Source organism: Ctenopharyngodon idella, chromosome 16, assembly GCF_019924925.1.
Source record: "Ctenopharyngodon idella isolate HZGC_01 chromosome 16, HZGC01, whole genome shotgun sequence".
Taxonomy (NCBI): Eukaryota; Metazoa; Chordata; class Actinopteri; order Cypriniformes; family Xenocyprididae; genus Ctenopharyngodon; species Ctenopharyngodon idella.
The window spans coordinates 24,500,435-24,751,705 of record NC_067235.1 but is presented as its reverse complement, the minus strand read 5'-3'; the positions used below and the strand labels follow the sequence as shown (position 1 = coordinate 24,751,705).

The 251,271-nt window shown below is 37.0% G+C and overlaps 10 protein-coding genes, 1 long non-coding RNA gene and 2 other non-coding genes across 19 annotated transcripts; 7 read left to right on the top strand and 6 right to left on the bottom strand.

The window, feature by feature from the left end:
- Positions 1 to 3,079: 3,079 nt before the first annotated feature.
- Positions 3,080 to 5,681, top strand: gem (GTP binding protein overexpressed in skeletal muscle). Its single transcript, XM_051866530.1, has 4 exons — positions 3,080 to 3,829; positions 4,541 to 4,617; positions 4,712 to 4,916; positions 5,080 to 5,681. The coding sequence occupies exons 1-4, from the start codon at positions 3,514 to 3,516 to the stop codon at positions 5,355 to 5,357; spliced, it is 876 nt and encodes a 291-aa protein (XP_051722490.1). The 5' UTR covers positions 3,080 to 3,513; the 3' UTR covers positions 5,358 to 5,681.
- A 4,634-nt stretch (positions 5,682 to 10,315) lies between these two features.
- Positions 10,316 to 22,847, top strand: cdh17 (cadherin 17, LI cadherin (liver-intestine)). Of its 2 annotated transcripts, none has more exons than XM_051866270.1 (19): positions 10,316 to 10,501; positions 12,530 to 12,592; positions 13,111 to 13,206; positions 13,349 to 13,486; positions 14,419 to 14,557; positions 15,756 to 15,914; positions 16,037 to 16,195; positions 16,997 to 17,190; positions 17,356 to 17,484; positions 17,644 to 17,788; positions 18,016 to 18,231; positions 18,316 to 18,392; positions 18,498 to 18,689; positions 18,780 to 19,024; positions 19,362 to 19,492; positions 19,581 to 19,799; positions 21,682 to 21,792; positions 21,902 to 22,018; positions 22,115 to 22,847. In XM_051866270.1, exons 2-19 carry the CDS (start codon positions 12,548 to 12,550, stop codon positions 22,207 to 22,209), a joined length of 2,607 nt encoding a protein of 868 aa, XP_051722230.1. In that variant the 5' UTR covers positions 10,316 to 10,501; positions 12,530 to 12,547; the 3' UTR covers positions 22,210 to 22,847. The 2 variants fall into 2 exon arrangements, with proteins under 2 accessions (XP_051722230.1, XP_051722231.1); XM_051866271.1 differs by having other exon boundaries at positions 13,330 to 13,486.
- A 6,200-nt stretch (positions 22,848 to 29,047) lies between these two features.
- On the bottom strand, positions 29,048 to 35,143 carry pdp1 (pyruvate dehydrogenase phosphatase catalytic subunit 1). Of its 4 annotated transcripts, none has more exons than XM_051865897.1 (3): positions 35,007 to 35,094; positions 33,742 to 33,788; positions 29,048 to 32,676 (listed from the first exon to the last, which is right to left on the bottom strand). In XM_051865897.1, exon 3 carries the CDS (start codon positions 32,647 to 32,649, stop codon positions 31,093 to 31,095), a length of 1,557 nt encoding a protein of 518 aa, XP_051721857.1. In that variant the 5' UTR covers positions 32,650 to 32,676; positions 33,742 to 33,788; positions 35,007 to 35,094; the 3' UTR covers positions 29,048 to 31,092. The 4 variants fall into 4 exon arrangements, with proteins under 4 accessions (XP_051721857.1, XP_051721856.1, XP_051721858.1 ...); XM_051865896.1 differs by having other exon boundaries at positions 34,935 to 35,067; XM_051865898.1 differs by lacking the exon at positions 33,742 to 33,788 and having other exon boundaries at positions 35,007 to 35,143.
- Positions 35,144 to 36,931: 1,788 nt separating this feature from the next.
- Positions 36,932 to 45,070, top strand: LOC127497479 (zinc-binding protein A33-like). The gene is made up of 8 exons (XM_051865950.1): positions 36,932 to 37,126; positions 37,166 to 37,329; positions 37,696 to 37,926; positions 38,061 to 38,083; positions 38,165 to 38,283; positions 40,387 to 40,556; positions 44,272 to 44,445; positions 45,050 to 45,070. Exons 1-8 carry the CDS (start codon positions 36,937 to 36,939, stop codon positions 45,068 to 45,070), a joined length of 1,092 nt encoding a protein of 363 aa, XP_051721910.1. The 5' UTR covers positions 36,932 to 36,936.
- trnat-ugu (transfer RNA threonine (anticodon UGU)) lies at positions 42,871 to 42,943 on the top strand. Its single transcript has one exon. It is a non-coding gene; the product is annotated as a tRNA-Thr (tRNA).
- trnat-ugu (transfer RNA threonine (anticodon UGU)) lies at positions 45,061 to 45,133 on the top strand. The gene has a single exon. It is a non-coding gene; the product is annotated as a tRNA-Thr (tRNA).
- An 880-nt stretch (positions 45,134 to 46,013) lies between these two features.
- On the bottom strand, positions 46,014 to 47,707 carry ino80c (INO80 complex subunit C). The gene is made up of 5 exons (XM_051866501.1): positions 47,379 to 47,707; positions 47,175 to 47,273; positions 46,980 to 47,091; positions 46,756 to 46,823; positions 46,014 to 46,598 (listed from the first exon to the last, which is right to left on the bottom strand). Exons 1-5 carry the CDS (start codon positions 47,592 to 47,594, stop codon positions 46,467 to 46,469), a joined length of 627 nt encoding a protein of 208 aa, XP_051722461.1. The 5' UTR covers positions 47,595 to 47,707; the 3' UTR covers positions 46,014 to 46,466.
- Positions 47,708 to 51,771: 4,064 nt separating this feature from the next.
- Positions 51,772 to 164,395, top strand: galnt1 (UDP-N-acetyl-alpha-D-galactosamine:polypeptide N-acetylgalactosaminyltransferase 1). Its single transcript, XM_051866035.1, has 13 exons — positions 51,772 to 52,135; positions 97,555 to 97,675; positions 112,665 to 112,811; positions 118,639 to 118,807; positions 132,758 to 132,924; positions 145,134 to 145,341; positions 147,438 to 147,608; positions 149,807 to 149,924; positions 150,057 to 150,237; positions 152,328 to 152,467; positions 155,791 to 155,889; positions 156,001 to 156,135; positions 161,669 to 164,395. The coding sequence occupies exons 3-13, from the start codon at positions 112,673 to 112,675 to the stop codon at positions 161,813 to 161,815; spliced, it is 1,674 nt and encodes a 557-aa protein (XP_051721995.1). The 5' UTR covers positions 51,772 to 52,135; positions 97,555 to 97,675; positions 112,665 to 112,672; the 3' UTR covers positions 161,816 to 164,395.
- A 3,182-nt stretch (positions 164,396 to 167,577) lies between these two features.
- Positions 167,578 to 184,906, bottom strand: tmem245 (transmembrane protein 245). 2 transcript variants are annotated; one of them, XM_051866030.1, is made up of 18 exons: positions 184,016 to 184,906; positions 182,697 to 182,814; positions 182,249 to 182,344; positions 182,039 to 182,161; positions 180,554 to 180,733; positions 180,302 to 180,471; positions 177,364 to 177,387; positions 174,313 to 174,417; positions 174,110 to 174,192; positions 173,933 to 174,023; positions 172,951 to 173,049; positions 172,429 to 172,560; positions 172,221 to 172,343; positions 171,992 to 172,137; positions 170,477 to 170,577; positions 169,747 to 169,921; positions 169,364 to 169,558; positions 167,578 to 169,271 (listed from the first exon to the last, which is right to left on the bottom strand). In XM_051866030.1, exons 1-18 carry the CDS (start codon positions 184,607 to 184,609, stop codon positions 169,226 to 169,228), a joined length of 2,601 nt encoding a protein of 866 aa, XP_051721990.1. In that variant the 5' UTR covers positions 184,610 to 184,906; the 3' UTR covers positions 167,578 to 169,225. The 2 variants fall into 2 exon arrangements, with proteins under 2 accessions (XP_051721990.1, XP_051721991.1); XM_051866031.1 differs by lacking the exon at positions 177,364 to 177,387 and having other exon boundaries at positions 184,016 to 184,902.
- Positions 184,907 to 185,503: 597 nt separating this feature from the next.
- Positions 185,504 to 191,713, bottom strand: LOC127497527 (DOMON domain-containing protein FRRS1L). Its single transcript, XM_051866038.1, has 5 exons — positions 191,303 to 191,713; positions 189,773 to 189,857; positions 189,034 to 189,172; positions 188,706 to 188,952; positions 185,504 to 187,289 (listed from the first exon to the last, which is right to left on the bottom strand). Exons 1-5 carry the CDS (start codon positions 191,505 to 191,507, stop codon positions 187,117 to 187,119), a joined length of 849 nt encoding a protein of 282 aa, XP_051721998.1. The 5' UTR covers positions 191,508 to 191,713; the 3' UTR covers positions 185,504 to 187,116.
- Positions 191,714 to 198,536: 6,823 nt separating this feature from the next.
- LOC127497530 (uncharacterized) lies at positions 198,537 to 207,094 on the bottom strand. Of its 2 annotated transcripts, none has more exons than XR_007925575.1 (3): positions 206,567 to 207,094; positions 201,402 to 201,647; positions 198,537 to 200,703 (listed from the first exon to the last, which is right to left on the bottom strand). It is a non-coding gene; the product is annotated as an uncharacterized LOC127497530 (long non-coding RNA). The 2 variants fall into 2 exon arrangements; XR_007925574.1 differs by lacking the exon at positions 206,567 to 207,094 and adding an exon at positions 203,093 to 203,485.
- Positions 207,095 to 210,119: 3,025 nt separating this feature from the next.
- Positions 210,120 to 214,863, bottom strand: alg2 (ALG2 alpha-1,3/1,6-mannosyltransferase). The gene is made up of 3 exons (XM_051866037.1): positions 214,701 to 214,863; positions 213,743 to 214,068; positions 210,120 to 211,590 (listed from the first exon to the last, which is right to left on the bottom strand). The coding sequence occupies exons 2-3, from the start codon at positions 214,049 to 214,051 to the stop codon at positions 210,691 to 210,693; spliced, it is 1,209 nt and encodes a 402-aa protein (XP_051721997.1). The 5' UTR covers positions 214,052 to 214,068; positions 214,701 to 214,863; the 3' UTR covers positions 210,120 to 210,690.
- Positions 214,864 to 215,021: 158 nt separating this feature from the next.
- Positions 215,022 to 219,313, top strand: sec61b (SEC61 translocon subunit beta). The gene is made up of 4 exons (XM_051866039.1): positions 215,022 to 215,188; positions 215,859 to 215,956; positions 217,039 to 217,143; positions 218,960 to 219,313. The coding sequence occupies exons 1-4, from the start codon at positions 215,186 to 215,188 to the stop codon at positions 219,045 to 219,047; spliced, it is 294 nt and encodes a 97-aa protein (XP_051721999.1). The 5' UTR covers positions 215,022 to 215,185; the 3' UTR covers positions 219,048 to 219,313.
- Positions 219,314 to 251,271: the final 31,958 nt, after the last annotated feature.

Here is a 251,271-nt window from a genome sequence, read left to right as displayed (position 1 = left end):
TATATATATATTAAAACAAGAAACATTAAAATTACAGTTCTGCTCATAAATTTACATACCTCTTGCAGAATATGCAAGATGTTAAAATAATATTAACAAAATACGATGGACCTTAACCATAATTTTTATTAACTACTGTCCTGAATAAGCTGTTTTACATAACAGATGTTGACATACAGTCCACAAGACAAAATCATAACTGAATTTACACAAATGAACCAGTTCAAAAGTTTACATACCCTTGAATCTTAATACTGTGTATTTCTACCTGGATGATCAACACCTGTTTTGTTTTTTGTTTTTTTGTTTTCAAAGAAAAAATTGACCCCGATCATCCAATTCAAAATGTGTACACCTCCTAGTTATTGCATATTTAGAATATTATTACAAACCATTTTCTATTCTAATATATAAAATTGTAAATATATTGAAATATATTTTAAAATTTCAGCAGCCATTACTCCAGTCTTCAGTGCCACATGATCCTTCGGAAATCATGTGTAAATGTGTGTGTGTGTGTTAAGCAGCAAGAACAATTCAACATTTCAACATAATAATAAATGCTTGAGCATCAAATCAGCATATTAGAATGATTTCTGAAAGATCATGTGATACTGAAGACTGGAGTAATGAGTAATGATGATGATAGATTATATATATATATATATATATATATATATATATATATATATATATATATATATATATGGGTCAATGATGTGACAGGTCATTTTTTTGTTCAAAGGCCTTAATAATAATAAAAAACAATGATATGACATCCAAAGTATGTAAGGTAGTACAACTAGATCTCTTTTATTGAATCCAAAAAGTTTTAATTATATTTTGCTACATATAAAGGTATTTTAAAGATTTTGAAGTGTCAAAAGGTCATTCGGTTTAACCGTCCAAAGGCCAATACAGCCTTTTAATTTGTGATTAAAATGTAATAAATTTATATATTTTTTAATGTGGCATGATTTTATAACATCATATATCAACATATTGCAAAATGGTATTAAAATTATGTGTAGAAGTCGTTGCTTTGTTATGAGAAAGAATGTCCGGAAAAATGAATTTCATTGATGTCATTCGGAGTAACCAATTTAAAGGGACCATTTTGGATCAAGTCATGCGGTCAATATCATGTGACAGGATGTGACATCATTCAGACACCTGCAAAGGACCACATGGCCGTGAAGCAAAATAACTACCTCTCTTTTATCTATTTGAAAAATTCATGTTTTCACTTGCTCAAACGCATTTCCCGAAACATCAGGTCATTCAGTACAACCGCTATAAAACATGGAAAATTTTGTAATATTTAAAAAAAAACTTGTACTAAATATAAAATGTTTGATTGTCCTTTTGTTAGCTAGCTAGCAAGCTAACTAGATATCAGCCTGTTAGCATTGTTTGAAAATATTGTCATTCAGTATAACCAAAAGTGTCATTCGGTAAAACCGAAATTTTGGTTAAACTGAATGACTTTTTTGGTGACAAATTTTGTCCATCTTGTAAAAAAATGACAAAAGCAGTGTTAATTGATGATAAAAACCACATAATCTCATTGTTAACTTTAATTATATCTTTTTTTATTATATGTTTTTTATTATATCTCCATTATGTTTTTTACACTTTCAAAAACCTTATTCGTCAATGACCCATATATAAATATTCAAAAGTGTCAAAGTTGATCGTCCAGGCGAACATCTCAACTTGGATGCTTTAAGGTAGTTGACACTTGACACCCTGTCTAATCTGTTTCTTTGTGGTGTTTGCTCTCTAAGACTAAATTAACTCATCCCTTTTCATCCCTTCTATCCTGACGCATGGCCCAGTTACTGCAATTATTGCATTGGAATCAACGGTCAGCTCAGGTCTCGGTCTTCATTGACCCCACGACCATAGCAGCCCTTAACACACACACACAAGTTGCACTAACCCATTTACATCCCTTTATGCAGACGTTGTTCCAGACTGATAAGCTTTCACAGTTAGCACCATGATGCTTTTAGTTTTATGTCTGTGGTGCATCAGTCATCCATATTATCTGTAAAGCACCATTTTTACATTTCTGACCCTCTCTGATCTCTAAAGGCCTATTTCTGATCCGCTCTTAGAGAAGTGAATGAATGAAGGAAATAATCCAGCACTCTACTGCGATTTCTCTTATCCATCCAATCTCTTTGTCCATATCAATTCTGAATATAGAAACAGTCCTCATAATCCAGCAATTACATTAATAACTCATTATAATCTGTCATTTGTGGCTCTTTGAGCAGCAGAGTGAATGTAATCTGCATCTCGGTACATGTTTATGTGCACGTTTGCACATATGTGAAATAGAGAGCATGAGCATCTGGTGTTGTACACTGTCTGACCCCTTGTTTTGTTTGCATGCCATGTAATATTGAAAAGACTGATAGAACCTGCTGAGAATTTGTTCTTGGTTTGGGTTAGTTTTGGTCACACATAATTTGTTAGCATTCAATTCAAGTCTATCAGATCTTTATATAAAATATATAGTATATTTAGAATACAGTAACTGCTGTACCAGACATGGATTTGACAACTAGTGACTGAGAATGTCTTGTATTTTGTTTGTCTGTCTGTACTGAATACGATTAATTGTCCTGATAAGATCTACTGTCCTTAGGTGTCCTGCTTTAACCTGGCCTAACCAACATACTAATCAAGGTTACATAATATCACTGACTTTTTTTCTAGTCAATTTTGTTTAGTTGGTTTTAGTATGCAGCATAATCTGTTATAGATCTACTGCATGAAGCTGTAACTTCTCATATTCAGCCTGAACCCGAAAACACTTGAGAAACACTTCTCAGGAAAAAAAATATTATTTAAAAAAAAAAATACAGGTTTCAGACTTATAAGGAACCCCACGTATGATCATCCTTTTGCATCCCTTCCTGAACTATAAAGGTAGTTATGTATTTTCAAATATAAAGACTCATTTTTACTGTGTGAGAATATATTAAAGGTTATGTTATAATGATGGAAAGTGGAAATTAATAATGTAGACTATTAAAAAACACAAATTTCCCTAAACTCCTAGCACCCCTTAGGATTAGAATCACGTCTCGAGGCGAGACATGATTCTAGAGAAAAAAAACATTGCTTTTTTCCACCCATCAGTCGGTATAAGGAAAGACCCGCTGAAGCTCACTGGGAGGGAGAAGTGACGTCAAGGAAATCCTCACTGCTACTGAGACCTTAATATAACCATGAACTGAGAGCTCAAAGCACATTACTGCGCAAAATATAGACTTACAGGATTACCAGAGCAAAAAGCACCAGTCCTCATTCAGGTGTGCTTAATTGAAGACAACGAAGCTAAGAGCAATTAGATCTTCTTGCTGAGCAGGTTTCTGCTGGATGGGACTATTGCTGGAGCACAATTTTACTCCGTCCGATTTAGTCTGTTAATTCTTTGCTTCAGCCACACTCAAAGAGACAACCGTCGTTTAACCGAGTGTTTGTCGACAAATTGCACATATGACCCTGCTGGCGAGCATGCGGCGCCACAGTATTCGCGTTCAGCATCACCTGCACCGGTGGAGCATCTGCGGGACGGACGGTGGGCAGCTGCTGAGCGATGGTTTCGCGCACTCCGACATCGGTATGTCCCGTTCCAGTTCCTGCTCGTCCGCCTCTTCAGACTCCGCTCTCTCAACCGAGTCTCCGACTCCATCTTCGGTCGGACCCTTCACTGTTGTCCTGCTCGGAGACAACGGCGTTGGGAAGTCCGCGCTCGCCAGTATATTCGCTGGGGCGTCAGACAGCATGGGCAGCGAATGCGAGTTGTATGGAGGTATGTTGACAATTAACTCGAAGTTTCTTTTATACTCCAACTTTTCACAGAGCCTATCGAAAATAATCACAAAGTGTGCACTGATACCTTTCCACTGACGTTCTCAAAGGGTTAGTTCACCCAAAAAGGAAAATTCTGTCATCATTTACTCATCCTCAAGTTGTTCCAAACCTGTATGAATTTCTCTCTTCTGCTGAACACAAAAGAAGATATCTTGAAGAATATGGGTTACCAAACGGTTGCTGAGCTCCATTGACTTCTATAGTATGGAAAAAAAATATGGAAATCAATGGACCCCATCAACTGTTTGGTTACCCACATTCTTTAAGATATCTTTTGTGTTCAGCAGAAGAAAGAAAGTCATACAGGTTTGGAACTTGAGGGTGAGTAAATTACATTTTGGGTGACATATCTGTTATATTTATGAATTTCATAAATGAACAGTTTTCCATCGTAATCGTACAATTAAACATTTAAGAAACATTTAGGGTTCATATTTTCATATGTAAGAGTCCCTTGTGGAATTTCAAAGTCACGAGATGCGCAAGACAATTGCACAGAAAACTTCAAATAAAGATTTTTTTTTTTAATTGTCAATATAGGCTATAATTCATATACTTTCTTAAAGTAAGTCAGATTATAATTTTCATTTTTGTCATGGCCAGTATTCATAACCTTGTTTCAACTCTTTGTCCTTTTTAATGTTGTCAGGTGAAGTATTTGAGCAGATAATTACAGTAGATGGTGAGAGGGCCACCGTTACCCTACTCGACATGTGGGATTCACAGGTAACACTTTTAGTTTGTCAGCAATTAATATATTAATATACTTTATTATAAGTGATTGGAGGTTCTGAGACATTCTAATTTTTGTTTCCATCAGGATGAGGACAGCTGGACGCAGGAGCGATGTTTGCAGACAGGAGATGCTTTCATTATAGTTTATGCCATTACAGATCGTTCAAGCTTCCTTCGCGCATCAGATCTTCGTATTAAGCTCCGGCGTGAACGCGAGGCTGACCGCACTCCAATCATCCTGGTTGGCAATAAATGTGACCTGGTCCGCTGCCGAGAAGTGTCCATTAGTGGTAAGTATATCTTATCTTAAATAAAGTTACTGCAGTAGCATTAAAATTAGCCTATTTAATTTTCTTAATCTGCGAATTCCCCTCATCGGATTGATAAAGTACTCTTTGTTTTACCTCACTGAGAATTTTCATTTTATACTTTCTTTCTTCTCTTATTTTTCAGAGGGTCGTGAGTCTGCTGCTGTCTTTGACTGTAAGTTCATTGAGACGTCAGCAGCAATGCAACACAACGTCTGGCCGCTGTTTGAGGGCATCATCCGCCAGCTCCGTCTACGAAGAGACAGCTTGGAGGCTCTCACCAGGCGTTGTTCTCTTCAAAAGCGTCGGGAGAGTCTCCCAAAGAAAGCGAAGCGGTTCATTAACAAACTGGTTGCTAAGAAGAACAAGCAAGCAGCTTTCAAACTCAAGTCTAAATCGTGTCATGACCTGATGAGTCTGTAGTGTGTGACTTCGAATGGCTCTGAATGTTTGAATTGTATTGTATGAAGTTTGGGTGCAAAGTAAGTGATTTTAAGAAAGCCAGGTATGTCTATATTAGACTGTACTGTAGAAGAGCAATGATTACAGGCTTCTCGCTCCCTCTGTGAAGGACAGAATGCTCTAGTGTTACCTATCGTCCTTTTCAAAATCCATGAAGTACACAAATGTTTTTCTGGGAACCCCAAGACAAAACCAATCCTTTTCATTTTTTTAATGAACTTCCTGATAGGTTTGCTTTTGAATTGTAAGAACTCTTTGTTGTACCTTGTGTGTGTGTGTGTGTGTGTGTAAAAACATGTTTTGTCCAACTTTTTCTCAGTTTGAGCATATAGCATCCAAAAGAAATAAAATATTTTTTATGATAAATCTGAAATGCTTTAGTTATTTTGAAGTGCACACATCCAGAAAAGCTGAAAAGCATCTCTAAAGTACATCATACATTAACCTTGATGAAAACATACACCAGCTGATACTGTGGAGTGAATATGAGGGCATATTATTATAATACAGATGCTCTATTTCTCTAAAATACAAGAGTGCAGAGTGGCTAAGGGGCCATATACACAACAATTTTTAACTAAATACAGAAAACTTTTTTTTGTGTGTTTTGGCCGTTTATTTACTACACAACGGCTTTTTGGGGGCCTGAAAATGCAAACATTTGAAAACGGATTTCAAAGTGCAAGTTTTTGAAAACAATACCGTTATTGCCTCCATGTAAACTACAAAAACGTGAATTTGTGAAAAGGGTAACGTCATGCGCATGCGTAATATATGTTTAGTTTATAAGCACGCAGTATTTATTTACAAAGTGACATGGCCAACTACTGGCCTGGCAGCATAATACAGCATTTTTAGTCGTTTTCCTGGATCCGTGTGAACAGGGATCGTTGTCTGTTTGTGGAAAAACGCAAAGGAAAAATCTTTCAATTTTTAGTACATCATTGTTGTGTAAACGTACCCTGAATTAAAGGGTTAGTTCACCCAAAAATGAAAATTATGTCTTTTATTACTCACCCTCATGCCGTTCGACACCCGTAAGACCTTTCATTTTTTTTACAGTCTATGTTCGCAACACAAACTAAGATATTTTTGATGAAATCCGATGGATCAGTGAGGCCTCTATTGCCAGAAAGATAATTAACACTTTTAGATGCCCAGAAAGCTACTAAAACATATTTAAAACAGTTCATGTGAGTACAGTGGTTCAACCTTTCCAATTTTCCGAAAAAACACTGCTTCAAAGCTTTTCAAATCTTTTGTTTCGAATCAGTGAGTCGGATCACGTATCAAACTGCCAAAGTCATGTGAACTATTGAAATTTCGAAACACTTATGACGTAACGAAGCCACGTTTACTGAAATCACAACTTTGGCGCTCCGAACCACTGATTTGAAACAAAAGATTCGTAAAGCTTCGAAGCAGTGTTTTGAAATCGCCCATCACTAGATATTGTTGAAAAGTTGTTATTTTGGTTTTTTTGGTGCATAAAAAGTATTCTCGTCGCTTTATAATATTAAGGTTGAACCACTGTAGTCACATGAACTGTTTTAAATATGTTTTAGTACCTTTCTGGGCATCTGAAAGTGTTAATTATCTTACTGGCAATGCAGGCCTTACTGAGCCATCGGATTTTATCAAAAATATCTTAATTTGTGTTCCGAAGATGAACGAAGGTCTTATGGGTGTGGAACGACATGAGGGTGAGTAATTAATGACAGAATTTTCATTTTTGGTTGAACTAACCCTTTAAGTGTGTTTTCAACCGATTTACAATTAAACATGCAGTGGGGTCCAAAGTATGAATATGCATTGAAAGTCTGGGATATAGTATAATTTAATACTGGAAATCCAAAAAAAAAAAAAAAAAAAAAAGGATTTTGACAAATTTAACACACTAAGATGCATGCAATTTCTAGGTCACCCATCAAGTAACCAAATTTTTGACAATAGATATTGCTAACATTTGATAACTACATCAGATAACATGAACTACAGCAATGAAAAATATACTAATTAATTAATAAAATCAAAAGTTGTAAATGTTAAAATTACTTAACGGACTTGAGCTAACATGAGCTAACAAAGAACAGTTGTATTTTTATGAACTAATGTTAGCAAAGATGAATAAATACGGTAACAAATGTCTTCCTTATTGTTAGTTAATGCAAGTGACTTTACTGTACAAAACTGATATATAAAGATAATTGTATATACATAAAGATAATTCACCGATTATGTGTATAATTGCATGGTCTTTTTAGTCTCAGCCCTACTGGTAAATATATGTGTATTACAGGAAAACATTTGTTCCTGTTATTCAGAAACACTCCTCCTACTTCCTCTTCAAAGGTGAGAAGGACAAATGAATGACACATTCAAGTGATGTGTGATCACTGCTGTGTGATAATAATTTTGAATGATTATGAATGTAGTGTGTCAAAACTGTGTAATACTGAAGCTAGTTAGGCAGCTGTGTTGCCTGTTTATTTATGTATACTTACTGTAGACACATTGAGTGAGGCAGGCTAGCAGATTGTCAGGTACTGCTCATTTTGAGGCTTGAGGCAGCAGGTAGACTCGATGAAATGATACAGCAAACTTGAATCACCAACAGTTAGGGCTGGGCGATTTGGCAAAAAAATAAAATCTCTTTTTTTTTTCAGAATAATTGACCGATTCACGATTTCGATTTTTTTTTTTTTTTTTTACTGTTAAACTAGTCAACTTAAAAACTTAACTACAATATGATTTAAGTAACATTCTCTTTATTAACAATCTGTTAAAAAAAAGTTCCATTCCAAGTGCACCACACATGAAGTGATCGACATGGTGTAAATGCAAAACAATTTGTTAAATATCTTTGTAGATATATGCCTGAAATATGAAGGCAAATGTTGTACAAACTTACCTTAAACACATCCTATATACTCAGAAATAATATAAAATAAGAAAATTCTATTCTTAGCCAAAAAGTAACAGCAATAAATAAATAACACCAGTAATAGGCTATTATTAACAGCAAATGCTTTGTAAAAACAGAAAACAACAGCAGCTTTCAGCCTGTCACCATCATGCAAACATGAACTATCAAACAGGTTTTTGCATTCCATTGCGCCATTTGTCCTACTGTTTTTATGTTTGGCGGACATGTTTAGGTGTTGCACTTGTGTCTCGCGTCTTTTGCAGCGTCTCACCCATGAAACGGCATTCTAAAAAAACGGCGGTCAAGTTAAAAAAAAAAAAAAAGCTCAACTCGCGTTTAATAACTTTGCCTGTTTTCTCATTCCACTGCCTGCGTCTCATTTTTATAACGCAATAACGCATTTCTGAATGAACAGCCGCTTAAGAACAGTAATGTGAGAGCGGTTAATCATGCGCGCCGGCGCCATCATGAGGTCGGATCATTTTCTTCTCTTAATACGGTTATCATTGCTGTATTGTCAACATGTCTAATTGTAACGCTTGCTAATATTTTATCCAAAATCGCGATTTCTCGATTTAAAAAATAATAACATCGAGGCAAAACATTAAATTCGAATTAATCGAAAAAATCGCCCAGCCCTACCAACAGTGTTGCAATGTTATTGAAAAATGTGGTCAACCATGTGTAATAGTTCACATCTTCAGCAACAGGTTTCTCTGTTTTAGTACCGATGTCTGCAGTAAATACCTTCGTTCCTAATCTTAACCTTTACCCTTGTCCTTCTCTCCATTTTGCTGATACGGCTGCATAATTAGTCAATGGAAAAGCATGGGAACTTCTTGAGTAACTGCCACTCAAGGTGCCTTTCACCATAGACATTTACATTTACAAGAAGTCATTACAATAGATTTTCCACAAGATACTGTCTTGCAGTATTCTTTTGCTTTAATTTATATTATGTAATTGTTGCTGAGAAAAAGTGTGCTGTCACTTTTACCAGTATCAGAATGTTTAAAATCATTCTTTAAATCATCAAATGATTCTTTCTTTCTTCTGTGGAACACAAAATATGATATTTTAAAGAATGTTTTTGTCAATACAATGAAATTGTTGGGGTACAAAGCAACAAAGGACTTTATGACTTTCATGGTGAAAATAATAAATAAATAAATAAACACACTGAGACTTTTAAAAAATATCTCCTTTTTTGTGTTCCACAGAAGAAAGCCATATAGTTTTGGGGGTGAATAACTGATGTTTTATTTTTAGGCGAACTATCCCTTTAAGTGTCATTGATGAATACTAATAGAAGTTCTTGTAAATGTGTTCATTTTCAGGATCAGAAGAACTGAGGCTCAAACATGAAGAACAACCAAGCCAGAGTCTGTCAAAAGATTAAGGGCCAAAGATTGCAGCCCTGTATTACTCAAGATTGTGAGCACACAGCTGTGTGAAGATGACCTTTACGCTCTTTGCGAATATACAGTGATTTTCATCTGTCACACAGCTTGTTCTCAGAGATGTTTTCTATTTTTGTCCAAGCTTGTCCTCAGAATTTTGCTTTGCCCCTTTGTCCTAATAGCTTTGCATAGAAAATATTAAAGTGAGGCTCCTGATAGCAGAGGAAGTCACATGAGCGATTTTGTGGATGAATGTTTGGTGTGTGTCCTTTAACTCGGCATGAAGTTTGATAGTCTTTTCTTCCATATTGTGACGTATATCCGAGTAAAACGGCTTCTTGAACGAGAAAAAAATTTGGGCGGGACTTAATTTGTCAATCTGGAACTGATTGGACGGTTGTAGTTTGCTATTGCTGTGATGTCATGTGAGTGACTATTTGTCCCACCCTCACCCCAGTATAAAAAAATAAATTAACAAAAAATATAAATCATTTACAATAAATACTGCAATATTGCATATGAACATAAGAATTGCCAATTTTGACTTCATGGTGACTTTAATTAAATGCTTGATGTTTACACATTAACATATCCACCAATCCAGTATACTATTCGCCAAATGGTGCCATAAAATACCGTAAATTTACAGTCCACTCCCTTTCATGGTGAATCAGTAGATAATGATTAGCCTCAATAAAGTAGAGTTAAACTTTGACTTAAGCAGGAAGCTCTGCAAGATTGAAACCACAGTCTTTTGAGGAGAGGAGCTCTGCTGACAGGTCTGTGTGTCTTATCCTTACTTTTATTTAATCTTAGTTGTTGTCTTTCAGTTTAGGCTGATTTTAAACTTAATCTTATAGTTACAGATTTGTCATTTGCATTGTGATGATGCTTTCACTGCCTATGACAGGCTCTGATCTTGTTTGACTTTGCTCAGTGCTTTTAGAAGGGTGTAGACCAGCAAATCAACCAAATCGAAAGCATCGTAGCATTGTAATATTGCATTCTGGTTTTGAGCATATTTATGAGAATATCGTCTAGACGAACTAGTGGGCCTATGATATTTTTTGATCTTATAATGTTAGAATGTCATCAGAGGTCACAAGTCTTGGCTGGAAGGCAAGGCCTCTTGTTCTCATACCTCGATACTAAAAACTTTACTGTTGTTTATATCTATATAATCTCACATTGATGGATAATTACATTTTATATATGTTGTTTGAATTGCCTGGTTTTGGTTTTTATGAATCAAAAAGTGTTCACATTTGCTTTACTCTCATTCTTACAGCTGCTACTTTGAGCTGGTATTTATAACATAGAGCATGAGTATTGATTTCGGCTTGTGCACAGAATGCCCTGATTTCTTAAGTGCGTAGACACACAGATATAGGGAAACAATCATTTATCTGTGTTGAATGAGTTTTAAGCAGAAGAAGTAGCTTATCAGAGGTCATATTAACTTCAATGTCACCTTGTGTCACATCTGTCTCAAGGTGTGTCTGTCTTTCACAATAGATCCGACAGATACAAGTGAAATAAAAATCCAGTATCAGTAAAGCACTAAACCTTACAGCTTATTTCAGTACAATATTGAAATAAAGAACAGCCGACACAGCTTAATTCACTCTTGGATAAACTCAAACCGCAACTAACACAATCAGATTTATCTAGAGATATTTATCTGTTCACACTCATTGTGTGTGATAAGATAAACATTTCTAGATAATACTGTTTATTGTTTATCTAGATAAATATGGTTGAGCTGAACTATGGAACCACACCTGTACACAACTTCCTGTATTAATTTGTGATCTGCAACTCGCTTTCATTTACCAAGTGTCTCATAATTGTTAATATTGTTCTCTCTCTTTCATTCTATTTCATTCTATTAACTCAATTCTTTCAACATTTCAGTGAACTCAACATTTTAAGGCAACTAGGTTACTTACTTTTTTTTAACAAATCAAGAAATTTTTTTTTACATTGTGAATGATGTGTGAATGATATGTGAAATTGAGAAACCAATATATATATATATATATATATATATACGCTTTTACAAAGCAACATCTACACAAAGTTATCATATCATTTGAGAATCAATTGATATTCTGTTGTTTCTTTGAAACTGAGAAATTAATTTGCAGGAAGTCAGACAAAGAAAGAAACAAAAACAATACACTGAAACACTGTATTGCATTAATATTGTGGCTTTTAATTTGTTTAAAAGGCTTTGTAATATGACTGTCGATACAGACATTGTAAAATGTAATAAACTGTGATGCACACATGGCACAGGACGCCACCCACACTAGAATGCAAAGTGACCTTTAAATAACCTTTTTATGGGCTGCGATTCATGAAACACACAAACACACACAGAGAAATGCTGTACCACATGACAAGAGTCATGATGTCAACATCTAATCCAGAGGGACTGACAAAATATACACAAATTAGTTTCATAATAGAGGGAAACAAGGAAATTCCTGTACACACAAGCCATCTTTTATATGCTGAAATATTTGTAATGTTTTAAAATATTACTCAGGACTTCTAGTTAAATAGTATTTTTTGCTGATAATCATTGACCGAAGTTTAACATTAAAGAAGCAAATGGTTCTATTTTCCGACTGGCCAAATGGTAATTATGTGTCTCTTAAATATTGTTCAGTTTGCACAGCAGGAGCCATCATGTCAGGGATAAACAAATGCCACTGCTATAAATTATAATTACGTTTGTAGTAGCTATAGTAAAGGTGATTTTAATTAAAGGCAATGTTGTTTTTTAATATCTTTTCCATCAGGTTTTGTTGACCGGGACGATGAGAGGTGCACATTTGCTACACTTGACCCTTCTCGTCAGCATTGTAAGTGTGTGTGTGTGCGAGTAGGATTTTAACTCGGTGACCTTGTAGTCTCCTTACAATCTTTTATTCTGTCCATAAATGAGTAACTGTGCTGAAGTCCATTTTTCTGCCCACACTCCATTAATCAGAGACTTGACACACAGACATAATCTGGATTCATTCAGCCAGTGGAAAGTTAAATGATTTGTTCTACATAAATAATCCACAAACATGGGCAAATATTCAGCGACCTTCACATCACAGATAAGTTTAATGGATTATTTACTGCTTACGTTGCAGTAAGACAATATAGTAATTAAACAGCTTTATTCAGTTATTTATTAAGAAGTGTCGTCAGATGTAGGGTGTTTTGCAAGGAAATCCCATTCTCAGGATTGTCTTGATTGATAACTGAAAACATATGGTGTGGTTGACAGTATTCTTATCTATATTGGTGATTTTGCAACAAGTCATTTTTTATACAGCAACTATAGGGTGCTCTTCATAATTCTCACTCAGACCTTTTTTTCCTCTTTCAGGCTCATGGGATAGGTCTGGAGGACAAAAAGGGGCCATTAGAAAATAAAGTTTTAGATGTGCCAGAGGCTACACCTGTGCCTTATCCCATTTACCAGGTACTGTAGGCTCCGTTCTTGTGTTCGAATGGTTAGTTGTCTCTACAAGACAGACATTTTAATTAGAACATTTATTTCTATTGTCAGTAATATTTTTGAATGTTTTCATTGAAAATATTCTAGAAATCTGTTCTTTGTTCAGTTTACATCTGCATCGGAAGATGTCTCTTCATATCATGTAAGTGGAGAGACCGAAGAAAAGATCAGTATCTCTCCAGACGGTTGGCTATTCCTGGAGCATCCTCTGGAATGGAGCCCTGGGAAAAAACACCATCTAGAAGTAATATATTTTTGTAGTATGATATATTACACATAACATGCAAGCACCTGGGTCTTTAAAAAGACACAAAATGCCTACGTTGTTTGTTTCTGGTATGCACATAACACATTGTTGATGTATAATACATCCATGGATTTTTAGCAACATGATTTTGGGTTCAAATATATGTATAAGGAAAGTCTATACTTTAGGTCTTTAAACTGGTCACCATTTATTTTTCACAATTTTTAATCCTTGTATTACCTTCACTAGTTCATTTTAAATGGTTTTGTGGAGTGAAAATTAATTTTTAAAAGTACAATATTCCTTTGTTGATCCTTTGTAGTCTTTCAGTTAATATGAGGTCATAAAACCACAAAATAATTAGATAAAATTATTTTATATATTATATAAATAAAAATTGAACATTACAGTCAAACCAAAAATTATTCATACACCTTGAACGTTTCATTCATTAATACAGTTTATTCACTATAGTTTAAAAAAATGGTAATAAAATATGACAAGATCTCAGAGTTAAACTGTCAGAAAAAATTAATCTTAATTATGTCAGATAACACTAAAGCAAAACATGGTCAGGTCAAAGTGTCTGAATAATTTGTTGTCCCAAATTTTTATACATTTTACTGGTAGTCCACTGTATGAAGAATTTTTTGGTATAATATGGCATTTACTGTATTTTGCTACTCCTCACTTACATAAATGAATAGTGTCCTGCACCCACTAGTAAAAAAAATATAAAAAATTATATCTAGTGTCTGAATAATTTTTGGTTTGACTGTATATAAAATGTATGTACACTTTAAAAAAAAAAAAAAAAAAAAGTTGTATAGCATGTCACACTGCAAGACATATGAAGTTCCAAAAAATATGTTGACATGTTAATATTAATTCCAATACAAACAATTCTAAATATGTGTGTTTATCTTCAGATTGAAGCACATTCAGCAGATGGTGAAACTGTTGATGGGCCTTACTCGCTGATTTTGCAAGTTGTGGATGTCAACAACAATGCCCCTGTCTTTATAGAGAGTCAGTACAGTGGCAGTGTTAGAGAGCATTCACCTGCAGGTCAGAAACACACACACACATTATCATTAGATGCTGAAACTTGCTGATTCTCTAAACTGTTTTAAACAATAAAAAATTAAACAGTTAAACACTTTCCATTTTCATTGTACTTTTAAAGGGTTACTTTACCCCAAAATAAAAATTCTGTCATTAAAGGGTTAGTTCACCCAAAAGTACTCACATTGGTGCCGTTCCACACCCGTAAGACCTTCGTTCATCTTCGGAACACAAATTAAGATATTTTTGATTAAATCTGAGAGGTTTTTTTTATCCTCCTTAGAAAGCAATGTAATTACCGTCATTCAAGTTCCAGAAAAGTAGTAAAGACATTGTTAAAATAGTCCGTGTGACTACAGTGGTTCAACCTTAATGTTATGAAGCAACAAGAATACTTTTTGTGCAAAAACAAAACAAAAATAACAACTTTATTCAACAAATTCACCTCTCCCGTCAGTCTCGTACGCTCTTTATGTTCAGCGCTTCCAAGGTTCTATGTCAGAATGCCGACTCAGTATTGGCCGACGCTGTTCACCTGAGCAGCACGACACCTGCGTGTGATGCAGGAGCTAGCCAATACTGAGCTCAACCGAACGTGAATAAAACCCACCCAATTGCCGGTAAAAATCGCATTCCGTGGGGTAAAATTTGTTTTTTTTTTGGTGATGTTTCCCTGGTAAAATTAGTGTTTCAGGGGCTAAATATCACATTGTTAGGGTCGCTTTAACCAGCGGACAAGAAAAACAACCCGCGGCAACACTGTTAATGTAGCCCAATTACGTAGTGTGTATTACGCAGCACGTTTGAGCTTCCGGAAGAGGTTTGTTCTTGTGCGTTTTTCAGGTTACAGTTGAGCTTCCGCTTATGTTCACTGATCAATGTTTACATGTGATTAAAAGCCTAAATTAAATCTGTTCATCATATAAAGCAATCAAGTCTCTTCAGAAAATTTGGACTAACCACTCAATTGATATGGATTAGTTTTACGATCTCTTCATGAACTTTTTGAAGCGTCAAAGTTTCAGTTGCAAAGGCAGTCAATAGACGGACAGACATCTCTCAGATTTCATCAAAAAGATCTTCATTTGTGTTCCAAAGATGAACGAAAGTCTTACAGGTTTGGAACAAAATGAGGGTGAGTAATTAATGACAGAATTTTCATTTTGGGATGAACTAACCCTTTAATCTTGTGTGTGTGCAGGATTTGTATTCATGCAGGTGTCCGCATCAGATGCAGATGACCCCAACACAGTAAATGCTCAACTGAAATACAGCATTGTGAACCAAATCCCCAAACCCAGAGACACGATGTACTTTGACATAAACCCAGACAATGGAGAGATCTTTATAACAGACGAAGGTACATCAACACATCTGGAACAAAAATACATGGAAAATTCAAATGTGCATGTTATTGTTGTTATTAAGTGATTTTTGTTGAGTGCTAAACTGTTATTTCGTTTTATTACTGTTGAATTGCAGGAGCAGAGTTTCTGAGTGCCAGGCCCACTGTAACATACAGCCGTGGTGAGGTCCGTGGCAGTCCTGATGTCCTGAGGAAGAAGTTTGAGGACTACTGTATTCCAAAGAACAACATACCACTAGAGAGCAACCCCTTTTACACATGCGTCGAGCGTGTTGGTGAGAACCCACAGAAACACACACTATGATCATGCTATTTAACAGATTTGGGCTCACAGCATTATTTGAAAAAGCAGTTTAAGTTGTGCATATAATCATGCCAGACTAAGAGACTAGCATTTCACTATGAATAACACAGAACTTTCAGTATGAAATGTATAGATGGGCCAAATGAAACCAGTATTTGGATCTCTCTACACTGTTTGATCCCATCTTTTGAGTAAATGAGAACTTGCCTCATTCAGAATAAGGTTGAAATGAAAGAAGCTGATAACAGTACTCTCACATACACACTCAGATTAATCTAGTGTGTTAATGTCTGTGGATGACCACTTCTGTGATTACATTTGCCCTGGTGTGTGGACCGTGCCACGTGCCACGTGCTGTAAATAAGAACGCAGTCACTAATTGAGCTCAAGCAGTTCAGCCTCTCATCAGTGCAGATTACAACAGTCTCAGAAATGAGGCAGGATTTGACCCAGATTATTTCACCATTCAGGATTCACATTACCAGCTCAAATCAATCAACATCATGCTACTAACAGAAATGCATTTCTGGCCGACAACCTGTGGGTTTTTGAGAGCTTTGAAACTGAATAATTTTGCGAAGCAATTGGTTCAATTGATTCAGTTTCGAAATACTTTGTTCCGGCCCGATAATGGAAAAGAGGCATCAACAGTGAAAAGTCCCATTGCTGCTGTACTAAATACCACACCTATTGGAATGCCACTCAGCCAATCAAATTCTATTACAGTTGAATAACCAGTAATAATTAATGAGTGTTTATTTTGTATGAGCAGAAAGAAGACAAATTAATCTTCACCTGGATCCAGACTATGTACTGAGCGTTCGTGTGGAAGATATGGGAGATCCAAACGCTTTGAGCAACACGGCACGAGTCAGCATAGATATCATTCAAAACCTCTGGTTCATCCCTGGACCAATCACCATTAAAGAAAATTTAGATGAGGAATACCCTATGTATCTTACCACAGTAAGTCTAGATCTAAATACAATGTTATGTTATGGTAGGCAGTGCCTATAATACTTTTTATTTTTATTCATATAATTAAAAAATAATGAATTTTATAATTTTATTTTATTAAAGTGATAACAAATCTTACATTGAAATGAGTAAGCATGTGTTTTTTTTATATAGGTGCGCAGCAATGATCCCACCGCACTATACAGGCTGGTACAGAAAGAAAAACTTTCCTTCCCCTTCACCATCAATCAAGATGGAGAGATCCATGTTACAGCACCTCTGGACAGAGAAGAGAAAAATATGGTGAATAGAAATGCATGAGAAATTGAACTGAAAGAGAGAAATAGTAAATACTACTTTGTAAGGGGTCTTCAAACTATTTAACTGTTACTTATTGTATAAAACTGAGTGTTGCATTTTAAGCCTGACCTTTAATAATAATTTTTTTTATGTGTGTTTTAGTACATATTGGTGGCCATGGCAGAAGATGAACAGGGCATTGAGCTGGAAAAACCCTTGGAGATTTTTGTCCGGGTGGACGATGTGAATGATAACCCTCCTGTGTGTGATGAAGCTGTGTTTGAAGTGCAGGAAAATGAGCCCATAGGTAAAATCGATCAATCGAATTCAAATGAGATCACATGGTCAATGTCACAAGTTACATATTGTGACCTAGAAAGAGTAGGGAATCTAAAACATTTACTCATTTTACATCATAATGTTTGTTTAAAATGTAAAAAAAAAACTATTTCCTGGTTTAAATTAGGTTTTGAATCTCAGATTTTCAATGTGGTCTCAGGCTTTTTTTCCTCATTGTCATATGCATGTCTTTAGGTAGTCTGATTGGTGTTCTGCCTGCTCATGATAGTGATGAGGAGAACACACTGAACTCATTACTAACCTACACACTCCTGAGCCAGACGCCTACCGATCCATCTGAGAAAATGTTCACCATCGACCAAGTAAATGGTGAAATCAAAGTAGCCAATCAAAACTTTCAAAGGAAAATTGTGTCTCAGTATGAACTCACCTTCAGAGTGACTGATCAAGGTAAATGCAAACTGAACTCAACTGAACTGAAAATGAACATTTATGAAGAAGAATGTGCGTCCTAACTTTTGCACTTGCTTGTAGTTTACACAACGGAATGTAAAGCAATCATCAAGGTCATCGACATCAATAATGAAATCCCTGTCTTCGAGAAAAAAGATGTATACATTTTATTTTACTACTTAAATACTTATAAATAAATTATAAATTACATTCTTTCTTTCAATAGATTATTAAATAATTTACTATATACTTCCCTGTTGCAGTATGGGACCTACAGTGTTCCTGAACTGGCTGAAGTGGGCACCACTTTACTCACCATCAAAGCCACGGATGCAGATGACCCAGGAACAGGAAGCTCTAGGGTGGAGTATCACATCTCTTCTGGAGATCCACATAACCTCTTCACTATTGAGGTTGATGAATCCACTGGAGAGGGCAGAGTCTACATCGCTCGGGTAACAAGACAACTCATATTGTAAAAACGTTCTACATTTCTGCTTTTTGTCCCCTTTATATTTCCTTGTTTTCATATTCTCGTTTTTCAGCCACTGGATTACGAGCTCCAGAGCGTCTATAACCTTCAGATTGATGCCCGTAATCCTGAGCCCCTGGTCAAAGGAGTGGAATATAATGAAAATTCCACAGCAGTTGTTGTCATTCAGCTAGTGGATGTGGACGAGCCCCCAGAATTTGAAGTGGACACTCTTAATGTCAATGTCCCAGAAAACATCACGATTGGAACCGTATTAATGAAAGCTGAAGCCAAGGATCCAGAGGGAAAGACTATCAAGTAATGCTTTGCATTGTGTCTCCTACATAATCAGATCATATATGAGATGAGATTGTTTGTTTGCAGTGGTTTGATTATGCTACTTCTCAACATTATTGAAGAGAGAGTTCTGTTCCAGCAGTTATGTGTACAAACTTATAAAAGCAAGAGATCTGAACACATATAATTCCAAGCCTATTGGTGGACCAATAATATCTTTTTAAAAAAAAAAGATTAATAATTTTGTCTACGCTGGTAAAATTTGATACCAAGAGGTTTGATACCTCTTAGTAAGTAATAATTAGCATTTTTAAATGCCTTTTATGTAATTCCTGCTGTTATATTTTCTGTTTGTCAGGTTAAAGATGGAAGGAGATGAACATAATTGGTTGGAGCTGGACGCTGATACCGGTGAGCTGAAGACGAAAGCTGCTCTGGATAGAGAGACGGTGGAGCAGATCACTCTCACAGTCATCGCTTATGAGACAGGTGAGAACACAGCAGAGCTCCAATGCATTGTGTCTCTCCAGGCCAGCGTCATTTGGTAAATATAACAATCTATTTCTGTTCCTTTCAGAGGGAGACAAGCAGGAAGCTGAGATGAAGGTGAATATTCACCTGCTGGATGTGAACGACAACTACCCTAAACTTCAGTGGACACGGAACTACATCTGCACGCAAGAAATGAACCCCTTGACACTCACTGCTGTAGATAAGGATGCCGACCCCTATGGAGAGCCTTTCACCTTCGCCATTAACCGCAAGTCAGCAAACTTTGAGCTCAAACCTGTGGATGGTAAGCAGATCTTTAATTTAGCTACTGTAACCTTTAAAAAAAAAAACAGGCTTATGCACTTTTCACATTGTGCTTAACCCCAGGAACGTTTGGAACATTTCACACTTGTAATTTAGAAGTAGGGTTAGCACAGCGGTTTACCCGGGGTTATGATACCTTGGTCCGAAGCAGGGTTAGCACTGCTTTTGTGGTGTTAACCTCGCATTATGGTACCAAATGTGTCTCTGAAATAAAGCTGTGTTAGAATGTTACGACTAGATGCTTAGCAACAGACAGCCAATTCATCCAAACACAGGCCTCTTTATACAGTGAATATTATAAAATGGTTAGTTCCTGTCCTTGATTCTGATTGGTCAATCGTTGTGTTTTATTCATGATAAAACACGGCTATGATTGCTTCACCCAATGGTTCTGTGTATCACTACACAATACCCTTACCAATCATTCTTAGCAATGTAAACTGTTTGTTCTCAATTGATATTGTTCATTGAAGCTTACTGTATTATGTAGAAGAGTATTGTGAGAAAGAGATCGAGTGAGCGAGTTTATTACCTGCATTCAGATTTAGCATTTTCCTTCAGGTCAGTCCTATGTTCATAATAAAAAATCTGTTTAAATGTCTGATGTATTACCTTGACCTTTTAACAGTTAAGGGGTTTTCCCGTGACTGACAGCGCTAGTCAAAGCATTTGTCAGTTGTGTCTTGTTCCGTGTTCACAACAATTCAGTCTTTTCAATGTAAAAGTCTCAACTGACTGACACACTCATAAAGACAGTCTTTGCCGCCATCTAATGGCGTAATGATCTAACTTCTGTTGCTGTTCACGGTCAGGGACTATTTTTTTCTGCCGGAAGGAAGGCTTTTGGTGAAAGTTTACTTCATGAAAGTTGCATTGATACATATTTTTGGCTTTAATATTTGTATTGTGTGGTAACCGTTTTATAAAAGCAATAAGGTACTCAAGGCTAGTACTGTATCATGAATAAGTCATGGCTGAAAGGGTTGCAGGTTGCCTAACAACGCCCTTCAGCCGTGACTTATTCACAATACAGCACAGCCTCTCGTACCTTTTTGCTTACATAAATTATAAATGTGTTCAGCATTCTGCAACAAATATTGTTCAAATTTTCTAGACTATTTTAAGTCGTAAAGTGAGCAGGATATATCCCTAGCTCTACAGCCCCCCACAAATTTTCAAAGTAAATCTGTGGTGAAAAGAAAATGGAACTGCAGCGAGCTCTAATTGAGAGCTTATTTCCATGTTACCTTACGTAAGTCACCTCGCTCCAAACTAAGACAATATAAAGAGTATAAATCCTTTAGTTTAAACGTGCTCAAGTGAATAGTCTTTATATACAGTAGTTCTGTTGTGTTTGTTTTATGTTTGTTCTGAGAATAGAGAGAATAGTTTTCCTCACTGGAATTCCTACACAACTTGCAATACTCTAAAACAACATTTGGAGTTAAAAATACTACATTAAGGCAATTCTAAGATGACATTCTATGCATTTGTACTCGTGTACTAAAGTCTGTCAGTCATCTTTAGAGCGCCACCCTCAGGCTAAATAACGCAAGTACATTCAAATTCTGCCAAAAGTGTGTCTAATATGTTCAGCGATTATTAGGATATAGCCTAAAGCTTACAAAATGTTTATCATAAACTAGCGCTAAGACCCAGAATCTGCCCTACCTAAATTCACTGCCAGGAGCCGCTACTGTTAGGAGTACTGTGAAACATGAAGCAAGATAACCGATTCTGTTTACCCAGGGTTTAGAATAACCCAGCATTCACTATTTCAAGTGTGAAAAGCCCTTCTGTGTGAATGCTGGATTTAATTTACTTACTGCTGTAGCTGTGTAAACCTGTTTGGGTGTCTGCAGGAACCTCAGTGAAGCTGATTCTGAAGAAAAAGCCCACAAGTGATCAGAACATCATTGTTCCCATCAACATCAAAGACAATGCTGGGATGGGTATAACTCAAAAGTTTGATGGTAAACTATTTTTTTTTTCTCTGCATTTCTTATATAACATTCAACTCATTCATAGGCTCGCACTTTTGCGTGGTATGACATCTAAACTGAGATTTATCTTTTCTCTTAGTGCGTGTATGTAACTGCACTAAATTGGGCTACTGTTACATGGAGCCAGAAACTCACAGCTGGAAGCTTGGCATGAGCAGCACCATTGGCATACTGGCAGGAATATTCGGCTTCATCAGTAAGACTGATATGTTGGAACTCGTTTTGCTCTGTTTATATTTAAACACAAAACAGGCACATTGAGTTTGAATCTTTTTTTTCTTTTTTTCCCCAGTTCTGTTCCTGGCCATTGTTATTTACCGAATCAAGAAGAAGGATCAGAGGAGAGCAGCAGCTGGTGGAGAGACTGAGAGTAAAGCAATGCTCTAGAGTCGAGATAAAATGTCAACACACACACACATTTATTTTGTAAAGTGGTTTATTATCATTACATAGACATGTTCAAGAATTGCATCATCTGACAGTAACTTATTTGTCATGTGACCTGGCAGTTTTATTAAATATTTTATATTTAAAAGCTCTAAATATCTGACCTAAATATCCCCCTAGTGTTTATATTATAATATATATATATATATATATCCCCCTAGTGTTTAAAAGGAACACAAAACCAGGTGTATTCTGGTAATTTTAAACATTTGTGGTATATTTTTGGTACAGTAGAGTACTTTGAGACATTGAGTATATGTTGTCATATTTCATATGGATTAAACCTATAAAAAAAAACTAAATCTTATATTTATTCCCCATTATCCAAGAATCAGTGAAAATGTGTTAAAATCTTTCCATGGGATAGATCTTTTTGTTTTTGACTTTTCTTCTAAAGCATGTCTTGTGCAGGTCAATGGCCAGGTTCTATTAAATGCCCTTCAGATCTCTAGTGTAATTCTTTACTGAAGAAGGTAATTATTGAAGAAGGTATAAAATTCACAGAATGACAACATTGCTTATTTGACTGAAAAACTGAAATTGTTCATTCTGTAAATAAAGTAATACTTTGACCCAGATACTGTTTTTATTCATTATAGTGAAATGGAATAAATCCACAATTGTCCAATTGTCCTACATTAAAACAAAAAATGACATAATATAGATAATGATATTTTAAGCATTAAGGATATTTTTTTTAAGATAGTAATGAGTAAAGTCTTTGCTTCTAAGATCAAATCTTATATAATTCTTATATAATTGTATGTCCTGTGTTTCTATAAGATTTTATCATACATTGCAGATCTTGAAAGTGACAGATATTACTGTCAAAACGAGAATGTGACATACCAGAGACAAATTAAACAAACCAGAGATGCCTAAAACTCACTCTCATAAATTCTCGATCTGTATCACTAGTCTGTATCTCTTCATGCTGATCTATTACCTTCATATGTGTCCGTCTCTTAGCGATGTTCCATAACAAACACACAAAAACAAAAGAAAATGAACTCACTGAGAAAGTTTGTCAAGGGGTAATACTAAAAAACATGGTTATACCTTATGTTTGATATTAGCCAGAGCTCATCCGGTGGGAGTTCTGTGTCCATTTTTGGACTCACACACACACACAGAGCTACTTGTCTTCCTGCACTCTGGTGTCATGGGTGACAACTAGTTAAGAGAGTGGAGAGCTGTGTTTACATTATCAACTTGGGGAATTGGGAAAACAGTATGATTAAAATATAAATAAAAATCATTCTTAAGCTTTAGGACTCAATACAAAGAGTGTTAAAAGTGCAAATAATCTGTACTTTAATCACCAACAATCTGAAGTGAAAACCTCCCCAGCAAGCCAAAATAATTCTAAAATTTTTGTTAGCTGGCAGTGTAAATATTATTTCGTAGCTAACTAGCAGAAGGCACTAGTCAGGTTTTAATCCCAGTGCATTACAACGTGGGGGGTGGGGTGAATGTTGTGTTCAGCTCTGAGTATGTTTCTTCATTTACATGTTGTCACATTTCAATACCATTCTTTCAGGGTAAATAAAGAGAAAAGTATTTATTGTATTAATGCAACAAGACCACATATTTGTACCAGACATGCGATGTGAAATTACATAACATACTTAAAGGGTTAGTTCACACAAAAATGAAATTTCGGTCATTATTTACTCACCCTCATGTTGTTCCAACCCGTAGGACCTTCGTTCATCTTCGGAACACAAATTAAGATATTTTTGATAAAATCCTCGAGTTTTTTTTATTTTTTTATCTCCCTTAGAAAATGATTGTAAGTTTGGCATTGACAAAGGTCACATGTAACCAAAACGTTTGCTCTTTTTTTCAGTAAAAATCTTGTTTTTGTCTTGCATTTGATGTTTTTTCTTCTTTGGTGGAGTGTGCGGACTCTTTTGAAATGATTCACCATTTGGATGTTTTTGTCTACGCACCTTATTTGGACTTGTTTGAAGGTGCAGTGAGTTCCTGACTACTCTTCAATCTCCCATAGAGAGCAACAAAATTACCACATTCAAGGTCCAGAAAAGTAGTAAAGACATTGTTAAAATAGTCAACATGACTACAGTGGTTCAACCTTAATGTTATAAAGCGACGAAAATACTTTTTGTGTGCAAAAAACAAAACAAAAATAACGACTTTATTCAACAATTTCCTATCTACCCTGTCATTCTCCTACGCAGTTGACGCGGTGCTCTCTATGGGAGATAAAAAAAACCTCTCGGATTTCATCAAAAATATCTTAATTTGTGTTCTGAAGATGAACAAAAGTCTTACGGGTGTGGAACGACATGAGGGTGAGTAATTAATGACAGAAATTTCATTTTTGGGTGAACTAACCCTTTAACTGTTAACGGTTAATGACAGTGAAATTCAATTCAAATTCAATTTAGGACATAGCAACTTACATTAATCTCTCTCTCATACGTTCCACAGCACCATTCAGTTTGTTTTTTTTCAATCTAGACTAGACTCAGAGAAGCTTTCCACTCTTTCACTGGCTTTGCCACTAGCTAGCACAGCCAAGGATGATCAGATGGATTGACAGATGAGCAGCTCTTCTCTCTTGACCTTGCCTGTGGCTGAAAATGGATGGACGGGTGGATGAATGGCTGAGTGGTAGATAGATGTCTATCTAGTTCCTCTGTTCTTTTTTGCCTAGCCATCTGATAATCATCTCAACTTCTGACTCTGTCCCTCCCACGTAACACGTGTTGTTAACAGCCAAAATCATAGAAACAAGAAAACAGGAGCTGATTCGTGTTCTTACAACACACATGCATCTTCTAGGCAGTTTGGATGGTCTTCTGCCGAACAAAACAACTGTTACGAGAAGCAGAGCCAATTTGAGAATACATTAAAATCATAACAGTGTCAACTGACCCTCCCATCTGTAGCCCAGCACTAACTCACCAGCAATACAGACCACCCCATCTGCACACATTCATTCACAGGCTTACCGAGAGCTCAATGTGCAGCGAGAGCGCATGCACACGCTTCCCACTTCATCTGCTCAGTGTAACACATCTATCTATGAGCACTGTGCAATTAATCAAGGTATTAAATTCATTATATTACCAGGTGAGTATAAATAGTTTGGTAAGTCCTATATGACAGAAACTAATGAAAGCAAGTGCCTTTTTTTTTTTCTTCAATAAGGCAACAAATCTCTGAAATTAAATAGTGTGAATGACAGTAGCCCTGTCGAATGGAATTGTTTTCTAACAGTTTGAAAGATAACATTCAAAATATAAAAAATATTGCAAGTATTTTCATTATTCATTAAATAGATATCAACATGCCAACAGCTCTATCAGTTTAACCACACATCTGAAATGTTAAATTAATTAGGCCATAGAGAATGTTGGTAGGTTATAAAGTATAAGCACAGGATACTAATCATCAGTTGAAATTTTAGTCTAAAAAATAATGACAATTCTATAATGCTGAGGAAATGAAATTGATAACCTATCCAAAGACCAGAGTGTATGTATTTGTATATTACCACTATATATGAGCTAAAAATGTGTAGGGGAGAGTGGGGTAAGATGAGCCAGTGGGTAAGTTGACCCACCCCCTGTATCTTGGCAACCGTACCATTTTATTGTCATGTGACCATATATTTTAGAACCACCCATCATTCCTGCCAGACTGTTAAAAGGAGAAGCACATTGGAGGAGTGGAAGTCGCTTATTTACTTTAAAAACTGTTTTTGGCTTGTCAAAGTAAAATTTTAACATAACAGATGTAATGGCTGTTTCATCTAAGCAAATTTGTCTAGGTCTAAAACTATTTATGATTTAGCTTATTATTATTCTGAACTGGTAAGCTAGCTAGCTTTTCCTAAAATGGCAGCTATGGGACAAAGTGAGCCAAATGCTGTGGGGTAAATTGAGCCAGCGTTTCAACTTACCCCACCATAAGGCTATGAATTTAAGTTAAATTTGAAGTATAAACTGGTGTCATTTCAATGTAATATTACGCAACTGGTTTAGTTTATCTTTATTTTCAAGTTTATTTGATAGGAATAGTGTACAAGTACACCAAATCCTTCTTTGATACGAACCAGAGGATGTTTAATCATATATATCTTTCCACCTGTAGTCTCTAATGGCCTAACATGGTCGACATTGCAGAAAAACTACCATGTCTAGAACCTTTTGACTAAAATGTTTATTAGTTTCAGTGAAATTTATTCATTTTTATTTAGTTTTTATTTAATTTTACTCAACAAACTCTCTGTTTAGTCTGTTTTTGGGAAGGTTATGTATAGGTATGTTCAACATATTGTTTCAGAAATGCAAACAATTGAAGATATTGGAATTTCAATTTCATTTGGTTGGTTTTATGTTGTTTAATTTAGCTTTAAAAAAGAAATATTTGTAAAATATTTTTACAAAGAATATTTGTGAAAGGAAATGTGATTATTAAATTAGTTTTTAAAATAGGTACATTATCTTTAAAATTTCACATGGGTTTGTTTCAGATTCAGTTAGATGGTCAGTTTACACCCACCTACTGACTTGGCTCAACTTACCCCTAACCTGGGGTAAATTGAGCCAGAGGAACACTTTTTTTTAAAATAAAAAGCCATATTTTTAGAACCCTTTGTCATAGATGTATTCTGATCATTTTAAATGATAGGAAACATCCTGAAATTACTTTAAATACTTTCATTGTACTTCTGCCTCATGTTCCCTTATCTTGAGGACCACATAAGTAAAAAAAATGGCTCATCTTACCCCACTCTCCCCTACATTGAATATATACTTCTACACTGATGCATAAATGCAGTTGATACTGGTTTGGCCTCTTTGTTTTCAACTCCTAGTCAAGATTTTTATGTGTTTATCTTTCAACAGAGTCTGGTCCAGCTAACTAAGAATAACAGGAAGAACATAACTGTGGTGTAGAAACGTAAGACCTAAAAAATTTGTAATTACATAACTAAACTGGATTACAACTGAATTTCATACTTGTCTGGTGTTCATTAGCCAGTTCAAATGGATTAAGCTAATATGTGAAGTGAAGTTGTGCGTGTATTATTACTGTTGCAATGTAGAAAACTCGCATCTAAATCTAAATAAATGTCCAATCCAAATGACCAGTTATGACTGAAAGAATGAGTCAGTGGAACTGATGAGTTTCTCTTGATGTTAAGTGATGACGATATCTGGCTTGAGAATGAATCATCATGCTTACAGTAGCAGCTAACGTTAGCAGGCCTATCTCACTCCAGACAATCTGGACTCTCTAAGCTTGACTAACAACTCTACATTTTCCAGACTAGTACGTGTCGTCCACACACGTAACCATGAGCTGGATTGGAGTCCAACTTTCACGGCATATTGGAGTTTGCTCAAAGTTAAACAGTCTCTGGTTTGTTTTGTTGCAGATAAGACCAGTATTTATGAAGTAAAATAAGCAACACAGATTTGCGTCAACGTCATTATTTAACGTCAATCGGTCAATTGTGCACGTACATGGAGGTCAGCCTGTTCTACCTGTCAATCATCATTTCATTCTCCACACGATATCTACAAGTAATGAACGCACATCTTAGACAGTATAAACAAAAACTGCTCCGCACGTGCACTATATTACAGACAGAAAATGTTTAGTTATGGGTGTTTTTAAACTATAGTGTAGGATATTTAGATATTTTGACACTTCATTGGCGTACCAGCCATTGTTATCCATTAGCGCCCCCAGGTGGAGAATTGGACAATACGCGAATAGCACATCGTTTCATTTCCATTTTTTTTAATATATATTCTTAATTCCCTCGATTTCTAATGTTACAGGAATCAAGACTGTCTGCAAACTAATGTCAGATTGACAGTAAGGTTCAGTGTTTTTTTCCCCTCTGGCCAATGACCCCTTGGTGAATAAAGATGGAGCAGAGATCCCCTGTAACATATTGTATAACAGTGAGTATTGCATTTTAAGTCTTGCCTAGAATAATGTGTATAGTACAATATTAATACCACTATTCAAAAGTTTGGCTTCAGTTTTTTTTTTTTCCAGACAATAACGACTTTTATACTGTTACAAAAGATTTCTATTCCAAATAAATAATTTTTAACCTTCTATTCATCAAAGAATCATTCAATAAAATAAAATATTAAGCAGCATGTTTTCAACATTAAGAAGAAATGTTTTAAGCACCAAATCAGCATATTAGAATGATTTCTGAAGGATCATGCGACACTGAAGACAAGAGTAATGATGCTGAAAATTCAGAAACCTTGGTGAGCATGAGACTTCTTCCAAAAACATTTTAGAAATCTTACCGACCCCCAAACCTTTGAACTGTAGTGTCAGGGTAATAAACAACCTGACTGTAGGCATTTGGGTTAGGCCCATTAAATTGGCTACGCAACTTCAAAACTATAGATATGCATGTCCTAGAACCCACTTAACTCTTGACATTTAAAGTTTCAAAATTGCCATGTCATGACAGAGCCTTATGATAGACTGACCTACTTACAGTTTGCCAAACCAGAGACTGTGATCCGACACCAGGATGACTTGACCCCTGTCCCTGAACCACCTGCTCTGTTTGGGCAGCATTCCAAATAGACACACAAAGTTCAATCATTCATACTAAATAAATGTGCATTCCTAGTATGGAATGCAGCTTCTGGCAACAAAAGTCACCTTGATCTGTTTGGGTCTCCTTGACTAGACTGTTCAGCTTAGAAACTGAAACCTTTAGTCTGCATGCATTACAACACACAAAAAAAAAAAAAACAGACAATAACGGGTTACAACATTTTTATTAAAACATTTTAAATATAAAAAGCAAGAGACCTCAGACAAGCCATGCACCAGCACGTATTAATATAGTATTGTTACATACACTTGTGACATGCTGCAAAATATTGTTAAACATTTCAAACTTAAGCTGCAGCATACATTTACTTCAAGTATTAAGCAATTCCAATATAAAGTAGTTTCTATTTACACTTTAGCAAGCCTATACCTTTATACTTAACACTGATTGACTATCATTCAAAACATTTCATGTGGTAATCAGCTGTGTTCTTGTGCAAGAGCTGAGAAGAACATACTGAAAACAGGCAAGAAAGTACAATCACACAGAGTTATGGGTTTAACCTTGTTCAATAACCCTCCGACCTTAAAATATATCATTGAACTCAAGTTTTAATCTTTACCCTCTGGCCAATCACTTGAAAAACATTGTGACACCTGAAAAAAAAAACTAAGTTACTTGGAAACACAATCCATAAAGCAAAACATTCAGGTTCACATTTCCCCACAGCAGTGTAAGCATACAGGTGTGTCTTACAAGAAGGGTTGTGTTGTTTCTTTAAATACCTGCCCTTCACCTTTCAGTGAAGTCTCCACACCTCAGTAAACAGAATTTCAGCAATGGCCAGCACCATTATAAATATAGAACCACTGTCAGAGGGGACTGAAGAAAGAATGTGAAAGTAACAGAGATAATCTTTGTTATTAGCATTAACATTTACACGTTTGGAACTTTTGCCTTAGGCTTACTGTACAAACCATCAAATGCCCAACTTCTGATTCCATGTACGGGTAAAAAAAAAAAAAATAAAGTAGACTTCTTTATCAGGACTTTTACAGTAATGAGAAGATAATTTGGTTGAACTCCAAGATGTGCTTCATTAAAAACTGTATCTATTCATTTAAAAAAAAAAAAAAAAAAAAAAAAGAGAGAGAACTTATCAGTCAAAAAGAATGCAAAATACTGGTACTAAAATAAAGCACTCAAAAAATGAAAAATTCTGAAAAACATACTTCACTGTTGCTTTCAAGTCCCATATCCATGCTAATTAGTGGCATTATCAACTAAAATAAAACATTAAAAAGATGATTCTTTTATTTCATAAATGAAATTTCTGTCATCATTTACTCACTGTCATTTCAAACCTGTATGACTTTCATTTCCATCTGCACAATGCAAAAAAAAAAAATTGTAAGTCAAAAGCTGCGTCTCATTTTAGAGGCTGCGTTTTTCTTAAATGAGACCGCCTTGACGTATGCAGCCTTCAAATGTGATCTCTGGAGAATGCAGCCTCCAAAATGAGACGCAGCTTATTTGTCTAAAAATCACTGTGCCCCACTAACTGTCACTGGGGAATTTTTCAAAATATCTCATTTTTGAATACAGAAAAAAAAAAAACGTCATACATATTAGGAATGACATGATGGTGAGTAAATGATGACAATTTTCATTTTTGGGTGATCTCATTAAACATATCTCTGTTACAGAGCATTCTCATTTAAAAGTACTTAACTGGACCTATTTCGCTTGCTATTCTCATTCTTTCACACTCATTTTTAAATGACCTTTATTTCACTTTCCTTTTTCATTCATTCAAAAGTTAAAAACATTTAACATAAAAGCACATTTTGGCACATTACAGTCATCCTCACTATTTAAAGTCTCTCCTTAGTGCAAAATCTGCTAAACCTACATTAATAAATTTTACAAGATGTGAGAGTTCCAGTCTTGATTTATAGTTTTGTGTTGCATTTTGACCGTTTAATTGTGATAGCAGGTCTGTGGTGGGCTCAGGATAACTTCTGTTTGGCTTCATTCCACATATAACATTTGGAATCAACACCACTCACCTACTGAGATATTAGGATTCCCCTGTAAGGCAGCTGCCATGAATATGTGAAAATAAAAATGAACATAAAATGTAATACATTCCACTACTATAGGTAACATTTTGCTGTGCTGATATTACTGACAATGCAGCGATGAGATGTGCACAAGATAAGTAACAGGACGAAAGAGTCTGTCCGCTTTTACTGTCCGCCAATGACGTGTGGGTTAAACTGCACTATAATGATAGTGATATCATCCCTGTACATGCGAGCTAATTCCTCTGGCAAGCTTAACATCTTTGACAACCTCTCATGGTCCACCATTCCAAACTCATTACTCCCTACAGCGTGCCGAATCAGATGTGTAGCTGCATTCTGGTCCTCGAAGGTGGAGGAGATGCGAGCCTTCCTCTCCTGCAACAATCCCTGCATCTGACCCAAGGTCACCTTAAAACCACCAACACTGACTGGCTGCTGCTGGTGCACTCCAGTGAGATGTTCCCCCACAATCCTCACCACCTCCTGCCTGTGTAATGTTTCCCACAGCCCGTCCGAGCCCAGCACCAGGAAACGATCCTGCGGACGAAGGCGGTGTCGTGTCACCTCCGGTGCCGCCGTAAGGTAGGGTGGCGTGTGGTAGTTGGGTGGGATGAACTTGGCATGCTCATTCTCATGGAGCTGGTCCGGTCCAGACTCAAGAACACGACGCTGCAGCTCGATGCTCCACTTGAATTTAACATCTCCGAAGGCGCGAAATGGCATGAGTAACCCCAAGAGACGATCCTGCTTCACCACAGTCTTGGCCTCGGAAAGCGGGTGCTCGGACTTCACGCGCTGCACCTCGGATTCGTTCTGCGCGTTGTGGTCATTGGTGAGCGTCAAGGCAGAAAAAGAGCCATCGGGTTCTTGTACGCCCAGGACTGCACGGCCATCCCCAGTGTTGGCAACGTGCAGCTCATTACCATCAATGTGTGCAACGCATGCCGTAGCACCTGAGAATGCCACACGAAGCACCCAGTAGTGCAAGAACGCATTTGGGTCGCCAACCTGCGCTTCAAGGGATATGTCATTGTCCAACCTTTTAAAGGCACTCACAAGAGCTTCCGCAACATCAGGTTGCTCCCCAGGAACGCTCAGGTCCAGAAGTTCCTGCCAGTACGTGCGCAAACTGGAAAAGTAGAGCTGTGAGGCTTCCTTGCTGAAGTAGTCGTTGGGGTGCTTATGCCACTGCAGAATCGGTTGAAGAGGTCGTCCGCTCTCCACTGCGTTCTCCAGCTCCGTCAACGTCTCATGCGGCAGCAACGAAATGGCAATGTAGTAGAAGAGCCGCTCGCTGAGCGCCTGAGCACAAGCGCAGCCCGCATGGCCATCGAATACTCCATAAAGCATGCCGCGTGTCTGCAAGCACGTTGCTGCACTTCTCCGATCCTCAATGGGTGCGTTTGCTGGTAGTTGGTTGCTGTCAAAGCCCATGATTGAACTAAGGTTCTTGCCATCAAACTCAGGAACTTTGAAGTTGTACTCATTAGCCTTTAGGATGCTGTTAACCTGAGGTGGGGTCAGGTAGTATGTGTGCCATGCAGGTGAGGTCCTGTATCCCCGTGACTGGTGCCGCCATCTTTGAACAAAGCTATGTGGCTGAGTTGCATTAGTGCAGAGATGAGACAGACTGCAGTTTTGGCATGTTACGGCTGGCACCAAGATTTGACCAAATCTCCAGCCGTGGATGACCCTGAACACTTGGGAGGTAGCAGCCATGATGATTTGACCTCACCCTCAAAGAACCTGCAAGAATTAATACAAAAATTAACAAAACTGATATTTGCCTCGGTTTCAAGTCTCGGTAGTGATTATCAAGATTACTTTATGATTATCGTATCAAGTTCTTAAGTCTTGATGTAAGAACACATTCAAATTACTGTAGTCATCAGAAGATTACTCTCAATGTCTAAGCCAAGGCTAAGGTCAAGGCATGGAAAATCCATTCCGTTCAGGATGGGAGAGTGACCCAAGGCTATTTATAATCCCATGCTACTACATTCTTGGCATTGGACACACTGACTGTCCTAGTGCCCTATTACTGTCCCATGTAACATTTATCCATTACATAAAGAAAAACTATTGATTTTAATTGGATTGGATTTTAACCCAATGCAGATTGCATATATTCCCTGGCCATTAAGTCGGTCTCCTTTTTTTAATAATTTCTGCATTTTTCTTTGTCCAACCCAATCCGTGTTTTGGCGCCTCTAGTGCTGTTAGCCGTTTTCGTTATTATTTTATGTAAATAATAATAGTAAATAATTAGCAATAAGATGACTTATGTTTTATAGAACGCTGATACTAACAGGAACAGGCAGAACAACGTACTGTTGCAATGGTTAATTACTCATGCAAACTTTCCGAATTCTCATGCTGCCTTTAAGTGCTTCTGTAAATGTCCTACTTCCCACTTCTGAAGTCGTGATTACGAGCTTGTTGCATTCAAGTGCTTTGAAGAACAGGAATCATGGAGGACACCAGGTGTATTGTTGCCGATTTATTGTGAAATCTTATTAAAACCAAAATGATATTTATCATCCCATTCATTGACAACCATAAACATTCACCACACTATCTAGATAGCCACTTCAATAAAGGAAAAAAAAAAAGGTTAACACTGCTGCAAGGGTGTTTCTAATGCAGCGGCTATGGGAGTGACGGTAAAATTTACATCTTTCTCTCTTCTAATTGGCATTATCAATCTCTATTTTTTTTCCTCTTCTTGGAAGTTGTGAAAACACTGTTGTGGAGTTTTTCTTTTGCTATTTAGGGACATTGTGAACATAAATATATTTAGTCTCTCATTACCGTTATAGAAGTTTACCCAACTATGACGACTTCTGCTTTTGAGAAACCTGGAAATGTGAAAAGGGTCAATTTCAGTCAAATACCGGCTATTTCCACTGTGTATAAAACATACAATATGCTTCAAATGATTATACATATATGTAAATCTGCACTACTTTAATGACAAGACAAGGTGATGTAGCTGTTCTCGAAAAAACTAATAAAGAATAGCAGAGCAGCAATATTCTCCCCTCCGCCACGTTTAAAGTTTGTGGCGCGCCCAACTCAGGAATCAAAATGAGCTTCCCAGTGGTAAATAGGACTTGAGAGGGCAATCATGTCAATTTTTAACTAGGAAACTACTACAATAATTCCGACTGCACGTGAAGGAAGAATTATTAATTTTGTGCTATTAAAACTAATTTTTAATTTAACTTTGTTACTGAAACTTTTGAAAACGCAGTTCTAAATGTGTAAGCTTGTATCCACACACACATAAAAAAAAAGAAAAAAAAAAAAGGTACTTTTAAAACCCCTTTTAAGACTCTTTACTTTTTGACTTTCAATGGGGGGTCTTTAATAAGGACCCCGTTCCAATGAGGGGTCCTTAATAAGACAACCCCCTCCCCCCAAAAATTCACACCCTTTTGCAAAAAGAGTACTAGCACATTAAGTTATCAGCAAAATGGATACAAAGGGTTAAAATAAAAGTGCCGTACTCTAAAAACAGCACACGACTTCACGCGCTCTATGGTTACATACAGTTTAAACAAGGAGCTAATACTACGAAGCGAGTTATATGCACCATACTATATAACCAATATATCCAACGTTACAAAGATTTTAATTTACAATTTCGCGATAAAACTAGTTTAAAAAAAGGAAAAGGCTGAGTTGAGCACTACGCACCGTCCACATCACCCAGCATACATAATCGCTACTAAGTTGCCATATTGTTTACATTTGGGCTTGGCAATACGATTAAATATATCGCATCGCAGAGAAGCTTAATGCGGCAAATGTCAATGTATTTAAAGTGGAAAAACTTAATTCAGATAGCACAAGGCTTGTGCAACCTCCGTTTTACTGCGTGACTGTACCGTGAACAAACGCTAATGCGTCCAAAATACGCGGTTTGGAAATGATTGCACACTATCATTGTATGAAATGCATGCTCAACTCATTACCACTAAACAAAAGGTGAATATTCTTACCTGAGGATATTAGTGAATGACTGAGTTTGTGGTCGATGCTTGATTAGGCTACATTTGTTCATATGCACTCACCCCGCCCGCATCCTGCAAGCCTAGATCGCCTCCTCCAGCCCACACCGCCCGGACAAGATGATTGGTTCACTTACGTAGCTGCTTCGTCATCAGAGGTGTAGCTAGCTGCGCTTAACCTCACTTTTTCCGGTAGTTATAATAATTAAGACAAAAATAGGCTCTAACAAGAAAAATATTTTCAAAAATGAATGGGCCAATCGGTCTGCTCCAAATTCTGGAACAAATATCACTAGAGACTGAAGGTAGAGGCCTTTCAGTGACTATTCAATCTGTCTCTGTTTGAAAGGAACACATGGGAGAAGTGTTTGTTTATTTTAAAAATTGTTGTTTTCAGGCATATATTCTAAATAGTTAGTATAATGACTTTTACACCTGCAAAACCTGATTATTAACCCACACCAAACAAATATATATGCTGGTGATTTCCCAATAAATGATAGGCCCATAAAAACAAGGGTATTTTGTGGTAGAAAAGGGGCAAATTGAGCCACTTTTGAGTGTCTACTTTTGTTAAAAAGTGATATTTTATTGCCCTTTTATAGAAACATTGAAGCAAAAAGCAAATGAAGCAAAGAGTGTAACCTCTGCCTCATTTCCACTTTGCCTAAAGAGAGTAACTTAAGTGAAAAATGGCTCATCTTACCCACTCTCTCCTTACTTTTAATTTATTGTTTAGAATTGCATATGAAAATATATGAAATAATTTAACTCAAATAATTCAGTTGCCACAGACATATACATTTAATTTTTTTAACATGGTTCACCAGTTGCTCAAAGATGGTGAAATGATGTATGATGAATTGCTTAAAGGGTTAGTTCATCCAAAAATGAAAATTCTGTCATTAATTACTCACCCTCATGTTGTTCCACACCCGTAAGACCTTCGTTCATCTTCAGAACACAAATTAAGATATTTTTTATAAAATCCAATGGCTCAGTGAGGCCTCCATTGCCAGCAAGATAATTAACACTTTCAGTGCCCAGAAAGCTACTAAAGACATATTTAAAACAGTTCACGTGACTACAGTGGTTCAACCTTAATGTTATGAAGCGACGAGAATAATTTTTGTGCGCCAAAAATAACAAAATAACGACTTTATTCAACAATATCTAGTGATGGGCGATTTCAAAACACTGCTTCATGAAGCTTCGAAGCTTTACGCATCTTTTGTTTCGAATCAGTGGTTCGCGTGTATCAAACTGCCAAAGTCATGCCCCCCAGTGATGAACCATTGAATTTTCGAATCACTTATGACGTAATGAAGCCTCGTTTACTGAAATCACGTGACTTTGGCAGTTTGATACAAGCTCCGAAGCAGTCTGAAGTGCTGCTGGACGAGCCTGTAGAGTGCGCAACAGCGCCGCGTTTCCCGCGGTTAGATCAGCACATTACACTTCAAATGTGCGCATCTTCCACACAGGACAGCAGTCCTGACTGGATATCTTCCCAAATCGTCTCTCTCTTTCATTTTCGTCTCGTTTTTATTCGTTGACGAAAATTAGAGTAGATTTTAGTCATAGTTTTAGTCATTCAAAACGCATTTTTATTTAGCCATGGTCAGAGAATACACTTGTATTACAATCACTGAATTAGAGTATTTTTATATTTTATGTAAATATGCTTGTTATACACATGGAAATCCTAACAGCTAAAAAGCTTCCTTATTGGTGTGTGACCGGATTGAAACTCTAGATTATGCTTCTAAAAGTATTTAGTTTCCTTTCAGGAGATGCTTAGATGCACAAATAAAAAAAAGTGTTTGTAAGCGTCTAATGACAGGTAAACCCAATCTGGGAATTCAGAAACTCCACCTCCTTACTAATCCCACCAGGAAGTGACAGAAAAAAAACTGAAAAGGCGTTGGTGAGAACTGAGGACAACATCTCAAAAAAGGGTTCAAAAAGGAATCAAGATCATAGAAAATTGAGAATGGCTTCTGTGAAAACAGTATCTGTGGAGGATCTTACTTGTCCTGTGTGCTGTGAAATCTTCAGTTTTCCTGTTATTCTGTCATGTAGTCACAGTATCTGTAAAGAATGTCTTCAGCAGTTCTGGAAAACCAAAAAAGTCCGGCAGTGTCCCGTCTGCAGGAGAAGATCCTCAAGAGGGGAACCTCTTTGTAATCTGGTGTTGAAGAACTTATGTGAGTCCTTCACAGCAGAAAGTCCTTCAGGGTCTGAGGTGATCTGCAGTCTGCACAATGAGCACCTCAAACTCTTCTGCTTGGAAGATGAACAGCCTGTGTGTATTGTGTGCAGAGATTCAGAAAAACATTTTAATCACAGATTCCGGCCCATTAATGAAGTTGCTCTATCTTACAAGGTAAGAAAAATACTTTCAGTTTACTATATGTGCAGTATACAGTGTAACTATAACAATGTATCTATAACAACATGCAAACAGAACACACTTAAATCTCCTAGGGATTTAACACATTTCCACTTGCATTCTAGGAAGAGCTCAAAACAACACTGAAGTCCTTACGAGAGAAGCTTAAACACTCAAAAAAAATTAAAGCAGAGTTTGATAATAAAGTTCAGCACATCAAGGTGAGGGTCACGAGTCAAGAGACAATATTAACTTATTTACAACACAGTGATTATCATAGACAAAAGTATGTGATAATTCCTGTGTAGATGATGGTGGTTTAACCACTTCTTATGTCTCTGTTGTTTGTTTTATATTCAGTCTCAGTCTGAGCTCACAGAGCAGCAGATTAAAGAGGAGTTTAAGAAGCTTCATCAGTTTCTCAAAGATGAAGAAGAAGCGACAATCACTGCGCTGAGGAAGGAGGAAGAGCAGAAGAGTCAGATGATGAAGGAGAAGCTTGAGGAGATGAACAGACAGATCTCAGCTCTATCAGACACAATAAAAGACACTGAGGAAAAGATGAACGCCAGTGACGCCTCATTTCTACATGTGAGAACTGATTATTTCTTGTGTGCACAAAACAACTTGCTTATTGTCCTGCCCAGTCAAACAAACAAAATTCTTTAATTTATTCAAATATTGAGCATTTGAGGAAATACTAAATTGTTTTGTATATTTTGCAGAACTTCAATGTCACAATGGAAAGGTAAGTGAGAAATCGTGTCACTCATTTCTTTGATTGTAAACTTAAACTCACTGCAGTTCTGACTATTGAATGTTATTCTAGAATCCGAATCTCACAGCAGGATCCACAGATGCTTTCTGGAGCTTTGATTAATACACCAAATTACTCTGACAAGCGGGCTTTCAGAGTCCAGGTGAAGATACAGGAAATTCTCCATAATGGTAAGTCTTTAAAAGATCTGTGGAGTTACAGATAAAGTGCAAATGTTGGATAGTTATGTTGCAACATACACACAAATTCATTGTAAACCCTAATGCTCAAAATAATTTATTGGTTTGAGTAGGGAAAACTCAAATTAAACAAATTAGCTGAATAAAATTAATTTTTAAGTTTATTTAGAACTTTCTTTTACTTTTTAGTTCACAAAACTGATACATTTTAAGTAATCTGAATTGTTTCATTGTTTTGAGTTTTATGAACTTGTTTCTTTTAATTTAGATTTACCTGAAACTGGGCTATTATTTCTATTTCCCAGCACGCTTTGCCATGACACTCGAAAGGGAGAATAAATGCTAAAATTAAGTGTTATATAATGTTTTTGTGCAAGATTAATGTTAAGATGGAGATTTAGTAGTATTTAGTAGAAGAGTTTCTGTTATTCTGTAGAGTTTCTGATTTTGAGGGGTTACCATGATGGTGACGAGTGTCACATGGGCTGAGTTTGAGAACAGGTATATCATGAATGTTCTATATTGCCGTACTCTTTCAGCAATTGCTATGCTATCCTAATGTTATCAAAACATTGTTATCAATTGGCATTTGCTGAATTAGCTATAGCTATTGGTGAATTTCCATGTAGAGTTGAGATTACATGATCATTTTAAGTTTAATGTATGAATTAACTTACTCAAAAATTTCAAGTTAAGAACAATTAAAATGTATGAGTATGAAATTGAAATCTGCCAGTTCTGCTTGCTTAAATTTTGAATTTCTTTACTTCTTTAATGTAACTGATTACCTCAATTTTTTTTTTTTTTTGAGTTTCGCCAACTTGTTTGGGTTTGTTGTGGCCGGGAGAGCTCAACATGCTGCAACTGAAGAAAACACATGCAAGTAGGGAAAAAAAAAACGCCAGCAAATAAAGAAAACGTCTTCATCAATTTGACAACACATGTGCTGCAAAAGTTCACAACGCACCCAAGTACAGAAACGCGCTGCAAAAGTTCACAACACAAGCAAATACAAAAACGCGCTGCAAATATGCCTGCTCACATACGATCAGGGTGTTAAAATAAACAAAAAACTCACCATTCAGGTGCACACCATTGAAGAGTAAACATTGAACAATAAGCGGTCCCAGCCAGGTTCATTGATGTCCCCATAAAACATTTTCGTTGTGGTCTGTGCCAGTCCCGGAGCCAGGACAAATGACAATTATCAATAATAAATAATAATTTATTTAATAATTTACTTGATTTTATGTCTCAAATCCCAGTAAATTATTCACTGCAGAAAGTGAAGCTAAAAACTGAGCAATGACAGCTCTACTTCAACATGTTCTTATAACAGTATTTATCCTTAATTTATTTTCTTAATATTTTTCTTGTGGCCCATATGTAGTGGGGGGAAAAAATGAGAAGAAATGTAGGCTATTTCGTGTTAAACAAGTTGTTTTTTTAAATGAGGAGTTAGCTAATCTAACATCTCATTGCAGCTTGTTGGTTAGGCGGTGATGCGCTATGAAATTATTGCGGGGCAAATGAAAATATTACTTTAATTCTGAAAGTAGCCTAATCATCATCATCATCATCATCATCATTCAGATCATCGCAGAGGGGGGCTTGAGATCGCCGGGCCTGGTATGTGCTATTTGCAACGCGTTTCTGTATTTGCTTGTGTTGTGAACTTTTGCAGCGCGTTTTTGTATTTGGGTGCATTGTGAGTATTTGCAGCACATGTGTTGTCAAACTGATGAAGATGTTTTCTTTATTTGCTGGTGTTTTTTCTATTTGCATGTGTTTTTTTCAGTTGCAGCGCATTGAGCTCTCTCGGCCACCGTAGGTTTGCTCTTTTCTTAATATTTTTTAAGTTATTTGATCTAATTTTATGATTGTCACAAAATTTCCCATGAAGTATCCCAAACTGTTTTTTTGACATGAAATACATTTTTGAACCACATATTTATTAAATGATTAATTAGTGTGAACAATTAAACTTTTTAATTTTTAATAAAAATTAATTAAAAAAAACAACACTGACTGTATCTATAGTGTTTCACCAATCGGACAAGTGTTTAATCATATTGGTTTACTTATGCCAATTAGCTCCTGTGATTCTGGACCCAAACACTGCACATCCACATCTGACCCTGTCTGATGATCTGACCAGTCTGACATACTTGAGGGCCCTTGATGATCCAGATGCATTTGCCTTCATCCCCTGTGTTCTGGGTTCAGAGGGCTTTACCTCAGGAACACACTGCTGGGATGTGGAGGTTGGAGACAATTCCTGCTGGAGTCTTGGATTAATGACAGCACCAAAACAAAGGAAGGAGTATGTTTTCTCTTATACTGATTTTTGGTGTGTGGAATACATGGATGATGGATATATGTCACCAATTCCAAAGCAATACTCCACTTGCTTTACCATTAAGAAGAAGCTTCAGAGGGTAAGAGTGCTGTTGGACTGGGAAAGAGGAAAAGTGTCGTTCTCTGATCCTGAATCCAACACACATTTATGCTTATTCACATCACGCTTTACAAAGATGGTGTTTCCATTCTTTTATACCAATTGTCCAAATGCTCTGAGGATTTTACCAGTGAAATTGTTTGTAACAACAGAAAAGCATAGTTATATCTGAAACTGCTTCTATGAATTCACAAGCATACAGATTTTGCTATCATTGATGTTTTAGATGGATTTCAGGCTAATACAGCATAACCTAACATAGCCTACCAAATTATTGGTGTAGCAAATGTGGCTTTATAGAAGTTGTTGTTGCTTTATGATAATTCTGAGGGCACGTGAAGGCAGCATAAACCGGGATCAGGCCTTCGCTCAATAGGGCATTTAAGTAGCTTTTATAAAAGTGCCTTAGAAAAAAAATTACTGGTGTGTACATATTTTAAGTTATGTCAGTGCAAGTTGGTTTCAGTTAAAACAGCTCAAATGTGCATTTTAGTCTGGGACTAGTCTTAAGCCGTGTCTGTGAAATCGGGGGTTAGAGATTATCTGATTTGAACAGTACTTAAGTATTTTACTCCACTGAGTATAGGCTGAAAGATACACTAGTCCTCAACGCCTAAGAGACATGCCAGTGAAAAGATGTAAAGATTCTTCAATGCCCTGTAGATGGCGATATAACTTCCTTTATAGCAGAAATAAACCGCTGCAGAAAAGTTAGCTGCCATGCAAAATGTAAAAATTAATTGTATTACTCATCCCAAATGTATTGGAGTAAAGAGTACATTATTCAAAAATGTAGTCAAGTAAAGAGCTAAAAGTTGCTAATATCTTTGAAACACAGTAAAACTACAAATTAAAAAGAGACTTGAGTACAGTAACTAATTTCATTCACTCAGATACTTTACACCACTGACATAAATTCCACCCGACAGGTAATTCCAGTCCACAACGTCAGAAACTACTCCCTCTTACAAATCCTAATATACCTTTTACATATTTAAAATCCCATGCATATTCTCAATTCCATGACTATACAGCAAAAATGAGTCTGCAATGTGGATAAAAAAAAAAAAAAAAACACTCTTGAAAAGGATATTTGTGAAGTGTGTTTCTGCATGGACTCATGGAGTTTGAAAGTAAAGTGAAAGTCAACTTTTGACTGTATTAGTTGTTACAAAAGGAATTAAAAATGGATTTACTATCTCTCGAAGATCTTACTTGTCCCGTGTGCTGTGAAATCTTTAGTGTTCCTGTTATTCTCTCATGTGGTCACAATGTCTGCATTTTCACATTCTACTCTTTATTTCTGATCATTTGTCTGATTGATGTGTGCTAAAATGCAAATACAGAATTAAGATCAGATACAAATTGTTTCATTAATGTTTAAAAATGTAATGTTTATTTTATAACAATATTTTCCTTTCTCAATAAATCTTTTTGATTTTTGCAAACTGACAAAAAAAAAAAAAAAAATAAGAGGAATAAGGAATTGTGGTTCTGAATCTGCCTTGATATGAAAGATTTAAGTTGCTGCAATCAGTCCTTGTGTTTGTCTGATCTTGAGTCTTGAACTCCTGAGTGAACTTATCACAGTCAAATAAATCTGATTCTTCTGCACTCTGAAGTCTTTCATTCTGACTGTAATACTGAGTGACTTTAAAGGTATCTCTATAGAACCAGAAAGTCTTGCTCTTGTCAAGTGTCTTCACATATTTCTACACATACAGCTGATTCCCTTTCAGAAGAGTTTTTATGTAAAACTCTTTCAAACAAATTTATTCAGTTGGGCTACAAGAAAGTGACCAGTCTGTTGTTTGAACTGAGTTTAGTTTGATCATGTCGGACTAAAACAGTTTCCTTATAATGTTATTAATATTCATGCTGTCTTACATGTAAGAATATGCAAAAATGTGCAGGGAATTCTGTGTTACGACAATTAAAAGGTCACACACAAACTACTGGAGCCTCTTTACCAAGAGTTTCACACACTGAGCTTTGACTTTTTCTCAAAGCACTGAAGCATCTGTTAAGTTAGGCAGCCTGCCAATTCCCTTAGGTGTGTCTTTGTTATGCCAATTCAAAGCAAGTCCTTTATGACACTGTGAGTGACAAACATCTTGTGAGGCTCCATAGCTCAGTGGTTAGAGCACTGGTCTTGTAAACCAGGGGTCGCGAGTTCGATCCTCGCTGGGGCCTGCTGGGAAAAATTTTCGAATGTGACCTGTTCTTAAAATTACCCTGAATTGACACACTGTAGTGACTCTAGTGACTGTAGATGGACATGAACCTTCACAGAGGAAAGAAAACTGGGACTCACAGATCATGACACCAGGTCCTGGTCTTCCATGCAGGTTCTTTTTGGCATGGGAAAAAAGTTATCCTTGAGGAGACCAAATACCAGGCAGACCAAGATCAATAGAATAATAAAACCAGACACTGCAATGTTATCTGCAATGTTGTGAGCTGTTCCAATAAGGAATTTCAAGAGAAAGAAATGATTCATGAATTAATAAAAATTATTTCCTTTCTCTAGAGGGTGTAAGATCTTTTTCTGCTTATCATCTCATTTACATTAACTTTTGTATTATTAACTGGTTATTGTTCACACCAGTATCTGGATCAGTTTAAGATCTGTTCCTGTAACTATACAGTGCTTTTACTTGTATATGTGGTTTTACTGTAAAAAAAAAAAAAAAAAAAATAGAACCCTAAATAGAACCCTAGGGTTCTTGAGTCAATAAAGAACCCTTTATGCCAAAAAGGTTATAAGGAGAAATGTCTTAAATCATTGCATAATACTTTCATGTATAACAGGTTATTTAATTTTTTTCTAGTGATAAACTATGTTTACGAGCTGTTTGATTCAAAACATTTAATTCAAATTAAAAATTAAAACAAAATCCATAAAATGATTCCATGATGGGAACCCCTAAAAGGTTCTATATATAAAAGCGTCTGACAGAAACCTTTAAGGTTCTATGTAGACCCTTTTCATCTAAGAGTATCTTAAAAGTTGAGGATCTCTTAGTTAAAAGTCGGATTTCCAGGTTTGTTGGATTATCTTCCTCAGTGTATCACTGTAATACCTCATGATGCTGGTAGATGGCAGCAAAGTAAAATATATCCAGGAATCAGGAGCTACAATGTGTGTTGCATTTGCATTATATCAATTTTGGTTCACATACAGTAACAAATATAGCTGATACGTAACATATACATTCACAATATAGTTAACCATCAACATCCACAAGAATTAGGATTTAATCTGATTCATTATACATATAGGCCTTTTAATATTATTGATGTATTTACTTTATTTTGGGGGTTCTCTCTCACGACAAACATTCCCCCCAAACTAAAGTCAAAAATAAATCAAATGTCCCATTCTGTCTGATGATCTGACCAGTCTGAGATACAGGAAGATGTGGCAACTTGTTCCTAATAATCCAGGGAGATTTTACCCATATGCCTGTATCCTGGCTTCAGAGGGCTTTGACTCAAGAACACACTTCTGGGATGTGGAGGTTGGAGACAATTTATTGTGGATTATTGGCATAACCCCAGGATCAATTGAAAGGAAAGGAAAAGTTTCCTATGACACCAATGTCTGGTGTGTTTCGTATAAAGATGGTAAATATTTCTCACAATCTCCAGAGAAACCCAACAATCTCATTACAGTTAAAGAGAAGCTTCAGATTGTGAGATTGGAGCTGGACTGGGACAGAGGAAAACTATCATTTTGTGATCCTTTAACTAACAAACATCTACACACACTGACAGCCATCTTCACAGAGAGTCTTTCCATTGTTCCATTGTCTTTCATTCTGAATGTAATATTGAGTGACTTAGTTTAAAGGTATCTCTATAGAACCAGAAAGTCTTGCTCTTGTCAAGTGTCTTCACATATATCTACACATGCAGCTGATTCTCTTTCAGAAGAGTCTTTATGTAAATAAAGACCTCTTTCAAACAAATTAAGTCAGTTGGGCTACAAGAAAGTGACCAGTCTGTTGTTTGAACTGAGTTTAGTTTGATCATGTCGGACTAAAACAGTTTCCAGAGTGTGATTTGATATTCATGCTGTCTTACATGTAAAAATATGCAAAAATGTGCAGGGAATTCTGTGTTACGACAATTAAAAGGTCACACACAAACTACTGGAGCCTCTTTACCAAGAGTTTCACACACTGAGCTTTGACTTTTTCTCAAAGCACTGAAGCATCTGTTAAGTTAGGCAGCCTGCCAATTCCTTTAGGTGTGTCTTTGTTATGCCAAAGTTCTTTATGTCATTGTGATTGACAGGTATCATGTGAGGCTCCATAGCTCAGTGGTTAGAGCACTGGTCTTGTAAACCAGGGGTCGCGAGTTCGATCCTCGCTGGGGCCTGTAGGGGAAGGTTTTTGAATGTGACCTGTTCTTAAAATTACCCTGAATTGACACACTGTAGTGACTGTAGATGGACATGAACCTTCACAGAGGAAAGAAAACTGGGAGTCACAGATTGTGAGACCAGGTCCTGGTCTTCCATACAGGTTCTTTTTGGCATGGGAAAAAGTTATCCTTGAGGAGACCAAATACCAGGCAGACCAAGATCAATACAATAATAAAACCAGAGACTTTATTTATCTGCAATGTTGTGAGCTTTTCACAAAAAGAAGAAAGGGTACGTCTCAATCAGCTACCTAGTTCAGTATTCAGGGCTGTCTCAATTGCAAAATCCTACCAGTGCACTGAAACGTTCACTCCCTAAAAAGTCCCACAATGCACCGTGAAAACCAGGAAGCATAGATGAAAAACAGGAATGATGTCATTGAATCTGCTTTGATATGAGAGATCTGAGGTGATTCTCAGGTGTGGATCTTCCTTTTTCTCTTTTATGATAAAATCATTTAGGTGATGCTCTTACTTCATGTTAGATTTCAGATTAAACGGCAGCTTTCTTACTCTATACAGTAGAGTTTCTCTATAATGTTTGTGACATCAGAGAGACATCATATACATCAAAGTACAGAAAGATAGTCTAAAATGTTAAATTTTGTTCTTCATTAAGGAGCCACATAGGAACAAACAAACTCATTCATTGTCACTTACATGAATGAAAAGTATTAGATGAGGTTCAGTAGCTCAGTGGTTAGAAAAATGGCCTTGTAAGTCAGTGCTCATGATTTTGGGGTGCAAGATCTGTTTTAAAATGAAAACCAAAGACCACATGCCATCATTTGATATGGATGAAAGGGCTTTAGGAAACCAGGCAGAACAAAATCAATATGATTATAAAAACAAAGACTTTATTCATTGGCCACATTGTGAACCCCTAATAAGGGGTTTTATGAGATTGACAACAGAAATTGTTACTTTTCTAGAGTGTGTGAGACCTGTCTCTATTCATCGTCTAATTTGCATTGTGTTACTGGTTATAGTTCACACCAGTATTTGGATCAGTTTAAGATCTGCTCCTGTGACTGTACAATGCTGTCTTAATATGATTTATTGTCTAATATTGAAGGACGAGAACAGTCTCTTGGTTAAGGAGTTACAACGTGCATTTGCATTGTATAATATTTGGTTCACATACAGGTACATATAGACAATTTCAGACAAGTTTGTGTAAAATAAACAGTGTAAGAAAAATAATAATAAAAGTAGTTCATTCTAAATAATCCAATGAAAGTCTATGCCTGGAAGAGAGCATCAACCCTCTTTATTGTGGGGTTCTCTCTCACGGCACAATGCAAGTGGCTTTGCGGAGAGCCAGGTATCCGGTCACCACGTCTGTGGGCAACTGACGGACGTAGGAAAACTCCTCCGTTGATGCGAAGCGCAGTTTCGTCTGAGGGTCAGTGTAGTTTGCCTGGGACACAAAGATGTTAAAATCATTAGGTGAGCTTGGAGGGTACATCAAGTAAATTAAATTAGTGCCCCTTTATTTAAAAAAAAAAAAAAAAAAAAAAAAAAAAAAGACAAATGCTTCTACATTATTAACAAACAACATTTTACAACAAACTTACCAGCAGACCTGAGATGTCCGAGTACTTTTTAGCAGGTTTCATAGAAGGAGGTGCATCTATGCTGTAGTCTGAGAGAAAAACAATAAAGATTTAAATATTGTCAAAGTAAATCGTCACATTCACTAACACATGTAAACAATTATTATTCCAATCAGATGTTTAAAATCTTATTCTGACAGAATTAATCTGATTCGTATGTGTTATTACGTTTATAAGTGACTCACAGTTAGGATCAGTGATTTTCCAGGGCAGTGCTTTCTCTGCTGCTAAAATCTGCTTCAGATTCTTCCAAGTCCTGTTCTTCTTCCCTGCTGCTGCTCCACCAATACCTGAGTGCTAGTGGAGGAAAAACCAATGAATGTACTGAAATGTATCACAATACATCTGACTTTTTTTTTATTTTTTTAGAACAATCTTACCACAAAGTTAGGGTTTTTAAAAGGCAGACTCTTGGTAACAGTCTCTACATCAACAGCTGCCGCTGGTTTTCCTTCAGAAGTCCCTTCTACTGGGGCAACCTGAGACAAATGCAACACAATCAACGAGAAACACTTCATTATCAACTGAAACATGATGTGTAAGCAGTAGACCCGTCACGTTGAAGTCTAGTGTGTTTTCTTTACCTGAGCTTGAGTAGTTAACGATGCAGGTTGTGTTTTTTTCTTTTTGCTGTTGTTATTATTTGGCTGAAGTGCTGTGTGGGTCGCAGGACTGACGGCTCGCTTCTTGCTCCGGGCTTGAGCAACTAACGCCGCCGCTGTCTGTGCTTTACTCGTCGAGAGCGTCGCTGGATTCAAATCCCTTGCTTTTGATATTCCCGGTTCGGAAGACGCAGACATTTGTAGTTTTAAGCAACGAACATAACCTGAAATTTTGTAAAAACTCTGTTGAGAGCTCGTTAGCCTACAGCTAAATCACAACATCCTATTCACCCGGAAGAAATGAGTAAACCATGCCAGGTGTGCGTTGTATTTGTATTCCGTTGCTACAATCGATTGCGCCCAGTGGTTCCGCTGGTGTGATGGATTGCAAAATAATTATTGTAGTATAAATATAAAATATGATTAATTATTATACTAATCTTCCAACTTGTTTTATATTTGTTCTCCTTTTTTAGCTTTTTTAGCTCCTTTTTAGCTACATTTGTTCACAGCAGAATTGAAAAAAAGAATAATGGATGTTCTAGAGTGACTGAGCCTAACCTCTCTGTAAAATATTTGTAATATACTTTGAAATAGGGCCAACACATTGCCTTTTCTCATTCCCAGCAGTTAGCGCTGAAGTAAAGTTTGATTTATGGTCCATGACAGACTCATTATAGAATACAAGAGGATAATGGCATTTATATTTCAATCACATATGTGTTGCTGGGGGAAATAAATGACTAATTAACTTTGTTAAAAACAGATGTCAGGTAATTATTTCTCCTCTCTCTATAGATTTTGATACAACATCCACCACAGTGGCATTGTCCTTCATGTCTCCCTTCTTTTTTTTCTTTCAATGAGAGAGAAATGCACACAGCATCAAAAATAGATATTTCCCATTACCATTATCAGACTAGTGGTAAATTTGGGATTTTGACTGATGTTCAGACAATAAGTCTTCAACATCTATATTTTGTCTCATTAAGGATGTCTATTTTGATTTTTTTTTTTTTTTTTTTTTCCCGGTAGTCATTGTTGTATGCATTGTTGTTGTTGTTAGCCAGTGCAGTTCATGGCAATATAATACTGAAAAGCACTTGAATTTGTTGGAAAACCTGTATAGATATATAATAGAAGTATTAGGCTACTTTTTTCATGTTATGCCTATTTTACATCAAAAGAAACTTCAAAAGAGGTGAATGTTACCTTTCTTCATTTCATTCTCTCTGTTCTTGTCCTTTCGATGAATGCCATTACTTGTCATTTCACCTTTTCTGCCATCTTAAATGTCAACTTCAGAGTTCACTTCGTTCTCTTTCATATGGACCACTCTGCATGTTTTGAAGTGAAATATTGTTGGAGACATAAAGAGAAAAATGTGACAGAAATCACCTCATGCAGAGCCACACACTCAGTAAAACATTACGTTGTCCTTGAGTTTATTCAGCCAGTACTTTTAGCATTCAAATTTCTATTCAAAAAGAAGGCTTTATTCGAGCTGGATTCCTTAAAAATGCAATAAATAAAATAATTAATCCAACTGTTCCCAAAGCAAATGTGTTTTTATAGTATTTTGTGATTTTGTGACCATTACCTCAGTAGGTTCATTTTACCAGCATTACATATATTCTTATCAACAAGTTGCATGGTAGGTTAACAGGATTTTTGTATATAAAACTAACATGCCATTCAAACTCTTTCCTTCTCTTTTCTACAGCAGTGATTCTCAACCTTTTTGAGTCAATATTCAAAGACCCATTCATGTAGGCTAAGATATTTCCGCTGGTACTTTTGCTGCTTTGCAGTGAATAAAACGTTCCCATAGTTTATCCTGGTATCCTGTTGACATCGGTCTGCTTGATAATTATCACTATTATCACGCGCACACACACACGCACACACACATACTTCCTTGAAGAAAACAACTAAGATGTTGCAGGCGGCCGTTGATAAGAAGGGACAGAGCTCCTCTTTCCTGTTATAGTGTTGTGTCTGCATCCTCTCTTGGCAGTTGACCTGAATACAGCTGTTTGGTTCACCTCAGTTTAGTCCAGCTGTATTGTTTTGGCTTTACTATGGCTGAGTAACTGTTTTTATAAAAGGTTGAGAGAGGAATGGGGCAAAGAACGTACTGAACACACTTGACGTCTCATTTATATTTCATCAATACGAAGTTGCTACAAGTGGCTGGTGCATGCAATGCATAAATAAACTATAGCTGGAGATTCTGTGTTGAGGTTCAATTGCAAACAACCATGAATATTTTATGAATCAAACTTAACTGCAATAAATGAAAGATTCGGCCTTTTACCAGGTCATTGTTTAGAATGTCATTCCATCTGAGATACACAATAGAAAACACACAGGTTTGTTTTGCTATCAAAGTGAGGACATTCCATAGGCGTAATGGTTTTTATACTGTACAAACTGTACATTCTATCCTCCTACCCCTAAACCTACCCATCACAGAAAACATTCTGCATTTTTAATTAAACATTGTTTAGTATGTTTTTAAAGCTATTTTAAATATGAGGACTCATGAAATGTCCTCATAAAACATGTTTACATCGTAATACCAGTGAAATGTCATTATACAAATTTGTATAATAACGCACACAGAGATGTCTACTGTGTGTGTGTGTGTGTTCTTGTTAGTTTATGGAACATACTATAGAGAGAAGAAACTGAATTTTATTCTAGAAAAACATTAACACTGAAGATTTTGACAAAGGTTTTTACAGCTGCCAAAGCACACAGGGCAAAGGTCATTGTTGCTGTTGCCATTTTGTATTTTCTCAAACCAGGAAGTGAGTGTTTTTTTTGTTGTTTTTTTTTGCCAAAGTGCAAAAATAATCCTACTGCAGGATGTCAACAATAGAGAGCAGTTTATATCAAATGAAAAAAATGGTAGTAGGTGTAGGATGATGGGTGACATTATGTAAAATTATATAAGCAATTAAAAAGTAAATATCATTTGTGTAAACATACTGTATTGACCAAAGTGCTATTATTTTAAAACTTTTTTAACAGTGGATCCACCATCATTCTCTGACCTGAAAATGTCCTCATCTGTAATACACACCAATGGTCTCAACTAGTGGGTTGTGTAACACAACTAGGCATTAACAATGCTAAACTCAAATTAAAAAGGCACTAGTCATATAAACATACATTGTAAATGTAAAAGGCTGTGCATCCAATCAAATGCTACAGTATTTTGATGTAAATTTACCTGTCACTTGATAATATACCTAAAAATACTACAATATTTGGCCTAGTGTTTTATTAATGTGTTATCACACTTCTGCTGTTGCTCATGCAAAACGTCAAACAATATCGTCAGCATTATGCTAAACGAAAGTGTTAATTTTCCATATTAGTCATTTTGCATTTTGTTGGGCCAGTGCAATTCATAAGATTCAAAACATTTGATTTTACAGTTTTTTTCAATTGCTTACACACAAAATCCTTATTTGTCACACCATTTCTGAAACCTAACACTCAAACACCAGAACCACACACCAAATCTGCAAAGCCATGCACTAATTCTCAGCCTTCAACTCAGTTTTCAGTTTAATAAAACACTTTTTACAAAACACAACACACAATTCTCTGTGTAACACACAAAAATCTAACAGGAAGAATATTGATTTCCTTTTTCAAACACAACCATTGTTTCTGTCCAACTACACATGGTTGATGTACTTCTTTTCTTTCATACTCTGTAAGACTGTATTCACAACCACAAATGCTTACAGTAAAAAAATAAATAATTTGTTTTCAATCTTGCTTTCATGTTTGCTGTGAATTTTTCAATATCTCTCTGCCAATTACTTTCAGTCTTGTACAGAAATGTACATAGGAGCTCATGAAAGAAGAGCTTTAGGTTTTGAATAACTGTGTATATTAAATTTTAATTTATATTTGTATATTTAAATTTACCTGCGGGTATAAATAAAGTAACCTAACCTAACCTAACCTCTTAACCTTAAACTCTGAAAAACCGACAATAACCCCAAAAGTCAAGTGCAAACCACTAAATTGTCAAAGTGCAAAACAGTCTGGATGATATATGATGATTTACTGGTTGAATACAAGACCCATATACTAGAACAGAATCCAAGAGGGGTGGTTACATGGGTTAGCAGAGGAATAAAGCTATACATATATCTCTCACTCTCACACAAGTGCCTCTGGAGAATTTTTCTTCACAAGGACGTTTATAATTTATTTAGCCAGGCGTCAGAAGGTTGTTAATAATATTTCCACTGTCCACCCATGGCTCTCATTCTTTAATGCAACTGATGTCATTAATGCCATTGCATTGACAGTTCTCTTCCGGGTTGACTGAGTGGGCAGGTCTCTTCAGCTGCTCAGTCTCCGTTAGACCGAATAGCGGCGCTCAGTGCTTTCAGCCGGAGAGCAGCGCTCATCCCGCGGACGGAGTGTCCTCGATTCTCGGCCAATTTACACCATAATTACCAGCGAACAGGCCGCCTTGCGCGCACTAAACTAAAGGGTTACCATTCCCCTCGGAACTAGACGGCGGATTTTGAAAAGCGCTGTATTTAGGGCCAGCTTTCCGCTCGACTATGTTTGGGATTAATTTTTGAGGTACTACGATCTGAAGATCACATTTTTTCAGCGCGAGGAGCCTCAGATCCGCACTGGGACGAAGCGAAAGGTCTCAACGGTCTCTGTTATCGTCTCGTGCGCTGTCGAAACGAGAAAAGGTAAGTCATTTCATTTGTATATCTAAAATTTAACCCGCATATTTGTCGGCTCCCCTGTCCGTTTCTCTGCCTTGTTTTTCTGGTCTCTTCATGTGTCAGAGTGTTAAGCAGAGAGACAGAAGGACTGTACAAGAGCAGCGGTGTTTCAATACAGGAATGCGACTTTTGTAGCGTCTATAAAATTTCTTGGAAGAAATCACACCCGGATAGTGAAGGCATGTATGGCAAGCCGTTTTAACAAAATTTCCCCTTTAAAAATAACTAGTATGTGTGATTATATTACTGGTAGTTATTTTGTAATTTACTAGCAAGTAATCTAATATTGTATATTTTGGAAACACTTTACAATAATATCCTTAGTAGTTATCGTTAGTTAATGCATAAACTATCAATGAGAAATACATATCTTAAAGTATTTATTAATCTTTGTTAACGTAAGGTAATAAAAAATACAACTATTCAATGTTAGTTTATGTTAGCTCAAGTCCAATAAGTAATATTAATCGGTACAACCTATGTATTAATGTGTTAGTAAATGTTGAAATTAACATTAACTAAGCATAATAAATGCTTTAGAAGTTTTCATTGTTAGTTCATATTTACTAATGGAACCTTATTGTAAATTGGTTATCTATACTATAGATCACTAGTAGGCTACCTTTCATGGATTAATGAGAGACGAGTATCTATCCCAGTTGTTAGTAACATTCCTTATGTTATGCTTTGCAATTCATAGTTTTCAGTCACGTGACTGGCACGGAGAACTGGTGGGTAAAATATCCATTGAACTGCAGCTCAGGCCTGTCAGTTTTCCATCTCAAAAGTAGAAAAACAAAAATATGTGAACAAAAGGCAAGTTTTGTGTACTTGTGATCCATATACAGCTGCAGTATTTCACGCATTAAAAACAGTGGGAAAATTTAAAATGCTTAATGTGAAAAACACTTAACATGCCTTAATGTTCTAAAACAGTGATATTAAAAGATCAACTTCAGTATACACCTTATTGATGATGCAAACTATGTACAGGCGAGTAGATGAGCCCAGGCTATGAACGCAGCGTGCTAAATGGTTAACCGTTTTCTTTATAGTGGTTTTCTATGGAAAAAAACGCTTGAGAAACTGTGTGTTGCGTTCATATTCAGGGTTCATCTGCTCGCCTATATATATAATGTGCATTATCCATAAAGTGTATACTGAATGTGATCTTTTAATATCACCATCTCACTACATTAGTACTTGGTACAAACCTGGTAAAAATGACTGGCAGCTAGCAGAAGAAAGACTTGTTTTGCCCTCCAAGTGGGCGGTTCTATGAAAACTATGAATTGTTTTTTTGCTGTGTGAATCTAATTATTAATGAAAATGGCTTCTTTATAGATGCATTAAAGTAAGTGACTTATATGAATCACAGATTCCAATAGAATTCAGTGGCAATGTTTTGTTCCAGTTTGTTACTGGAAACATTGGAGTAGTTATTTGTCATTTTGGGATAGTGACTAGTAGCAAAGGAATAAGTACTGATATCTAACGAATATGTACTAGTGATTAATTCAAAGGATACTAGTCACCATAATACTACTAAGTAGTGGGATATAGTATTTAATGAATTGTAAAAATTTTAGTTTTAGATTACTTGAAAGGGCTTGCCATAAATACATTGCATTTAGATCGACTTGGCCGTGCAGCAGACATTTGCTCTTTTGAGGGTTGCCTCAGTGTAAGAGTCAAAAGTAGGCTGGCATTAAGAAGTGATCATTGAGCTGATCCTCAGTGAGTTGCTCCTATTTCACTTCTGTCGTATCTAGTGGTGGGAAACTTTGACCCCCCCCAGATGCCTTGTTTGTGTGTTCTGAGTTATATAATTTTGTAATGCTTATTATTGAATGGCACTCTCCTGTTAAAAGAGCTGTTTTATGGTTCAGTGGCTCTCAGGAGTCCATTGATGACATGACAGGCAAAATTGAGCATGCTTTTGTCGAACACCCCAAGTTGTCATCTTCACATATTGTGATGCGTGCAGCTGAAGCACTATAAATAAGTTGTCAGTCATGCTTACAGCCAACAACGCCCCTCAAACTGCTGGCAGATCGGGCAGCGTCCACTCTTTTAAATTTGATTACATTTGGAGCTCTGTGGTTGGGCTGTCTTTATAGATCCAGTGGATGATTGATCATCAAGACAGACGGTGCACTTATGTCTCAGTAATCACTGGAAGGACCATTAGAAGATGAGAGCGTGGAGACGGCGGGCGGCGGGCCCCAGGAGTCTGAAATGAAGTTGTACAAGCAGAGGGTGCAGGAACGGATCAGTCATGTTTTTCCACAGAGGAGAGAACGAGCTATCCATTATTTATCTGCTGCTACTTTCACTGGCCTTCTTCTCGCCTCTAAATAGTGCACCGGCTTTGTGGATTTTAGACAGACCCTGGCTACATGCGTGTTTTAGTTGGGAGGAATTGATAGTCCCAGTGTGTGAAGGGCTAAAGCGTTGCCTGAGGGCATCAAATGGTTGCTGTGCTTGGAGAATAGGTTAAACCAAAAAAGGTAGAGGCAAAGCATCGCTTTGAGACTGTAATGCATTTCTAGTTTATGCAGCATTATTTTGGTACTTTTTTTTGGTAAATAATTCATAGCATCAACACAAGTCAGGCAGATTTTTATTTAATTTAATTTGTTATTTTTGCATATCCAAAATCTCAACTGACAATAACATTACAAAAACATTATGGTATTGCACAAAAATAGTAGTATAATAAAATGAAAAAGAAAAGGAACATGAGATGTAAATTTAAAATGGTTAAAATAACACTGACATTTGCTAAGAGAATTTCATGTAGCTGAAAAAAAAAAAAAAAGAATAAATAAAGATCATCTTAATGTAAAATTAAAAATGTATAAGGGTCATTGACGAATAAGGTTTTTAAAAGTGTAAAAAAAAAATAATGGAGACATAATTAATTTTGATGTTTTATTAAGTGTTAACAATGACATTATGTGGTTTTTATAATCCATTAACACTTTTAGCTTTTGTCATTTTTTACAAGATGGACAAAATTTGACACCAAAAAAGTCATTCAGTTCAACCAAAATTTTGTTTTTACCGAATTACACTTTTGGTTATACCGAATGACGATATTTTCAAACAATGCTGATAGCTAGCTAGCTAGCTGGCAAAAGGATAATCAAACATTTTATATTTAGTACAAGTTTTTAAAATATTACAACATTTTCCATGTTTTATAGCAGTTGTACTAAATGACTTGATGTTTCGGGACATGCGTTTGAGCAAGTGAAAACATGAATTTTTCAAATAGTTAAGAGAGAGTTAATTTGCTTCGTGACCACGTGGTCCTGTGCAGGTGTCTGAATGATGTCACATCCTGTCACGTGATATTGACCGCATGACTTGATCTAAAATGGTCCCTTTATATTGGTTACTCCAAATGACATCAACGAAATTAATTTTTCCGGACATTCATTCTCAAAGCAACGACTTCTACACATAATTTTAATACCATTTTGCACTATATTGATATATGATGTTATAAAGTCATGCCATAATAAAAAATATATACATTTATTTCATTTTAAGATATTTTAATCACAAATGAAATGGCTGTATTGGCCTTTGGACGGCTAAACCGAATGACCTTTTGGCACTTCAAAATCTTTAAAATACTTTTATATGTAGCAAAATATAATTAAAATCTTTTGGATTCAATAAAAGAGATCTAGTTGTACTACCTTACATACTTTGGATGTCATATCTTTGTTTTTTTATCATTATTAAGTCCTTTGGACAGAAAAATTACCCGTCACGTCATTGACCCATAAACAGACACCATATTTTGCTAAATTGCAAATAGGTTTTGAAGCAGAAGTCTTTTTTCCATTGACATATTATTAGATTAGTATATTTAACCAATGATTGATTAATCATTAATTATAGATCTTATTGTGAACGATTCATCCATGTATATTTATTTATTTTACAGTTCTTTGAACTTGTAATGTTTAATTAAAATGTCATATCTCAATCTTTCAGTGAAAATGACTTTCTGGTGATGTATACCAGACTTCTCCAGTCATTTATTCTGTTTAAACCCCACCCCTCCACAGTCACCCAAAACAGACACATCTGAATCCAATCAATAACTGTTTAATAGAACCAAGTTCCCAACCTACATTTTTTTTTTTTTGCTAATCCATCACACTCAGATTTAGTCACAATATAGAAGAAAAGCTCTGTCGCTACTTCCGTTTCATCGCGGCTTTGAATTGAAAATCCAAAAAGTCATTAAAAATATAATGTTCTTGGCAATAGATTAGGTCAGGCAGATTTGAAAGTAGCTCAGCACCGAGTTATCTTGGAGAGGAGAGGCTGCCGGGTCCTACATTTATAGGAAATGAATCCTATTCCATGGGACCGGGCTGTGCAGCTCATGCAGCATGCTGTTTTCCCTCTCAGCAAGATTTCAGCAGAACTGCAGATGCGCATCCTTAGTGCGTGTGAGGAGCATGTTGTTGGGCTGACAGTGGGAGCGGCTCTGCGTACGACACTCTACTGTGCGTTTGACTTCAGTTTCATTTTTGATGTGTGAGTTTATGCTGGTGTGCATTCGTCGACGTTTGTGTTGGGGAAGTGTGTTTGGGGGGGGGGGGTATTTAGTGTGTTCCTCCAAGAGGCTTTGGAACAATAGTCCCATTCTGTGACTCTCCCTAGCTGCTGCCCGGGCCTGGCCGAGCGCTTGCCAGAACAGACAGACAGATGGAAGGGATCGTGTTCCTGCCGGCACCTGGCATCACAGAGCACAGGAATGCCATTGTTCCTCGGTAACCCAGCAGCCGACTCGCTTTCCTGGACATGCTATGTCGAAGCGAGGGTGGAACTGAATTATAAGTCGCATGACGCATTGAATAACAGTTAGAGATTTTGCTGTTGTTGACCGTCATTGGCAACATCTGACATGAGAGCTTGCGAGACTGAAAATGTCTGAGGGAAAACCTAGGACTGTTGTCCAGGGTCATTGGTAATGGATTAGATTAAGACCCTCCGTTAGCACTTGTGAAGCACTCTGATATTGACATTTGGGTTAATGGGGATCTCCAGAGGGCCGGTTGATGGCAGCTGCTAGACGTGGCGAGACCTTTCAGGGCATATTTTAATACATTCATCTTAAATAGAAAGGACCGCAAACACATAATGTTTCGTAACCTTTCCAGCTACTTCCTCTCAGTCAGAAAGCATGGCCGTTTACTTATACCTCATGTCTAACCCTGAAACTATTTGTTGAGTTTAAAGATTGCCCAGCCTTATCTTTTCAAGATTACAGGTCTAAGTTATTAGAAATATTATAAGTTACTGGTATAGATAGTTTATATGTATTTTTATCTTTAAATTCGGTTTGCTCATTATGATCATTCTTGCATGCAGTAGACACCTGTAATCCATGCATTGACATCCCTGAATGCGTAGCGGAAGCTCACTCTGTTACAGCTCAAGTAACATTTTTGTGCCGCTAAAAAGAATTGCATTGCTTTCATTGTTTTTCGAACACTTCCTCTGTCTTCTTTTGTTTGGACAAACAAATATGCTTTTAAAGTGTATCTTATACTATTATTCGTTAGAGAGAATGGCAGGAGTGAGAACAGGTAGAGTGGAAATGTTTAAATGTTTAAGAAAATTAGCTAAATTAGTGAACGTTTTTTGATGATTACGTTTTTTTTTAAAAGAAAGTTGTATAGTTTAAAGATTAAAAATAACATATATATAATTTATAATTTCTGGTTTTGTTGTTCATGTATATATACACTGATCAGGCATGTTATGACCACCTTCCAAAATTGTGTTGGTCCCCCTTTTGCTGCCAAAACCGCCCTGACCCGTCGAGGCATGGACTCCACTAGACCCCTGAAGGTGTGCTGTGGTATCTGACACCGAGATGTTAGCAGCAGATCCTTTAAGTCCTGTAAGTTGTGAGGTGAGGCCTCCATGGATCGGTCTTGTTCAGCACATCCCACAGATGCTTGATTGGATTGAGATCTGGAGAATTTGGAGGCCAAGTCAATACCTCAAACTCGTTGTTGTGCTCCTCAAACCATTCCTGAACCATTTTTGCTTTGTGGCAGGACGGATTATCCTGCTGAAAGAGGCCACAGCCACCAGGGAATACCGTTTGCATGAAAGGGTGTACATGGTCTGCAACAATGCTTAGGTAGGTGGTACGTGTCAAAGTAACATCCACATAGGTGGCAGGACCCAAGGTTTCCAAGCAGAACATTGCCAAAAAGAATCACACTGCCTCCACCGGCTTGCCTTTTTCCCATAGTGAATCCTGGTGCCATGTGTTCCCCAGGTAAGCGACACACACGCACCCAGCCATCCATGTGATGTAAAAGAAAACGTGGTTCATCAGACTAGGCCACCTTCTTCCATTGCTCCGTGGTCCAGTTCTGATGCTCACGTGCCCACTGTTGGCGCTTTCGGCGGTGGACAGGGGTCAGCATGGGCACCCTGACTGGTCTGCGGCTATGCAGCCCCATACGCAACAAACTGCGATGCACTGTGTATTCTGACACCTTTCTATCAGAACCAGCATTAACCTCTTGAGCAATTTGACAAAATGTTCACTTGCTGCCAGTGTTATTCACTTCACCTCTCAGTGGTCATAATGTTATGCCTGATCGGTGTATAGGGGAGATTGGGGTAAGATGAGCCATTTTTTACTTATGTGGTCCTCAAGATGATGAGATAATGAAAGTATCTTAAGTAATTTCAGGATGTTTCCTATCATTTTAAATAATCAGAATACGTCTGACAAAGGGTTCTAAAAATATGGCTTCTTATAAAAAAAGTGTTCATGTGGCTCAATTTACCCCAGGTTAGGGGTAAGTTGATCCAAGTCAGCAGGTGGGTGTAAACTGACCATCTAACTGAATCTGAATCAAACCCATGTGAAATTTTAAAGATAATTGACCTTGTTTAAAAACTAATTTAATAATCAAATTTCTGTTTACAAATATTCATATTTCTTTTCTTAAAGTTAACTTAAACAAAATAAAACCAACCAAATGAAGTTGAAATTTCAATATCTTTAATTATTTGCATTTCTGAAACAATATTTTGAACACCAAAGTTGTAACCTTCCCAAAAACAGACTAAACAGAGAGTTTGTTGAGTAAAATTAAATTAAAACTAGAATGAATGAATAAATGTTACTGAAACTAATAAATATTTTAGTCCAAAGTTTCTTGACATGGTAGTTTTTCTGCAATGTCGACAATGTTAGGCCATTAGGGGCTACAGATGGAAAGATATACTGTATATGATTAAGCATCTTCTGGTTCATATCAGAGAAGGATTTAGTGTACTTGTACACTGTTCCTATCAAATAAACTCGAAAAAAAAAAGACAATAAACCAGTTGCGTAATATTACATGGAAATTATACCAGTTTATACTTAAGAGATTTAACTTAACTTCAGTGCCTTATGGTGGGGTAAGTTAAAACACTGGCTCAGTTTACCCCACAGCATTTGGCTCACTTTGCCCCATAGCTGCCATTTTGGGAAAAACAAGCTAGCTTACCAATTCAGGCTAATATTTAGATAAATGACTTGCATGGTTTTATACGTTACTAAATCACCAATGCATTTTAAATATTTTTAGACCTTGAAAAATTTGCTTTGATGAAACAGCCATTACATCTGTTGTTGAAATCTTACTTTGACAAGCCAAAAACAGGTTTTAAAGTAAATAAGCAACTTCTACTCCTCCCATGTGCTTCTCCTTTTCACAGTCTGGCAGAAATGATGGGTGGTTCCAAAATATATGGTCACATGACAGTAAAAGTTTACGGTCGCCAAGATACAGAGGGTGGGTCAACTTACCCACTGGCTCATCTTACCCCACCCTCCCTTACTTACAATTATTATTGGTATAGTTTGTGATTGTCTTCTGTTTTGTTGTATGTGTAGTGTGACTGAAAGAAAAAAAAAAAACAGAACAAAACAAAACAAATTTTTCACTGCGTGGCACGACTCGGCTTGCTTTACTTTGGCTCGGTTTGCTTTTCCACTGCAGTTTAGTACTGCTTCAAAGTGGGTGGGATTATAAACTGATTGTTGTAGATGCGCTGTCACCTCGTCTACTAACCACAATACAGCCATTTATTTTTTCAAGTTGCGTGTGACCGTTGTTTAAAGCAAGTCATTTAAAAAAGTAATGTGAACAAATGATATTGCAGTGGCTGTTGCTGACTATTTAAATCTAGCGGGTTTGGTGTCTCATGTCGCATATCCAGTTACGCTGGTTGTGATGATTTTCTCTGACCAATGATGGATCTGTAGTGTTTACATGTCACATTTTAGTATCGGTAAGGCTTGCTTGGAATCTCAACCGAGGTGGTACTAAAAAGTATGAGGCACTAGGTACTGTACACAGTGGAAAACCCCCCAAAAGTGAGCCAAACCGAGCCGTACCATGCAGTGGAAAAGCGCCAATAGCTCCTCCCCCTTACTCATGCCATTGGTTGAGCCAGTGTTGCTATGTTGGACTGGTCTGAATGCTAAAACAGAGTAATGTTTAGCACAACAGAACCACAGTATTTGCATTTTTTTGAGGAAATCACCTATAAATGGCTTACTTCAGCATAAGTTTTTTTTCAAAATCAAAAACTTTTTAAACTTTTTAACTCTCAGGGGTTATCTGGCACTGGCTGATGTGCCAGTGTTATTTTAGTATCATTAATGTTATAGTTTTTCATATTTTAAAATTATTTTTTTATTTTCCATTTTCATCTTAATTTATTAAAATTTTGGTAATTTTGTTCTGTTTTGTCATTTTTATTAGTTTCTTTTTAAACAATTGGTCTATAGTTCCGCAAGTGCTTGACAAACCAAATGACAGTGTCATGAACTGTATTTTTATAAAATATGAATTTGTCTGTTTTGTTTTGTTTTTGTTGTTTTTAACATTACTTGTATAGCTATTTTATGCGCTGGTGAGCCAAAGACAATTTTCCACCTTGGTGGACAATAAAGACATACAAAACAATACAGTACAAAATGAGAAATGTTGGCAACTAGCTCAAATAAAATATTTTTTTTATATATATATATGTTTTATTTCAGTCAACGTTTATATATAATAAACATGTTTTTTATGATTTTAGTTAACTGTAATAACCATGGATGTGCACATTTGGTATCTGGAACTGTTTTACTTGAGTTTCAGGTGAGGAACTGAAACATCAGGGAATATAGAAAGAAAAACAGCCAGACAGAGAGAAGGAACTGTCCTGTGAGCGGTGGAGCAGTAGACAGATGAGATCAGCATAATATTCCTCTGACACCAAAGTTACTTTAAAAAAAAAAAAAAAGCGAATAGGCAAGTTTTGAATAGTATTAGTAAGTAGGATGTTCTGTGTCTAATATGAAATGAATAGAAAAGGATCTGCGGAACATAAAAGAAGATATTTTGAGAAATGTCTGTTTTTATTCTTGTCCATATAATAGAAATCATTGGGCACCAAAAAGGTTTGGTTACCAACATTATTCAAAATATCTTCTTTGATGTTCTGGTGAAGAAAGTCATACAGGTTTGGCACAACATTAGGGTGAGTAAATGATGACAGAATTTTTTATTTTGGGGTGAACTAACCCTTGAAGTTCCAACCATGTGTTTGTCTAACAGAGGCAGCTGGGCTGTAATTACATTTGCTCCAGACTCTGTGGAGATTGCTGTGGACATGCAGATCTCCAGCTCATGGTCTACCGGCTAGCAAATTCACCATAATGATGATCTCTGAGATTTCTCATTCAATTGGGGGCAATATCTGTAGGAGATGTTGACAGGCTTTTTTGAGCCAATGTTGTTGTTCCATGCTGGCCTGAAATGAAATTAAAGCTCATTAGGGCTGATTTGATCTGTGGCCCATCGGTCGACATCACATATTGTTTATCGTTAGGACATCTATCAGGTAGCGTGACATCATCTTTAGGCTGCCTTCTTAAAATCCCACATCTTGAAACTGCATTTGGAGAGTATTCGGCACTGTTGACATTAACAAGATTATTTCTTCTCATGGTGGGCTGGAGGATGATTAATCACAGGAGATCCCCTTCTCCACGCATTGGGATCCTACTTTGATTTCCTTTCATCCTCGCTCTTCACATTTCCCTTGCTATCGTTCCCTCTCTCTCTCTTTCCCTCCTCCTCTGTTTCTTTCTGTCTATCTTTTTCTTTTCTTCGTCTGTCATATATAGCAATGAATCATTTTGCCTTGGAGCGTAAGGACCTAAATGCAATATCATAATTTTCTGATCTGTGTCAGTTGAGAGACTGTGATCTAAATTGATGTTCTGTAATGGCCAGAGTTTTATAGGCAAGTATTGTGGTAGTAAAACTTCCTCCAGTAGAAATATATGCAAAATATATATCTGGAAATGGTTCAGTAGAGCAGCTGGCTGAACTTTGGAATTAGACTGGAGTAATGAGTTAGTTGTCCACTTGCTTCCGTCCCCTAATGAAGTCAGGGACATTAAACTATATTAAGTGGCGGATGGTATAATGGCTCAGGATGTAAAGTGACTGGATTTAGATCGGATAACAGAAGCACAAAAGAAACAGGCAGATTACATCGTGATAAAGAGACGTGCGCTGAACAGAACTATAGAAGCTGGGATGTTGGTCGAGTTACAGACGCGTGTTCTGAAGAGAACAGAAACTGGAATGGAGGTTGGGTTACACAGTTGAAGAGAGAGCTGTGTTGTGTGAATGTGAGTGGAGGTAAAGAGGGGATGTGACACTGATACGGGGGTGATTCTTGGATTTCAGTCTTTTAGGGGCTCAGCTTCTCGCTTGAGCTGATATGAAAGAGTGAGAGGTTGCGGGTTTGAATCTTCTTTTTTTTTTTTTTTTTTTTAAGTTTAATCTAAAAATAATTAGAGATGCACAATATATTGGTACCATATTGCTTTTTGGCAGATATTGTTTTTTATTACTATTTAAATTTATTGCTATAAAATTGGATATACACTACTGTTCAAACGTTTAGAATCGGTAAGATTTTTTTTTGAAAGAAGTCTGTTATGTTTACCAAGGCTGCATTTATTAGATCAAAAACACAGTAAAAACAGTAATAATAAGTAAAAATTTTAATATTTTTTTAATAGTATTATGATCCTTCAGAAATCATTCAAATGAAAGTATTAAAGGCATAATATGTAATATTTTTGGATTAAAATATCAAAAAAACACTAGAACATTGTTATATATTTTGTTGACTTGTGTACTTCAATTATCCCAAATGTTTCCAAGAATGTTTAAATCCGGAGAAATATCAGTGACCGGCGTTACCCTTGGTTTCCTTGGTTTTATTTGGTAGAAACCATGGAAACACCAAAGTTGCTTTAATATATTATGTGTTTTATTAGACATGTGAGCAACTGTTTGGATACATTCATCAACAGAAATCTAATCATTGTTACATAGCTCAACACAGTAAGTCTTATTGTTTAAATCTTGTTTTCTTGATTTACCGCGAGTACCATGTTTTACCATGCCTAATATCGATCTAGCTTTCTGCAGTGTGCAGCAAGTGTCTCATAGTAGCCGCTGAGCGAACGCACAAAGTACATTAGCTCATCCATGAGTATGATTTCTGCCCGAGTCCCGTCCGATTCTTTTTTTCACCGACTGTAGAAGTGAAGACAACACCTCCCATGATTCCGCGAAATCAAGGCGTCATCAAGCTACGCCTTTGTTTTGAATAAGCGACCTCTAGAAGTGCCTTTTTTGCCTCTAGATTTTAGTGGTTAAACGGATCACAAAACTCACGGTTTGGATCATATCACAGTTATTAAGTCACGGATTGGATCATTTTCAGATCAGCGCAAAAAAAAAAAAAAAAAAAAAGGGGAGGGGGAGTAACTTTGCATTTATTACTTAGCCCACTTCATTTTAATTTTAATAATTTTACAATTATTGAAGGCAAGTGAACAGACTGTAAAAAGAACAAATACTGTACACCAATTACAAGCATAGATAAATACAACATAAAGTTACAAATAAGTTCTAACTGTAGTATGTATTTTCGTGTACAGAAATGTAATAATTAAATGTAAAATTTACCTGTATAAATTTAATATAGATTAATCTTTGTTAAAGCTGTGTTTTGTTGTTTGATTTACATGACAGACAACAGCGGGCATAGGTTGCTGTCACTTTAAGAGTACGACCCCATGCACGCGCACATCCGATAGATACACATCCGATTCTCACCTCATTCAATTAAGACATAACCGAATGTGTTTACAAGAATACTTGCCGAGAGGGGTATTTTTACTGACATAATGCGTGTATGTGTCCATCCAAGTGCATTTAGGATGCGAAAGAGAAATCAATTTGGAGTTTGCGAGCTATCTGAAATGCGCCTCTCTCTCTCTGTGTGCACGCGAGCCTTGTATGTATGTTGATCCGCGAATCACATGCTTCCCGAACCGTGGGGCTTGGTCCGTACGGTACACAGAACACTTATATCACCGTATTTTGCCCATAACCCATCCGCCACTGACTTTAAGGAAGGATAATTTATGCTATTGACTTTAGAGTTTCACAGATTTTTAGGGGGCTGAAGCCTCCCTGAAGAGTTGGCTATACTTTGAGAGGAAGATTAGATTGAGGACATGTTGCAGCACTGAAAGGTTAGACAGTGAGATGACTGGTGACCTCATTCTGTGCTTCATGACATCTCTGAAATGTCTTCTGGCGTGCGTATTGGAGGAAAAACTGCAAGTGCGTGTGCTGGATGGCCTGCTGTTAGCGTGTATGTTTGACAGTGCTTCTGGCCTTGTCTAAGTACAGATTGTGTTTTATGGAAATGGGTCATCCTTAGCCAAAAGGTATCAGAGCCAGACCTGTCTCAAGGAACAGTACTGAGTTGGGCCTGCTAATGCAGCCCATGCAGAACAATAACACTAGCGGACAGGCCAGTTCCTGTATTTTGCATCTGCAGCATTTGGAAAAGTCTGTCAGGACTAATTGAATCTTTCCTCTCAGTGTTACAGAATTTCTGTCATGATTAGTCATAGCCTAGCAAACTTTTCCTTTTGCAATAGGTGGGACTCAGGAGGCCACAACAGGGTTATAGTTAACTAAAACTAATACTATAAAAATGTCTAGCTCACTTTCACCTATTTCCTTTTTTGTTAACCTTTAACTTAAAGCTGCAGTCCGTAACTTTTGGCACTCTAGCGGTTGATAAACAGAACTGCATGCGTCTTGCGGAAGAACATTATAGCCAGATCTACTTCTCTCTGTTTATGTCTATGACGAGTCAGGCAGGTCCTGTGCTACTCCACAGCAGTGGTGACCCGAACCAGACATATTTGTAAATTTTGAACACAAAAAAAGTTACGGACAACAGCTTTAATGCTTGCCTTGATAGCATGAAAGGATCTTATCTAAATCAGTAGCCAGTGTTAATTGCTAAACTAACAAAGACTCATCACAACTAGAGATGCACCGATATGAAAATTTTGGCCAATACCGATAACCAATAATTCTTTGATATTTGAAAGCCGATAACCAATATATTGGCCGATAAATCTAAATCCAAATTTTTATATAATTTTTGAGAGCCTGATTACAAAGACAGAAGTTTTACCATTAAAAGCCATGTCCCTAGCACACGATTATAATGTTCACTAGACATGTGCTGATATTCGGTAATCCAATATATCACGATAATGAATATGCACGTGGGCACTTCAAAATACCGTGAATAATTATTTATTACGAATTATTCAAATTTTAATAATACGTTTTAAGAATACTTTCCCCATCAACCGTATAAAATGCACAACACTGCTGTATGCTGCATCAAAAGGACGCACACACAGATGTAAACAAGCGAGAATCACATGGCGGAACTAGTGAAGGAGATGCGCTGAATGAAAGTGCATATTCACTCTCTGACAGCAGAGGGCACTGATGGAACAGCAGAAATGCAGCGGTTACCCCGGAAATCCCGTAAACAAAGCAGCTGCCCTACTGAACAGTATTTAAAATTCTTCAAACTGACATTCAGTTTTTTTGTATTCGCAATGTTGTTCATCACAGCACAAAATACTTAATACTTAGGCTACTTATTTTCAGACTACATTTTTTATTTTAAGCTGGACTGATTGAAAATTTTCTGATTATTTGCTATTGTTCAGTAATTCTTAGTGACATTAGGCTTCATTAGATAACATTCTGAAAATGAAAAATACTTATAAAGCATTTATTAATCTTAGTTAAATAATGAGACCTTTATTATAAAGTGTTACCTGTTGTTCTTTATAATTCTTTTGCACTTTAATCTGTTTGAAACATTTTACTTTATTTTTTTTTGTGTATTGTGTTACTGTATTTAAATATTCTTCAAAGAGTTCTTTTTGTTATAAGAAAGAGTTCTTAAACCTGTTAAATTATGACAGCACTTTTTCTGCAACTTATTTCAATATCGTGATAATACCGTATACTGTAATAAAAGCTTCAGCAATTATCGCAACATGAAAATTTGATACCGTCACATGCCTACAACTGTATTTTCCTATTTGAAGTGACGCCATATTTCAAGCAATTTAAAACCATCATGGTGAACAGTGCACATCTGAAGTGTCTCAGCTGAAGGAAATCATCCATTATTTATTTGATATATCGGCCAAATTTTCTTACTGGGCTGATAACATTAACATTAAAAATTAACATATATCGGCCGATACCGATATGGTGGCTGATATATCGTGCATCCCTAATCACAACATGTTTCCAGCAACAAGCAATGATTTTCTCTGTATTGTAACAATTATAATATTTGTTATTATTATTTCAGGATGTGACAAATATTTTTATATTCCCATTCGCTCTAACTCTGTTTACTTGCAAACTGCCACAGTAGTCAGATTAACTGCTAAATGATGTTTAGGTTTGCTTTAGGGGATAGAACAGCTTGCTTGCTCAGGCTCAGCTACTGTTGTCCTAACCGTCTCCACAGACTTCATTCTGCATTGCTAAGTCCTCATTTTCAGCATGTTGAGCTTGTATTGCTTCTCAGTCGATGGGAAACCAACCCTAACGGTGTTCATGTTTATGCAGCTGGTCTCCAGAGCTTAAGAACCAGGCAGTTTGCACCTAATTTACAACTACATAGCATGATGCTTAGCAGAGCAATGCAGGGACTTGGAAAGAAGGATGTAGGCATGTGAAGACCCCTTATGAGAAATGATGATGCAATATGTAGATTGCTGCTTTGCTGCTACACAATTAATTAAAAAACAAAAATTTAACTAATTGCGACATGTCCATTACAGCATTCTGTTTAAATCTACTGCCATAATGACAAAGGCTTTTTCATTCATTCATTTCTGTAGCACAATTAAAAACAACTCATGCTGGCCAAAGTGCTTTACATGGTAAAACATATCAACAACATCTATAAAACTAAGAAATAAACCATAACCATATAACTATAACCATAGTTTGGATATTGGATATTTAATTGTACATTAACTTAAGCTATTTTTACATTTAGATTACCTGCTTTGACATAACACTCACTTAAATTAATTAGTTCAGTTTTTGATGAAAACATTCCAGGATTATTCTCCTTATTGTGGACTTCAATGGTCTCCAAACGGTTGAAGGTCAAAATTACAGTTTCAGTGCAGCTTCAAAGGGCTTTAAATGATACCAGACGAGGAATAAGGGTCTTATCTAGCGAAACGATAGGTCATTTTCTAAAAAAAATAAAAATGTATATGCTTTATAAACACAAATGATCGCCTCGCAAGTGCTTCCGCCAGACCGTCCAATTACGGAACGAATGCGGCGCCAGTTCCGTTTTTTTCCGTAAGTTGAATAGGGAAGGTGTAGGACATTCAACGTAAGCTTTTTGAAGAATACGGAAGGCGGTCTGGCAGAAGCACTTGCGAGGCGATCATTTGTGTTTATAAAGCATATACTTTTTTGTTTTTTCTTAGAAAATGACAAATCGTAGATAAGATAAGACCCTTATTCCTCATCTGGTATCGTTTAAAGCCCTTTGAAGCTGCACCGAAACCGTAATTTTGACCTTCAACCTTTTGGGGCCAATTGAAGTCCACTATAAGGAGAATAATCCTGGAATGTTTTCATCAAAAACCTTAATTTCTTTTCGACTGAAGAAAGAAGGACATGGACATCTTGGATGACATGGGGGTGAGTAAATGATCAGGAAATTTTTAGTTGAAAGTGAACTAATCCTTTAAAGATAATCTTTAAAAAAACGATTTAACAGCATCGTTAAATGTTATCTTTAGCAGATCTCAAAATTAAAATCCATTTCTCATGCTGTACATTATAATGTTGTGATGCCTAAATTCACTTGTAACGTTTAAAATGTTTGGTTTTAGTTTTCAGTGTTTTATTATTTTATTACCTTAGACAAAATAGTATATTTTAATATCTGCATATCAGATGTCAGATTTTAATATCTGCATATTATCGTTAATCTTTCATAACCAATAATGTTAATGTTATTATCATGTGTATGAACACATTGACAAATCAGAGGCATTTTGAGTGTCTTATTGAGTGAGATGTAAGTAGTCTGGTCTACATGTCAATGATTTATGCTTCTATTTGCGGTGACACTTGAAAATGAAAGCTGAAGAAACATCCCTTGACACTCAAAAACAAGCTTTAGTACCAAAGTGAAAAGCCCAGTTGGTTATTTTCAGTTTTGCTACATGTTTCTCCCCTTGCTTATGCAGAGAGTGTAACTGTCAGTATTCACTACAACACTTGGGTTATAAACAACTCGATGTAAATAAGAGAGTCATTCTGTACAGAGTCCAGAACTCTGTGCGTGGACAGTCGATGAGCTCACGCTGAACTGCAGGGTCTCTTATGAAAAAATGTGTGAACTTACAATGAAGGCTTCATTCATTATAACAGGATGAGTGTTCTAGTGTTGTTGTGTTGCTCGCTTCCCATGTATAATTTGTTAAAAATTTGAATAACAGTTTGTTGTTCATGGTGCAAAGAGAGCCAGTGTGAAGTTGACCCTTTAAACACTCGATCCTCTTCTTACTGATATAGCATTCACAAACATGCTTTACAGCTTCTTTATGGATGCATAGTCTAAAAAAACAGGCGTCCTACACGAAATAACTATTTATGTTATCTGACGTTAATAATTGCAAATGTCAACACTTAAATAATCAACACTTAAATTTTTGTTCAATAATTGGAGCGCTCGTACTGCAGTGTCTTGTGAATTCACCCACACTGTCTCTCTCTCGTTGTTTTCGCTTGGAGCAGGAGTGACGACAGCTTGTGCCTTTCCTGAGAGAAGATGCATTCTCTCGTTTCGCAACACGTTTCTTTGCGTGTGTGTGTCTAGCTGGTTCGGGGTTGGCAGACGTGACTTGTCCATAGCGCTTGCATCTGTGGCTGTGCCTCCCTGAAGTGTTTACTCACACTGCGCTCTTGATTGATTTTCTCTCCCATGCAGTCGCCCTCTGTGTCTCAAAAAGAGAGAGAAAGGCTGTGCAGTGATATCATCAGGGTTTTGCAGGGTGCTTTCTCCAAATGGCTTTAAATAAATCCTTTTTATGTTCTCTCATTTTCTGCAGCCAAGCTTTGTCTAACGACGGCACTGTAATGTAGTTCAGTTCAATCAAGCACATTAAAACTCTTGCAGACATTAAACTGTTATCGTTGCTTTGTGTCTTCTGTTACATTAGTGCACAAGTCTGTTTGAGCAGTAGTAGTGGAGAGTGGGGTAAGATGTGTCACCTTGTGTCGCCTCTTAATCTAGCAAACCAAATTGTACACTGTATTTAAACATTTCCTGGCTGGTTTATGGAAATGTGAACAAGATTATGCATTGGTAAATAGTTTTTTTCTCTCTCTCTCATTTGGATTAATGTTTTTATTTGCAATTTAATTCATTCAAATATTCCCCTAAGATTTAATTTGTAGACTCCTCCTTCTAATTTCAGTTTAGGCACATTAGTTTTACCACTATCTCAATTCTCCTTGCCTAGAAGAGAACTTTTAAAGAAGTAGCACAGCTTACCCACTCTCCTCTGCTCAGTCTATTAGCACAGCTTCTCCTGTCCTGTAGGTTTCTGAGTTATCATCATGTTTCAGACTGTGCTGCATGCTTACAGTCTTGCACTATGCCCTCCGCCTGCAGACCACAGTGAGCTGCAGATGAAGAGCTCTCCACAGACCTGTGATAAGGGGACAGGCCTCAGTGGAGCAGAGCTGTGTGGGTGTGCTTCTGTCTGTGTATCGCTCACTTCAGCTTTTTGTGGCTGCAAAGGAGCAGGTTCCTATAAAATCACAAGAATTCAAGCTGGCAATTCTGAGAGCTGAACATGAGCAGTGAATGAGCACTGGAAAAAAAAAAAATCAGTCTTAAAGAGTTAGTTCACCCAAAAATGAAAATTCTGTCATTATTTACTCACCCTCATGTCGTTCCACACCCGTAAGACCTTTGTTCATCTTTGGAACGCGAATTAAGATATTTTTTATAAAATCCAATGGCTCAGTGAGGCCTGCATCACCAGCAAGATAATTAACACTTTCAGATGCCTAGAAAGCTACTAAAGACATATTTAAAACAGTTCATGTGACTACAGTGGTTCAACCTTAATGCTATGAAGTGACAAGAAAACTTTTTGTGTGCCAAAAAAACAAATAACGAATTTATTCAACAATATCTAGTGATGGGCGATTTCAAAACACTGCTTCATGAAGCTTCGAAGCTTTACGAATCTTTTGTTTCGAATCAGTGGTTCAGAGCACGTATCAAACTGTCAAAGTCACACCCCCCTGTGGTGAACCATTGAAATTTCGAAAAACTTATGACATAACGAAGCCTTGTTTACTGAAATCATGTGACTTTGGCAGTTTGATACACTCTCCGAACCACTGATAATACAGTTTTTCACCCCCCCCCAAAGTAAAAATATTTCATCTTTATAATAAAATGAACCTGAGAAGCAATCTTTTAAGACTTATTCCATAAAACATTTGTCTTTATAATTTTTCATCAAAATGTAATTACTTGACATTCATTTTTGGCTGATGTCCCAAATACGTCTTACTTTCTGATAGTAATCGATACACCAAATATTTTTTTTCCAATACGATAAGCCAATATTAAAATTCTACTATTTTGTATAGATTTATATATATATATATATATATATATAATATACATAAACACACTACAAACTAAAATCAATCAATTTAAATGCTGAAAATAAACTTAGGCATCACAATATTATGATGTAAAGTATGAAAAGTGGATATTCATTTTGAGATTGGCTAACAATTACATTTAACAGTGTTATTACATTATTAGTTTTATATTAAGTGAAGGTTTAATGACAGCAAAGGCAATATACAAGTAAAAACAGAAGAAACATATCATTACATATCCAATATTGACCAATAACTATTGTGCATTAGCCTTTTTTCAGATTCTGATTTAATAATATCCTTTGATCAAATCAAAATCAAATCTTTTTTTTCTTGTTAAAAATTCTGTTTTAGTTAGAAATATGTCACATTATATAAGTAAATTGGGCTGTGATTGTTATTTCATGTTGACTTTAAACATGAACCTCACTAAATGTTCATATTTTTAAACAGACATGTTTTTGCAATAGCAACATGATTGAACAGTATCGCTGTTTACAAGGAATTAGCGGACCATGTCAGTCTCTCTGCAGCATCTAGAGCAGGTATAAAGTCATAGTGCCTGAGGGTTGATAGAGAAACAGTCTTTGAGCTGACATTGCTGTTGCTGTTTGTTTTTTTGACTCATCCCAATGATGGATGCTCAAATCCTGAGCCCACCTCTGTGACATACAGTCACATGGTGTCAGGGTTTAGTGAAACACTTTGAAGTGCATGCTAGAGTAGAGTCAGGGATAGGGCTGACCTTTGGATCTGTGCAGAGGTAATTTCCCTCCTACTTTGTCTCCATAGCAACTCACCTCCTGATGAGGTCATATCATGCCCTTATGCACATGCTCGTTCATGTCTCTGCCCTGAGTCTCATCTTACAGTGAGTTGGGAGAATTATTCCAAATGTCAGGCAAGATTTGTTTTGGAGTGCTTGGTTTCTTGTTAACATTTTGTGCATGTCGCAGTGCAGGAACACAAACTGGTTGTGAGGGCCCAAGAGTCTCTTCTATTGCACAGACAGTGAGTCAGCCTCTTCACCAAGTACACTCATCTGATTTTGGGAGTTGTCTGACTTCCTGGTGATATGCCTGTGGTTAGTCAATTATTTGAAGCACCTTTTAGTCTCTTAACTTCTAGTCGCTCTTCAAAGTGTCTTTTTTGAGACTCCCTGTTTCCTTTGTCAGAGTGAAAACATTAAAAAAAAATCTACTCATCATTGACAACAGATGGAAAAACTGTTCATCCGGTTGTGGTTTTGTTATATATCATTTTGTTAGGGTGTGCACCAGTGTTTCCTTCATGCAACAACGAACACAGTGTGAGTCGTCTGATTTGTGAAAAAGCGACTTTTATGAACTGGCTGTTATGATCATTTATGAAATAATGATTCAGTCAAAACAGCCTCATAAGCCGCATTTCCACCACAGGAACTAGGGACTCGGTAGGGCTGGACGATTAATCGAAACAGAAATTCAGAACCTCTAACCGAAGCAATTTTCCCATGTTGGTTATTTCGCTTTTTTAATCCTAGTTAATACTTTCCCCTTAAAAACATACTACCGCATGTGTAGGCACGTGACTCCGCCCCCTTCCAGTCAGCGGCATGGAAGCAACACGGAGGTGAACTCAAACGCAGAGTCAACACACGCAGACAGCGCGCGAGCGGCGAGCTCCGAGCCCCGAAGTGAGATCACTTTCAGTAAGACATGTTCCTGGATCAACATATTTTGTTGATCCTGGAACAACATTCCTATCCGAAAATTTAGTCCTAACCTTTTCCCAACCCCTAAACCTAACCCTACCCATAAATTATCCCTAAAATCAGAGGGAAAAGATAGTTGAATGACACTGTTGTGGAAGCACCTAACCCTGGTTGTAAGCCTAAACTTGACATAAACGGTAAACTTGTCCCTCAAATCTGATTGGTTGATTGGAATGTCGTTCCAGGATCAACAAAGATGTTGATCCAGGAACATGTTGTACTTGGTGAAATCACGTTCACCTCCTTCCTATATAGTAGATGAAAAACATTATGTGAGCCAAGTATGTCCGAATTCACAGTATTCATAAAACAGTAGGCGAATAGTACCTGGATGATGAACTACACCTAGTGAGTAGCGTGCAGAAGTGCACATCTGATGGACAATTTGCTATTCAGTGAGGCCACAGGATAGGATTTGTGTATTGGCAGTAAACTGATTTTGGTAGGTCACATGACAATAGCAACATAACGGATATAGTAAATAAGGATTATATTCCTACTACACACATTTACACCAAGCGTGCCACACGAGTCCTGAAAAGTGAAGCCAAAGCATCTCAATCGCCCCCAGGTGGCTGGAAGCAGTATAGGTCATAAACCCCGCCCTCTCCTTGTATTCCAACGGGACGTGAGACGAACTAAACAATTAAATTATACTTCAAATATTGTTTTTCAAAGACAATTTCTGTCATTTTAGGCAGTCTTTATCACGCTGGTGTTAGTTCAAGTGCTCCTTTTTTTAAAAAGTTTGGTTTTAGTTAGTTATTTGATGCTATAAAAACGGGAGTGTGACGTCATGATTGACAGCTGAGGTTGACAGCTTCACTGAGTGAAGTAGTCACTGAGGCGCCAACTGACTTTTTTCTGGATCTTTGCGAGGTGATTGGAGCTTTAACTTTAATTTCTACATTTCCATAACTGTTTATTCTAAACAGTCTATTACATTAGACTAAACCGGTCGATTACATTTACAATGTCTTTTTGAACTTTTTGAAGTATCATAGTTTTGGCGGAATGGACTTTCAGTGGACGGACTGTATTTCAAAGGTGAACGAAAGTCTTACAAGTTTGGAACGACATGAGGGTGCGAAAAATGATGACAGAAATTGAACCATCCCTTTAAAAGCCGTGAATGTAGGTGCTCAATGACGTGAAGCACTTCTGAACAGCCATTTGTATTGAGTGATTCTGTAATTTGTCAACTAAAAAAGTAATTTGGCTGCTAAATGTTTCATTGCAGGAGTCAAAACGGATCCCTAGTAATTTTCTTTTTGTCTCGAGCCCTGGGATGAGGTTTTTGTTCAAAATTGGAGTAATTATGTTTGTTAATAATAAACAAGTCTCAGCGAGCATTAATTATGAAAACTCCACAGCAGAATGCTTTGAAAATTAATTGTATTCTGTGGGAAACTTCTGGTCTGAAGAGAAATGAACATGCCTGCTAATAAGGAATCCATAAGAAGCCTGGTTCATGTACTAGAGCAAATCCGTAATTAATTTCTGAATGGACATACATGGCCCACAAGCACATGCGTGCACTCATTCTTCATGAGATTACGAAGTTTGAAGGGCCTCTTATCCCAGTATCAGTTGAGATGGACTTGCAGCGATGTAAAGCTCAAAGAGGATTAGTAAAAGACACAGACACCTAAAAGAGAGATATTGTACGTGTTTGTGTGTGAGATGCACGCTTGACCGATTGGTGGCTTGATTGGTTACAGCCCGGTCACAAAAGCCACAGGAGATCCAGCAAGGATTTACGGGAGTCCAGCGGATCAACCCGGAACATCTCTGCACAATTCCCTCTGTCATCCTGCGCTCATCTCTCCATCTCTCTCTTCATCTTCCCTCCATCGGCCCGTTCATCCTGTGCACAGCTCAGAGGATTAGGCTGGATTTAAGAACATACTGTATGAGGAGATGACTCCAAAACTCGACTGTCCCAGAGCACTGCAGACGGCGAGAGATTGCCACATCTCGTCTCTGTGGGCGCTGCTCAGTTCATTTCTGTTCTTTCGTAGTGGTTCTGCTGGCTTGCGCCCATTAGTTGTACTGTTTAAGCTCTAAAGCTAATGGTATTAGCGTGGATCTGCCCGGCAGTCAGTTCATTTATCACTCTAGTTGGCAGAGTTTTTCTCCCACAGATTAATTTCTGTAAAATTTGTTACATTGATTTTATAAAATTCTATAAAAAGCCTATTTAAGGTATTATATAACAGAAATATGTGATATTTTGTCTGTTGTATAACATAAATTTAAAATACTTAGGGATGCACAATACACCATATCGATTATCTGCTGATTTTTTTTTTTTTTTTTTTTTTTTCAAATATTAGTATTGGCTTAAAATGTCTATCTAATTATGTATACTGATTTTCTCTATTTTTTTACATTAACTTTGCCTGTCATCTAACACTTACTTATACATATACTTTAAAGGGATAGTTCATCCAAAAAATAAAATTATCCCATGATTTACTCACCCTCAAGCCATCCTAGGTGTATGACTATCTTCTTTCAGACAAACACAATCAGAGATATATTTAAAAATATCCTTAGTCCTCCAAGGTTTATGATTGTAAATGGGGGGCTGCATTTTGAAGCCAAAAATAATGCATCCATCCAATTTAATAAAAATATTTGGTTTATTTTGGTTCACTTGAATGAGAAATATATTCATTTAATGCTGTCTAACTTTCACTACTAACATTCCCCTATTTTTCAAGGTTAATGTTAGTAGTTGTCAGTGTGAATGTTAAGTAGCCATTTAAAAAATCTCATCTTGCTCACTCACTTCAAAGGACATAAAAAAGCTGGAGGATGAAACTGGACAGTTGTTTACTAGTGGTCATGATGACATCACATCCTGTGCACCAGCTGTGTTTCCTGTCAGGCAGATAGCAGTAGTATCCATCTGTCGAAAGTTAGGAAGATGCGTAAGAAGTCCGCATCCGTTTTGTGCATGTGAATAATGCCATTTGGCGAGTGACGGAGGAAGACGAAACAAAAATTGTTAAATGTTGTTTTCTACAGTCATATTTCGTCATTTTTTTTGACAACTCATCATGGGTTTTTGGAAAGGAGGATGTTTTTGTGTGTGCATGCATGACAAAAAAACCATATGGGGATTTCCATTTCAGACAGGAAGCACTGGGACAGTAAGGAAGCTCTCCAAAAAAGCTCTTCAAATGCACAGTTGGGGGATCTCACCTCAGCAGTCAGCAGACATAATCGCAGCTTACTGAGATAACTGCAGTGTCAGAAATGCAACAGCATTCTCTCTCTGTGTGTGTTCAAAGCCTGTCTTTTCTCCCAATGACTTTATCTTCAACCTCTTGATAGCATGTATCAGCTCCTAGCAGCTGTATCCACATGCTGCATACAGCGTAACCATTGTGTTAGAGAGAAGAATGGTCTTGTTTGAGTGTGTCTGTACTCAAATGAGTTTACATATTAACCATATGACGAATCATCTCTCTTTTATCTGCAAGTGTGCCACTGTATAAGCCCATTTTATTTTTTGCGGTTATGCATGCAAGGGAGAAAGGAAATATTTACATGTATTTGCGTGCACGTATGCGCTTGTGCAAAAGTTAAGCTGGTAGAAATCGCTCTCTGCCTTGGGCTTGAGTGGCCTGAGCTCGGCTGCACAGAGACTCCACAGACTTAATCTGCCAGAGGCTAAACTAGGCCAGCTGCCGGACACTGTGTGCACGTCAATTACAACACAATAAATAGAATATTGATGAAGCTCTAAATCATAATTGAGAGGCCTTTATAACGAGTGAGCTGGAATGATTGCTAACCGGCTGATTCAATCTGAAGCCAATAGCTTAATTAGTTTAATTCATACGGCCTGACTGTTCCACTTTCCCGATTAAGGTCATCTGATTTGTGCGGCTCAACTTGGAGAACGTGTGTAGCTGCTGGGTTTTAGCATGTTTTGGTGAATCAGAGATATTAAAAGAAATAATTCACCATTAATTATCCTACCCTCATGTTGTTTGAAACCTGGATAATATTTTTTTTTTTTCCCTCTTTGGAACCTAAAGGAGATATTTTGGCAAAATGTGTTTTCCATATGTGTCAGTGACATGAGTGTCCACAATGAAGAAAAGGGAAAATCATTTGCAAAATCTTATTTAAAGCATATGTACCACATTTTTGTTAACTTCATATTCATTTGTTAAACTTTTATATTATTATCAAGAAAAGTTTCAATTTAATCCATCTAAAAAAAACAAACAATACATGTGAGGGTGCACATCTTATATTACATTTTAAATAATATTATAAATATATATTAAATATTAAAATATAACATTTAAAACTTGTATAAAATATTTTGTTTTTTCAAAGTAAAAAAGTATTGCAAATGTCATACATTAAATTATGAATGTAATTTGATAACAATTTTACAATCTGAACTAACCTTGCCTTGTTAAAGGCCAAATTATCTGATATTTTAAGAGGCTTAAATATGATGACTGTTTGCAGGGGTCCCATTTTCCCTTTGTGCTTCTGCATGTTCAGTGGATCATGTGACTTTTGTTGGGTCACATCACATTACTTGATGATTTTGCAAACAATAGTTTTTTTTTAAATATATATATATATATATATTATATTTTACTAAAAAATATGAAAAACTACCAAAGTTCTTTTAACTGAGGCTTTTTCTTCATGATATAAGGACCGTTGTATGACATTTTTGACTTTATGCCAGCTAAAAATTGAAGTTTTGATTCTGAAATTAAGAACATGCACTTGTAATATGCAAGCTTGTTTATTCAAGGTTTATGTATTAATTACATTTTATAAAATATTTTTGAATAAATTAATAGATTAAGCCAAAAAAAGTGTGTGACGTAATTGGTCCTATCTCTCTTTGTGTTTAACAGTAGAAAAAACATACATGATGTATAATTTTCCTTTAAAACAATCTGACATTTTATGATTACAGTGTTTAATTCTACTCTCACTGCAACTTTCAGTTGTGTTTCTCAGTTTTCTAAACTGATGTTGGCATGTAGAGTGAGAGGCTGAGACAAAGCAGAGGAATTTGTTAATTCTGATCATTCAGTCTCTCTCTTTCAGCTCTGATTTGCATGATTGGTTGGTCTTCTCGGCTCAGCGGCTTTACTGCATTCCTTAGTCTGACCCCCTGAGAGCTGGTCTGAGGAAAAAGGGGAGGAATTTCTCTGTGGTGTCCCTCTATTTTGCCTCGCTTTCCTGTTTTCTTCTTAAAATAAATGTAGACATTATGGTAATTTATGAGAAAAAGAAGTTGTCGGCTGAATGCAGGTGGTCTGAATTCCCATATTACTCTAGTTCTATTTTAAAAGCTCTTATAGTACTGTACCACTGTTGTTTTTTTGTGCACGTTTTGTTTATGAGTGGAATGACATTTTGAATTGGAAAAATTAGGTGATTGAAGCAACTGAGTCCACTAGATGAGATCATTCACATGTCCTTTATACTTCAGAGAGAATGAGAGAGAGAAATAAACATAGAGGGAGACAAACAAGCATTTGAGACAGCAGTGTGATCAGTAAGCAGCAAAAGTGCATTGTGGGTATTGATCTAACTGGCTGTTATAAACTTCACAGCCTTTGGCTGACCTCTGGTTTTAGTTATGGATGTGTACAAGTGATTGGGTAGAGTGACTCAGCAGACTGAGACTCTAAAATGAACGTTGTCAGTGCTTAAACTGTCTGTATATTAAGCCACAGGATTGTGTGGTGGAATGGCGGTGGAATGGCAGTGGAATTGAGACATGCCCCTCATTCCTGTAATTCTCATTAAGAGTAGATTGAGGCCAAGAGGAAGTCTGCTGAGCGTGTGCTGCTGGGGATGGAGGGGGGTCTATTGAAGTGCTACAGGTGTGCGGCATAAGCTCGGATGCTAATTATAACTGGCAGTGACGTTGGCAGTGAGTTGCTATGAATACAGCAGGGTGTGCCTGCCTTCTTATTCCCCACCAAAGGGATCCGGTGTGTGTACTACAGATGGAGAAACTCTTTAGAGGAAATGAGCTGTTTGGATTGTAATGATACAGTGCCAACAAAGGCAGGTTATACTGCATAAAATGACTTTAATGAGCCACCATTATTGAGTTGATTCAAACTGAATAAAAATTTAGTTGGTCTGGCAATAAATTAAAAAAATGTTTTTTTGACTTTTGCACCACATGACGTCTATGTGTGTGTGTGTGTGTGTGTGTGTGTGTGTTTGTGTGTGTGTATTATTAAATATAAATTAAATATTTCTAAAGATATAAAGTGTAACCACCATTTTTCAATCCACTTTTTTACAATGTTGGTAGTACGGACAGAGAAATTCTCATTTATTTGTCAGACTTTTGTCAGCTCCATGGCTTTTGTGAAAACTCCACGCCATTTGCATCAACGGTAACACTTTACAATAAGGTTCATTAGTTAACATGAACTCAAGTCAAGTCACCTTTATTTATATAGCGCTTTTTACAATGCAGATTGTGTCAAAGCAGCTTTACAGTGATAAATGGTATATAATTTTGGCTGCACAGCAGCTCTTAAAGAAAATGCTGTCAATGTAGGCAGATGCAAAGCACTGTTGAATATCAAATGTCAAATGTCAAGTGTCCCCAACTAAGCAAGCCAGAGGCGACAGCGGCAAGGAACCCAAACTCCAACAGGTGACATCAGGTGGCAAACAGGTGGCAAATAGGTGTTAAAATGGAGAAAAAAAACCTTGGGAGAAACCAGGCTTAGTCGGGGGGCCAGTTCTCCTCTGGCAAACAGTGCTTTGTTACGATTCAGGTAGCTATCATAAGCCCGATAGGATCACAACATTCAAAGTATTTACTAATGAACTAATAATGAACTGCACTTATACAGCATTTATTAATCCTTGTTAATGTTAATTTCAACATTTACTAATACATTATTAACATTTTGTTAACATTAGTTAATGCACTGTGAACTAACATGAACAAACAATGAACAACTGTATTTTCATTAAATAACGTTAACAAAGATTAGTAAATACAGTAACAAATGTATTGCTCATGGTTAGTTCATGTTAGTTAATACATTAACTAATGTTTAACTAATGAACCTTATTGTAAAGTTATTATAAATTATTAACAAAACAGTTATTGTAAGAGTAGGTTTATCACTGAAAATTGTATCGTACTTTGTTTACTCTTTAAACAGCATTATGGTGAAGATGGAGCACTATGGCAACAGCTTTCTAACCGGTACTCAACAGCGTTTTGCGTTTTTAACCACATACATCTATATTTACTGAGAAATGCTCCAGGATACAAATAAATGTTTTTATGGTAAAAAAAAACAAAAAAAACAAAAGTGTTAAAAAGTCCACATCAGTTTTGCAATCAATTTTGTTTAAGGTTGACTTTGAGACCGTTCATACAGGATGTTTGTGCATTCCATCAGCATTTTTTGAAATTGTCGATCTACATACATGTGTCATACTGATGTATTTTGCAGTTGCGGCGCTGTCTCGTGCTGTGCAGTGCCTTGCAGTTTTTTGAACAAAACCACTTTGTTCCATTCATTATGTGTCATTCTGTCTAGCTGTTTTTGAACACAATAATGTGTCCCATGCTGAAGCACGATACATTTAGTAGCTGGGCTGGGCTGACTGTCGGCTCACATAAACATGCTTTTAATTGGTTGTGTTTATATATGGGTCGGGGGGATGCTAAATACTTTCAACACTTTATTTTTAATTTTTAAAATAATTAAGTGTACTAAATTAACATGTTTATTTGACAATCCTAATCTTTACATGTGGTTTAAATTGAATTTTAAATTTTTTTTTAGTTTGGGATTACAAGGCAGTGGAGAGTTTTAGAAATCTTTGTAGTACTTCAGTTTTTTTTTTTTCATTGCACCAAGGGCTTTTGGAGCACATCGTTTATCAGCGCTCTGACTCTGCTACTGTGAAGTTCTTTTTAGGACTGCTTCAGTCAGTGAAACACTCAAGTGAAAGAGTTTATTTGAGGTCAAAAAAGTCTCACTTCAATCCCATTCAAACACTGCCTTGGCATGACATACATTTATCACATATTTCCAAAGCATTGAAGAGGAAAAATATAAGAATTAATGTGATAAAACAATAAAAATTAAAGCAGGGATATTCTGAAATTTATGTTAATTCAATTTAATCCATCTTTTCATTCAAATTATGTTAATAATTTAATTTGGAATTTTAAAAATTTTATTTAAATGAGAAAAAATGTAAAAACAGAAACATTGTTGGTACTATTTGGTGGTACTGTTTTTAAACAAGAATTTTATATAATTTCGCTAATTATGCTAATGAAACAGGTGATGTGCTGAATGTGTTCCCTATGGGGGATAGAGAGACCTGGTCACTTCATGCGTTTTTTACTGATCAGATAGCTATCTGATTTGTCAAAATGATTCCATTTACACTTGGCCACATAAATGTGTTTCCACAAAACGGATATAAATCCGATCTTCAATTCCCACGCTATATACAGATTTAATGGAGTTCACGTCACCGAAAGCAAAAAATATGAGCTGCATTTTGTTGATCATCAGCTGATTTCAAAATCAAAAACTGCAATTGGAGAGAGCACGGCAACAGCACTGTAAGATCATTTAGTCTTATTACTTTTAATGAAGATGATTGTGTTACGAGTGTCTGCGACTTACTTTCAGTTTCATTTGCGGCAGTTTGCGTGTCTGCTTGCTGAAGAGGTACTCAGTTACCCCTCTGCGGTGATGCGTGCTGCAGTAGCGCTGTCATATCTGGCTATAACATGTTATTTAGCCTGTAACACGCTCTCACACATTTATTTCACACAACAAGGAGTAAAATTGACAAAACCAAAATGCATTTAGACTTTGAGATTAGAGATTGTTCAGTTTTGACTGGAATGCGTTCCAGACCACCTCCTGAAGTGGTTTGAACGATTGGATTTATATCCGTCTCGAATGCATTTTGGAGGGCATTTACACCTGGTCTTTTCATGATCCGATATCTATTCGATCAGAGAAAAAGCATGAAGTGACCTGGTGTGAACAGGCCCTTATAGTGAGGAAACCACTTCCACTTCGTGTACGTCTGTCACGTACACAACTGCCACAATCTAAGATTTAAAATGTCTTTTTTGTTGAATGAATAAAAAATATTTCTCTGCTAAATGCTGAATTCTCTTGCTCTTTTTCTCATAGAAGACATGAGCCGGCAATTGGATACAAAGATGATACATTTATGCTTGATCATCCCTTCTTCCCAATGCTGTGATCTGACTGTGGGAACATATGTTTGTGTTTATGGTGTGATGTTTAGAATGGAGAAAAACTTTCACAGTGACAAAATTAGACTTCATTATCACTCTCTAATACTTCCACATTCATCCAGCCCAGAGAAGATTCTGTGTGGGTGTGTGTGTGTGTGCATGTTTACACAGGCTTAACACGGCATGTGTTTATCAGAGGGAAAGCAGGATCCCTGGTCTTGTGACTGTGTGAATGTCTAAAATTACTGATTTGCTGGTTTCCTATGCAAACACATTAGAGGTCTGCACGGGCTTTAAATTAAAGCCTGAACCCGGCAGTACCCGAGAATTGTTTGACCCAACTCTACGAGCAAAACCCATGAGTTTGGGTGGCAGACCTCTAAAGCAAATTCTGCTTTACTTGAATTACTCAAAGTCTGGATCTTGCAGGGTCATCGCCCATTCATAAATGACCAAATGCATGTGTGGACAGACGGAAAGAGATGGAGATAGTCACTTGACCGTGAATGTGTTTCAGCAATGTGTGTATGTGTTCTCTAAGCAGATGAGGGACAAATATGGGCCGGAAATAGCGTGCATAATGACAGTAATTTTGGTTTTGATGTGAGTTTGTAGGTGTTGTAAGAGTATTTCCAAGCTGTTTTTAGTTTGTCATCTCTTATGTATTAGTAAATTCTAGCTCATCTTGGCACGATAAGGTTGGTTTCTTTCTCACTCAAGAGCAAATGTTGCAGTTGCTTTATAACTCCCTAGATATGAGATTTGATTCAAAATGTTGAAGTTGATTCACGGAGTCACAATCTGATTCCAAAAGATTATGGGTGCGTCTCATTTTTTTTATTGTGTCCCATTATTGTGATTCCTGTGTAAAAACATATATGTTCTTTTAAATATGGTTGGTTGGTTTTATGTTTACTTGATTTATTGACCTCTCTCTCTCTCTCTCTCTCTCTCTCTCTCTCTCTCTCTCTCTCTCTCTCTCTCTCTCTCTCTCTCTCTCTCTCTCTCTCTCTCCATAACACTTCTCTGTAATAAATCAAACCGTTCCGTTTGGCACACATTTGCACCACAGTTAATCTCAAATCTGACGACACATCTATAATATGGTTTGTTTTAAAAAACAAAAAAAACATGTTGGTGTGTTGCAGTTCAGCATGGCAAGTGAAGGAGAAAAACAGCTGATAGAGCCGCTGCCTGCATCATATAAATCTCCTGTCTGGGAACATTCTGGCTTCCCAATATGTTATAACAGCAGGGTTCCTACGCAGTTTGGAGAAGTATGGAAACGTATGGAATTTGATTCGAGTAATTTCCAGGTCTGGAAAAGTATGGAAAAAAGAAAGCAGAGTATGGAAAAATATTTTCATTTCCAGACTATTGCCCCTATTTAGTTTTTTATAATAGAAGATTAAGTTAATTTAATGAAAATAAATGTATCATACAAGAAGTGTTTTTCATGGCAGCTGTTTAATGATTCTTTAGTGATTGTCAAGCACGACTGGATGAATTCAACTTGCACTTTTTTTCATTATGCAAAAATGCAGGTTAAAAGTATTTTGGGTTTCTTCTCACGATATTCTAAGCACTCTATTACAGAGCCTCTAAAAGGACCTTTGCTAAAAAATTAAAAAAATATACAGACTTTCGTGTGTGCACAAGAAAACATTAAACGTTTTATTGGCCGCCAAACTATGATGTACTACTATATCATAGTTTGAATATCAAACTATGATATTCAAAATAATGAAAATTTTGAATATCTTTTTTTCCTTTTTTTTTTTTTTTTTTACAGTACCTGTCATTTTTATAGACCCTTGACCTTGGCAAATTGGGCAATGCATGCAGCCATATTGTGCCATCAGCCCATTTTGTGTCATGGTTTCTCTGCTTCCACAGAGGCTGCGTTAAATTGGACATTAGGCCTTGATATTAGAGGTATTAACCTAAGGAAAGCCAAATTTTGAGCAAATAGATCTCTATAAATTCATGTGCATCCATGCTCTTGTTTTCTTCATAGTAAGATGGCAGTGACGGACAAAGGAAATAGGTTACAGTATGTATAAAACTAGAACCCTGTAACGCGTAAGCAGCATGCAAAAAATTCCTGTGCGCATATGAATAGTTTCTCGAGGGCACGGAAAAGTTTCTTGTGTGTCTGATATTTATATATATATAATCAATATATAAAAATCAATGAAAAAACCCCTGAGAAAATATAAATATTTACAGATGACTGTACTATATACCAAATATAAAGCTGAAAATAATGCTGTATGAACCATTTATGTTAAATATGGTCTGAAAATCTACAGAGAGGTTTTGAAATTTGAGTCTGGAAAAGTATGGAATTTTGGAATCAAATGGAAATTGTGTAGGAACCCTGTAACAGTGACGGTAAAAAAATGTGGACAAAAAAGTGACTCTTAGCAAACTTTGACGCTCAAGACAGTTGATTTCAAATTTCAACAGTGTTTCGCTTACTGCACCTTTAATGCATTCTTGCTGAATAAAAATATTGTTTTTTCCACCAAAAATCTTACTGGCCCCAAACTTCTTAAGGGAAGACTTCCAGTAATTATAAAATATACTATATGTAAAATAAAAGTTTTAATATATAAAAAAAGTATAAACCGTAATAACACTCTTCTCTTACTTGTATAGTGTGTTTTTACCAGCGTAGAGCTTGTCATTCTGTCCAACTCTCAAGCTGTCGTATCTGCCTGATGCCCTGTGGCTCTTGTATGAGCTTGTCCACCCACCCAGGACATGTCTGGAAGCTCTCTGCTCTGTTTCCTTTTCCTCTTTCCCCTTAAATTTATGACTGTAGTTGTGTTAAAATGGAGGAGGGGAAAAACGCTGAGATGGGGGATAGAGAGACTGAAAAAAGTTGAAAGAGAAGGAGCCGTGCAAGATGTTACAAAGCTTACAGAGAATAGATTTACGTAAGTCGTTTCACTCTCAACCATTTTCTTCTTTGTAACAGTTTCATTCTGCCAATCTTATGGTGAAATGTTCTACCAAAAGAGAAAGAAACTGGGTCAGGGAGTGAGAGAAAAAGATTTAAGATGAGAAAGAGAGCGTATGTGTATTGGGGTTTGGGTGGGGTGTTGGCTGTAATATGGCTGAGATCACTGTGGGCTGCACTGAAGAGAATCACATTTCACTCCCCACAACTAAACACTTGCACGCCTACACAAGAGCAAACTTCAGTGTGCTCTTGATTACATGTGATGGATCAGGACTGGAGAATGTATGGGGTATATTGCCGTCATATAGCTCAATGTGTCTTTAAAAGGAGTGCAACAGTTTTTACTGTAAAAGATGCTTATTTTTCAATTTAATTTCATAACAGCATCTTTGTTTCCATTCATTTAACGTAATATGACAGTAATAATTTCCGTCCTTTTCTAGTTAAATTTTTTTGCCTTCAGTAATTAAATTCAGAGTGGTTGTAAAAGTACAATGACTATCACAGCAGGTTGTAACTTCAAAATTTAAGGCAGCAATTACATGCAAGTATTATTTTAGTGAACAAAGCCCAAAGTGCATAAATTTTCCTGCACCATATGTATCTTAAGTAATGCTGCTTTTAATGCTGTTACTTTTCTATGTCCACCTAATGGGCAAATAAAGGGGCAAAAAAAACTCCAATAGCCTTACAACTTGGTTTAGTACATTTACATTTGGCAGATGCTTTTATCCAAAGTGATTTACAGTGAGTGCATTCAAGCCAATTCATTTGGTGATATTTAGCAATTTTGAGGTTTGAACGGCATTGGTTGATTAACAGTAATAGCAATTCATATTGTTAATAAGTGTTTATTTAATATACATCATATATATGTATTTATTTTTTTAAATAAGCAAAAATCTACTTAATCTACTTGGCTACATAGTCTTGTGTTTTCTCTGACTTTTCCAGCTCAAAGTAGCCTTGAAAACTCCTGCGCATCTTACATCTTTTCTTTGTACTTGATCCTTATATGTAGTATACAATCTGTTCTTGACCCTTGTGTGAGGACATGTTGGTCTTTTTCCACATGTACATTTATTCAGTAGGCGTTTTAAGAAGGCTTTTAAGATCTATGTAGCACAACTGGGACTGTGTGATAGAACTAAAACTAACAGTACTAAAATTTTGTATTTTGTTATTGACTTTGAGTCATTGAATGACATTGAATTGATTCAGTGCAAGGGTAATTCATATGCTGGATGAGTTTGAAAGTTAATCTGCCTCCAGACCTTCTGCATTTCAGTCATAATCCCAATCTCAATCCCAATGAATCTCTTTCATTCTTTAATCCTGTTTTCTGTGTGGCTGTTGTCCCTTAAAGGAGCAGTTCAGATAATATATAAGTTTTATATTGTTAAAATAGAAGAGTTATTTTAAATTGTAATAATATTGTACGGTATTGTGCTGTTATATTGTATATTTGATCTAATAAATGCACTCTTGCTGAGCATAAGAGACTTATTTAAGTAAGCAATAAGGTATGAGAGGCTGTGCTGTATCGTGAATAAGTCACGGCTGAAGGGCATTGTTAGGCCTGCAACCCCTTCAGTCGTGACTTATTCACGATACAGCACTAGCCTCGAGTACCTTATTGCTTGTATAAAACGGTTACCACACAATACAAATATTAAAACCAAAAATATGTATCAATGCAACTTTCATGAAGTAAGCTTTCACTAAAAGCCTTCCTTCCACCGGAAAAAATAGTCTCTGACTGTGAACAGCAACAGAAGTTACATTATTACGCCATTAGATGGTGGCAAAGACTGTCTTTATGAGTGTGTCACTCAGTCAGTAGCGAAGACTTTTACATTGAAAAGACTGAATTGCTGTGAACACGGAACAAAACGCAACTGATAAATGCTTTGACTAGCACTGTCAGTCATGGGAAAACTCCTTAACTGTTAAAAGGACAAGATAATACATCTGACATTTAAACAGATTTTTTATTATGAACATAGGACTGACCTGAATTAAAATGCTAAATCTGAATGCAGGTAATAAACTCGCTCAGTCGATCTCTTTCTCACAATACTCTTCTAGTTCTACATAATACAGTAAGCTTCAGTGAACAATATAAATTGAGAACAAACAGTTTACGTTGCTAAGAGTGGTTGCTAAGGGTGTTGTGTAGTGATACACAGAACCGTTGGGTGAAGCAATCATAGCCGTGTTTTATCATGAATAAAACACAGCTATTGACCAATCAGAATCAAGGACAGGAACTAACCGTTTTATGGAGGAAAAAATAAAAATAAAAATCATGCCGACCATTAGAGCAGCACGATTAATAGTAAAAAGATCCTTGGCACGGTTGTCTAACCATGCCAAGGATGCTGAATCGTGCTGGTAGAATTCGTGAAGTGACGTCGCCACTTAAGATTTAAAAGATTTGTTCAAAAACACTAATTCATCCAATAATGAAACAAGTATGTGTTAATGAGTCATTGAATTCATTCAAAACCATTTTTTAAATAATTCATTCAAATTTTTTTCCAGCAATTACATTCCAGTAATTAATATTTTGTCAGAACCTCTAGTAAATTACATGTTCTTTTGTTTAGTTGTATATTCAGAATCGTGATCTCTATTTGAAACCAAAAAATCGTTATTTTCATTTTATCCAGAATCGTGCAGCTCTTCCGACCATTAACTATTGAATAGTAGTGTATGTGTTTTTGAATGACAGTGTTGCAGAAATCTAATAATATCTGGGCTACCAAAGCCACTATAACAAAGATATATGAAAAAATACAAATAGTGTTCTTGGCTGATAAGCCACATTTAAATCCTTAACTTTTTTTAAATTCCATTGGCAGGTCTAGCAAAAAGTTAATTTTACACCCTGGCTAGATGGTTATTGAGGTGAGTATAGAGGCTCTTTATCTCATTCAATAATGAAGGGATGATAAAATGTGTTTTATCTGTTGCTGTTTTGTGATGCTTCTGAAACTTTGCAATTTTATAGCAGTAAGAAAGAGTTTTGTTGTTGGGTTTATGATGGATTTTGTGTGCAAGTTTTATTAGATTGGTTGAGGTTGTGGCCTGCGTGCTTTGCATTTTAATGAAGAGGGACATTTTGTTGGTTTTCTCTGGGTTTTACACACACACACACACACACACAGTTTCTCCACCCATGGACACAGATGCTTAGCGTGTTTTAACAGTCTGTCTTGAGTTGAGTACCGCATGTCGTTTGAGGCCGAGCTCCCTCAGACGTTTCTCATGCGCTCTTAGGCGTGGTGTGGAGCCAGATGGACAGAGTCACTCTTGCTCCCTCGTCGCCTCCAATGACGTACCTAATGTTCCAATGCTGTTATATACACACACTCTTCATAGTAGTAAAGGCCCCAGTGTGTGTGTGGTTTCACATGCTTAACTGCGAAACGTCACACTATGGTCTCTGTACTGCTTCTGTATCATATGTAAGAAAACCATGCAGGCTTTGTGTAGCAGCTGGCTGAGTGCCAGCACTTTACTCAGCGCGGTGTTACACGCCATGTGCGTCCATACGCACCATAAAACCCTCGTAAATTCCTTAGTTTCACTCACATTAGCAGCAGCACTTATGACATGCCACAGTGACATGTGGGCTGCGATTTTCTTCAAAATCCTGTCATGTTGCCTTTTCTAAAGTGCAGTCAGATGAATTGCGCTACTCTGTCTGAAGATTAAAGGATGTTGCCATCATTTACTCCACTTCATGTCGTTCCAAACTAGTATGACTTTCTTTTTTCCATGGAACAGAAGGTTTTGCTGGTCGCTCTTTTCCATGTAGTTACATTGAATCCAATTGAGTCCATACGGCTCCCCTGAAGTTTGTGGGAGAAACGCACTGCAATTTAAGTTATTCTTTGAAAGTAATTCAGTTCATAAGAGTAATAGTGATATCTTCAAGAATTCAAGAATAATTCAGGAATTAAAGTTCAAGAATAAATCGTTGAGTTGGATCTTTTCTAGGTTGAACTGGTTCACAAAACAGATTTGAATGATTTTTTTTCAAGATTAAGGCATGATTACTTTTCTTATTGACCACTTTTATGATAATTTATGATAATACAAGTCTATTTAGAGTTCAGTGCAAGCCTTTAGAAGCCCACTATACTTGTAGACTAAATGTATTTATTTTGATGAATTCTTAATTTAATAATATTAACTTAACACTTTAAAAATGTTTTTGGATGCCTCCAAAAATAAAGAATGTGAAATTTTGTAGAAATATCCCACACATGCCTGAATCACTAAACGTTTGAGGTTTAATAAATGATTCACCATTTTATTAGCATGTGACCAAGTGACCGTGACATGTTACTGTGGCAACACTGAGGGGGTCCGTGCTTAGAGTGTCTGTTTTTTTCTGTAGGACTTTGATTGACAGGTGTCATTGTGAATGATGCTTGTACTGACTGATTCTCTGTCTGGTTTCATTTCCTTTCTGAAACTAACAGCACTGTGACTGCTGATCTCATAAAGACAGTATCAGTCTGAGTGAGCACATATTTTCTGGTGTACATGTGAAAGAGTGAGAGAAAAAAACTTTTTTTCCTGAATAGTGTGTGCCATTTCCTTATGGTTTGGGATGATGATTGCACCAATGATCTGATCCATTAGCAGGAAGTCATTGTCAGGCTGTGGAGTGGAACAGAGACTGTATCCTGTCATGCTGCCCTGATGGCGTCAATCCTGAACATATGACAGTGTGTCAGAGAGAGAGAGAGAGAAAGAGAGAGATAATTGAAAAAGATTTTGGCCAGAAATATTGTTTTTGTCCTTTTTTTTTTTTTTTTCCTTTGACATCCCATGAAAGGTGCATTGACAGAGCTGAGCAATTTATGTTCTTCCAAGCAGCAATTAATTTGAAAACATCACGTCTCATAATTTTCAAAGCTATTGAGTTGATTAATCACTGAATGGCTCTATTGACATCAGCTCTAGAAAAACAGTATGAAAATACTATTGCAAACATTCCATTGACACTATAGAATATAATTATATATATGATGTATATAATTATATATATAATTAATATATCATATATCAGGGCTCTACAGTAACATTTTTCTTTTTAGAAAAAAAAAAATTAGGAGCACAGTCAAAAATTTAGGAGCACTTTCTGATCAATAACAGACATTAACTTTCCCATTACAAAGCGATATTTGCCCCTTTAAATTAATTTCCTGGGGCATTTGTACCATTATAAGAACAATTTTTCTAATCTTATTAAATGCATGCATCATATTTAATCAATTTCTTAAATTAAAATATAAAATTTGTTTTTAAATGTTTAACAATAAATTCAATTACAACAATATGACCCAATCAGATGTAAATATGAGATCAAAGATCAAATGTAAATAAGAAAATAAAACCGCCAGTAGGTGGTGGTAAATCTTAATGTGCGAGCCATTCATTCAATCGTTCAAAACGCAGATTCATTCAGGAATCACTGTTGCTTGGAGATGCGCAACAGTTCTGGTGTGGCTTTGTTTGAAACTATTTTCACGAAATCGAGCAAAAACAGACAGTATTGTGGCTAAAATTTTGTCACTTAATATCAGCTTTTTTATTGGACTTCAATCAGATCAGTAAGTATCACATTTGCAATCATGCCAATACTCGGAGAAACAGGAGTATACTCGATAGTACTTAACTTTCACATATTAGGCTTGCTGAGATCGACTGTGTTACGGTGTTCAGCAGCAACACCGGTTATATCATTTGCCCACTGTGACCGCGGCACTGGCCCCACCGTCGTTTTGATTTTTTATAGTAATAATAATCATTTAGTTTAGTTAGAAAATAGACAGACACTACAGTTAAAATGGAGTGCGTCTGCTCAATTCAGTGAGCAGCAGGAGTCAGATTTCACCTCACTTCGCCCATTTCGCCTCATTTTTCTGAATGACAAGATGATGGATGAAAATTTGGTTGACAAACGAAATGTAAGTTGCAGGAAGAAAAGTGAGACGGGATCAAGAAAAGACCAAAAGCTGGGACTTGAACTCGGGTTGTCTGATGTCGTAGTGCTGCCCACAAGGCTATCGGCTCCGAAAACTATGTTTAACCTAAAATTCACAATGCTCAGGACACTCAAAGAAGTGTGCCATTTTAAACATGCAAAGTTCCAAGGGTTTTTACCATGTAAACAGATTAACTACTAAAACGACACTAAAAGAAGAAAATAGATGATAATCGACTAGTCTGGAGCCTGACAACTAATTGACAGCGTTCAGAAACCGTCTCTCGCTTCAGCGGTTTAAAATAAGCAATGCTTAAAAACGCATGCAAATAATAAGCTTTTGTGAGAGCTCAGCGCAGCAACGTCACGTGAGCACATAGCCATGATAGAGATGATAGTCTAAAATCTCTACCAGTTGACAAATTTCTACCGGTATATTGCCCAACCCTATAGTTTCTTTAAAAAAAAATCTTATTGACGCCACACTTTTGAACAGTAGTGTATATATATTATATTTAGAATTTTAAAATATGTATGTTTTTTTTTTTTTCCCCCTGATATTATATCGGACATATATACCCAATTTAGTATATTAGATTATAGTATATTAGATTGACTTTGCTTTCCAATTTGGAAAAATAATGATACAGACATTCACATATATGTCCAATACAGGTGTTGCTTTTTGTGTTTGATTATGTGTGTTAATAGGGCTCACCTGAGGAGTGCAGCTCTCTGAGGGTGATAAAGTATTTAAGAGGGAAGAGCAAGTGCTTTTGTGATCAATGCAGTCCAGGAGTCTTGTTGTTGAAAAGTGAATCGATCTTCATTGAGAAACACAGTGTCACCTTAGTGTTTTATTATATGTGTGTGTTTGCAAGAGTGTTAATGTTAGTGCCTTTGTGTGGGTTCTTTTGTGTCCGGTGAAGATAAAGGGTAGACATGCTGCGAGAGAGGGCATGTGTGTGCGCACGCTGTCTGACTGAGAACACTTTATTTGCAGAAGTACACAGATAGAGTAGCAGCATGTTTCAGCGTGTACGTGTGTGGTTTTGTATCAGGTCATTTACTGCTTTACTTTTATTACAGGTGTGCTCAACACATTTTTATACTGCTAGGTTTTGTTAGTGATTCTCTACCAAGAGAGATTTACAGCATCGTATGAGGGGGAAGTCAGACCAGATAAGGTCGGAGAGAGAGAGAGAGAGAGAGAAAGAGAGGAGGATTTGTTGCGTTAGTAGTCACGTTATGAACCAAATGCATTCTTTTGTTTATGAAAATGTGTACATGTTTAAAGGGACATGTCATGGAAAAGTGATTTTCCTTGCTCTTTTGAAACAGAACAGTGTGCTGTGGTCTATCATGTAGACATGTTCACAAAACAAAACTCCTCCCTTCATTTTGAGATCATTTATGAAAATTAAGATGCAAACAGATCATTTAGAAGAACATGTCATAGTGATTATCAGCATATTCAAATATGACTACCAATTCAGTATTGACCAGAACTTTGGACTCATTTCACATGCATGGCAATTAGCCATGACAGTGGCCATTTACAAATAAAAATCTTAAATGCTTATAAAATAATTTGATAAACATGATTTTCTGTCCTGTGTTGACGTATTTCATTATCAACAGGTAGTTGAAGTGGGGCAAATTGAAGATAAAAATTATACTAAGTTTAGTAAGTATTTTTGAAATTGAAAAATGTAAAAGTTTGCTGATATTGACCAATAACAGATATGGTGCTAATATATTGTGCATCTGTAATCTTTTTTTTTTTTTTTTTTTTTAATCAATCTTTAAGTCGCGCTTTTTTATTATCTGAAATGTGCTGCAACTTGTATTCCAAAGTGTTGTATTAATGCAGTTAACATCAAGCACACAAAACATGCTCAAAACGCACACATTTGAATTTGTGCCAAATGAAAGAGGTATGTGAGCCCAATTTTATTTGTATATATAGCGTATTTCATTTGCGTTTAATTTGGCTTTTATAGTAAATGTTGTTTACAATGAAGGCCACTATAATTTGTTTGTTTTATACTTATATTTTTCATTTCTGTTCTGAGTGCCTTTAAAGGGATCCTTGATTATTTCACTTTTTTAACTTTAGTTAGTATGTAATGTTGCTGTTAGAACATAAACAAAACAACATCTGCAAAGTTACGATGCTCAAAGTTCAATGCAAAGGGAGATGTTTTCTTTTACAAAAATCACTTTTTAAGGACTACAACAAACGGCTGGTAGGGACTACAACGAGTTTCTTCCTGGGTTAGTGACATCACAAACCCCAAAATTTACATAAACCTTGTCCCCGAGAACACGCAACAAAGAGGGTGAGTCCATGTTGGGCTGCTTTAGCGAAGAGGAAGAGTGTAGTAGAGAGTTGTTGTCATGCCATCATTTTACGTCAGGCTGCTTCACAAACGAGGGTCAATTCAACGCTGGATTTGCACAAAAGATTAACATGAAGGCACATGCTAGTCGATGAGTTGAATCAACTCAATAGCAACTACATAAATTTATCCACTAACCATTCAGAAACGTCCAGTTGCATTCTAAAAGTTGTAACTTCTTCCTGAGTCTCTCTATCAGTGTCTGACTCGGGTTTGAACAATGTAAGGCTGAACACCGTTACTGACAATCGTCATTTTGGCTGTGTGAGATTCTCCAGCTTTGTTGTTGTTGTTGAGTATCTGAAGTGTGAGCTTTTGGAAAGTGGGCCGGGAGCAGCAGCTCATTTGCATTTAAAGAGACACACAAAAACGACGTGTTTTTGCTCACACCCAAATAGGGGCAAATTTGACAAGCTATAATAAATGATCTGTGGAATATTTTGAGCTAAAACTTCACATTCACATTCTGGGGACACCAGTTACTTATATTACATCTTGTGAAAAGAGGCATAATAGGTCCCCTTTAAATTTAAAGGATTTGTTGTGGAGTGAGGTGAACTAAAAACATATTGTCTTTATAATATTTGCAAACGTTTTATTGTACTGCATTTTAAATGTATATTCAATTCAATTTCAATTTCAATTCACATTTATTTGTATAGCGCTTTTCACAATACATATCATTTCAAAGCAGCTTTACAGAGAATGCATGTCAACATTACAACATTATATATGTACTAAAGTTATTTTTTTTACAAACTTTGATTTTTAGCTCACGTGGTCTTAAAGGTACAGTAGCATAAACAACCTGTTTGATTCTGTCCAGAAACATGGTGGAAAATGGTCATGTGAAAGAAATCTTGACTAACAAGTAGACTAAGGGTGTGCCCACACATGGCAGGTTCAGGTATATTAAAACAAACTCTGGTACGATGGCTCTGTTAGTGCGGTTCATGTGAGTAAGCTGTGAACGCTGCCATCCGAACCCTGGTGCGCACCAAACAAGAAGACCTTGACCCACCTTTTCAGTTATGGTTTGACTGAAATATGAACGCACACAGACCATAGACATCCAAACAAACCAAAAACAGGACACAATGTCACAAGATGTGACCCTAAAAAGGACAGAATGCTCAAGGATATCTGGCTCTTCTCATCATAGCAGCTACATTGCCCATTACAGTTCAGTACAGGCATCAGAGCTGTGTCTTCTTGCAGCACAGTCTTCATTTGTGTGTGTAACGGAGGAATTCCTTGCACTGATTTTACTCCTTTACACATTTTTTAAGGCTCTTGTGAGTTTTCAGCTTGTAAAAAAAAAAACCCCATACAACAAGCGCATTCAGCCCAGTATAGAGCATTGTTTTGGTTTTTCTCTAAGTAAATAATAAACTAATAAACAACATGCAATTAATATATAATTATTTAGAATGACTGCTTGAATTGGCATTTATTTTATTAAGAAACTTAGACTAACAAGTGAACTAAAATAAAATGCTACAAAAATGTATTAAATATCTTGAACATATGCGTGAATTTTCTGTGTCTGTATTTTGTAAAGGATATAAAGACTTTTTGTTGCCTTAGTGACCTGCCCACAGTAGATGAGAGTCTTTAATTGGGCCTTTGTTCACCTAGCAGCCGTTGCCATGGCTCCTGGGAAAGGCGCTAGCACTAGCAATGTCACACACCTCAGAAACACAATCAGGTTTTTGGGAAGTTGTCTAACAAACACAGTCTCTGGGTTTTGATATGGTGTGCGTGTTGTGTGGTGGACTGTGGAAAGGCCGTTACAATGTGTGAAGGATTAGAGAAGTGCTTTTGATGAAGCGGAGCGGCTCAGTGACCAGCACCTTGCTCACTACTGTGTGTGCGTGTGTCAGTCTTCGTCTAAACGAGATGTTGAGCTGCATGCTGATCTTTTATTCATCTTCGCTCAGAATGCAGTACGCCTGAGCCGCATGTAGGAGAATAACCCGGAACAACCGATTCTGACTCCATCATCTCTACAAACTCTCACACAAACACAGTTGATATGCAGGAGAAAGGAGGTAATGAAGGAAAGGAAAAGATTATATTAGTCTGAAATTATCATGCAGTCTTTTCCAATCATGACTTCCCTCCTTTTTACATTTTATAGAACGCTGTATGCGGCTGCTTCATTTTCATAAAGCGTTTTTTGATTTCCCATGAGTCTGGTACTTAATCATCGGTCATAGTGGTCATTCTTTATTTCTCTTTAAACCTTTTTAAAAGGAAAATGTGAATAAAATGTTATTTAAAAGGTATTTAGAGACATAAACACACATAAGTTAGGGATAATGTGTTTGTATGTTCATAAAGTCTCAGGCTCTGCCTAAAATGCTACACATACTGTGGACTTTGACTATTTCTGTCTTTTTTATTTATTCACAAGGGTGTGATTGTATAGATGGTGACCTTTAATTTATTTGCTAAATACTGGCTCAGTAGCATTTTAACAAGTGTATTTAAGATTGCACATACGGGTTTTGTTCATTTAGATGAATGCTTATTTTAAAGGGTTAGTTCACCCAAAAATGAAAATTATGTCATTAATTACTCACCCTAATGTCGTTCCACACCTGTAAGACCTTCGTTACTAAGAACTACCGTAAGAACTTCGACCTAACACAAATTAAGATATTTTTGATAAAATTTGATGGCTCAGTGAGGCCTCTATTGACAGCAAGTTAATTTACACTTTCAAATGCCCAGAAAGCTACTGAAGACATTTTTAAAACAGTTCATGTGACTACAGTTGTTCAACCTTAAAGGTGCAGTAAGCGAATTCTGAGAAATGCTGTTGATATTTGAAATCACCAAAACAAACACGCCCCTACCCAAAAGGATCACACCCCTATCTTTATAGCTCCGCCTCCAAATTCACGAACACACTATGCAACACAGTCACCTCACGAGTGGACACACCTGTTTGGCTACAAGTGTGTTTAGCTGCTCAGTCCGATCGACTTTCAACAGCGTTTCTCAGAAATCGCTTACTGTGTCTTTAATGTTATGAAGAGACGAGAATACTTTTTGTGCCAAAAAAACAAAATAACGACTTTATTCAACAATATCTAGTGATGGCCGATTTCAAAACACTGCTTCATGAATTTTCGAAGCTTTATGAATCTTTTGTTTCGAATCAGTGGTTTGGAGCGCCAAAGTCACGTGATTTCAGTAAACGAGGCTTCGTTACGTCATAAGTGTTTCGAAATTTCAATGGTTCACTTTGACTTTGGCAGTTTGATACGCGCTCCGAACCACTGATTCGAAACAAAAGATTCGTAAAGCTTCTATGCTTCATGAAGCAGTGTTTTGAAATCACCAATCACTAGATATTGTTGAATAAAGTCGTTATTTTGTTTTTTTGGTGCACAAAAAGTAATAACATTAAGGTTGAACCACTGTAGTCACATGAACTGTTTTAAATATAACTTTAGTACCTTTCTGGGCATTTGAAAGTGTAAATGAACTTGCTGTCAATGCAGACCTCACTGAGCCATCAGATTTCAATTTGGGTGAACTAACCCTTTAATAATATTTACTCACAACTTAAAAATGTGTAATTTATTGACAAAACTCTCTAGATTAATGAATATTCACAAGGATTATCGGCTGAAATAATAATCTCCAAGCTGAATCAGCTTAGCTTTTATACTGCATAGTGTACTTATCACTAATACATATGGTTAATGTAGTGTTACTGTTGCACAGTGATATCCCTCTAACAGTTGACTTTGTTTGTTACAGGGAGCATGCGTGAGTAGCAGGTTTCTGTGGCGGGACCTCAAGCTCCTCCCCTCATCTGGAGCCCCTGCGCTGTAGGATACGAGACCGCCTTCCTTCACCCACTCTGACCTCAGTTCAACAGGTATGCCCTGAATATAAAGCAGACAATTATGTCATTATGTAATTATGGTTAGTCTCTTTATTATACAAAGTGTGAATTAATGTCAGCTCAGTTTTTCTCACAATGCATGGTTAATTTAGCGTGACAATGAAGCAGTTCACATATAGTGTCTGAAAGGGAAGCACTCTATTGCAATCTTTCCCCATGTAATGCAAGCCATTTTTTAAGTGTTTCTTCAACTTCTGGGATAATTTGGCCCTGTGGACTTTTATAAAATAAACTCTTCTAAAACACATTTTTCACACTCCCACTAGTTTATTTAATTTGTCCAACAATGTATACACATGCAGTATGCCACAAGAGAATTTGGTCATTGTTTTCTTTTTCTTTTCTTAAAATAATCAAAATTTCCTCCACTTTGTCGTTCCCACCACATTTCAAGTGATATATCATTCTTTAGCATTCTGCGGAGGTGGAAATGCCATTTTTGGAATAAAACGGCAGACACTTGTCTTGCTAAGGTAAAATTCACAGCAAGCATTTTATTTTTTTCAAAATACACACAATTAAATAATGGCCTGGTTTCACAGACAGGGTTTAGATTAAGTCAGGATTAGGCTTAGTTCAATTAGGGCATTTAAGTAGCTTTTATCAACATGCCTTAGAAAAGACATTACTGATGTGCATCTTGAAACAAAACAATGGCAGTGACATATTTTAAGATGTGTTTATGCAAGTTGCATGCATTTTAGTCTGGAACTAGGCTTAAGCATTGTCTGTGAAACCAGGGGAATAACTTTTTGAATAATTTAACAACATTACAGCAATATTATTCGGTGCTATGGAAATTATGCCACAATATGGCACAGTAATTTCAAACAAACTATAATAAATCATTTTCAAATAAAATCAAATGGTTTATGCAGAACAATAAAATCAAAGGCATTCAAAGTAGTGGAATTTAATAATGAAGGGATGAGAAAAACTTGCAATCTGTTTTCCAAAGGAAATCAAAATATGCCAGTTTGGTTTAATGTGAGCAGTCTAAACTTAAAATAGACAGTAAAGTGTATTGATCTGGGTTACACCACAAAATGGCTGAATGATTGCAAATTGAAGTATTTAATTGTACTTGTTGTTTCTGCCAGGCTTTGCATTGGTAATCAATTTGTGTTTGTTTTCTGCATTTGGTGCAGTTTTTGCATCACAGCTCCCTCCATCTCCGTCACCCTGTTTTCCGTTCTTTTGTGAGTTTTTGTGTGTGTGTGTAGCTGTTTTGAAAGAGCCTGTACTTGAGGCATATAATCATCTGTGAGAGGAAGAGGAAGTTGCAAACACAGGCTTTGGGGAAGTGTGGTTGTATCTCAGTCTGATTTCTACACCAAATTCGACATTACAGTGTATAGATGCTCTACATTCAAAACTATCAGGCTTAAAATAGTTTGTGAGATCATTATTTCCTCTGACTTTCCTTTTTTTTTAATGATCATTTCTTAAACCCAAAAAGTTGGAAAGCATTTTTTTAAGCTGAGAATAGAAACATGAAGCCTTGAGAGTTTCCTGTTCACTAGGTCTTTCTATTTCCATCCCCTTGACACAAATACAAACACACAAACCTCGCATACTCGCACTTTGTCTCACAGTCAGTGACATCACCTCTCACTACCGGTTTCTGAAACATTGTACACTATTGTTGCATTCTGGGTAATACTGCAGACCTCTTAAAACAGGGATCCTGTTATAGTGTTACATTACCAGTAGGCCCATCCCCATAAACACACATGGGATTTATAGGAAAGTGAGAATCATCCGTCTCTTCAACTTCATCCTCCTACTTTTCTTCTTTTTCATTCATCTGTTTTTACTCAAGTGCTGACTTGGGATTTAGTAGTATGTTTATTTAAGGACATTAGTTTTTCCTATGTCAGGACGAATGGGAAATTTTTCATACTGCATATAGATCATGTTTGGTTATGAGTCTGTGCACACACACACACACTCACCAGTGGTTATCTGAGTTGTAAATTTGCAGTAAGAATTGGATGTGTAAAGGAACTGTGACACTGAATTATTGCAAGAAAACACGCCATTCTATTGAGCTGCACGCAAACAAACAAAACATACCTAGCAACCAGTAGTACCCAAACAAATGTGGTTCTTTTAATGAATCATTCAGAAAGTTTTACAAACTTAGTAGTTATCAGTTTGAATCAGTATGACGTATCTTTCACTGAATGAACTCTCTGATTCACTTTAAATCGGTTACGTATGGGGCTGCATAGCCGCAGACCAGTCAGGGTGCCCATGCTGACCCCTGTCCACCACCAAAAGCACCAACAGTTGGCACGTGAGCATCAGAACTGGACCATGGAGCAATGGAAGAAGGTGGCCTGTTCTGATGAATCACGTTTTCTTTTACATCACGTGGATGGCCGGTTGCGTGTGCTTTGCTTACCTGGGGAACACTTGGCACCAGGATGCACTATGGGAAGAAGGCAAGCCAGCGGAGACAGTGTGATGCTTTAGGCAATGTTCTGCTTGGAAACCTTGGCTCCTGCCATCCATTAGGATGTTACTTTGACACGTACCACCTACATAAGCATTGTTGCAAACCATGTACACCCTTTCATGGAAACGGTATTCCCTGGTGGCTGTGGCCTCTTTCAGCAGGATAACGCACCCTTCTACAAAGCAAAAATGGTTCAGGAATGGTTTGTGGAGCACAACAATGAGTTTGAGGTGTTGACTTGGCCTCCAAATTTCCCAGATCTCAATCCAATCGAGCATCTGTAGGATGTGCTGACCAAACAAGTCTGATCCATGGAGGCCCCACCTCGCAACTTATGGGATTTAAAGGATCTGCTGCTAAAATCTTGGTGCCAGATACCACAGCACACCATTAGGGGTCTAGTGGAGTCCACCTCGACGGGTCAGGGCTGTTACAATATTAGGAAGGTGGTGTTATGCCTGATCGGTGTGTGTATATATATATATTACTCTTTAATATTGGCACACACATTTATGTCTTGTCATAGTATGTAATATCTATACTACAAAAAGCAAATATGAGTAGCAGAGACAGATGCTTCAGAGAGAAGTGACTCCCACACAAGACTGATAACAGAAGTTTTACACTGGCATGAATGTCTCTATAGAGCAGGAACTGGACGTGCTTTGCAGGAGTCATTAGGAGACTGAGGCTCGCTGTCATAACTGGTCTGGGTCTGTTAAACAGCCGTGATTCTTTTGCTGTCATTCACAGAGAGTTCATTATGCAGGACTGTATCTCGCTTTTGTGTTAATTATGAAACTAAGTCTGGCAGCTCTGTCCTGCTGATTTTTCTTTGATGTTTTATCATTACACACACACACACACACACACACACACACCCACACACACACACACACACACACACACACATACATAGATAGTCATGAACCTCCACATCTTGATCATTTTTTAACTACTCTCCTGAATATCTGATGAAATATCATTTCAGGAAAGTTCTCTCTCTTTCTTTCTCGCACTTTCTTTCTTTCTCTCACTCTCTCTCTCTCTCTCTCTCTCTCTCTCTCTCTCTCTCTCTCTCTCTACAGTATGTGAGTTTTTTTTGGTTGTCTATTTAAATGTCTGCTACTCTCTGTGCTAATTTTTCTCTCTTTTTAGAAACAACTCTGTGAATTGCCGATACTTGGTGTCGTAATAGCCTTAAAGGAAAACATCACTTTTCATGAATTGTTTTTGCTGATATATAAGAAATACACTACAAATAAAAAATTTGGGGTCGGTAAGGTTTTTTTTAATGCTTTGAAGTCTATTATTCTCAACAAGACTGCATTTATTTGATTAAAAAAGAGTAAAAAGTAATGTTGTAAAATATATTATTTGCCATTTAAAATAACTGGTTTTCATTTGAATATATTTTATTCCTGTGATGGCAAAGCTGAATTTTCAGCATCATTACTCCAGTCTTCAGTGTCACATGATCCTTCAGAAATTTTTCTAATATGATGATTTGATGCTCAGGTAACATTTATTATTATTTATTAATGTTAAAAAAAGTTATGCTGCTTAATATTTTTGTGGAAACCATGATACATTTGTTTTGTTTTTTTACAGTAGTTCAAAAGTACAGCATTTATTTTATCTTTAATTTTGATCAATTTAATGCATCCTTGCTGAATAAAATTATCAATTTGTTTAAAAAAATTGTACTCTCAAAACCCAAATTTCTTAAAGGGTTAGTTCATCCAAAAATGAAAATTCTGTCATTAATTACTCACCCTCATGTTGTTCCAAACCCGTAAGACTTTCATTCATCTTCGGAACACAAATGAAGATCTTTTTGATAAAATCTGAGAGCTTTCTGTCCCTCCATAGACAGCTACACAACTGAAACATCGATGCTTCAAAAAGTTCATAAGGAGATCGTAAAACTAATCCATATGAATTGAGTGGTTTAGTCCAAATTTTCTGAAGAGACTCGATTGCTTTAAATGTTGAACAGGGATTAGTTTTGCCATCTCTTTATGAAATTTTTGAAGCGTCGAAGTGTCAGTCGCATAGCTTTCTATAGAGGGACAGAAAGCTCTCAGATTTCATCAAAAAGATCTTCATTTGCATTTCGAAGATGACTGAAAGTCTTACTGGTTTCGAACGACATGAGGGTGAGTAATTGATGACAAAATTTTCATTTTTGTGTGAACTAACCCTTTAATAGTAGTGTGTGTGTGTGTGTGTGTGTGTGTATTTTACACTATTGTCACTGAAGCATCGGACCACTTTGCACATCTATCCCAACAAATTCATTCATCCTCACTTATGCAAAACACTTGTTTGAAGTGCTACAGGTGTTTGGGAAAGTGCTGTAGTGGTTTTTGTTGCTATGTAGTGCTTTAGGCGAAACAGTATGTACAGTATGAGACAAAAACTATTAAAAAAGATAAGGTGGAAGGCCATAACTGGCCTTTCCAATTTGTGTTAGACAAGACATTGATTTTTGTTTTGTTTTGTTTTGTTTTACCATTGTTGTTTTTTTAATGAATGAAATTATTTTATTATGTTTGGATATATATTCTTCACAATAATACAAAGCCTGGCACCTGTACTAAATCCAGCGTGAATTCTATAGAGTATTTGATCAAAGCATCACTAGTGTGAATCTAGAGGGACAGTGCCAGAAATTAAATGCAATTCAATATTATTCCTTATTCTACATTATTAAAGTTTCTGAGGAAACACTGAAATTTGGTGCTGACAGTGACTCAATCGATCTACACCAGCTTTTCACACCAGTAACAAAACGCATTTTATTTCAAATCATGTTGAAGGCAGAAAAGTATGTTAGAGAATAAGCAGGTTCTAATGACCCTGACCATCCTAAACTGGCTTTGTTCCTCTGAAAGATGTCTAAAGGAAAGTTGTGTGTGTTGTGTAACCTCCAACAGTCTGGCAGAGACTACACAACTGCACACCTGTGCAATGCATGCCTACAAACAATGAAGTGTTAACTGTGTGTGTATAAATCCTAACAATCCCTAATTGAGCAAACTATATGCGAAATGCTCACTTTGCAGCAGGAAAATGACTTTTAAGTGGTAGTGCTAATTGTATTTATTGTGTTAAATGCCAAGGTATTTAGTAGAGTATTGACTTTGAAGGAGTTTCTTGCCATGGCTGTGTGTTCATGCACATTTGTGTGTATATGAATAAGAAAGATCATTTAATGTTCATATCCAGTTAGAAGAACATTTTACAATTGAACCTAACTTGATATGCAATTTCAAAAATGCAGTGCTCATTAAACTGTGCAAGATGCGACACGTGCACATTGACAATAAAAAAAAAATGAAACTAAATTAAGAACATACAGCCCTTTAATAGACAGGCTAAATATGTATAACTTTTTATTGCATAAAACTTTCATCATAGACCTGCAAATTATACATAATAACAAAAATGTTGCTCACGGCAGGCGATTTGAAGTCTGTAATTGCCTTGGAATTTATTTTTGTGTCGCAACTTTTCTGAGAGAGTTTAGGAAAGCACAATACACTGTTAGCATGCTAAACTCATCTCCGAGAAGTTGCATATCTGAATGAATTGCCTACAAGGCACTGCCATTAAAAATATTAAAGCTAAAGCAAAAATGAGAAAAAAAGCAGATATACTAGCCAACCATTCCGACCTGAGTTACGGCCCTGCCTACTGAAGAGGACCGATAACTAGATAACATGCATTTTAATCAATGCATATTTAACCTGAACTGACAAGCATACAAATCGAAAAAGCCGTGAATCACATCACACATGGATCATATGCACACTTCAGACAGACAAAAATAGAGCTGTTTCAGAAGACTATAGTACCCACCCAGAGCGTTCGGACGCTGCATGGACTCTGTTCTTCAATGCAGTGTGAATGTGCGCTCCTGCAGTTAGCACGCATGTTAGTTGAGCTGAAATCTGATAAAGCGCAGCTCGTTCGATTTTTATGACCCATTCGTACTGTAATACCATCAACCTTGTAATTGGTTTATCCGGCTACTGTTTGGGATGGACTAATCTAATATGCATAATTCAATGTCGCACTGAAGTCAAGACCTGCACAAACCGAGTGTGCAAATGGAGTCTTGACTGTAGTAAGCGTAGATGCCATATTGAATTTTTCATGAATTAAAAAAATGTGGCTCTGAGGAACAGACGTGCTATCTATCTATCTATCTATCTATCTATCTATCTATCTATCTATCTATCTATCTATCTATGTCTGCCTGTCTGCATATTGTTCTGTCTGTCTGTCGTTCTTTGTATTGTTTTGTCTGTCTGTCTTTGTATTGTTCTGTCTGTCGTTCTATCTTTCGTTCTTTATATTGTTCTGTCTGTCTGTCTGTCTGTATATTATTCTGTCTGTTGTTCTTTATATTGTTCTGTCTGTCTGTCATTCTATCTTTCATTCTTTATATTGTTCTGTCTGTCTATCGTTTTATCTTTAGTTCTTTATATTGTTCTGTCTGTCGTTCTATCTTTCGTTCTTTGTTTTGTCTCTGTGGGTCTGTCTGTCTATCTCTGTCTGTCTGTCTGTTGTTCTTTATATTGTTCTGTCTGTTTGTCGTTCTACCTTTCATTCTTTATATTGTTCTGTCTGTTGATCTATCTTTCATTCTTTGTTTTGTCTCTGTGGTTCTATCTATCTATCTATCTATCTATCTATCTATCTATATGTCTGTGTCACTCTGTTGTTCTTTATATTGTTCTATCTGTTGTTCTATCTTTCATTCTTTGATTTGTATCTGTGGTTCTATCTATCTATCTATCTATCTATCTATCTATCTATCTATCTATCTATCTATATGTCTGTGTCACTCTGTTGTTCTTTATATTGTTCTATCTGTTGTTCTATCTTTCATTCTTTGATTTGTATCTGTGGTTCTATCTATCTATCTATCTATCTATCTATCTATCTATCTGTCTGTCTGTCTGTCTGTCTGTTGTTCTTTATATTGTTCTGTCTGTTGTTCTCTTGTTTTTTATATCATTTTGTCTGTCCATCTGTCATTCTTTTTGTTTTGTCTGTCATTCTTTCTATCTTTGTCTGACATTTTTTTCTATCGTTCTTTCTATCTGTCTGTAATTTTTTTCTATCTTTTTTTCGTTCTTTCTTTCTATCTGTCTGTCATTCTTTATATTGTTCTGTCTGTCGTTCTATCTTTCGTTCTTTATATTGTTCTGTCTGTCTGTCGTTCATCTTTCGTTCTTTATATCGTTTTGTCCATCTGTCATTCTTTCTATCTTTCTGTCTGTCTTTTTTTCTATCGTTCTTTCTATCTGTCATTATTTTTCTATTGTTCTTTCTATCTATCTGTCATTTTTTTTCTATCATTCTTTTCATTTGTCTGTCATACTTTGTCTTTCTATCGTTCTTTCTATCTGTCTGCCATTCATTCTGTTGTTCTTTGTATCTGTCTGTCTGTTGTTCTATAATTTTTTATATCATTCTATCTGTCTGTTTTTTATGTATATTTGATATAAAAAAGTGCATGAGGAGATACAATCGCTTTCACCGAGATATCATGATCTCAGTTGACGTTTTCTCTTTTCTCCATTGTGCTAGTGTGTGTCTGAAATAGGAGAACTTCACCAAAACATTTCGAAAGGGAGATAACAGAGGTGGAGGCGTAGAGAGAAAGATGGAGGGACTGTGAATAGGAAGAAGGAGATGCTGTAGGGGTTTAATTTGCTTTTCTCTAACAGACGGCAACAGCCAAAGAAAGTTAATTACCCTCCCGTCTCACATCTCGATGTGTGTGCGTGATGCGACCAGGGGTGCGAGCAAGCGAGTGGGTTTCTGCCCATCTGTTTTCCTGCCAGCCAGAGTTGTTAAGAGCGTGTGACTGTTCTCTCTCTTTCACTCGTTCTCTTCCTGTGTCCCTTTATTTTCCCCACATGTCTGTGTGTTACTCTCATGTCATCTGTTTCATGTACTGGATTTGTTTGTGTGACCGAAGGCTAACTCATATTTCTGTTTGTGTGTGGCGTGCTGAACAGGAATCCACCCCCCCTCCGCATGTGACACACACAGGTGGTGTGCCTGTCCATATGTCTCAGAATCAGAAACAGCATGAATATTGCATTACGTGAAGATGTTAAGAAGCCCTTGCAGGAAGTAACACAGGAAGTGAAACTCCAAACTTAAAAGAACAATCACAGTCCTGCTCTGATATTTGCTCATGGTGTTGCAGGTGCAGAACTTGAATCGAGCAAGTAATGTTAGCCTATATTTTGTAGTTCTCTTTGGATAGTAATTGTTTTACAAGGACACTGAATCAGAAATCTGTTTTTCTCCCACCAACCAAGATAAAATCTGAATGTACTTGCAGTTTTTTGGAAAAACACCAGGGTCATGTGGTTCTTTAATTCCGATCCAAATTGGCATCTCTGAATTTACATGTGGGAATTGCACCAAAAGTTGTTTTGAAAGCCAGATGTTTTACCAGAACGCAGAGTAGCACTATAACAACTCTAACACAGAAAATGTATCTAATATAATAAAACAGTGCTGCTTTACCCCACATACGCTTGACCGGAAGAAGCGGAAGTGGTCGCCTGAGGCATAATAAAAGTTCTGCTGCCATTTCTGCTCGCACAGCACTCGGCCCTGCTCTGCTTCATACTACAGTAATGTTAATAATCTCATCCATGAGCATGATTTCTGCCCGAGTCCCGTCCCGATTCTTTTCCACCGGCTGTAGACATGAAGACAACACATCCCATGATTCTGCAAAATCAAGGCGTCATCAAGCTACGCCTTTTGTTTTGAATAAGCGATCTCTAGCTGTGAAAAATGTACATATTGTGCCTTTAAACAATATTTTTTTCACCAGTATTCACACTTTTCAATTGCATTGGTTATTATTTTCATTTCATTGTAAAATGATAATTTAATTATTCTTGTCAAAATAATTTCTGTCTGTCTGTCTATGTATCAATCTAATAGTATTTTTCATGAACTTTTTGTAAAACCTATTTTTCTTTTTTTGGTTATTTAATATTGATCGGGCTTATCACTGCTGTAAAACAGCCAAACTCTTGTGTACATTACTAGATTAAGCACTCAGAAGAAGAGTGATAGTTGTATCTGGCTGCAGTGTGTATGTGTTTTTGCCTCTATGAATAAAATTACATCACAATGTTCTCACATGACCTACAGTAATTGCCATCCGGATGCTCAAGCTACATCACAGAGTCATGCAAATATTCTTTTACGTCACCCTGAGAAACAATTACCATCCAGTGCTTATAAGACAATGGTATTTGTCCAAGGAAGTGTGTTTTGCTCATACAGTATGGGTGAATGGAAAAACAGGAATGTGCGCAAGAGAACAGGATGGTGAAGAGAGATTTTATTCAAACTGTTCTGTTTAGATATAGTGTATTTCATTCATTTTTATCTGTAGAGTGACATATTGCAATACTTGTTTTATATGCAATATTTACACAAAACTTTTAGTTTTCCTAGGCACAATGTAACAGGATTGTCTTTTCTTTTTTTCCCTCACAATGTGAAAAACAACAGGCACTGGGATGTTGTGATGTAGTCACACAGTTTAATGAACAATTTCCCATGAATTATTCCACTGAAATTTCCTTCTCCACATTCTTACTCATGTCTTTCTCCCAGTCTGTTTCTGTAGGCTGCTTTAAAATTGAATTTTCTCTCCTGTTCTTCACTTATTAGCATCTTTTACTGTGGTTAATGTTCCTAAAGCAGAGAAACCCCAGTAGACAAGTTATTTATTTATTTAACTATTTTAATTATTTCGCTGCTTTTTGCATTTATTTATAGGACATTACACAGCAGACAGAAAAGTAAGAGTCTGTGCCTGTGAGGCAATAGTTCTTATATGTCGAAATGCATTTTAAATGATCCATTATCCATTAATGTTCTTAAAATTTGGTCAATAACAGAAAATTCCTGTTGCTGTAGTCTCATGTATTGATTTAAAGTATAAGTATTAGTATACGACTTCGGCATAAAGTTACCCACATTACAGCCTTTTCTAGCTATAAGGACTACTCATCTAAAAAGGAAGGGGCCATCTGATAATATGTAACATGAGGTAATTATGAAATCATATCCATCAAATACGGGTCTTAAGAATATCTTATTTATTTGTGTACATAGATTTGATGCTACTTTGCAAACTTCGGAAAATACAGTAACTACTTTATTCATGCAAAGGCTCAGTACAGAGTAGAACGCAACTTTATTTTCATTCATCTTATACCATAACCTCATAGGGCTTCTGCTGAACGTTACACACTAGTACACACACCACCACCGGAGAGCGTATATCTGTCATATCTATGCTCCAAGTCACCCACGTCAGCAGCATTAACATTTTCATTCTGTTGTGTAACATGTCCTGTCCTTTTAGTCTGAATGAGAGTGTTTATGTCATCCAGAAGCCTGTGTTTGTGTTTATGATGTCACAGTTTGCCATTGTGGGCCGGTGCACTTGGGATCTGTTTGTCTGTTTTCATCTTTTAGGTCTGTGCTCACTCAGGTGTGTGCGTGTTGTCACGGTGATGAATGTCTCACCCAGCTGGCGTGGGCAGGGGCCTTTGGCGTTGCCACTGTGATGGACGAGGGCCACCAAAACAGTGGCATTACTGCTGTGCCAGTCATAACCTTGAGCTCAGCACACACACACACACACACTTTGACTGCTGGTGAGACCCCCTCAGAGACATCAGATGCCAGAGGATTTTGGCAAGGCTTTGACTGCTCTAAAATCATACTGCTCCGTTCTGTCTGACATTCGTGTTTATGTTGTTTAAATGTCTCTTAATGGTCGCGCCTATTAGCACTCAGACACTGACATTTAGATGGATGTAATTACTCTTACACTCCTGGAGTAATACAGTGTATATATATTACAGTTCAAAAGTTAGGAGTCAGTAAGGTTTTTTTAAAAATAAATTAATATCTTTATTCAGCAAGGATTCATCAAATGGATCAAAAATGACAGTAAAGACTTATATAATGTTATAAAAGATTTCGGTTTCACTTTATTTTTAAGGTCACTTTAACGCATTCTGTTGACTATAAATAATGTTGCATCTATGTCTACTAACTCTCATTAGTAGAGTAGAGTATTAGTATACTGGTAGGGTTAGGGTTAGAATAAGTTGACATTACTTAAAATCGGTTAGTTCCTGTCCTTGATTCTCATTGGTCAATAGCTGTGCACGATAAAACACGGCTATGACCGCTTCACCCAACGATTGTGTGTATCACTACACAACACCCTTAGCAACCACTCTTAGCAACGTAAACTGTATGTTCTCAGTTGATATTGTTCATTGAAATTTACTGTATTATGTAGAAGAGTGTTGTGAGAAAAAGGTCGAGTGAGCGAGTTTATTACCTGCGTTCAGATTTAGCATTTTCCTTCAGGTCAGTCCTATGATCATAATAAAAAATCTGTTTAAATATCCAATGTATTATCTTGTCCTTTTAACAGTTAAGGGGTTTTCCCGTGACTGACAGCATTAGTCAGTTGCGTCTTGTTCCGTGTTCACAACAATTCAGTCTTTTCAAAGTAAAAGTCTTCGCTACTGACTGACACACTCATAAAGACAGTCTTTGCCGCCATCTAATGGCGTAATAATGTAACTTCTGTTGCTGTTAATGGTCAGGGACAATTTTTTTCCGGCGGAAGGAAGGCTTTTAGTGAAAGGTTACTTCATGAAAGTTGCATTGATATATATTTTTGGCTTTAATATTTGTATTTTGTGGTAACCGTTTTATAAAAGCAATAAGGTACTTGAAGTTAGTGCTGTATTGTGAATAAGTCACGGCTGAAAGGGTTGCAGGCACTCCGCTTCACGTCATGCCTAACAACGCCCTTCAGCCGTGACTTATTCACGATACAGCACAGCCTCTCGTACCTTATTGCTTAATTATAGTCAGTAGAATATATACAGTAGTCTGTTGGGGGACAATAAAGATAAAGAGTTATCAGATATTAAGCAGACAGTCTACTGTCTACTCTCTAATGAGAGTTCGTTGACATGTAGCTGCAAAGTTACTTATAGTCAACAGGATGTTCAAAAGGAACCGTCAAAATAAAGTGTTGCCAAGATTTCTATTTCAAATAAATGCTGTTCTTTTAAACTTCCTATTCATCAAACAATCCACAAACAATTAAAGTTTCCACCAAAATATTAAGCATGTTTTCAACATTAATAAGAAATAATTCTTCAGTACCAAATCAATAAATTAGAATGATTTTTAAAGGATTATGTGACACGATAGATATGGTTATATATGGACGATATAATATATTAATAATTATAATAAAATAAATAAAAAATATACAATAAAAACTACATTTTAATTATTTTGCCATTCCCTAAACAGATCAGATCATTTTACCATGTTCATTATCTTGAATCGGTAGCAAATCATGTACACACTTTAAAGAGTGTTTTTGAGATTTTGTGAATCATAAAAGTCTGTCATTCTAGCTTTTATGGATGGGTGGGCCAGAAAATAAAGATGAGTGACGGGATGGCAGTGGTCAATGTTTTTTTTTGTCTTTTGATGGCTTGCTGTCCCCTTCAGATTGACTGTCTAAGCAGATTCCCTCTTTCCTAGAACCCAAAGAGATACATTCACAAACACACACTTCAAAGAACTCTAGAGGTGCAGTTAGACGGGACAATGACAGAAGTTTGGTACGGCTCTCTAGAGAGAGAGTCACAGAGGAGCGGCTTTCAGCTTTGTTTTTTGTCAACTGCAGTGTGCTGGACAGCCTCCTACTCAAACATGCAGTACAAGAGAGTCTGTAATGGATTGGAATAAATAAATGTTGTTCCAAACCTGTATGACTTTCTTTTTTCTGTGAAAGACAAAAGATCTTTTTAAAATGCCAGTTTTATTTATTTTTTTCATATATGGTCAGTGTGCCCAATGTTAATCCACAATGACATGGATCATTTTATGGACAAAAACAGTTGAAACCTTCTTCAAAATATCTTGTTTTGTGGTTCACAGAAGAAAGTCATACAGGTTTTGAATCACATTCATTTTTGGGTGAACTATCCCTTGATGTTTCTTTCAGTGTGGCACTGTCATAGGATGCCACATAAAGAAATGGTTTCCTGAGTCTGGTGTGATACTTTTTTGGACCTGTAGTATATATGACATACTTTTACAAACACATTTACTCTCTTTGTTTGGGGTGAATGAAGTATTTCTAGAGAAGGATTATGCTCTACAAATTGGTTTTGAATTTTTAGGACTTTTTGTAGCGATTCACTGGAGCTTCGAGTTCTCAGAGTGTGATTTGTGATGCCATGTAATTACGTTATAATGACCTCTCCTTTATCAAAGAATATCACACACTGTTCACCTCCCATAGGAACATCATCCTTCCTTCCCTTTCACATTTTCTCTTTTCATTTATTCTTCATCTCTCCCCTTTTCTCATTGCATTTCTAGTTGGCTAATAAAAGATTCATTTCCAGTTCATTAATGAAGGCAGATGGCTGGATTAAAGAAATCCTGATAAAGAGCAGAATTTGCACCCTCCGTTAGAGCAAAGGTCAAATCTGAGATTCTGTTTGAGCAGTTTTTGGAATAATCACTCCGAATCATCTGCTAATGTGGTATATTGAGTCAATTGTCTTATTAGCATTCTCCGTTCATTGCTTGAGTTGTTTGCCCTTAATGGAGGTCATAGAAAGCAATGGATTTTTTTTACTCTTTTGATATAAAAACGCTTGATGTACTATGGAGTAACACTCATGTGCACAACTTAGAGATTCCCATCCAGTCCTTCAAGACCATTTATGGATATTAAGCTGTAAAGATAGGTCATTTACGATTATGATGTAATGAATACATTAACATATGACCCCTTACATTTACATAACGAGTCTATTTAGTATTCAGTAAATTGGCAGTGATGTTGTTTCTTATTTCACATGCAAAGAGCTAGTTATTACAGTGGTTATTTACATATGTCTTAAAGAAACGTTAGCAAAAACAGACTGTTTCTCAAAGCTGTTCTACAAGCTTTTTTTCTGAAGGTCAGAGAGGCTTTTATGGTTCAAGCAACCATTACTTTATCCATGGACTCGAGGGGAAAGTATAAAATGTGAGAATATGTCCACTCTATGCTCTTTTTGGAAAACCTCTAATGCTTTATTTTGGTTTGAAGTTGATAAAGTGTCTGTGTTTGTAACTTTTTTTTTAGGTAGCAGTCTAAGGAAAGCTATTACTCAGAACTTCGTGGCTTGTATAGATGTAATATGTTTGTTGCTTGAGTATGGTGTTTAAAACAAGATGGTATATAGTAAGCTGTAACTGACTTCTGTATGGTTTAAAGCATGGTGTCTGGTTGCTGGTTGTAGGTGTGAAATGTCACTGGCAGCTTTTCAAGTGTTTGCTTATTACCTGTGTTTGTGTGTAACATACTGAGCTTGTTTGTGTGCGTTTCAGGTGTGAAGATGAGGAAGTTTGCGTACTGTAAGGTGGTGCTGGCCACTTCTCTGGTGTGGGTGATGATAGACATGTTCATCCTCCTCTACTTCAGCGAATGCAACAAATGCGATGACAAAAAAGAGAGAGGATTGCCGGGGAGAGACAGTGAGTACACAGTCTTCTATTTTTCTTTTTCTTTTTCTGTTTAGAATGAATACACTATTAACACTTTTTGGCATTATTACACATGAAATGTTTTTCTTCATGAGCACAGTATCCCATTATAAATAAATACAGAATCTCTTTTAAATAATATTTTGGGATATTTCTATTATTTTGTGTCATCTCATGTTTAATGAATTGTGGCTAATACCAAGTTTTATGGTTAGCATGGTAAATTCTTTGTAAGCTGTCTCCTTAAAGGGTTAGTTCACCCAAAAATGAAAATTCTGTCATTAACTACTCACCCTTATCTCGTTCCAAACCCGTAAGACTTTTGTTCATCTTCCGAACACAAATGAAGATCTTTTTGATGAAATCTGAGAGCTTTCTGTCCCTCCATAGACAGCTACACAACTGACACTTTGACGCTTCAAAAAGTTCATAAAGAGATTGTAAAACATACATATGAATCGAGCTGTTTAGTCCAAATTTTCTGAAGAGACACGATCGCTTTATTTGATGAACATATTGAATTAAGGCTTTTATTTACATATAAACATTCATCAACTTACACATCAGTTATGGTAAACGAAAGCTCAAGCGTGTTTACTTGACATGTGAAAACTAATGAGATTCTCGTGTGTTCTGCAGCACATTTGAGCTTCCAGAAGAGGTGTGTTCTCGCTTGTCAAACATGTTAAGTTGAGGTTCTGCTTATGTTCGCAGATCAATGTTTATATGTGAATAAAAGTCTAAATTCAGTCTGTTCATCATATAAAGCGATATATATATACAGGTGCTGGTCATATAATTAGAATATCATCAAAAAGTTGATTTATTTCACTAATTCCATTCAAAAAGTGAAACTTGTATATTATATTCATTCATTACACACAGACTGATATATTTCAAATGTTTATTTCTTTTAATTTTGATGATTATAACTGACAACTAAGGAAAATCCCAAATTCAGTATCTCAGAAAATTAGAATATTACTTAAGACCAATACAAAGAAAAGATTTTTAGAAATCTTGGCCAACTGAAAAGTATGAACATGAAAAGTATGAGCATGTACAGCACTCAATACTTAGTTGGGGCTCCTTTTGCCTGAATTACTGCAGCAATGCGGCGTGGCATGGAGTCGATCAGTCTGTGGCACTGCTCAGGTGTTATAAGAGCCCAGGTTGCTCTGATAGTGGCCTTCAGCTCTTCTGCATTGTTGGGTCTGGCATATCGCATCTTCCTCTTCACAATACCCCATAGATTTTCTATGGGGTTAAGGTCAGGCAAGTTTGCTGGCCAATTAAGAACAGGGATACCATGGTCTTTAAACCAGGTACTGGTAGCTTTGGCACTGTGTGCAGGTGCCAAGTCCTGTTAGAAAATGAAATCTGCATCTCCATAAAGTTGGTCAGCAGCAGGAAGCATGAAGTGCTCTAAAACTTCCTGGTATACGGCTGCGTTGACCTTGGACCTCAGAAAACACAGTGGACCAACACCAGCAGATGACATGGCACCCCAAACCATCACTGACTGTGGAAACTTTACACTGGACCTCAAGCAACGTGGATTGTGTGCCTCTCCTCTCTTCCTCCAGACTCTGGGACCCTGATTTCCAAAGGAAATGCAAAATTTACTTTCATCAGAGAACATAATTTTGGACCACTCAGCAGCAGTCCAGTCCTTTTTGTCTTTAGCCCAGGCGAGACGCTTCTGACGCTGTCTGTTGTTCAAGAGTGGCTTGACAGAAGGAATGCTGAAACCCATGTCTTGCATACGTCTGTGCGTAGTGGTTCTTGAAGCACTGACTCCAGCTGCAGTCCACTCTTTGTGAATCTCTCACACATTTTTGAATGGGTTTTATTTCACAATCCTCTCCAGGGTGCGGTTATCCCTATTGCTTGCACACTTTTTTTCTACCACATCTTTTCCTTCCCTTCGCCTCTCTATTAATGTGCTTGGACACAGAGCTCTGTGAACAGCCAGCCTCTTTTGCAATGACCTTTTGTGTCTTGCCCTCCTTGTGCAAGGTGTCAATGGTCGTCTTTTGGACAACTGTCAAGTCAGCAGTCTTCCCCATGATTGTGTAGCCTACAGAACTAGACTGAGAGACCATTTAAAGGCCTTTGCAGATGTTTTGAGTTAATTAGCTGATTAGTGTGTGGCACCAGGTGTCTTCAATATTGAACCTTTTCACAATATTCTAATTTTCTGAGATACTGAATTTGGGATTTTCCTTAGTTGTCAGTTATAATCATCAAAATTAAAAGAAATAAACATTTTAAATATATCAGTCTGTGTGTAATGAATGAATATAATATACAAGTTTCACTTTTTGAATGGAATTAGTGAAATAAATCAACTTTTTGATGATATTCTAATTATATGACCAGCACCTGTATATGTATATGTATATGTATATATATATATATATATACATATACATATACATATACATGTATATATACATGTATATGTATATATGCTCACCAGCCACTGTGGCTAGTGGTTTTTCCAAAGTTACTAGCCACAGCACAATTTTGCTGTTGGGAAATTACATTTGTATATGATTAAAGTTGACTTTGGCATGCTTAAATTACTTAATTTTGAGTAATTTTACTTGATTTAGAAGATTTAAAACCCTTTGAAACAAATGCAGATTGACCACCCAAATCAAGACTACATTGTATATCAGCTGGTATGTACTGGTGGGCAAGGAGTGGGCAATATGAGCATAATATGAGAAATTTTAGTCATTTTAGAAAGTTTTGTTAGGCTATATAAAAAGCATGTATACATTTATTTAACATCTTTTGTTGTTTGAATAACATTACTGACAGACAGGTATTTAATTGGGCTGCTGAATGCTTGGACGTAATATACTGACACATAACCAGTTTTTACCCACCTGTTTACGTCCACTTAAGCCACACAATGGGCATTTTGACATCTGTGTGCGCGTATATAGTTGACCATTCAGGCGCAAGGAGAACTGATCGCGCGCGTGACAGAGAGAGCGTACGCGAGAGAGCGCTTCTGTTGTGTGTCATTTAGCGCGATTCCGCCTATCCCGCCTTCACTAACAGCAAGTTAATCGATAAAGAATTGTAATTGAAATGTATTTTTGTGATACGACGAGCTTGGCTACCTTTTATTTGGCTGTAGGCTGAAATTATATTCAACCCGCCAAAGTGGCTAGTGGGAGTGGCTGTCTTACCCGCCACAGCTGAAATCTACCCGCATTTGGCAGGTTGGCAGGTGTTAATGTCAAGCACTGTATATAACCCTAAATCCAAACCTTACCCACATTACGTTGCGTTACACATTATGAGTCACTAATTTATTACACTGATTTAAGTCACATGAACCTTAAGTAGCTGCATCATATCACAGTAACAGATCTTGTTCTTTATTTCAAGTTGAATATGACCAGTATTCTTTTCTGGTTATTGTAAAAGAAATGGAAACAGCTTTAAATAAGAACCATTTCTCAGTTCCCAACCATGTTATTTACTGTATGAATCCGTTTTGCAATTTGAAGACATCCCTGGATGTTCCCAAAAGGAGGTTTTGTCAGATTTAGCTAACCTCTGGGGGCAGTTTTGTCCCCCAAAGTATACTGTAGCTAAATAACTCAAAACACATACAGCTAATACAGAAAGCACTCATCCACACACACACACACGCAAGGAAGAGGACTATTTCCACTAGATACTGTGTCTGATGGTGTTATATTGTGAAATATGGGCAGGTATTGAATTGTGTGTATTTCTGTGGAAGAGAAAAAGAGAGTAGAAATATAATATGATAGTTTTAGAGATGTATTGGCCCTTCATCATCTGAAGGATACAACAACATTCCAGCTGTGCAGCTTATTTTAGAGGATGACGAGAACGAGGAATGGAGTAAATCTAGAGCCATGCTTCTCAACTGGTGGGTCGCAGAGCCGTTTTGATGGGTAAAAACAATGCTAATACAATGCAACTAAAATGCTTCCCATATTTTGTGTTGTTAATGTCAAAGTCTGTGTGTCCAATCAAATGCTACAGAATTTGGACTGTTCATTATAATAATAGAAAATGTTAATATTTGATTTTAAGGACATTTAGTTTACTTTTATGTGAATTTTAGTACTGTAATTAGACTTGATATAAATGTAAAATATGAATCCTGAAGCAAAACCAGTTGAGAACCGCTGCTTTAGAGACTATAAAAATGAGCAGAAAGAAGATATAGAAGAGAAATTTAGAAGGAACAGGCACAGAGAAAACGTATGAAGTGGATGGTGATGCAGTGAGCCTCTCACAAAGCTTTTGTTTGTCACTAACTGACCCCTGTATCAGGTCACTTTGGTTTGTTCTGTGTGGTCAAGAGCTGCTTTACTTTGGCCATCATCTCATGAAACAATAACCCTAAAATAATCTGCTCACCACATTAATAAAGCACATTTTCTGCTGCTTGTGTGTGTCTGTAGCGATGATTATACGATTTTTACCCTCAGAATCCCTCTGGAAAGTCATTGGATTTTGCTGAGCAGGGAAACAGGACAAAGTTGCCTTGTAATGCGCTCAGTCCGAACAGCTAAATCCTGCCCACTTGACACGCATGCGGCTAACCCTTACATACACACACACAGCGCACGCACACACATGACACAGGGCTTAAAAACAGGCAGTTTGCCTCTTAGAGCAGATGTAATCTCTCACACTGTTGCAAATCTGACCTTAATCTCACCATAGCATGCTTTTTGAGTTATTAATGATCAAAGCTCAGTGCTTATCTACCCACACAAAGTCTGCAAACACACACTTCACACACACGGCACAATAAACAATTGTGCACAGACATCTTGGCCACACATTCTTTTCTGTGGGCAAACACTCAAATGTATATGGAGGTTGCTTCAACTTTAGACACTTATGGTCACGCAGGTTGATTTTTATTTAAACTAACAGATTTTAACCTTACGTTTGTTATATGAAAGTTGCATTAAAACTATTTTTGGAAACTTTAAACAATAGTCATAATTTATTTTTATTACTTTTCGAATGCCTCATATTTCAGTCTTAAAATATGAACATCCATCATAAATTCAATCATATATCCATCAAAATATATAGTAGTCATTAACTATTTAATATTTATTGTGTAAAAATTATCTATATTCTAAAAGTTTTTGCTGCTTGAAAAAAAAAAAAAAATTGAAAGTCTGTCCCACAATTGTGGCAACATTTCTGTAAAGTTTTTTTTTTTTTTTGTGTACTTGTTTGTCAAGAGACCACAGTATCAGTGAAGAGCAAGACTGAGATAAAATATGAGTGTGATTTTATGTAAATAAATTTCAATGTAAATATTCTTTGGGATTTGGGAACAGAATATTTTTACTGCACCATTTCCAATCAAGCTGCAGTTTTGTCAATTTATGCAAACAGTGTCGCAGTATAATTTGATTGTGTGTTTTTAGGTTACATAAAATGTGAGCTGTGCAAATTAGCCTTAGAAAGACAAAGGTATCAGGCTTTTTATTACAAAAATTTACTTTTCCGGAACTGTCGTTCCAAACACAGAATACATAATTTGAGATGTGGTCAAAAAAAGCCACTGTGGTGTTGTGGTTTTCATTAAAAAATGACAAAAATAACAATTCTCTGGTGATGTGTGTGTATGTGTATATGTCCACTATTGGACAGAATACATAAACTAGTGAGAGCGTGATGAGTTTATTTTCTAAAAGTTCACAGGGCTACAAGTGTCTATAGTTCAAGAAACGTCCATACTTAATCGTAAGCCAAGGGAACAATCTTGAACCTGTGTGTATTTGTGTTTCAGCTGTGGTTCAGAGGCCTCATGACGGCCCAGGGGAGATGGGAAAGCCAGTGGTCATCGCTAAAGACCAGCAGGAGAGGATGAAGGAAATGTTTAAGATAAACCAGTTTAACCTGATGGCCAGCGAGATGATCGCACTCAACCGATCTTTACCGGATGTCCGGCTTGAAGGGTGAGTGTCTGCTTTTGTGTAATCGCTTCCATTAAAGTGAGAAGTTTATGCCTGTAACTGGCCAAATGAACATTTTGAAATGGCGGTTATGTTTTGAGCTATGAGGGTTTGTGTTTGACTGTTTGACTTTACACTGACTGTTGTATCACAGGGTGCACGCGTGTGTGCGTGCACGCTCTTCGCTGAGTGAAATGTGTGTGTGGCAGGGAGTGAAATGTAAACATTGATCCGTGAAATGTGTTTATTTTCTGCCCCTCAGATTAATTACCGGAGAGGTATTTTTTCTCAGCTGTGTTTGAAGCAAACCAATAGAATCAACATTTTCAATTAAAAGATAAGAGTGTGTCAATTACAGAGTCACAGTCATGACCTAACTTCACACACACACACACACACACACACACACACACATATATACAGTGTCAGAATCACAACTTTCACCTTGACAAGAATGTGATCTTCTAACTCTTAGAACTAAGAACATACTGTTCCTTGCAAATGCACAAACTTATTAAAAGGGGTCGAGGGGAAACTGGTTGAAATATGAGTGAGAGTGAAAGTATTGAACTCTTTTTCTCAAAGCAGGATGCGGTCTGTTCTCTTTTCCCGTCTTTGGTTATGAAGAGTCTAAGTCTGAAGATTAAGCCACACACACACACACACACACACACACACACACACACACACACACATATATATATATATAAATTTATACACATTCATACATTTACAGTTGTAAACAAAATTATTGAACCCCCTTAACCTGCAAGACATTTTGCTGCTGAGAACAAAATTTTATGAAAACAATCCATCAAAGGCATCAGTAAACTATTATACAAAGTTTATTAATACACATTTGAGTGATTTAGAGAATGTAAAGTTGATGAAAAATGAAAAAAATCAAACTGGCTCTAAACATACATGTACAAAATTATTCAATGCCCAAAAGTCAAAATTTGTGCAGAATCTTTTATTCTTTATAACCTACAATAAATGCTGCCTGTAAGTGCTTAGAAGCTTTCTGTCACCTCCCTACTGCAATCTTGGCCCATTCCTCGCTTGAAAAAGCTTCCAGATCACTGATAGCCTTTGGTTTTCATGTTACCACTGCTTTCTACAAATTCCACAATATATATATATATATATATATATATATATGTATTTTTAGTTTTGTGAAGAAATACATAGATGCATACATATAGAGGCTGCCATACATAACAGTTATTTTAGCATAATATAAGTTTTCAGTGTAAAGCTTTTAGATAAAAAAGATAATGACAAACATGCATTCTGTCAGTCAGGTGTGTCATTCTGGCCACAAACTGTCAACTTGTACAGGAAGTGACCATCTGAGCAACGTATAAGCAACATGTTTTTACATGCAGTTTGTCTGAAGTAGATTATTCCACAATAATAGACCAGCATGAAAAAATATCAGTTTGTTGTTTTTCAGAATTATGTGATGATAATTTCTGCCTGTCCAAATGTAATAAGTACACACATAATTCACAAAGAGAGATAAACAGTACCATTCAAAAGTTTGGGGTCAGTAAGATTTTCTTTTTTTCTTTAAAGGTCCAGTGAAATGCCTTGAAACATGCAGCATTATTCAATGTGTTGATGTAATTTCCACTGAAACAGGAAGACAGGGCAGGACATAGCGAACAGCTCCTCCCCTTTTTTAAAACAGCCAGTAGCGTTTTGTTTATATCACAGCTCGGCCAGAGCCACTGAGCTCAGTAAAGCCACAGTTTCCTCCTTGTCTCTAACCGTTTCTCCTCCTAATCTCCTCCATATCACTTTAAATATAGCATTCTGTTCGCAATTCAAATGGGTACGATAAGTTTTTTTGGTCTCCGCCAACTCGCGCATATGATCTGCTCTGTGCTACCGTGTCTCTGGACTGGAGCAGACTGTGTACGCGCTGTGGTGGTTCGCGTGACACTAACGTGAAACCAGACTTCTTTTGCCACAATGGAAAGCATATTTACACTGTCTGAATCATTCCCTATCCCCTATTTAGTGCACTATAGAAAATATAATATTCTATAATATTTCTAATATCCTGTGGAAGATTTTCCCCTACGCACCTGACTTAAGTTAAACCGGGTGTCCCAGACACCCACAACAACATCCTCAGGTGAATCCCACTCTGCCTGCAAAGGTTGATGCCTAAGTGTAACTACTCTGACCGCATATGATGCCTAAGAAGTATCGTTACCTGACCGCAATCAGAACCCGCCTAAAGCTGGGGACACACTTAACGATTGTAAGGCCGATTATGAATGTAAATTTAATACTTACGACTGGTCATGCCCAAACACACCGAGTCAGAGCCAGTTGCGTTCAGTCGGTGTTTGTTTAAATTCCGTGTGTAAGTATTTAAATCGGCTTCAGTCGAAGGAAACAGTCTTTGTGTGTTGAGCTCAGTCTTAGAATGTTTTAGCTAGTCATTAAGTGTGTCCAAGGCATAAGAGTCTCACTCTGAGTCGAACGATGTCTTGTCCTCTTTTGAACACTGTCACTTGGGAGTAAGGTCTTTAGTGTTCCCTAACGTGTTGCACAGCAATAAAACAGGCAGACTCCAGACTATGCCTTAGAATATGCTTAAATCATGGCCAGAGGACCTTATATCAATCACAGAGAATCCCACCAGCAAAAAGAATACAACAGTTTATATAGGATAGGAGGAGCATGGCAAAGCATTCTACAATATGATTGGTTCTTCATATGTCAAACCCTTCTGTTAAGCAAGATCTGCCCAAATCATGTGTTCATTAGTTCGTTGGTTACTCGATATCATGGGGATATTAGTTGTCGATCTGTCCCTAAGTTTCATTTCCCCTTTTGTTTTATTCAGATATGATTCAGACACACACTGACTTTTTGTCCAAGTTTTGGGGACATTTAGGTTTCAAAAGCATATAAATGTTATTCCTGCAAGGAAAAAGAAATGTTAGTTATGATTAATTAAAAAATTCCATCGCAATTCATATAGAAGTGACTGATTTCACAGCTTCAGTGTCTATTTATAATGTAGGGGGCGAGACGCTTCGAATTCTAGAAAGCATTTGATTGGACAAAAAATCTGATGAGAAGCTGAAGTGATGTCATTAAAATCATTAGTGAGAGACTGTAAGTTTTGAATGCTTATATCTTCTAAATGCAAATGTTGTCATTGTTTTGGAGCACACTAGCTTATAGACAACAGTGAGGCTAACACATTCATACTAAAAGCCTAAAAACTTCAATTTTGATTTCATGGGGTCTTTAATGAAATCGATACTTTTATTTAGCAAGGATACATTCAGATTTAGATTTCAAAAATGCTGTGCTTTTGTATTTTCTATTCCTTTTTCCACAAAGTGTTAGGCAGCACAGCTGTTTTCAATGCTGATAATCAGCATATTAGAATGATTTCCGAAGGATCATGTGACACTGAAGAGTGGAGTGATGATGCTGAAAATTCGGGCTTTGCCATCACAGGAATAAAATACTTTCTAAAATATATTAAAACAGAAAAGAGTTATTTTTAATTGTAATAATATTTTCACAGTATTACTGTTTGACTGATGTTTGTTCAAATAAATACATCCTTGGTGAGCATAAAAGAAAAAAAAATTATCCGACCCCAAACTTTTGAACTGTTTTGTACAGTTTGGTAATTAATTACAGTAATATACATTACATGAACACTGCAAAGAAACTAAACTTATTATAGAAAATTTAAGATTTACAGAAAATGAAATATCACACTGTAGATTTTTTTCCCCCTGTATTTTCACCAAAAATAAGTTGACTGGACTATGTAGCGTGTGGTGAATTGTTTAATGTGTCGCAATCATCCACCCTAAGTGTTGTTTAAACACCTATTACCCTGTGAGAGTTTGCCACATCAAATATTGGCAGCTAATATTTGAGTTGTAAAGGTCAGATTACTGTGTGTGCATATTGCTTGAGTGTGTGTCACTAGGTAATATACCCATTTCTGTTACGCTTTTCAGTATTAAGTTCACTGAGGTGAGACAGAGAAAAGGAAAGACGTATAGAGAACATGTCAAAATCGTCCTTGAGAAAGCAAATAAAAGCATGTGTGTATGTGTGTGTATTTGTGACGCTCCTTTTGTTCTGTGGGACATCACTCCAAACAGTTCTCTCTCCGTTCTCACTGCACTAAATAATGTGTAGTTTGTCCTTCTGCAATGGACACACACACTTTCAAAAGGCCTTGCCTTAAATATTTACGGTTTTAATAAGTCCCTGGATGTTCTCTCTTTCAAGGCGCGACCATGGAAACTATTCCACCATGACAGTAATGTCACATGGGGTCTCTAAGCCAAGTAAAGCAGAAGTACGTCTATGAAGCAGATGTAATATTCACACACTCCCATACAGCTGCACGTCAAGCATTACGTCAGGTGTGTTTAATGAACTGAATCGTTTGCATATGCATCCTGGCAGCATCTGGCGTGGTGATAAATCACTGGGTCACTGGAGGGATCTGTAGGTCTGATAAAAATGCCAGGATTATTGCTGTTTAATGAGTTTTGTAATAGTTTTAAACCTCTCTCTCTCTCTTTTTTGTGTGTTTGTATGTAAATGTGTTTAAATATACAAGAAGGACATTTTCCTTCAACAAACTTAACACTCATAAGCCAAATCCAATTCCTGCCTCTAACAAGTGCTTAATTTGTGCTGGATCCGGTTCCGGAAAATGTCAAATTTGTTTGCATCCCAGTATTTGTTTTGATTTGACAGATCAGATACATTGTCAAACTGTGACACTGTGTGTGTGTGTGTGTGTGTGTGTGTGTGTGTGTGTGTGTGTGTGTGTGTGTGTGTGCAGGTGTGCTCGGTGGTGACAGCCAGTCTTATCTATATATTTTTTTTTTTTTTTTTACCTGTCAGACAGCATTTAACAACGTTTGTTTTATAGTGCCCTTATTCTGATTATTTGCCCTCAACAGATGAATTTTTGACTAACCCGTTTCATTAATATTTAGTGTCACGTGATCCTGACAAATCTGCAGCCACCGCATGATGCTATCATGTTAACATGCACCAGGAAGGCTTCCAGCATCTTGTTAAATCCATGTCATGAAGGATTTGGGCTGTTCTGGGGTCCTACTGAGTATTTGAGATGTGTACTTAAAGTCCGCCTTTGGTGAAAATCAAGTTTTTAATATTGTTTATAAATCTATGTGGTGCTTTTAATATGCTTTAAGACAAACCATGTGCAAATTCATAAGTCAACACCATTGCTGAGTGTTTTCTCTTTAAAACTGTAGTGATCTAAAGATAATTTCAAAAATGTGGTTTGAAATTGCTGGTGTTTTTTATGTCACAAACTACCTTGCAACCAATCACATCTATTTGCTGGTGGGCTTTAGCATATCATTAACTATGACCGCTCTGAAGCAAGGGAGTCTCGGTTATCTCTGTATATTTTTTTGTTGATATGAAAAATTGGGAAGATTTAGCAATATAGCAGGTGTATGTTGTTTATATTACAATGTTATGATGAACTACATTACTTTCTCCACTGACATTCTAAGTCAAAGCGTTTATAAGGATGCTTTAGAAGGCAGCTGTCTGGCTCTGAAATGGTGAACGGGAACATGGTTTGTGTAACATTAGCAACACATTATTAGCTGTTTGATAACGTAGCCAAGCAAAAGGCTAATCATATTAATTACAGTTATGTGTCCGATGTTGTAAAAAAGCGATACCATTGTGCAGCGTTTACTTCAGTAAGTTGACCGAGTGGATCTCTGAGCTGGTGTGAGTGGGTGGAGGCGGGGCTAATTAGCATTTTCATAGATCCGTGTATATTAAATTAAGCAAGGGTGTAAAGCTATTTTAAGGCATTAAGAATTTTTTTTCACAGGAAAACAACTTTTAAATATGTCATTTTGGTGATCAAAGATGAGTTTTAAAGAGCATAATGCAGGTTAAAATTTTTCAAACTGAATATATAACCTTGTACGAACATACCATATGAAAAGTTAATGCAGGATTAACTGACACGAGTGCACAAATTTAGTAGATAAAGAGACCGTTTCTTTGACTGTTTGAAAAAAACACTTTTTTTTTCAACATCGTGTCATTTTATGTCACTAGAGGGAGTTGTTTGCTGGGCTCTGCGTTGACTTTGCAGAGTAGATTGGTATTCAGTAGGAGCGGTCTTGAGTCAGTGTGTTTTCGGTAGTTTTTGTATTTCATTTTATCATCATCATGGTAAATTATTGTGTTTGTGGAGGTTGCACAATCTCCAGCCTGTCAGGACATTGAGTCCACAGGTAACAAGAAAAGGAACGGTGCTATCTTCCGTTCCAGTGTGCGTTTTGTGCAGGTGAATAGACGGGACTTCACTTCTGCATCTGCTTCGAAAAACGCGGTGGTGTGTAGCGTTCACTTTAGACCAGAGGATTATCATCCCGGCAATATGATGTAGTTCAACATTGTAATACTCCTGTGAATAAATAAACTTCCACACGTGATGCTTCTTCACCGTTTTTACGTGAAACAATTTCATCATTGATGAATACAAATTATGTACATTAACACAAAAGTATACAGTCTCACACTTATCAAAACAGTTTTGAATTATGTGCTAATGTAAATAGGCCTACTCCAGTTTCATTCATGCCATGTATATACATTCAGGTTCACTCAACTACATACTCATGACGTCATATACATCCTCACACTATCGGATAACTATATACTGTCTGTGGTTCGGCCGCCGGCGAGTGACATGATGGTCATGGATCTGTCAGAGATGCAGCTCGACGAAAACGTGAACTAAGCTCCATAAGACTCGTTTGTTTTTTTGTTTTTTTAACATTTGCTAACTACTACTAGTGGATGAGAAACCACTATATCACGTAACATTAGTGTGGACAGATATTAACAAGTGTGACATACGCCTGATCAAAGTTTATTAGTTTCTGTTATTGGTAAGTATCAATACTCCTAGATGACCAATACTAGCTTTGCTGTTGCTTGATACATGATAATAATCTGTACTATGTTGTGAACTGAGCACAGTGTTACATATCTTTAGCTAACATGTATCTATGAGCTAACACTGGTTTCCTGCCCTGTTTTCCACTGGTTCTCCTCACACCACAACTCAATTTGTCTCCTCTGACCGGCATAGCAGGCTAATTATATGGCTGTGGTCCGTCATACGAGTATCTATAAACATTTACAATTTCCTCAGCAGCCGAACTGTCATTGCTATCCATTGTTTTTCTATTGTTTAAATTGACCGCACTCCTATGCGTTACTTCCAGTTTGGCATTTTTCAGATGCGGAAGTAAAATTTTATCACAAGACTGACACCAGAAGCCTCAGTAGCATATTTATAAGTATATTTGAAAGGTGAAAAATCTAGTTCTTACTTTATTTTTCTATACATTGACTCACTGGGGCTCTAACCTGCAATATCCCCTTTAAGGGGTACAATTATTGACTACAGGGGGACTTTAATAAAGTGGCCACTGAGTGTGAGTGGAAAATAACATGCACTTAAAATCTGCATGTCATATTTATACTGAATACTTAATTTCCTTCAAATTTGTTTTCGTAATAAACATTTTCACACACAGCAGACCAATTGGCACCAAAAGCAACTGCAGAAATTGTTTTTTTTTTTTTAAACATATTTCCTAAACACCCCCTTCATTGGTTGGACAAACAGATAGCCCCGCCCCAAACTCAAACCATTGGTTGAGCCAATGTTGCTCTGAGCCACTCTGCTGGGAGGTGTTATAAGTAAACTATATATCTAAACATCTTTCTTCATTGATGAACATTCCAAATGAGCTGTCTTCTGATTTAAAAAAAAAAATTGCAAGCAATTGTTGATTTACTTGTTATCTCTGCATATATAAGCTGAAGAAGGAAAAATGACACACTTCAGCTTAAAGGATCCTTTTTCATCTGGTTTGAGGATCAGATTCTGATTGGACTGATTTGACAGTATCTTAGCAACGCTCTTCAAACATGTAATTATGCTTTACTGTGCATCAGCACATAAACCTTTTCCCAGTTACCTCTCTGTTTTCCCTGACCTTCTGCTCTCTCTCTTGTCTTACACACACACACACACACACACACACACACACACACACATACAGTAGCACCATAAGTGCTGTGTGTGATGTGTACTAAATTACTGTTTTGCTGCTCTGAATGGAGTAAAATGGAATACATTATTCTGTTTCTCTAAATTACATATCAAAGGAGGACGAACGAGAGCCGGAGAGAGAGAGATGTGATATCAAAGAAGTGAGATATCTCAATCTCTACGGAAGGAAGGAAGTGGAATTACTAGGCAAGAAAAAAAGGAAAGTGCAGATGAAAGCAAATGAAAATGTATCTGCCAAAGGGAAAAGTGTGTGTGTGAGCAAACATCTTTATGTATTTCTCGCTGGTTGTGGCTGTTTCTTCCCGTACACACCCCTGCATGAACTATATATATATATTATTCAAAAATCTCTCTTAAGAGGATGACCCTGAACATCCATATCTTTCCTTATGTGCAATACATAGGTATCTGACTGTAAAAACAATAGTCTGATTAAATAACTGATCTTACCTTTTAATATTCATATGCAGTTTGCTCAAGTGTTGAAATATTTTTGGAGAAACATTCTCAGAAACCACTGCTTTGACCCCAGTATCCTTTTTGGAATTAATTACTATTCCAAAAAAGTATTGTCCGGACCTCCGCAGGGAAGTAAATAATGAGACGTCTTGAGACTTTAATTGAATACCCCTTCTCTGGAATCTGGTCCCCTTAACATGATTTGTTGTTGTATTGACCTTCATAACATGATTAGCTGTTCAACAGTGTGCTTGATTACCTGATTGGCTATTCTGCATACTGTTTAATGATGTGATTAACATAATCACTATGTGATTCGTCAGCTAAATTATGCTTTGCTTGGTTCTTAGTTTTGCCCTTTTATTCTCTTTTTTTTTTTTTTTTTTTGCCTCTGTGTGTGACTTTTATTGGTTTTCCCCCTCCACTGTGGTAAGCAAAACATTTTTGGCTTGTATTTCTGTAATTAGCAAGTTATGCAGAACCATTAAAAGCATATGGTCAAGACTGTAAACTCACAGTCAGCATAGATTTACACAACCACGCCAACACACACTGTTTTTATAGTTGTGTGTCGCGTAGAGAGAACAGCTCACAGCTGGGAACAATACTGACCTTTTCTCCTTCACTGCATTCCTGCTGTCTGGGAGGGAACTGTGTGTGTGTGTGTGTGTGTGTGTGTGTGTGTGTGTGTTTGTGTGTGTGTTTGATGCTGAAAGCTGTATTGTGGTATGGTAACACAATATTTCCTCTACAGTTTGACAGTCTCTTTTACTTTCTTTCTGATTCAGGTAGCTTTTGGCATGGTTAAAAAAGGGTCGAGAGGCAGTGCCTTCTAAAAACATTTGATGAGAAAATAATTGACAGTACAAAATGAACACTAAAATAAATGCAATGAAATATGATATTGATTTATGTAAATAAGTTTTCCTAAAGTATTAGAGTTTTAGAAGGAGTCCAAATGCAGACAAAGTCATGTGAGAAGAGTGCCTCCATGTTGTTGTGTTTGACTCATAACTAGTCAATGACCTGGCTATCATGTGCAAATAAGTTGTAAATTATTAGTATTTGATTTATGTTCCCGATATAATTACCAATTTTGTATGTATATTTAATCTAAAGGTCTCAAATGTGGCAATTAGCAAATTCCATTGCAAATTATCAATAATATTTGTCAAAATTTCCTACGTTTTATCCTTTTTTAATGTTTTAAAAGAAGTCTCTTCTGCTCAATGCAAAATAGCTGTTTTTTATTTTAATATACAGTATTTTAAAATGTAATTTATTCCTGTGATGACAAAGCTGAATTTTCAGGAGCCATTACTTCAATCTTCAATCTTCAATGTCATGTGATCCTTCAGAAATCATTCTGATATGCTGATTTGGTGCTCGAGTAACATTTCTTATAATTATAAATATTATATAATCGATTTTGAAAACAGTTGAGCTGCTTAATATTTTTGTGAAAGCTGATAAACAGCTGATAAATTGATGTAACAATGTAAAAGTCTTTACTGTCACTTTTGATCAATCTAATGTGTCCTTGCTGAATAAATGTATTAATTTCTTTCAAAAAGAAATCTTACTGACCCCAAACTGTTAAATGTCAACAGAAAATGAAAGGTCTGTGTGGGTAAAAAATATGGCTTCACGACCTATTTAAAATTTATTTCAGTCCTATATTGCCTTTAGTCTACAATGATTTTGACATTTATAGTCTGTGTTTTGGATTATGAAGCCAGCCTATTTTTATGTTCCGCTTTGATTCTGTTCTTTGATATGATGAAGGCGCTGGTCAGAGAGATTTGGATTTTGTGTGTGTGTGTGTGTGTGTGTGTGTGTGTTTGAGATTACGATGACTTTGAGAACTGATGACTAACCGATCCTGTGTGTCCTCTGGCTGTTATCTCTGCTTTAGAGGGAGAGGAAAAGTAGAAGAGAAAGGCTGTCCTCAATTATTCCTCCCAGACACACACACTGCCGAAAATGTGTGTAAAATCACATTGAGCTGCATCATTGCACTCAATCGAGTAGGATGTCCTGTAAATGACTGAATAACTACAGCTCACATTCTTCTTCCACTGCATGTCTCTTTCTCTCTTTTTGATTTGGCCTGAGGAGTCTGATAAAAAAAAAAATCCAGTATAATAATGTGCGCGTGTGTGTGATGGAAGAGTTCTACAGACCTACGGCTGTTTTTGTCTCTCTCTGATTGCACCAAATATATCCAATTATTCCTGGGGCCTGAGAAATGTGATTGTGTGCGTGTCTGGTGTCTCTGAGGGTTTGTGTGAGCATGTGTGTGTGTGTTTTGATTCCTTCCATCTTTTGATCAGCCACTCTTTTCCACATTGTCGCAGCTATTTTAGCCTGATTTAGACTTTGCTCTTGCGCACACACATACAATACATGCATACGCACACAAGCCATGGCCAAGCATATGCTACCTCACCCACTCAGCTCACTCACACTTTGATGGTGTCTGTGCTGATTGGAGGGAAGGGATGCATGATCTCCCTGCTTTACAAAATTGATTTTCATAGAGAGACAGAAAATCTAGGAGAACGGACACCAAGGAATGAGAGTGAAATCTGTGCCTCTTTTTTTATTCAAGCAGGTAGCAGGGTTGACCAATGAGAAACCTCGGCTGCAAATTAAACCATCGTCTGGGGTCCTGAGAGTCGACATCAGGTTAATGAATTTAAAAAGAGCAGTCTGAAGTGTGTCTGTGTGTTTCCAGATGATGAGTTTAGGAAAGATGGGACCAGAAGGGGCTGTGTTACTGCAGTGATGGGACATGATGGACTACAACCCCTCACCTTCATTTAATTAATGGTGTGTGTGTATGTGTGTGTGTGATGGCGAGTAGTTTGGAAGGTATTTTGTGCCTCTAATGTTGTTTTGAAGTTTTAGGGCCCTATTTTAACGATCTAAGCACATGGTCTGAAGTGCATGGCGCAGGTGCACTTAGGGCATGTCTGAATCCATTTTTGCTAGTTTACCGACGGAAAAAATGGTCGGTGCACCAGACGCGTGGTCTAAAAGGGTTGTACCTAGTCTCTTAATGAGTCATGGGTGTGTTTTGGGCATAACATGCAATAAACCAATCAGAGTGTCATCTCCCATTCCCTTTAAAAGCCAGGTGCGCTTGCACCATGGCGGATTGCTATTTACATGGCGTAATATAGACACCCTCAACCTGACGAGTCAGTTTAAATATATGCGTGTATTGCCACGATTGGTCAAATTTTTAGCCAATTTCATTCATCATTACTGCAAATAGGTAATTCCGATACATGCAGTGACTATCCATTATGACATGCAGGCATTTTTATCTTTATGTACACAATAATAATCTTTTACATTGTAATCCTTTTATTTTTAATATTTGGCATGTTTGTGTGCTGCTGCGCGTCCTTGTGTGTGTAACAAGCAGTGTATGTGCGTTGTGTACCCGCCTGTAGGTGCATATTGCTAATGCGCCCTTTAAATAACCAAAAAAAAAATCCTGCGCCATTGACTTTAGACCAGGTTTTTGTTGGTCAATGGTGCAGTCGTTTTCAGTTGCCTACAAAATAGCAACACGCCAACAGTGCGCCTGAACACACCTCGTTTTCAGACCAGCACGCCCATGTGCGAACAGATGGGCGCAAGTGCATTTGCTATTTAAACAACGTGGGCGCTGGACGTGAAAATGAATACTGCGTCAGGCTGAAACTAGTAAAAAACACTTGCGTGGCGCCTGGCGTCGCATTGCGCCAGGTGTATGATAGGGCCCATTATGTTATTGTTTTTTTCGAGAGTTGTGCTTATATTTTGCCTTTGAATGTGGTGTTGTGCTTGATGTTTTGCCTTTTTGGGTGATCGCAGGCCAGAATCCCCCAGCTGTGCCAGGGCAAACAGGAAATGAGGCAGGAAGTGAAAGCGTGTGTCCCACTTTAGCTCTCCAGATACAACAAACACTGGCTTTCCTGTTCCTATCACAGCACAGACTGGCACAGTGACCTGCGCTTACATAATCGGCGAACACTCAACACATTCTCCGAACCCACCCACAGCCCCTCAAATGACCAATGAGTGCCCTTTCTCTGGCTGACTGTCAGAGATTTAGACCAAAGAGAAAGAAGAGGAATGGAATGTTTATGGGGACAAATGTTGGAAAAACGTTCTTATTGCCAGGGCATTTCCAGGAAAACTGCCTACAATGAGAAATGGTGAATTAAAAAAAAATTCAATACAAAACAAACAATAATGCAGATGGAGTAATATTAACATAAAATTCAATAAACAAAAGAATAAAATAACAGTACGGAGTAAACTAAGAAAGTCCCTAACAATGAAATTAACAAAGAAATTGATAAATTAAGTAAAATTAATTAAACAGAACTTGAGGTAAAAGTTCTACGGTCCCCTTAAAGGGACATGGTGATGGGGATAAAATTGAGATGGAAGAAAAATTATATTTCAGATATGTTCCATTCCCTTGAGAAAGTTTGTGCTTGCTTGCAAAACTTTTGAGTTCTTTGCAAGTGAATGCAAACTTTGTTGGGGGAACGCAAAACTTTAATGAGCGAACGCAAAATGTCTTGGGAGAGTGCAATACTTCTGTGAATGCGCAAAAGCATTTTATACTTTTATGCTAATATGCAATAGGAAATGAAGCAGGAATGCTAATATGCATTTTATGCTAATATGCAAAAGTGTATTATTCTTTCACCATGTCTCTTTACAGGCATTATATAGTTCAATTAAAAACCAAATGAAATGTAAGTCCTAAGACACTTACTGAAAAGCTTCCCTTTTTTCATTTATGCAGCTTATACATTCCCATATTAAAATTTGGTTTGTTGTGATCGTTTATGAGACGTAAGAACTGTACCTTTAAGAAGAACGAGCTAAAATGAAGACTTGATAAAAGTGCTAACATCAGTAATAATAAATCTCTTTCTTGTCTCTGTTGGTGAATGCTCATTGTTAGCTCATTCACACTGAAGTTTACACCTTACAAGTAAGGTGTCACCAAACCTGCAAAAGTCATAAACATTCATTTAGACTCTGTCATCATTTATTCAGTTTCAACTGTTTTTAGAGCTTCTCACACTGGATGAGATGCGTTCGCAGTCTCTTCAGCAGCTCTCCACTTACCGCTTCTCTATAACAGCCTGTGTGTTTCTGATAAGTGCTAATCTCCTCTCATCTCATACAGCTCTCTGCAGCTCTCCAGACCCTGTCTGGGCTCAGGAGGGGAGAGAATTTCAGAGAATGTAGCTATTTAAATATTTTTATCCTGATTATCCTTGAGTTTTGTCCATTCTCATGGGTTCTGTGTGTTTTTGCAGGTGTAAAACAAAGGTGTATCCAGACGGTCTTCCACGCACCAGTGTGGTGATCGTGTTCCATAATGAAGCATGGACCACACTGCTCCGAACAGTCCACAGTGTCATCGACAGGTCTCCGAGACACCTGCTAGAGGAAATCGTGCTAGTAGATGATGCCAGTGAGAGAGGTGAGTGTGTGTGCAGGTCAGGTTTTGGGGACTAAATGTTCCCACAAGTATAATAAAACCTGAAATTACCTACATTGTGGAGATCAGCCAGCAGTCCTAAATTTAACAACTTTGTAAACATGCTATATAATGTCTTAAAGAAAATGTAAAAATGCAGGGTTAGTGGATGGATTATCTCTGTATAATAACTATAGAGGTCAATGAAAAGTCCCCACCATGAAATCAAAAACAAATGTGTGTGTGTGTGTGTGTGTGTGTGTGTGTGTGTGTGTGTGTGTGTGTGTGTGTGTGTGTGTGTGTGTGTGGTTTGACCTACATTATTAGGACACAAAGTCCTTATATTGTGGTGTGTATTCAGGTTTCAGGCCACATCCCCTACATAATGAGGACATGCTGATGTCCATGTAATTCAAAATGCTAAATAAAAAAAAAAAATGTAAAAATGCAGAAAGTTTTCTGTGATGTGAAGGTTTAGGGGTAGGAGCTAGAAAATGTCATTAGTTCAGTATAAAAACCATTAAGCCTATAGAATGTCCTCATAATGATAAGTGTACAAACGTGTTTGTGTGTTTTCTGAAACCCTTTCTTGTTGGTTGAAGTGAGTTTAGTTCACACAAAAATAAAAATCGTCATCATTTTCTCACCCTCATGTTGTTAAAACCCTGTATGACTTTCTTCTATGAACATAAAAAGAGATACAGATATAGAAAATCATCATACCCCTTTGAAATAGTTACTTTATTTGTCGTACAGCCTGAAATAAAAACTTTTTTTTCCAGCTTTATTTACAAATTTTGCCTTACAACATCAAAGTAATGAAAGAAAAAGGCAAGTTCTGAAAATTAATCAAAAACTGAAAAACTAGAATAACAGGGTTGGGAAAGTCATCAATCCCCTGATTTAATACTTCGTAGAGCCACCTTTTGCTTTAATTACGGCCATTAATCTTTTTGGATATGTCTGTACTAGCTTTGCACATGTAGATTAGGGAATATTTGCCCATTCTTCCTTGCAGAAGTGCTTTATTTCAGGCAAAAAGAAGAGAATCACCCCCACTACATAATGCTGCTACCACCATGTTTCACAGTAGGTATGGTGTGTTTTGGGTGGTGTGCTGTTTGCTTTTTGCCAAACATAGAGCTGAAATAAAGAAGCCTTTCCTGAAAAAGTGTCGCACTCAGTCTCGTTTGCGCTATGCAAAAACACACCTGGAAGACTGATGCCATCTGGCAAAAGGTGCTAGGGTCTGATGAGACCAAACTGACATTTTTGGACTGAACTCCAAGCATTATGTTTGGTGAAAAGCAAACACAGCACACCACCCAAAACACACCATACCTGCTAAAGCCTGGTGGTGGCAGCATTATGTTGTGGGGGTGTTTCTCTTCAGCAGGGACTGGGCGATTGGTCAGGATAGAAGGGAAAATGGATGCTGCCAAGTACAAATTTTGTGGAAAACCTGCGGCCTTCTGCTAGGTCATTCACCTTCCAACACAACAATAATCCTAAACATACCTCCAAAAGAACATTGCAATGGCTTAAGGATTGGAAGGTGAATGTCCTTGAGTGGCCAAGTCAGAGCCCTGACTTAAATCCGATTGAAAATCTGTGGATGGACTTGACGAGAGCAGTTCATTTTTGATTTCAGGCTGTACGACAAATAAAGTAACTATTTCAAAGGGGTATGATGACTTTCTTTAGGCACTGTATTAAATTAAATCTGTATTAAATCTCCTTTATAAAAGCTTTACAAAGCATAAATAGTCCTCACTTTAGATGAGCTCACAAAAATAGTTAACTGACCACTTCTAAATGTTTTATAATTACCTGAATTAATCATGAATTGCAGTAGGAATATGTATTAATAAAGCATTTATTAACACACTAACTATTACTATATGTCTAAATAATAAGATGTATAAATTAATGTTTAAATAGTTTATTAATCATTTATTTACGCTTCCTAAATGATCTTATGAACAACTGACAACTCCTAAATAACTGGTTTGTAACTAATATAATACTTAATTTAGAAATGATAAATTGATTATTAATAAAGTATGAAAATAGAATTATTAAACACATTATAGATATGCTTATAAATCAAGAATAAAGCATTTATAGCTGTATTTATAAACTGCTTACTAATGTCTATTATTGCTTCATAAGTGATGAATTGACTATTTACTAATGCTTAACTAATGCTTCATAGCGTGCAGTTATTATAAAGTGTTACCGAATATTCATGCTGCTCTTTTCTGTAGAATGAAAGCTACAAAAATAGTCTATACAGTGTGTATCTTGAAGCAATATTATTGCTTATGTATTTCAGAACAGAAAGAAATGAAGCCATTTTTTATGAAAAAACTTGCCTTAAAATATCTTGTTGAAAGGCATTGACAATTCACTTCCGTTGTATGTAAAGGAGCCGCTTACACGTTGTACTATAAAATTCTCCTTTCACATTCTACCAACGAATAGTTAGAGGTTGCGTAAGAGTGAGGAAGTATTAGCAGAATTTTCCACTTGGGGTGAACTGTCCCTTTAAAGTTACAATGTAATGGAAGTACCAACAGTTAAATTGATTATTGGAAAAGAAAAAATATAGGGCGGCGACTTTCATCAGTTGTTGATTGGATGGAGGCAGATCTGAAAGTGAGCTTGAGGTTGATTGTAAGAAACAGGCAGGGTTTAAGTGGACTAAATCTGTCGTTTTACTCAAAGTTCAAGTTATGACATTTTGATTATGAATCATTCACAATAAGATTTATAACATGCATTTTAAAAAATGGATAAGGTGAATTTCCATTTCATGCTGACAGATGTTTGTGGTGCTAACTACTGAGAGGAGAGAGTAAAAGCACAGAAATCTAAATAAATGCTCTCACACAGATCTCTGAGTTAACTTGAGGACATTGTGCTTCAGCGCTCCAGAGATAATGACATGGTTTTGTTTCCACTCTTTGAAAATGCCTTTATTATGTCAGCTCTGCTTTCAGTGTGTGTATGTGTGTTTGTGTGCAGTAAAATGGAACACAACACATCTGGAGGAAAAAGATGGCCGGTGACCTTGTTGCGTGTTAACGTCAAAGATGAAATGTGATTTACGCACTGTAAAGCGAGCGTGTTTGTTAAAACAGATTGATACAGAGAGTGAAAGATAGTGTATGGTAACTCTGACTAGCTCTATTGTGTGTCTTCTTCTGTGTGTGGGTTTGCAGCTTTAGTCTTTGTCATTATCTGCACTAACCTGTAATTTGGCTAGATTATGAAATTAGTAGGTGTAATGAATACATACCTGGAATTATATTATCATTGACTCACACATAGACACACACTCACATATATACTAATGTTAAAAGTAGGGGTCCTGTGACAACCATCAGTATTTTACCATAGGGATCCGCAATCTATTGTTAACATATCTGTTATCGGACAATATTTTAGATTTTTTACATTTAGATTACTTTTGACATCATCTAACACTCACTTAAAGTCTTTAAAAATATTAATAGTTTAATAACACTGTTAAATATAATCTTGTGTAATGCAAATCTCTAAATGAATACATTATAATGTTGTGATACCTAAATTCACTTGTAGCATTTAAAACAATTGATTTTAATTTTAGTGTTTTATTTGTAACTTTTTAGACAATTTTAAAAAATGTATAGACAAAGTAGAATTAATATTGGCCATTTCTCGTTATCAGCTTTAACATGAAAATAATTATTGCATTTTTGGTATTGACCAGAATTTTATTACCAGTGCATCTGTATTTTTGAATATGCAAACCATAATATTAAATTATTGTGATAACAAAGAAAAAGTTCAAAGGCTTTGAGCTTTGTCACATTTCTAACTCTTTCATATACTGTGCATCTCATAAACTGTGGTTTAAATTTTATTAACTCCTAAATGATATATATATTGGTCTATTGAGATTAACACTTCACTGTAAAACTCATTAAAATGTCAAAATGACTCATTTCAAATGATAAATCAAATTATCATATGCATTTCTACTGCTCTGCGGGGATACGTGGGAAATCTGATTTAGCCGTGTCATACTTATTAGTGTAATTATTCAATCCAGGTGTAGACAGACCTGCGCTTGATTCTACCTGCATTTTTTTCCATAGCACTTGTAAGACTTGATTTTCCTGCTAAGACAAAAACTGAGATCAAGCACCCTGCAATAAAGCAATAAAGCTTATCTGGAGAGAAGATCTCAAAGAAATAGCATAGGACAATGCCTTGCCCTCACACATCTACAGGAGGCAATAGCCCTCCCCCCAAAACACACACACCCTCCTTCCTTTCCCCCTGACTCAAGTCACTGAAAGTTCTCCAAGAAGTATAATGTATCTGGTGTATCTATTGTTTATTCCTTTCATGTTCGGTATCATTTTAAATGTCTCAGTGCGATTGGTAAAATGGTCTCAATTTCACAGCAGTCACTGGTATTATGAAGAAGACTGAAAACTAAGGATAATTCTGTTCTCCTTTTGGGTGTTGAAAAACCCACTCCTCTCCCCCAAAACAGGTGTTGGTGTAATAAATATTTACAACCCTTTGTTCTGGTCTGTATATAAGGTAAAGTGCAAAGCAGTCAGGGGGGATTTTCTGTAGCCAGAAGCCCCCACACAGTGGTGGACAAGTGTCTTCAAACACTAATCCACCACTGTGTGCATGTGCATTTTAGTTGATGTTATGATGTAATATGTATTATTTCTGAATTGGCTTCTAACTGTCCAACTATGAAATTGACATGATACATTTTTACTTGACAAATAAAATGTTATATTTGATTTACTCTGGATTCTTCTGAAATCATTATGACCAGTAGATTATGGAGTCCGTCATTTCCGTAAATCTGCGTCAGGACAGGCCAAGCCAGAGAGCCCCATGAAAGGAGCATATTGGCACATCATGGGACTTTTTGAGTTTGTCTGTTATTGAATTAGCAAGTTGCAGTATCGTGACTAAGAAAACTGTATTTTTGTATGAACAAGCATGTGGCGGTTCGACTCAAATGCATTAGTTAACTCTGCATCCTCTGACTAGATCATAAACTGGCGAATTTATGTCCGTGAGAACGCAGTCGGCCGATGTGAATTTCTCTAAGCGATGATGAGACCGTAATGAACGAATAATTGAAATTATGAGATACCCAGAATAATCAAAAATCAAAATTAATACATAACAAATGATTAATTTCCAATTGGGAACAAAACCTAAGAGTAATAATCATTTAAAATTGGAGTCAGATTAAACGAGTGAAATTAAGTGAACTTCACAGATGCGCTGAAAAGGCATACACGCGTTAACCTTCGCCCAGGCCGTCGGATTCCGTTTTTGGGCCGATGCGGGGTTCCTTACACACTGAATCATTTTCTCTGCCACTGCACTGCCGTCACTTCTCCCCACATTGATGTTAACAGAGACCTGCCGAATGTCAAGACAGTGACACGACCAGACACGCAGAACATTTATGAAAATATAGTAAAACAAAGACAGTGAGTAAAAATGTGGCTGTTCAGCATTTTTTGTCATAAATTGTAGTATGACATGAAGCAACAGTAAAGCTATATATGTTAGTTCAACTGAATCAGACAACTGAAATAGTTTGTGATGGGTCATGTTGTTTCCTATTGATTGTTACATTTAAAGAGAGCCTAGAGATGTGAGGTAAGAAGATTAAGATACTGACAATAAATTATAAATGAATCTGGTCTCCATGTTTACCTGGTATAATTAAGTTATCTATCCGAATTGTAATTTTATTAAGCAAAAAACACAGGCTTTTTGTCCATTCAATGAAAGTGGGGACCAAAACAACATGGATCCGTCACTGTGTGGACCAAAAAAAAAAAAACATTTTTCAAAATGTCTTCTTTGATGTACTGGAGAAGCAGAAAGTCATACAGGTTTGGAACAACACAAGAGTGAGTAAATGACAGAAATTTCATCTCTTTAAAAGATAAACTTGGTTGAGACATAAAGTAGCAATATTTACTAAACCAACATATTTTCATATGTTTTAAGTTAATTTTTGTTGGGAGTCCCACCAAGTGTTTTTGTACTTACAATCCCGGTTTCGCCACTGACTCTGAGTGACCCGAGAGGTCAGGAGCGTTTCGGCTGACTGTAGAAATTTGCCTCTTGCTGTCAGTGGTCTCGATGGCAGCTGCTTTGGAGTGTCTCTGACCTCTGCATACATGACCTCTGCGTGACTCTGTTGCCCTCTGGCATCATTGCCATGGCTGCTGAAAGCCCTGCACGGGTGCTCCATGTGACCCGGCTCGGGGTGGACAGCTCCGAGGTGAACATTCACTTACAGAACACAGACAGCAGCCAACGAGACCGCTGACAGCACTGTGATGTGTTGACACACACATACACAAACAAACTTACATAAACACCCACACCCAGCTCTGTTAGGAAACTTGCTGTTACTGCGTTAACAGAATGGGAAGAGGAATGAAACAAGATTGCTAACGTTGCGAGCTAGATTCAAACCCATGTTGTCTGTATTAGTACCGCAGCTCAATTTGTCAGAGTACACTGGGTCAGGGTTTTCCAAAACTGGAGTTTGTGAGCGAAATGCAAAGGTTTTGTGAGTTGTTGATAATTTTTTTTTAAATTATATTATGGAAATGTAAAATTTAAATATTAAAAAAAACAAAAAAAATCTAATTAAAATACTTACTTAAAAAAAAAGAATATTTTTTATATATCTGCATGTCATGTGACCATTAACCGACATCAGAGAACCACAAAATGTGTTTTTGAATCATTGAAATATTAATTTAAAATCTGGATTTCAAGTAAATATTTAGGTTCAAGGGGGTTTGTAACTTGGATGACAAAAAATAGTTGAGAATTCCTGATCTAGGCCATTACAATAGGAGTAATATATTTAACCTGTGGTAGTTTGAGACATAGAACAGACTTTTTTCTGTATAATATTGGTGAATATCTGCTCACTTCAAACCTTCATTCACTGGAAACGCTGACCTTACAGTTTCAGAAGAGCACTTTTTATCTGAAGGACACACTACAGAAAAAGCTTCATCCCCTTTTTTTCACTGTGGCCTTCAGATTTTTTTCATTGTATTGATTCTCTCGTTCTCTCAAGGTTCCTCTTTGTATCTCTTTTGCTCTCTTTGAGTTATCAGATATATGGTTTGTGTTGGAAGGTAAATAATAAATGTAACTGCTAGTAATAAGATCTGTCTTTTTCCTCATTAGCGGTTTCACAAGTGTATGTCTGCCTTGTACTATTTTGAGCAAGTATGTTAGTTCATATTGCGTCTGTGTTGTTGACTACATGAAGCAGAGCACACTTCTTGGGTTTTATTTTCACACCGATCTGGCTAAAGGCTAACATTAGCAAGAGACTTTGTTACTGTACTGTATGTGTGTTTGTATTCTCAGTAGGCTATGTGTATGTTTAATGTGTTTGTGTGTGGGTCAGGTTTTTTCCTACACTGTGTGGACCAAATGTCCCTACAATGACAAACCTGAAATCACCTAAATTTTTGGTACCATATTCCAAAATGTTTTAATAAATATTCTGTCATCATATACTCACTCCCAACCTGCGACTTTTTTCCTGCAGATTAAAAGACAATATTTTGAAGAACGTTTTAACTTGTTTTGTCCAACCAAGGAAAGTCAGTGGGGTCCATTTGTTGTATCTGGACCCAATTGACTCATTTTGGTCACATTTATTGTTGTTCAAGTAATTTCAATAGGATTTTGCTTAAAGGGTTAGTTCACCCAAAAATGAAAATAATGTCATTTATTACTCACCCTCATGTCTTTCCACACCCGTAAGACCTTCGTTCATCTTCGGAACACAAATTAAGATATTTTTGATGAAATCTGATGGCTCAGTGAGGCCTGCATTGCCAGCAATGGTACTTCCTCAAGATCCATAAAGGTACTAAAAACATATTTAAATCAGTTCATGTGAGTACAGTGGTTCTACCTTAATATTATAAAGTGATGAGAATATTTTTTGTGTGCCAAAAAAACAAAATAATGACTTTTTAACAATATCTAGAGATGGCCGATTTTAAAACACTGCTTCATGAAGCTTCGGAGCTTTACGAATCGAATCAGTGGTTCGGAGCGCCAAAGTCACATGATTTCAGCAGTTTGGCAGTTTGATACGTGATCCGAATCACTGATTCGACACAAAAGATTCATAATGCTCCGAAGCAGTGTTTTGAAATCGGCCATTACTAGATATTGTTAAAAAGTCGTTATTTTGTTTTTTTGGCGCACAAAAAATATTCTCGTCACTTTATAATATTAATATTGAACCACTGTACTCACATGAACCGATTTAAATATGTTTTTAGTACCTTTATTGATCTTGAGAGGTTCAGTGACATTGCTGGCAATGCAGGCCTCACTGAGCCATCAGATTTCATCAAAAATATCTTAAATTGTGTTCCGAAGATGAACGAAGGTCTTACAGGTGTGGAAACGACATGAGAGTGAGTAATAAATGACATTATTTTCATTTTTGGGTGAACTAACCCTATAAGGGCGAAAAATTTCAAGTCAAATTCGGGTTCAAGTCATATTCGCAGCGTTGACCGACACAAAGTGACTTTGGTGTAAGCTGTTGCTTCATACTTCGCTACACTATCGAAAATGGACAATGGACATTTTGACTGAAATTTCACAAAATAATTTACTCCTTTTCACTGCATTGACAAAAAACATACTGGAACATTTTTCAAAATATTTTCTTTTGTACTTCACAGAAGAAAGTTGTACAGGTTTGGAATGACATGAGGGTGAGTAAAAGATGACGGAATGTTCATTTTGGGGTGAACTATCCCTTTAAGATCAGGTAGGGGGATCGAAAACTTTACCTCCATATAAAAGCTATAAAAGTTAATGGAAAGTGCCCACCATGACAGAAAAAGCGCACCTGGAATAACTGTAGCCACATCAGAATTCAGTCTGTGGGTGAGAGACTGCAGAGACATTGACAGAGTGTTCATCCAGGAGTACTTTGAAGCATCATTGAGGCCCCTGGTATGTACACACACACACTCACACACACAAACACTCCTGTCTAACCATTGCGACATTTTGACAGATGCAAAAATGACACATCGATGTCTTCTTCTCTCGCTCCATCACGCTCACACACATGCACTAGTTCATTCGGTAATAGATTGAGTGCGCAGGTCACGTCCTGCTTAAGAATAGCTGCCAGCCCCCCTCCTCCCTCATTTGTGCTAATCTGCCGCTCCTGTGGAGAGATAAAGACCCAAATTCTTCCTCTCATCTTCCTGCCGCTCAATTTTGTCCTCTAATGATGTCCTTTCTTGTTCTCCTCCTCTCTCTTTCCGCCCACTCTCTCTTTTTCTCCTCTTTATTTCCACTTAAACGACTAGAGGAATACGGCAGGATATTGATTAACGTGTGCATAGATTTGCTCACGTGTCTGCAAGAGTGATGAGTGTTCATTTGAGTGGAGCATCTACTGGACTTGTTTTAAACAACATGTAATGGAGTTCGCAATGCCTATAATTTCCATAATGTGATATATTTGCGCCTTTAAGTGGGAAATATTGTAGGATGGAACTTGCATCTTGTCAGGTTGTCTCTGTGTGATGGAGTTAAAAAGAGAAACATCACCAGAGAATGACATGAAAACAGAAATAAACGTTTCCTTTGTCTTTCTGTTTCTGGAGTGTTTTTAGGGGGGTCGCTGGCATGAGAAATCCCTGCTGCTCCTGCTGTCTTTGTAGTTCAGAGCTCTCTGTTCCACATATCGCACCTCAAATAAAGCATGAGAGAGCAGATAAACCCTCTGTGAGGCTGCATTGCACAGACATGTCCTCCTGTCAGATCTCCTAAAGGCTTATGATTGGATCTGTGGGTGTGTTTGACATATATAGATTTTTTTGGGACAGATTTGGACCTGCGTACAGATTTTATTTGTTGCTTTCATTAAAGGAATGTCTCATGAAAATTCTGTCATGTACTCACTCTCATGTTGTTCAAAACCAGCATTTTTATTTTTTATTTTTCTGTGAAATGCAGTTATTTTTACGTATGTCCAGAAAAATGTCCTTAATTATATCTTTTTCGATGAAATGCAGGTGAGTGGGAACTGGGGCTGTATTTCTTTTCACAGTCATTGTTTGGAAATGAGCGTAATCAAAGTCCCTTTCAAGGAAAGTCTGTTCACTCAACGGCCATATTTGCAACGCCCCTCTGGGCAGCTATTTTGGGCATCCAAGGCCAAGTCCTATCTATTTGATTGGGGGAATCCTGAAATCTCAAAAACTGCTTGGCGAACTCACAATTAAATAACATATTTCAATTCAGCAACAAAATCTGACATGAAATATCCCATAAATGTTGTTTCTTAAGCTCAAATAGAGTTACAAAGCTTATTTTTCAGACTACACGAGGCAATGTGCATGTGCAGTCCTAAGCTTGAGTCTCAGGTTTCTATGGGAACTGGAGTCTCTAATGGCAGCTGCAGTGACGCAATGACTTTATCAATCAGTGATTGGCTCTTTTACTTAGAAGGCGGGACGATTTCCGCCAAATTGTGCGTAGCAGTTTCATTCATAACTAATAAGAGTGAACTGTCTTTTTAAGAAGAAAAGAAATAAAAAAAAGAATAAAATTTCAAGGAACTTAAGGGTGAGAAAATGTCACAATTTTCATATTTTTGTTCAACTGTCCCTTAAGTTAGTCACTTACACTAGTGGTTCTCAACCAGGTGGCCGGGGCCCTTAATCTAAATTAAAATGCTAAAAACCACATAAAATCAAGATGAAATCAAGATGAACTCATAAAAAAATCAAGAACTGAAATTATATGTAATTCGATATAACTTGTTTGTTTTTACTGAAGAACATACAGTTCTGGAAAACAGAACATAACTTCTAGATTCAAACATGTATTATTGTTCATTAATTTAATATATTATAATAATTAATCATGTGAAAGGGTTAGTTCACCCAAAAATGAAAATTCTGTCATTAATTACTCACCCTCATGTCGTTCCAATCCCGCAAGACTTTCGTTCATCTTCGGAACACAAATGAAGATCTTTTTGATGAAATCTGAGAGCTTTCTGTCCCTCCATAGACAGCTACATAACTACCACTGTGACGCTTCAAAAAATTCATAAAGAGATGGTAAAACTAATCCATATAAATTGCATGGTTTAGTCAAAATTTTCTGAAGAGACTTCATCGCTTTATATGATGAACAGATTGAATTTAGGCCTATATTCAATTCATAACAAAAAAAGTTTGAAAACTAGCATCTTTTTCATAATTGAGATAATGGAGATTTTTCATAATCAAGTCAAAAAGGTTGAAAACCCCTGACTTACAAAATATATGAGTTATCTTAACCATAAATGTAACTGTAAATGAATGTTGATGTTTCACGGGCTTCTTCTGTATTGTCTTATGTTTATGTGTCTGAACATAGTTTAAATAATCTTGTCAGGCCATTCAGTGGCTTTCAGCTAGCTTATTTGATTAAAACAGAAAGCACTGATATCCCACACAAGTAACTGGAAGATCAGTATTTTAAGATGGTTGCTGCAGCTGAGGATGTTGATCCACATGAGCCGAGAGCTGCGTTAAAGCGAGGAGTCCTTGGCAGCGTGAACTGAACCGCCCACAGCAGATGCTGATGTAGAGCAATACTTGATTAAAGATTGAAGTGGGGGAAAATTGTTAAAGAAAGGTTTCCTTTACATTGCCAAGACCAAGAATGTGCCCCCTCACACACCTTTTTGGGCAGTAATCATTATATTTCAAGAGCTTCACTTTGTTTAGCCGTTTCAGAAAAAAGCTTCAGTCGACTGGAGGCATTCCCAGGAGTTGGTTAGAGGTAATCAGCAAATCAGTTACGAATGCTGCCTCACCTAATGTTAGTAATATTCATGAGCTAGATAAGATTGATAATGTGGCTTTTCAGACTGTGCCTTAGTCCCTGGCTAAAATGTATATTCGATGTATGTGTTTGCATCTGGAAGATATTTTTAGAGCGTTTTCTCTTTGTTAAACATCCACTGATATATATTAGAAGGAAATTATAATTTTGAATATATGCAAAGTCACATCCTCCCCAAGTTACCTATATATAATTCTTGTTTATGTGGGGCCAGTGTATAATTGTTTGTTATCTCTGTGTCCATGTAGACTTTCTGAAGCGGCAGTTGGAGCAGTATGTGCGGAAGTTGGAGGTGCCGGTCAGGGTGGTACGGATGGACCAGCGCTCGGGCCTGATTCGCGCTCGGTTGAAGGGGGCGTCCATCTCCACAGGTCAGGTGATTACCTTCCTGGATGCCCACTGTGAGTGCACCACCGGCTGGCTTGAGCCTCTCCTTGCTCGCATCAAACTTGACAAGTAAGCACTTCTACTTCAGAAATGCAATACTTTAAGGTATTTAATTATTTTAAAAATATTATTAAAAGAAATATTAACTGAATATACTACATATTACATATTAATGGATATATTTTCTTTTGGAGTTGGAGTTGGTAAGGTTAGGGTCATGGTGTTTTCTTTTAGGGTAAAGGCTAATTTCTAATCTATAGTAATTATAATTAGCTTTATATAAAAACGTTTAAAGGGTTAGTTCACCAAAAATGAAATTTCTGTCATTAATTACTTACCCTCATGTCGTTCCAAACCCGTAAAACCTTGGTTCTTCTTTGGAACACAAATTAAGGTATTGATGAAATCCAAGAGGTTTTTTATCCCCCATAGAAAGCAATGTAATTACCACATTCAAGGTCCAGAACGATAGTAAAGACATCGTTAAAATTGTCAACGTGACTACAGTGGTTCAACCTTAATGTTATGAAGCGACGAGGATACTTTTTGTGCAAAAACAAAAAATAATGACTTTATTCAACAATTTCTTCTCTACCCTGTCATTCTCCTTCCCTGTTTACCTTATACAAACAGAAACAAAAAGTATTCTCATCGATTAATAACATTAAGGTTGAACCACTGCAGTCACGTTGACTATTTTAATGATGTCTTTACTAATTTTCTGGACATTGAATGTGGAAATTACGTTGCTTTCTGTGGGGGATAAAAAAAAAAAACCTCTAGGATTTTATCAAAAATATCTTAATTTGTGTTCTGAAGATAAACGAAGGTCTTACGGGTTTGGAACGACATGAGGGTGAGTCATTAATGACATTTTTGAAATTTTTCAGATTTTCCATCACAACTTTTCAGATTTTCCATCCCAATGTTCTCTCCATATAATTACGATTCTTTGCAGCCTTTAGCCACTGCCTACAATGCACTGTGTCCTTCACTGGAAACCGAAAATAAGTCACAGCTATAAGTTATAATAAGTCCAGCTAAACGTTTGAATTCTTGCACTCGGGAACAATACAAGTCCACACCATTATGACTAAAAGTTTGCCAAGTAGTATTTCAAGCAAGGTGGTATTTGACTCTGGTCAAGTGTATCCATAGCAGACTGCCGGGAGTTTTCCGACTTATTTGGCTAAAGGGAAGGCAACAGCCTTCTGTTTTCTCTAGTCACATAACACTGATATACAGTATATAGTATACATATCAGAAAAAAAGAATAATTCAGCATAAATACTATATAAAGACTTAGAAGAACCTCAAAAGAAGACTTGGGAGACTTTTTTTTTTTCTTTCTTTTTTTTTTTCCTTTCAGATTTTGCGTCAGTGGTTGGGAAATAGCATTCCACTCACTAGTCGATTGATATGTCACACATACATGCGGTCACAAACACAAAAATGTTACACCCAGCACATGCCTTTCATTTAATTTCTGCAATTTGTGGTGGAACATAAAAACAAACCAGTCATTTTCACTCTCACTTTCTTTTCTGCCCTTTTGGCATGTTGGTTTGCAGAGAGCCGAGCGATCAATAGCTCTTAGAGTTTAGTTTTTTCCCAGTGCTTTATTACATTTTTGTAGTTTGGTTTCACCTCAGGCTACATCTGTGCCTGAAATGGAAAACTTGTAGGATATATAAACATGAACTCTGATTTTGATTCTTTGAGGATGTATGTGCAGAGCATATCTCCTCTCTTCTAAACATACGCACATGCCCACATACACATGCTGATTCTCTGTGTTGTGTTGCCCCGGGCGGCCTGTTGGGGCATCATTAGCAGATGAAGCTTCAGTCTGCTGAATTTAGGAGAGGAAAGTGTGCCTGCAGTGTGTGTGTGTGTGTGTGTTATCCATCCTCATTGCCTGGGTTAGCATCACAGTGGGCTGCTTGGTGCTGATTGATGACACAAGTTTAGCGAGACGTCCCCTCTGATTTGTGTCTGCATCTGTTTGAGTAAAGAGAGGTATGTCTGGTGTGTGCCTGCTGAATTCAAAATAAAAAGGGGCATTCTGTGGCGGATAGAACTCATTTATTCAGGTAGTTGAGGTTGTCTTTGTGAAAGCAGTGAAAGTGCACAGCTAATGTCACCTGTGTGTTTGTGTTTCCTAGGAAAACCGTAGTGTGTCCCATCATTGACGTGATCAGCGATGACACATTTGAGTACATGGCAGGGTCTGATATGACATATGGTGGGTTCAACTGGAAGCTGAACTTCCGCTGGTATCCGGTACCACAGAGAGAGATGGACCGCAGGAAAGGAGACAGAACGCTGCCTGTCAGGTAACAAATAAAAATGCTTATTATGCCGTCAGGCTAGTAGATCAAAATTAAATAGGATGGGACACTGTAAGGGTTATCGTGGCTAAGTCAAATGTCCATCGTAGAATTACCTACCTTACTAGTCTTATAGAGATTGTTGACCTAAAAATAAAAGTTCTGTCATTATTCACTCACCCTGCTGTCGTTCCAAACCAAACCAAACCAAACCCTGCTTTTATCTTTTCCCATGAAATGCAAAAGGAAAATACACACAAAAACCAGCATAAACGTTTTCTATGCTTCTTGTGTGCTATATTCTAAATCTTATGAAGTCCAAAGTAAGATAAGTACGCTTTTTTCACATGAAATTAATCATTTTATTCAGCAAGAATGCATTAAATTTATCAAAAGTGATGGTAAAGACATTTATAATGACATTTAGAATAAATTCTATTTGAAATAAATGCTGTTCTTTTGAACTTTCTTTTCATCAAAGAAGGCTAAAAGGAATGTTTCATGGCTTCTACAAAAATATTGAACAGCACAACAGTTTTCTACATTGATAGTAATAAGAAATGTTACTTGAGCACCAAATCAGCATATTAGAATGATTTTGGAAGGATCATGTGACACTGGAATATTTTAAATTGTAATAATATTACAAAATATTAATGTTCTTACTGTATTTATGTTCAAATAAACACAGCCATGGCAAGGCAAAAGAGATGTTACTGACCCCTAACTTTCGAACGGTAGTGTAAGTCTGTGTGCTGAACAGATCGAAATTAAAATCATTATAATATTTTCCTCCAGTGAGATGTTTAGACTGGCAAGAGATTACATAACAGAGGTTTTTATGAGAAATATTTATATATTAAATTATGTAGTGTTTCCATGGGCAACAGTCATTATTGTGAAATATTTGAATGATGAATGCTGGGATTGACTAATCAGTAATCTAGAAGTACTCTAAAGACCTGTATAATAAAAATTATGGGAAGATTGTGTTTGTGTAATATTTTCAGTTTAAAAAAATAACAGAAGTAAATTTAATTGCAGTTTGGTCAACTATTTGACCAGACAGCCAAGAGTTAAGACATTGTAACATAAAATTAAACATTCAAAACAAGCATTGTTATGGCCATGTGACAACAATGTAGTATAAAACTTTTTGTAATTGTTTATTGTCACATAATACATTCTGTTTCATATACCATTTTTTAAAAAGTAGTAAGTGCTACAGCGTGTATGGTACATTAGTATTCCCTTCAGAGGCGTAATTTGTCATCCTTTTAGAAGCCTTTTCCCATTTTTAATGGACTGTTATAGATAGGACTGAAAATAATAAGTGAGAAGAGATGATGTCACAAGCCAGATTTGAACTCAAGTTGCCCGCATTAAGCACAATGACACAATGAATCAAAGCATTTGTGTTAACCACTAAGCAATGGCTCATATTTTTAAAGGCCTTTTTAAATGTAAATTCAACATTTATTTTTTTACTTTCCAAAAAGGTATTTTACCTGAAACTTAAAGCTACGGAATATAAAAGTGTTTCTCCAGCCCTGCAGCTAAACTCTAGAGTTAACACACGGAGGAGGGAGGTTTAATCCACACCAGCACTTTGCCAAGAGGAGAGTGTGTTTACCTGTTCACCTCCTAACTACAGGAACAGACTAGCTCTTAGCTTTCTGCTGCTTGATTTCTTCAGAGATCCTGTGTTTTTCAGAGCTGCACATTGTTTTTACCAGAATGTTCTGACGCCACTCTGCTCTGTTTTTGTATTTTTTTTCCCCTCACGACCCCTCATTTGCTTCGTCTCCTTTTACTTCAGTGCCTGGTTTTCTGCGCTGCAAAGCAGCATGAAAACAACTTGAGAGCATAACAACAACAGGAGGAAAACACTGTAAATGAGACATGCTACAGGGGATGGATAGAAGGAAAACAGGAAAGAACAGAGGGCGCCTGCCGAGGGAAAGGGATGAACAAAAGTGAAAGATATTTAAAGAAGGATATGTTGTTGCCAAAATAGGCACATGCAAACATGTCATTTCTATTGTAGATCTCATTCCCCTGAGTGACATGCGAAGTGCTTGTTTGTGACGAAGTGAAAAGGAGTGGAAGAGCTGCTTTTATAAGATATAATCATTCCCCTGAAGGGCCTGTTTTTGCATCATAGAATTAAACTCTTGTGTTTTTTGTTTTGTATTATCTATCAGGACCCCCACCATGGCAGGTGGTCTCTTCTCCATAGACAGAGATTATTTCCAGGAGATTGGCACATACGATGCAGGCATGGACATCTGGGGAGGAGAAAACCTGGAGATTTCCTTCAGGGTCAGTCTCAAATCATTCAACCACCACCGCAAGCCTACCCACAATTCCGCTTTTGCGTATATAATATGCAGTTCTGGTGTTATTGATGATTCGTTCATGCTCTGAGAAGTAATATGCCGTTGTGTTTATCAGATTTGGCAGTGCGGGGGGACGCTTGAGATAGTCACGTGTTCTCACGTCGGTCACGTGTTCCGTAAGGCGACGCCGTACACGTTCCCTGGTGGAACTGGGCAAATCATCAACAAGAACAACAGAAGGCTGGCAGAGGTCTGGATGGATGAGTTCAAGAACTTCTTCTACATCATCTCACCTGGTCAGTCACATATATGCTACACATCTGCTTTCATACACAAGACGCTTAAAAAATAAAGATGTGTATGATAACTATGGGGCTATGTGAAAAATATTTGACAGCTTTCTAGGTTTATTATTTGTCATTTTTCCCCTGACATGGTCGATAGTCTGACTGTTGAAATCAACATCGGGGCACTTATATCGTCGATATACGATAATATCATCATATCGCTATATCGCCCAGCACTAAGTATAGGTCACAAAATTGCAGTTTTTTGAAATAGCATTTCCTTATCTCCTCTCTCAGTCACGTCTCTTTGCCATTCTCTGTCTTCTTTCTGACTGTCTTTCTATCTCTGTGTCTGTCTCTTTAATGTGGTGTGTGTGTGTGTGTGTATTATCAGCGCTCTTGGGCACTCGAGCCGTATTGACTCAGAAGGAGATGTTGGATAATAGATATTAATGTCACTGTCAATAGTGTCCATTGCAGCTTAGAGCTATCTGTGTGACTGTGTGCGTATTGTGTTATTTTTTTCTCTCCTCTACACAAATGTTTCTGCAGACTCTCTCCTGATTGTTAGTGCTGCAAGGCAAGTGTTTGAACAAAACCCTAACCATAAGATCAAACTTTGGCATGTAACTCATCCTTTAGTGTTTGTGCTACAGACATGAATGATATTACATTGTTAAGCGATCAGACTTTTTTTTGAAGAAAATATTCTCTACTCACTATGTATTTTAATCAATGAAGTGCAAAACGAAACCAAAAATTCAGACATTTTATATATTATGATGCACATTTTTCACCCAGTGTTATATTAGGATTTTTTATATACTATTAAAGCATTTATTCATATTTTGAATTATCGTTTGTTTTTATTTATTTCATTTTTAATTCATTTTTAGGTTTTAGTCATTTCATTGTGTCCTGTAGTCATTTTTCTTCTTTTTTTTATTTTTTTATAAATATTTCTGTTTATTTTTAGTCATTTTAGTATTTCAATTTCTATGAGACTTATCAGACTTATTTTTAACTTAGTTCTTTAAGTTGTTGTGTAATATTTATATTTTATTTTATTTCAGCTTTATTTCAATTAACAAAAATGTCTTTCACTAGTTTTAGGTAAGGGATAATGTACATCCAGGAGGTTGTTATCTCAGAATAAACCCCCACAGGGTGATCAGGACGTGAAGCAGAGGGGTCTTGCATCAGCCTGAAAGGGTTTATTCTGAGATAACAACCGGCTGGATGTACATTATCCCGCTTATTACACGGCTACTTGCCACATAAGTAAATAATCAGACAAAATATTGATCTGAGTCGAAATATTTTATTAGCTATTTAAACGCAAAGCTTCCATGGAGAGAGCAGTTCAAACTAGACGGACATTTAAGGTATACGGTACAGTCACACCACTTATTAAACAGCATTTCGCCACATAAATAATTATGGGGATAAGAAATATTGATCTGAGATGGAACTGTTTTAAAATCGTACCTGTTTGTTATCTTATAATCCAACAGTGTACAAAACAGTAGTCACAAAATGGCAGCAGCTGCGTTTGTATGAAACAAGAAAGAGCGAGTCCACGATACTGGATGACATAATTAAGTAACTGTACACAAAATATTGATTTGACTGCGTTTTAATATTTTATAAGCTCACCAAACGCAAAACTTTGATGAAGAAAAACCATTCCTAGCAAGCAAATAGCGCTGCTGACTTCAGTAACCCTGAAGCCTGTTTGATGTGTTTTCAGCGGTTGTTATCGGGGAATAACATACCGCTGGATTGCACGATTGACCAATCAGAATCAAGTATTCAACAGAGCCGTGTAATGATTAACAATAACAACACTGTTTTCGCCATGTATTTATTATCATTGACAAAATCAAAAAAAGTCCTCATTAACATACGTATTTGGCAATAATTTTGTTGACAAGATTAACAGTGCCACTAAGCAACCACCCCAAACACCCTACAGACCACATTGTGAAGCCATAGAAATCTAAAGCATTTGCAACCACCCAGTACGCCCTAGAATCATGGTGAATACAACTATGTCTAGGTTTATTCACAAATTTGCATTCCGTGTGTGTTTGTTGCAGGTGTGACTAAAGTGGATTATGGAGACATCTCTTCCAGAACATCCCTGAGACAGAGACTGCAGTGTAAGCCGTTTTCCTGGTACCTTGAAAATGTCTACCCAGACTCCCAGATACCACGTCACTACTACTCGCTAGGAGAGGTCTGTATCTCTCTCTCTCTCTCTCTCTCTCTCTCTCTCTCTCTCTCTCTCTCTCTCTCTCTCTCTCTCTCTCTCTCTCTCTCTCTCTCTCTCACACACACACACACATACACATGCTGATAGCAAAAAAAGGGAAAGCATTGCATAGTGTGATAAACACATTTCTGTGTGTGTGTTAAAGAAGCACAGGTGTGAATTAACGAAGGACGCTCTTTTTCTCGGGGTTGACAGTGTCACGGGAATTGATTGGGTTTTGGTTTTTTCATTCCAGTCACTGTGTTTGGGAAATGAGAGACATTTATTCTTTCCTAGTCTGCTCTCCCTCTGTCATCGTCTTGTTTCCTTTTCCGTCTCTCACTCTTTCGTTCCATCTGTCCATCGCTGCCTTTCTCTTTATCATTCCCATGAATAAAACATGCATGTCATCTCTGATGTCTGAAACTCTCTGTGAACGGAGTCTTGTCTGTTCTCCTGGCTGGTTAAGGCTCTATCTTCCTTGTGCTGTCCACGGTTCATTCCCTTTTTTGCTCATCCTTGTCTCTCCTTGCTGCCAATGGTGACATTGTGAGGTGTAGGGCAAGACAAAGACAGAATAATATATGGAGGATATGACGTCACAGTGATGCTCCATGTGTTGCTAGTAAATACTGACCGAGTGTACAGCTATACATTACCGTTCAAAAGTTTGGGGTTTGGAAAGATTTTTTGCTCAGCAACGCTGCATTTATTTGATCAAAAATACAGTACAAACATCAATATTGTGAGATATTAATATTTCAGTTTTAAATAACTGTTTTCTATTTGAATATATATATTAAAATGTAATTTATTCCTGTGATGGCAAAACTGAGTATTCAGCAGCCATTATTCCAGTCTTCAGTGTCACATGATCCTTCAGAAATCATTCTAATATACTGATTTGGTGCTCAAGAAACATCTCCTATTATTATCAATGTTGAAAACAGTTGTACTGCTTAATTTTGTTGCGGAAACCCTGATACATTATTTTCCAGGTATCTTTGATGAATAGAAAGATCAAAAGAACAGCATTTATTTGAAATATATTTTTTTGTAACAATGTAAAAAAAATTTGATCAATTTAAAGCATCCTTGCTAAAGAAATGTATTAATTTCTTAATAAAAAAAAAAATCTTAATGACTTTTGAACAGTAGTGTGTGAAAAGGTTTAGAAGCTGGGACAATAAGATAAAGCAGTAAGCCATGAGAGGCTAGGGCTGGGTAAAAGTATAGATTTTATGATTATTTGCATTCTTCATTTGATCGATCTCAGTATTGATTCTTAAAATCCCAAGATTGATCTTTTACTCTATGTCCAGGGCTGTACGTTAACTTTTTTAACCATCTCTGAAAACAACCAGAAGTATAGTGCAGTTCATCACTTAAACAGGCATGTGACTGACAAAGGACATTATGTCCTATACAGGGTACACAAAATACAAACCTTAACAGACAAGTTACAGACAGAAAAGAAACAGACAAACATTTTCTTTGTTTGCCAAAAATGGCAAACTACAGGAAAATAACACCTCTTGCTTAAAATTAAAGGGATAGTTCACCAAAAATGAAAATTCACCCTCATGTCTAAACCTGTATGAGTTTCTTTCTTCTGTTGAACACTAAAGAAGATATTTTAAAGAATGTTTTTAACCAGACAGTTGATGGTAGCCATTGACTTCCATAGTATTTTTTTCCTACTAAGGAAGTCAATGGCTACCATCAACTGTTTGATTACAAAATTTTCATTTTTGGGTGAACCATCCCTTTAAGCCAATTTAGTTTTTTTGGTTTTTATCCAAAATAGGGTTTTGTGAGCATTATTGAGTACACACATGTAATGTCTGTTTAATTCATACTGGTAGCCGGAGGGCACCCTTTCGCAGAAAGTCCACAAGTGAGACTCGTAGAAGTCATAAAACTTATGACGTTCCAGGAAATCCCTTATATGGACAAAGGCATCCAGATATCGCTGTAAACTAACATGCAGATGTTTTGACTGATGAAACATGAAGACAATTACCATGAGATTACGACAATTTATGGTTGGTGTTCTTCTGACATCTCGGGTATTTTCATTACAATAAAGTATATTTATAATGCTAATCAACATAGCTTTTATCACTGGATAGAATACTTTAAAATAATATAATGTCTGCCTACATTCTGTGACATGAAGCCACATCAGATCACAAAATACAGTTATTTCAAACACTTTTATGAAGTGTTTGAAGTGAGAACATGTAATTAAATGTTCTCTTTTGTTGGACAACATGTTTGTAAATGCTTTTCATTACAAGTTTAGAGAGATGTTTGGCATGTGTAGCTTTTTTAAAAAAAAATATATATATAATTTCATAATCACACCAAATCGCAATTTCAGTTTAATTTCGGTTAATCGTACAGTCCTAGATTAACCTCTCACACAAACAAGCACACAAGTGCTCACTTCACACAAACAAGCGGCTCTGTCTCACACACATGCAATACTGTATCGCATGCGTGCTACTGTGGTAAATTTATTCATCACACTGACCAATTTCTCGTAGCACTGTACAGCCCTGTCTATGCCTATTTTTTTACTTGCTTGAAAATGTATTTGTGCAGTGCTTCCTATCACCGCATTCTGCTGAACTAATTCACTCATCTTCATAGTTTGGACCCTTTTGTTAATTATTTTATTTAATATTTTTTACTGATAAGTTACTCTTCTGAATCAGGCTGAAACACTACAGCATGAGCAGAGAGAATAAGCTGGTGAATAGCATTAAATGAACTGGAATAGTTTTGAATCGAAAGAACTGAAAAAAATCTATGATGATACCCAGCCCTATGAGGGGCTGTGCATTCCAGTAATTTAACCTCATTTCGTTTTAAAAATCTATTGGATTATTTGTTTTATAAAACAAAACAGCCAAGTATTAAATCAGTGTTTACATGAAACATTGGCTAAATATAATAGCATGCTGCCAGTGAAGCTGTTAAATAAGTTTGTCATGGTTTAAGCCCCACTGATCTTGACGTTTGTATAACTCAGTGTTTTGGATGAAAGCAGTGAGCTGTCTTTCCCTTCATCTGCTGTCTTTCATCAAGTACACATTTACGCGTGTATGTGTGTGTTTGTGTGTTTGATTGGCACAGTTGCCTCTCAGTTCGTCGATACCCCCCCCCACCCCACCCCCCGGTGTGCGATAAGCTTTGGGTAATTAACCATGTTTCACACTCAGACAGAGACGTGACTGTGTTTATTCATGCAGGAGAGCTGCTTGAGTGTGTCTAATCTATTTGTGTGATCTGTCCGATTGCAGATCCGTAATGTGGAGACTAACCAGTGTCTGGATAACATGGCCAGGAAAGAGAATGAGAAAGTGGGCATTTTTAACTGCCACGGCATGGGCGGCAACCAGGTCAGCTCCTCACGTCTTTCTCACTTTTAAAACACACTTATTTAGAGTAATGATGTTGATCTTTACAACAGGTTTGACACTGATGTATTGTGACCTTTTCCACCTGCTCAGGTTTTTTCGTACACAGCCAATAAAGAGATCCGAACTGATGACCTCTGTTTGGATGTGTCCAAACTTAATGGTCCGGTTATGATGCTCAAGTGCCATCACTTGAAAGGCAACCAGCTCTGGGAATATGACCCTGTGGTAAGTGTACATTTGTGCTGCAGATCGCAAAATCACATTTACAGAAATGCTCTTACTGTTCAATGGGGCAAGAAGTTGCACCAGGATAACATTTTGAATGTATAGCCACAATACTTAAACATTGTATGTGTTAACATGAGACTAGAATTGCTCACTAACCTTGTCTTTACATCCAGTTTTTCAGCTCATGTCATGTCTATGTAAAGCAGGGGTCACCAGCCCTGCTCCTGGAGGGCTACCTTTCTGCAGACTTCGGCTGAATCCCAAATGGCACCCTAAACCCTCACGGCCCTCTGAGTCCGCACTTTCGTGACATAATGCCGCTTTGACTGCCGGGTAAATTCCTCTGCGTAGCTCGAAAACTTGCGGGCTCAGCTGAAGTGCACATTGAGGGCGCATAGCGGCCGCAAAGGGGCGCTCTCGAGAACCCTTCTGAAACTTAAAATGATGAATGGGACACCCTACGGTCTTGTGGACGGCAGCCATTGTAAGTCCGCAAGACCGTAAGTGCATAGAAATGTGCCATTTGGGATTCAGCCTTCACTTCCAAACCTGCTTCAACACACCTGCCTGTTATTTTCAAGTAATTCTGAAGATTGATTAGCTGGTTCAGGTGTGTTTGATCGGGATTGGAGGTAAACTCTGCAGGATATTGGCTTTCCATGAGCAGGATTGGCTTCCTCTGATAAAACGCCTTTTGCATGATAAGCATAAAGATACCTAAGGGATTGCAAAAAGGTCTGATTTTGACAACTTTACTTTTGACATACACATTTTTGTATAGATTGTATAGAAGAGTTAATTTGTTATAACAAAAAATACAAGCTTCTGCTTTTAACCTGTTCTTGATTGCCTTCCCCCTAGACTTCTACTGCAAGTCAAACACTGTAAATATTTGTTTTTACACACTAACAAGTGAAAATTGTGGCTTGTGTTAATCAACAACATGCCCCAGATGTTGTTTATAGAGCTTAATTTGTTTTGAATCTAGAATACTCTCAGAACGTGTCTATTGTCTGATCCCAGACGAGCCCCTCATCCAATTCTGTCCAATCCTGCTCCTGGAGGGCTACCTTGATCCGGAGTTTAGCTCCAATCTTCTCCAGCACACCTCTTTAGATGTTTCTATTAATCCTAAATACCTTGTTTAGCTGTACTCTAACTGTAATTAGAGTGGGCCAGGGTTGTTCAGTCCTACTCCTGGAGGGCCAATTTCCTGCAGAGTTTAGCTCCAACACACCTGCCTGGAAGTTTCTAGTGATCTAGAAGACCATGGCTGTGTCCGAAATCACCCCCTATACACTTAAATAGGGTGCTATTTGAAGGAAAAGCCATTTGTAGTGGTGTCCGAAACCATAATGGATGTGGACATAATGCACCGCAATAACGACTCAACTAGAGAATACCCATAATGCACTGTGAGGGTCGAATTAATTTCCACGTTTTGCTAGAAGATGGCACCTGCAGCTATTTCATCCATCCATTTTCCAAACCACTAGTCCAGGGGTGTCCAAACTCAGTCCTGGAGGGCCACTGTCCTGCAGATTTTAGCTCCAACTTGCCTCAACACACCTGACTGTGAGTTTCTAGTATGCCTAGTAAGACCTTGATTAGCTAGTTCAGGTGTGTTTAATCTGGGTTGTAGCTAAACTTTGCAGGACAGTGTCCCTCCAGGAGCAGGATTGGACACCCCTGGGCTAGTCCAATGTGGGTACAGTATAATATAATACAGGTATAAATTCCTTTTTAATTGATTATTAATTTGTTTAATTAAGGTTTATACATGCGGGTTTCAATGATAAATCTTTTCATTACTCCTGGAGCTGCCAGTGTGCTAAGTTTCAATGATTATTAAACGGCAAGCACAAACTATGCAAAAGCGGCAACCCTTCCGGTACACTCAGTGTCTGAATTCGCTCAATCGTTTTTATTCACTCCTTCAAGTGGACTATTTTAGTGGAGTAATGTAGGGAATAGTGAATGAGGAGGCGATTTCGAACACTGCTCTTGATTTGCTGGTTCAGGTGGGTTTGATTTGGATAGATCTGAACTCTGTTGGAACTCCAGGAGAAGGGTTGGAAACCCTTGGAATAAGAGCTAAACTCTGCAGGAAGGTGGATCTCAAGTATATTCGACTTCCAGGGGTATCAGGGTGAAACATTAAAGATATAAACATTTTATAAGTACTGGGTAATAACAAAGGCAATCATGTATTCTGATGCAACACATGTAAGATAATGTGCCAAATCACCATTCTGCTCGTGCATTGAGATAATGTATGCTTGTTTATGTTCCATGACGCTTCTCTGATGCATTCATGTATTCAGATGCGCTTTTGACTCTTGATTTTCACCTTTAGGGTCTTGATGGCCTCATATATGTCATATAACATCAAAGACAGTCAGCTAACCCTTTAAAACTGTCTGTCTGCAGGGTGTCCACTCATCCTTTTCTTGTAATGTATGTGCATGAACATCCACCCTGTGGCTTCCCCTATAAACACTGTTGGAGAGATGCTAGTTTAGTTAGATTAAATCACCTCTCAGTCAATCTTAAAAGTACATTGCTCCATTTTGGTATATGACTTAAACACCACTTCAGGCCTGGGGAGAGTGAATTAGCTAAGGGGAGAAAAGAGGAAGATCGCTTTTTGCATTCCTCTGCTGTTGGCTTAAAGAGATGCCTGTTACTCCAAAGCCTCCTCTTCCTCCTCCTCCTCCTCCTCCTCCTCCCCCTCCTCGCCCCAGATTCGAAGCCCCCACCATACTGGCCCTGCGCCCGGAGAGACGGAAGGCTGCACAGAATAGAGAACTCGAGCAGAGACTTTCCACTGTCAGATAAAGGTTCTGTTTTTCTTGTGGAGAAAGAGAGAGACAGACAGAGTGGAAGGAAGGGAGATTCAGCGTGAGCGAGATCAGGAAATCTCTTGCCAACAAGAGCACCTCTCCTGCATGCATTACCATACATTACCAACGCTAGCTCATCGACGTGTGTGTGCGCCCTCACACCTTACATCGTGTGTCTTATAGGTTCTACCGCTATCCTAATTGTATCTGTGCGGCTTAATGCTTCCCGCTAGACTGAAATTCTAGAGCACTCAGCTCACCCAAGGCCCATTACACACACTCACACACATGCTCCACTGTAAAGCAATCCCTGTGCATCGACAATTTGTCTTTGCCCTGGAGCACACAGGTTGTCCAGCCGTGCGTGTATAGCGCGGAGTGGCATATTGCTTACTATCAGTACTATTATATTACACTATGAATCCTGAGTACAGGAATACCTGAATGACCTACTACATTTGTCTGAATGTGCAGTATAAATCTAACACACAGCATGGGATCCCACAATGCAACGCGCTTAACTTGAACTTTTTTGAACGTGATTTTTAATGTCCACTTTACTAATTTGGTTGGACCGCCAAACGTTACCAGATAACCTGATTAAAGGGTTAGTTCACCCAAAAATGAAAATTCTGTCATTTATTACTCACCCTCATGTCGTTCTACACCTGTAAGACCTCCGTTCATCTTCAGAACACAAATTAAGATATTTTTGATAAAATCCGCTGGCTCACTGAGGCCTCTATTGAGAGCAAAGCCACTGAACCTCTCAAGGTCCATAAAGGTACTAAAAACATATTTAAAACAGTTCATGTGAGTACAGTGGTTCTACCTTAATATAATAAAGTGACAAGAATACTTTTTGTGTGCCAAAAAACAAAATAACGACTTTATCTAGTGGTGGCCGATTTCAAAACACTGCTTCGGAGCTTTACGAATCGAATCAGTGGTTCAGAGCACCAAAGTCATGTGATTTCAGTAGTTTAGCCTTTTGATAGGAGATCCAAATCACTGATTCGAAACAAAAGATTCGTAAAGCTCAGAAGCAGTGTTTTGAAATCGGCCATCACAAGATATTGTTGAAAAGTCGTTATTTTGTTTTTTTGGCACACAAAAAGTATTCTTCTCGCTTTATAATATATATTGAACTACTGAACTCACATGAACTGTTTTAACTCTTGGGAGGTTCGGTGGCTTTGCTCTCAATAGAGGCCTCACTGAGCCATCGGATTTCATCAAAAATATCTTAATTTGTGTTCCGAAGATGAACGAAGGTCTTACGGGTGTGGAACGGCACGAGGGTGAGTAATTAATGACAGAGTTTTCATTTTTGGGTGAACTAACCCTTTAAATCAGCAGAATTTGCAACAACAATGTTCAATATGTCACACAAAAAAAAATGTCATTTAATTTTCTATTATTTAATTTTTCCTGCAACCCCATATATGGAAAGCTGTTTGAAGAAACGGTGGATTCATTATTTATTTTTAAAATTATTTTTATATTTTAAATGTCTGTCTGTGTGTGTTTTTTTTTTTTTTTTTTTTTAAATTTCTTTCAATTTTTTAGTTTTCTGCTACACTGCCGTTCAAAAGTTTGGGATCGTAAGATTTTTAATGTTTTTTATTTTTTTTAAGAAAGTCTCTTCTGCTCACCAAGGCTGCATTTATTTGATAAAAACAAACAAACAAACAAAAAACAGTAATATTGTGAAATATTATTACAATTTAAAATAACACTTTTCTATTTGAATATATTTTAAAATGTAATTTATTTCTGTGATGCTAAGCTGAATTTTCAGCATCATTACTCCAGTCTTCAGTGTCACATGATCCTTCAGAAGTCATTCTAATATGCTGATTTGCTGCTCAAGAAACATTTATTATTATCAATGTTGAAAACAGTATTTTTTCAGGATTCTTTGATGAATGAAAGTTCAAAAGAACAGCATTTATCTGAAATAGAAAGCTTTTGTAACATACACTACTGTTCAAAAGTTTGGGGTCAGTAAGAATTTTTATTTTTTTATTTTTGGAAACAAATTAAAGAAATGAATACTTTTATTCAGCAAGGATGCATTCAATTGATCAAAAGTGTCAGTAAAGACATTTATAATGTTACAAAAGATTATATTTCAGATAAATGCTGTTCTTTTAAACTTTCTATTTATCAAAGAATTCTGAAAAAAATGTACACAACTGTTTTCAACATTGATAATAATAAAAAAATGTTTCTTGAGCAGAAAATCAGCATATTAGAATGATTTCTGAAGGATCATGTGACACTGAAGACTGGAATAATGGTGCTGAAAATTCAGCTTTGCATCACAGAAATAAGTTACATTTTAAAATGTTTAAATAGAAAACTGTTGTTTAAAATTGTAATAATATTTCCCAATATTCCAATTTTTCTGTATTTTTAATCAAATAAAGGTAGCCTTGTTGAGCAGATCAGACTTCTTTTAAAAACATTAAAAATCTTACCGATCCCAAACTTTTGAACAGCAGTGCATATTTTTGACATTTGCAATTGAACATGCAGCATTGTGAGGTCAATGTGTATTATATAGCAACAATATATAGTTTTACTCTAGTATTCCATTCTAAACATAGCCAGTGTTTTTGCTCTAATGGGTCACATGCATCATATCTCACACACAGTGCATGTCTGTCTCTCTCGTCCTGCAGAAGCTGAGTCTGGTACACGTGAACAGTAATCAGTGTTTGGATAAGGCGTCTGAAGATGACAGTCAGGTGCCCAGCGTCAAGGACTGCACCGGGGGCCGCTCGCAACAGTGGCTCCTCCGCAACGTCACACTGCCTGAGATATTCTGAGATCGCACACGGACGGACAGATGGACAGACTCTCACACCGACGCTGATGGAGAGAGCGTGAGAGAAAGGACTGCTTTCCTCTCAATCCTGGTGGTCTGCCTTCAAATGATCTAAAATAACAGAACCACATATGTATATGAATCTCCCCATCACTCCACCTTGCCGAGGAAAAAACGAACGATGGAGAGAAAGACTCGTGGAGAAAGCAACTTGAGTTTGATGCCCTTATCCTCCTCGTTCGAGGAGCAGCGGACATTTTGGTTATGTTTACGAGAACGCCTCCCTTTTAGAGTATCAGTGTGTGTGTGATTGTGTGTGTGTGTGTGTGATGGGAATGTGTGAGTCACAGTGTTTTCCACAGGAGTTTTTTTTTTTTTAATTTAAGTATTTTTCAAACCTTGTAGAAGTGAAGGGTATCTAGCACATGAAGGAGAGGCTAACGTGTGTTCGAGTGCATGTGTGTGCATGTGAGATTTCAAGTGTGTCACATATCAGGATAGATCTCCTATCTGTGGACGTTGCAGTGGTCTGTTATCCGTTTGACATAGGGGCTCCCCCTACTGGCCACTGACACACGCTGAACTGTCTATCAATCTTAGTCTCAGCCAGTGGACTACCTACAATCAATCACATATAGATCTATAATCAATGAACAGGATGACTGATCGTCTAGGACATGTTTCATATCGTCAGTGATCATGTAACTTTGTTTTTTGTTTTTTTTTTTTACACCAGTGGTTGATACTTTTTTGGTTTCTGCATTTTTGAGTGCCACGTACAAGCACTTTTTTCACTTGTTAGGTTTTGTTTGTTTTAGAACTTTGTCGAGTCTGTCTATTAAAGGTATGATAGTAATTTGACACACAGTTTCAGGACTGTCCTGAACTTACCCCAAATTGTTGCCTTCCTCTGGGTTCCAGCCCTTCGGCCGATATGGGTTACCCATAAGCTCATGGGTTGATCGGGAAGAGATGGATCATCTTCTGTCATATCATCCAACAGTAAAAGGGCTCAGTCTCACTGTGTACATGCATGAGAAAGAACTCTTTCATCCAATATCTTTCTTTGTTTACGTTCACTTTAAATTGTTACTGATTTTTGTGTAGAATTTCTTTAATTCGTCAACACATTTGGTGTCTGAAGCTTACAGTCTAGTGCCCGCACTGGGAGCTGCTCACCACGTTTCATCTGATGTCTTCAAACTGTCTGATAGCCTAAAGAGATTGTCCTGCATTTCAGATTTATGCATTTCTGATTTTAGTTTTAAGTGATCCAACATTTCATTTCAGCTGTGATGGTTGAGGATAGTTGGAAAATGAACCCCTCTGTTTTGAGAGTTGTCATGTGAAATCAGGAATCAGTTGTGATTTTTGTTTTCCCCTAAATATTCTTGTCTTGACCCTGTCTAAATACTTCAAATGATCTGTACTCTTTGTGTCACTGTGTACCAAAAGATGATTCTAAATTGTAAGATTCTACATTAAAAAAAAAAAAAATGCGTCAAAAGACAATAGAACCCATTATAATCCGTGATATTGTCTACACTGGATGCGGCGCGGTGCGACGCGACAAATTCCCGACAGTAAACGGATTCCCTGTTCTATTTCTGACGTAGTCCAAGTGCTTTCCAACGGTCGTCTTGTCGCGTTCAGCTTTTAGCTGTTGCGGCGCGGCGCGATAAAAGCCGCGTCTGGTGTAGACATGGTTACACTAGTGCGATTTCGTTTTAAAACACCTAAGTTTCGCTACAGTTACGCCATTTGTTTACACTACGCCGGCATTTTCGAACCTCGAAAACGCTGCAGACCCCGTTTTAGTTTGAAAACGCCGGGGTTGCGTTTCAATATAAACTGACCAAAACGGAAAAATGATGGTGTGGCTGCCAACGTTCGCTCTGCGTATCATCAACGGTCATGTGACATGCGTTTTCGGCCGTGTAGTATAGACGGAAATCGTTTCTGAAACGCTGTGGAAACGGCAGTGTAGACGAGGATCGTTTTCATTTTATAACGCCGTTTTAAAACGAAAACGCACTAGTGTAAACGGGGCCTAATATTGAACATTGTTAGATTCTAAATTGTAACATTTTAAGATTCTAGATTCTAAGAAAAAGATTCTAAATACAGATTCTAAAAAAAACTTAAGATTGTAAATTATGAGATTCTAAAATGTAAGATTTTTTAAAAAGGTTCTAAATTTTAAATACTGATTCTAAATTTAAAAAAAAAACAACTAAGACTGTAGATTCTAAATTGTGAGATTCTAATTCTAGAATTCTAATTGTATGATTGTAAATGATTCTAAAAAAGATTTTAAATGGTATGATTTAAAGAAAAGGGTGTTTTCACTGCATAGGATGGGTGAAGATCTTGCAAGCATTTGGACAGGGCCTCAAGATCATCTGTGTAGATGTGTGAGTGAACAAGTGTGTGTGTTTATATTTGTCAAAGGGATGTCTTTTGTTTTTGTCTTATATGTTTAATTGAAGAGGGTCTGGCCTGCTGATTGGTGGGTTAGAGAGCCCTGTGTTGAGATGATCCACAGGCTGGAGAAATAAACCACAGAAAGTTTACAGTCCAACTTCTCTGTTAGCATTTATGATCTTTTTTCATGTGCACACAGTTTCATAGTTAAAAAACTGATTCACAAATCTAAAATCATGCTGCTATATCACTTAAATTAAATGTTTATTGAGAATTTCTCAGTTTGATTTAGTTTCATGGCAGTGGTCATTTGGTTGTGAAGCAGTGGGGCAGCTTGTTAAAGTATTGTGCTGGATATTTAAGCTTAAACATTATCAAAATTATCATAGCATTCATAATTCTTCAACAGTGCAAGGTTCAAACTACGTTTTATGGTTAGAGTTTTGCCTTGCTTTGGTTTATCACTTGATGGCACTGTCATAGACCTTCTCAGATACTCAGGTAAGGCCATGGTGCTAAAGTTTGTTAAGATTTGATTACATGCAGTAGAGTTTCATTTTACTCAGCTTTTGCTCTACACTAAGTTCTCACATCCCTGCACTCAAACAACTAAAGCACTGACAAGAACACTTGCTCTAACTCTAATGATCTAATTAGCCAGTTTTTGTTTGCCTTGGAGAAATTTAATTGGATAAACTCATTAAAAGACATTCTATTTCCATATTTTATCTTCAGTTAAAAGATTATGAAAGTATTACAGTTATTTTTTAAAACTAGGATACATTTCTAAGTATATTAATAGTTGTTGAAATTGCACATTTTTAGTTTAGCGCATTGATATTAAATCCAGATTTTAATAAAGTACCATGAAGATCCTGCTTTTAATATGCAGTATCCATGCATATTCTGAGCCTGAATGCCTGGTTTTCCCAAAATCATTTTTATTATCACATGCTTATATGTCAGGTTTCATGATGTGTGTTCAATATATGCTATTTATGTAATAATTACTGTTATTCGTGACTTTTGCAATGTCAACTTTTACCAAGAAGAACTTGTGTGTGACTGCGGATATAAGTTTGGCATTTAGAAAAGCATTAAGCTATTTCAGTTTTAAACAGGTATTTCATTAAAATACTTTCTTTATTTGACAAAAAATGTATGAAAAATGGAACACTGGAATCTTAATCATAAACAGAAGCTACTCGTCCTTGTGTCCATAATGCTCATTTAACAGGTGAGAGAGCCACTGCCATGCAGCGATCAGCCTTCTTGCATTCACTCACACTGCACCCGAGATAGAGACAGTCAATAGCCCCGTTCAGTGTAATTGAGAAAGAGTGAATAGCAATCGATTTCAATCCCACCTCAATCCATTCTGAGGTGGTGCAATTTATAGCTTTCTGATATGATGGTGTGAGGAATGGCAGGTAACGTGTGAATCCATCAGAGGGCATCTGGGGTCAAAGAAAACATTCGTTCAGTTCAGAGTTCTGCTCAGAGAGGCTGCATTCTTCGAAGGCCAATTGTGTCACAGCAGCTCCTTCAAATGTGGCCTTGAAATGTGTCCTTAGTTTCCTGGGCAATGAAGGATACAACAGATGGATGCTTCACGGCCTAGCCTACCCCAGAATTCATTGCGCGCCAGTGATGACAGGATTTTTTTTTTTTTTTTTAAATTGCCAGATTACACTTTTAAATTTAAGTATTGGGTTTCAACTTCTTTGAATATCTAATGATACAAATGTAAAACAAACAAACAAAAACCTTTAAAGAAGTTCAAATATCTTATTTAATATAAATATCTTATTTTTGGTTGAACTGTGTTCCATCAGCACTGGGACTTTTTGCTGTTTATATCACTGCGCTTGTTTTTGTTATTTTAACATTCCTATAACTTCATTTTACGTTCCTATAACATTTTTTTTTTAACGTTCATATAACGTTCTTTTAACATTATTCTAACATTCCTGTAATGTTATTTTAACATTCTTGTAACATTATTCTAACATTCTCCCATTCATTCCCAGAAAGGGGGTTTAAGGTTTGTTTTTGGTTAGCCAGGAAAGTTTTCTTAAAGGGTTAGTTCACCCAAAAATGAAAATAATGTCATTTATTACTCACCCTCATGCCGTTCCACACCCGTAAGACCTTCATTAATCTTCGGAACACAAATTGAGATATTTTTGTTGAAATCCGCTGGCTCCGTGAGGCCTACATAGGGAGCAATGACATTTCCTCTCTTAAGATCCATAAAGGTACTAAAAACATATTTAAATCAGTTCATGTGAGTACAGTGGTTCAATATTAATATTATAAAGCGACGAGAATATTTTTGGTGTGTCAAAAAAAAAAAAAAAAAAACGACTTATTTAGTGAAGGCCGATTTCAAAACACTGCTTCAGGAAGCTTCGGAGCATAATGAATCAGCATATCGAATCATGATTTGGATCGCGTGTCAAACCGCCAAACTGCTGAAATCACGTGACTTTGGCGCTCCGAACCGCTGATTCGACACGCTGATTCATTATGCTCCGAAGCTTCCTGAAGCAGTGTTTTGAAATCGGCCATCACTATAAGTCGTTATTTTGGTTTTTTTTGACACACCAAAAATATTCTCGTCGCTTTATAATATTAATATTGAACTACTGTACTCACATGAACTGATTTAAATATGTTTTTAGTATCTTGAGAGAGGAAATGTCATGGCTCCGTGAGGCCTACATAGGGAGCAATCGGATTTCAACAAAAATATCTCAATTTGCGTTCCGAAGATTAACAAGGTCTTACGGGTGTGGAACAGCATGAGGGTGAGTAATAAATGACAGAATTTTCATTTTTGTGTGAACTAACCCTTTAACAGAAATAGAACATTAGTTTTTGGTTTGTAGAACGTTATTCTAACGTTAGTTTTTGGTTCCCAGAACGTTCTTCTTTAAGGTTTGTTTTTGGTTAGCCAGGAAAGTTTTCTTAATGGAAATAAAATGTTAGAATAACGTTCTACAAACCAAAAACTAACTGACGTTATTTCTTGCAATTGCGACTTTATATCACACAATTTTGAGAAAATAAAAATCAGAATTGTGAGATAAAAAGTCGCAGTTAAGAAAAGTTACTTATTGACTGTGGCATAAACGCTTTAAACGTCAATCACTTGAACATGACTGTGAATCCTCTGAGAGGATTAAGATCAGCTCAGGATTTGTGTTCTCTAATGCCTAAAATAAATTCAGTGGGTTGCAACATCCAATTCCCTAAATGAGCCTGATAAAACAACTCAATTTTACACTGAGTTTTTTTTATGCCGAAAGATACAGATGTACCCAATTAAAAACTTAATCAGTTTTATTAAAACAATTTATTAGTTCTTCAGCATATGAACAAAACACTCTTTTTGTATTTCACACAATAAAAAAACTAAACAAAACCATGCTTTATATACATATTTTTATATATATATATTCCTCTTATTTGGCATGAACCTAAATAAAAAAGTGCATCCACTTTCACTCTTCAGTGACATCTTTAGCAGAACATGTGAACAGGCTTTCTGAATAACCTAGGCAAAATAAAGAAGGAAAAAAAAAAAAAACCCCTGTAACACTGGGAAACAGCAGTGAGTGCTTTATCTATTCAGTGCAATGCATTCAAACTTGACTTACAGGCATCTCTCATCTGTAAACAAGCAGCCAGTCGCATTTAATCATTCTCTTTGCCTTCAGCTCTACCTACCTGTGTGCCTCTGCTAACTGGTTAAAACATGATTATTTCCAATGTTTGATCACTAAACAATACATAGAGCAAATACTACTGTATTCACAAGGAGGAATAGCCACATTAGTACAAAACAGGGATTTTAACATAATTCCTAAGCAGGAAGTTATGCAATAGAAATAAAATAAAATCCAACACAGATTAAGAAATACATATGTAAAAAACAATAGTACATACATATCATAATGTACTTCACGTATGGCCAACTAAACCAGAAAAAAATTCATTAAGTCACTTGAGGTAATATGATCGCAAGCTGGTTTAAAAAAAAAAAAAAAGACAAATGTGGAAGTGTGTTGCAAACAGACTACTTAGGTTAGTTTCACATTGTTATAAAGCTACGTTTCAGTATATAGAATTTGTTCATAAACAAATACTCCTCCTGAATAAGGATATTTGTATAGGTCAGTCAGCGCTGTTCAGTCCTACTCCTGGAGAACATCCTGTAGAGTTCATTCAAATGCTTGATCAAATCAAACAAACCTAAAGGAACAAAAGATTCACTTAATTCTGCAGGCAGTTGTGAATGAGCAGGTTTGGGACTAAACTCCACAGGAAGCTAGATCTCCAGGAACACAGACTGTATATGTATGAAAACAGAAAGATATAACACTTTAAACAAATGCTTGAATAGTAAAATCTAAGAGTAACGTCCTTTCATTCACACACATAACCATTTACATGACAACAGTGCCAAACATCCACAATATGGGATAAATTATCAGTATAACCAGATAAACAAAAAATATCAGTGATCTCTAGCCTGAAAACATGGTCCGATGACTGGGACCCTGGTGAGCTGTTACAGTAAAGCATGATGTAAACATGTAGTATTGTCAGTGTGTTAACTGAAGGTAGCGTCACAGCACCAGTACAGTGCTAGACAAAGCACAAGCGTGCTAACTAAACTTTGCACTGGAGAGTGCAAGTGGTGTAGCATTTTTTGTGGCCGGAATTTAGCATCACAGTGCTAAGTACTAAATGAACTATTAGCACAGAGGGTGACAACAAGGGGCATGATTAAGCTATGTGCTATGAAAGCCACATTAGCAGAGAACGTAGCAGTTCTGTCGCTGCGTGAACCCTTAGGGTGAAGATACGGAAAGTTTCTGTATCCGTAAGCTTCCTCTTTTATAGTCTTGCAGTGCTGTATGAGATACCCCAGAGTGATGTGTGCTGTTAGCAAGTGTAAAAGGCTTGTTAAACTTCTCTTTTATTCATTGCTTCTCTTCAGCTGCATTGGGGTTTCTGCGAATGACCTGAGAATTGATCAAAAAAAATAAAAAAAAGAGTTTGAATGGGGATTACAATGAAAATTAGTTATTAGAGGCACAACAAAGGTTTATATCACCTGCCATGATGTACAGGGAAGTGGCTCTGCACTGGAGTTGCCTGGCTGCTGCTAGGGCTCATTAGCATGGCACTGTAGATGTTGGACGCCACCACCAATATGCACAACAGGATGGGCCCAATGATGGCGCCCTCCAAACCCAAATAGTACGCTCCACCTGCTACCGCGAGGCCTGTCAAATACGGGTGTCCACCTCTGCACATAAACATAATGTATACACACACACATTAAATCTAACTCCCAACACACGGATAAACACAATTGAAGAGGAACATTTTGGGTTGGTAAATAATGACAAAATAGTAAACTGTCCCATTAAGCTGTCAAAGAAAAAAAAAAAAATCAAGGAGTGCATGTTTAGAAGTATAAAAAGACAAACACACCCTGATATATCGGAGTATATGGCCGTATCAACAAAATATGTTGGCAGCAGATGGCAGAAGAGCAGCAGCAGAGCTTTGACTCCCTCCGCCTGGGCCAACCACAAATCCAACACCGCTGGCAGTGCCGCCCAGTACGTCCCCAAAAATGGCACCGCACCTAAGATAGCTGCCATTGCTGCAGAGAGAAAAAGACAGAAAGGCAAGACAAATAAGAGATGGAATAATATAACATAGAAAGATAAAAGTACATTACCGTTCAAAAAGTTTTGATTTTTTAAAATGTTTTTCAAAGAAGTCTCTTATGCTCACCAAGGCTGCATTGATTTATTCAAAAATACAGTAAAAACAATAATAGTGTGAAATATTATTACAAAAGTATTCTGTTTGAATTTATTTTAAAATGTCATTTATTCCTGTGATGGCAAAGCTGAATTTTCAGCATCATTACTCCAGTCTTCAGTGTCACATGATCCTTCAGAAATCATTCTAATATGCCGATTTGCTGCTCAAGAAGCATTATTATTATCAATGTTGAAAATAGCTTAATTTTATTTATTTTTTTTTTGTGGAAACCGAGATATTTTTCAAGATACTTTGAACAGAATTTATTTAAAAGTTATCAAATTTTATGTTTAGTCACAGCAGAAATGCTGTCAGTGTGAAAACACAGAGAATGCGGTATAAAACATGCCAAAGACCGACTTTATGTCAGTGTGTATTTTAGTCTTACCTGAGGGGATGAAGACAATGTTGATGCCAAATATTGTGTGTGTAAGCCAAGTATAAAGGCCATAAAATCCAGCCATCTTCAGAGAGGCATCAAACACACCCCTGCAAAGAAAAAACAGGGTGAGACAGAGAGTGGAAACACAGTTCCTTCAGTTAGCCCTGACTGGAGTCAAAGTGAATCAGTCTCTCTGTGATAGCCCTCATAAAAATGGGTCTAATGGAACATCTTTGTGCATTCTGGGTGATGGCATCATCAGCGCAAACACACACACTGAGCTCACAGTAAAAGGAAATACTTAACTCCTCTCCTCATTTCACTTTCACAGCTCGTGACATTGACTATGGAGGGAAAAGTTATGTTATTGTGCTTTAAAAAAAACATAACAGATGTTTTTTTTCTAAGCCAATTACATTATGCTAATTTCCACTGGAGAAGCATCACGCTCAAGGGCACCGCTGCGCTACAGCAAAATTGTGACCCCATTCATTCTCCATTTTCTGGGTCACCCCTACCTGTAGATGAACCCCTTCGAAATTCTTAACCAGCATATTAATAGCAGTCAATTTCACCCCATTTCAGTTGTTCTGATCATGATCTCTGTTAAATTATCTGTACAAATGGCAGAAAAAGCAGAATAATACTGCCCTCTTGTGGTAATTACAAAGTACAGCGTCTTTAACTGGTGTTAAAGGGATAGTTCACCCAAAAATGAAAATTCTGTCATCATTAACTTACCCTCGTGTTGTTCCAAACCTGTATGACTTTCATTCTTCTGTAGAATGCAAAAGAAGATATTCTGAAAAACACTGGAGTCCAATCAACATTGAAAATTGATTTTCACTGTATGGACACAAAAAACAGCAACATTTTTCAAAGTATCTTCTTTTGTGTTCCACAGGAAAAAAGTCATACAGATTTGAAACAAAATAAGGGTGAGTATATGATGACAGGATTTCGATTTTTGGGTGAACTATCACTATAAAATCTAATTTCTGCTTCCCCCTCATTTAGACTTGCTACTGTACACACATTTTTGCCTTTAATTTTCACTCGTCCATCAGTTTGTAAAAGCATTGTTTGTGGGAACCGCAACATGTTTGTATTTATTCTTGAATTCCCTTTCAGACAGTGGTTCTCAACCAGGGGACCTTAGCAAATTTCCAAAGGATGTCTTAAGATGATTTAAATTAATATATTATGAACAAAATAAATGTTAATATTATTATTATCAATTTATCAAAACAATCTTAATTAAAATGCTAAAATGCTTTTCTTTAATAACTTGTTTTTATTGAAGAACATACAGTTCTTGAGACTTCTGGAATCATATTCATATATATTATTAATATTATTATTAGAATCTGAGAGAATCCTTAAGTAAATTAACTATAAATAATTTTATAATGTTAAACACATACATGCATATTGGGAGTTCTCAACCCCCAATCTATATTATATTGGGGGTTGAGAAGCACTGCTTTAAGACAAACCAAAGCTCCACATGGACTTGTGTACCTGATGGCTTCTTCCACAGACTGGCCGATAACGTTTGAAGAGGGTCCAGGTTGGGAGAGGGGTGTGAGGCTGATCACCCATTTCACAGGTTTATAATATTCACCACTGGAGCTCAGCAGGTAAAAAAGCGTGGTCAGAAAAATCACCTATACGTTCAGAGAGACAATAAATATTTTAAATTCACCCCTAAACATCCAATCCCATCAATCCAATTGAGTGTGTGTATTACCAGAGACAGAACAAAGTTGAGCAGTGCGGTGCCGCTGTGAAACAGTACAGTGAGCAGCGTGGTTGTTGTGGATATCAGCAAACCAACATTTCGACTCATCACCACCCACAGAGACTCCAATATCTACCGCAGAAGACAGCATATTCATTAATCTGCCAAATAAAGACACTCCCTATCACATACAGACACACACACACTGGAGACTAACCGAGAGCAGAGTCTCAATGTTCTCCTGCACGAATGAGGCGATGTCCTGCCAGTCCAGTATGTCCCCTAGCCAGCTGTTCTGCCTGTGCAGATGTAGCTTGTGTCCACGGTGCCGCCCAGTATGAGTCACATTCTACAAAATAGATAAATAAATAAACTGACTGGAATACAACAAAAAATATATGTCAGTGCATTGCAAAAAATGCTTTTCTTACGTACAGTTTTTGTCTTGTTTCTAATCCAAATAATCTGCCAATGGGGTAAGCAAAAAAATCTTGTTTTCGGTTTGAAATAAGATTTTTTTGCTTACCCCATTGGCAGATTATTTTGCTTGTTTTAAGGAAAAACTCACTTAATTTTGACTTATTTTTTATGAAAACAAGACGATTTTTACTTGTCTAGAAAATGCTTTTTGATTTAAGAATTTTTAGATATTTAAACTGGAAACAAGACAAAAAATCTAAGTAAGAAAAGCATTTTCTGCAGTGTGATTGTGTGTGACTAAATAAGGTTTTGTTATTACCTTAACAATCCAGGACTGATAGAGGCGGTCCCACAACTCTAGAACTTGTTTCTCGATCACAGCCGTGTTGTTTACTTTATCACCCAACATCTTATGAAGCTACAATGCACACATTCATAAAAACACATATAACAAATGTTTATTCAATTTTACACAGACATAAAGAATAAAGGATTAAAGACATGAACATGAAATCAAATTTGACTCCAATTAATAATTTAATTTTTTTTTAATTAATGTTATGTTATTTAACAAAAAGAAATGTTTGATTTCATAATGATTAGTCCAAATGTAATAACTTCTCCAGCTCTGAAACATTTTTTTCTGCTGATGTAACTACTTAAGCATCAAAAATATTAACCAATAATATATTAACCAATAATAACTTACTTTTCCATGCACAACCTTGGGAAAAAGAAGTGCACTTAAATGTTTTAAATGTGTGATTTTAAGTATATTTGGCATATTTGGTTACACTTTATTTTAAGTGAGTAACTGCATTGTGTTATTCCATAATTGCATTTAAGTGGGTCAAAAAAAAAAGCACTCTAAAGTCCAGTTAACTGCATTTAATTTAACTTTAATCTATAATACATTTTCATTAAATTGCAATAAACATGCAATTAAGTGTCTGAAAACAATACATTCAGTACACACTAATGTATATTCTTTTAAAGTATGGTATTTCCATAATTGGTACTCTTTTTAAAAGTATACTTTTTAAAGAGGGCATATTCAAATGACACAAATGACATTTGAGAGCAGGCGCAAAAGGAAAGATTTTCAGAGAATAACTTGAGTTTTGAGTTTCTCACACAAAGCTATCATACTTCAGAAGACTTGGAATATAGCTCAAGATTTGTATGGATTACTGTACTTGTAGTGGTGCTAGTCACCTTTCACTTTCATTTTATCTGTCTCTTAAAATTCACTATGTCTTTTCATGTAGTCTTCAACAGCATTGTAAGCTCTTAACTCTGACCTTATGTGTGATCCATTCTCTCCCGTGTTGATAAACATTTGTGGCAGCAGAGTTTAGAGCTTTCTGAACAACCTGGGCCTCTGGGAGCCAACTACAACACACACACACAGTCTGTTACACAACATTTCGAGAAGATTCCCGACTTCCAGTGAATGTTAAGTGTGTGTTTCCACTTACTTGGCCCACTCTGGGTGGTTGGACACAGTCTCGTTGATCAGGTTACTGGTGACCTCTATGATATGAACACTCTCTTGGTGCACCTGTGAACAAAAATACAATTGGTGAGAGATGATGTGTGCGGAGGCTGGGATCAGTCACGGATCACGTGTTTCACGCAGTGGAATAATCAGCCCAAGGACAGTGGTTTGAAAACACGGTACCATAGCTGTGAGCAGCAAGGCCATGAGCAGTGTGCCGGTTACCAGCAGGAAGATAATGAAAATACTAATAAGCTTATCCAAGGAGCGCTCCAGCCACACGATCATCTGCAAAGAGATCAAAGAGAGAGAGAAAGAGAGATCAGTTTCAACAAAACAATTCTGATCTATCATGCAACTGTGTGAGAACACAGAAACCTGCTTCCCCTCTGCCAAACCTGAGGAACAATCGTGTTCCTTTGGTTCTGAAAACCTAAAAGTAAAATGCTAACCTCTTTCAGTAAAATAAAACAATTAAAGGAACAGTTCACCCAACAATCAAAAATATTATTCTTGTTTACTTTTTCTTCCATGGTAAAACAGAAGGAGAAATGATAATGCAATAAAACCAAAGCGGAAAGTTATTTATTCTGTTAAAGGCACAATATGTAATTTTTTGCCACTAGAGGTCGCTTATTCAAAACAAAGGCGTAGCTTGATGGCGCCTTGATTTCGTGGAATCATGGGAGGTGTTGTCTTCATGTCTACAGCCGGTGGAAAAGAATCCAGGGCTCGGGCAGAAATCATATTCATGGATGAGCTATTGTATTAAAGATTTATTAACATTACTGTAGTATGAAAGCAGGGTGTGGCTGAAAGCCGTTGGAGCGGAACGAGGCCGCTGGAGCGATTGCTATTAAGAGACAAGCGCGACACATGGCTCGAAAGCAGTGGAGCTTGTATTATGCTGCAGACGAGCGCTTCCGTTTAAATAACAACAAAAATATTCCTTTATTTCAAGTTTTCTAAAGCCCTGCAACAGTTTTTTGAGAGGAACAGATTGTTGTTATTAACTAAAAACAACATTTTGGGTAAACTATTCCTTTAAAAACTTTAGGATTCATGGATGAGTTCTGAGCTTCATAACCCTGCGAAAATATTAATAGTAAACACTCTGTTGAAAATTCACATGCTCTGACACCCTGCTAACCTGTTGGATGACTAAGCAAGACTAACTGCTGAGTGAATGAGCTAACAGCACAACTGATGATCATCATGTCAGGAAACAGGAGGTGGTGGGCATATTTTTGTTTTTGGCAGGTGGACTTGGTTTCTCTGCTCACCCAGATTCTGTCAGCCCTGTGGGCGGTACTTGCACGTCTAATCCTGTTCCCTGGTCCTGTTAGCGCTAAGTGTTAACATCACACACAAAACTAGTAATGTTGAGGATGGATTAGTACAGAGTACATCATTAAGGAAACTAAAAGAAAGACTAAAGACTAAAAAAGAACCGCATCACTCCTCCTCCAAAACGTTAAGAGCCTGATACGCAGTTTCAAAGTAATGCTGGCAAATGCCAAAAGATTCCTGAGGGGAGGGACATACTTTCAGACCTGAAAATAACTTCATCACCATCTGCTCCTGTTGAGCCACAGTCAGATTCATCTTAATCTGACTCAACACAGGAGTTGATGCATGGAACATTAACAATGACATAAAACAGAAAACAAACAAACTAACAACAGCAAAAATATTCTTTGACAGAATATTCTGAAGAATTCTGAAGTCTTTCCAACATCTCTTTCTAAATATATATTGCTAAATTATTGTAGGATGGAATATATATATATATATAGTTTGTCAAAAGTGGAGCAACTTATTACATTTTGGTGAAAGATTACAAAGATATTCTTTTTTTTCTTTGAAACAACACACATATAATCATGCATAATAAGACATGGAATGTGCATTTAAAAGGCTTTGAACACCTAAAGAGGCGGATGATGCTAGAGAAATGTGTACTACCGTTCAAAAATTTGGGTTCGATAAGATTTTTTTAATGTTTTTAAAATAATTAAAGATAATCCTCACCAAGGCTGCATTTATCAAAATACAGTAAAAACAGTAATATTGTTACAAATTAAAAAAAAAAAAATTTGCTATTTGAATATATTTTAAAATATAATTTATTCCTGTAATGGCAAAGCTGAATATTCAGCATCATTACTCCAGTCTTCAATGTACATGATCCTTCAGAAATTATTCTAATATGCTGATTTGCTGCTCAAGAAACATGTATTATTATTATTATCCATGTTGTGCATTGTGCTACTTAATATTTTTGTGGAAATTGTGATACTTTTTTTCATGATTCTTTGATTAGAAAGTTCAAAAGAACTGCATTTTTTAAAATAGAAATGCTTTATATAATAGAATATAACATTACACTTTTGAACAATTTAATGCATCATTGCTGACTCTTCTTTTCTTTCAAAAAAATATGTAGTTCTATTATATTTATGTATTCACATTATATTATACTTATATTATTATATTTCATTCAACACTACCAATATAAAAAATAGTTATGTAATTAAAATTAGATGATTTTAATCAAGATTTGTGTGCGCTTATTAGAGCATCAAGCTGTTAGCTTAGCAACATGCTAACATCAAACTATTGAAATCAAGTGTAGTGGAATTTCCCATGCAGAGTGTTATTTGTGTGGTGTGCAGTGTTTCTTGTGTAGAGTTACTTATGAAGATTATCACTTATACCTTAGAGGTCAGTAGGCAGCTTGTGTGTCTAGTTAGGACCAGACAGAAGAAAACCCCTTTACCAAACCCACCCAGCAACACCACCAAACTTGGTCTCAGCAGACCAGAGCATCCCTTCACCCAACCCTCCATTCCCCCTGTCTGTTCTCTCCCTACATGCATCTCACACACTCTGAAGACAACCAGCCCAGCACACTTCAAGAGCTGTGGAAGAGGCGGTGGACACTCTTGGGGTTTTGTTCTGCATTTTTCTCCTGACAGTTAGTATGTCAGCATCTCAATCACATCCAGAGGCACATGCTCCCTTCCACAGCACAAAGTGCCACACAGCAGGAACAGCTATAAGCCAGTGAGCTAAGCAGAAGCTCGAAGATGGAGGGGTAACAGTGGGGAGGGGGGAAGCATCACTCCAAAGCTTCTAATGAAAGCACACTGTCATTCTTTCATTCTTTACCCCTTTGTACTTTCTTTCTTTATTTCTCTTTCTCTTGTACGCCTGCCAGTACAAAAAATTTACCTGCTTGTTAAGCCAATGCCAGAGCTTTGAGGAAAGAGACAGAGAGACAAACGGTTATTAGAAACAACCAATCAATATGCAGGAAAGCAGCAAACATCAACGTGTTTTCAAGGCAAAAACAGAACAAGACCGGACGGTGAAATGTGAGGAACAATTAGAGTGTGATTTGGTGAGCCCTACAAGGGGACAAAACAAAGATCTGCTACGATTATCCTTTGTAAGCGTCTTCTTCTTTATTTTACCTTCTTTCATTCTTGTGGACAGTCAGTGAGGGATATGATGGTGATATAAAACAAATGAGTCAAAAAACATTTTCAGTTATAGATACACATTTACAAGGTCCAACATTTTGCCACATTTGCTAATGGTGAGTGAATTAAGTATTTACTTCACTTAATTAAGTATTAAGCAAATATTTGATCAAAAATTAATATTTTTTGTTCTTTTGAGAACAAATATTATTTAGTTGTTTTAGTTTATTTAGTATTTAGTTGTTTTTTTCCTGTGCATATTATTAGTGACTTAGTGAACAGTGCATCTGTCACAAAAGCAAAGACAAATGATTTTGTTACAAATTTATTCGTTCTGGTGATTAATGTGAGGAACATTCCACATACACTACTGTTCAAAGGTTTGGGATAAAAAAAAGTGACAAATAACTGATTGAAAGTAACAGTAACGATTTGTATTTCAAATAAATGCTGTTCTTTTGAACCTTCTATTCATCAAAGAATCCTGAAAATCACGGTTTTCACATTAATATTAAGTAGCACAACTGTTTTCAACATTGATAATAATAATAGTCCTATATGTTTCTTCTTTGCCATCACAGGAATAAATTACACTTCAAAATATATTAAAATAGAAAACAGTTATTTTACATTTTTAATATTATAATTTTTTTTTTTTTTTGGTAATATTTCTGTTTTTACTGTATTTTTGATCAAATAAATGCAGCCTTGGTGAGCATGAGAGACTTGTTTTAAAAACATAAAAAAAAAAATCAAAAAAAAATCAACCAAACCTAAACTTTTGAACAGTAGTGTAAATGCCATGTTCCATTTCCATTCCTCTCCAAGTTGTCAGTCACAGGCGATCCACACTCCAATCCAAAAGGGGGCGCACACAGTAATGCTTTTTAGCCTAACCTATTTTAACCAGCATTAACCACCAATAATCACAATAAGCTCTGTGTTATGTTACTTTCGATAAGAAACAAAGTGCCATCTTTCAAATTCTGTCCATTTTACCACGAAATTCGAACAATAAATGCCATTTTGATGTGGCGTGATAGATCGCTGTATAGGCGCCTCAGTTCAAACGGCAGCGCGGAGCACGAGTGAACGCGATCATCCCTTCCTCTTCACTACCACAGAATGAACATGAAGGTATGTTGAAAGATACAGTTTACTGAAACAAATCTTGTGTAATCACTCAATCAGTGTTTCAACCGCGGAAAGACGTCAGTAAAACAGTTTGTAAACAACATGCCACTTAGTATTACATTTACCTCAGAAAAGCCATTCAGTGTCAACAGCTTGTTAATTCGCTAGGGAAATGAACTGTTTCGCTAAATATATGCACTATATTAGCCTATATATTAATTATATTTTACTTAACCTGTTAGTTAATGTAAGGCCTAAATAAATCCTTAATGAAAACAAGTTATGACAGCCACTGTGTAAATGATTATTTCAACAACGAATTGGAGAAACAGAAGTTAATGCAAAAACTGCCTTATGTGTCATTTACATGCTTACAATACATACATTTTTTATTATTATTTGAGTGTTGATGATTATATCTAAAAATAAATAGCAACTGAATTTAATAATTTGGGCTCTTTTGTTAATTGTAACCTTTATTATAGTTATTAATATAGTATATTATAGATTTTTTTATCCTTAAGAAAATTTTAATTATAATTGAATAAATTTAAAGACAGAGACTCAGTTGGTTCAGTAAAACATTGTTTAATAAAAAAAAAAGAAAAAAAAAAAAGAAAAAATTGTTTTGTTTTCTCACCCTGCTGTACCGAACCCATACCGAACTGTGACTTCAAAACCGAGGTACATTACCGAACCATCATTTTTGTGTACCGTTACACCCCTATGCAAGTAATAGTCTGATGTCCTCAACAAAGCAATTTTTTTACTCACATTAGCTTCTTGGCAAATGTGTTAATTTTGGACCCTGCATGTTTTCAATAGATTTGCTCTTGACAGCATATGTGATCAACATAGTCTAGTGAAAGAATAAGAGAAGGCAAAACTAAAGACAGACACTGGGTTACTCTACTGGATTACTATGGGGTGAGGGGGGTGGGCAAATGGTTTCTTAGAAGTGTAGGGTTTCATCTAGATTGACTGCAACAGTGGGTTTTCATTCACTTTAGACAGTCCAAAAACTCAAACCCATTAAACTGAAAGTGATACTGAGTAGATGGAAAACGAAAACTACCAACTAAAACTAGAATACAACATCACTATGCAAAGACTTAAAATAGTTAACTCTCGATTTGATCTAAGTACTTGAGCAAATCTGAGAGACAGGAAGTGCATTTAACTGTGTTCCAACTATCAGGCTAATGACATTTTTTTTATAGATTAGCACACATTGAAAACACATCTGTTGAATAATTCATTTTTTTCCCCACATGCCTCTACAGGTCATGATATAAACAGAAGCATCCACATCTGACCTCTATAGCTTTTATTCTGTCAGTTTTGCCTACTTTCTGCCCTAGATGTGTAAGAAAAGAAGAGAATTAGCAAGCCACAACCACATTCAGTTCCTCTTTGTAATCACAGATCTCTGTCGCCTCCAAAAATAAATGTGCACATGTGGCGACAACTACCAGCAGGCAAGTGTTGTGAAGGACAGTGTGCCAGCAGACAGGCGAGCGCTTTTGTGTGGGTGTATCTATATAAGATATTACCTTAGTGTCCACCCGAAGCAAGAACTGAGCTAAGCCTTTGATCGGTCCAGGCAGCAGAGCATCCTGTCTGTCTTTGACAAACTTCTCAGAAACCGACCACCATTTCACTAGAGTCCGTCCAATGAAGTCCTTCATTCCAAAACGGACAAACATCTTCTTCAGGACCCAAACTGGAAAACATAGCACTCATTCATGAAAATATGAACACTATCTTCACACTCGTGACCTCAGGACCATGAACACAAAATTTACCAGCAACAGGGATAGGCAATAACTGTAAGATCCAGAGGTTGAGCCAGATCTGCACCAACACTATAGCCCACGCAAGCAGCACGAAGTAGATATCACTGGCCTTCTCTTTGGGCTGGAGACCCCTGAACTCTAGCCTGCTTCGACTCCGGCTGAAGACCACCTTTGGGGAGTCCATAAATTCTGCGAGGGGAAGAAGGGGGGAAAATCCACTTTACTAATGATGATAGTAATCTTTGAGTAGTCATGATACAGAAATTTCGTACTTTATTTGATATAGTACTTTGAAAAATATTGACGTTTGTGACAATTTTCGATACCACAGGGAAAAACTGCCACAACAACAGGGCATAACATTTAATCAGTATCAAAGTTAATTTACTTTTGACAATAATCAATAAAGTAATAAAGTATTTTTTTAATGAACTGAGATTCCTTAGGCCTGATAGCTCTGAGGGGGATTATATAATAAAAATAATAATAATAATAAATAATAATAATAAGACAGAAATATATTATTGTAATATAACTAATACAAGAGAGAAGAGAGATCGAGAAAGTGCAGCTGGCATCGGTGTACCAATACAATGGAAAATGAGCATGGAAACTGTTTCAAATATTTCAGTATTGATATGTGGGACAATGACGTGACGCGTCATTTTTTTTTGTCCAAAGGCCTTAATAATAATAAAAAACAAAGATATGACATCCAAAGTATGTAAGGTAGTACAACTCGATCTTTTTTATTGAATCCAAAAGTTTTTTTTTTTTTTTTATATATTTTGCTACATATAAAGGTATTTTAAAGATTTTGAAGTGTCAAAAGGTCATTCGGTTTAACCGTCCAAAGGCCAATACAGCCAATTCATTTGTGATTAAAATATCTTAAAATGTAATAAATGTATATATATTTTTTAATCTGGCATGATTTTATAACATCATATATCAACATAGTGCAAAATAGTATTAAAATTATGTGTAGAAGTCGTTGCTTTCTTATGAGAAAGAATGTCCGGAAAAATTCATTTCATTGATGTCATTTGGAGTAACCAATATAAAGGGACCATTTTGGATCAAGTCATGCTGTCAATATCATGTGACAGGATGTGACATCATTCAGACACCTGCAAAAGGACCACATGGTCCTGAAGCAAATTAACTAACTCTCTTTTAACTATTTGAAAAATTCATGTTTTTACTTGCACATACACTTGTCCCGAAACATCAGGTCATTCGGTACAACCGCTATAAAACATGGAAAATGTAATATTTTAAAAACTTGTACTAAATACAAAACAGTTGATTGTCCTTTTGCTGGCTAGCTAGCAAGCTAACTTGCTAGCTAGCTAGATATCAGCCTGTTACCATTGTTTGAAAATATCATCATTCGGTATAACCAAAAGTGTCATTCGTTAAAACTGAAATTTTGGTTAAACCGAATGACTTTTTTGGTGACAAATTTTGACCAAAGCTATTTTTTTGTGTCACCTTTGGATTGTTCTTTGGTACTTGTCTCTTCCTGTATCTTCTCAGCATGGCTGACGTTACTGCAGGAGATTGCCATAAAGATTGTATTAGCAGCAAAGGAGAGAACCTGACCAGACAGCTGGCCTATAGAGAGAGAGGAGAGGACCAAAGGTCAGAGGACATCAAGAACAGAGGTAAATCGAATGAGAGCTGGAGCTTCTGTTTCTTCACCTTTCCCTGGAACAACAGGCTTCTCCTGAGAGCCCACTATTAGCAGTAGCACCACCACAACAAACACAGGCACCCGCCATGACCCTGTCAAAGAGACTGGGGAAAAAAAAAAAAAAAAAAAAAGAGTAAGATTCTTTTAGCATCCCTTCATTGACAGCACTGTAGGTCAATGCTAAAGTTTCAGCAGACAATATTTGGCATTTTTTTAAATTATCAACATCAGATGATAAGTTTTTCTGTTTGGCTCATGAGTGTTGGAAGAGGGACTTTTACTTTACTTTATCTTGTTTACCTTTAAATTAAATAGTGTGATATCATATATATCAGCGTTATATTGGCCATTGACCGGCATCGACCATCAAAAAAAATCGGTGTCGGTCAATCACTACATGAAATGCCACATAAAACCTAAACAGAATCATTCAGTTTTAAAACAGAAGGGTCTTACCCAGGTAGAAAATAAGTGCTGTCCATACAGGCACAGACAGGGAACGCAAGTAACCTTCCATGCTAGGTGTCCACTTAAAGGCCACAGCCAACACATAGCCAACAACTAACGTGCCAACCTGCCAAAGAGAAAGAGAGAGAACATTTGGACTTCTCTGGTAACTACTGTGCCTGCACCAAACATTTGCCACCAATCTATTTATAATCACAAAAACCCTCAGTATGTTCCCAGCCCTCATAAGCACTGCAAGAGTGTATCAACACACATACTTTCATTAAAGGAATTGTTCTACCAAATATGAACATTTTCATAATTATATGTAATTATAATCAAAAATTATATGTTTTATATATATATTTATTTTTTCTTCCCCAATTCCTTTAAGTCTGAAGAAATAAAGACTGTTCCACTGCCAGATCCCTGGCCAAATCAAGAGCTTTGCGTTTTCTTGTTGCGAGCTGATCACAAGGTTCTGTTAAAGGGGACTTTTGTTTGCCGATGACAATTTGAACTAAAAACAGTCATCACAAGACCTGTACTAATTAAATTAAGCCCTATAGGCAAGTAAAAAATCAGATAATTAGATCATTAAATTGAAGGTCAGGGTGAAATGTAGTCCTGTAGAGTTCTTGTAACCTTTAGAAGAACTTGAAATATATATGATCTATCATTTGGGCTGTGTAACCTTAAGGCCATATTTTTGGCATCTGGGATGTCATGCTCCAATTCCTACTCAGATATATTGAGTATGGGTTCAAGAAATGTTGACATTTCAGAACCGTTTAAACACACTTTTGTATACAAACATATTTGCACATGGTTAGGCTATCTGAAGCCAGATGCGACCATACAATGGTTGACAGATTTGCAATGTAAATATACGCTTCTCTGATGGATGAAAGAGAGGCGCAGAGAGAATGTCTCTATAGTGACAAAATTATTTGTGACATCTGACAAATTTATGTACTATTTGATACACCAAACCTATAATACCACAAGAGTAAAAATTCATCTTCATTATGCATATGTATGTATGTATATATATATTAGTTTGCTAGTATAATATATGAAAAATATATTATATAATGTTAATAATTATTAATAGTATTAAATAAAGTTATTGGTTATTGAGGCATACAGGCTCCGCTCAATACGTTTCATTATTACATTTTCATATGTTTGCACACTATTCTGTTATCTATGTAGGAGTGAACTTTTAACAGTCCCTCCCTGTTTCAAAACCACTTTCACCTGTGCATGGTCTGACAGGGGGCGTGTCTCTTTCCCATTCACTTGTCATCATTATACACGGTACTTACCCACGCAGCGCTGAAACAATCCAGGCCGAAACAGATGATGGTACAGATGTGACTGAGGATCACCTGCATGCCAATGACGCTCCAGAACAGATATAAGAAATAAAGCAGGGGTACACCAGCCCCAACCGCCAGCAGTACATTGAGCCGATTTATGACCAGTTCGCCCAGAGTCTCCACCCCGTAGTTCACGCACCACACCGGTACAAGCAGAGTCCCCACCACTATCGGCGTTCCGCTGTCCTGCAGCCTACTGAGCCAAGAGCGGCCGAGTCGGGCGAGCGAGAATTTAAACGGGTGCAGGAAAGTGCCGCACAGCACTGCCCACAGCAGTGGCCGTAGAAAAGCCTCCAGGATGAAATAAACCAACACCGATGCTCCGCAACAGATCGCCACGAAGATCATCGCTCCCGTGTTGTAGAAGGCCTGTTTGATGTTTTTGTCGAACTTTAGGGACGACTGCTGGCTCAGTAGTTGGCTAACCATCCCGACTGCTGGCTGAACGGTCTCGCTGAACGAGACGAAGTGTGGCCGGGTTGTGCGCGGGGTGTCCGGCTCACTGGCCGCACCTGGACCCGGGTCCTCTGTGTCTGCCATGGTTGCTAGCGTCGCTCCGTTTCGGTCCGGAGGATCCACCACATAAGGAATGGAGGGTTGGGCAATGAGTGATGAAAGTATAGGAAGTAAGGATTCTGGGAAATGTAGTTAAGTCATAATGTTTTTCAGCCTAGCAGGCAGACATTGAAATATTATCTTTATTAGTAAAAGTACCTTGCTTGGGTTTGTTTTTCAATATAGTTGCGTTTCGTTCGTGAGTGAATAAGCGTTTTTGAACGAATCTTTAAAGGGATAGTTCACACAAACATTTTCATTATTTGCTCGTTTCAAACCTGTACGACATTTTTTTTCTTCTTCTGTGAACCTAAAATAATTGAATTGAAATAAAGAACTGGTGATCAAAACGGGTTGGTTAACAATGTTCTTCAAAATATGTTATTTTTATTTACAAATAAGGAAGTAAGTCATACAGGTTTGGAACAGCATAAGAAATGACATTTAGACTATATTTGAAAAAGTCACATATTGAGGGGAAAAATAAATGATGAAAATTGCGAGGAAAATACTCTGTGATACTCTGATTTTAATAAAGGATAAGTATGAATTCGAAATAATATACCTTACTAATACTATTTCTGCGATAAGATTTGTTTTTGTCGTACGATTCGTTGTTTTAAATGAATCGTTTGAGTGAATGATGGAATCAATGATTCATGACTCTCTCGTAGCACAACAAAAAGTTCTACTGGCGTAACCTGCAGAAAGGGTCACTGAATGAATTAGTGAACAGACATATTAGTGAACCGAATCAAAAGATTCGAGTCACTGGGATGATTAAAAATTATTTTTCAAGGCTCCATGTCGTGACAAGCACGACAAGTTCAGATATCAGCAAAACGTTCCCATTTTATCCAGTCAAATATATAAACAATACATATTTTCAGCTGTTTGTCAGCTGTCTTAATAGTTTTATTAAAAAGTGCAGTATGTGTTCAGGAACATCAAACAGGCATCTTTGCTTCCAATTAGGGAGAGAATTCACAGTAAATTTTCAGAATGTATGAAAGCTGCTAATTATGTAATAGCTTGTATGACAAATGTTTCAAATAACAATGGCTCACTAAACACACTCATTATTGCATATTCTCTAATACTGTCAATGTCAAAAATTCTAAAGTATATTAAAATATAACACCGGCAACCTTACAAACATATTATTCCATGACCATTAGCATACAATGTCTCCATTCATGCTACATTACATGATTATCTCTGGCCTGCACACATCAAAAAGGAATCATATCACTCTTCCAAGTACATTTTCTGAAATATATCCTTCAGGTGAATATAATGATGTATTTAAAACAAAATACTTTTCTAAACATTTTTACATGGCGCTCTTCAATCTTCTATACAAATGTTTTTACAGGACATTTTTAAAGAGTGCCAAAGAATTAGAACTGAAAACAGCCACACACTAACTGGTGTGATCCAAATTGTTATACACAGGCAGCAATTAGTTCTTGGAACATTTGTAAGTTTTGCAGTGGCATGGCAAAATGGCAAGACCTTGGTATAGAAAGTCTTTGATTCATTGAAATAAAAACCAGATGATTCTCTCCTGGACTGGTTCTATTCCAGTGAACACTGGTGCAAATGGCTCAGATGAGGCTGTTTTGCTGGCATGCATCATCAAATACTGAGCTGGCAATGCTGGCTAACTGGAAGGCAGTGATGTTGTGTTATGAATACTGTGTATGTGTGTTTGCCAATTATGTACTGCTGTAAGTTGCGTAGTCAGTCACAGACTTTAATTTACATCACTCTAAAATTCACAGCCTTAATAAATGTTCATCAGAGCTATAATGTACTGGAAAAATAGTGGAAAGCAGGCAACTACAAACAGCAGAGCACTTCTACTGGGATTTGGCAAAACATAATCAATTCAATAGGAGGCATGATATGTGCCACTGTGATGGTTTGGACACTTTTACTGCTGTTCGACTAATTTTCTCACGCGAAATGCAGTCATTTCAATAGGAATCCACACAATCGAGAATTTCACATGAAGGAAAACGATTTTCCAATGGGTTCAAGTTTTTCATGATTCGCAGCATTGACCAATAGAAAGCTGTGCTACATGCATCGCTATTGGCAATTTTTTGTACGCAAAATTTTACTGTGACCACACCTTAAGTATACTGAATATTAACATTAATTTGGCTCAGATTGTTTCAACTATTGTAGGTTAAACTTACCATGGCGTAAAATACCATTCGGGGTTCCTCAACTCTATTATCAAAATAAAATATATTGTAATATATGTATGGGAGACTCTCTCCTCTGAATGAGAATCATTGTTTGTATATAACTGAATATTAATCTGCAGTCCAAATACCATCTTAGTTTATGAGGATATTGTAGAATCACAATGTTCTTGTCATCTTTTTTATTGCTGCCTGTTTCTAATACTGTTAAGCTAGCACACAGTCATATTTATAGTGTCTCTATGGTTTGTTGTATTCATTCTCTCTTCTCTCTGCGTGTTATGGTGTTCCCATCAGCAGGTAGAAGGTAAGAGCAACAATGAGTAGGAGGCAAAAGGGAGAGGAGAATGTCTGATAGGCTGTGGCAGGCATGAAAATGTCCTCGTATTTATAGATGCTAATCATGCGATCTGACACCGGTGGGGAGTCAATGTCATGCCTTGTGATGGAACCTGAGAAGGAAAACAAAACAAAATGTCTATAAACAGGGCAAAATCATAAACCGTGCTGAATTTGTAGTCTTAAAGGGGACCTATTATGCCATTTTCCAAAATCTTGATTTTGTTTTTGGGGTCTACTAGAATATGTTTTCATGCTTGGATGCTCAAAAAACACATACTTTTTTTACAAAAGCATCGTTAGCCAACTATGATTGCAAGTTCTGTCATTACCAACATAGTTTAACGATTTTGCGTTTCCTGGAACCATATTTCCAGTGAACATTCACAAACAGCGTCGCAAACATACATGGTTGGAACTACAGCTTTCGAGCTGTGGTTAGAGGCATAGTTTCTTGGTAAAATGACATATGGATTTAAATAGAACATGCTCTTGGGCACAATAAGCAAACTAACATACAGTACATTCTATATCTTTCACCCCATTTAAATATATACATTTTAATCTATATATTTTAGCGTCAACAATCAGCTCCATTTTTGAGGAGTGCGCATGTGCATAAATCCGTACAAGAACCTGACGTATAAGGGAACCCACGATGAATCAAACATCAAATAAAGCAAAATGACATGAATGAAGTAGTCCTCAGTTTGTTACAGCAGCATGCCAGAAAAATTATGTTACGTGGAGAAACCTGCTGACCGAATGAACCGCATATATATATATATATATATATACATGGGTAAACTGTATGCCAAATCCTGCATATTAATATGATTAAAAAAAATGAATGGCTCTCTGTTGTTTATGTAAATGAACTATAATAATATTAAATACATTAATTGCGATCTCAAATCAATTAACTAGTAGAAATTATTACTCCACCACCTGCACGTGACGTCATTAACATCAGTCCTATAATGTTGAACTAACGTGGTTTAACCAACAGAGGTGCAACCGGCTTCAGGAAACTAGCTAGTTAGCTTCTACAACAATGCATGGTACTATAGCAGGTTAACCATGGGAAATGCAGCCCTGTTTAGTTCCTGTTTTTGAAGCCCCGCCTTCCGAAAAGTGCTCTGATTGGTCGGCTGGACCAGTGTGTTGAAATTTGTCAAGCGCTTTAAGCATGTCACACCCCTTACCATAACACGAGTTTCAAAACACTACTAATGCAACTCAACCAGGCCTCATCCTTTTTTTGTGTATGCCTTGGGCGGGAATTATTTAAATGAGGAATACTCTGACGTATACGCTCCTGTAAGAAAACTCAAGCCTACAATTGAGGTGTTTCAGAGAGTTGAGAAACAGTGCTTACTCTTCTAGAGAATAACTCCCTTTGGATTGGACTTTGTGCTTTGTAACTTTGCAGACGTTTTCATGCTCAAACCTCAACATTACACACTAAAAAAGTTGAAAATGTAAAAAAGCATAATAGGACACCTTTAAAATTGGGCTGAATGACTTACCTTGTATGGCAGGTCCCCAAGCAAACAGATAGTACCAGCTTAGGTGCAGGTCCACCAGCGTCTCCTCCCGTGGCACGTGAAGAGGCCGTTTGAAGCGGCAGGTGACACGGTTGTTTTCAAAAATGCCCTCCTCGTCCCGTGCCGGGTTGCGCTTGATCTCTTTGGCCCATTGGCCCACGTTATAGAAATGATGGATCCGTACACGTCCATTATCGTCATGAACACAGCCCATGACATCATCACCTCCCTACAACAACAATATTATTGTGTATTTCTTAGCAGGTCTGAAAGCATTCACACCATATATATTTACTCCCTCCCTTTTTACCATTTTTTTGTCAGAGGAGAAACCGACAGCAACCCATCCGTCAGTGTCTGCACTCATCTCGAATTCCACATCTGTGCCAATGCGTCTGAAACTCAGGAAGTAATCACAGGTCTCTGCGTCACAGCCCGGTTTGCCATATCTACAGCAACAGAAAGATTAAGAGTGAGACAAATAAATTGAGGCACTTAAAATGTGGCCAGTTTATTCATGTACTCACATTTATGTCATTCTAAACCTGTATGACTTACTTTATTCTGTGGAACACAAAAGAGGATATTTTGAAAAATGTCTCAGTGTTTATTTCTCCATAAAATTAAAGTCAGCGGGGTCCTGTGGAGTTTTGAATCTCACTGACTTTCATTATATGGACAAAAACAGTTGATTCTTGTGTTTTGCTGAAGAAAGAAAGTCACATAGGTTTGGAAAAACATAAGGATGAATTAAATGATGACATTTGATGAATTTTCATTTTTGGGTGAACTATCTCTTTAAGAATAACCATCATCACAGACCTACAAAGATTCTTCATGATGTGCATGCATATTTCATGCTGCAGAACATGCAGAACAACTCTGCAGCAGCAGTGTGACTGGTCTGATTGACATTAATAACTCTTGAGTGTATTGGTCTGCATGGCAGATTGCAGCTTCGTTCTGAATTACAGCATGCAATACACCATTTGACACCACAATAGACTATTGTTCATAGATTAATTTTAACTTTTGTTCCATACACTCACCTGATGCATCCTTTGGTTATTCCACAGTCGCTAACTTTGATGCGTGCAAATGGGTCCACAGGGGGTGCAGTTGGGAAGGGGTAACCTATGAGACATCAGACAACCAATACATTAATGAACTGGTTTCAGCTAGTCCTACTACGAAAATGAACATTAATGATGCAATATTTTTGTAAATTACATTTTAATACATTGTAATGTGGGAGGGTCAATGATTTAGTTTCAACTTAGTCTTAACTTTAGATTTGGGTTTGTGTAATATACTATGTTGTGTAACGCTTTTATTTCTTTCAGTAAAAAAAGGTTTAAGATAAAACAATAAATAGATGTCTTTAATACCACCACAGACTCCGTAGAGGCCTCTAGGCCTGTATCTTGTATTGTATATTAATTATACTGAACATATAATATATAGTGTATATAGTGTATTTTTATTCAGTAAGGACACACTGATTGGTCAAAAAAGAACAGTAAAGACATTTATAATGTTACAAAAGCTTTATATTAAGCTTTTTTTTTTTCAAAATAGGAAATAAGGAGCACCAAATCAACATATTAGAATGATTTCTGAAGGATCATGTGACACTAAAGATATATTAACACAGAAAATAGCTATTTAAAATTGTAATAATATTTCACAATACCACTATTTTTACTGTATTGTTCATCAAATAAATGCAACCTTGGTGAGTATAAGAGACTTTCAAAAACATAAAAATTTTACTGACCCCAAACTTTTGAATGATAGTGTATATTGTATTGTTTTGTACATTACACATAGTATTGTACATTTACACGTTTATACAACTGAACGCTGTCCCGTCATGTATGCTGCATACATGAATTTTCAGAATTCCCTGCTTGAAAAATGACATTTATTTTGATTTCATTTAAAATCTTATTTTAGTTATCAGTTATGTTTAATTCAATTCATAATTCACATTTATTTGTATAGCGCTTTTCACAATACATATCGCTTTAAAGCAGCTTTACAGATTGAACATGCTTTATACTACTGAACATTGTCCCATCATGTACTGTATGTTGCATAGCTGTACCTACAACACCGGTCCAGTCATGTGGCAATAAGAGTTTCTATTCTATTCTATTCTACTCTATTCTATTCTATTTGATCCATTGATGTGTTGTGACGTTATGAATCACTGTCTGGGCATCTGCAGACAGTATACTGATTATAAAATAGGCTTGTGGTTGGACTTGGGAAAGTCTGCTGATAACCGGATAGTTTCAGAGGGGTGCTGACCAGGGTGCTGATTCTATACCATATGAATGGAAAGGATTGTATTAGTGAATCAAAAACAATATATTATAAAAGTATTGCTAATTATCACTAACAGACAATACAATTAACCTAATTAAAAGGCCTGTGGCTGAGGGAGGGCATCCAAACAGTGACCATTCACTACATGTATTCAGTGCTTCTAAGAATTGCGCTCACGTTTACAGAGAAACGACACAAAACAACATTCATGATTTTGATGAAAGCACTGCCTTTTAATTCCTTCGTACCTTCATCTGAGAGGTATCTGGACTCGAGGAACTCGGAGGCGAATGTGCTGTAGGAATCCTTATGTGGTTCTTCATGCCCCGGCTCTCCGTGTTCTCCATGGCCGGCCCGCAGTACATTATCATCGGTAGGGCTGGCAAAGACCGCCAGCCACAGTGTCGCATCCAGCAGCACAGAAATCTGCAGCAGCGGATGCAGAATAAACATGACTGGATGCGTTGGACCTACTGATACGATAATGGTTATTGTACAGGCGAAGAGACTCGGTTCTGATTTACTAGTCGCATTCCAGTACTGATACTTAGACTGATAACAAATAATAAAATGTAGCTAATTAAATCGCTTTCATGATAAAGCGTTTCGTTTGGTCCGCGGGGGAGGGGGGCGCTGAGAGGCGCGAGGGTCGGGTGCTGTTAATGAATAGGGCCAAACCAATCCGCTCAAGGTGAGATTTGTAACCGATAGTGATGTTTCTTGATAATGACACTGCGCTCACTGATAATATTAACTGTATACACTATTTAGCAATAGAAATGTGTTATTTATTATCACGTTATTATACATTTCTGAATCTATGTTACCGTCGTGCGCTGATTTCACACATTGTTCCTCCCCTCTCTACCCGAGTCTTCTTCGCCTTGCACGTCAATCGATAGAGATCGCCAGTATTTAGTTCCAATAGCATCGCACTACGTGTGAAAATAAACTGCTGTTGCAGACAGGCTATAAAATGTAAATGTTTCAATGGAAAAGAATGTAAAACATTCTAATTGGTTAAAAATGTAAATTACAAACATATTAAACAAATATTAGATTTTAAAGACATAGGCCTAGGCCTAATTCTTAATAAAATATAGCATAACCTTATAATTTATAGATGAAAAGTATACAGTCAAACCAAAAATGATTCAGACATTTTTGATATATTTTTACTAGTGGGTGCAGGACACTATAGTTAATCTATGTAAGTGAGGATAGCAAAATAAAGTAAACTGTGACATATTATACCCAAAAATTCTTCATACAGTGGACTACCAGTAAAATTGATTAAAAAAAATTGGAACCAAAAATTATTCAGACACTTTGACCTGACCATGTTTTGCTTCAGTGTTATCTGACATAATTAAGATAATTTTTTTCTGACACAGTTTAACTCTGAGATCTTGTCATATTTTATTACCATTTTTTTAACTGTAGTGAATAAACTGTATTAATAATTGAAATTTTCAATGTGTCTGAATAAATTTTGGTTTGACTGTATTTAACAAGACACTTAACTATAAATGTGTTTTAGAAGCCAATTTAGATTAATTAACCTTTCAAAACATCTAATTTAATAGGTAATTTAATATGATATTTAATAGGTATGTCAAGTTTGTAGGCCTATGTTAACATTATTTTATGTAATGACTAGGTCTACAAGTAGGAACTGAAAAATATACAGCTATCTAATCCATTCATGTAATCCAACAATTTCACTAAATTTATTTTAAAGTAAAATTCTGGTAACCCATCCCAGGAAGTGTAACTTTTTTTTTATTACACTCTAAACAAAAATTGTGCTAAATAGCATTAAAAAAGTGGTTCATTGGCTTGTAATCATAGGGGAACCACTTAAAGTGCTATATCTATCTTTAAAGGTGCTATACAGCACCTTTGTCAAATGGTGCTATGAAGAATATTGAGTGAAAACTTTACTTACAGAATGCTTCAATCACAATACATCAAGATATAGCCTAATTATTTGACTACATAAATAACACAAAGCAGTTAATATATGAATATAGCCCTTTTATTGAAGTTTGCAACATAATTTCAGTAGGCCTATATAACTGACTTCACAAACACCTCCTACTGTCGAGCCTCTTATCAGTTTACATTCATTCAAAGAATACAGCCAATCACCATGTCTTAGCTTTCTCTAATCTACCAATTGTATTCCTCCTTCCACATAATTTAAACTGCAACTGACAGCTCTCAGTATCCGAACTGTGTTGTTGCATCCCACCACCACCCCATTCTCCTCCTTAGACTATAGATATGTTACTGCACTCTCATATTTTTGCTATGAATGGGAATTTACTACAATGGCAAAAGCTGTTTTGAATCACTTTTATGCTTTTCTGAGGTCAAAAAGTCTTGTGTGGGGGCCCTGGAATATTTCCTTATAGGGGGGCCTTGGGGGCAAAAAGGTTGAGAACTACGTTATCTTCAGGAAATATACTGTATTTTAATGTTGTTTTTTAATCCTTTCCCCAACTAAGCTAAGAGACTAAGAGAGAGTTAGAGAACCTTTAAAGAACTATACAGGGGCTTAACAGGTTCGTTATACGGTAGCAGTGCTATATAGCACCTCAACCACACCAAAGAACCACTGAAGAACCAATTTTCTTTGTGTTTACACATTTAATTATTATTGTTGTTGTTGTTAGTGCTATTATTATTATTAGTTAACCTCTTTAAACTAAAAGATTTGTATGTAAACCTCATACGAACCACTAGATGGCAGTGTTTAATTGCTAAACAGAAAGAAGATGTGGTGGAGGCTTCATTACGTGTATATATATATAACCTATATATAATGCAATATATAATGCAATGTATGCAATATATAACCTAATATATGCTATCATGTATATTCAATATTGAAAGTATTAACTATGGCTAGTGTACATTTAAAGTGTTACTTTAGTGTACATTTTTGTTAATCATTCTTAGATAAAGCACCATTTTGGTCAGACTGAAACAGTTTTGCTTGTATTTCTCTGTACTTTGCACCATTCATTCCTCCTTCTGGTTTAACAAGATAAAATAATAAGCTCCACTGTCTAGAGATTTGACATTTGACCTTTTTCTTGCCAGTATCTGAGTAGTATATTGGTATGTGAATTAAGATTATACCACTAAAGATACCAAAATCAGTAGCAAGTTACCACCAAGTATAACTGCAACCAGCACACTAACACTAACTGATATGTCTCAGCAGCGCTGAGCCTTCACAAACCATCAGTTATTGGAAAGAAAATGTCTAAATTAGATCACATGGAGTGAGATCACAAGGCTGAGTTACACAATAGAATAAAGATAAAGCCATGGATAGTAAAAAAAAAAAAAAAAAACACAATGGCACATTCAAAACTGTACTTTATATAAGAAAAATTCAAGACTGATTTAAGAATCACATGGTTAGTATTATAAGGGTATTTAAGTATATTCATATATCCATTTTTCTCTTTCATGCAGTTACAGATACCAAGTGGCACTATAGCCTAAATTTACAGCTTAAAATTCCACCCTCCAAGGTGTCCACTTAAACCTAGACACTTCTAAATCAATCTATCCTATTTTCTCTGGATACGGCCAATTACCCGCTGCTTAGGAGGACTATTAAAGTCTACCTAAACCGACATCAGCTTTAATAGTCCTATCCCATCAGCACACATATACACACTGATATAGACGTGCTGTCATACACACACACTGTGTCATATAGTTATAGGATTCCATCCTCCCCCATTGGCCACGCCACCATCCCCCTCCTGCCATCACACAGGCGTGATCACTCTGTGTCTAATAGCCTTACCCAATTACGGCCACAGTGCTAGAGGAGAAAGGATGATGAGATCCCCTAACATGTTAATGAAGAACCTACGGCATACCTGCCTTATCTTAATAACCTAAAACACACACATACGCTCTCACACTCACACACACAGAGCAATCCGCCAAATGTCAATTGTGTGTCTCCTGGGTATGTGTGTGAGAGTGTGTGATTGACACAGAGACAATGGCCGCAGGTCCCATTCACAAACGCAGAGGGGAAAGAGAAAGACAACTGGAGAGAGGGAGAGGAAGAGAAAGAGGGAAGGTAGAGAGAGACGAGTATTCAAATGTTACAATGGAACCTGCTTGACCACAGAGTTTTTACAACAAATCAGTATCTGCAAACTCGAATAGGTTGAGTATTTAATATGAAATTTTCAAGACTGTTTTTTAAAGCATATTGTGCATTTTAACATATACAAAGTACATTTCAGCACGCAGATGCTAATATGAAATGATGTCTTTGATTTTCACTTGTTAATTAACAGTCAAAAAATAGGTGTTTGTCTACCTTTTCATTATTCAAAGTAAATATCTTCACTGAACTAAAATGTCAAGCTGCTAAGACTTAAAATCTTCCGTCACTGTTTTGTAGATTATAAGATGGTATCTAAAACAATACTATGCAGATCATTCCCTTTTTAAATCGTTTGTGTACATCAGAAATGTACACTCAAGGAGAGCAAAATGCTTACTGTCTTAAAGCTAAAGATCAGGCCCTTCCTATCGGAGCATGCTACACAACTTGTTACAGACTGGACTATTGTAATGCTCTCTTGGCAGGCCTTCCAGCATGTACTGTCAATCCTCTGCAACTGATCTAGAATGCTGCAGCGAGAGTGGTCTTTAACAAGCCGAGTCACATCTCTCTTTATCAATTGGTTGCCAATAGCCGCTCACATCAAATTCAAGGCACTGATGATTGCCTACAGAACAACCACCGGCTCTGCACACCTGTACCTCACTACTTCAGACTTGTGTGCCCCCCAGAAGCTTGCGTTCTGCAAGTGCCATCCCAAAGAGTCATAAAATCAATCACTTTCACAGACCTTTACCTTGACTGTTCCTTATTGGTGAAATGACCTGCCTAATTCCACCCGAGCATTTCAAGAAATGGCTAAAGGTGCATATTTTTCGTCAACATTTGACTAATAACATCTGCTAAATGATTAAATGTACTGTCTTAAAGTCGCAATGTAGGTCTAACTGAAATGGCGACAGATCTTTTCTTCAGTTTTGTGATGTATATATTCAAGTGAAACAGATTATAAAAAAAGTAGGGCAGGGATTTGGTTTGATCCATCGGTTGTTGATTGGATGGAGGCAGATCTGAACGCGAGCTTGAGGACGACTGTATCCTTAAGGGGCGGAGTTTTAGCAACTAAATGATTGGAGAAGTCTGGCATTTGTCACCAGAGAGAAGTCTGCTGTTTCTCCGGAAGATCGAGTTATGATATTTAAAATGAAAAAAGAAAAAAATGTCTTTTTTTTAAATGAAACATATGCATGGATGAATAATATCACAATAAGATCAATAACATGCATTTAGAATGAGGGTCAATTTTCATTTTCAACTATTTACATAATCATGAAAGAAAATAAATACATTTTAAAAGATATAAATGTATAGCATAAAAGCTAAAACAATGTAACCATATTTATTATTGCTGCAATGCATGTTGGGAGAGGTTTCTGTGTACTGTAAAAGTGCATTAACACTGGTTTCTTGCTGTGCTTGTTGGTTTGACTTAAAAAAAAAAATCATATTACAATTGAAAAGCTGCATTGTTTGTTAGAATAGTTTCACATTACACTATGTGTGAATGCCTGCTGAAATGGGCCTGGTCAACTGTGTTACAACAGGCCACAGTTTCATCTCTAGGTCTTGCTTTTATTCCTGTATTACACATATTGTACTATTTACTATTATTTGAGTGCGTGCACACACCCCAAAACACTTCATGGTTATTGACAGAAAGAAAAAGAGCCCTATTATTCCTGAGAGAGCTTGTGTGTGAGGCTTCATCTTAACTTGTCAACAGTCCTTACGTACTGTCAGCAGAGCAAGCACAGGTGACATACCCATCACTCTTTCCCTCGCTTTGAGTTTAGTACACAGAACAGACACGCACACATACAGAAGGATCGATAGACGTCTGTTGCCCACTTTAGACGGGACTGTCTGCCGCGGCCTAATCTCCGCGTCCCCGGGAGCACATTATGGGCACGTGCCTGGTGTTAACCCATTAATCTGGCGATGGTCGGATGTGTTATGTTCCCTCTCCCATGGGAGTGTGTTGTGGTGATAGATTGAGCCCTATGTGTGTGCGCGCACCGCGAAGAGTGATATTCAATCCTTAGTTTGAGCAAATAGAGAGCACTTGTGAGCTTCCTGTTTCTCCTGTTGTCTCTTGTGCGCTCATTTGGAGTCCGGTCACAGATATCTCCGCTTTGTCTGACTGCAGCTTGATTGCTATTTGATCCTGGAGCGATCGCAGCATTTCTCCCTCTCTACGAGCTCTTCCTGTCAATCTGTTTGCTTTGTGCTATTTGTTTTCGCGGTTGTACAGGTGTACTCAGCTAATCTGATTGGTTTGACAGAGGCTGTTAGAACACAAACACCCGCGTGTTCCAATCAATAGCGTCATTAAACGTGAATTAGCGCTAACTCAATCAAACTACCCAGTTTAGCACCAATCTGGTCGTTTACCATGGTAACCCGGGGAGGCCATATCGCTAACTGACGTGTGGATCTTCGTGGATCACGGCAGGGGCTGTCAATCATTCCGGCTGCCCTCGGGATGGATGATAGGGATGATGGGAAGAAAAAATAAGGAGTCTCCATGGTCTTCTGCAACATATCAGTGAATTTTTGCAGAACACTTAAGTGTTTCATGTTTTTGAATCCAGGGTATGTTTGCTGACTGCCGTTTGCCGATGTGTTTTGACGAAATGCTTTGTCTGGGTGATTAGTCTGTCTATAGGTACATTGATCAATCACATCTCCATTCATGCCATGTGTCAAGATGCATTACATGACAAACATAACAAATACATGCTTTACATACACTACAACTGGTTCTTCTTGGTTCCTTCCTGGTGGTGAAAACACAGGCCTCTTTTCAGACCTGTCAAGAGTTTATAAATACTGAAAGATGATAAAATAGGCCTACATCTAGAAAAGTAATCTCCCGTTCCACCACATCCCAAAGGTGCTCTATTGGATTGAGATCTGGTGACTGTGTGGGGGAAATTTGCATGTTCAAGAAACCAGTTTGAGATGATTTGAGCAATGTGACGAGTTGTAACGAGTGGTTATTTGAGTTACTGTTGCCTTTGTATCAGCTCGAACCAGTATGGCCATTCTCTGGAATCAACAAGGCATTTTCGCCCACAGAACTGCCGCTTACTGGATATTTTCTCTTTTTCAGAACATTCTCTGTAAACCCTAGAAAATCCCAGTAGATCAGCAGTTTCTAAAATACTCAGACCAGCCTGTCTGGCACCAACAACCATGCCACGTTCAAAGTCACATAAATCACCTTTATTCTCCATTCTGATGCTCAGTTTGAATTGTCTTGACCATGTCTACATGCCTAAATGCATTTAGTTGATGTCATGCGATTGGCTGATTAGATATTTGCGGTAAAAGATTAGTTCACTTCTGAATGAAAATTTCCTGATAATTTACTCACCCCTATGTCATCCAAATCTTTCTTATCACGGTTTTTAAAGGAAAACATTCTAGGATTCTTCTCCATATAGTGGACTTCATTGGGGTTTACCTCCTGAAGAGCTAGTGCAAGACAAGCATTTGTGGTTAAAAAGTATATAATTTTTTTTATTTTTAGAAAATGACCGATCGTTTTGCAAGATAAGACCCTTATTCCTCGCCTGGGAGTGTGTAGAGCCCTTTGAAGCTGAAACAGCAATTTGGACCTTCCACCTGATGTATGTACCCCAGTGAAGTCCACTATATGGAGAAAAATTCTGGAATGTTTTTCTCAGAAAACTTAATTTCTTTTCAATTGAAGAAAGAAAGACATGAACATCTTGGATGACATGGGGTGAGTAAATTATCAGGAAATTTTCATTCAGAAGTGAACTAATCCTTTAATGAGCAGTTGAACAGGCTTACAGCTACAAAGAATGTCAATACCACAACTTTTTTCTGTTAATGTTTGTTACAGGATACCACATGGCTAAAAGTATGTGGTCATTCCATTCGTGTGTCCACTTTTGGCAATGTTGTGCATCATTTTTTGCTATATGGATAGTACGCAGTCAGCATGCACTTAAACTGCATTCTGTGTGGCTGCGTGTGGATTTGATATATTAGGTTTTAGACACAAGCCCCCCTGCTCTGCCCCGTGGACAGATTCTCCTAATGAGAGACCAGTGCATTTGTGTACTAACATCATTACTGTAATCACAGACACTGATGAGATTATCATTATCATGATGTCTGTGCTCGCACACACAAACAGTTGCACACGCAAGCATAAATAATCTAATGTCAGAGTGTTTGTTAATGTAATTGATGTAGATATGAAAATAACCTGCAGTTCCTGCTGTAATTGGTACATACAAAATGTGATGAATACATAACACACTACATAATAACTCTTAATTAATACATACACACTGTACAAAGCTCCGCTGTGGATATGTATCGTGTACGACAAAACATCGCTTTATATAGATTTCAATGCTGTATCTCTCTCATTATCTCAGTAAAGAAAAAAAAGTAATGGTTGTAAATGGCAAACCTGCTCATATACACTACCGTTTGGAAATAAAGTTTGGAATAATCATGATTTTTTTTGTATGTTTTTGAAAGACATCTCTTATGTGCACAAAGGTAACATTTATTTGATCAAAACAAAATAAAACGGTAATATTGTAAAATAATATTACAATTTAAAATAGGTGTTGTCTATTTTTATATATATTTTAAAATTATATTACTTGAGTCTTCAATGTCACACGATCATTCTGATATACTGATATCGATTTGCTGCTCAATTATTATCGGTGCTCAAATATTAATAATGGCTTTTATTTGTTGATTAATGGTTTTTGCTACTTAATATTTTGTGGAAACTATGGTACATTTTTTTTCAGGATTCTTGGATAAATAGAAAGTTCAATGAACAGCATTTATTTTAAATTATTATTATATTGAAGGAATATTTTTGAGTATATAGCATTATAAATGTATTTATATGCATTATAAAGTAAACATTTATTTTCTTTTTAATAAAATAATACTTACCCTAAACGTTTAAATGGTAGTATACCGCAGTTTTCACAAATATATGAAGCAGCACAACCGTTTTCAACACTGAAAATAATAAAATAATAAAAGATTGTAGGAATGGTCACTGAAAATTCAGCTTTGCCATCTCAGGAATAAATGACATTTTAAAAACACAACACTTAAACTGCAGCCTTGGTGAGCATAAGAGACTTATTTCAATGCCCCCCTCCCCCAAAAAATGAATAGACTAACAGCATCACAGTATTAAAAAAAAAAAGAAAATATGAAAAGAAAGTTGGAAGAATAGGATTATGGGAGGAAATGACACATCCAAGTGTCTTTGTCCTGTCTGACCCCTTTCTATTGACCCTCAGTATCTCAGCAGCTCCTCTGTGGATCACGGTACAGATGTTTGCAGTGCCGTGGCGCGCAGTGATTTCCCATGTGTTCTCCCCTTCCTGCACCTTCCTTTCTCGCCTCTCCTCCGTCTGATATAGATTGCTGGCTGGGGTTCAGTTGCTAATTGAATATGTTATGCGTCTGTTCGAATGACAGGAAATGGGGGAATGATGATTAAGAGATGAAATCAATTCAGCTCAACAGCTGCTGTTTGCTGTCAAATTCATTACAGGCATTCAGAAAATAGATTACGAAACTTACGATTGTTAGCACGTTAACGGTCAACTTCCATACTAAAATACTGCCGTAGCATCTGTTTAGTTTCCTGAATGTGAAAGGGATGCCTGTAGAACTGCTGAATTCAAATGCTGAATCTCGCTAGATGGGGCTATACGCTTACCTGAACCCATCAGTGCTGCTTTCCTAGCATTTCCACATTCACACACACACATAGAGTTTACCTTCTGACAGGCCCCTAAGCTGTGATTATCTGCACAGGCAGCACAGGGATCTCTCATAAGCATCCTAACCCCTGCCTGCCAATAATTAGCCCCAGTTAATTACAGCCCTACTGCAGGTTAAGCTAGTGGAAATCACCCAGGAGATACCCTCACACCTTCAGGTACACACACATACGCGCTCACACCTCCCGAGACCGGTTTTATGAGCTCAGTGTCCGGAGCTGAGCCCGATCAGCGTCAATATTGTAACTGACAGCTGACAACATCGGCCCTCAACACTTGCATAGACACAGCAGGCATGCGAGCAACAGGGGGGAGCGAGAAAGGAAAGATTAAGAAATGGCTTCGGGTTTTGATGTACTGGGGGGATTGACTCACCCTTGTTTCCTTTGGCTGCTTGCCTCTTTCCCTATCTTTTTTCTCTTTCTCATCCTCTCCTTTCCAGTTCTCCTTCTTCACTTAAATTCCGACATTTTATGTTGAGTTGCAAAAACTCCAGTGAGACAATTGGAAACATGCGGTGGAAGCATTCCCATTCTTCTTAATGGTAGTTGCTAGGCTGGCACATGACCACTGGGAGTTGGGACACAAGGGTCTTCAGTTCTGTAGCCAGGTTGTTTTGAGCTGTGACATCAAAGACAGCAGACAGTGGAAAAAATATACTATATATCTATTTCACGCCATTGTTACACTGCCTTAAAGGAACACTCCACTTTTTTTGAAAATAGGCTAATTTTCCAACTCCCCTAGAGTTAAACAGTTGAGTTTTACCGTTTTGGAATCCATTCAGCCGATCTCAGGGTCTGGCGGTACCACTTTTAGCATAGCTAAACAGGGAGCGTGTCTTGCAACCATGGAGACATTTGTGAGAGGCGCTGCGTAATGTCATTGCGACTGCTGCACCCATGGTATGGCAGCAAAGTTCCTTGATTATTATGCCGGAATGAGAGTATAGTTCCTAGCCATATCGGCCTAGAAAATCGCAACTTTTCATTTTCCGTTGGTCTTAGTACACGATGTAACTACAGAAAGGTCAAGTTTTAAACAGGAAAAATATCGAAACTCTTTGGTCATTTTTGAGCGAGATGCTAACGGTCTAATCAGATTCAATGAACTATGCTAAGCTATGCTATGCAGCTATGCAGCCAGACCCGGAGATCGGCTGAATGGATTCCAAAACGGTACAACTCAACTGTTTAGCTCTAGGGGAGTTGGAAAATGAGCCTAAAGTGGAGTGTTCCTTTAAAATTTTGAGTTCATTGAAATTTAAAATTTAAGTTAATACAATGAAGGCGATTGGTTTAATCAACAGAAACTCGAAATATTATGTTATCTGAACCACATTAATTAGTTGATTTGACAAATGAGAAAATGTGATAAAATCATGAAAATAATTTTTTTACAGTGTAGTTGTAAAGAGAAATTTCACATGACAAATCAAAGTTAATCACCAGCAGCTTTTCCACAAACTGAGATAAATACTAATATAGAAGCTAGCTGCACAGTGTCATGCACACAAATACAAAACACCATCATGGTAACACATATGACACTAAAATAATGCAAAAAACATTAATTTAACAACATAAGATGTAACATAAAACCCTAATGTACATAACTGATTAGGAAAAACTAAGAAGAAACATAATTAATGAAATTATAAAACGTAAAAGTGTCACACAGGGAATTGTGGGAATGTCAGTTTACGTTTTTTGCACAGTAAATTATAAGTTGATTTGTTCTTTTTACTTAAATAAAAAGGTACACAAAATGTAAGGGGTCTATTACAGTTTTTTTTCCATATGGGAACTTTTTTTCCGTATGGGAACTTAATATTAACCAACTGACCATTCGCAAAGACCCGCCTCCTTTAGTTACTGTTGCTATATCCGACAAGCCATGCCGCTCTCACACCACACATCATGTTCTCACAGTGAAAAATACATTGCGGAGCAAAGAGGACACTGACAACGTATCAACAGACAAGACAGAGCAGGTTACTTTTGATACGAAACAAAGTCTCAAATTTCAAATTTTGTAATTTTTAAAGAAATTTAAACAATAAATACCGTTTTGTGGCTCTTTAATGTGTCGTGACAGATTGTTGTAGCGCCTCAGATCAAGCGGCTCATAAACCGATCATCTCTTCTTACTAGTTAATTTATATCATCAAATAAACATGAATGAACATCATTTCAACCACAGAAAAACGTCAGCACACATCATTTTTCAAGTTCAAGCTTTGGTTCAAGTTCACAAACGTTAATCTACTAACTCCCCTGACTGCTTTGTCGAACAAAATGGCGGATTCGGCGTTATGATTGGTTAGATCGCCTGTCAATCAAACTCCCGGCGAAGGGTCAATTAAAAAGTTTTTACTGTCACATTTTTACAGTCTTTTACAGTTAAAATTACAATCATATTTTTACAGTGTATTTATTAATATTTTGAGTTAATTTTACTTTAATTTTTAGTAATATGCTTGTCATTTTTATTTTTTTTATATTTATTTCAGTTTTAGTAATTTTACTTAAATCTTACTTAAAATTAGTTGCCAAGGTAACATTTTTTGCTTAAACAATTATTGTTTAAGCAAAGTTTTTCATCTAATATTTGTATTTTATTTTATTTTAAGCTTTATTTCAATTAACAAAAATAAAATTTTAATATTTTTAGTTAACAATAACAACATTGTTTTATATTTCCAAAGGGAACAGGTTTTGGTGAAATCTCCATTGTAACATAATGAAATATTTGTAATTTATATAATTTTTTCATACATTTACTTCAACAGAATACACGGCTACTTTTGAATGGATGTCTAAATGCTTTTTTGGCCTAGATGGTGTAGTTATGACTTGCAAACGTGATACTAAATAAGGGTCAAATCTCACTTTTGTTGATGATGCAGAGGACAACAAAAAGTGGAGTCGGATTGTAACAGTGCAAAAGTGGATGTGTGTGTGCCAGATGTGAGCCTACTAAATGGTGCAGTATTGATTTTGTATAAAATAAACTATTTTAGTTTATAATCAAAACCTGGACTCGAGTCATCAAATATTTTCATGAAAACTGTGTGCTTCATTAGTCTCTTTCAGAATAGGTGTTTTCATCATGAGCTTTACAACATCATTTTATCAAGCACAATCACACTCACAATAGCTGTAAACTCTCTGCTACCTCAGTGAGTCATTAAAATCATATATCCTTCATCACTCTCATGGGAATCTGAGTGATAGCTGGTCATCCGCAACAACACAATTAACCATTAGAGATCAGTAATGAGCCAATTAGCAATTACACACTGTTTAAGAGCCATCAGTGTGTGCTTAATTCACACCTCTGGAACTTGTTAAAGTTGTGTATTTCATTCAGCCAGCCCATAGTTCCTCTTTCCCATTCTCCACTCAGTCACACTGACTTGACGGCACTCTTTTGGCATTCCTTTGCTTTCAACCATATTCATACCCCTATCAAATCTCAAAAAGGTGAAATTGTTTAAAATACTGTGAATATTTAATAATGCGCTTGCTTTGTGAGATCACTTCATCTCTTAGTCCGTATTAATCAAGTGTTATGCCAGTGTGAGTCTTCGCCTCTTAAATAGTCCCCAATGTCCTTATTATCCTGAATTAAGCTTCTGTTCCAATGAAACGCTTCTATACACATTCACTAAAAACACTCCATTAATATCATCACCCTGAAAACTCATGGGGAAGGCCAAGTTGCCCTTTACAAAAAGTTAGGGAAAGAAAGTAAAAACATGCACAGGTATAGATGACTGCAAAATAATTTTATGGTAAAAAATATCATAACATCTGTAGAACAAGATAGATGTACTTTAGAAGCAAAATTTCATTGTTTTCATACAAGTTTATTTGTTATTTATTTATTTATTTTTTGTTTTGCCAATGCTTTTTTTTTGGCAAATGGTTTTTACTGGTTTTAATCATACATAAATATCAAAAAAAAAAAAAAAAAAAACTTAAAAAGTTTTTTTTAAAAAGTATTTTTCCAGTACATGGATTAGGGAAAGTCAGCTTTCAAAATAAAATAAACAGTTATGAACTGTAATTATTACAATATAAACCTTTAAATTATACGGTTTTGAACAGTAAAATAGACAGTAAACGAAGTGCTGTCTCGTAAAACCTAAAATGTTGCTACCATATTTTTTACGGTAAAGTTATGTCTAGTCTGAGACTCAGACGTCACGCCCACGGACCGTTTGACTGAACGTCTGATGCATATGGCACACTTATCTGGAAACACTTCAGGAGTTTTGAAGTCGTCATCTGATTGGTTGAATACTACAGGATGTCCAGGAGATGTTTGTGTCGCATTCGTTAACGGTCCGCCTGGAAACAAATGCTGTGACGCCAAACCAGCTCGTGGAAGAAAAAAAGCCGTCTTGTTTACAACTGTGACGTACGAGCGCTTACCAGGTTCAACTAAACGCTGGATTTTTAAAAGTATGTGAAATTTGTGCTTCACTGTTGCAGTAAACTTGCACAACGTTCTTGAATTAATAATTTATTAGATGCACGCCGGTCTGTTATTGCAGGGATATCGACTTTATATTTTCATGCCCCAAAACATGACGCGGAACAAAGCGAACTGTGATTGGTTGCATTACATGTCAGTCAAACGGCCTCTGGGCGGTCCTTGGCCAATGAAAGCTGCGATAGAGTCCAGACCTTCTGCCGTCAGCCTGAATGTCTGGCTACGCGAGACTAATGCTGCGTTCCAGGCAGGTTTTTGAGCCCGTAAGTCACAACTTCAAACCACAACTCACGACTGTGTAGCGTTCCAGGCAAGTCGACGCCAAACTGCCTGAGTGTAAACAAACCAGCATGGCGGACCGTACGGGGCTTATGCTCATTTACAATCATTTCTATCGCAAAAGGTGCTTACTCCTTGCTTATTTGAGGGAAATGGGGGAGGAAAAACGGCGCATAAGGCAAGAGAAGCTGTTATACCTTTTATTTTACCGTGCACTTGCATAAACACCGCATCAGTAGGGGCTGCCATTGTTGTTTCGCGGGCTACGTGACGTCAGAGCACGGAACTGGGAGTACATCGATCTAGTACGAGTTCACGGGTGGGAAGTCACGGGTTTGACTGCCGTTCCAGTGCACTTTCACGGGTAGAAGGTTGGAAAAACACGGTTTACGGGTTGCCTGGAACGCGGCATAAGTTCTGGCAACCACAGCTGCCGTTTTTTTTAACCGTAAGTTTTACAGGGATTTTTTTTTTTTTACAGTGTAGCCCATTTCAAAATTAAGATTTTCAGTTTATTTAAAAAATATTTAGATGGGCTGTTTTTACTGAAAACTAAGACAAAATTACATCCATCCATCCATGACACTCTAGGGTCACGGGAGACAAAATTACAGATTTTTGGCTGCATAAAAGTTCTCTCTCTCTCTGAGTATTATTCAGCTTCTAAAGCAGATGCCTGATTACTAATAAACGTCAGTGGTCTACAATGTCATTATCTCAACAACTGAGTTTCTCTCTCCCAACCCAACAGCTCCACTCACCCCGTTGACTCTTAATTAAATCCTTGGCACGCATATTCCTTTACCTCTTCATTTGCGCACACACACACTCGCACAATGAAGTGTTGTTTTACTCGCGAGCTGATAGCTTTTAAGGGTGGGTGCTTTTATTGAGGGACCGCGCTGTGGGTTTATCAGAGCGGTCTGTGAATAAATGGCTAACCCTCGTGCCCTGTCTCTTGGCCGTCTCTGTAATTCCTGCGCTTCCATTAGCTGCTGTATTGATAACGGTCATTAGCATATTTATGGTGATGGCGGGAACGTTATTGTTTGTGTTGGTTATTAATCTTCCCTCTGAGCAACTGCTCTGACAGCTCAATCTATTCTGCCATCGCGACACACACCCGCTCACACGCGCAGCGCTTTCAAGTTGAACGCCGCTTTTGTTTGAGGGTAAATAGGCGGTGTCGGGGGGCGCGCGGCAAGCAGGACGGGATGGGTGATTGACGCGACCCCTCCTCAGGTGAGCGTTGATCTCCAGCTGGGCCGAGGGCTCTCTGGCATCACTGTCACTCTGCCAACCGCTGCCAGCCTCACGCGATCAGGCCTCTTGATTACAACAGGATCTAAATGCTCAAATTAAAATACATTTACTGTAAACACACACATCTGCAATGCACTTTAGAGTGGAGTTGATAGGCATCAAGAGTGTGTGTATGTTGGACAAAACCTGGTTTGCTAAGTGTGTGTGTGTTTAACTGACTCTAAGGGGTGTTGTTTTTTGTGCCCAGGGAGGGTGGATGGGGGTAGCTGAGTGTCTAATCGGGGGTCCCAGGTGACTGGTGAATATGCGCGGTGTCACTCCCTCTGTTTGAGTGGCAGCTCGCTGATTAAGGGCCAACTGAGGGCTGGAAAGCAGCCAGGATCACTGAGGGCAATGAGCATCTCAACCACACGTTCTCTATCTCAAACCACACACACACACCATCTCCAGAAACACACAACAATCATAGATCAGAGCAAAACACCTGGACAGGGAAGCAAAAACAGAAGGGGTTGGTTAAAGGTCTTGCGTTCTTGTCTGGGTCGACTTATACTTTGTTCAAATGATATCCAAAGCTTCAATGGTGCACAAAGCAACTTTCACCTGAATAAAAATGGTCCCTTGTGTATTTGATGTAACAGTCATTCACTATAACACTAGTTATTTAATAGAAATAGTCTTTAAATGCATTCCTAAGCTTTCTGCATGGGGCCTATTGTAAATTTGACACGTAACATTTCTTTATCTTTGGCGATAAATAACTGGTTTTATTGAGGCTATCATTTTGCTCATAACTTGCCACGGAGAGATGTTATTGATTGCTATTTTAAAAAAACGAGCAAGATTTTTATTTGTTTTATATCACAAATGTAAATCAAAGCCCACCCCTCACAGTGCACCAATAATTCCCACCAGATATATGCTAATGTGCTGGAATATTTTATTGAAGCTGTAAAATTTGAAATCATAATTTGCAAGCGTTTCATATAAGAAAACACTAAAAGACAGGCTATGAATACAAATGGTTGTAAACTAATATGTCATACAAAACAGTCAAGAGATATTCCTGTCTGCGTGTATCCATCAGGGGGAAGATATTATTCCTATTTGCTTTTTTCGATGCGCTTTATGCTGCTTCTTTTGGAACAAATGCTGTTACTATGAGATTTACCACTGATCAGCAAATACTTAACTGGAAATTAGTGTTGTGTGTGTCACTTACTCTAAAAGCAAAAACATTTATCACAGTTATTATAAATGATTGAGATCTGCATCTTTTTCGACACCATTACAGAGCTAGTATGGAGAAAATGTATTGCTCAGATTTTAATTCATGTGCGATTGCAGCAACAATATGAAGCCCAATATGTCTAGTTCATTGTATTCTCGAGTACAGGCTTGATGAAAACAGTTAATTACAGGTCATGTCTGTCACATTTACACAGGAAAAACTAAAACTTTCCTCCATTCTCCTATTCAATGATCATATTCAAATATCTTTAGCCCTAACACAGGCAGTGCTAGCGAGAGGTTTGAAGGTTGTGCATCCTGACCTTGTTATTGTGCCCATTTGATTTACATGTTCTCTGGCCCCATAACCCCTCTTTTTATGTATGATTAAAACCCAATCAGTGCACGGCTAAAAATAAGGTCCTCATCTTTAACGCATTGAGTGTTAATGAGGAAATGCAACAAAAACTGCTCCCAAACTGCCAACAAAACGGATGTGACGCTAGCAAGGCAATACATCTGACCGTCTGCGATACAGAATTAAAGCCTATTTAAAAACAACCCCCCCCCCCCCATTAATTTAGCATGCAAGCCCAAGTGCGCTCACCTCTGAGGTTATCGCAGATATTCAGAGTTTCACATGAGTGGACGGGTCGTTTAAAGCAGTGGTTTTCTACCAGGGGCCCATGGCCTACTATAAGCCTCAGCAAACTTCAAAGAGGGCCTCAAGATGATTTGAAAAGATTTAAAATAAGACAAAACGAGCTTCAAAATAAGCGAACACTACTAAAAATCAAGATATTTCTTATTTTAATTCACCTCCTCAACAACAGTTTCCTTTGAGTTTCCACAGTCTTGAAAAACCTGGATGTATGAGGTAGTCTAATTTTGAAAGTGTGATTTCTAGACCTGGAAAAATGATAGAAATCATTAAAATCTTAAAACACCTTCGGCATTTTTAAAACAAATATACATTTTTATAATTATGTTAAGCTCTAAAATATATTATTGGGTAGAAATTGTGAGTAAAACATATTTTTAAAATACTTATTCTTAATCCATATCCAGTAAATCATGAATAACTGTAAGCCATGTTATGCATTGGTTAAAAAGATAGCTGAAGAACAGCACTTAAAATTTCTGGAATCCTGAAATTAAATTACTCTCATTTTAATTATAGTTATTTTAGCTATTTAATTAAATCTATGGACACTCCTAGTATCTGTAAATTAAGAACGTTTTGAAAACAATGCTTTAGTATTACAGGAAAAAGTACTTCTTGTGGGCAATGGAGTCACAAAAGTTGAGAACCACTGAATTAAATAGACTTATATGGATAGTTCACACAAAAAATAAAAACATCATCCAGTCCCATCATGTCATTTCAAACCAAATCTTTCTTTCTTCTGTGGAACACAAAAGAAAACATTTTTAATTTTTTATCCACGCAATGAAAGTCAATAGGGTCCAAAACACGTATTTCATTGTATGCACAAAAACAGTTGAAATTATCTTCAAAATATCTTTGTGTTTAGCAGAAGAAAGTAAGTCATGCAGGTTTTGAACAACATGAGGGTGATTAAATAATGACAGGATTTTCATTTAACTGGAGTTTTGGGAAATTTGAAACTAAAATACTCAAAAGACCAAGTAATAGTGATCTTTTTTTCATTTAAAGATCACTATTTAGTACTATTTACCACTATTTAAGATCACTATTTAGTAACAGTGATCTGTTTTCATTTAAAGTAAATAGGCTACTGTTTTGTCTGGTCAGTCTGTATCCAATGTATACAAAAATAAAAGCTTCAATAGACAAAGTCAAACACGACACAGCATCTCATTTAATCTGGGCTTTGGTCTTGTATCAATAGAATGAAGAGATACACAGTCAGTAACGACCTCAAACCCAATACAGCATATGACCTTCAGTGTCCTAAGAAAACTTTTTCTTTTTCTACTCAAACAAACTTGTTATGAGGATCTTTAGTTTGAGACTTTAATAACTTAACATCCTCCATTGTTATCACTAAACAAAAGCGGAGACACTGGCGAACAGAGCAGGGCACAGAAACTTCTCTATCGATTTCTGCCCGAGAAACTCTCTAATGGTCCTTTGGCATAAAAAAATACAAACACATGGTCCTCAGGCCTCGCAGTGACCCGCTTGATCAATGTGGCTGGCGCACGATAATTCATTACCCTCTCGGTCGGATGAGTTCTCCACATTCTTCAAGGCTTGTATTGAACTCTTAAGCCATGTTAACTCCTGCTGCTCTTTTCTTTCATTAGAGATGACATACTTTCATTAGTCCCTCCACAGCAACCGGACTGGCAGAATGCATCCGTGTGCTGGTCTGAAGAGGAATGGCCTTTATTATGTCATAATTGGTTATTGGGTAAGGTTGGTGATATGACTGTAGAGCTGCTCAGTGAAAGCCTGCAGTGAAAAGCGCTGCTGTACCCGCTCTCTGCCAGCCTGCCCCATACGCTGCTTGAGTTTAGGGTCTGTAACAAACTTCTGCATTGCTTCGGAGAAGCACTCAGGGGTTGGTTCACAGAGGAAGCCTGTTTCATCATGGGCCACAGACTCTAGCGGTCCACCCGAGTTAACTGCAATAACGGGGCAACGCAAGTACATGGCTTCAATGGGTACAATGCCAAAATGTTCATTGCTGGGAGTGTACAGTACACAAGTGCTGCTGTGTAGCAAAGACAGTTTCTGTTTGTCTGAAAAAGAGCGCAGGAAGGTGACGTGGTCCTCCAGGCCAAGAGAGGCCACTAGTGAGCGCAGCTCTTCGTAGTGCTCTACATTCTCAACCACGCGTTCATCGTAACCCCCCGCCATTACAAGGTGCACACGCTCCCATTCCCCTGTAGAAAGACGCTCCTTCAGGGCCGCTAATGCTTGCAGTGCCAACGGCAGGTTCTTTTTGCGTTCGTAGCGGTTGATTGACAGAAAGAGGAAGCTCCGCCCCTCAGGGAGCAGCCCGCTGAGGTCCTCTACTTCATCATCGAAGGCTGCCGAGTTCAGAGAGGGATAAAGGACGTCGGTGTGGATCTCAGCTAGTTTGGGGAACGTCTGTTTGAAGACTCTTGCAGTGAACTGGCTGTTGACCAAAATTCGATCGGCCATGCCTGTGGTCAGTTCCTCAAACCAGTCGATGGGGCCGCGATATAGGCGCTTTAGAGCAGAGCGACGCTGAGTCAGTAGTTGGTCAGGGAAATGACAGTAGAATAGGACTTTCTTCCTGTGACGTGCCAAACGCAAAAAGGGAATACATGCTGAAACCTGAAAATAGGAGATAAAATTAAACCTGGTGGTTTTGATGAGAATCAAAGACTTTAGATATACAAAGATGGTGCACTCATATTATTTATGAATGAGAGAAAGTGCAGTGTGCAATATGTCAAAATAAGTCCTGCCTTCAAAATAAAAGAACAAATTGCCAATTGGTAAAGTCATCACATCACTGCAGCTGGCGTTAGAAGCTCCATTTGCTATAAAGACAGTGTTCTGAGACGCACGCTTAGGACTGCACATGTGCATTGTCTAACTTTTCAGCATAATAAACAACATTTATGGGACAGTTCATGTCAGATTTTGTTGCTGATTTGATATAGGTTATTTAAATGTGAGTTTGGCAAGCAGTTTTTGAGATTTCAGGATTCCCTCATTCAATTAAATAGGACTATTGGTGCGACTGAAATTGCATACTGTCTGAGTAGGTACTACAACATTTGAATTTACTTTGTGATGTTTAAAAAAGTATGCTCTATATAGTATGAATACCGGTAGTATGAATGAAATTCAGATGTACTACATCTGTATTGTTGTTACTGTCACATGACCTACCAGTCACGTTGCTTCACTTCCATTCATAAATCCCCTCCTGTGGCCTGACGGGATAGTAAAGTGTTCAACGAATGCGCACTTCACAATCTCGGCGGAAGTAGTAGGTCATCCGGGGACATTTCGCCTACTGTTTTTCAAATACTATGTATTCTGCCATACTACTCTTTTTGCGTACTGTTTCCGCATACTATATAGTAAGGAAGTATTCGATTCGGATACAGCGCTGCACAAAATAGCTGCCCGGACACATTGCAAATATGGAGGCATTGCGAATAAACAGACTTAAGTACACTGTAAGTACATGTAAGTGCACATACTGTAAAATAAAGTGCAACCAATGTTTCTCTATGACCACTAAATTTATTTGACCAGTGTCTATGGCACTACTGTGCTAGTTTTTATGTCTCTTGATGGCTTTTCTAGAGCAAGTCATGGGTTTGATTCCCAGTGAATGCATGAAGTCATTATTGCAAAATAAACCTCTACAAGGTGAAACAAGACTCTCTTCTTCATGTTGGAGTCTTCTGTTGGGTTTCATTTTGTGATAATGACTAATGATAATGATTACTTCCTGGTTCAAATATTCATATATGGAGAACAGTAGTGCTGATTTTTATAACATGTTCAGTTCACAAACAACTTACAGTTATGTATAAACTAACAAATTTTATTTTACAATAAACAATAATAAAATTTGGCATTAGTACCTAACTTTCATTTTATCTCTGGTTCTTGTCTTATTTTGAGTCATACTTGACCAATTCAGTTAATTAAGTTTTTTTTTTTTTTTAAGATTTATTTTTGGCGATTTTTGCCATTATTGTGATAGGATAGTACAGCAAGGTGGGAGAGAGAGGGGGACGGGATCGGGAAAGGTCCGTGAGCCGGGACTCGAACTCAGGTTGCCCAAAGCGCAACAGCGCTATATGTTGGCGTGCTGCCCACAAGGCTATTGGCACCAACTCATTTGTTAAAGTTCAACTAGAGACTCACTCTGACCAGATCACTGAATCAATGAGTTGTTGAATCGAGTAGTCAGATTCTGTGTAACTGATATCTAGATATCTTCAGTTTGAAACAACGAGGAATGATATGTTTTTATGAAATATAGTTGGGTAAAAAGTCACATATTATGCTTAGGAATGAAGTATATTATGCTAATGAAGTAAAAGTTTCTTAAAATGAAAATAAAATATAGATACTTGAAAAATAAGTACAGTAACAAAGTAAAAATACATTGTTACCACCCACCACAGATAATTATTGTTAACTAAAACTATTAAAACTAATTTTTTGTAATTGAAATAAAGTATAGATGAAATCGATAAAATAAAATTAGAGATGAAAAACATATTATCTTTGCATTTAACTGAAATAAACAAGTTTAAGTACGAAAATTACTAAAACTAAATAGAAATATAAAAAAATGATAAAAGCACATAACATAATTATTAAAACTTAGAATAAAATGACAACTGAAAACAAAAAATAAAAGCTAATTCAAAAAAATAAATACTATAATAATATATAAACAATACAAAAATAACACTGATAATTAGTAGTTAGTTTTAGTAGCATCAGAAGTTACCTGATCACAGAAAATAACATCAAACTCCTCCCCACTAAAGAGCACAAGATAGAGAGTAAGGTAGATCATGCGCAGGTATGCACAGAGAGCATGGAAATATCCAAACACGCTGGTGGGCAGCCAGTCGCCAGCACACACCACAGGCAGGTCAGGTGAGAGAGTCTCAGAGAAGCAGTGCTGGGGGTCATAGTGTGCCGTCCAGATCTGAACGTTGCATCCACGAGATTGCAGAGCTACAGCTGCATCCACCACCAGACGCTCCGCTCCACCTATACCCAGATCAGGGTGCAGGAACACTACCCGAACCATCCTGTCCTGGTCAGAACCTGTCGAGTCAAAAGGAGGTCAAATGAGTTACACCTTATTTTTAAGCTCAACACAAAGCAACTAGATTTTCCAGTTTCTGCTTTCCAGAAATCCTAGTAATTATCACATATATTTGCTTAGCTATTTAAATGGGGACATTTCATAGACTTCTATTTTTATATTTAATGTTTTTATCAGATGAATAATCTAACCACATCTTAATCTTGATTACATCAAGTATCTCATGTCTCTGTGTTGTTGCAACAGGCCAGAGCGCGCACACGTCTCTGCGCACGTTCACGTGTCCATGTCACTGGCTCACTGGGGCTTCTGTCATGAACTCTAATACCTTCTATTGTATACTATGACAGTCCTGCATCATTCAATGTCTGCAGATGTCTATAAACAAGCGGGACACGCCAACTAGAGTTGGGAAAACATCAATATTCATTCTTATATATGTATGTCATATATACGGTACATATACAGTAAGTCTAGATTCAGTATAGGCTATACCCTGCTACACACTTAACAACAACATGAGAGCACATAAAACGTCATATTTTCTTTACACAAACTCAAATTGTGCTTACAGTATCAGTTAACTACCAGACAAAATGTTTAAAAAAAACTGAGAAGAGAAAACGTTTACCTTTACACTCAGCTGTCTGTATGAATGATCAAATATGGCTCAAAGTTCGCGATTTAATGAAACTGGCTTCCTGATTGAGCCAAAATGTCTGCCCTACTCTGTACACATCATCAAAATACACATGACTCGTCACGGCACTCTTCTACCGCCTTTGAATTTTCACAAAATACAATTTGAAGCTAAGCCACACTCGCTTATTTTATTTACCTTTATTGTGGTATGTTTTAACGTTTTATGTCAAATTAAGTTTCCAAAATCATCCTAAATTCGTTTAAAGTAACACGCAGGATCACAGTTCCGGTCAGGCGCTCTATTGGCTCCTATGTGAGGGTCCTTTCGATGGCTGTCGTGGCCTTCTCAGCGAGACGTCATCAATAGTCTTTCTCTTGTAGTTGTCTGGATCGGCTGGAGTTCAGTTACAGAGACACTCACCTTAAATTCATTCTTTTACCAGCGGTCTGCTGAAACATACACTATAAAACAAAATGGTAAGTTTCATAATGTAGTTTTTCGTAGCTGTGGAGCTTTATAATACATTTTCTGCGCGTATTTACAGTTATATCTGGATTGCTAGCTGTCTAGCCAGTCATGCTCTGTAATAATGTACCGTTATTGGAATAGTCAACTTAGTTCTGCCGTTTAATTGCTTAGTAGCTAAATAGATGTGTGCTTCAATTACTAGTAGTAGTGTTTTGAATAGTATTTAGTCTTTTGGCAGAAGATGCATATGCAGTTTGTGAGATGGTTTGCTCACTAGCTGCAATCACCGCATTTGTTTGGGAGACGTGGCTTTTTTGGACCCCCACACCAGCTCTTCAGTCTAAATCTGGTCCACTCTCTTAGCATGAATACTAACTTAGAGGCCTACTAATAAGTCTATGTGCCATTTCCTCACTATTATCTAGGACTGAACATCTAGTAATCTAAATCTTTTAATAAGAATTTATTGTGCTCACACATGAGTTATATATTGTATCTTGTTGAATATATCAGCCATTTTATGGTATCTGCTATAGCATTATTAACTTGTTGTTCTTATTGTAGCATGTTTTGCCTTAAAGATGGATACCCAAGTTTCTGTTGGTGCCAGAAGGCATAATATTAAGTCAATGACTGTGCATTTGGTTTTCTAAGTCCTTTATTTGTCTATCATCTCAGCCTGGACCCGCAGCTAGTGCAACAAATGTTGGTGCCTCCAGCCGTTCCCCGAGTAAGACTGTGGCCCCCCGCGCTGCCGGCACCTCAGCCAGACAGAGGTAAGCACCTTGCAGGAACAGTTTTGTTTGGGCTTTAAAGGGTTAGTTCAAACAAAAATGAAAATTCTGTCATTAATTACCCACCCTCATGTCGTTCCAAATCCATAAGACTTTCGTTCATCTTCAGAACACAAATGAAGATCTTTTTTGATGAAATCTGAGATACAGCTATACAACTGACACTTTGATGCTTCAAAAAGCTCATAAAGAGACGTAAAACTAATCCATATGAATTGAGTGGTTTAGTCCAAATTTTCTTGATCGACTTGATCGCTTTATATGATGAACAGATTGAATTTAGGCTTTTATTCACATATAAACATTCATTACTTACACATCAGTCGTGGTAATTGGAAGCTCAAGCACGTTTGCTTGATGCGAGCAAGAACTAATGATGTTCATTCTCGTGTGTTATGCGGCACTTTTGAGCTTCTGCAAGAGGTTTGTTCTCACCCATCAAGCATGTTCGGTTGAACTTCTGTTTGTTTGTTGATCAATGTTTATATGTGAATAAAAGCCTAAATTCAGTCTGTTCGTCATATAAAGCGATCAAGTCTCTTCAGAAAATAAACCACTCAATTCATATGGATTAGTTTTACAATCTCTTTATGAACTTTTTGAATTGTCAAAGTGGTAGTCGTGTATATGGAGGAACAGAAAGCTCTTAGATTTCATCAAAAGATCTTAATTTGTGTTCCGAAGATGAACAAAGGTCTTACGGGTGTGGAACGACATGAGGGAGAGTAATTAATGACAGAACTTTCATTTTTGGGTGAACTAACCCTTTAATGCACCATTAAGCTGGATCAAAGAGTGATTGTGATTTGATCAGCATACCTGAGTGATATTGTTTATTTGGACATCTATAAGTCACAATTGACAATCATTAGGCTCTTCAATGTTTGTTCTGTGAATTTGACATCATCAGGGTATGATTTAGTTGCTCACTGAACTGATCAGTTTGTTTGGCAGGCTCTAATCAGTTGGTTGGCATTTTAATTAAATTTGAGTGTTTGATAATATTGAATGCTTTTATTTGTCTTGTATGTTAAAGCATATTTTCTTATTGTTGATTCTCTCAGGAAAGCCCCCAGCAGTGGCGCACGCAGCGCAGGCAGATCCACAGCATCAGCTGGCACAGGAGGGATGTGGCGCTTTTACACTGAGGACTCACCGGGACTTAAAGTGTGAGTACTCGCACAGAACAATTTAAAACTTTCTACTGAAAAAGAGGACAAATTATAAAATGTATAATTTTTTTGAAAGAAATTAATAGTTTTATTCAGCAAGGATGCATTACATTTATAAACAGTGACAGTAAAGACATGTATAATGTTACAAAATATTTCTATTTAAAATAAATGCTGTTTTTTTTTTTTTTTTTTTTTTTTTTTTTTTTTTTTACTTTTTATTCAGCAAAAATCCTGAAAAAAATTATCTGGTTTTCCACGAAAATATTAAGCAGCACAACTTCCGCTTGCTATCACAGGAATAAATGACATTTTAAAATCTATTAAAATAGAAAAGTTACTTTAAATTGTAATAATATTTCACAATATTACTGTATTTTTAATCAAATAAATGCAGCCTTGGTGAACATACAAGACTTCTTTCAAAACCCCCATATTTTTTAATGGTAGTGTACTTGAATAACATTATTTTTGAAAATTACATTTATTTGTTTAGCAGAGGTTTTCCTACTAAATTATCTTATAAATAGCGCTGTTAGTACTGTGGTTACATTATTATATATAATTAATATTATTCAGTTATTCAAATATATAATTGCCGTTTATTTGAAAATAGATTGCAGAAATGAAACATTTGGGGGAAAAAAATAAAAGTACAGTTTAGATTAACATAATAATTCATGATGATTTTTTTTTTAAATATTTTTATTGAAATTGCTGTAATATGTAATAATCTCAAATAAAGTCTTTATTTTTCCTTTTTATTGCTAGTTATGATTTTTAAAAAAAAAACAAAAAAAAAACATAAAACAACTAGCTAGGAAATCATGCTAGACCTATTTTTATTGCTTAGTTTAAGTACTAAATAAGAAAAGATTATGATTTGAGGTACTTAATGTGCAAAGATCCAACACAGACGCTCATTTTTAATTCATCCCCTCAGCTCAACAGGAAGTGACACGAAAGGGAGGGGCAGAGGGTTCTGAGAGGTTTAGCATTTATAAGGATAAACATGAAATTTTAACGACAGGAAATTGGCCTCATGGGCTCAACCTCCGTCTTTATTTGATGTCTCCCCTGCAGTTTCCCCTCCTACAGCTGTGTATATGTGTGTGCCTGTATTTACAGCCATTCTCTCAATGTAACTAACTTCTGTTATAATGTGTTCATCTACACCAATTTCTGCCTTTGTGTTTAAAGATTTGTAACGTTATATCTGTTCATTCCATACGTACGAATTAGCCGAGTATGTCAGAATGGATTTGAGTGCGTCTTCAGTGGCTGTATTTACAGTCAAGAGTCTCTTAGAGTAAGAGTCTGGAGTTATGTGTGTGAAGTATTTTTCACTCTTTAGGTTTTGTGTGTGTGTGTGTCTGTGTGTTTTGAGCTTAATTAAAGTTCCGCTGGAAAAGGTCACATCAATTAAAGCCTGAGGGGTGGGCCTTCAGTCGGCATGGTTACACGGCTGCCTAGCGACTCAGGGGATGGTCAGTTCCTGCTTTAATAAAGCCCCACATTTTCCACCTAGCTCGTTAACAGTATCCTACTCGCCAGCATTTAGAATCCTAATTACACAGCCTTCTATCACATGATCAGGACAAGCAGTCCTGATTGGCCCAGAGGGAGAAAGTTTGTTCCAAACTTTTTATTTAAATCCCTCTCATATTGTAATCAAGAATCTTCTGAAATTTGAGAACTAGTTACTGAGTTTAGTCTGTCTATCCTCCACTAGGGGTCCCTCTCTCTTACTGATTAATAATCATAATGAGATCTGACAGTAATACCATCTATATCTCTTTCTCTCTTCTTACAGTGGCCCAGTACCAGTTTTGGTGATGAGTCTGCTCTTTATCGCATCTGTATTCATGCTGCACATCTGGGGAAAGTACACACGCTCCTAAACCCACATGACCTCTGAACTCTGACCGTGAAGCCCGCCACCGAATCTTAAGCCATTGGACTTGGACCAAACTCTGACCATCAACACCTTTTCTTTTATTAAAACCTCCATTTCAAGGGGTTTTCACCCCCATTCAAGTTTACCCAGCCACTACAAACCCTCAGCCCCCCCCCCACACACACACGCCAGATTAAGATCTCTTTTTTTTGTTAAACCTTTGTACAAACTTAATATGTAAAATTGTACAATAAAATGCTGTAAAACATTTGTCACCATTGTTTTTCTTTCATCTTCAGTGAGGGGAAAAAATCAGAGGGTCTGATTTGCATCACAGGGCATAATTAGCATATCTCTTGTCTGTGGGATAAGAAGGGGTTGTATGCAAATGTGCATTCCAGACGTGCCGTTACTGTGCGAGCTGGTTCAGCTCCACCAGTCTCTGAACATGACGCAATATGTGTGCTATTACACCAATTCCATTGAGCCTGCAGTCATGTCCCATCAACACTAAATCAAGCATGCCTGTGCAAAAACAAAATCTTGCCCTGCCCAGCTCACAAAATTGTATACAAAGGACATTAAAAGGAGATGTGGCGAATGCAAGAACTGTTTGAAGCAGTTTGAAAGCGAAGGCAAGTGGCTATTACAACTGTAGTGATTAGTAGAAATGTAAAATGCATGCAATATGAATTCATAAGGGACTCCACTCCATATGGCTGAAAGACATGTGCAGTAGCCTCAGTTTAACAGAAATCATCTTCATTTGAAAAAAGGAACAAACATTCCTTACATTTGCAACACTGAGATACATGTTCATCAAACATCTATGTAAAATTCTCTATTTTTGTATATTTAGTGACCAACAGGATATATAGAGCCTGTTACACATAACTTAAGCATGTTCAGAATCAAAACAGTAATTTACCTCAGTACATGGCATATAAAATTTGCTAAAGGAATAGTTCACCCACAAATTAATATCCCTCAAAATGTCTATTCTAGATTGTGCTAAATTGTTTTTGCCGATAATATCCACAAACAGACTTAAAACTTAAGGCGCATTTGCGATTCGCGTATTCATAGAACCGAACGTCAATCATAATCTTTACCCAACAGCATTAAATTAGCCTGTTGGAGGCGCTGTGACCCACTTTTACAAGTTAAACAGCCTCTCTGTGTCTGTGTGTGAGTTTGAGTCTGTTCTTCATTATTCATGTCCTAACTGAGAGTAAGGTTTCCCTCTGGTTCATTCTGATCCCAACAGCTAACAATACACTCAGAATTATTCAGTATCATCTTAAAAATGGATCCATATGGACAAGGAGTGGTGCGTTTGAGTGTGTGTGTGTGAGAGAGATTGCATGGAGTGTGTTTTAATTGTTGTCTACTGGGCTCTATGTGCTACTTTAGGCTGAGATCCAGTGTTTATGACTAATGCATTAACATACCATGATTTAAGAGTGATCATGAATGTTGCATATATATATATTTAAAGCACAACACATTTAAAGGACACCATCCATGAGATGAGAATTTTTATATTCTTTAATATTTTGACTAAAATACATTCTTTTTCATGTATTTTATTTTTTCATATATTGCACCATTAGTGTATTTGCTTTATTTATTAAAGTTTAATAAATAAATTTAAATTATTTATTTTGACACGGATATGTGTCCATTTGCATATTCAAGTACTAGAGGAAGTCACATTGAAAGGTCTTCAAATTGCTTTGAAATTTGAAAACGTGTTTGGATGAGCGTGTTCACACCTCGAGATTCAGAGTTTTTTCTGTTCATATATTTTTCTTTTCTTTTTTTTCTTTCTTGTAACCATTTCCTGAGCTCTAACCACTGCCTGTGTAGAGGGACAGCCCCAGAGAAAACACACTCACAGATATCACCAACAACAGCTGCATGCAGAAGCTCATGCTTTCATATACACAGTTTTAAAAGGCCACATGGCTCATTTTCTATGCAGATACCTTTCTTTCTTTCTCTTTCTCTTTCTTTCTTTCTTTCTTTCTTTCTTTCTTTCTTTCTCTCACATACACATATATACAGGCTTTCTCTGTTCTCAGAGGACACAAACGGTCAAACATTCACAGCGGTACTTCAGTGATATCACATTCGACACATTCTCTATATCAGTTTTTTAACTTGTTATAATTAAAATTAGAATAAAATTATTTCGAGAGAAAGGGAGTGATGTGAAGGAAACCAGAAGTGGAGCGGATCTGTTTGGAAACCCCAGGCTGGCAGTGGCAAGTCAAGGTGGAAATGCAGGTTTAGCTCATTTTCAGAGGATGTGGTTCAGGAAAGAGTGCAGTTTGTCTCCGCCCCCAAAAGTTGGTACAGGTGGACCCTTCCACTTGGGGAAATTCTGTGTAATACTGGAACAAGAAAAGTTGGGGGAGTGGTCAGGTCTAAACAGGTCTAAACGTGGTCCAAAACGCTTTGTGATCGAATGACTCAAACCACATTGAAGGTAGACAGAAACGCACATTACAACATCGCATTTGTAGTGTAAATGTTAATTTGTTGTTGATTAAAAGTTCGCCTACTCAACTGTCAGTCATCTATTGTGCTAAAACAGCAGTTTTGAACATTGACGGTAAGATATAAAATTTGGCAGAACACACGCATATTCCTGGAATGGAACACCCGAGATATGCGATGATAATACCAGGTGTAAACAGGCCTGGTCATGCTCATCTTAATCTGGTCACTTTACACCATTCTGTCAAAACAAAACATGATTCATACCTTGCATATTTCAGTAGTTATTTGTAATTCTGGTGAATTGCATTCACATGCACAGCAACTCAGGTGTGTCACACATTACAGCAGCATCTGTGACATGCCACCGTCAAACTATACATGTAAAATAAAAAACTGACAAGTGCGGTTGTCTTCTTGAAAGAGAAATTTGGTGTGAGGATGACTTTGTAATAGATTATGAAACGCTGATATTTGCATAAGTAGAACAAGAGATACATCAGTGGCAAGCCACTCCTTGTCTGTGGGAAGTGGGCCTCCTGCATTCTTACATCTTTTGAACTTCATGAACTTCACCGTGATCTGTGCCAAGGAGTTTCACTGTTCTTAAGAAATACAAAATAATCTCAGAATTTTTACCCTAAATATTCACGTGTCTTCTCACATAAGTCATTTAGACTTTTTCATGTTAAATCATGTAAGAAATGTCCTGGAATAAGTATCTGATCTAGAGCTACAAATCTTTCAATATTTCTGCAAGATTAAACTGTCACTATATCTAATTTCTGAAATAAGTAAATAACTTTTAATAACTAAATATAAAACAACATATTTTTCTTAAAAAAAATAAAATGAGTAGACAATAAAATATTTAAATTCATTACAATGCTTACACTGCTATATCCTTTCAAAGTAGAAATGTTTTTTTGTTTTTTTTTATTAAAGTATTTTGTCTCTATTTTGTCTACTAATTGAAGAATCACCTATATATAACAGAGACTTTGTGGTTATGACACCTTCACAATTTATGGTTCAGACCGAATGTGATAAGTGTTTAAAGTCAAAAAGAAAGCTGATTGGTGGCCTCCGTTATTAATCTGTCTCTTTGATCTGTACGCCTCTGATGTTTGGGTGTATTTCTGTTTCGGTCTCTGTCTCTGTCCATTTGTGGCTTGTGTGCACTGTGTGTGTGTGTGTAACTGGGCGTATGGCTCAATGAGTTTCAGCCGTATTGGAATTGCCTACTCTCCTCAGGGAGCCAGAGCGGACAACTGGTGTGGAATGGCGGGAGAAGCGCAGCAGCTTCAGGATGGTAGTGTGTGTGTGTGTAGGGAAGCGTGCTAGTAGAGTGCCTGGTTTTAATGGATCATATGGTTGATAAAGCGTGGAATGGAGAGACAGCCGCTATCGATCCTACACTAAGGCTACACCAATGCTACTGAGGTCCTTTGAGACACACACGCGCGCGCACACACACACACACACACACACACAAAAGAGGAACACTGAGTATGTATTATTGCCGACATTGCTTATATATAATGACAGAAATCTTTCTTAATTTCGACATTTTGATACGGTCGTAACTAAATATTCAGTTCAGTGAGTTAGATGCTGATTCAGTAACCGCTCTGTCTGATTCAATTAAGAGAAGGTCTCGTCATACTGATTTAAACGGATATTTTACAGTTTTTTTTTTTTAAACTAATTGACTGAACTATTCATTTGAAGAGCCGGCTCATAAGATCGTGAAGTGGACTATGTTATTGATTCATTAAAATGGTTCGGAGTGCCAAATTGATTTGTCAGTTTGGGATGAGGGGCCTGTCTGACCAGGGCCCTTAGAATCATCATCCTAATCTTCCCACCTGTTACGGCGCAATTCAATTTGTTAATGTTTTGGCGAATGGGTGGCTAATTCGTATGAATTTGTAAGATATGATTATTCCCAGTAATATGTTATGGGGTGGGGTTAGGGAACCTTCATGCTTCTAATAATTGTATGTTTTTATATGATTCACACTGTACGCATTCATATGAAATTGCCACTTTGTAACTTTGTTACTATTTCCCGTGAGATCAGGTTGGGTAATCAGACTACACTGGTTTTTGTTTTATGATTCACTAAAAAGAACCATCTAATAAGATTCATTTGTTTGCTTATCATTCTGCGCTGGCTGCATTCTATGTTGTTTGTGCTTGCAACAGAAAAATGTGTTTTTATTGCATCACATTCAAAACTATAACATCTCATTCAAAACTGAAGTAAAATATTTTTTCCCATAGCACTAAGGATTCAGTACCTAGTGAAATTATTTGAACTATTCATTAAAAGAGCTGGTTCATAAGGGTCATTTGATCGTGAAGTGGACTACGTTAAAGGTGGGGTAAGTAGTTTTTCAAAAATGCTGTTGGACATTGTTGATATCTGAAATCAACCCAAACAAACCCACCCCTCTCTTCATTGCTCCGCCTCCAAATCTCACCCTCCAATCCTAACCACCCTGCTCTAAGTTGGTCTCGAACCCCGGCCTGTCCTGCTGCTGGCAGGCGAGGCAAGTGCACTAACAATAACGCTAGACACCTTTTTGCAGTTTACCTGCACAACTCTTACTATCTGGCCGCTGTTACACACGCAATGCGAGAGTGGATGTTTGTTTATCACAGCTGACGCACAACAAATTGCTTCACGAAAAATAAAGCGCAGATAATGAACGAATGAATAGGAAGCACAAAAAATAAACATACAGTACACAAGAGTAAATACAAACAAGCGTTCTTTGTTAGTCGCCAACAGCACAGCAGCTCCAGACAATCAAAGTCACTTCCCGCTTAGCTCTTCTTAGCTTTTCTAATATTAACGCGGGTCCTAAAGCGCTTGCCCAGTCATAAACCTTCATTCCAGTGATATTCTTTTGAGCTCTTTTGTATTGTGTCTCATCATCTCTCTCTTGCAATTTTTTTTTTCAAATCTCCCTCTTGCTCGTTCTGTCTCCTCGATCGTCATACGCCCCCTAATGCTGAGTGGTTACACGTTTGTTGTTGGTGTCGGCCTGACTGACTTTCAAACAGTGTTGTTGAAAAACTACTTACCCCACCTTTAATGGTCCATTAAAAATAACAGGCTCGTAAGAGTCATATGTTCATCAATCAGACTACAAGTTGTATGTTTTGATTTACTAAAAATAATCAGTTCACAAGAGCCATTTATTCTACACACGAATTCACAAGTTAATACTCTTTAAAACCAGAAATTGAAATATAGAACCAAACAGAGGCCTGGTTTACATCCTAAACCAATAAAACTGTTTAGTTAATGCCAGTTTTGATCAGTCAGTCATTAATGACCAAGAAACCAGCCGCCATGTGAGCAGGACAGCAGAAGAACTGACAGAAGACAAGCAAACGATCGCTAGCCAATGAGCTCAATATCATCATCTGATGTTAAGTGATAACAGTGTCATCACGTCTTCATTTTGAACAGTGGCACGTGGCCAAACGTCAGCTGGCACGGTGGTGGTTTAAACCAAACCTGGCTGATCATCTGGAACTGTTGTAACTCTGGATGGCTGACAGACAGTAAGTTGGCCTAATGTGACTCCGTTGGCAACGAGGAGCGAATACCCCCCACCTTTCTTTCTCTCTTCCTCTCGATTTTGCTGTCTTTTTCCAGGTCCAGACAGACAGAAATAGCAGTGTACGGAGTGCTGAGGAGGCAGTACTGCCAGCAGTGATGATACAGCGCGTGTGACTGCCGCTGGAATGTGAAATGTGTGTGTATGTATGAACGTGTGACCTGCTGAGGAATGCGCTACGTTCGTATGACGTTGGGGGCCACGAGGACATCCCAAGTCACAGATTAAAATGTTGCAGGCAAAGCGGTCGGTCTCCCCTCTTCCTATTACTGTATGTGCTTGCTAATATTAACCCCCCTCTCACCAGCACACATGTTCTGTCCCATCCCTGAGGTGGATGAGTGTGTGAGTGTTATTTTTAGGGCCTGCTTTTTTCCACTACTGCATCCAGTACGCTCAAGGAGGCCGGTCAGGTGGTGAGACGTGAGAGGGGCTTGCCTAATGAGAGAGGACCAAAGGCAAGACTATGTAACAGACACTCAGCACTATTACACAAACGCACATGCTATAAATCACCAAAGTTCTCAGCAATTGTAACACATGCTTCTGTAGGGCCTGGATTAGCTCTCACAAGACAACACACACACTCCCAGTGTGCATTTCATGGGTGGTACAGCCAGACAGAGCATGTGTGAGTGTGTAATTTGCTTTTTGAGGCTGTACCACGGGTCAGGTGCAGCTGTCATAGCCGAGAATATATTTTAATTTGTTGTAATTTGCTGATCTAATTTTATTAAAAGCTGCTTCGTCATTTACTCACCCTCATGTTGTTTCAGACCCATTTAACTTTCTTTATTGGGACACAAATTGAAATATTTTTACAGAATGTCCTGGCTGCTTTAACATTCACTGAAGCTAGGCTATCATGCCCCAGCATGGACAAAAAGGCTCAAAATAAAAATAGACAATAAAATTTGTGTGCTGTTTCATGTCGTCCAATGGCATATGTAAATCATTAATTGATAGCACAATTGTACATTATATCATCATTTTAGTTTTTTCATTTTATTATTTAATTGAACATCTTAAAGTTTTACCCTGTTTTTCTGCAGTTTTGCTATTGTTAACTAAAAAAAAGTTTTGTAATTGAAATAAATCTGTAACAAAATAAAGTATAAATATTAGACGAAAAACTTTAATAAACAAAAATTAGAACTGAAATAAGTTTAAAGATGAAAATGACTAAAACTATATATATAAACTATATATATATATATATATATAAAACTTCAAAAGCATGAAAAAATGACTAAAACTAAAATTCAAATAAAAATTGAAAATATAAAAATAAAAGGTAATTCAAAATATAATAAATGATATAATCATATATACAGTCAAACCAAAAATTATTCAGACATTTTTGATATTTTTGATATATGTTTACTAGTGGGTGCAGGACACTATAGTTAATCTATGTAAGTGAGGATAGCAAAATAAAGTAAACTGTGACATATTATACTCAAAAATTCTTCATACAGTGGACTACCAGTAAAGTTGATAAAAATTTGGAACCAAAAATTATTCAGACACTTTGACCTGACCATGTTTTGCTTTAGTGTTATCTGACATAATTAAGATTAATTTTTTCTGACACAGTTTAACTCTGAGATCTTGTCATATTTTATTACCATTTTTTTTAAACTATAGTGAATAAATTTTGGTTTTATTGTAAATAATACTAAAATATTAATTTACAAAAAAATCTTTTTTCTTGACATGTCCTGTTCACAGTCTCTTTCTGTTGTTAGACAGCTTGAGAGTGAGTAAATGATGACAAAAATTTCATTTTTTGGTGTACTTTTACTTAAAAATGAAGTGAACTGCATAAAATGTTGAATTGAGGAATTTGTAAAATGAGGAATTTGTCCTTTAAACTGTGGAAACAACTCCCAAGTTCCAACTGAACAAATTGTTCTCTTTCTCTCAGCTTTCACATGTCTAAACAGACGTGACCGTTGTAATGCTTTAGGGACAGCCGGGAGATAGGGCTTATGGAAGCATGAGTGTGCATGTGTGTTTCCTTGCTGTCCCAGCCAGCATCACCCTGTGATGTCACAGGGCAGGGGGTGGACACAGGACCAGGGTGTCATTGTCACGTCTCACACACTCTGTCCTGCGTTCTGTCCTTCCTCTCTCCTTGTCCACTGCAGTACAGTACATCTCTCTCGCTCTTCTCATTTATCACTCGTCTGTTTTCTTTGCACATTCTAGAAAGCTTACCACGTAAAAAGGGGGGCAACAAAATCTGTCCCCATTCCCCTTTATACCACCAACAGATCTTTTTTCACTCTATTTATAAATGTTACATGACTGAGGTGAGTGTATGATGCGATCTCACATGAACAAGCTTGTGTGTCTTGTGTTGTGAGTGTTTATCTAGGTCTTCAGATGAAAGGACGCTCTTAATTTTGTATGTCATGGAAAATCAGTTTGATTCATCCACAGCTAGTGGAGTCAAAGCGTAGCCGGGGATATAGTTCAGTTCTTGTAAGATGAACATTTCAATGATTTAATTAGTCCAGTTTGAATATTCTTAAAAAAAAAAAAAATGTATATTTTGTATTAAATTAATAAAAGAATTATCTTCTTTTCTTGGTAACACTTTATTTTACAGTGTCCTTGTTACACGTTACATGTAGTTACTAACTATAAATTATGCATAATTGGATGCAACTAAATTTAAACCAGACCCTAACCCTATAGTAAGTACATGTAGTTAGTTAATATTACTCAGTACTTAAATGTATAATTACACTAACAAGTACACCTTAAAATAAAGTGAACTGAAATGTTTTTTGAGCAGCAAATCAGCATATTAGAATGATTTCTGAAGGATCATGTGACACTGAAGACTGCGCAATGATGCTGAAAATTCAGCTTTGCCATCACAGGAATAAATTACAATTAAAAATATATTAAAGTAGAAAAGAGCTGTTTTAACAGTTATTTTAACTAATATTTACTATTTTAAATAATTAACAGTGTTACTGCTTTTACTGTAATTTGGAATGTTACTGTAAGTTTGGAATACTGTTCAGTTTTAAATTAAATCTATTCAAAAGTTCACATTTTGTTTTTAAATCATAAATGACTGAGTCATACCTCAAACGTGAATTTAGAAGCTGCTGTCTTTTTCATAAACATAAGCATCTAACATTTTGCTAACTAAGGACCGCAGCGGTTATCTGGTCCATCAAGTATGTCAACTCATCCTTGTGGTAGTTGTAGTCTTTATTTAGAAACTTGCTAGCATGTTAACATACATTTTTAAAAGCCCAACTGCTTCAAAATTGACGCTAGAGGTATGATTTAATTTGTGCTGCAGAACAAATGTGAAATTGTCTTAAAAATAAACTGAAAACAACTATTTCAAGAACCCTTTGTCAATAAAGGTAACTGCTACTCTAAAAATGTCAGTAGACCTTACTGGCCAATTTGCATACAAAACTGAGTCTATCATGATGGGTGAACATGTACAAGTGTGACTGAGTCTATCATGATGGGTGAACATGTACAAGTGTGATTTGCCTAGGAACATAGATCCACATTTTCCACACATGTTCTGAATTATTCAGTCTACAAATTTTAATATTTTGTAGAAACAGATTCGCAGATTTTGAACCAACTTTGCTTCTGGCGCATTATTCTGGGCAGACCTTTTGCAGGTTCTTCAAACTATACTTAAATTATGCTTGTCAGCCACAATGTTGGATTGAGATCAGAGCATTGACTGGCATTGCAGGGCTTTCAAGTGTTTGGGATCATTGTCCTGAAAGGCTTTCTCCAAAGCTTCTGTTTTTTAGACTCTTGCAGTATTATCCTGCAATGTATACCATCCATTCTTTCTTCTGTTTTAAAATGATTTCCAGTCTCTCTACAATATGATCCTACCACCATCATACACTGTAGCAATGGTGCTTTCTAAATGAAAGTGTCTGCATTGGTAGATGTTCACCAGACATACAGTATTGCTGTGAATTTTGTCTAAAAGGCTTTTACAATTGGGTCACTACACTATACAAGTAATGCCTTCTGGCAAACCTTCCAGACAAGCTTTCCGTTTGGTTCTTTTGGAGTAACTGTTCATTAGTTCAACCTTTCCATACAAGCCAGTGTTCTCCAGAGCTCTTAACATGGTTAACTAGCATTTCTTCTCAGATGCTGAACTCTATGGCACCTTCAAGGTGATTGTTGATCTTGATTTATAGTTTTTCTAAAAAATCTCATAGAGTCAAGGAAAGTCCGGGTGTCCGGGAGGATTGATGCAGCTTTCCCTTCCAGGAAAATGAACTAAGTGTACCCTCTGGGATATCCTAACATCAAATGCCCTGTAGACATAATACACTTTTATCCACAGTAAATAAAATAGGAAAATAGGACAAAATAGGAACGTCAGAACATTTGATTCAGAAAATGTGACAGCTTTTTAGTAGCGTATTTTTTTTTTTTTTTTTTGGTCTATTTGTTACTTTTATTGAAAAGCAGAGAGAACAGATAATTACTGGTAACAAAGAGAGGGAGTTTTCCGTCTTTTTACTGGTAAGATACCATTCGCACATCAGTACCAATATACGGGTAAACTCTGTGATGTCAATCATCGGAAATTACCTGTAAACGTTTTCTTCATCCACCTGGATGAGGAAAAGTGCTTTAGTTTCATTTTAGTTAATTTTTTTCTGAGTGACAGGGATGATCACAGAGAATGCAGTTTTGATCTTAAAAACATGAGACGTATAATAGATAGTATTGCAGTTACCAGTGTTGGGGGTAACGCATTACAAGTAACTTGAGTTATGTAATCAGATTACTTTTTCAAAAAGCAAAAATGATTTTAGATTAGATTTAGAAATAAGAGTGTTTAACTTCTCCTGTATCCTATTCTTCTTTAATCCAGAATGGCAGCACAGCTGAAAGGTTTGTTTGAGCTGCGCCCTCTACTGTGCAGGCGTAAATATGCATTATCTTCAGCCTGAGGCTTATTCATTTCACTTTTGGTGTGAAAGGGCCTTAACATTTGCCAAAAATAGAACTTTTTTTTGTTATTATTAAAAAAACAAACAAGGAAGCCCAACCCAGGTGAGAAAAAGTAATGCAAAAGAAATGTAACGCATTACTTTTTATAAAAAGTAACTAAGTAACACAATTAGTTACTTTTTTAGGGAGTAACACAATATTGTAATGCATTACTTTTAAAAGTAACTTTCCACAACACTGGCAGTTACTATAAAAACTGCAGAGCAACAGCACGAGTCACGGCGCAACAGTCAGACATCCATCTAGCACGTTTACATACAATCTTAAAAAAATATTTAATTTTATCTATGTAAAAATTTGAGGCAACAATCTGTCAACATCTTATGAATTTTTCATTAAAATTACTGATTTATTTAAGCTATGCCAACTAACTGGCAGAATCATTTTTTAGAGTGTAAAAGAACAGTTAAAAGCAGCGGAAATTACTGTGACATCAAAATGTGACAGACATTTGCAACAGCCCATTTTCCACAACAACACTTCAACTCCTTTCCGTGTGTATGTGTGTGTGAGTGAGTGTGTCTGTAACAGCTAATAATCAGCTAGTAACATAAGCTTGCATTGCTAAAGTCATTCACACATTGGAAGCCTATATATGCACTAATAATCTACAGATTTTGTTTTAGATCAGAAGCGTTTTTGTTTTATGGAAAAGCCTTTGATATTCACATTTCAAATAAACTTTGTTCAGTTTTAACCTCTAAAGCAGACAGAGCCTTGCTAATCAAAGGACAAATAATTTGCTGCAATTAACCTTGATCTCTGAATTAGCCCCATTATGATTCAAGTACAGAATGTTGTTTTCAGGGCTAAAATAAAACGGTGATGGTCCCGTTCAGCTGATAGGCGTGGTCGGTCAGGTGAGGTTATTACTTTGATGTCTTGGCTGTAGGCAGCGGTGGAGGCTCTGGCGAGGAAAGGGAGGGGTACACTGAGTGGCCATCCAGCCACAGCTGCACACAGCGCTCTTGAATGATTCATACACAAAAGAAAAATGCAAACTCGCAGATTTAGCGCACAGATATTTGTTCTTTTTAAAGATTGATGGCCTTGAGCAGAGAAAGAATGGGGTGAATAACTAATGTATGTGTTTGTTTCTTCTGAATGTGCACATTAGAGAGGCAGCTGATAATATTTGTTTTTGAATATGCTAGTGAGCGTGCTTAACTGGCTAAGGAGTTGTGTGTGTGTGTGTGTGTGTGTGTGTATTGGCCCTTGATGCATAATTGAGCTTTTCAGAGAACAGGTTGTAGTGGAGATTATAATATATTAATATATTTTTAGGTTAGAGACGTTTCGTGATTTGTTTCTCTGTGGACAAAAAAAAAAAAAAGCTCTCAACTAAAGCAGAATAATGTCTCTCTCCCTACAAAACACCTTGATTTACTTTCTAATTGACAAAAATAGCTTCAATGCCCCAATCAGCAGATATTAAACCTGTGCAGCCAGTTTTACATAAATTTTGTCTGTTGTTTTAAATCACCATACGTGTTTCACTTTCAGTGTTGCTAAAGATAAATGTTTGTGCAATCACATAAAATTTACCTGCACATGATGTCCTGCTGCAAATCATGAGGGCAATTGCGTTTTAGACCATACATGAAATGGTGATTAAGTGAGACCATGGACACACCAGAAAGTGGGAGATGTTCGCTAATAAAATGATTATGGCAGAAGAATAGCATAATAAATTTACTATGTCTGGTCTCTCTGTATCTTGCCTAAGTGGTATTTTGTCAGCAAAAACAGTTCTTCAAAATATCTTCTTGTGTGTTCCACACATTCAAACAGGTTTGGAATGACATGAGGGTGAGTAAATGATGACAGAATGTTCATTTTTCAGTGAACTATCCCTTTAACATGCAAAACAGCATGTCAGACTGTCTGTAGGTACGAAACTGCACTCTCCAAACAATATAAGACATTTTTATAATTGCTTGGGAATACTTAATTGAATACATTTTAATCTACTTTAATTATGTTCAGGCCTGCAGAGGGACTATATCATCAAAAGTACACAGCCCTGAATATCATCGAGACCCCCTCACACACAAGCTCCTGGGCGTGAAGGAACTTGGCTGGGAACATTAAGAGACACAGATGACATGCTAGACCTGTCTGACTGCTGCTACACATTCTCTCACCCTTCCACCCTGCGTGGAACTCACAAACAAGGCACACACACACACACACTACTAAGGATGTGTAATAGTCCATTGTGCACACAGCTATTGGAAAATGAAAACTGCAGAGAGTTTGTAGAGTGTGTGATTCTAGGTTGATGCTCGTGTGGAAAGCTGGCGGTTGTCCTGGGTTTATCAGTGCATGCGTCCGGAACGTGTCACCTCACGCTGGGGTCTCCCCGCCTATAAAATATGCATCACATACAGGATAACATGGAAAGAGCGCGGCAGCACAACACACACACACACACTCAGACCGGGACAACAATTGGGCTTTGCACCATTGAGCATGTGCCCTGCAAACACACGCACACACAAGTACACACACAAAAGTGAGATTATCTAAAGGGCTGGTGAGAAGGTATATCCTCACTATCTTGATTTGCAGTATCTGTTACATTTTAGTAAACAAATATGGGGGATCATACAGTTGCAGTAACATAAGACACAACAGCACTTTAATTTGGTGATGAATGTGTAATGTGTGTATTTGATATGAAGGATTAAGCAAACTTGTTCTCATCAGGTTTCCACAGGGTTCCACAAATATGTGCATGGCCAAGATTAGCAGTTTAGCAATTAGCAGTTAGGTGCGGTCACATTTATCGTTATTCAACAAATGTTCGCAGGCGAAATCCAGTCATTTTAATAGGAATCCACTCGATCAGGAATTCCATGTGAAGGCAAAAGATTTCCCCAAGCAGATTTCGCATTGGCTTCAACTTGTTCATGCAAATTCGCCACGTCGACCAACAGAGAGTGACTTCTGTGTAAGCTGTGTTTCGTTACACTATTGACAATTGACCTTTTTTGCCAGAAAATTTCACAGAAACCTTAAGCAAACATACATCCTTATTTTAATTAAAATCAGTGGGGAACACTGTCTGATTACCTACGTAAAGATAATAGTACTTTCTTACATGGTGGATGAATCCGAAATCGCCCCCTATACCCTCACTCACCATTCCCTACAATAGATAGCTAATACAGTTCACTTGAAGGATTGACTGAAAATGAGTGAGTGAATTCGGACACTGAGTGCACTGGAAGGGCTGCCGCTTTTGCATAGTTTGTGCTTGCTTGTTTAAAGAGGTGGCATAATGCTATTTTTACAAGATGTAAAATAAGTCTCTGATGTCTCCAGAGTGTGTATGTGAAGTTTTAGCTCAAAATACCCCACAGATAATTTTTTATAGCATGTTAAATTTGTCACTTTTTGAGGGTGAGCAAAAACGCTCCATTTATGTGTGTGTCCCTTTAAATGCAAATGAGCTGCTGTTCCTAAGCAGAGGGCGGGGTTTTAAGAGCTTGCGTTAGCACATATTGTTAGCAGCGCCGATTACCTCACGAAGACTCACTGAAAATGTCAGAAACTGTTCAGCCTTTTATGTTTAAACCGAAGTCGGACAATGATGGAGAGACTCAAGAAGAAGTGACAACATGTAGAATGCAACAGGATGCTTCTGAATGGTTAGTTGATGAATTTATGTAGCTGATGTGGGATATCTTAAAGTTATTGATTAGCATATTCTGTCTATAAATCGCTCGTGTGGGAACTGTTCTAACAGAGCCAGAGAATATATGCTGCATGAAGATAGAACAATAGTTTAGTTTAATTATGGTTATAACTTATGTTAGCGTCTTGCTTTTATGACATGCTATTGCATTTGTACGGAGCCCGGACATGACATGCAGGAAACAAATAGTAGGCTAAATCGTGCGAACGAAATAGTAAATTGTGCACACGTTTTAGTAAATCATGCGCACGATTTTAGTAAATCAAGGTAACGAATTAGTAAATCGTGCACACGATTTAGTAAATCGAGGGAACGAATTAGTAAATCGTGCGCATGATTTAATTTTTTTTTTTTCTTGCATGTCATGTGCGGGGATCTGTACATTTGTGTTACGTACTGTATTGCAATAACATGGCCTCACCCCTTTGTTGCATGTTCTCGGGGGCAGGGTTTATGTAAATTTTAGGGTTAGTGATGTCACCAGCCCGGGAAGAAGCTCGTTGTAGTCCCTACCAGCCGTTTGTTGTAGTCCTTAAACAGAGAATTCTTTAAAAGAAAACATCTCGCTTTGCTTTGAACTTTGAGCGTCGTAACTTTGCAGATGCTGTTTGTGCTCCAACAGCAACATTACACACTAACTAAAGTTAAAAAAAAGTGAAATCATAATGAACCACCCCTTTAATAATCATTTAATAATTGGTGAGGTCTGAACGCGCTCTGACAACGGAAGTGATCTCTCGCACTCATTGAAGTATAAGCGCGAGACATCACTTCCGCCATCAGAACGCGTTTTCAGACCTCACCAACCGGATGCGCAAGGCAGTTGGACATAGTGGTGTTTTAGAGGTGAAAAATTGTATAAATATTGTTCGGTTTCTCGCACAAACCGATCGTTTCGTGTCTTAGGACATCAATGTGTCGTCACAAGCCGTAGGGTTTAATTTGGATTTGTCTGTGCATGTTTTTTTGACTCTTACAGATGGAGTTACCATTGACAAGCATTATATACGACTGACAGACCGCAACGGTTGGAGTTAATAATCATCATTTGTGTTCTACTGAAGAAACAAAGTCATCTACATCTTGGATGCCCTGGGGATAAGCAGATAAACATCAAATTTTCATTTTTGGGTGAACTATCCCTTTAAAAAACCCTTTAAAAAATTACCAGAATAAAGAAAGACTTTCCTTGAATTCACAGGCCCACATAATTCCCATATACTATTTAAAATAGTTTCAACCCACTAATATTGAAAAGCTGAGTTTTAAATGAAAAAAAAAAAAAGTAACTAAGGTTTTAATTGATTAGTTACTGCATTAGGTATCACAAACTACAAATGAACAACACTTTTTACAACATTTATCTATATTATTGTTAATTTATGAATATACCATTGTTCATTGTTAATTCAGGTTTGTTCATAATAAATTAACAAATATTATTAAAACTTGAAATGTGAAAAATGTATATGTAAAAAATGACATTTAATTGAAAAAGTGCTGTAAAAGCATTATTAGTTAGTTCGTGATAGCTAATAAATTAAATAAATGTTAAAAAGTTACAATAATGCATCCACTTTGAATTGAATTACTGATGAAGACTCAAGTAGAAGTATTGTGACCAAAAATCATGTTGTTTTAATGATGAAAAACAAGTGAACATGATGCACAGTTCACACTTGGCAGTATATAATTTTTTGTTGTCTTTCTGTCAATCTTTGTTTGATGGCTATCAGCAAGTTTTAGTAAATAATATGCTATTAATGGGAAGCATGCAAGTTTAATCACATGCAGAAAGTTCCAACCTTTTCCAAACATCATACAGTTCTCGGAATAACTGTGTGGTTTTCCAGCTGTGGGAGAGCAATATGATCTGCGCATTACATAATCCTCCTATTTACATAGCATCCCATAACGCACCGCTCATGAGAGTTACGTTGCGCTGCAGTGCAGGTTGCACACGTCAATATGTCATCCGTGCAGCACGGTCCAGCCTGAATGACATCGGAGCAGCGTTCACAGCTGACCACGCCTTCACAGACACATGACCCCTGACCCAGACAAATCTTGACCATTGCACATCAGGGACAGATGGAATGCAGTCACTCGCTGCCAGAAACTCCATAGTGTGTGTATGTGTGTGTCTGTTTGCGTCTTTGTCAGAGAGACCACGCTAGGTTGTGAGGTCACAGCTGTGCTGGTCAACAAGCTCCGCCTCAAGTCCCAGTGAGACAAATGGGAAAAATCAGATTGTCTTTCGTAAATAAACACAATCAAACAGACATGTACGTACAAACATACACACATGCTTACCGCAGCACGTAGACTGCGTTGAGAAGGCAGCTGAATAATAACGTTTTCTGACGTGCATCCGCCTTCAATTCTCTCTTCCGACTTGATTTTACGCCGTCAACACCCTCCTTCAGACCAGAAGGGAGCACGTCATCACAGCATCACAGCAACTTGCTCACATACAGCACACGTTCACTAGGCCGCTGCAGTGACGCCCTGTAGACCACAATCTGGGCAGATGTCCATCTGACAACAGGAAGCCTCCTTGGCCTGAGAGTTTTCTCATTGTTATTTTCTTTTTGGCTTTCAGTCTTTACTCAGTATCACTCTTGATAGCCATTACAAATGATCTCATCCTGCATGAAAGCCACAAAACCTATTCCAAAACACCTCAAATTTACATGTAGTTTTCTAGCATTTCACCAAAAGCACACAGTTTTTAAGAAACATGATTGTGAGTATGTAGTGTATGATTCTGTATGCCTGAATGTGAAATGACTTTAAAGCTGAAATGGCTTTAAAATGGTTATTTATAGTAATCTTTGCTTATGCAGCTGGGATAGAATGCACACTTTTGTCTCTTAATATTTAGCTAGGATAGAAAATAATAAAAAAAACACTTTACTTAAAGGGTTAGTTCAGTCAAAAAATGAAAATGCTGTCATTTATTACTTACCCTTGTGTTGTTCCACATCCATAAGACCTTCGTTCATCTTCGGAAGACAAATTAAGATCTTTTTGATAAAGTCTGAGAGGTTTCTGTCTCTCCAAAGATATCTCTTATGAAGCAACATAAGTGCTTTGTCCAAAAATAGAAAAAAACAAAACAAAACAAAAAAAACATAATTTACCATTTTATTTACAATGTAATATTATCCAAAGCGTATTCAGGCAACAATGCCAGCTCTCTAGTGAACACAAAATGCATGTATTGTGATGCTCTCGTGAACACTCGCGCAGATGCACATGTGCGTTGAGTTTACGCGCGAGTCTGAACACAACGTGCATGCGTTGTGATGTTCTCGCGAACACTCGCGCATGTGGATTGAGTTGACGCGCGAGTCTGAACCGTCTAAACACAACACGCATACGTCGTGAAGCTCTCGTGAATGCGCGTTGCAGAATCAATATTTTTGTAAGTAAATAGGTAAATTATGTTTATGTTTTTGCGTAAACAAAGCACTCAGGTCGCTTCAAAAAATTGAGTTTAAGCCACTGGAGTCACATGGAGTACTTTAATGTCCTCTTTTTCCTACCTTTCTGGACCTTGGAGTGGCAGTTGTGTTGGATCTCTATGGAGAGACAGAAACCTCTCAGACTTCAACAAAAGATCTTAATTTGTGTTCCGAAGATGAACGAAGGTCTTATGGATGTGGAACGACATGAGGGTGAGTAATAAATGACATAATTTTCATTTTTGGGTGAACTAACCCTTTTAACTAGACACAGTTTAACACTTTTTTGAAAAACAACCTAAAAATGCTTTATTGTAGTATAACTCTCTGAATAGTTGTTATTGAATATGGCAATGTTAATGTATTTGGTATCAAGTATGGACTTGCTACTGCTAATATATACAGACTCACTGCTGTGAGCATGTAAAATACGCTGCTGCTGTACAAATAGACATACATAAATCCATATAGACATATATAATAAGAATGTCAAGAGTGTCATTTCACTACAATTCAATTATTTACTGAATATTTCACTACTCTCAAAATAAAGAGTCCAACAGAGCTACAAATGTGCATCAATGCAGGAGCAGAGAGTACTGAAAAAAAGAAAAGAAAGAAGAAGAAAAAAACATGCAAAAATATTCAGTGTCACATTCCATAGATTTTCTTTACCATACATTTATATTAGATGGGCCATGAATCTTTGCTGGACAAGAATCCTGATTATTGGACACAGTTCAGCAAGTGTCTTTGTACATCTTTCTTTTCATTTTACATGCAGCAGCATGTATTGGTGACAATTTGCTTGTGTAAAAGAGTTTTCTACATCTCTGTGATGTTGCTACTTGTTGACAATACAACTAAGGCTGTGTTTCTTACAACAGTCAGGACAATAGCATGTCCAACAAGTGGGTACCACAAAAAACAAAACAAAAACAAAAAAAACAGATTTTGGCCAGAAACAAACTTTTCACTAGTCTGTTAATGCAAATTACCTAAAAATGTCTGTGACATCAAACCAAATGTGTTAATAATCATGTTAAAAGCTAGCTATAAACATGTCAAAAGCTTCACTAACTTGCTCAGCAAGAATCTTTTCAAACTGTTTCTCCGCTATGACAGTTATTAATCTGAAAGAGAGAAATGACAGTTTTTGTCTAGCACAAAGGGTGTGTAGCAGGGTGCTCTAGAATGCAAAGGTCATGAGTCCTCTCATGAGTCCATGAACTTACAAAATATATACCTTGAAAGCAAAGCAAAATGCATCTGGCAAAGCTTAAAATGTACAGTTGTGGTCAGAATTATTGGCACCCTTGGTAAATATGATCAAAGATAACTGTAAAAATCATTTTTTGCATTGTTTATCCTTTTGAACTTTAATTCATAAAATTAGCAAAAATCTAACCTTTCATTGAAGGAAAATAATTACGAAAATAATTACGAAAGGAAAATACATGATGAAATAAGTGTTTTTCTCCAAAACAAGTTGGCCACAATTATTGGCACCCTTTTATTCAGTACTTTTTGCAACCTCCTTTTGCCAAGATAACAGCTCTGATTCTTCTTCTATAATGCCTGATGAGTTTGGAGAACATCTGACTAGAGATCAGAGGCCATTCCTTCATGCAGAATTTCTCCAGATCCTTCAGATTCCCAGCTCCATGTTGGTGCTTTTTCTCTTCAGTTCACTCCACTCGTTTTCTTTAGGGTTCAGGTCAGGGAGCTGGGATGGCCATGGCAGAAGCTTCATTTTGTGCTCAGTGACACATTTTTGTGTTGGTTTTGATGTTTGTTTTGGATCATTGTCCTGATGGACGATCCAACCATGGCCCATTATTGGATTTCTAGCAGAAGCGGTCAGGTTTTTATTTTTTTATCTGTTGGTATTTGATAGAATCATGATGCCATGTATCTGAACAAGATGTCCAGGACCTCCAGCAGAAAAATAGGCCCACAGCATTAAAGATCCAGCGGTATATTTAACCGTGGGCATGGGGTACTTTTTATCCATGTGTGCACCAAACCCATCTGGTGGGTTTGCTGCCAAAAAGCTCTTTTTTTAGTTTCATCTGACCATAGAAGCCGGCCCTGTTTGAAGTTCCAGTCTTGTCTGACAACTGAATATGCTGGAGATTGCTTCTGGATGAGAGCAGAGGATTTTTCTTGAAACCCTCCCAAACAACTTGTGGGGATGTAGGTGCTGTTTGATCATTTTTTTTTTAGGCTTTCTGAGACTCAAGACTCAACTAATTTCTGCAATTCTCCAGCTGTTATCCTTGAAGAGTCTTTGGCCACTCAAGCTTTCCTCCTCACCGTGCATTAGGACGATTTAGATACACGTCCTCTTCCAGGCAGATTTGTAACATCTTTAATTGATTGGAACTTCTTAATTATTGCCCTGATAGTGGAAATGGGGATTTTCAATGCTTTAGCTATTTTCTTACAGCCACTCTCTATTTTGTGAAGCTCAACAATCTTTTGCTGCACATCAGAACTATATTCTTTGGTTTTACTCATTGTGATGAATGATTAAGGGAATTTGGCCTTTCTGTTTCCTCATGTTTACACTCCTGTGGAACAAAAAGTCATGGCTGGACAATTTCATGTTCATGATCACCCTGGTGTGCTAAAAAAATGTAAATATGAATGGGAATATACTTCAGAGATATTTTACTTATAAAAAATTCTAGGGGTGCCAATAATTATGGCCAACATGTTTTGGAGAAAAACATTTATTTCATAATGTGATTTCCCCCCACTTTCAATTATTTTCCTTCAATGAAAGGTTAGATTTTTGCAAATTTTATGAATTAAAGATCAAAAGGATAAACAATGCAGATTCATTTTTACAGTCATCTTTGATCATATTTACCAAGTGTGCCAATAATTCTGACCACAACTGTAAAACACATAACTTTACAACTGTAAAACTATGCAATTGCAACTTGCATAGTTAAAAAGTTTGCGTTCATTTACTTGAGTACGATATGTCTTGGGCCTTAGATTCAGATATCGAACGGCCCATGGCAAAGTTTATATTTGTGATAGAAGCCTGTGTGTGATTGAAGCAGGGAACACTAGTTCCAATCCTCATAGTTTACACATTGTGCCACAGCTGTTTCCCTGTGGGCAGTAAGTATAATTGTGTGAGAGAGAAAGAGAGAGTGAGACAGAGGAAAAAGAGGTGAGAAACGGTGATAGTCTTGGAGAGTCATGTGGTGTTGGATATTGTTTTGCTCATTGCTCTGGCAATGTACTCATCTATAATGGATCAGAATCTGAGATTCTTTGTCTCAACAAATCCTCTCAAATGTACTTTTCATGTTTGGCTGTCTCCTGAAACACGTGACCCTTGTAATACAGACATATTCTGTTACATGATACACACAGACACAGACATACACAGACCCAAGACATTTAAGGCCCTGTTTACACCTGGTATTAAGAAGCATTTTTTTTTTTTTATAAATACAATCACATGTGGATGACGCTTGATAGGTGTAAATGGGGTCTAAAACGTTTTGAGCTTGTCCACTTTTGACCACTTCCAGAGGTAGTCAAAATCGCATTGAACCGGATTGCTTTCGTAGTGCAGACGCTCATGTGGTCGAATGCCTTTGAACAGCCACAAAAGACCACCTACTCTCCAACTCTTGACCTAATGCGTAAACATTATGGGAAGCGCGCTAGTCAGACGGGATTTAAACTTTGTTAGCTAAAGATCCAAGTTTGGTTTGAAGATGAAAAACGTACGAAGCACAATGTTCTCTCACCATACCTGATTTCTAAAACACACTCACAGAGTTTGGCAAGGTCTTACTGTTATCAGAGCAGAAACGAAAGATGCTGCTCTCCATATAGTTTCCGTCAACTCATTTCGCATTTAATTGTATGAGCTTATTTCGTCCATTAGATCGAAAGATCTAAAAAAGCTCATACATTCATCAGCCCTCGAAGAAATCAGGACAGAAGTGGTATAATGTGGACAAAAAAAAAAAAAAAAACGGTTAAAACACCAGATGTAAATGGGTATGTGTCTCCCTTTCATTTACTTGTGATCTGATCGATCAAAACGCATCTTAATACCATCTTAAAACAGGGCATTAGAGTATTTTGCAAGGCCTAGTTCTTCAGAGCCCTAGTTCTTCAGTATCACAAAGGCTGACAGGGTTTTGTTCTGGGTTACAGATATTAATGACTAAAAACGAAAGAGATAAAGATATAGATGTATGCCAATACCGCCAACACTAGTCATACTTGATGCCCTTGATGCCCTTAATGCCCTCTGGCACAGGTGCTGATGCGCTTGTTGATTTGCACATGCATGTTCAATTATAAGCCCAAGCATGAGTTTCGGAGTTTGCGAGTGTTCTCTCAAGTGTTCTCTTCCAGTGTAAAAATACTGCCCATATGATGGCAAGCGCGTGGCATGGTGCTGCTGATGACACAAGTAGCGCCTCCAAATAGCTCCGCCAAGACTAAAAATAGCCTCCCTCTGAATGCAGCCAGCCACAAATACAGAGCAGCACTATCGTTTTACTCACCCTGAAAGAGAGAGAGCCTGTCCCCTTGTTTAACAGTTTCATTATGTGAGGAGTGCGTCACTATGAGGTGGAAAAAAAGTGAAAAAGAGGGAAAAAATTAAAGAAAGGAAAGAAAGAGTGAGGGCGTAGTTGGCAGTGGAGAAGGGTTGCTAGAGGGGATTATGGGGTTCGGCAAACAAGAGCCCTGTATGTATGCGTGTTTTGGATCTACGCGTTGGATCTGGTGGGTTACGTAATGAGATGTATGCAAGTTCCTCTCAAAGAAGATTAAGACGTTCGGTCCTAAAGGTCCCCTGCTTTTACGTATCGAGACGGGTCACTTGAAATGGTGGCAAAAAAAATGTAATGTTGCACGGTCTGCTATTTGTGTTTGGCAAATACTTCCCCCCTCTTATATCACACAACTCAAACCACTTCCTCCTTCTATGACATCATCACGATGGCCCACTGCCCCTGATGCTCTCACCACAGCGATGACTCCACGCCAGGCCTCTTTCTCTCTCTCTTTCCACTCCTCCGCTCTGGCCCGTTTGCACGTCTGCTCTTGCGCGGGACACACGGACACACACAGACACACACACACACACACGGGAGCGTGTGACGCAGCCAGACTTGGTCGGGCTCCTGTGGCCTGGTTCTCAGAGGCAGCACTGACTGGACTCTTTGTCTCAGCGGTGGAGTTAAAAATAAAACCCGGGAAAGAGTTTGGCTAGCGTTATACCAGTGTTAGTGATACGTTTCACCGACGTCTGGGGAATAGAGACCCCTCTTACACACTCAGACGCATACGGATTACGGATACACTCACACCTCTCTGGGGAGCTGAACTCACGATGAACTTGGATGTGAAAAACATCCCAAAGCAATGGCCCACAGTGTTTTCTGGACCGGGAGGGAGCGTCCACAAAACCGCCACCTCATGACGGAACACTTGTGTCATATTGCGTAACTCAGACACACATGCAAATTAAATACACTTCCATGTAAACATGCAGCTCTGACACAGCTGTGACGGTCATTTATTATACTGCATTTCCTTTAGCTTAGTAAGAAGAAAAAGGAGGGTATTTTATAATGGAGATTTTGGGGAAGATTATGAAATGTAAAACTCACAGATAACTTTTAACCCAACAATCCCTTGTTCTCTCAAGTGTGCAGCGATTCTGAATGTACCACTTCAGATCCCTGTCTTGTCACAAATATCTTATGTTTCATGTATTACATAAAAATAAAAGCAAAAAAAAAAAAAGTTTAAAAAGTAGGACTTTTCAGATGAGAATGTAACATTGCATAGTTGTTTAACTTTTTGTCTATACTATACATGAGAGTGAAGAAAAAAAGGAAGAATGAACAAATGCATTATACATTGAATGGAATCCCCTGAAAAATAAAATGTAGAAATAAAAATTAATAAACATTTACATGTAAGTACATATAAACACACATTTAATTATATACATTACAAACATGCATATAAATTATAAAAAAAGGAAAATGTAAATTATTCTTTTTTTTTTTTTTTTTTTTAAAGTTTAATACATATATAGTAAAATATATAAATATGAAATGTTATACTTTATATTTTTATTTTTATTTTGCATTTACAACTTGCTTTTCTTTATCCATACAAATGCATAAAGAAATGGCCAATGGTATTAAATTAAATAGTTGTTTTCAAAAAATTGTATTAATTTATTACATTTAACTGACACTGGTTAATTTGAAAAGTGATTTATCAAATCATTTCAATTAATAATTCATTCCTTCCCTTTATTAACATCAAAAGACTGTGTGAGTTTAACAGTAAGACGAGGATGAGAGTGTGCTTGGTAATTTAAAGCTGCTGCCTTTATGTGTATGTGTGTGTGTGTAAGTGAGAGATGTTATGGGGTCACCTCATACCCTCGAGGCAGGGCAAACCCTTGGCACATTCTGTGAGTACTGGACTCAAGAAACAGTCACAAGGGATCCCAATTGCCAAAGTACACACACCCAAGGATGCCATAGAAGAATTTGTCAGCTTGCTGGATGAGCTGGGTGGGGTAGGGGATCTTAAACTTCACCCCACCCCTCCTCCCAACCCAAAGAGGAATCAGGTGGTGCAACGACACACAGTGTGATGGAAAGAGAGCCAGATATATCAGCAGGCGAGCTATTAATGTCTCACAGACACACACACGTAACACAGGGGTATGGTTACAGTGCATTATATGGAGATGATTCTCGTAGACTCTCTGGCATCGACCTGCACGTTTGTAAATTGTGTAACAGTGGAGACGCTGTCAATGTTTCTTTTAATTTCTTTTTCTGCAAAGGCAAAAAGTATGTAGACATAAGCCAAAATAACCTGAATATAATTTTTCTTTACCTGTGTACACAATGCAGAACAAACCCTAAACAGTGTTGTTATTGTTAACTAAAACTACATAATATAAAGTTGAAATAAAGTAAAAACAGTATATATAAATATAAGATTAATTAATTATTTGGAAATTAAACACTCCATTCCACTGATTGGTCAACCAAAGATCAAACTTTGCCATCATCTGAGTTGTTCCTCAGTTACGTGCAACAGAATAATAGTCATCCGCTGCTAGTTGTACAGATTCTTAAAGCATTTATTGCAGTTTAGATATAAATGATTAAATTAGTTGTCAATTCAATCTTTTTAAAATACTAATACAAAAAGAAAAGAATAATACATTGACTTATAGGCCTACATTATTTGTCCTAATGTCATTCTGACTGTCTGACAACCAGGGCACAATAAAGATATTAAATACACACAATACATACTCTTCTGAAGTTTGTACTGTAGGCCTTGTGTTTTATTAAAATTGATTATAATTGATATCTCAAAATGATGTACATAATGTACACTGAACAGCAATTTTTTTTTGCTTAAAGGCCCACTGAAGTGCCTTGAAATGCACAGCATTATTCATTATGTTGACGTTATTTCAACTGAAACAGGAAGACAGGGCGGGACATATCGAGCAGCTCCTCCCATTTTTTAAAATAGCCAATAGCATTTTGTTTATATCACAGCTCTTCCAGAGCCTTTGAGCTTGGCAAAGCCACATTTGATAGCTTATGACAGCCACAGTGTAATAGATTCCCTTTTTAGATTTAATATGAAACTGTTACTAAAGCAAAACAGTGAAGATAATCATGCTGAGAATATGTAATTTGAAAGTGTGTAATTTATGTTGTTCCTTGGCACCGGTGTTATCTCTTCCACTCGTCAGTGCTGTTTCTAATGCAGAGTCTGTCTAACATTTATCCTCCTTATCTCTTCCATATCGTTTTGAAATATAGCATTCTGTGTAGAATTCAAAATGGATCCGATATGTTTTGTGGCCGACTCGTGCATATGATCCACTTTGTGCTATCGTGTCTCTGGACCGAAGTCTTTAAAGCAACTTCAAGGTAAGTATCTGTCCTAGTTCACACAGTTATATATAAATATATAAATAAGTTCCATCAGAACCGTTGTTTATTCACAACGATTTTAAAAGTTGGTCAGCTAAATAACTCAGGCGGCTACATAAAATGTTGTTGCAATAAACGCTTTAGGAATCCACACAACTGTGGCAGCGGATGACTATTATTCTGTTGCATGGAACTGAGGAACAACTGATGATGGCATGGTTTGATCTTTGTTGACCAATCAGCGAAAAGGAGCATTTAATTCCCACGTGTTATTGATTGAATATTTAAGCTGTTTATTAAAGGGTTAGTTCCCCTCATCACCCTCATGTCGTTCTAGACCTTCCCGTAAGACCTTCGTTCATCTTCGGAACACAAATTAAGATATTTTTGATGAAATCCGATGGCTCAGTGAGGCCTCTATTGAGAGGAAAGCCACTGAACCTCTCAAGATCCATAAAGGTTCTAAAAATATATTTAAAACAGTTCATGTGAGTACAGTGGTTCAACCTTAATATTATAAAGCGACGAGAATACTTTTTGTGCGCCAAAAAAACAAAATAATGACTTTTCAACAATATCTTGTGATGGCCGATTTCAAAACACTGCTTCTGAGCTTTACGAATCTTTTGTTTCGAATCAGTGATTCAGATCTCCTATCAAACAACTAAACTGCTGAAATCACGTGACTTTGGCGCTCGATCCACTGATTCGATTCGTAAAGCTCCGAAGCAGTGTTTTGAAATCGGCCATCACTAGATATTAGATAGGTTTTTTGGCGCACAAAAAGTATTCTCGTCGCTTTATAATATTAAGGTAGAACCACTGTACTCACATGAATGGTTTTAAATATGTTTTTAGTACCTTTATGGATCTTGACAGGTTCAGTGGCTTTGCTCCCAATGCAAGCCTCACTGAGCCATCGGATTTCATCAAAAATATCTTAATTTGTGTTCCGAAGATGAACGAAGGTCTTACGGGTGTAGAACGAGATGAGGATGAGTAATAAACTACATTATTTTCTTTTTTGGGTGAACTAACCCTTTAATTTTTTAACCTTGAAAGTAAAAACGATAAATCGAGCTTAATTATGTTTTTTTGTTTTCTGAAAAAATGAAAAAAGGCACTGTTTTCTCTTTTTTCTACTTTCAATATTAAATAACAATAAAAAAAAAAAAAGTACTAAAATCACTAAAACAGAAATAAAAATAAATTAAAGCTAAACAGAAATATTTAAAACAAAAACTAAAAAAATCAAAAAATGAAAATATAAAAAATAAAAGCTCAAATAAATATCAAAATATACAAATAAATAAATATAATAAATAAATACCATAATAGTATATAAAATATTAAAATAAAACTGACACTAAAGCTATGCTAATGCTAAAGCGACATTTGTTTTTGTTCTAATACTTTTTCTTTTTAGCTAGTATGATCTTTGTTCGCTAATAGATAAGATGTGCTTATCTGCTTGGTAGATTGATATACACTTCATAGTAATTTACTAGGACACATGGAAGCTTACCTGCCCTAAATGAAGTGTTTTTGTGTGTGGTTTGGCCTTGAGTTTATGTCCTAAACATGCCCTCATTATGGGTTGGGTCTGTGAGGCGTTATCTCAGCACAAACATACTCTATTTTTCTCTTTTTCACTACATATAGACTACACGCTTATGTAAGCGGGTCACACAAAAGAAACTGAAGTAAACAGTTCATGTATACACAACAAATTAATTGCTTTGCATCCTTCCCCTGTCCATCTCTGGTAAAAATGTTCTCTCTTTTTCTCATATATACACACAAACATAGACCTTGTGTAAAGTTTGTCTGTTGCTGTTGAAGATCAAAGCAGATTCTTCTGAGGGGTGTGTGTGTGTATGAATGCTTGCGTATGCATGTGCACAGGCTTTTTGAAATAGATACAAATATGTTATCGCTCAGCCAGCACAGTTCACTCAGAGTAGCAGCAGTGCAAGGATCTGATTCTGTGGATTCGGTATTGAGGGGCCAAAAACTCCCGCCAGTGTAAATCTTCCTGTGGAATTCAGACTACTCCGTTAGCTGTTCCTTATCAGAAAGAACCTCCCACGTCCCTAATACATCATCACAATCACTCTGTTCCTCACCTGGAATGTTACATATTCTGAATTCCTCACATATTCTTGAACACTTCCCATTTCGGAATACATCGGTGAGCATGGTTACCGCATCAGCATCACGTGAAGCACTGAAGAATCAGGAAGACTCAGCTGAGCATTCGACAAGCACTACAAGCAGGAATTCCCTCTGCGCTCAGAATTATGGGACAACTCCCACACAGGCAGACACTGCTCCTCAACATGCTCTCCTAGCCAACCAGACCTAGTATGGTATGGGGAGTGAACGCACACTCCAAATGAAATCCAAAATGATAAAGATCCCAGCTTTGATGTGTATGAGGTTGAAGCCGTTCCTTCTGAAGTTTGCTGTAAGTGAGGCGTCTGAACATGCCTGAGGAGTGAGAGCCACACCAGATTAAACCTATTACACAACACACAATAAAATGACCACAGAGTTCTCATATCATCAAGATTAGGAACTCTCTCACTGATATTACTCAGGCCGATGGAAGTTCCTGCCGCTCTCCCTCATATGGCCATTAGTGCTTTGTTTCCGTCGACAAAACAATTTGTTCATGTATTTTATCATGAGACAGAGAAATTCAACTAGTGGCGCATGAGATCAAAATGCACGTTTAAAAGAGACCAATTTTCAAGCACACGCATTATAGCAAACACCCAGAACAACCTAGCAACAATCAATTAAATCTATCTATCTATCTTATCTATCGTGACCGTCTTACTGTAGTACTTACTGTAATCCATACATCCATCAATACATCTGTCTGTCTGCATGTAGATGTTTCTATATGAGTCTATCTATGTCTGGCAATCTAAGTATGTATCTAGCTAGTGAGGTGACTGTTTGTCTTACACCGTGTCTGCACCGGACGCGAGCGGCGCGACACAATGCGTCTAAAGACAATGGAACCCATTATAATCCGTGATATTGTCTACACTGGATGCGGCACAACAAATTCCCGACAGTAAACAGATTCCCCATTCTATTTCTGACGCAGTCCAAGTGCTTTCCAACGGTCGTCTTGTTGCGTTCAGTGTAGACAGCTTTTAGCTGTTGCAACGCGGCACGTCTCGATAAAAGTTGCGTCTGGTGTAGAAACGTCGTTACTCTATTACTTAGTGTAATGCATGTTATAACCATCAAACTTCACAGTTAAAACTACACTCTAAAAAATCCCAAATTTGGGTCAAACATGGACAAACCCAACCGTGTAAAAATTTAATTTCAAAATTTAACCCAACTGTTAAGTTTGTCCATTTTTGACGCAAATTTGGGTTGAAACAATCCAGCATTTTAGTCTAAACTTTTAAACAAGGCTTCGTCAAGCCAACACCAAAGTGTGTCATGACAAACTTTACCGATCAAGTATGAAGATTATAATAAGATTGTAGGCCCACTGGGTTCAGTTAACCTCCTTGATGAATTCTGCCTCAGCTTGTTCGTATATCTCATATATTAATCAGGATGCAGTACACCAACGGAAGGAAACCACACGCCAACACAAGAGACATAAGACGAGCATATTTTGTGTTTCAGTACAGTATGACTGTATGCATAGGTATAGTGAGAAAAAACTCATCTCATGGTTTTCTAAAAATGGACTAAAACCAAAACATATCAAACACATGAGTGGAAACTGTATCCCATATAAAGTATAGTTAAGATCTGTGAAGCATATTAAAAACTTGAATATAAGTTCCAGTATGACTACAGCAGTGATATTGAGCTTGAGGGCTGAAGTCTCTGGAGTGTTTTGGTTCATTAAGAGCTATATTGGCTCAGAGAGACTGCGGAGCACAAAATAACTTAAGATTTCTATCCATACTGTCAGTCAAAGCAGTAACTACTAACTACCGATGGCCCACTGAACACAGGTGTATGTGTGTGTTGGCATGAGTGAAGGCAAGAGAACAGCCCTAGGCTTTACAGAGATGAATAAAGACATCAGGGAGCAATCCGTACCACAGCATTGCTGCAGGGACACACACGCACACATGTAACACCAGGTACGCGGACAGCCGATGCAGCTGTCAGAATGCCAGCACATTCCAGTCATCAGGCTGTGCATTGTCTCTCTTCCTCTCTCATTGGATCTCTCTATAATCTACGCCTGGCTAAATTTGAAGGTACAATCCTCGAGTGCTCAAACGAGAGAACCAAGAAACTGGTTTTGTAATTGATATGGGTGTTGCTTCTAAAGCACAATGTGGAAGATTACTGTTTAAAAGGTGTTGGAAGTTTCTTTGCTGCTAACAGGCACTTGCAGAAGTTATATTGGTAACACACTTTACATTACATTAAGGTTCAATTTGTTAATATTAGTTAAAATTATTTAAAATGCTGCAGAATTATTGTTCATTGTTAGTTCATTACACTTAAAGGGTTAATTCACACAAAATGAAAATTTTGTCATTTACTCACCCTCATGTCGTTCCAAACCTGTACGACTTTCGTTCCTCTTTAAACACAGAAATTAAGATATTTGAATGAAATCTAGAGATTTATGTCCGTCCTTTGACAGTCCACATAAGTGAGCAACTACCACTTTGATGCTTCAAAAAGTTCATAAAAAGATGTAAAATGTAATAAGTAAAATGAATCCATATGAATTGAATGGTTTAGACCAAATTTTCTGAAGAAACACAATCACTTTATATGATGAACAGATTTAATATAGGCTTTTTTTTTATTCACATAAACATTCATCAAAGCACACATCAGTTATGGCAAACCGAAACTCAATCATGCTCGCTTGACGTGCGAGAACCTTCATTCTCATGTGTTACACAGCACAACTGAACTTCCGCATGAACTGATGAGCTTCGTTCTCATGCGTCAAGCAAGTATGGTAGAGCTTTTGTTTTTTGTTTGCTGGTCAATGTTTATATGTTATATGGGCCTGCCTTCACAGCAGAATATGGCTGTCAGTTCTGTTTTAGAGAACACTGAATTCTATAACCTAAGTGATTCTTTTAAATATTAAACTGACTTGAAAGTGAGTTCAGTTAATCTGTGCTGTGTAAATGTAACCGCACTTCACAAGTTGTCTGTCATGTCAAACAGCACAATTTTGGTGTAAAAGGCGCTTTTCTTGTGTGTTGTGGGATTTCGGTAACTCAAAAAGGCTTCCCGTGTAAGGTGCGTGACATCCACCATAGGTTTCCACCAAAGCTGCTCCAGTAAGTTTTGTGGTCTGTTTACAAAAAGATAATATAAATATATTACATTATAAGTTGCTGGCTGCAAATGGATATAGACTAAATGAATCGTGCTCCTCTTTATGTTTGTCTATGGGTGTTTGTGTGTAATTGGCCCTTAAACACTTCCAGAAGTTGTCTGTCTGATCATCTTGTTTGACCCAGTGGCACTGTGCTCTTCCTGCCAATTAAACATTATCTCATTACAGCCACATCGCTGCACGCACATACACACACACACACACACACACACACACACACACACACACACACACACACACACACACACACAGTTTATCAGTAGTGCAAACTCTTACACTCTCTGTATTTCAAACATATACTGACAAAGATGTAGAACCACAAACAAACCTTTTTTTTTTTTTACAAACATATTTCACACACACAGAATGATCTAAATGGCATAAATATACATTTAAGCACGCGCACACACACACACAAAAGTGAACATTCTCTGGCTCCCAGCAGTGTTATAATGAGAGTGTTGGCAAGGGCATATGGCTATGTTGGATTTATCCAGATGAAGTGCTGATTATTTAAACGAGTTTTACTCATCTTTGAATGTCTGACTAATT

Excerpts from the sequence above, each read along its gene's own strand:
- gem (XM_051866530.1), top strand. The coding sequence starts at position 3,514 with ATGACCCTGCTGGCGAGCATGCGGCGCCACAGTATTCGCGTTCAGCAT. Across the intron at positions 3,830-4,540 it reads CGAATGCGAGTTGTATGGAG|GTGAAGTATTTGAGCAGATA; the intron begins GTATGTTGACAA and ends TAATGTTGTCAG. Across the intron at positions 4,618-4,711 it reads TCGACATGTGGGATTCACAG|GATGAGGACAGCTGGACGCA; the intron begins GTAACACTTTTA and ends TGTTTCCATCAG.
- cdh17 (XM_051866270.1), top strand. The coding sequence starts at position 12,548 with ATGAGAGGTGCACATTTGCTACACTTGACCCTTCTCGTCAGCATT. Across the intron at positions 12,593-13,110 it reads TGACCCTTCTCGTCAGCATT|GCTCATGGGATAGGTCTGGA; the intron begins GTAAGTGTGTGT and ends TTCCTCTTTCAG. Across the intron at positions 18,690-18,779 it reads GCAGAGTCTACATCGCTCGG|CCACTGGATTACGAGCTCCA; the intron begins GTAACAAGACAA and ends CTCGTTTTTCAG.
- pdp1 (XM_051865898.1), bottom strand. The coding sequence starts at position 32,649 with ATGGCTGCTACCTCCCAAGTGTTCAGGGTCATCCACGGCTGGAGATTT.
- LOC127497479 (XM_051865950.1), top strand. The coding sequence starts at position 36,937 with ATGGCTTCTGTGAAAACAGTATCTGTGGAGGATCTTACTTGTCCTGTG. Across the intron at positions 37,927-38,060 it reads GTGACGCCTCATTTCTACAT|AACTTCAATGTCACAATGGA; the intron begins GTGAGAACTGAT and ends TATATTTTGCAG. Across the intron at positions 44,446-45,049 it reads TTAAAGAGAAGCTTCAGATT|GTATCATGTGAGGCTCCATA; the intron begins GTGAGATTGGAG and ends TGTGATTGACAG.
- ino80c (XM_051866501.1), bottom strand. The coding sequence starts at position 47,594 with ATGTCTGCGTCTTCCGAACCGGGAATATCAAAAGCAAGGGATTTGAAT. Across the intron at positions 47,274-47,378 it reads CGTTAACTACTCAAGCTCAG|GTTGCCCCAGTAGAAGGGAC; the intron begins GTAAAGAAAACA and ends CATTTGTCTCAG. Across the intron at positions 46,599-46,755 it reads CGGACATCTCAGGTCTGCTG|GCAAACTACACTGACCCTCA; the intron begins GTAAGTTTGTTG and ends TTTGTGTCCCAG.
- galnt1 (XM_051866035.1), top strand. The coding sequence starts at position 112,673 with ATGAGGAAGTTTGCGTACTGTAAGGTGGTGCTGGCCACTTCTCTGGTG. Across the intron at positions 149,925-150,056 it reads ACCTGGAGATTTCCTTCAGG|ATTTGGCAGTGCGGGGGGAC; the intron begins GTCAGTCTCAAA and ends TGTGTTTATCAG. Across the intron at positions 150,238-152,327 it reads CTTCTACATCATCTCACCTG|GTGTGACTAAAGTGGATTAT; the intron begins GTCAGTCACATA and ends TGTTTGTTGCAG.
- tmem245 (XM_051866030.1), bottom strand. The coding sequence starts at position 184,609 with ATGGCAGACACAGAGGACCCGGGTCCAGGTGCGGCCAGTGAGCCGGAC. Across the intron at positions 180,734-182,038 it reads TACCAAAGAACAATCCAAAG|AATTTATGGACTCCCCAAAG; the intron begins GTGACACAAAAA and ends TTCCCCTCGCAG. Across the intron at positions 169,922-170,476 it reads CATTGTCTTCATCCCCTCAG|CAATGGCAGCTATCTTAGGT; the intron begins GTAAGACTAAAA and ends TTCTCTCTGCAG.
- LOC127497527 (XM_051866038.1), bottom strand. The coding sequence starts at position 191,507 with ATGTTTATTCTGCATCCGCTGCTGCAGATTTCTGTGCTGCTGGATGCG. Across the intron at positions 189,858-191,302 it reads CAGATACCTCTCAGATGAAG|GTTACCCCTTCCCAACTGCA; the intron begins GTACGAAGGAAT and ends GATGTCTCATAG. Across the intron at positions 189,173-189,772 it reads ATAACCAAAGGATGCATCAG|ATATGGCAAACCGGGCTGTG; the intron begins GTGAGTGTATGG and ends CTGTTGCTGTAG.
- alg2 (XM_051866037.1), bottom strand. The coding sequence starts at position 214,051 with ATGGTTCGGGTAGTGTTCCTGCACCCTGATCTGGGTATAGGTGGAGCG. Across the intron at positions 211,591-213,742 it reads ATGTTATTTTCTGTGATCAG|GTTTCAGCATGTATTCCCTT; the intron begins GTAACTTCTGAT and ends TCCTATTTTCAG.
- sec61b (XM_051866039.1), top strand. Across the intron at positions 215,957-217,038 it reads GGCACCTCAGCCAGACAGAG|GAAAGCCCCCAGCAGTGGCG; the intron begins GTAAGCACCTTG and ends TGATTCTCTCAG. Across the intron at positions 217,144-218,959 it reads GACTCACCGGGACTTAAAGT|TGGCCCAGTACCAGTTTTGG; the intron begins GTGAGTACTCGC and ends CTCTTCTTACAG.